Genomic DNA, 288,358 nt, shown 5'->3' with positions numbered 1-288,358 from the left:
TCAGGAGAGTATATGCAGCATTTTGGCAAGCAGTAAACATAAAATTCTTACGCTTTGCCAAAGTTTAAAATACATCAAGCCATCTCTGAATTAAGTGATTGGAAAGGTGCATGCGTTTTAAAACTCTGCATCAAGTTAATACTCTGTTTTAATCTTAAAGACTGCTTGAGGAGGAGGTTGTATTTAAATTCCAGGCAGGTTAAAATTCAGATCCTATGTTTGAGGAGAAATCAACATCAAACTTTTTGTATAGACTGCTTACTGGTAAGTCTTACAAGCAATGGGGAATTTAAAACACAAACCAAAAGAAAAGAGAAGCAAGTGAGATGAGCTTCATAAGGCGTCATTGCAGACAGAAAAGCCTAGTCTACAGAAAAGCAGAAAGCCAAAACTAAGTACTTTGTTAATGTTAATAAAAAAATCAGTCTACTGGTGATTTGTGATTAACTAACTGAGCAACTGAGGCATACAAACTCAGCAAAAAAGATGTGGTTACAAAACAGCTATCTGTTGGCACAGTTGTTTTCGTTTTCACAAAGCTGCTGGATAGCAGGGATAATTATTTGCTGCACAAAGTGCTGTCTAAGCTTCAACAAGTTTACCCTCACAGGTCCAACAGTCAGCGTGGGAATAGGCAATCAATGGCTGGACAACCAAACCTGCTGGAGCTCCTGGTTAGCGCCACGTCCCCTCACACGGCAAGACCACAGAGGGATGTGGGACTGGCCTCAGGAACTCCCGATTCCCTATCTTGTGCTAAATCTCTGTCTCAAAGAAGGGTGCGAAAGGAGCTGGCTGGGTTACCTTTTACTTCACTGGAAGATGGGGCCTAGAGAGCCAGCTCCCTGTCTGAAATGAATCCCATTGCCTCGTATTTCCATTTATTTCTCTGTGTGTTCTAGTCATTGCAGAAACTGAAAGCTTTCAGGTTTTACAGTTCAATGGTAACTGTGTTAGTGGTGGTGCTAACATCACTTTGCTGACACTTAGCACTTACTTCGGTAACTTCTTTCAGAGGCCGTGGAAAAAATTAGCTTTAAATTTTTCCTCATGACTTCTACTTATTACTCAACATATCCTCATTCCTTTACTCAAAGGCAGAGCCAGGCAGGTCCAGCTAGATAAAGACTGTGACTTTGCCTTGAATCGTAGGTAGTTCTTCATCAGGTTATTTCAAACTTGCCTTCTTCAAGCTAACCCAAGTCAGTTCTGCGATTGACCATGAGGAGTAGAGCAAACATGGTTCTTCTTGTCCTGAAGCTGTGTAAGTCCTACCATGCTCATGTCAGAGCTACTTGAATGGCTTCATGGAGGTATTTTGCACATATGCAATTTATGCATAGTTTGTTGAAGGCATGATTAAGGAGGACTCTAAACTGACACTTAATTATGATGAAACTTTAATATAACAAGTCAATCAACAAACATTAGAGGAAAAAGGTTGCAAAGACAGGAGAGGGAACCGTGCTCCTGTAAACACGAAAGTGAACACACAGCAATTGGTCTAAGCCAGAATGTGCCAGGGAATGTTGTATCTCAGCCCAAGACTTTTATAAGGCCAGCTACTTTTACATGGAAGAAACTATATGATTTGCTGGAACGTGGCCATTAATTAAGTTTTATTTCATAATTATGTCTTTAAACTAACTTATTGGTATTTAGTTTTATGCTAGCTCCAAAACAATGAACTGAAGAGTCATTTATACATAAGAATTCTGGACAAAGCAACAAAAAAGCAAGAAGTACAATGTAAACTCAGAATTAGAAGGATTTTTTCATTATTTGTGGTTAATTATCTCTAGAACTGCCAGCTCTATGCCATTTGGACAAAGAAGTGGAAATTTGTTTCCTCTTCCATGAAACAAACACTGCATTTATGCCTCCTGAGTAAAGAAAGAGGTTTTGCACCCTAGTTATAAACAATTCTTTATTTTCAGCTCAGAATCTATAATCGGTTTAGTAACAACAAGTAGCGTCACTAACTGATGCCATAGTGAAAGCTTCAGTAGAGCAGGACAAAGTAGACTTTGATTTTGGAAGGGGAGTCTGACACTGGTATCCCAGCTTGAAAATTATACTATACTTTTTAGAAGATACTCCTATTGTTGTGCTTTAAGGTGATGCTCGAGTCACCAAGAAGGAAACCGTATTTCAGAGCAGGAGGTTTGCTACTAAAAGACAGGAAAAGAAACTGGTCTGTATACGTTCTTCTTTCTTTTTTATTCTTCACAGGAACTGTGGTTTTCACCTTAAACTAGACTGGCTCCTCTTCCATCAAGCAGGATTTTTAATTATTTACCACAGAAAGTGCTACAGGTCATAACAAAGATTGGGGTCTAAGTGTCTTTGACACCATGTATCAGGAGAGCTGGTTGGTAATTTTCTACTAACATCATATTTCTGTGGGGAACGCTTAATTTTCCTGATGTTTTCTGATTTCCCAGCAGACCATCCCAAATGAACTGTTTCATTGTGGGTGACCTTGAGCTATTGGCTACAAAATAAGCACCTTCCTGACAGCCAGGTTTTGGCTGGAGCCCAATCTGAGAGGGGTGTAGTAAGAAGGCCTGTCGGATCAAGCAGATCACAGGTGAGATGAGTTTGGAAACAGCCCACCTGTGAATGCCAGCAAGGCTTAGCCATGGGATAAGTGCTCAGACCTGTCAAGACTGCACAGGACCTTTAAGCAGCATTTTTGTTAAGAAATGTCAGCATTTCTAAGAGCAGGTTTCAATGGAGAGAGTCTTTGGGGGCAACCTAGGCTGTGGTACTTGTCCTGCTGTATGACTCCAACCCTAGGTGACTTGTCCCTGCTCCTACACAATGCTGGCATCAGAGCAGAAAGCAGTTTTCCAGACACGTAGTCCAGTCTCTTACCACTAAACCATCTCTCGTTCCCTTATTTCTCCCATTGCTGCACAAAGCAAAGAGCTACACTTGTGGTTGTATGTAAAAAGCATGGGGGACAGAAGCCTTTGCTACTTCTTAGAGAAAGGAAAACCCCATCTTTGCTTTCTTTCAAGCTTTCTGAGTCATGTTTCAACCTGACTACAGAGGTGGGTGTCCAGTCCTGACCCCATACAAAAGATGATGCAAGACTTGACAAAATAGCACCTTTTCCCTGATGATTCAGATTAATTCTTACCACAGTTTGCAAAAGATGAGTTTGTATTCAACCATATTAATAATTGTTGTGGCTTTCAAAATATTTGCTTCTTGACGTGTCTCCACAGATGTCTTTGTCCAAGATGGCTCTATCAAAGGGATGTTTCTCATGAGTGCAAGAGCCACCCAATGGACCATGTTACAACAAGCAGAATAGCCCTACTGAATTTTGAATTCCAGACCCTTCCCACCCCAGTCATACAATGATTTTCCTTTTGATGTGAGAACAGACATTGCAATGGCAGAAAGCAACACCTTTGCAGGACTTCAGGAAGTCTTAGGATTCAGCAGTGTCTTTCACCATCTCTAAATTGTCATCACCACTGCTTTCAGCCTTGGTGTGTGACCAGTGTTTTCCCATTTTGGACACAATGGCAAAACAGCATGTGACAAGTCACAGGCTATAGTATTAAGCTCTTAGTGGTATACTGTCTATAATTACATTTTATGCTGAAAGCTCTTTCAGTCAGAAACTATCTTTTCATTCTGCCTCTGTGCTAGTTATGCATTGATAAAAATATCAGAGGAGTCACTCAGATTTTTTTTTTTACTTTTCTGAATACTATAGACTCGAAACACTAAAAACATATACCTGTTCCCTCTCCTTGTCAATGCAAAAAAGATAATAGCAGCACTCTTAATAATAGCCAACTTAATTTAATAATACCCTTTATTAACATCTAATAAAAACATTATTACAATAATCCACATTCATAACATCTTAATAACATGCAAAGAAATGGCCTTCCCTTTCAAAGCCTTTTCCATCAGAAGCTATTGACAGGCAAGCGGGCCTCCCTACCACCGTGTTTTCCTTACTGGCAACCTAAATTTTGCTTGCAGCCTCCCCCAGCTGCCTCGCTGCCCCTTGCTTTTTGTAGGCTCCAGCCTTTGTAAGAGGCTCCGTCCCCACCCTGGCACTGCCCGTTGCTCTGCAAGTCAAGGTCCTTACACTTTTCCTCACAAACTGGTTACTCTGTCCCTTTTCTCTGCGTGTTGATATTTGCCGGGGTAGCCCTGCCCAGTACAAGTGAAGTTTTCCCCCCGTTTTTTTTTTTTGTCCTGTATAATGGCATTTAAACACTTCCCCACACCAGGCTTGCTACATCTATGCCATCTTCTGGATGTTCAGTGAATCATATTTATCCCAGAGCATGTCTGGCAGTTGCATGTTCTGACTAATGTGTAAATCTCTCTAACAAATGTTACCACTTCCTGAAATCAGTAAAGGACAGATTAATGATACTGGGAGGGGGACAAGGATGTAGGGCCAGGGTCACAGCTTCAGATTTGTTTCCTTTGTTTACTGTCTGTATACTAGTAAAAGTAATTGCTCTGTTGCTCAGTGAACTGTCACTTCTATGCTAAGAATAGTTACTGAATTTAGCAAAAAATTCCTCTTTAATAGGGAAGCTGCTTTCACTCATTTAAGCATTTATCAAATGCTTTTTTTAATGCACTGAACACCTGTTTAGAATTTTCTCACTTTTTTGCTGCAAAATGTTTAAGTTATAATTTCCTTTCCAGTATTTTCTCACCTTTTGTGTCTGGGTTTCACGTCACTGTTTCATCAAGACCTATAGCTAGACTTCTTTCAACTGTTTCAGAAACAATTGTATCATCTGAATGACGTACAATTTATGATTTCCCTGGATGATGAAAGAACATCCTCATTTTGGTCATTCTTCTGCTATTATTTATATATAAATTGAAATTAAAATAATACTGTGGTTTTCTTCGATGAAAACTAGCTAGAATTCTTCAATAGTCCCTCCTGTATGGAGCCTAGAGTTAGTGATTACTTCAGTCAATAAACTAATTCTTTCTTGCATATCCAAATGTTAGCAACATGCTTAGATGACTTGCTAAATCACAGCCTGGATAGCAAAGACTCGGGGAGATAATTTCAGCTTTAGACAGACAGACAATGAAAAATACTCATTAGTTAAGGTTTCCACTTAATCTCCTCCATTGTCTAAAGAAGTGCAAATAATTCATTGGAAAATGAGAGAAACAGTAGGCTATTTCATTATTTTAATGTTGCTTTTAACAAGCAGGCAATTCTAGACTGATCAGTGAGGCTGTGCTGCTGTATAATAATTCCTTGATTTCAAATTCAGAAGCTAAATAGTTTGTTTTTAGAAATTAATATCACAGTTACTACAAAGTGAGACTTCTTATGAAAATTGGCTATCTCAGATATCAAAAAATAAACATAGAAAGAAATCAAGCTTTCATTGCCAGAAAGCAATTACAGTAACTTACTGTTGAATGGTACTTTCATAGACAATCAGTTGAAAAAAAAAAAAATTTCACTCAATCATAGATTCAGATGATGACCAGGAATGAAAATGTTGAAATTCCTCAGTGAGAGTTATGCTTTTTCCCAGATTATTGGAAGCGGAGACCATTGAGATGTTACATTTCCATCACTTCTTTGTAGATGAAGGATTTCAGCTATATATCAGAGACCGTAAATTTCTGAACTGCCAGGGACTTACATAGCCAGAACAAACTTTTTGAAATCTTTTTGACTTCATGAATGATGGTGAGTGGAAAATACCAGCCTCACACAGCAACAGAGGGGTTGTGTGATCTCATTTGACTTCTTAAGGAACTCCTGACACAGAGATGGCAGAACTCAGGCATAGCTCTGGGACCACTGAAATAGGGGCCACTGGGATGGTCCTGGCAAGTCGTATGTGCATACCCTGGGTTATTAACTTGATTCCTCTTCTGCTTCTATGTTCATGGTGGTTTCTCCCTAAACACGTGTTTCAGTTTCACTTCCTTGTCAAACAAATTCCAGAAATGAGATTCATATTCCAGCTCACATTCACCTGCAAAGACTCAGAATCATATCCTACTTATTTTACTCCACAGATGAAGGTAAAGGTGTGGACATAAAAATACTCCTGGCCCAAGTCCTGGATCTCAAGTCCAAGAGCGGACAATTACAAACCTCAGGACACTCAGAATGATCCTGCTGTTGCCAAGCTCCCTGTTATCTCAAGCAAAAGCCCAAACCTTCCCTCCAAGGAGCAGTTCAACAGCAGGCTGACCTCTTACACTTAGTGCTTATTCCTTTTAATAAGGAGCTTGGCCAGGGTGAGATAAATCAGGAGTAAAAAATTCGGATATTCTGAATGCCCCTCCCAATGTGCACAGCTCCAACCATGCTAAATCCCTCCTAGACCAACTCCTGATTACATCTAGTCCTGATTACATGACTAGAACAATGTATTTTGCATGAGGTACATCACCTGCAAACAAGAGAGCTTGCTAAGCTGAGGCATATAGCCTAGTTAGTATACTTGCCAGCACAGGGAACAGCAGTTTGTAGCTAATAGACAGGAAGATAATTAATAGAAATCCAAAGATATGTGAGAATGAAGATGAAACTGCTTGGCTGTAGCACGTGTATTCAGGATTTCAAAACACTTGACAAACTCCAATTTAGCTATCCGACAACTGTAGATAGAACAGACAGAAGTTAAGGCCAGCATTTCTGAAGTGTCTGCTTCTTTTTATGGTCTCATTACTTTTAGAGCTCACCTTTGGGTTCCCATGCCAGGAACCTAGACTGAAAAGTAGAATTCAGCACATTATACACCTAGTTTTCAAAGGGGCTGGGCATCAAGTCCTCATTTACAGAGTAGAGCACCATTGTTGACTAACTCTGAAGACCAGACAGCTCCACGGACATTTTGGAAAGGTGAAGTATGGGGATGTATCACCATCCTAGCAAAGTGCAAGCAAGGAGAGCTAGCAATTTCCCTGGTGGGGGATTCGTCTTACCTAAAATACCCAATTAACTGTGTAAACTGGTGATCTTCACTCTCTCCAGAGGCAGTGCAGACAGGGAACTCCAAGGGGCAATCCAGTCCACCTAATTTAGACATCTACTTCAGAGGGAGTTTACCAGCCTAGTCTAGAAGCTTAACTGGTGGTTGGCAAAAGTTAGGTGGAATGGGGCCCACCTTATACAAATTGCACCTAGAGATTTTAATGGTTTGCAAAGATTAAATTGAGAAAATACAATAATAAATGTTGGTGCAGATCAAGAAAGTTATTACACTTACAAAGCAGTCTGGAGAACTCAAAGATAGACAAAGAGAGAGAACCCTCATCTTCTCCCCTGTGAGAGAGAAATGGGGAAGGGGACAGGCATAGCAGAAGATTCATAAAACCAACGTGACTATACCTCTTTAAAGAATGCTAATCCCCCTGCTCTGAATTATATAATGTCTTTACCTAAAGTGAAACAGTCCCAGTTAGCAATCCACCATTATGATTTGTGTTGCTCTAAGTGTTAAGAATAATCCATTTCACTCCAAAATGAGACAAACTTCTGGAAGGAGGACTGTAAACAGGACCATTCAATATTCAGCCCTCTGCATTGTTCTGTAAAGAACCATCTCTAATCTAATGGTCTGGTCCAGTGTATTTATGGTGCTGCTCCCAAATCTACTTTGTATTGCTAACAGATTATTTCTGTCTAAGTAATGGGGCTGTCTCTTTTTTGCTGCTTATTCATTATTTCTCAAGTAATTGATGTTAAACCCACAGACTTTTGGATGAAAGCTCTGATAGATTTGCTCTACGTTTGCAAACAAGTGTTATAATCCCCTGAATAACCTTTTATTTTCAGTCTACCTGAAAAAGCTGTGCAGCTAACTCAAGTATGTTATGCAGCAGAGATCTATGTTTTTAAGACCCATGCAGCAGGCATCAGTCTGGTCACAGCTGACTAAACACAGAGAATCAAGTGTCTTGCCCAAGTTCCCACGCTAAGGGCTTGATGCTGTGAGGAGGTAGGCATGCCTTCACATGCACTGCAGTCAAATAAAGCACGAGCTATGCTTAGGTAAAAGCTCAACCCAATTTAATCTTTCTCTTAGCTTAAAATGCCCAGAGCACTAGCTGACTATGGGAGAGAGAGCAAGTGAAATATATATGAGTGAGAAGTGGAGATTCCCACTCATAGAAAGGTCTATATTTGTATCTGGTTAACCAAAGAGATCAAAGCCACATTAAGCAGCCACTGTCCTCTAAGAAACCCAAATGCATGAAGGGGTTTCTTGCATTAGTGGGAAGGGAAGGTTTGGGCGTTGTGCAGGAAGACAGCTCCTGACTCAGGTTCGTCATTGCTCTGTTCCTCAAGGAACCATTTCTATTGAGGCGTACAGTTTGGTAGGCTCAGATGCCTGCTTTGTATCAAAATGGACTGGATTAAGCAAATGTACAAGACACAGAAGCTGACCCAATGTCAACTTCAAGCCACTCTGATTAACAAAGAAGTCTTCATCTTCATGTGTGGAGCCAAATGGCAAGTGCAGCTCTACACAGAGCAAGTTTGTTCAAAAATTGCCAATATTTGGTAGCAAATGGTAGCAAATCTTAAGTTAACAATCATACTGCCTTATTTCCAGAAGGTAAACATACGTGTATGCAACACACTTGCTACATCTGTGCTGATAAATTCAAACTGCCCAGGACTGTTCTTTGGTACTGGGGCTAAAAGGCAAGGAACAGCCGCATTCATACTAATGAACTCTCAGCCTGTCAACTCAGCTACACACAAAGTATTTGTTGGGAACTGCCTCTGGGACATGCTAACTCCCAAACAGGGACTAAGAGACATTTGAGAGTCCTATCTGTCTGAAACTAAAACCGTATTAGGGGCTGCTCTAAAAGTTATACTGAACAGGAGACAAATTTACAGCAGCAGAGAATGTTTCCTGGCACTGTTTAGTTTACTGGTAGAGATTTAGCCTCTATAAAAAGACATGGTTAGTAATTTAAATAAAATACACCCCACAAATTTAATGCTACAGAAGGGTTTGCAAAAAGAGATAAATACATAGTAGGAGTGACACTCAAACTGGATTCGAAGGGATTGTTTTCTGCCTCTTTTTTAGCTTGAACATCTAGTGTAATTTCCTTTCAATGATTTATTCTTCACATGAAAGATGAGATTCTGGCTAGAAGCCTGTTGTAACTGGAAATGAATTTTACATGCTGCAGCACACTGAAACCCTTTGACTCTTCACTACAGATAAAAAGAGAGATACCCAACTCACCTTAGCAGCTTCCAGTGTATTTCCCTCCGAGATTTGCAAACCTGCCTAGCTGGCCATCCATGCTGTAATAGCTACATTGTGTTTAAAATGGCTGTCCCTCCTCATTACCCAGCAGGGGTGGAGTAATTAACTACCTGGGTCTGCTGTACTCCCGGATGTCTGGTTCCCAGCTTAAATTTCCATTGGTTTACTGGGATTTGGAACAAGCCCTGCAACAACAAAACCAGGAGTCTACTGCTCCTCTTATCAGGGGCAGACTTCTATGCAGTTGCAGAAAAAAGGTGGCATATTTTATGATGAAGGACTTATAATTCAGCATGCAAATATTCATACAGAGGTGAGGTTTTATTAACACCCTCAACCACTGGGTAAGATCCAGAGAAATTCCTATTTAACAGCTACAGGGCTAAGGCTCCTGAGGATTTCTGGTGAGGAGAGCTTTTAAAGCACTGTTATTCCATTTTTGACACAGTAAATGGTGCCAAAAATGACACAGTCTATGCAGAACAGGGAAATGAAAGCAGCACCTGGACCTCCCAATGTCCTCCTCCTTAGCTCTGCTGGCTCAGCAGGAATCAGAGCAAGTCAGATGAATGAAGTATTCCTATTATTTTTATTCTAAAAGCTAGCTACTGATTCATCTTTCTATAGTAAGTGTGAAAGTCTGTGTAATCTTGTGGAGAGCTGAAAGATTCATATTTTAGTAAAAATGCTTTTTTTTTTCTTACCTTTTTAGTCAAATCACCTGAAGGCTGAAGAACCTACTATTACCATAAACGCTCCGTCCTTCTGCATTGACTAGTAGCTGGAGGAAAAGATTATTTCTTGCATCCGTTCTTAAGAATTATTATGGAAAAACCACATAGACACATAGACATACACATACACGTCATATACATCTTTTATGCACAAATACACCCTGCAGTGGTCGGAAAGGGTACAGAAGTACCGGTAGGACTGTTTGCAAATTTCAGAACAGTTATTTCTCATTGCAGCTTGACTGAGGTCAGCATACGGCCCTGAAGTGGCCCTACACAGCACCAGCCCATGCCGATGCAGTTCAGCGACTTTGTACACAGCTGTATGAAGTAGAGGCATGATCCCAAATGAGGGACTACCACTGTTTCTTTCCACTTTGAATTACACCTGTGCAGTTGCACTGCACTCAGCAAGGACAGTAAGGGCTAACCAGAGGCAGAAATTAAAAAGTCAGCACACTCCATCAGCCACACATCCATATGCAGGCAACAGTGTCCAGTTTTAAAAACTATGTTTATGTCTTAGTTGTAGGAAACGGAACACAGTTTTGAAGCCAATGGCATTTGGCGACAGTGCTCCGATAGTGCTGTTAACAAATCTGAAGCAAGCAAATCAAAACTTGCAATTGTTTTCCTCTTCCCCCTCAGTCCCCTGCTCATTACAAATTGCTTTTCTATCTGATAAATAAAATCAATTTACCATGTTTTCTTCCCAGTTTATTTATGTACATGAAACAGACTGAGGATGAAAATATTAGGCGCACCACCCAGCTGCTGTTTTGCCTGCCACTCCAGGACTGGCAGGATCTCAATTGCTGCTGTAACCCCTGCCAGAGCTCTTGTCAGACAGGAAAGGTTACTTGTATCAAAGCAAAATCCGTAAGGTAAGACAATCTACCCAGAGTGCCTAGATAGCACTGTTCACCTCTAGGAGAAAGCTTCAAAGGCAAGCTACGAGAGCAAGCTGTGAGACTGAGAAAAAGAATTTGGTAGTTTTTGAAGTTTATAGAAGCCACGGTGACTAGAAAACAAGCCTTAGCCAACCAGCAGTCGGCATAAAAATGGATGGGGCACCAGTTAGTGAAGAGCATTAGCCTATGTCAGCATTATCATGGAGTGCAGCGCAATAGGAGCAAAGCAGCTGTTGCTGAAAACCTCCAGATTCATGAAAATTTCAGCATCCATGTGCAGCTTCTGGTTCAAAGTAGCCTGTCTTGACAGAGAATTCGCCAGTGTCTTACGGTTATTATTACTACTACTTTGCTCTTAGGGTCTTTTGCTAAGGATTCAAAGCGATGGCTCATGGCAGCTCTTCCACCTAGTTGTGGACCCCCCAGAGTCAGACACATGACTTAGGCTGCAGAGCGTTTTGGGTTTGCAGTCATTTTGCAAACTGAGGTCTTTTTTTTCTTTTTTTTTCTTTTTTCATCAGCATCAGCTCAGGCTTGACTGCTATGTTTTTGGAGCAATAATAATAATAATAATAATAATAATAATGAAAATTCCTCACTTATACTCTAAAGTTTCCAGAGACGAGAAAAAAAGCCGACATCCATTTCTTTTGCCTTGTTATTTTTTCCCCCTCTGTACATGAAGTGTTAATGATCAGTTCTTAAATAAATGACCTGAAAAACATCTTGGCAAGTTTATGGCCAGGCCAAGCATTGATCCAACTTCAGCAGAGAAGGAAGAAGAAAGACCAAAAGAAATAGCCACAGAAGGAATAAAGAAGAGCTGTACTATTGTAAAAGCAAACAAAGCAGGCTGAGAGAAGCAGTCCTTGCTGTCCAGGCAAAGAGTGAAGTATAAATAATACCTCTTGCACAGAAGGAGTCTGCTGCAGAGTGAACTGCAGCAAGCACTCAGCAAAACAAAGCTCTTAACTGAGAACCGGAAGAAAAAACATCTGCTCTTGGAAAACAACCTGCTACTAACAAGGATGTCAGCATCAGAAATCCCTCCTTTCCCCCCACTTTGAATATCTCCCAGCCATTTTCTTTTCAACTGGTGTTGACAGTGACTTGGTTGCTTGAGTCAATGGGACGGAAATAATTTTCACCACTATTGCAGGAGACTCGCCTAGCAGAACAGTACTTAGTACCCTTAATACTTTTCAGTCTCCCTCATACTAATAGTTAAACATTTCTTCTGTGCCAACTGTGGGGAAGCCAGTTGCTGACAACACATGTCAGCCACACGTCATTCTGTGGTGCAGCTGGTTTCTGGAGTTTTGCTTGTACCATTGGTAACATAGGCTCAGCTATGGGAGATGACAGAGCAAACAGACCTTGGGCTGCAACCACCATCTTATGCAATGGGGCATCTTATTCATGCTCAGCAGGCGTTTGGAGCATCATAGAAACACCAACACTCTTTACTGCAACCATGGGGGCATCAGTTCACTTGCCTCAGGAGCTATGGCTTTACCATGATGGAGAGGTTCTGGTGTGAGCAGCAATGGATGACTTTTGCAAAATTTCTTTAGCATAGATGGAACTCCAAGGAGTTGAGGAGCTCTTCCATCATCAAAATATATTAAGCTGCAGAGATAATTAGAGACTTGATCAACCTGAGAACATAAGGGCCAAGTTCTACAAGAAACTTCACTATTCTGAAGACTCAAAACGCCTTTAAGGTTTTAGTTTCTGACTCCCACAGGTGGGATCTATAACCCTGGTTTTGGTATCAAGGCCCTCCCTACAGAGCGTTGGGAGGTAGAGTCTGGCTGAAATGGGCAGTTTCCAGTGTAATGGCCTCACAGAAGAAGTCACATGGGACCACCAGTCCCAGCACAAGGAGCCTGGAGATCTGCCTCTTGTGTAAAACAGCAGAGCCAGGCCCGTTCCCGCACATCCAGGTCTTTCTGCAACTCAAGTCAGAACATTTAAGCTCTTGGCGGACAAAATGATCAGGCTTTGCTGATAATAAGAAGAGCTGCTTTAGCACTACTTTGGGACCAGGCACTCGAGTAGCTATTTATAGATAAGAGAAGAGCAGCAACAGGGAAAAGGCAGGAAAAATGGAACTGGCTGAACGTGTGAGCGACATTTTTCATTTTTCAATTATACATCTGCAAAGTGATCTTGGGAGCTAGCAATCCACATTCTGTTCTCCAAACATCTGAGTTCATCAAGAAGTTCTAAGGACGTTATAATTCCTTCATTCACAGTTGTGGATTAAGAATAAAGACTAAATATATACATAACGCTCTGGATCTTCAAAGCCCTCAGTGACTGCTGGTGCAGTGACCCTTGCTATAGTCTTTTGATGTAGGAAGGGAAGACTGGTTCTGTTTAACGGTCAAGAATCTCATGGACACAGTCCTGTCCTCAAGACCAGCTCTCGCATCTTGGGTCTCCAGGCACTGGCAAGGTCCCTATGAGTAATTCAGAGCAAAACCTGTGTTACTCTAAACTGAAGTCAACGAAGCAGCCTCCCAGAGATTGATCTGAGGCGGGTATTGTTGAGGGAAGAACTGAACTCCAGGGCACTTTGTCTGAGCACTAGAGCCACTCAGTGGCTCCTGCTATTTCACCTCACCCCTCCCACATCTCTGCTACCCATTGGGGTATGGTGGCATATTCCCTCCTGCACCCTGACCAGTGCAGCACAATAAGGAGCTATATCCCCAACCCTTATTATATTATATGGAGATTAATTTGGTCCTGCAGGCATCACACTGTCAGCTGTTAACATGCTTTGCAAAAAAAAATAAATAAATACAATCCTGAGATACTGATGTAAGGCCAAAATCAACTCCCCACCCCCGACCGCTTTAGGTTTGGAAGGTGGCTGGTTCACAGCCGGCCTGAGCATCTCCATATTTAAATCCATCTCATGGTATAGACCTTAACTGTTGTCCTGGTTTTGGCTGGAATAGAGTTAGTTTTCTTCCTAGTAGCTGGTACAGTGCTGTGTTTTGGATTTAGGATGAGAATAATGTTGATAATAACACCGATGTTTTAGTTGTTGCTGAGCAGTGCTTACACTAGTCAAGGACTTTCCAGCTTCCCATGCTCTACCGACTGAGAAGGCTGGGGGTGCACAGGAAGCCGAGAGGGGGCACGGCCAGGACAGCTGACCCAAACTGGCCCCAGGGACATTCCATACCATGTGACGTCATGCTCTGTACATAAACTGGGGGAAGCTGGCCGGGGGGGCCGCTGCTCAGGGGCTGGCTGGGCATCAGTTGGCAGGTGGCAAGCAATTGCACTGTGCATCACTTGCTTTGTATAGTCTATTATTATTATTATTATTATTTTATTTCAATTATTAAACTGTTCTTATCTCAGCCCACAAGTTTTCTCACTTTTACTCTTCCAATTCTCTCCCCCATCCCACCAGGGGGAGGGGGGGTGTGAGTGAGTGGCTGTGTGGTGCTCAGTTGCCGGCTGAGGTTAAATCACATCTGTCTATCACCTTTTCCGAGAAAATGGGCTACTCTGAGGTGGTCACCCTTTCATTTGCTCCTGTTGAAGTTGTTTCGTTTGTCATCAGCCCAGAGGGACAAAGCAGGGGAGGGAGGGAGAGAATGACTCCCCGGGTCTGAGGTTGGACTTCCCCAGGACTTTCCACAGCAGGATTCCCCTCCCAGCCCCAGGTATCAAGCACCCTGAGTACGACTGGTTTCCAGTACAACTGTCAGCAGTTCAGGAATCAAGGAAAGCACAAATCACTTTTTTTCCCACGCTATTGAAGGCTTTGGCACTTGGGGACCTAGTCTGGTGTCACTGTATGTCCCCACCCCAGGGATGCCTGCGGCACCGGGGCTCAGCTGTCGGCATCGCCCGACTGCAGTGGAAAGGGGACGGTGACTGCCCACAGCGCTGTGTGAGGTGCCAGGACCGTCTCCCCCTGCAGAGAGATTCAGCAGCTGTTTCCAGTAGATGGCATCTCCGTCCTGCAAACATCTCCAGCTCCCGTACCATTATCTAACTCTCCTGGATTTACACGGCTCATAGAACATCATTCTAGCATTTAGCAATTAAAGATGGGCAAATATTTCATTAGCCTACATCAATTTCTATTCGAGGATACCACACAAAAGGACCACAGACTAGCGGCATTGGAGCATCTTCCTTTCAAACATCCCTTCCAAAACACTGGTACTACTGTAAATGATCTGCCCATGGCAGAGAGTTTGTTCTCTCAGTACTTCAGCACTTTTATTTCCAGGTGTGCTTCCTGATTAGGGCAATCTTTTCAATGCTGATAGCAAATTTTTGAGGTTTGTCATACTTATGGGCTAATCTGACAGGTCGAACAGTAGCAAGACAAGGTATTTATTCACGCTGCAAAATTCCATCTGTGAATTGCATTATAACGTGCAAGCTATATTGTTTGGGCTGTGACTAGTTTCATGAACAAAATATCAGCTGTAACAGACCTCTCTAAGTCTTCTCCACTACGGCCTCATCAGAACCTGCGTTGTCTGAAACTTGCAATAAACGCTCAAACTGATGTGTCTGGAGCAACAAGGGTAGCTCATTGAAACTGGGTCTGCCACAATTGGTCTGTTTGCTGCACCAGGAGGGCTAAGGAGCTTTCCTTTGCTTAACCGGGTTTGTCAAAGTACCTGCAGCTCTGTTATGAATGATAGACAACACTATCCTGGAGCCAAAGGAGTATGTTTTGGTGAACACTCCTAAGGACACCAATGCACCATGTGCCTGCAGCTCTCCTCTGTCACATTATTTATATGAGTTGGGTACCAGTGAAGTACACCTAGACTATCAGAAGAGAAGCTGGTCCAAAGAAACTTGAAACAAATTCATTGAAATTACCTGTCAAGGTAGGATAGCACAGAGAGAAACAAAGCCCCAGTGCTGCCACACAGAACTACTCTTCAATAGCAGTCTTCCTCAGCAGATTCAAGGGGTTCTGATGTTAAAATGATATATTTTTATATACACACACACACACACACACACACATATACATATCCTATCCTATTCAATGTATTTTGGTGCAGGTCCTAAATTACTCACCCTGATTCCCTTCCTGGACACTTCCTAAGTGGGAGAACAAAATTTCTGAACTTTTTTGAGGCAAATGCACCAGAAGAAACACCAGGCATCAGCCCAATAGCTGCTGAAAGAAAGACAGATGTGTGCCTAGGGAATTCATCTGTTTCTGCAGCACTTTTCTGGAATCACTGCAGCTGCTGTAATTGGGAAAATGTGTCAGAGATTAGATTAGGTTGGTTTCCCATGGAAGATACCACTAAGGTGGATATGGTGATAACAAGTCAATATGTCATACCCATAGAGATTCACATTATTTTTACAGTATTTGAGTAAGTTAGACTCAAACAGACCAGTTGCCCCTAATAAACTGAACACAAGGAATAGTGCAGATGCCATAGTAATGTTACTCAAACAAGAGTTTAAGTTGTAACTTTCCTCGTGTCTATTGCATGGCTAGAAGGCCAAGGAAGCAATATAGGTGCAAAAATACAACACTGTGGTCATGGTTGGGTGGGCACAGGTTATAAACTATTGAACTGAAATACTGGACAAATGTCATTTGATACCACGGTATTTCCAGTGATTTAAGGATTGTGTACTATGCAAGAACCTTGGTACCCCCAGTCTCCTTGTTCTTGCAGATCGTAATGAGGGTGACAACAAAAATACTGTGATAGGGAACAAATGCTAGCCAAACCTCAGATGCCAGGTGACAGCCTAATGAAGCACCAGGGGTGAGTTACTGAAACGTCAGGCTGGAAGCCTCAGGGCCTATGCTTAAGTTTCTCATGTGCCTCTGGCAGATCCTGTCCCCTCAGGCATCTCTTCGTACACCTCCATGCTGTGGTTTCCACCAGCACCTGGGATGTCCAGCACATCCCAGGCCCTAAGCGTGGCCCTCACCTGACCGGCACCTCTCACACAACTGAGGGTGTCCTCCTGCAATTTCCTCAGACATGGGGCACCTGCATTTTCAAGTGCAGAGGGGGCAAAGCTCACACAGCAACAAGTCATTTTCCAATTGCAATCTCAAGGCCACAACAGGTACGGAGCATGTTACTATTCCTTCCCACAGGCTCACATCCCTGGAAGGGGGGGAATATTACTCTGCCAGCTTAGTGCTAAAATTTTTCGTCATTTTTACTGCCTCTAGCAGGGATCCAATGGGTTAGGTATGAAGAGGAAAAATACATCTGTTGAGTTTACAACCTTGAGGGGCTATCTAAGTTTGAAATCCTGGCAAGTCTACTCTGTGCTAGTATATCACTAACATCATTACTCAAAGGACATTTGCTTCAAAAAAACGCTTTCTTCTGTGGGGATCTCTATTGTGATGGTAATGCTGATTTGATACAGTTAAAAGCATAAGCACTTCTTCATTCATATGCATATTTCTTCTAAATAAACAATATGTCAGGGGATTTCAGGTATGTTCTTTTGTGAGAAAAACTTGTGCCCGAAGCCCACTGTAATTGGTTTGACTTTTTTACTTGGGTAGTCAATTCCTTAGAAAAATTAGAAGTATAATGAAGGAAAATGTCACCATCTGTCTGAAACTGGCATACAGAGTGAAACGCTTAAAAAATGCATATTATTCCCAAAAGTAATTTATCATTTTGACCCAAAGATAAAGAAGAATTACTATGAATCCAGCATTATACTAGTCACAAAATCTGTGTGCTCAGAGGCTTTGAACCTTTTTGGTTTCTTGTAGACATTTGCCAGCACCTGCTAATGTCAGCACCAGCAGGAAAGCACTGCAGGTGGAGCAAGAAACAGATAAATCAGAAAAGGCAAACAGAACATGGGGAGCCTGAAACTCCTAACTCTTAGCACAACACTGGCACTTCCCCTGGAACACTTCCACACACAAGCAAGGTCTGTATGCAGCCTGCTGTGGGATGATTTGTGTGAACCGCTATGCCCAAGCAAGCTGCAAAACTGAGGTGGTACTTTTGCAATGAAATCACGACTGTAGTTAGGGAAGACAAACAAGTTCTGATCAAATAAGAAGAAGTAAGAGCACTTCATAACTCTCCTGCCTGGTCTTCCTTTTTCAGTGCAGTAGGCTTTGTGCTTTCCCTTTTTTCCCTCTTCTTTTGATTACAGTCTAGATGAAATAATAAATCTCTGTGTGGGAAAGCATTGGTAGGATTTTTATGTCCTGTCCTTAGCGGTACAACATGTTGCCAAAGTTATAAAACATTATGTGGGAACTTTTGGATTCGGTGAAGTCCATGGCCGTCTTCCTGTTAATTCTTAGGATGACCCTTGATTTCTTCAACTTGCCAGAGCTCCGTATCTCTGACTCTAGAGGCCATTTCTAAGGATAATGCCTTAGACAACTGTTTCATTTCAAGATGTGGCTTCATTAGGAGGAGCAGTCACCATTCCTGATACGAGACACATGGGAAGAGTTGTACCACGAGAAGTCATACTCAGCTTTGCCATGTGTCACCACCGCATGTTGTGACCAGTCCTCTGATTTTGTCAGCTCTACTGAAGCTATAGACAGCAAGCAAGTAACTTCAGGGCTGTCTGGAATGTCTCGATTCCATGGGGGCTCTGCTTGAATTTCTTCCCTCTGTTTACCTCCACATTCTGAAATTAGAGCTAAATACATATACAGAAAGGAAGAAAAAAGCAGAAAAGAAGAAAAATAAAACAGAGATTAATATTTTCTCACTCAAATTCCTGCCCACCCACAACCCACATTGAAATAGAGATAATACTGAGAGTCTCAGGGACCGTAGCACTCATACACGGCGTTTGATATTCATAAAATCTCGCTGAGCTTTACAAAGGAAGTAAATTCAATCTTCAGTGTTTTATACATGAAGAAAGTATGGAAGAGAAATAACTTACCCAAGAACACACAGCAAGTAAACAGCAGGACTGAGACTAGGACACAGATACCTTGTGGCATTTCCCACCAACTCCGTCATGGCAATGTATTGCACTTCTACAGAGATCCCATTGAGCTCCAACCACCTTCAGAGCCCCAAGATGATTCAGGGCAGTTATTATAAGTTATCACTGCGTGAACATTTTCATTCTGACAGCAAGTTTTCAGTCACTCATAACTCTTTAGTGCTTCATCCTTTGTGTCCATTTCTTCACAGCTCTTGTTTTTGATTTCTATCGCGGTGATCATGTTTTGTATCAGTGTACATCTGTCATCCATCAGGAATTTTGCCACAGATTATATAATTCACAATTCGCAAATCAAGTCTTTGGACTCTTCCTAGAAGCGAGGAAGCTGAGAGAGGTCCCAGTCAGCAGGTGGGAAGGGTTGTTTGGCACACAAGGTTACTGCAGCCACCTCCAGTCTGCCCTGAGGAGACCCCATCAGATGGGCTGAATGGCCCGTGGTGACCCCAAGGCATCACTGGGGGCCTGACGGTCTGGCCCACGTGGCAGAGAATGAACAGTACCAAGTAAGAGGTGATCAGGCCCATAAGCATTTTTGATGCAGTAGTCTCTCTAAATCTGCAGGAAGCTGGTCTTTGCCAGCGCTCAGAGCTGAAGCTCAGTCGTAACACAAGAGAGAACTGTGCCTTTATGATCAGCTGCTTCCCTTGCACTCTCTTGGTTTGCTGCTTTGCTGCCAAGATGCTGAATTGCTTTAATCAGATGTATAGCAGACACTATGGATATCCTCCCAGAGCACTCCGGGCTTGTTCTGCCCTAGAGCAATCACCTACAATCGCAGCAGTCGCACTTTAGAAGCAGAACTGGGAGTACATGGCTTGTTCTTGGCAGTTTGTTAAGGGAATAAGGGAGCAGGGATGGAGGAGAGAGCAGGACTGCACAGCCTAGAATGAAGCAGCAGAGGAAGAGAAGATATGCTCTTGTCATTTTCCTGGGCAGAAATTTTAGAGGTTGAGAAGTGCAAAGGAGCATGAGCTCTGGATTCAAAGCCAGTTCAAGCTGTTTACAACTGTAACAAATCTCTGCTAGCAAGCGAGGGAGTGACAGAAGCTCCCAGAGCATATCTGAACCTAGTATGAATCAGGAGAGTTGTGCTGGCTTCTGTCCAGGCTGCATCACATCGCAATCTGCCTCCGAAATGGGGCCCACAGAACTGGGACTGTGTGCTGCACTGGGGGCAATTAGCATTTCTTCCACCTTTTCACCTTACTGCTGTGCCTGCATACGGCCGCTTAAGGTAGGGTTGAAGCAGGAATGATCATATTAGAAAGCAAGCAGGTTTTCCTTCAGATTTACACTGGAAGGTGTAAAGAAAGCTAGCTCAGGCAGATTATTGCAAGCCTTCACCGCTCAACATCATTATCTTTCTCATTTGTTTCTCAGCTCCCAAAATCTCTCTGCTGTCTTCTTTTCTCGTCATTCTTTTGAGAAACTCCATCTTTCCCCTGCAATTAGTTTAATATTACTCGGGACAGATCTATGAATCCTGCAGACAAGCCTGCTGCTTCCCTCCACTTTCACGTTTGATCTAAAATCATAGCTGCTCTAAAAGGTGATCCTTAGCTAAACTGTAAGCAGTGCTGAGCCTCAGGTTGCCAATCAGGAAACAGAACTGTCCGTCCAGATATGTAGTGGGAACAACATAGGGTTCGCCATTGCCTTTTCGCTGTCATGCAGAGGCTTTGCACAGCTCAGGTTCCTGCCTTAAAATCTCACCTCAGCAAATAATAAACAAAAATAACAAAATTAATTAGCAAAGGTATCTTTGAAGTTGGCTCCTGGGATGTTGAGATGATTTCTACATTATTGTATTCCAAAAATGGATTGACAGCAATTAAGTATAGAATGAAAAAAAAAAAAAATCAAGAGCATTTTACAGAAGGGAATTCTTTTGTCTCACACACATGACTTTGTTATGAGCACAAAGGATTTGCTCTGTTAAAAATCAGATTTGATCCCTGGATTAATGTAGTAAAAAACATCTTTACATGCACAACTCCAGAGGGGTGTAACCATATACAGAGTCTGAGAAGGGGTGTTGTAGGGGATTAAGTTTCTTCATTTTTTGACAGACTGAAATAGGTTTGGCAAGAGGAGTCTTACAGACTTTGCATAGCTTCTGGGGATGACGAGGGGAAATCATAACAAATGGGAGAGAAGACGAGTCCAAACTCATCAGTTACACAAGAACATTGGAAAGGTATTTCACAGGCAGAGCAATCACCTGTTGTGGTGGTTGACCTTGTCCCGCTGCCAGCTGCCCGCCCAGTTGCACTCCCACTCCCACTCCTTCTTTTCTGCCCTTGGTGCTGCAGGATTGCTTCCCACGTGGTTTTTTTCCCTCACTCCTCTCTCTCACAACTGCCACACAGTGGTTTTTTACCCTTTCTTAAATATGTTTTCACAGAGGCACCACCAGCTTGGCTGATGGGCTCAGCTTTGGCCATGGTGATGGAGCCACCTGGAACCGGCTGTGTCTGGCATGGGGCAGCCCCTAGCCTCTTTTCACAGAGGCCACCCCTGCAGCAGCTCTCGCTACCAAAACTTATCACCTCTAAACTCTGCGAATCTTGGAGACAGTCAGCAAGAGTTGAATGGGTTTCCAATATTGGCTATGATGTATCTAACTGTTTTCTTCTACATATGTCTTGTATCATATATCTCTCAAAGTCCTCTTTCAGAGAAACAAATCCTTTACCTCCAGCTGTTCTGCTAATTGAAGCTCAAGTGTACTTATCCCAGCACCCATGCCCAATGCCAAGGTGCAGTACATTGCCCTCCAGCAGCCAACCAAGAAACAGGCTCAGCGTTAACCAGATGAATATTTGGATTGCTGTGTTTTGCAGAGTCTGTGTGTGTGCACTTGTATGCATTCACACACTGTCTTCAAGAAAGCCTAGAATTTCTAAACCCTGGGGGAGATAATTCCTGCAACCAGGGGCTGCTCTGTGCTATGAAATGGAACAGATTGCTGGAGATGGCAGCAACTCTCCAAGTCCAACCATGTGAGAGATGCTGTAGCGAAATTCCTGCTCAGATTGCTGATTTACAAGCTGCTCCCATGTTCAAGTAAAATGAATCTAGAGTTCATTTTAAGGGCAACTAACCTCATCAAGCAAGCAATGTACAATAAAGCAAAAAGAGGAAAGGCAATCAAAAGTCATTTGCCCTCATGTTCAGCAACCTTTTTCTGATCTACTGAGATGTATTGACCCAACTTGTACATGAGCATGGACAAGTCCCAGGGGATAAGTTACCCTGCACAACCTGCTATAGACGGATCATTGATCAGACAATCAGGGATGATTAGCCAGATTTCTTATGAGCATGTCACTCTTAGTTCAGATATTAAAATGAAAACAATGCAACATGAAACAAAAGGCTACAGTCATGTCTGGTTTTGGCAAAAAATAGTCAGATGAATGTGCTTGGAAAGGGGAGCTCTCTGTGAAACACATGGGATTTCAGACTCTCCCTGGTGTTTAGCAGCCTTTTCCAGTGCAGCAGAGTCCAAGACCTGCCTCTGTCTGAAGGGCAAAGTGGGACCAGAATGGTGGGAGAAGACAGACGTGACTTGCCCAAAGGCCACCCAGCTTCTTGGCTGTGTTGGGTCAAGCTTGCAGCCTCTGCCAGTAGGTTTTCTCCCACCGGTCCCTCCTGTACTCTGACTCCTGTGCTTAGAAAGGGGGAAAGGTGGATGGCGTTATGTTATTATTGAACTCCCATTTCAGTCAAGTGTGACTTTCTGTTAACATCGTATAAATTACCAGGATCTAAGCCAGATAGCTCTGAAATAACTCGTGAACTAAATTCTCACACTGGACCAGAAGGCTTGGATGTAATGTAAAAGATTTTAGGAGGAAATGAGGTGATTCCCTAGACAATAGATCTGGATTTGAACAGCTTAAGGAAGTTGAGGATTACAGTTGTTTTCTTACTTTTTATTTCTGGCAAGTTCCAAGAAAGAGAACAGACTCATTTTGTGTGGAGGGAGAACTTTGTAGAATTATTTTAAGAAATATGCATAATCATCTGAAAATTAACACAATTAAATTGTATTGCAGGCTTCCCTGGTTGTTATCTTTCATTGGCCCTATTTCAAATTTGCCAGTTTTCCCAGTGGAGAGTGGTTTTTTCTTCTCTCATTCTCTGTATGAAAAAAACTAAGCCGACAAATCCAAACAACACTTGAGTAAAAGAAAACTCCAAAGTCAAGCTAGGAATGTTCTGCCCTTCCACAAGCCCCAGACTAAAACTCCCACAATCGCTGCTGTGAGAAATGAAACCGAGCTTTCTCTAACATAGCTTGTTTTCTGTACAGAGGTAACCCTGTTTTCTAGAAAGGCTGGGCCCACTGGCTCCCGTTACCCTGGAAAACTGTTACTATTCCTGGAAAACTAAAGATAAGGCCACAAATGGGAAACTTGACACAGAAATTTACAGATTCCAGGAAAGAGAATTAAAAATTCAGTATTTTAGCTGACTATAAATACAAGGGCGGGGGGGGGGGGCAGCAGAAAACCTTGTCTGTCAACATTTTAAAATAGGATTTTAAACAGCAGCTGAGCAAGGAGGTGTTACAATCAACATTGTCCTAAAACTCAATGCATCTTCTACCCTCAACCCACACCGAGGGAAAGCCCCATTTTATTTGAAATTAAAACCGAGCCCTTCAAGCCTGTATCTGACAGAGCTCCCAGGGTAATGTCCCAGTGCTCACAGCGCCGGGCCAGCTTGGACCTTGCTCTGGGGTGCTCCTTTGCATGGCTGGTGGGACGAAGGGGACCAGAGCCTTTGGGCCAATAAGAAATAGCTCTAGTATCACCTCCAGTTTCAAGGCTAGGAAACACACCTGCACAAATCACAGCTGAGCACAAATCACAGCTGAGCACAAACATTTCTCAAAAGATAAGCTGTCCTATCCATCCATCCTATAGTATCTCACCTAGCTGTGTCTAAAATCATGTAGATTCCTTCCTGGTCATTAGACAGGTAGAAATACCTTTAGAGTGAGATTCATTTCATCTGTTTTTCATTTAAAGATGGGAGAAAATCCCACTGGAAATGCCAGTTTCTCTCTCAAGGAAGAAACTCAGATAACTGCCTTACATGAGACATCTACCTTGCAATTGGGCAAGATAAATCCCACCAATAATTATGATCTTAAGAAGCCTGACAGAAAATCTCCTCCCCTCTTCTGGGATCCCCAGGTGTAATTAAAACCATTCTGTGTGGTTGTGGGAACAAACTCTTTATCCTGCACAGAAAAGACACTCAAGAGGCACAGCTTACGGGTGTTTGTAAACCACTCACATACCATGGCCAAATCAATTAAGTGCATAAGCCCTTGCACTGACAATGAAGAATTTCATTAAGGACTTGTTTAAACAAGAAGACCCCTGTGAAATCAAATATGGGGTGAAGAACAGACGCTACATACAGAAACTATTTGCATATAGGCAACTCTTCAGTTTTTCTACATTTTCAAACATTTAAAAGATGGTTATATTTTAAATCCTAATTTCTTGCATTCCCCAGGGACTATGAACACATTTTCTATCAGTTTTCAGGGAAAAAAATGTGAAGGCACTTGATCTGATTTCAAACTTCAGTTGATGTTCACTTAACTCAGTGTTCAGCTGTGAAGTCTCAGCTTCTTAGCATAGCTGGAGGGAAAGTTGAAAATAGTTGAAGACTACGGCTGTATTCCTGCTGACCTGTATTCCTGTTTCCATCAGTGTCATAGTTACTTGCCAACCTCCAAGTCCCTTTTGTGAAGGGGCTGGATTTTTTAGCTGTGTGACTGTTTTGTGTAGTCAAAGCAGTGTAAAGAAGCAAGAGGATATCACAGTGCTGGCTCAGAGCTTCTGTGGAAGGTGGGTGCAAAGGGTTATGACTCCCCTAAATCCACAGTCTTCTGGGGACTCCAGAACAAACATGGCACAGGCTCAGATTTATCCAGGGGACAGGCTCTAGTCTCAGTGCAAGTGTATAAATTTGCACAAAATATTATTCTAGGGTGGACCGGCCTTAAACCTGCATGCTACAAATCCAGAAAGTCTTTTTTTGTCTTGAGCAGACAGCTAAAATACCAATTTATTTCTTTCACTTCCTAAACAGAAAGACCACGGTAGGACTGAGTAATTTGCTTAAAAGCAACCTGAATCACGCAGAGGAATATGGTACTGTGGAAGAACAGCACAGCACACAGCACAGCAAGCAGATAACATGCAGAGACGCAGCTTTTATTGAAAAAATACAACCCGCTGCAGCAAGCAGCAATGACAGAAAGAGGGAGAGAGATCTTCACTTACATTGCTCACAACAAGAGCTGTGTACGGAGGACTGATTTTTTCCCTTCAAGGCTGAGCACTTTAACAGGCCAACACTGTTAACCACTTCACATCTGGCAGCTCATTAAGTAAAGATGACTGAAGGCTTCGCCAAGGGTGGAACTCGTCTCGGCAGGTCCTCAGGCAACAGCTAGTCTGAACTGGCTCCTGCTGCAGTCAGTGGGGTGGGATCGACAGCAGAGATGTGTACTGGCGCCACTGTCAGAAAGACACCTGACTTATTTCCCCTTAAAATCAAGTCGTTACACCAGGCAGAGGGCCTGAGGGAGGGGGGATGCCAAGTTCAGTGAATGTGGCAGATTTTCTATGAAGTCTGTTTAGTCCATTGGAAATTGTGCTCCCTTTTTTTAGCCAAGGGAAGTGGGACGTAGCTTGACTTTATATATCAGATAGATAGATAGGTGTATAGATAAAGATACATGTCGAACAAGGAAGATGAGACAAAAATATATTACTTTTTACCTGCTTGATTTAATCCTGGCCCAGGAGCAACCAAGAGGGAGAAAACATCACGCTCTCCAGCAGCAGAGATGAGCAGAACCAAGCCCCAAGTGCTCTTTCGGACTGAAAGCTAGAGAAAAACTGAACATGTTTTCTCTGAATTATCTGCATTGCCAGCACTGGAAAATGCTCAGGGTTTCTAAAAGTTACTACTGTGGATAGTTTGGCCAAAGCTGGCACTTGAAAGACAAATCACCCAGAATAAACGGACACTGTCCTGAACTTTCAGACCAGCTTATCCCAGGAAGCTGATGGATAAGCTGAACATCAGAGCAAAACTAATAAAGGGAAGGTGAAACTGAGTCTTCAACAGAGGGTTTGCACAGGGACTGTGTGACACAGCCTCAAAACAGGGATTAGGCAGGGCTTAAGAAATCAATGAACTTGCTGTGTGTCTGCACAACTGCAAATTTCTCCCTAAGCAGACTGGCATTTATAGAGGAGACAGTGTCCCGCCTAAGAGAGTAGATTCAAGTGCTGCAGTAATTCAGCATTTCATATACACTGTCAAATAATTTTGTATGCCTACTAGCTCTGTTTAAACCAAGAAAACGAAGCAATACATGTATTATCAAGTTGATAACTAAAGTGATCTGATTTCCCTTGTGTGACCCAGCGTTCAGCTTTTGTAGAAGTTTAGTCATACATAAATGGATTTAATGGATACAACACCTATGCTGACAACCCACTTAAATCAGTACGGAAGTATATATACCTGTCTAACTACTGCAGTCAGCTGCAGCTCCACAAGTGCATTCACCTCCCCAAAGCTGCACCATTTTCACTGTATTTGTTTAAAACATATCCATATATAGCGACAAAAACCATTAATGATCTGTAAAGAACTATCATTAGGGTGTACCTAAACTTAGTAGGCTAAACTAACGTGAGCGAACATTCAAGGATAACACGTAAATTCAGAAGTGTAAAGGCTACACCACTGTTTCATTTCTACAGCATTCAGGTAATCTTTTCTTCCCACCATCTTCAGTACTGAGTCTGTCTTTTCCCTTCTCCAATTTTTGTACAACCTCCTGTGCCATCTGATTAGCTCCTGGTCTCCCCTGAAATTGCTTTTAGAGTTCCTTCATTCTTCCTTATGTCTAGGTACTCCAGAAAGCCATGCAAAGTGTTTTTATTCATGAAGAGGAGTGGGAAGGTCTAAAAACAGCAATTAAACCAAATCCAAACCTACAATTTCACAACAGGCAGGAAGCAAAGCCAGAAAAACAGAGTCTAGAGAGCAGAGGAGGCCCCAATCTTACAGCAGCACCAGTTCAGTCATGTTGCCTGTCTGAGACAATCAGTCAAACCCTCAATTATGACATGTAAATATGCATCTTGATGTGCAGCGCTTATGCATTTGACTTTTGAAGTATCAGCCACCAGTTCTAAATGTTAGTAACACCTTCCTGCAGATTACTATATCTTCTTTCGCTGATGCTTTGATGTTTGTCCTAAACATCAGAGTGTTTGTTTCCCTGCGTAGGCCGTATTTTTTATGGTTTTCAAACACCCTTCTACCTTCTTTACAGTACTTTTTCTTTTGGAGAGGTGTGTTGCTTTGCTGTACCCCTATATTATACTGTGGTGTGCTACTGAATCTTTATTTCAAGGCGAACAGGTATGAATATTTATGCTGTTTGTCTACGAGGGAGCCATTTAAGTAGAGCCAAAAACACAAAAAAGATCAGTTGAGAACCATGATATATTACACAAACTACTTCTTCAGGGATGTTGCCATGTTTGGTGTGGTGCCAAGCAACTGGGCATTTAGACCAGATGGACAGATGGGCTCTTCTTAGAAAATATACGCAGATCTTAAGTGTATACCTAAATCCACGTTCTTCAGTCATCCTCATGGCTTTCATGTTTTCACTCTGACCTTAGTCAAAAGAAAGCCCGTGGGTTCTTCAAGCCAAGCTACCCAGCTATGGGGAGGTCTGGGGTTGAGCAGGGCTTGCAGCTGAGCCCATAAAAACAGTGTGGTTGTAGATGTCTTGAGTCACAGAGGTCTCAGGAATTAAACCCAAACTTGCCCAAAGACAATATAAGTGTAGTCCCAATGGACTATATAGAACACCTGTCAAAGATCAGTCTGACTCTCAGTGGCAAACACACAGAGCCAGAAACCACTTTGTTCTGGCAAACCGCGTCCCTCTCTCTCCCTCTGCCTCTTTAAACTCCTTCCACACAGCTTTGAACAGCTAGGTGAGAAGGAGGATGGGCAGCACACGTGTGTTGACACTATCTGGAGCGGGCATGCTCTCCCTGGGGAAGCAGAGCCAGCTGAGCTCAGGTTAGAGCAATCCCCAGGCTGCTGCAACCAGACACAAATCCTTCTTAATTGGCTTCCTGGCAACCCCAGCCCCAGCAGACCTCGGGTCTCAGCAGAGACTCTGACCCCAAATGCCCTGTAATTCCCAAAGTATTTCTGCATCTGAAAAGTTTCAGGTCTCATTTTCCACCATTAACCCTTTCTTGCAGAAGGAATTGCTGTCCAGGACAAACAGAAATGTATTTGCTACCCAAAAGCTGCTATTTCTTTCAAATAATACTATGAAGGAAACCTATAGTCTGTTGTGATCAATGAAATTCATGCTGCCTGTACTGTGATAGAGTCAGCCATGAGAAAACAACCAAACAAAATCTGAAGGTTGATGGAACCTGTGAACAGTACTTTGTTTTCCTGGTGTTGTAATACCTGAGACAGAGCTAGCAGCAGAGAATTGCAAGAAAGAGAGTTAGGAGGTGAAAAAGAACTAGTTCCAGCCTCCATGACAGATAACAGCTACGCTCAGTAAACATTTCAGATAAATGAGGGAATGAAAGCAAACCAAATATTGCAGCAACATGAGCTCTTCTTTCCTCACTAAGGGATGCCTAACATTTTTCTGCCAAGTCCACAGGCGCCTCAGTGGCATACAGCATGGTTCTTCTTGTTCATTCATGTGGACAAGCAACAATTGTTGACAATTAGCATCTCTCTTGATGAAGGCAAATTAAGTGCTGTGAAAAACCCCATACCATGCTAAAAAAAAAGAGGGAAGAAGGAAAGAAAGTGCACACTGGCTAAGCTAGCATGCATGTCATTTAGGCATTTTGTAATTGGAAAGCTACCTGGGTTTTGCTTTCTGACTTACTCAACAAAACCCTATTAAATGAGGCTCCAGGTGAAATACAGTAGTGATTAACGCAATGTCCCACTGTGACAAAGCGCGGTACTGTAGGGAGGTAGGGAATTGGTAGCAGCCACATTCACAACACTAATATCCAAGTTCAAAATAGGATTTCTCTGATTAGTAGACACAGTGCTCCAAAGGAAACCAGTCAGTAGCCCATGCCTTTGGCTACTTAACAGTCCTCTAGCATTCAGGGAAAACAAAATCACAAAGTAGTACGGATGTATTGTCAGCACTTCTGTACTACACTCGTCATCATGGTTTCTGAGAAGCTTTCTAATGTTAGGTCAAATGTTAGGATGAGATGTGCAGTGAGAAAGGAAGGGCAAAGGGAGCCAGCTGTGCTTGAAAGCAAAGAGAGCGCAGTGGCAGCCAGCCTGAGAACTCAGCCCTCCTTGGCGGTGTCGCCAGTTGGGCCTCACTTGCAAGGTCACAGAGGCTGAAAGGTAGGGGGGATGGCAGCAGAGGGAAGGCACGCACACGTTTCTCATGCTTCAGGAGGAGGACATGGCATATATCTGAAGCCAGGGGACTGGTACCTTCTAAGGCAGTTTCTTTAAATGCAGGTCCTGGTAGGAGGTGCAAGCACGCAGGTGCTCAGCAGGGCCATGGTTTCCCTTTCTGCTGGGGGTAGTTGGCCAAGCAGGTCCCGCTGCTGTACTGGGACCTGGAGAGAAGCAGTAACCTCTCTCCTAGAAATGTGTGAGCTGGCAGCACCACAGCAGAGAATCAGGAGTTGAAGACGATTCCGAAAAGATCACAGATCAGTATCTGACACTATGCCCCTGGCCAGAAAGCTGTGTTAGATGTTATTCCTGCCCTCAGTTCAGGACTCCATTTGCAGACCCTCTCTAGACCTTTGCTATTTTGTCTTACCTGATCAGAGCTGACCATCTCTGCAGCCCACAGAGGAGAAAGATTACCTAGTCCTTCTGGGTGAACTTATCTCACCCCCAATGTACAGTCTAGGCACCAGGCAGAATGACAAAAGACATCCAGAAACTCAGGACACGAAGATTGGAGCTGGCAGCAAAGAAGTGGTGAGAAACAGTCCCACATACGCAAAGCCAAGTGCACCGATCAAGCTGCTTAACTACCTTCAGCATACCATCCAGGAGTGCTCACACACTCAGCAGCTGCATCTCAACTGAGGTAGTAAACTAACAGATGACAGTTTAAAGTGGAGCCTGAGCCTTGCCAATTGTCATATAGCTGCAATTTCCAGAATTGCCAGAAGAATAAGGTTTTGGAACAAGATTACCAGTCATACACATGCTGGTGACTAAATATGTTCTGAAATCTTTCTTCTCCCACAGGAAACAGGTCACCAACTTCAGCTGTGCAAGTCTTGGCTTGGCTGTTCCTTGTGCATGTGTATGCGTGGTCTGGACATCAGCAGGTTAGGAGGCTTGCTGGGCTAAGGTTTGCAGCCAAAGTCTACAATGTAAACCCACTTGTGAATTCTCACCTCTATCAAATCCTCATTAGGAACCATGAGAAGGACACTGTGTACACAGAGGAAGTTAAAGCATGAAAGGTCCTACAGAAACCTATGAAAACCAGAGCACTAGCACTGCTCAAGTGGACACACTGGTTAGCTAGGGCATGTTCAATTCGTAAGAACACTTAAGAGAAAAAACCTATGTGCTTCAAAACAGCAGAAGCACTCTTGCGCATGGACTCTGACCTTGGAAGGAAATTTGGCTGACTATGCGTGTGCCCAGCAGTGAGAGGACATAGGTATCAGATTGCTGGCAGTGAAAAAAAGTGGGCAGCACAAGCTGCCCAGTTTCCACCGAGCCACTGCACTCTCTGCAGGTTGAATCTGCCTATCAAAATAGCTGCATCCTCTCAATGTGGTAGCACAATCAAGAAAATGATGTTGTAGGGTGGTCAGCTTCACACAGTGTGCTTTTTTATGTATGCCTAGAAAAGCGTGGCCCATGCAAGTGGAAGAAAGGACAGGCGGCAGACACCAGTGCCCCCATGTCCCTCTCCTCAGGCACTGTCTTCTCTGTCATCCTGCTCTCCAAAGGAAGGAGTTCTGCTGGATGGGGGACTTCAGTAGTGTGGGCACAGCTCTGCCATAGGGCACTGCTGGGCAGATGCCACCAAGATCAAACAGAGGGCAAGAGGAGGTGCATCAACCTCCAGCCAAGGTCTAAAGCTCTGGAGGCTCCTGAAACGTATTCATGGGAAAAAAGCTGAAAAATAAATCAGAAAATGTGCAAATGTTAGCAGAGCAAGAGTCCTTGAATACAAACATCCTCCTCACACGAAATGCCTCTTCCCTCCTGCCCAAGCGTTCCTGTCCCTGCTCCTTCTTTCCCCCATGGGCTCTATGCAGCTTTTTCTGCCCGGTCTGCCCTCAGCTAGTCCAGGCAGCAGCTGCAAAACCTTCAGAACTGGCCATATTTGCCCTCATTTTCTATAGATGAAAGGGTAGGTAGGTACCCGTCTCGATCCCTGCTTCTCCAGATTCCTCAATGCTTATACAGGCTTGCAAGGGCCAAGGTCACCTCCAGCAACCAGCACCCATGCCACCAGCTCACAGTCGCAGGCACAAGTGACTACAGACCCCCAATGTGATTCATGTGCTGGGTGACCCATCAGACCTCCTCCCTCTCTGCATGTCTGGGTGTGCTGGTGTCATGCTAAACAATTGGGGTGATCAAATGGCGCAGGACGAACTCACCGTGGGTATCAAGTATGTTTGCTGTTGGGTCCTGGAGCAGGGATAATGGTGGGTAAAGTCATTCTTCTCTCCTACAGATTATTTTATAGAGCTCTCAGCATGAGAAAAGGATCAAGGGAACACCCCAATACTGCTTGATTATTTGGCATGCAGTCTTTAAACTCATTTCCTGCTTTGTTTTAGCTATATATTCCATAACAAAAATACAAAAAAGGCAGAATCATCATGAAAAATACTATGTTGAGTTAGAAAATGGATCCCCATTTTAATTAGGAAAAGAGAACTTACTAGATCTAATAAAATATAGTAATGATCATTATCAATTCAGTTTAACAAAACACCAGTTTCTGCTTAGGAGAAAACTAGTGGGTTTATGCCCATATTTAATTCACAGACTAATAATTTCCTCCTTATGTATTCATAATAATTGAGGAACTGCTGCTGCCAAATTCAGAAAAATGCACCCCCAGGAGTTTAGATTTGTTCATTTGGGGTTTTGTGAACACAGAGGATAGTCTTTTTACTAAGAGATGAGCTAAGTTCTTGACAAATGGGGGTCCTCACTAACCATGATTCTCATAACTTCTGAGAAAATTAGTGTCAATCAGGTATCTAGGCAAATTCTTTCAAATCCTGTTCCTTAGACTAAGTCCGTGTGGTGTTCATCGATAGCAGAAGCTTATATAAGTTTATATAGCTTAGATCTGATATGCTGGGCCATATGGTACTATCCTTTTATAAAGAGAGGTCTTTGCTAAAATGAAGTTGTCTCAAAACTGATGGCATGTATTTTGTAGATTTCGGTACAGTAGCTGATGTTGCCGGGAAGCTTAAAATACTACCTTTAGTGCATTGGGAAATATCAACAAGTGTGCTGGGGAGTGTTCATTGTACCTAATTATAGGCACCTATCCTTGCTGTCTAGTCTTCTCAGGCTAGCCTGGAGTTACTGGAGAAAGGGTGTTCCGGAGTGACTAAGTTAGGTTTTGACTTGGACTCACTCCCCTGAAATAATCTCTCACTTTGCAAAAGACAACCGACTTCCAAAACTAAGTCCCCTCGCTTCTTTGGTTTGGCTTACTTTTTTCAGGGAAAGCTTTCAAACCTGACTGTCTAGCAATATCCTGCTACCTATCGTTGGCCATGAAAATATTTGTTCTTCCTCTGAGAAATGTGTGCATGTTCAAGTCTCATTCTGCAGCAGAGTAAAACCAGGCTTCTTCAAGTCTTTCGGGAAAGAGAAGAGAGAGCAGGTCCTCTGAGAAGGGCCAGCTAATCAGTGGCTGTGGGATGCAGAATAACCAGGGTTGACCTTCTTCTCTACTGTACGTGCTCTGGAGTAGACACTACACTTCCCAGGTGGCAGCCTGAGCCCTTCCTTTGGGATATTTTGGAAGGAAGAGATGTATCTTGCTCTCGGTATCCTCCCTTTTACCTCTTGTCTTCTATCCCCCAGATTCCTTTCTGGACTGGAGATACGTAGGCTGATGAACACGTGTGATTTCTGAAAGCAGTGCATGCCTGAAAATGTCCCAGTTTTTCACACATTTGATAAAAACACTTCCAAAACCTGAAATACTCCAACCTGCTCAATTCTTACATCAATATTTAAATATTCAAGCCAGAATGTCCCACTTTTCGGAGGTAGTGAACAACCCAAAATTCAGGCCAATTAAAGTACCTAATATTCTTCATTTGAACACAGCTAGGAAAGTGAAGTCTGGTAGTTCACGTAATTGTCTTGGGAGAAAAAGGGATGTTTGAATGTTTAAATACAATAAATCACCAGGTACGGCAAACCGTTGTAGAGCCTAATTCACTAAATAAGAGGTCTTTTGGTTTATAAAAACAGTAGCTTTAAAAGATAATGACTTTCTATTCAGCTTACATTGTTATTTGATACAGTTTTACATCTCAAGACATTTAATACAATTTTTATTATGCCAGTATAGTGTTAATGTCATTAGCTTCATCTATTTCTACTTACTATTCAAACCCCCTACCTGACAGCTTAAACCCCTGTGAGTGGGAAAATGTATGAGGCATTATATATGAAATGTCTAATAAGCATGTCTACAGAGAGAGACAATAAATAGCGTTTTGATGGAGAGTAAAAGAATATTTTGAAGAGACAGGCTTATGAAATGAGTAGGAGTGGAGGCTCATGATCATATTTGATTTTTCTGAGGTTATGACTGCATTCATTTTTACTTTTAAAGAGGCAGGAATAGTACTGCAGATTGTAAGTGAATTAACTTCTGTAATCACTTCACTAGTGGAAAATGCTGAGCAAGTTTGCTGCAATTTTGATCACTAGAATGGAACTAGTATAATATGTTAACACGTCATCAGTCTGTCATTTAAAATGAGCGGAACAATCACAAGTGATAAGGCTAAAATGAGGCCACAGCATTGCATTATTTCTCCATAACGAGTAGGCATAAGCTATTCTGATGTCATAAGAAGATAAACTAAAAACATCTCTCCACCTCATATCCAAGCTACTCGGTAGATTTATTAAGGTGCCAAAACAGTTCCTGGTAGTGAACTGATAAACAATAATCTTCCATGCATCCCGATTAAAAGGTGAATCAATTAGTCTTCCTTAATGGGATTCTGCTTTACAACAAAACCACAGCTGGTTTATTTCAAAATAAGTGAGCACGGAGTCTCAAAAACACTCTGAGCAGAATGAAACACTGGCTGCCACACATTTTTTTAACCCCAGGCCTACTTCATGGAATTAGAAAAGCAAAATGTACCGATACGAACAAATTCCAAGTCCTTGAAATATATGATTATTTGTATCACCAGAAAGTGTATTCCTAATACACTAGACCCACTGCACTTTTATAAGACAGCTAATCAAGTTGCTGGGGAATACTGGCTCATTAAAAATCGGTTCCAAACCATTAGGATCTGGACCTGTTTTCTCATTATCCATTGAGGCCTGTTCAGTACATCCAGACAGAAAGGTTCACATAAACAAGCTGCCCTTCTTTTAAGTTTCATGCTGCTGTTCGTACTGGGAGTCACACCTTGCTTGCCTTGCTGTGCTAGTTCTCAGCTTCGGATCAATAAGAGAGCTCCCTTCCTCCCCATAGTACTATCACACGCAATAGGTAGGCTGACCCTTGGCGTTTCTTTCAACCCTCTCACAGCCTACTTTCCACCAGCTTACTCTTTTTTTGTCTCTAGTCTGTGTAAATGCAGCGTACATTTTCCTTAAGTTTTCTACACATCAACTTCTGCTGCTGCACAGGGCTGGGCCTTCCCTAACGTATCTATTTCTATCCTATATATACCACATATATGCCTTATAATTACCCACATCTATAACAAATGCTCTTTCACACGACTTAACTCTTCCATGTGAGGTCATTGGCACCGTCTCCAGGAATAAAAAAATTTTCAGCCTGCACCCCCATACATGTATATACCTATATCTGGTTTCGTATATAGCAGATGTTTGCATTAGAGCCACCATTGAGAGAAGGGAACATAAGAAAGCTTCAATCCATCTTTATACTCACCGACAGATGACTAGAGTTGCACGGTTTTCTCTTCTGTTAGCACATTGCCCCTCCACCCACCTTCCCCATTCTCAAAGTTGACTCACTGCCCACTGCTGCAGGAGACCAGTTTGATTAACACTAGCTTGCCCCTTGGCTCACCGTGCATGACAAGGGGTCTCATTGGGCAGGACAAGCCAAAGGAGGGCCAGAATGGGGAAAAGATGCTATCAATCAGCTCTTTTTAAACGCTTACAAGAGTTTCTCAGAAGCTGACAGGTAGAGATTTCCTGGATGATAAATTTATTCATATTAGTGAAATAGCCAGTTAGTCACAGCTAGCCCACAAACACTTCTTCAGATGCTCGCCCCCTTTCCCCACGTTGGTAAGCTTCATACTAGCAAGTCAAGTCTAGGTAGACCTTTTCCAAAACACTTTGACTTTCTATTCCCTGTGGACTTCTCACATGAAATGTATGACATTTTGTGGCCTAGGATGTGAAACTGAAAATCATACCCTGATTTTAAGTTCCACATTACAGTATTTTGTCTTGTACTTGAATACATACTGAAGAAGTCCAGGTCACTCCATTGGCATTATCTGTGCAGTGAGGTTCAAGTGTGATGCCACTTGGTTCCTTACCTTTTTATCTAACTTGTTCAAAGCCGTGCACTACTGCACAGAGCAAACACTGTGAGTAGCTATAAACCCACATATCTATGTTTGCTGCTTTTGATTATGAACACAATTAAAACAGAAATGAATTAAAATACAAAATTATTTGCTCTTAAAGACAGGAACACCCACTGATGGAGCGCTTCCTAAACAGAAAAAAGTAAATGGATTAGAAAAGAACATAAAATTAGGGGCAGCACAGCTTAAATTTTAATTACCAGGGATAAAATGTCATTACCACATCAATATTGGAGTGTTACAGTAATAGACCAGAAATGACACTGGCAGTGGAGGCTGTACCTGTAGCTATGTATTCACATCAAACAGATACTAGATGTGCACACTGAAACCAAGGAGGTTACAGGTCCAAGGCATGCTTCCCCAACTCAGTGAATTGTTTGTTCTCCTTTGCCAAGTGGAATAGCTTCAAATGAAGGAAGAACTCCTTTCTTCTTAACCTGCCTCATGGCCTGGGATGGCTCCAAGGGAGGAGCTGGAAGTCTGAGTCCCTGAGGGTATGGAAAGCACACAAAGCTCCTGCTTCCTGGCTGCATTCCCTATCCATGAGCAGTGGCATCACACCCACACACTGTCACTTCCAAGGATGGTCATGGCTCTGCTTTGTTCTCAAGACAAAAAGCATTTGGACTTGCCTTTCAAAGCCAGGAGAGAAGCATCTCTTAGTAGTGCTGGTTGAGACATCTGTGTCCCAGGTTTGAGACATACCTTTCTACTAAGCTTTTGTTATTGACTACTTTGGGTTGTCTGTGGTCTGTGTTATGACAGCCACGAATGTCGTCCTGCCCAGCTCTCTACGTCTGCAGTGCAAGGAGCTGCAATGCCTCTCCCAGGCTGAGGGATTCTGCAGGAGTGGCCAAAGGCATGGGTCTTTGACGTTGCTTGGCACCACTCTCCCCCTTTCTCAGGGGTAGTGGCTGGCTGCCGGTGCCTTTTCTCAGTGAGCATGGCAGTTTCCTGATTTCACTGCGCTCTTGCTAGTATAAAAACATTCAATCTGCAATGGGGACAGGGCGGGTCACACATGCCATTGATGAAGAGTAATAGCTACAGCATGATATTTAATGGTGTAGAAATGGGCATTCCTCTTCTTACTGCTCCTTGTAAAAGCCTCCAGGTCCATTTCCTTGGTCTATAAACTGTTTTTGTATAGCTCCTCTACAGCTGGATCTGGCTTCAGGGCCTGCATACAGCCAGCACAGTTGGCATTTCCTCTGCTATACAGTGTGCTCTCAGAGAAATGTTTCTGCCGTGCATGAATTTTTACAGAAGCCACCTTCCATGGTGTATGTTGTAAGTACTGTTTTACTTCATCTCTGGGAGAAATACAACCTTTCTGATATGTGCTTATTAGCTTCATTACACAAATAATATTTCTTGTATACACAAAAGATAAAAATTTGACAGCTGAGTCAGAGAGACTGCGTGTGCCGTCTTACTCCTCTTTTTGTGACAGCCAGCTCTTTGAGAAAACAATGCCTTTTGTGACAGGTTCTTGCAAACACTGGGCCAGAGAAATCCTAACACATGCTTTATTCAGGCTAGCTGTTAACTTTGATAGTAAATAATTGGCCATTTCTTCTCCTCTGGTGGAGCTGCCACCAGCACACACTCAGCACGGGAGAGGGGAGGGAAAGTGCTATATGCTATGAATTAGTCTGAATCTGTTGCAATATAGAACCATGTCAGGGCTATGCAAAATGGCACTTCACTCCCCTAAAATGGACTTTCTAACATCGATGGTCACTCTTACCAGAACGTCTGTCCCTTGGAGCTGCTGAAGCCATACAAGGAAGCAGAGGACAGAGTCAAGCTGAGCGATTCTTCTAAGTTATTTTAGAACAAATGAACTTTGGAGAACAATGTAATTCCATACTCCCACCTCCCAGCAAGCACTCATGAGTCATGGGGAGAAATAAAAAAACAAAGAATCAAACCTAGGTTGGAAGGTTACTAGAGCAATTTCTAGCATTTATAAGCTACATAAGATAATGTCACAGATTTCTGAAAGATTTTATTCTCAACAGATGAAGACTTACCAAAGCACAGGCTAGGAGTCCCTTCCATCATACACACTTAAACACAATTTAAGAATCTAGCTATGAGGACATGAGAAAGGTAGCCTAATTGCAAGAAGTGTTGAGGTTGCTTGGCATGGGATTGGTTCAAAAGGTTTGCTGCAAAAATCACCATAAGGCTATTTTCAACCCTTGTTTCAATGGCTACTCACACCTCCATTTAAAACTACAATTACAGATGATATGAAACCACTGTGCATTTCACCCAGCTTTCTAGACATGTCACAGAACAAATATTAGCACCAAAATTGCAATGTGACTACAATTTCTTTCACCAGATCTATTAATACACCTCATGAAAATTACAGTCAGTCTTTACAGTTTGGTTTTCACTAGCACTACTTTAACTTCAATGGCTGATTAACCTTTCTGGAGAAAAACAGCCCTCTTTAAAGATGTAACACTCTCCCCCTAAAGTGAGATCAAATCCGTTCAACACTCCCACTCACACTGCTCTTGAGAAGAACCAGGGAATAGAGGAGAAAATACATTTTAAAAACATACCCAGACATTTCTCAAACAAGGTAAGGTGACATAAAAAACCAAATCTTTCAAAAATACTGTGCATATCACTTTTAATAACAGCTTTCTCCTTTGTATGTGTTCTCCATTCAGATCTATTCTTTCCAGAGCAGGAGAGGAAACACTGGTCTTCTGTCTTGCTGGATGCCCACTCAGAAGTGCTAAGGTCCACAATGGGGTGGATATTACGATCACTGTGACTAAATCCCCCCCAAAACTGGGGTCCAGAGCAAAACAGAGAGAGGTAGAATTGAGGTTGAAACAGGAACCAGGGCAGGAGTCCTGAGGCCCAGGTGGAGAAGGGAATTGGAGCAGAAGGCTCACCATGGGGGAATGCCCCATCCTCCAGGAGACCCCCAGGAGGAAGAGCTGGGGAGCACTTCTCGTCATAAGGCACCACTTCTGCACTGTGAGCAGTTAGGCATGATGACAACACTAGTTACAGCTGCTCGGGGTCAGGGCGTGAGCCGTACAGGTTAAAAAGCAGTATCTCCTGTATTTCTGACTGCTAACTGGGAAGCTAACTGGTTACTGTCTCTGGGGTTCTTGCTGCCCCTCAGACCGAAGCCCCACACAAGGAGATGGATGCAGTGCATAGCATAATTTCTTGCTGATATCGGCATATCAAAACTGCAATGCAATATTACAAAGCTGGAAGTCACAGACTGCCCGGTACTGAGCAAAGTAGGTCAACAGTTAATACCACCTGGAATGGAACATCAGCCTTTAATACAAGTTCGCCTTCAAAGGCGCAGCATCCCCATTACTGTCCACATTACTGAACAACAATCAAAGGCTGCTTCATGTTTCCATCCCTAGCATAAATGTCATTTCAGTGGTAAGCATTCATTTAAGCCCCTTCTAGTCACGATGAGGCAAATTTCCTGGTCAGCCGGTGGTACTGCGCTGCTCTGACATTCGTGACACTTTATGATGCTGAAGGTGACTTAAGCTCCCCTTCATGCAGACCAGGCTCCCCAGGGCTGCACAGGGCACAGTGCTGAGAAGGGGGAACCGCTGCCCTCTCTTCTGCTGCCTGCAGCCAGCATGCCTCTGCCCTGGGGATCTTCCTTCTCCTCCTCCCCCTCACACCCCTTCCCCTCTGTTTGCAACAGGCAAGACCAAAAGCCCTGGCTTTCCCCTGTAGCTCTCACACAGGCATACTGCAATGCCGTGGCACCCGATGCCAGGGACTAACAGCTTGGTAGGGATGGCACTCAGTTTGCCCAGCTCTAGGCCCACAGGAGTGTCTGAAAGAAATGATCTCCAGAGGAAGACTTGCAAAAAGCCTCTTTGATGTTTAGAATGAGATGCAGTGAAAACAATAAATAATGCAGTTTTGTATTCATACAGCGAAGGGGAGGGAACTAATGTACAAAAATATTGTAATGTCTCTTTCCAGATTTTTAGACAATTAGATCGGCAAGATATTTTAAATAGCCCCTGAAAATTAACTTGAGCATCAACTGCCCGTTAAAAAGAAGCAAAGCAAGAGTCAACACAAGCCTTTCCTCGGGTATCGCTCAGCGTGCTCTCGCCGTTGCCCTGACAACGAGCCGGCTCTTGGCTCTTTGGCAATTGCTGTGGATGCAACAACTTTTAGATTTCTCATTATAATGTTATTATTGTTATAAAGCATGCAAAAAAAAGCTGAAGGAACAGTCAAGTCAAATTTAGCCTATGCACCCAGGTAAGGAACATTTAGAAATTCTGACTTTTAAATAACTTCTAATGACTGGGGCACAGCCTAATTTTAGAGCACTGTCAATCAGCAAAAATGTCTGTAGGTGCTTTGATTCCTCAATGGCGAGAACCCTGTAACTACCTAGACAGTCAGATGTTGAAATGTGAACTCCCCATCTGGATTTCTGAGCCTGGGACATATCCTCTTCTTCTGAGGCTAATCCTCTTTATTTTCTGAGGAGCTGATATTCGTGCTAGTGATCCCAGTGGCTACATTTACTTGTTTTGCAGAGCTCAAAAAATTCTTAGTGATCTAATGTCTTGACCATAACAATCCTGCCCCAAGAATCCAGAAGAGGAGATTTTTAAAACTGTGAGAGTTGAACCAAAATGAAAGCCTAGTTTTTTCCAAGGTACTAATATACTTAAATTCAGTCTTCACCCTTTCCTTACCCCATCAACAGGCTTTTCCATTAAATTAGAAGTCTGGCCATCATCATCTTCTGGCCATCTAGGAAAACAGTTATTTTAAGGGTTTTTGCCAGGTGGAAATATTTCCAGCAATACACATAAAAATCTAAACGTAGTCTGAAAGCAGCCCAAAGCAATGCTGTTTGCGTTTCTTTGACTGTCACCCAGCCCCCACTACTGTCTCCCCCCATCCATGAGGAAGGGCGAGCCAGTAATCGAAACGCTTCTGGGACATGTTATGCTCCCAACTGCTCTGGTGTAAACCTGGAGCCGTTCCATCAACTTCCCATTTTAGATAACTCCATATTTATACCTCTGAACAAGAACATTTTTTGGCTTTCTATGTGCTTCTATCCAGCTCTGTCCAAATATACTCGAAAGCACAGTCCCTCCATCAGTCTAACACATTACCAGATACTGATTTATAATGTGCATTATAGACTCTTGGCCAGAAAAAGCAGACATGAATCAGCTGTGACAGCATGTCTTCTGCTAGCATGTGATCATCCACAGACCATTGGCATAGCCAGTGAGCGGCTGCCGTTTACATCTTTGCAGGTTTTAACATTTAGATGTCACATGTATGGAGAAGGTTTCATGTCACTCTCACCCTCTCCTAAGTAACCCAGTTACCCACACAGTCTGTGTTCATTAGCATGAAAGCAAACATATTGTCCTGTCATTCCTCTCGCTCCTATTTATATTCATTACATTATTAACAGCTGTACTGTTTATCAAATAGAGGTTTTCACGGATCATGCAACAGAAAAGACAGATAAAGTGATCATTTAATTGTAACTTTTAAGCTCAATTGTTACACACTTGATTTAGAACCTAATGGGTTTATTAATACAGCAGAACAAATAAGACCAAAAACCTTCTGTCTTTTCAATTCAAAGTAAACCTCACAAAACCTGTCCTTTGTATCATGCTCACCCAAACGTATTATCCATCAAAACACCATGCTATTGAAAGGCTCTTGGCCGAGAAACACAGAGGATGAAAAGCAATCTTCCGGTAAGTTTTGGTTAGGCAGACATTGCAATGAGAGTATACTTCAGAGTTCAGTCTGCAATCTGTCCCTCATATGAAGTTAATTTTTTTGTAGAATCCTGGGAAGAGTTATGAGGGAAGAAATGTACTCAATACCTATCCCAGTTGTTGTACAGCCTCTCTAGTATCACCACTGCACTCTGAAGACTGCCAGACTGATTACAGCCTCTTTGCACCTTCTGTGCAAAACAGGTTTGGAGCCACAGGATCCACACGCTCGTGGTTCTTAGGGATGGTCCCCTATATCTCTGGGGCATGGGATCCCATCATAAAGCCAAAAGAACAACCCAGTCTCAAGGCAATAATTGCAAGGATCATCAGAACAATGTTAGGCTGGAGAAGAAATAATGTCATCTTTGTTCACATGTTAATGAAACAAATACACGGCGCTGTGAATTCTCATGCTTCTGTCCAAACTGATCACGGTCAAGAAGGCATGAGGCATCCAGCCACTCAGACAGAACTGCCTCCTCACTGGCTTCTAGGCAAGCAATACCTTAAAAATGAAATACTGGACCACCAGTATGTTAGACATTTTTTAACTAAGTGCTACAAAAAATGCTGCCCTGATTGTAAAATGAAGTGATAGAATTACTCCTCTTGGCAGTCTATTTCTGGACTTAGTACAATACGCTAAGAATGAACACATTGAACTTCCTCTAAAGCTTAATTTCCCAGTGCATAGTATTGGGATATTGCATATCTTCTTTCCCAGAAGATAATATTGCCGGGTGATGTGCATGTTCACTACCACAATGAAGAACTAGTGAGAGGTACTTTCCCTCAAAGATAAAAACACTATGTGGGGGAAAAAAAGGGGCCCCAATGCTCTGAGAACAGGGCACTGGAGGTTTTCACTACACAGAAAGCGTGGTGAGAAAACCATGACTACTGTAGCAACTGCTTACAACACACCCCTCTAGGTCATGCAGCCCCGTAAGAGCTCCTTACAGTTTACACGAAAAAAAGGATGGACGAGGACACGTTTCCATGAGGAACTGTTTCCAGGCTCCTCATTGAGCAGAGTCCACTGGTGAACAGACCTTGCCTCACTTGTCTGGATGATGGTGTAACCTGGGGACAGAGGCTTTGTGTCTGTCCATTTGTACCACTGTCCCAGCACCTGAGCAAGAGGCCTTCTGCTTTTCTGCATTCCCATCTAGCACAGCATGCTGCAGATCCTCTCCTGGAAGGCTACTTTGGGCACATCCAACCTGCCCTGGGCTTTCTTCACTGACATCCCACTGAAATGTTGGTCAAATTAAAAATCTTGGTCCCCTCTGTAAAGGGGCAATCAGTCATCTGCATTCAGCATCTCTAAGTTACATCTTCTCTGTAACATGCAGATTAAGCTTTTGGTAAGCAATTCTGCTCCCCCAACTCAATGTCATTCCTTCATAAGGATAAAGATGTGGCACATTTCTTCCACCTTTCATTCACAACCATGTACAGACAGCAACATAGACCTTCAAAAATTGTTTGTTTAACAATTTGCTACCCAAGTACCATACAAAGAAGACAGTCAGAATGAACCAAGGAAAGCATCCGAGTACTGTGGTAGTGAAGGATGGTGTAAGGACTCTAACAAAGTAGGCTAATAAAAACAAATGGATATACTAAGAAAAAGCAAGGGATGAAACTTCAGGTTCAAGTAATTCAAATAAAGCTTCTTCTGAATGGCAAATGACCAAATCTGTTGAGCACATGCTTTCTTTTAAGTTTATAACTTAAAGCACAACCTTAAAGTTAAACACAAATTTAATTATTTTGCTCAGACGGAACCCTTGAGAGCTGTTCACCCAAATGTGAAGTGTAAAACAGAGTTTAATAGACACATTTTCAGGCTCTCTTAATTGTCACTGCCATAATTCAGTTTTCCCTTAATAACATGCAATGACATTTTCACATCAACACTGCATCCTATAGCTTTCAAGAAAAGCAGAGACTAGCAACAAAATACCTTAAAAATCACTGTCCGGTTCAAAGCAAGGTGTAGTTTGCAGGGAGAGTTATTATTATTATCATTAGCACCATCATCATTATTGTTACTTTTATTAACTAGACAGCAGACATAATCAGAAAAAAAAACTTTCAGGCATAAATTCTCCTTCCCTCAAACTATCATTTCCAATGCAAGGACAGAGACATTGCAATTCATTACAGAAGAAACACTGGATGGTGACAGGACTGTCTTGGAGAAATCAAGGCCACCTGCAAAGACAGCACAAAGTAAAATGCCAGCAGAGACAGAGGAGCCAGGCAGCACACTACCCCTGTCTCTGGCTGTTGAAGAAGCTGCATCTTGCAGCTAACACAAATCCAGCCAGTGGGGTGTTCATCAGCTTTGCTCAGTGTTTGGGGGCAGAGAGTGTAAAAGCAAAGTCCTGCTTTGCAGTACTTAGATAACTGAATCATGGTTATTTGTAACCAGGTCTTGCCCTCCATCTCCCTGTGCCCCTCTTCTCTACAGCCATCACCCATCCTGGGGGAGACCGGAGGTGACTCTGCGCACAGGGTGAGTGAGGGGGAGGTGTTACAGCGGGCATCCAGAGGCAATGTGCATGGAGCCGGGAGCTGCAGACCCCCAGCACACATCGGGATGCAGTGTGTTGGGGCACCAACCCCTCCATCCCAGGCAGGCACATCTCCCCAGTGCAGCACAGCCTCCCCACAGCCATGCCAAGTGAGTCAGCGACAGGGCAGTCCCTCACTGGCCTGACCCTGCCCCCCCACATCAGCTAGTCCTACACACATAGGATTTTGCAGCTGCAGCTTTTAAGACCAGTGCAGACTGTGGTGTTCATATTTGTTGTTATATTCAAGTCCTTGCTAAGCTCAGTTATCACAGATTATTGAATATTAGCCTTGTTCTCTATCACCTTCTCCACTTTAGTCCCCACAAGGTAGAATATAAGGAGGAATACTTATAATATACAATAGAGAGAAAAATATAATGTGCAAAAAAATGTCCCTCGCACAAATTGACACCCCTCTGTGTAGTCTCCCTCATTTATCCTTGTGCATTTTTGTGCTAGCAATAGTTAATACCCAGCCCGGATTTCCCTTGAGTCCTAAATTTTTCTGTTCTTTTTCAGTTAGAGATGCCAAGGTTCATAAAATCAGAGCTCACTACAATTAACTACTGTATGAGCACAAACCTCTGTACTGCTTTGCTCACTGCCCAATTCTCCCCATCAAAGCAATGATCACTAAGGTAAAACAAAAGAGAGACTATAAATACTGCATGTGTGTGCATGTACATCTATGTGCACACGAGGTGATAGGAACCGTGCTCATCTTATTCTGTGGAGACAGACAAAGAAGTTCAGAACAGGACCACGACAAAGTCATGCTCGCTGGTGGATTCCTAACAGAACCCCAAGACCATTTGCTGCCTGGCACATCTATCATCAGCTCAGCCTCTTAGCCAGCACACTTCTTTGCTCTTTCTGAGTGTGGCGACTCCTGCTCTGCTTGGCACAACTTCTGTGAGATGCTCTCAGTCAGCCCAGCTGACACAGCTGAGCCCTTGGACCACTTCTGCCTGAGGACATGTCCTGGTTTTGGCTGGGATAGAGTTAATTTTCTTCCTAGTAGCTGGCACAGTGCTGTGTTTTGGATTTAGGGTGAGAACAAAGTTGATAACACACCCATGTTTTAGTTGTTGCTAAGCAGTGCTTACACTAGTCAAGGGCTTTCCAGCTTCCCATGCTCTACCGACTGAGAAGACTGGGGGTGCATGAGAAGCCAGGAGGGGGCACAGCCAGGACAGCTGACCCAAACTGGCCCCAGGGACATTCCATACCATGTGACGTCATGCTCTGTACATAAACTGGGGAAAGCTGGCCGGGGGGGCCACTGCTCAGGGACTGGCTGGGCATTGGTCGGCAGGTGGTGAGCAATTACATTGTGCATCACTGGCATCGTATGTTGTTGTTATTATTAATATTAATATTATTACTTTATTTTATTTCAATTATTAAACTGTTTCTATCTCAACCCATGAGTTTTCTCACTTTTACTCTTCTGATTCTCTCCCCCATCCCACCGGGGGCAGGGGGCGGGGGGGGGAGTGAGCAAGTGGCTGTGTGGTGCTCAGTTGCCGGCTGGGGTTGAACCACGAGAGGACGCTAAGTGTATATATGGTTTCTGAGGTTTGGACAAAATCTCTCAGGGAGTTTCTGGTACTCTCTTTGTCTCACTGAGGTTATGAACACCTGTGTAGTCTCTTCATTCACGCGATGAAATAGCTGCCTGCAAAATAAAATCCTCTCACACACGAAAGAGCTGTAACCTCCAAGCTTAGAGACAGTTTCCTGCTTCTTTTGTACATACTTACTTTTCCTTTGGATAGCATATTTGTCACAACCAGCTCTAGTGTTCCCTAGTCAAGGATAAAATAACTCACTTCTACTTCAGAGTTTGCAGTACTCTAGCTGCTTGAAGGGATAGGGACATGCGCTGGGTAACTACAGTCTTTATATATATGCACGGGAGTACAGTTAAACTGAATTATTAAAACATATGCTGGTGACTTAATCAGATGAAAAAAAAAACTTCTCCAGCTCCACTGAAGTCAAGGGAGACACCTATTCATCATTCCTCATGGGTATCCTAGGACATATCACAACATACATTTGCAAGTTTCCAGTGCTGTGCAATGACGCTGAATATCAGTTGAGGATCTCTCCCTGGCTCTCTTAGTCCTGCACAGAATAAGATATAAATGATTGTCATTCAAATCAAGGAGCCACAGAGGATATTTTGACATCAGGAAGTTCAGGTTAAACCAAGGCTGTATTCCTCTCCTCATTTACTTGCTGTAGCACTTGGAAAGATTCTGGCCAGCCTCAACAGTCAAGTCTATGCCTTGCGTGATCTTTTGCAGAAAAGGTATTCAAACAAATCCCAAACTGGCATATTTTGCACTAATCCCCCCAGCTGACAAGGATGAAATTTAATTTGCACTAATTGGTCTGAAGTGATGGGAGCCTGAAATTAACTTCACACTGTAATTTAGAATCTGATAGTGTTTTGTGTCTAACCCACACATTAGATACTGAGAGCTATATTCAGACTTCTCCTTTTAAGACACATAAGCGTAGCATTGCAGCACCTAAAATTTAGGCTTCTCACCCCACCAGGGTGACCCAGACTATCTAAATTAGATGCTTATGTGATCTTGGAAAAACAGATAATCAGGTGCTTCTGAAAGCCGTCAGAGGGCAGTTCAGTAAACCTAGATTGGTAGTGCAGAGTCTGCACTTTCTTGTAAGATGATTCAGTGACCCCACAGGGTAAGTCTTGCAATTCAGAATGCTGAGTTCTCTTTCGACCTGCTGCATGGAGGAAGCAGATGCCCTTTATGAATTAAATTATTAGACAGTTTAATTGCCAGAAGAGGACACTGGGTCTGCCAGCCGCCCTCAGCCTGAGTCCAGGACTCCTACTGACATACAGTGTCCTCCAAGCAGGACATTGGTGGCTCATTCTTTTGTTGCTAGTGGTAGGGGCTGCAGTCCTATGTCATGCAATCTGTCAGCCAGGGCATCCAGTGAACATCCATCTCGGCTATACTGGATATTTGGGGTTGGGTGACCAGGGCATTGCATCTGTAAGAGGCATTTCACCTGCTTTTTGCACCTGCTGATTGAGGGCCAAGTCCGTGCTCGCCAGCCGTCCTGGATTCCCTTCCACTGACTTCACGGAGCACAATCCAGGATTCTGCCAGCACTGCTGAATCCTAGTGTGTATACACCCTTTCCTTTCTCTCTTCAGCTTCAATCAGTGTTCCTATTTTTTACACCGGTTTGAGGAAAACACAATTATTTGGCCATTTGACCCAGCTTTGATTATCACAGATAATCCACAGATCCTCAGCTCTGGATTGCCCAGGGCCTCAGTAAGGCTATTCAACTCTTTTTATCAAGACTCATGCTTAGCTTTATAAACAAAGTTCAGTCCCATCAACTCCAGTGCTGCAAGTGCTTAACTAACAGGAATGGAGATAAACACATGCTTAAATCCATTGCTAAATTAGTGTCCCAGAGAGGAAGAGGATTAAGACTCATGTTCATTGATTGCATGTGATTTTAAACCATCGTAGGGTGTACTGAACTTTCTCATTAGAAAGCACAGCAGGGCATTCACTTTGAAGAGCACTGTTTGTTTTATTTCATTATATCAGAACACAGTTTTATTTTTTCAGTTAGTCCATGAAGTTGAGCCTGAACCTTTCTACGGACTCTACTCAGCTTTCTCCATCTATGAAACCAGCAGCTTTCCATTTACTTCAGGGGTAAATAAACCACTAAACTCCAACCTGGAGAGAAATTTTGGAAAGTAGAAACCTTCCCAGGCCTCAGCTGAGCCAGTTTGTCTTCGCGCTTCGGGCCATGCAGTGGGAAGCAGTGTGCGATATCCTGAGCTGTCCAAGGTATTTCAGGACTACAGCACTGAGCGTAATTGCAACGGTTAAAATGCCTACTTAGCCATTCCTAATTGAATATGGAAATTGCAAAACCCACATTAACATCTCAGAAATGTGTGATTCTGTACCCACTAGCGTTTATTTGCAGTTTGAACAGTTTGTTTCTGGAAGAAGAAGAAAAAAAAAGCTTTCAAGCTTGTCCATTAAATTATTCTACCAGCTGTCACCTTATCAAAAGTCCGCAGTTATTAATAAAACTACTTTAAAGCACTCACCAGAAATTGCAAATTTAAGAACAAGCTCCCTTCCCCCAAGACTTCCTTGGAAAGGTTCTCAGATTCACTGACAACCTCAAATACTTATCTCTCATCCTGCCAATATTCCTGTATGCAGTACAGCAAAACCTAACAAGAATGTGAATGCAGATTTTCAGATCCGAAGGTGAGGGGGAACAGAATGGATCTGTTCTGTGATAAAAACTGCCAAAACACAGTATAGAAATTCTGACAAAAGCTAAAATTTTAAGTAAACATTTGTTTTTTGCGTCTTTATAAAAAAATGGTGTAAATTAAGAAATAAACCAGGAAGAAATAGAGCACGAGATTTATAAGACATGGGGGAAAAATGGAAGAGAATTGTAAAGCAGAAGATGTAACCCTTTTTTGTGCACCATAGAGCAAAATATCGAGATTTATCTGAAAATGTAATTTTAGGTCAACAGGAGTCAAGAAAGTAAAAATTTATTACCAGCCTTCGTCATCACAGTTCCTCAGCTGAAGGAAGAGACTTCTAATGGAAAAAACAAATGACAGTAGAAATCCCCTCTCACACATAGGCAAACAAAAATAAACTCAGAAATAAATTACAATGTTAAACTCATCAATTCTGCATCACACAAACAAAGATGAATTGTGACATCAGGTTAATAAGTTGATACAATTTCAGGTATCGGGCTGTTATCAAAGCCCTGCTTGCATGGGTTTTGCTAACTCTGCACCTCTAGCTTATTGGGTTCCTGTCTAGAGTTCATCCAACTGGAATTGACACAGTTTATGTCCATTTGTTCTGAGGAGGAAACAAAAATGAAACTACTGCTGGATTTGAGCCATAACTAACTCAGGTGTGGGGCAAATGAGCTAAACACCAAACTGAGACCCAGAACATAAGTGCTGGTGAAAGCCTGGAAATGGGGAAAGGAGACAAACTTTCACTTCGTAACACTGCTATCAGCAAGAGGGAGGGGGGAAAGCTGCTATGCTGCTCCTATTTCTGAACTGGGAAAGCAGATCACTGTGATCACAGTCACTGTGATTATCTCCAGTTTAAAAAAAAAAAATTCCTTGCAAGGAGAAAGACAAAAGAAAGAAGGAGAGGAAACAGAGGGAGCTAGCACAGATAAGGTTTTTTGAGATGCCTCTGTGATTTTTGCCAGTGAAGAGAAAAATTACATACCTCATCCAAAATGAGCAGTTTGATCCTGTCTATGTGGAAATACAAGCAATAGTTCAACCACCAGCATGCAGGCTAGTCAGACTTCCTGCTCATATATGTTTTCCACTAGACAGTGACAAATTTTTATTTGGGTTTTTTCAGCATCTTGGTCATTCTTCATTTCTTACTAAACTCATCAGAAAGTTCAAATTGTATTCCACTGGCGCTGAACAGGATAAACAGTACTTCCAATCTTGTAAAAGTTGACGGTATTCTTGTTCCAGCTGATCAGCCCTCTGTGATGGTGCTCATCACGTTCCATAAAGAAAAGTAACACCACCAAACTGGCATCAAAAAGGGGTCTTCCATGTGAATAACCAAAAAGGAACAAAGACATTACATCCCACAAGGCATGTCTCGGTCTTTCCATTTTGGAACCACCCCCAGACTTGTCATCCACCTGTTCGGATGCCCAAGAGAACCATCCCACCATTCTTCTTCCAGCCTTATGTCAGTTCAACTTCTTTGCTCTCTATTAAGTCGAAACAATTCCCATCAAAACTCACAGTGTGGTGCTCTCAAACTGTAGCCCATCTCATCACTCCAATTTATTTCAGTGCTTTTAGAAACCATGAGTGTTCTGTGGTATCCTAATTTCAGTATACTTACAAAAGGCCAGGTCTGGCCTTTTCTGAGATTCCTACCGACTGTCACTGGAACATGGACAGGCAGATGGAATAACACTCCTTTTCCTCACACTCAATTCCGAGAATGATAACAGTTGCAAGAAGTATTTAAGAGTAACCACAAGGCTTGGAACAGAATGAAAATTAATACAAATCTATATTTTTATAGTAATGATGATATTAAAAATGTCTCATTTGTAGGGTCACCAGACTCTACCTCAACCAACCAGGCTTCATTCAGTGGTGTGTTCAGACCTGGGGAATTTGGAAAAAAACTCATTGTTTACATCTTTGGATGTTGCAAATTCTTATCTTGATACACTGGAAATGTTTGAGATTAATTAACTACTTTCTTAACATGGTAATTGTGCTTGTTTGTCTCGAACCCCTTCCTTCAATTTCAAATAGATTGTCTGATAAATGTACAGAGTGATGTCTGACAACCGTTAAGCACTAATTGCTCTTTTGCAGCATAGATCAACAACATTCAAATTTAGTCAAATCAGAAGGTGAAAGAGCTGCCAAGAAAATTCAACAATAAAAGAAGAAAGAGCGAAAAAATAAAATTAGCTCACCAGTTATGCAACAGAACCACACTGTGAGATGCCTTCTCCACATGACGTTGTCATGGACCTGAGTACCCCAGCAGGCCTGATGGCCAACCTCAGCCAGGACCCCCACCCACAGGCCCAGGAGCCCCATTTCATCTCAGCCTGCAGAAATCAGTGTCTGCCCCAGCAATGCCATAGTGGGTCCCCCAGGCCCTGCCTCCTGGGTGGACCTCAGCCCTATGCTGTGGTAGTTCATCTCCTAGATGTATCCCCAGGAAAGACGCTGTAGCTTGTCCCCCACTCCATCTTCGGCCCTGTCCCCTGGATGAACTTTGGCCTCACATCATCACCTTGTCTCCAGCCCTGGCCGTGGCTCTGGCCCTGGCTCTGGCCCTGGCCCTGGCCCCATCTCCTTACTGGACCCCCAGGATGGACCCTGGCCCTGGTTCATCCCCTCACTGCATCAGAAGCAGTCAATGGACCCCCTTGGCTCTGCCTGCTGAGCTCAGACCCTGCAGGACAGTGCCCTTTGGTGAGGGCATGGCTGGGACTACAGTCACTTTGGCCCTTCAGGAGCAGCCAGCCCTTGCTGTGCCCTGACAAACTTTTCTAGGCTTGAATGTACTAACTCTGAGCTGCACACCTTCCTTGAACAGTGGAGATGATCCTTTTAGAAACCATGACAAATTACTCCTTTTGTTTCTTTTTCTGAGTTAGTCTTTTAAACATTTTGAAACACAGCAGCACCAGGACTTCTTCCTCACTTCCTTTTACGTTGTTCAGCACCTTGTTTGTAGCAATGCCTGGCGTTTGGGTACAATGTCTGTAGTAACTAATTCCTCCAAGTGGCAATATATGGATGTGAGGCTCACACGAAAGCTGCAACAATAACAACAAAAATCAAAACTGGAAATAGGAAAAAGATCCTCTAAAAACTCTTTGCAAAATAAGGCATTTGGGGAGTTCCTTCCAAAACCACCTGCACCAAAAGCTTCTGTGTCTCCAGAACTTCCCAGAATAAATTTATCAGCTACCTCTCCTTGTTCTTCAGCCCACTTGCTTTTTCAGCCTCCCTCATTGTCTCCAGCACATTCGCATACCCCTCTCCAGAACAGGCAGCTTGTAGGTCCCTACGGTCCACAGCCCGGAGTGAGGAGGTGTTGCTCATACTCACAGTGAGTCCCAAAGCAGGGTGAGTTGCCACGAAGCACTGGAAGATGCAGAAAGGAGACTGGTGTGCCTTGCTTGCTGCCCTGTAGTCCTTCCTTGTAGTCCTTGCTAAGAGCAGCATCTTGAAATGCGAAACAACTTAGGAATTTGAATATCACCTAGGTCGCATAGGGCCTATAAAGGTAAATGGAATATTTGGGCTGTTGTGACTTTAGAATAAAATGTTTCTGTAACAAACATATATTTTTATTTTAATGCCACTACCAGCAAGATCTTGCATGGTAATGTCACAGTACTATTACAGACAAAACGCAGGATATTACAATTAAGGCTGTTGGCCTAACAAACTCTTAACAGAACATATAGCTTTACTCATGTGCACTACTACTTTACTAGAAGTTAAGATTATAAGAAATATGTGAATCAAAGAAAAGTATCTATTTTCCTACTGAACCTTTTTAGTAGCACAGAATCTGTCACTGTGAAAAACTGAAATAATTAGGCTTTCAATAGAGTAATAAAGTGACTAGACTTTTTAATACACACAGACTACCATTTTCAAAATGACAAATCTAAAATTAGGCTTTTAAGCTTGCATACATGGGATTTTCAAAAATACTGGTGGGATTTAAGAATCTCATTAAATTCAGAATACATTTCCTTATTAAGAAATGCCGTTTGCTTAGCTCTCATGACTTGCCAAAGTTGTTAGAAAATGTTACCAGACAGATATGACGTGCACAATGTTTATCAATTTCCTTTTTTTAAGGATGTTTTATTCTTCACTGTCTTTTCATGGCAAGCATGAAACTAAGCAGTAAAATAATTTATATCAAAACTGAAATTCTACTAGTTATTACAAATCTAATAGAACAGGTACAAGACAAAGAACATTCAAAACTTATAATTTTAAAGTATGACTAAAAACCTAGCTGTATATATTAAAACTGATTTTTCAAAAGTATACGTACAGGCATGGGGGTTCTACCAAACGCCTGACATGAGGCAGTGGAAGAACAATTTGTTAAAATGCTTTCCATTGTTCTAGGTACATTTTTGCTGTACTGGCCCAAGACTAAGTCAGCCTAAATAAAAATATATCCATTATCAAAGCAAGCTCCAACATGATACATTTTTGTGCATGTAGGTTGTCATAAAAACTATTAATTCCATTAATTGAAAAAGTGGATATCCAGTGTATATCCAGATATCTTCAAAGGATGAACTAGATTCAGTGCTAATCACATCACTCTCGTTAGCTGTTGTGAAGCAGCAATGCACTCCCTGTGATCCAGGAAATCTTGTTCTCCAAAAATGGATGCTGACATGGCAGGTATTGAGTCCGTGCAGATCCAAATCTCACCTGCTTCTGAACTGTGTGAATGCTCCATGCTGGGACCACTCAGCTGGGATTCAGCTATTTCATGACACATCCAATCTGTGCTGATAAAAGAAACAGTTCTAATTTAAGATGCTTACACAACAAGGGTGGATAGAAAATAGGCTGTAGAGAAGATAGAGCATATCTTTGATAGCCTTTAGGTGGTTTCTTCATGAGGAAACTTTCCCTTTACGAAAAAGTATAGAAAGTATGCAGCCTTTGCAATCACAAAACCTTATCAGGACAGAAATATTTGCATTTTGGTAGAAAACATAAACAGTGAGTAATTTCTGGGGCTGGTGGGCTCAATTCTTCACTGTTGTCAGATTGAATTAGACCCAAAGGATCTACCTGAATAAATACACCTCAAAGGTAACCACAGGCTTCTCAGTGTATTTGCACAGGGGAAAAAGACCCTATTTTTTTTTTTTTTCCATTCATGTCATCCTATTTCTTTAGCCTACATAGCTAACATTTTCCTGTTTCCCAGTGGAATATACTGCAAAAATTTTTCTAAGCCCACTTTACTGCCTTTAAAGACTGACCAGCTGGGGAAGTCCTCAAGTATATTCCTGTTTGAAAATTGCATATGAAAAACAGAGTGTTACTGTAGAACAGCTTCTCAGTATTTTCTCCTTGATATGACTTTTCATGGAGGAAATTCTCAAATGTTTCCTTGACAGTCTCAAACAAGAGTGCCCTGCCTTGTTCTGTGGCTAAGCCTGGCTAGCTTCTATAAGAGGGTATCATCTAACTCATCTAATGTCTAGATGTTAGGCTACTTGTTCACGTTCTCTCCAAAGTCAACAGAAAGCTAGGCACTGCCATAAGGCAACTCATCCCATCCTCAAACAAGCGTATCGGACAGAATGGCTGGATCACCACCTGCAGCTGTCTCCGTGGGTAGCCTAGACAGCGGGACTCCACCAGGCACCTGCAGTGTGAAACACTTGTCTAACGTAGGTCTCCAGTGCCAGCTGAGATTGCCTGTCATGTCCTGCCTGAATGCCTCTCCAGAAGATCTCTGCCTCTCCTACAGCTCTCGTGTCTTTTCTGTCAGCCTCATGTGGATGCCTCAGATACACTACGATGTCTCAAACCGCATTACATGCCTATACTTTGGCAATGGAATCATCCTCTGCTTAGACGCCATATGTTTAATGTTTGGTGTAATCTATTACATGTGGATACATGAAAATTTTGTCCACTCTGCATCATTCCCATTGACAGAACTACCAGGATACTTTTTGTTTTAAATAGGGGGTGTCATAATATTCTGGCCAGCAATACAGCTGAGCATGAACAAATACACTTTGCAAACAGATCTTGGGGTTTCTGTCCCCTATCCTCTCCTCATTCCCAGTCTCTAGGCAATCTCATAAGCAAACTCTCAGCCAGGCTGTCTCCTTCTCCTTCATTTCTTCCAGCAACTCTTCACTTCTCTTAAATTTCTTGCCATTAGGTGCAGTGGTAGTGGTACTGTCATGGTCGTGACTGACATCATCACTGCTTTTGTTGCTATGGTAATGAAGTCATCATTGCCATTGTCACCGCTTATTTGTATTAATGCCTAGAAACTTCAGTTCAAAACAGTAACCTTGTTCCTCTAGTTTCCAGAAACAGTACCTGTCCTGGAGACCCCAAAATCTAAACAGATAAGTGTCCTGGTTTCAGCTGGGATAGAGTTAGCTTTCTTCCTAGTAGCTGGTACAGCGCTGTGTTTTGGATTTAGGAGGAGAACAATGTTGATAACACACCCATGTTTTAGTTGTTGCTGAGCAGTGCTTACACTAGTCAAGGACTTTTCAGCTTCCCATGCTCTACCGACTGAGAAGGCTGGGGGTGCACAAGAAGCCAGGAGGGGGCACAACCAGGACAGCTGACCCCAACTGACCAAAGGGATGTTCCATACCATGTGACGTCATGCTCAGTACATAAACTGGGGAAAGCTGGCTGGGGGCGCCACTGGTCGGGGACTGGCTGGGCATCGGTCAGTGGGTGGTGAGCAATTGTACTGTGCATCACTTGCTTTGTATATTCTTTTATTATTATTATTATTATTATTATATTTCAATTATTAAACTGTTTCTATCTCAACCCATGAGTTTTCTCACTTTTACTCTTCCAACTCTCTCCCCCATCACACTGGGGTGGGGGGAGAGTGAGCGAGCAGCTGTGTGGTGCTCAGTTGCCAGCTGAGGTTAAACCACGACAATAATTTAATCTGGTTCTTAAACAAGTAATACATGGTACTGAAGTCAGATCTCTGTAACAGAAGACAAGAATCTTCCCCTTTTTTCAGAGATCATCTTTCAACCCTCTCAAAAACTTTACGAAAATGAATAGTCTGAGGCTAACTTGTTTATTCTGAATGAGCTCTCTGAATACCCACGTAGGAAAGGAAAGTTCCTCCTGACACATTGCTGACTCCTGCAAGGATTATGGAAGTACTTCACAGTGGATCTTAGAGTCACAAGTCTTCAGCATCATAATATACAGTTGTTATCTTACTCCATGTTTTACCTGACATAAGTGACTACACTCGTAAAAATATCACTTACAAGCATAACAGAATCCCTATGTCAGCTGACGTCAACTAAATAAAAAGGAGACAAATACATTAACTATCTAAAAATGTAGGTTCGTAGTTAAAGATGCTATTACAAAGCAAGAAGCAAATGGTGAACAAGAAAGTTTTGATTTGCTACAATTAAAATTGATTGGACCATTGTGAGAAGACCTAATTTACTAAGTTTGTTCGTATTTACCTCCATGGGATTCTGCAGCAAGATATAAATTGTTGCAATGACTGAATACATCAATCTTGCTGAGGCTCAGTATTCAGTGAATAGAACATTAGAAGAGAGCGGGAAAAGGAGCACCTTCCACAAGAGTTTGGCAGGGGCAGGGAGTTAAAGTATAAAAACCTTATTGTAATTTTCATTTCACCTATTTGCAGACAACTGAGTGGACCTCTACTTTCAAGTCAGGGAAAATTAATGAGTTAAAAACAAAGTTAATCTCTTGGAAAGGCTGTGCAGAACATTTTGACATGCACCATTACAATATGGGAAGACTGAATAACACCACAGAGGCATCTAGTGGGCAAGAAACAATGATTTCAGAGCAGTGTGAGATGATTTAGACAGCCAGTGAACTTCAGTGGTAGCTGAGATAATTTAGCCTGCATACAAACCTTCAGATAGTTCAATGTTCATCCACCCGGCTCCTTTCCCAGGCTCTTTCTCTAATTTCTGTTGCTCTTCCCACTGTAATTTAATCTGTTTTCAGCAGTGGAAAATAGGTTCTAGGTTCTAGATTCAGCAGCAGAGCCACTGAGAGCATCTCCTTTCTCTCCCCAAAGAAGCATGGACCCCAAGTAGCTGCAGGTATCTGAAGTTGTCATTACAGGAAAGATCCTGCTCAGCTTAGCTCTCAGCTAGAACATGCTCATGGACATTGCATGAAATTGCAAAAGGATACCTCTTGCTAAAATCTATGTTTAAGTTCCAAGCACATGGGGTGAAGATTTACTTCAAGAGAAGATTATCAAATGTTTCACTGGAGAGAAAATCACGTTTTTTTCCTTGAGCCTCTTATTGAAGACAAATGAATTATTTGAGTTAAGGTCTCCTCTCTCTTTCAAAAACATCCACCTAAGGCATATCGCTTATCTGGAAAAGTTTCATCCAAGTGAAATTCAAGTTCAGTACACAGATAAGAATTAAATACATGCTCTTATGTGGGAAGATTTAAACAACCTGAATAACAGAATGGTTCCTCCTCTACTAATAACACCAATTTACTTTCTTTCAGTTGCATGAGGAACCATACTATCCCCAGCAGTTTGCCAGCAATATAAGGCTTTTATCAACACCATATCCTTTATTTTTCTCAAATAAATAGCTGAGAAACAACTGTGAATGTTTCATTTGCTTACAAAGAAGAGAGGGTCTGTCTCCATAAAATGCCTGGCCCTATTAGCTTTGTGAACCAATATTGTTCTGTATACTTGGATCCAAAAATGAAGCATAGTGCCACACTTCCTACTGCATCTACATAGGACAGTCATTATGTGCTACTTTATAATCATTTAAATAAGAAGAGGAATGTGAATTAATACTCGATGTGTGTTAAGATTAACAGTTTGTTAACTCCTATACTTAGGTACTTTCTGTTGAAGTGCTGAAAAATGCATATGTAACACAAATGCACTCGGAAGTAACAGCACCTTTTACAAACTCAGTGAGATTAAATTGCAATACAAATTAGCTAATAAAGAACTTAATTAGTAATTCTTTAAACTCAAACACCTAATAGAAAAAAAAAAAAGAAAGAACAAAAGTGACTGCTACTTAGCCCTCCTGTGAAAAAAAAAATCAACGTTATATAAATAAATACATACCAAATCACTGCAGAAAGGAAAGAGATGTTACTCCTTAAAATGCAAAGTACATCCACTGCAAATTCACAGATACCTATGCAATTTAATCAAAGGTAAAAACACCAATGCCATAAACTGCAAGCAAAACATAATTCTGAAGAATCTATAATATTCACAGCCCAAGAGATTTATTAGTACAGTTTCTCAATACTTTCGCAGTCAACATGACCTCAGTAGCTCCACGTGGCATATTTTTCTAAGGCATCATTAGATAGGTAAGTACCTTTCAAGAACCCTGGCCCCTCTCTTTGGGAGTATAGCTCACAAGGCTAAATGAAAAACAGTACTCAACGAGTACTTAAATTCAGTGTTTGGATCCTTTCGGAAATACCTTTGTGGACTGAAGTAAATCACTCAGCACATAAAGAAATGTATTTACATTTCAGAGGAATGAAGGAAAGTGCAAAATAAGTGCTCTGACCCTAGTCTCAACCAATGCAAACATATGCAGTATTTAAACAGCCACTTAGTTTTAAGGAACTATAAACGAATCTTTTTATGGTTGGTTTGGCTACTGTCCTTCAAGGAGAACTGAAGACAGCTGTGGAGATACTTGCCCTCTTTCACCTCTCCATCACAACGATGACCATTCAGCCTCTCTTGGCTCCCCAAGCAGAACATAGTCAATGATTTTGGAGACTGCATCCCTGCCTTCCCCACAGTGAAAGTCAAGGGCAGGGGCATCTCTCCAGCCATGAACAGTGGGTCTCAGCCCACCAGCAGCCCAGTCACTATCCCATTCCCCAGTGATGTCACTCCTCAGTTTTCAACTTGCTGGTGTACGTAAATCTCTGCTATTCAAAAAAATATTTCATTCTTCATTTCCCTCTTCAACCACAGAAGTTGAATAGAGGAGGGAAAGGCAGGTTGCTTCTTTGCTCCTCAAGATGTATACAAAACCAAACAACTTACAGGGGGTGTTACCATACATAAATGCATGGGAAACACTATGAATGGGGCTGGAGAGTATAAACAAAATTTGTTTGCGTTCTCAGATGTCCTATCCTGAAGGTTTTTCAGGTTTAGATGCTACAAGTGCCATCTGATGCCACCATTCCCGCAGGCGCATTTGTTTCTTCTACAGACCCCTCAGGCCAGTGCAATCTCAAAATGTGAGATTCACACACGGGACCACAGGCTGGGAGATGTCCAGTCACATAATGGGAGAGAATATCTGCTACATGAGCAAAGAAGGCCACAGGGTTTGGCTGCCAGAGGGGAGTATAAGGATGTATGGAGCACAGTGCCACAGCTCCTTCTGCCCTTGTGCACCAGGTGCAGTTGCGGAACAGACAGCTGTCGGTCAAGAGTGTGTAGGGGGGAGCCCTGAGGGAAAGAAAGGTAGCAGCAGCAGCACTAATGTGTGAGACGTGGCATGGCAGTAGGCAAGTGTGAGGAGACAGGTGCTAAAGGATCTCACACTCACCACAGGAGACTTAACAGGCCTGTTTGACATCTGCACGGTACGGAGGAATAGCAGAAGGTGCAACAAATCCATCCGGGAGCTTTAGTGCAGTAGGGAGTTATAGATCAGGCAAGAAGTGCCACAGAAAGGTCCAGTTCCTTGAATTTGAACAGACTGAGAATCTACAACTTTCACCATATCAACAGGACAAAACAGGAGTGGGGCGAGAGCCATGCCCAGCTGTCTGCTCCATACACCTCCTGCCACCAGACACCACATGCCGTTGTTGGCAGGTACAGAATACTACTGCTACAATAAGTGGCAGTAATTGCCACTAATCTACAGTGCACTACAGTTTCTGCATAGCTTTATTTCTGGCTGGCTCGAGTAGGTAAAGAAAAGCTCTGCTTTCTTCTGTTTTACAGGGACCTGCAAAGAGATCATAAACTGATTCCAAAAACAACTCTAGGATGTCTCCATTCATCCTATGTGTCCCTTCAGAGCTTTCCACAAATCTACGCACTGTCTGGTGGCTTCTAACCATTGCTAATTATCCAGTAAGTATTTAATAGTCTCCCCCCAAAACTGTTCAGCAAGAGGTTGAGTTGTGACAGAGATCCATGTCCCTTTGCTTTGTCTTCCTATTTGACACAATCTGAAAAGTACTGGATTATGGATATAGCTTCTATTTACACATAGCAATGCTGCCTCTGTTCTGGAATCATCCTGTTGTTTCCAGAACAGAGTTCATTACAGGTATTTCTACAGATGATGCCTGTTGGTTTTGCATGTGATATACGAGAACCTTCACAAGGATCCCTATGGAATTGTGTACATCCATACGTGGGTGTTGGTTGCAAGAGCATTTTAATGATGCTGTTCCCAAGCTTGATGGAAAAATGCCAAGGACATCTTACGTTTAGGGGAAGGCACCTCTGTATTACCCAGTTATGGAAAGGTCAGTCTTCTTGTTGCAGAGATACTGAAGTGCAATTACTTCTAAAATGTGGAATAATTGTTTTTCTACAAATGCCCACTATCATGTACTTGGGGATGATCCAGGCCAATTAAAATAAAATTAAGCTCTACAGGCCCAAGCCGTCACTCACTGTTAAGTGACTGTGAAAGGCAGAACGTTTTTATTATATTAAGAATTCCTGAAGCTCTAGTATATCTTACAGCTGACAGAAAAAGCAAGTTATAGAAAAAGATGACATATCCTCCTAAGTGAGCATGTGGAGTTTCTTTAGAAGACTATGCTTCTTTACACTTGAGAGGAGGTTTTTTTGATTACAAATCTATGAAGTAACAAGGATCAGTAAGAATCGAGAAACTCTTTAAAGACTCATTTACTTTCAGCTGAGCACAGGAAAGGAAAAATCATTGTGGCTTGGAAGAGAAGAGAAAACTTGAGGAAGGAAATAAAACTAGAAAACAGAAAAACATCATGTCACTGAAGATAAAAGTTTAGGTTTTGGCATCTCATTTATCTTGATAACTCCATAAAGGAATATAACGGATATTTATTTCCAAATTTAATTCATACATATTTGTTGATAAGGATGTGCTCTTCTGACTTTTTCATAACCTACTGGAGATAAACATCCTTAAAACAGACCCTCCAGCACTTTCAGAAGCCAGCCTTCCATCTATAATTAACAGTGTTTTCTTCTTCTCAGAGTTTTGACCTGTCTTCTATATGGATTTCAATAATACTGTTTATTAGCCTCTTTATTACGTCTAATATGTCAGACAGTCTGTCATAAACACAGCTTAAAATGCAATAATCAGTAAAAGAAAGTCACTAGCTTTATCAAGCAATAACTCCCCAGTCACAGCCTGATCTGAGCTTGCATTATTTCATCATGCAATCCAAAACAACAAGATTGGCAAGGAGAAACATAAGAATTTGTCAAATATTGCCAGAAACAACTTAACAGATATGATAATACAGTACATTAATTAGTGTTTAAAGCTTGCCAAAGACTTAAATGAGTGAGAACTGGTGAGGTTGCCAAGTAAAGGTAAGATGGATGTGAGAATTACACTCCTGAATGTTATTTTTTCCCCTGATGGAGCAGAAGGTAAGGGGAGATGGCTCATTAAGACAATCTGCAATCGAGAACAAACTAGGTTTCATAAGAGTGAACTCAAAGACCATTTTTGGAGCTTACGGTGAATCCCACTTTCTAAATTTTTCCATGTGAAGCAGAACTAATCAAATGTATTTCCTAGAGAGATGTGTCCTTCTTCTCCTTGTCATTGCTGTAATCCCTCATTCTGGTACTCCCTGGCTCTTGTATGACACCCCTCTAACATGGGGACGCAAGAGGAAGCATGGATGGTACAAGTACAAGCCACAGTTCAAGATCTGGTCAGTTAGTTACAAATATTTTGCCTATCGTGAACATCTGTTAGCAGCCAATAGATTAACAGTGCAGAAATGCTGAGTTGTGCCACACTGGGGCAATAGTTTGGGTCTCTCTCACACACACTGAAACTGATTTTCACCAAAGTTACAAATTTTTAGTTATCTTAATGACTTGCAGGTCAATTTGCCCAACAGATTTAAAAGATATGAGAGAGAGGGTTTGTCTGACAGATGGGTCATATCAGACTCATTTATTTTGGAAACCAGGCCAAGAAAAATAAATGCAACTTGCTTCTGATGGAATATATTACTGGGATTCTGATACCTGATCTGTGTATTTGACAGAAGTTCAAGGGAAAGCAGGGGGAAGAGGGAGGATTGGTAAAAATGATTGGTGATCTTTAATACCCTGGCCCAGCAGGTGCTCTCTTCAGCTGGCAATGCTCTAATGCACAAATTTAGGTATGATCTATTGAGTTCATACCGGCTGCTTAATTTTGTCTACTTAGGCATTTGTTGCACACAGGATGTTGAGACAGGCTTATACTCCAAAACTTTACTAGCTGAGCCCATAGTTGATGGCATACATTGGTTCCCACAAAGGTCCACCATAACAGCAGTATCTGGGCTTGCAGGGCCCTTGAGGCTCACACCATGAGGGCAACAGCATGAGCCCCACAAGGGAAAGGCTACTGCCACCAAGGCTCTGGAAAAAACTGCCAGAGAAGCTTAGCTGAAAGGGTACAGAACCACAAGCAGAGGGCAGGCTGCAAGATTGCAAGCGGAAAGCCTTTAACACTACAGGGGTTAATTCACCCAAGGAACTGTGCAACACATTGAACGGTTAACATTTAACTTGCCATTTGTGGAGGTTGCTCGGAGCACTTCAGAGTATGAAAGTCAGTAAACAAAACCAAACTCTATTATTGCATTCTGCAGTGTTGTCTGCTCCCCAGCAGCATAAATCAGTGCTAGGAAACAGATAGGCAGTGCACCTGCAGCTTAAAAGCACAGAACTTTCTCCTTCCTTGAGCACTGATTTCAAGGCACCAAAGTCACCAATCCAAGCATCTTAGAGAGTGTGAGTGTCCTGATAGCACTATAGCTATGGTCAGCTCTATATGATGCCCCTTCAGTTTTAGGTGTATCCCTGTGATGTGGTCACAGCTGTAGGGCAGCATCTAACTCAGTGTCTGATTGCCAGGTGGCAACAAAGCCCTTTATACATGAGCCATGAAGAAATATACAGTGTAACTAACAAGAAGCACAGACTCAGGGAAAAAAAATTGCTGCCTTTCCTCACAGGTGAACCATCCCACCGTTTCACTGTCCACGACTGTAAACATGAGATGTGGACTGCTGAAGGCTCTCCTTGACTGGAGATATAAAAGCATATAATACCAGCCATGTATATGATGAACACGTGACAAATGAGCAAGTCTGGTGTCAAAGGTCTGCATGTCTCACCTTTCTTCTCAGATGTATAGGATTTGGTGGGTTTAAGCTTAAGACATGCTGTGGCAAAGTCATTAAAATGCATGTAATGTGAAACCAAGTCCCCAGCTCAGTTACCACAGATGGAATTACTCTATTTCAGTGCAGTTGAGGACCTGGTCACGTTGCAGAATAAATGAGAGCAGATGACTCTAGGTTGTCAGTCAAAGGAACTCCTCAGCTCATATCCTCAGCTAGGATATATGCTCTTTGGTCCTGGCTATACGAGAGCAGGCAGTCCTCTAGTGCAAACATCTCCTTCATCTGTGTGGGTTACGTGACTTCCATGGCCAGAACATGCCCCCAGAGCCGCTGCACCTGAAATCTGGGTAGTTGCAGGGCAGGACACTGCCACAGTCTCTACCCAGATGTTGTGGTTTAACCCAGCAGATAGCTAAACACCACACAACCGTTCACTCACTCCCCCGCAGTGGGATGGGGGAGAGAATCAGAAAAAAAAAAAAAAAAGGTAAAACTCGTTGGTTGAGATAAAGACAATTTAATAGGACAGAAAAGAAAGGGAAAATAATAATGATAAAAGAATATGCAAAACAAGTGATTCACAATGCAATTGCTCACCACCCACTGACTGATGCCCAGCAAGTTCCCAAGCAGCAGACCCCCAGCCAGCTTTTCCCCTAGTTTATATACTGAGCATGACGTCATGTGGTGTGGGATATCCCTTTGCTCAGTTGGGGTCAGCTGTCCCAGCCGTGTCCCCTCCCAACTTCTTGTGCACCCCCAGCCTACTCGCTGGTGGGGTGGTGTGAGAAGCCAGAAAAGGCCTTGACTCTCTGTAAGCCCTGCTCAGCAATAATGAAAACATCAGTGTGTTATCAACATTATTCTCATCCTAAATCCAAAACACAGCACTGTACCAGCTACTAGAAAGAAAATTAACTTGATCCCAGCCGAAACCAGGACACCAGACTAGAAAAATCAGGTGGTCCTAGTGAAGGGCTAGACTACTAATGTGCCTCCTTATTAAATCCACCTGCATTTATGTCCCAGTTAGGCTAGTACTTTCCTCTGCCGGGTCAATAGGACACCTGCAATATTCCACTTATAACAAGGAAAATATCTGGAAATGCTAACAGACTTGGATGAGAACCTTCTAATGAGAAAAGATCCTTATGCAGGATAAGGGGGTCATTTTAGATGAACAGGAATATGAAATTCCTGAGAGACTGGTTAATCTGAGGGAAAGCTAGAGGGGAAAAAAAAAAAAGGAAAAGCAGAAATCTTTAGCAATCTGACAACCAGAAAATGTTAAGAAGAGTGCATTTTTTATATTTGAAGCAGAAGGAAAAACACAAATTCTGCATACCTTTTCCACCGGCTAACCTTTCTGTCTCCATTACCCACAGTTCCCACTGTGCAAGAGGCATCTGGCAGATGCCACACACTTCCCTGCTGTGCCACCTGGATCTACAAGCCATGCAGTTCCCTGACTCCTCTCCCACTCAGGCTCCCTATATCTTGGGTACATGATCTGTGACCCACAAGCAATCTCTTGCCATGAAGCAAGAGAAAGGCTAGAGAACTGCAGGCAGCTGTGGTGCTTGTGCCTCTGACAGTGTTCCTTGCCCAAGGCACCCTTGCTAGAAGATGACTTCTTGCTGCGGTGCAGGGCAGCAGTTTCTTGCCCATGATCTGATCCTGCAAGCATGCAAACGCCAGCGTCCACACTTCCCTCCCAGGCACTGGGGGAGCAGGAGACTGCAAGTCTGGCTCAAGCTCTTTAGATCACTGGGTCAAGGTAATATTTCTTATTGAAACAAAATCCTATGAAGGAAGACAAAGCAAAGTAATTCTCCTAGCCTATGAACCCTGCAATCCTCCATAGTCCTCCACATAACCCCCAAAAGGGACCCATTTCTCAGTCCCATCTTGAATCAGGTGTTGGGCAGGCTCTTATTTCTAACAGAAAATAGTTGGTTGTGTGCCAGTGGGACCACACAGAAAGACTGCTGTCAGTGCTGCCCCTTGAAACTCAGACTGACCTTACCCCACTCCTGATTCCTCCACACACCGGCAATATGATGCGCTATCCTGGGACACAGTTGCCTTGGAAGAAAAAATGCTGTAAAACATGAATTTCAGCCAAAATTTTTAAAGGGGGGGGGGGGGGGGAAGCAGCTCCAGGGCCATGTAGAGAAATAGTGGCAAATGCTGGAAAGAGCTGCTGTGGTTCTTTTGGAAGTGGCTTGGTCCGATTCTGTAGAAACCAGAGCTGGTTCCCAAGCTATCCATCAAGAAGTGGCTTGTACCAGCTTCATTCCTTGCAGTATTGTTTCCTCCCACAGCAGCAGAACTGTCTGTGTTTGGTTCAGTGAGCAACTCCTCCTCTACCTCTTGCTACCCCCTGCTTGGGCACAGACCCCAAGTCTTCATCTGATCTGCAGCAGGCAGTCCTTGCTGGGTTCCTGGCCTCACACCTCAGCCAGCAGTCATGCTCTCTTTTTCCACCTCTCCACTCAGGTGAGAGCAATTTGGCAGGAGGATACTCCTGAGACACTGCAGAAACTCAGGCCCAGCTGTGTCATGGAGACGAGCAAGCATGCTGTTCCAGCCAACCAAAATGGGCTGGGGGGCTACGGCCCTCTCAGTCCTCCACCTCTTCTGGTGTTTTGTGCTTGAGAAGATAGACTGTCCTGCTTCCCATTGCTGGCATCCCGTACACACCACACTGATGAAGTACTACTGTAGGTAGGAGTGCCATGCTGGACAGATATCTAACTCTGCACAGTGTATAATGGAAGAAATGGTTACAGAGTGCAGAAGATAAAAACTGTGTCCATGCTGCGTACAGTGGTGTCGTGAAGAGGAGTTTAAGCTACTGGTGTCATTTAACCCATTGAGCTGCCCCCCACGTGGACCTCAGCACAGACCAAATCAGCCTGTTTCTCCTTCTTCAGATTCTTATCTCTGTATTTCTCTCTGACACCATCTCCTGAATGTGTCAACATAACACGAGAGGGACAAAACCTAACTTTTTTTTCCCTCAAACATCTCCATTTGCTAGCTCACCCAGATAGGTGCTGAGGCAATACAACAATGATGTCCTCCAAGCTGACTTGTTCTATGGGCTGTGGCTGCTGCAGTGACCTCTGCGGCCAGAGGGAGACTGCCATCCCTCCACAGCACATTGCGATTTGTAAACTTGTTCAAGAGAAGTCTCTCCGCAGTGCCTGCCAAGTTACAGGGATAATCAGCAATTCATTACTCGCAACAGTCCACTGTATCTATATCCCATCTAACAGTTTCCCATTCTGCTCTGTTTTATTAATCCCTAAGAGTGCATCAAGAATTTGTCTTGGATCCTTTCCCGAAGAAGGATGCTGGCTGCCAAGAGGATCTCCTCACATATGGGCCTCCAGTCCCCTTATACTCACACATGCATGTTCCCACATGTCCGATGAATCAAAAAGCCTAGAAAAGAGTGGGCAGATTCTGTTGAGGTTACTGTACTCGACTGCACTTGTTGAAGTTAGAATTACAGATTTATTTAAAAAGCACCTACAGTTGAATTTAAATTTGATTTCCTCTGGCAGCAAAGTTAATGGGGTATTTTTTTCCTCACAGAGCTGTAGGTTTCTTACCCTTAATACTTAGCAAACACGAGATTGGTTGCCAGGTAAATTGCTTCCTCACTCATCCTCCAGCTCTCCCTCAGCATCACATTCCTGTAGCCCTCAGGCACCAGGACGGGAGAGGGTAGAATTTGTCAGTGGGTCCCTTTTGGGGCACTTTGAACCTCTCAGAAACAGTAATCACATATTAGTGCCCCCAAATCTACTGCACAGATTATTTAAGGGCATTATCCAAGCTCCTGCTAAATTCCTGCATATAAATATATAACTTCAGCCACTGGCAGCACCCCTTCTGTCACTGCGAGAAGCAATGTTCAGGAAAGGACTGCACCGTGCAGGGGAAGGACGTGTGCGGCTCACGCTATGTGATGCCCACAACACTTACGGGCTTCTGCCTGCGAGCCTGGGCTTCGTATCACAGGGTGGGTTTTTAAAGAACAGTTTGCTAATTTTCCTTTTTGTTTTCATAACAAGGCCAGCTCCACCTCCAGCCTTGGTTAGTCTTAATTCCTAGTATTGCTTTTATTGTGCAAGCAGATTTTGTGATCACATTGTCACTGTTTTAGTCCAGGACTAATGTCAAATTATTCTACAGTTACTCAAAGGCAGACATACACAAGGCTCATAATTAATTCCATTTGCTCTTGGTGATCAAAAATTCTGAAGGGGGCAACTGAGGAACTGAACAGGTTTGAGTGATTTCTTAGGGACATTTTAGTATGAAATATTTTCTAATGAAATCTATCGTATTCAAGCTTGGGACCAGGAGGAAGTGTTTTCCCTGCACCACAAGAATTTTTGATATTTTAAAAATTCTGTCTGTCCTGTGTCAAGACACAGTGTAGAAATATAAAAAACAATTCCAAAAATGAAAAAAAGTCAACTTGAGTCACATTGTGTAGTTTCTGCGTTATTAGAACGGGGATTTTTGCTTAATCTTATTGTCTTTTTTTTTTCTTAGTTAGTGCTTGAAACTTTTTTTGGGGAAAAAAATCAGAATAGTCACTATGGTCCCAAAAATGAAGTTTTCTGGATTAAAATAGTTAAATACGGTGCTGAAAATTCTGAAAGCTTTTTCCAAAACATTTACAGCCAGGCTACTCATTACCACCATATCTGCTTTCAAATGGGTTTGGAGTTTTTTGGAAAAAAACCCCAAAAACCCAAGATAAACAAAAATGAAAAAAGAAATAAGAGTTGTTCAATGAATTGCTGACAAGCTCTGTTCAAGATATCCAAAGCACAACATCTGATTCCATTCTGCATCACATCGCATCAATATTCTGCAGCCAAACCTGTATTTCTACAGAGTGCTACGAAGACTGTATTTCCGTGAGAATTGGTTGAACTGTGGGGCATATAGGAACCAGACCAAAAATGCAAAAAATATGGGATACAAACAGCCAAGCCAGTAGAAGATAACTCTGCAAGTTGAAACTTTTTCAAAAAGATGTCAGGAAAGTATGTTTGCCTCAGCAGTCTTTATACTAGACGAGAAATAATCTGTCCCCCAGACCCAGGCTGACTCTAGCACAAATCCGTATCGTATGCTCAGTCTAATTTGAGGAAATGCACTTTGTTGCTCATCCCTGATCCACCTGAAATTGAGGCTGCCAAGTTAGTGCACTGTCCAGTATAAAGAGCTTGAATGGCTCTTTCAGGCTGAGACAGTCAAAATGCGAGGCAATGTCACACGTACACTGCCTTATTGCAAAGCATATGATTTTAATAAAATGCATCTAGTGTTCCAGCACACTGTCAAATCCCAAGCTGAAAATTTGGAAGTACCTGTCTAATGATTGGACACAGAAATGAATTCACAAGTTCTGTGCCTAGCATTGCAGCAAAAATTACCACCTAGTGTGGACGGCTGACAAAAATACTCCCTTAGCCCCTTCGCAACAAACGGGGAGTGAAGGCTGCAAAAACCTTCCTTCCTCTGTTCATTCCTAGAATGTGAAATGACAATGGAAGATTTTTGCAGCCATGCACCAGGCAGATTTAAAAAAGAAAGTCTGTATGTTTCCCCTGGGAAAGAATACACAATTTCCAGTCAGATTGCATTCGCACAGGCCAGGAGACTCTGGGAGCGGGAGACACAAGCACAAGGTTAGAAAACAAAATTCAAGTAAAATGCAAAGTGTGAAAAAGACAGAGGAGGCAGTTAGAAGGAAAGCCTGTATAAGTAGGGAATGTAGTTTCAAAAACAAGCTGTGCTTTCTGCTTTATGGCTGTGTGGCAGAGTGGCAGCTGCTTTCCTTCCCCTCTTGACTGCAGCAGGCTGAAGGTGGTGCGGGAGGAATTCTGAACCCCAGGAGCTGGCAAGTGTCCCCAGGTCTTTGCAACACGAAGTGAAAGGAACATTAAACATCATTCAAAATTGCCACCGAGGCAAAAGAAAACATTTTTGCGCTTGGTGTTCTTGCAGGGGTGCAGCTCCAGATCAGGGATAAGATGCAGGAGGTTAACAAAGTCCTGTGGCTCTGACACTGGTGCCTGGCATGAGAAAATACATGACACCATGACAATGGGAATAGGGGATCGAGTCAGAGCAATTTAAGCATCTCCTGGTAAATCAGTGCCTAGCTAAGATACATCCTTTGGTCTATCCCATTTCTGTAGCACAGCTAAATGTCATCATGTTCTTTGCAATGAATGGGTACAGTTTTGATAGGATCCTATGGATATTTTGCATGTAAAGTCAAGAAAGGAAGGGAGGAAGGGAGGAAGGGAGGAAGGGAGGAAGGGAGGAAGAAAGAAAAGAAAAGAAAGAAAGAAAGAAAGAAAGAAAGAAAGAAAGAAAGAAAGAAAGAAAGAAAGAAAGAAAGAAAGAAAGAAAGAAAGAAAGAAAGAAAGAAAGAAAGAAAGAAAGAAAGAAAGAAAGAAAGAAAGAAAAAGAAAGAAAGAAAGAAAGAAGAAAGAAAGAAAGAAAGAAAGAAAGGAAGAAAGAAAGAAAGAAAGAAAAAGAAAGAAAGAGAAAAAGAAAGAAAGAAAGAAAGAAAGAAAGAAAAGAAAGAAAGAAAGAAAGAAAAAGAGAAAGAAAGAAAGAAAGAGAAAGAAAGAAAGAGAAAGAAAAAGAAAGAAAGAAAGAAAGAAAGAAAGAGAAAGAAAGAAAGAAAGAAAGAAAGAAAGAAAGAAAGAAAGAAAGAAGAAAGAAAGAAAGAAAGAAAGAAAGAAAAAGAAAGAAAGAAAGAAAGAAAGAAAGAAAGAAAGAGAAAGAAAGAAAGAAAGAAAGAAAGAAAGAAAGAGAAAGAAAGAAAGAAAGAAAGAAAGAAAGAAAGAAAGAAAGAAAGAAAGAAAGAAAGAAAGAAAGAAAGAAAGAAAGAAAGAAAGAAAGAAAAGAAAGAAAGAAAGAAAGAAAGAAAGAAAGAAAGAAAGAAAGAAAGAAAGAAAGAAAGAAAGAAAGAAAGAAAGAAAGAAAGAAAGAAAGAAAGAAAGAAAGAAAGAAAGAAAGAAAGAAAGAAAGAAAGAAAGAAAGAAAGAAAGAAAGAAAGAAAGAAAGAAAGAAAGAAAGAAAGAAAGAAAGAAAGAAAGAAAGAAAATTGACTGATGGGGGAAAAAAGATTTTGCTAACAACTACTAGGGTTTTCCCATCATTTCGTAGGAAAACAAGGTTTATGCAACTGTGCAGTCTGCCCGTCTCCTCTCTCCTCCTATCGCTTTTGAACCTTTCACATGAGATCATCCATATTTGGTAGCACTGGGCAGCCAAACAGTGCATCTGTGCTGGTAGGACAACCACCGTATCCCTAGCTACAGGAGAAGGAAATTAGAGGCATCTGTAACATGCACCTGTTGGGAAGTGGGTTTCATCAGCTTAGACTTGACTACAGTTTTGCTATCATCAAAACTCTGACCACCTTCACGTCAAATGTGCAGAGAGTCTCTTGCCAGCTCTCAACCCATGTATACCTGTACAGTACTCTACCAATATTTTGCCAGCATATAACCAGCACAGATAGCATCCTATAACCAGCAACACTACTCTGGAAGGCTAGAAAAAAACCCTGACATTACTTCTGGCACTCTGAGCTGAAAAATTACAAGAAATTTAACATTTGCTTCTTATATGCTCTGTATGGGTCCCAGAGGAGACCCAGGCCGAGAGGTACACAGTGGCCAATCCACTCCAGAAAGGTCAGAAGCTGCTCTGCAGCATTTGTCCTCTGGGTCAGGGATTGCTCCCTGGAGCAGTGAAGCAAAGCCGAATTCAGGAGCGAGGAACTGCATGGACATACTTGAGACCTGTGTTTACAGTACAAGAAGAAATGTGTCAATGAATGTATTAACCACAGAGTTGCAGCAATCAAATGCTGCAAATGATAATGATGTCCATAAGAGAGGAAAAGGTGAATGGCAGGTCATTTTTGGGTGCTCTGATGTGGCTGAATAGCTACTGCAGACTTCATTGCAGGCATTTTGTGGTTAGGGTTTAGCCTTAACTTTTGCTATCCTCATACATTTTGCAGACTACATTCACAAACAGAACAAACCATGTCAATCAGCTTTTGCAAGAAAAGATGATCCATGCAAGAGCTAAATGGGACCGTCATAAGGTCCCAAAACATACTACTACACAATTTGTCAAGAAATAATTAGTTCAGTTGCTACTGAAACAAAGTAACCGGTGGACTCTCCTCTTAGTGAAGTGAGTTGTTATTTCCTATTTGCATCTCCATATTAATTTATTGAAAGAGGTTTCCAGCAGAGGTGTCCCATTGAGCAGGTGTGAGCTAAAGGTTTTGCTTCCAAGAGCCTGTGCCGGAGGGTAGAGGTGGTGGGATTTGACTCATCTGCCCAAGAGAGGGTACAAACTTGCAGCTCCCCAGGGATTTTTTTTCTGCCAGCCTGCAATCTGTGTTAATTTCTTTAAGTGTGATATAAAAAAATACAGCAAATATGTAGTATCTGCTGGAGCGATGGTAGGACTAAGCAGGAGACCTGCTGGAATTTACAAATTGTCTGTGACAAGTGAACACAGCACCATGTTTCATGGAAACAGAGAATTGGACACTTGCCTGATTCAGCAAAGAAGCTGTCTTTATAATTTGCATTTCACCTAAATTTTATCTGTCCCCCAGTTTTATTTCCAAGAAGTTGGCTTTCAATAGACTGTTTTTTTCACTCTCTCCAAACTTCATTTCCCTTGAAATAATTTTTTAAATTAGAATTTTTATTTATTAGTTGTCAAGTATAAAAACTAATTTGATTCAGCGTGAAACATAGTTGTGATACAGAACAAAGCTGAAGGATTGAATCAATAGCGAAAGCTGAACAGCCAGTCTTCAATTCACATCAGAAAAAGATGAAACTTTCCAGTCTATTGAAAGTAGAGCTGGCATTTGGACAATGAAAGGCACGCAAGTAAGTTCCTATTTTTAAAAGAAACTATCAGGAGTCCCAATCTTAAAAAAATAAAATAAAATATTGCTTGTGAAAGTCAAATCCACAGGAAACAAATCCAAGCCCAAGATGTACTCCATCTGGGGATCCTGAAAAGGAAGAGGGGGTGGTGGACAGGGGCAAATGTTTTGAACATGCTTCCAGCTATTGGCCAAACTCTTTTTATACAGCTGGCCTCTGTCTCCATGTTTCTCCATGATCAGGGCCAAATGCGATTGTATGCAATCACTGGGTTGCATATTCCAGAGGTATTAATCTAATGTAAATGTCTGGTAAAGTTTTGCGCTGCTTTTCATTGCTGGAATGTTGGCAGAGCTGATTTGGAGGACTGATAGACAGATGTTCTGTTTGCTCACAGATTTGTCTGGCTCTTTCGCTTAGCAATGCAAAGATGCATTGTTTATAATGCAGACACATCTAAAACCACGCAGAGCTCTTATGTGTTCTTCTTCAATAAAATTGCTTAGAGGAAGAGATGAGCCATTGCACCTTAACCTTGTGTAGTACCGCTTCTCCTGATGGAAATAGAGCAGCTCTAGCAAGAGTTGTTTGGGAGAGAACAGAACCAGCTATGTGATATCACTTCATAGCGTTTAAAAAGTGGTTGGTATAAAAATTTGAGTGCATGTTTCTGATCCTTCACTGTACAGCAGGGAATACTGTACTTGGCAACGTGGATGGAAGATACAGTTGGGGCTGATTAGAAGTGGTTGAAATGTTTCCTATTTGTTCCTAGAAAATCACTGTGGATTAGACCAGCAAATGAGAAGAAAAAAACGAAAACCAAATCCCCCCAAAACGCAGACCAGCCTCCAGAAAAGTGTTAAAATGGCTGTGTTTGGTATGAAGAGGGGCTTTATTTAAATAAAAATGAAAAGTCTTGATGGTTGGACTAATCTTTTAAAATTATATTTTGGGCTTCATGAAATTGCAACCAAAGGAAAATGACAGCAAGTATTTTTACTGCAGTAAGGGGAAAATGTATAGGGTGTTGACAGACTCAAAAAGCATTGCATAGTGCAATTTCTGGAATTCACTGAGTCTTCAGGAGAAAACAGGAAAAAACACTGAAAACCAAAGGAGAAATTCTAAAACTAGATGGTGGACAAGGCTATTACACCATGTCTAGATGAATCACTGCATGAAAAATGCATCTGTGACAGGTGAAGCTAAAACTACAAGACTGCTTGGTACAAATCACAAGCACGGAAGAATTAAGAGTAACATGGGCCAGATCTTTTAATCAAATAAACAAAGTGTGCAACAGCCTGTAAAATCCATACAACATGAGCCCAATTTAAACCCAGTTTTGATCACTGGAAAGATAACAGTGGACTTTGCATCAGGGCCAGGGATGCCAGCACAGTAATTTGAAATATAGGCCGAGACAGTATTTGATACATATGTTGTGTAAAACCAAGAATGACTGATACCATCTCAATACAGCACAGTCTAGGCTACATTTTCAGAGTAATGAAGAGGGAATGCCTGTTCAGCTGCACCACATCGCCAGCACACCTGCCTGCGGTGATCAGTGGGGACCCAGAGAGGAGAACCAATGATGTCACTGTGAAAGCAAAGTATTCAGCAATGACATCACCACCTGCTGGGCATGGATGAATTTCACTGTTATGCACAAAATAGAAACACTCTGCATATATTTTAAATGAAAAATGATGGCAGGGTTACCTTTTACCTGACACTGAAGACCTTCAATGGAAGAAGGTTTACACAAGCTCCCTCCATGGGCAAGAAGTTAGGACCACCAGCGGACATGAATTCAGGGGGAGATAATACACTGTGAGAGCTACTGATATCAAGTAAGAAAAAGACAAGTGAGCTTAGCAGCAATAGTATTAATCCTGGTTTTAAATTACATTCACTTTTCAGATCATTCGCTCACACTGTAACTCAGACATCCCCTCCACCTACACATTGTGGTACTTGTTATTGTTGAAATCCATTTTTCTCTTTTAAGTGGGGAACCTTATTGAGCAATGGTGGAACTGAGGTTAAAAAACATTGTAGTGAATAATATTCTCTGGAGTTCATGGGAAACAAATATCACAGAGCTGTAACTAGATACAATGGCTATGCTACAACAAAAGAGAAGCTAACCATCCAGTATGCTGGTCCAGTATGTGTGAGCAGTATGTCCGGTGCATGTGCTTACTCTGTCGTGACTGACCCTACCAGTTTGACAGAAGAGGCTTAAGCTAGGCTGTATGTATGTCCAGACAGTGTAGTAAACTCTGTAAAGACAAACAGGCTCCTTTCTATCATCACTGAAGGCTCCAGAGGAAAACCCTAGGAATCATTTTCAAAGCAAGCTGTCCCATTCCATTTGTAAACACTGAAATAGCCAGTGTGCACTGAGAGGACTTCTGTTAGAAATGCCCTTCATCAAGACCAGATGAATACCTGCACGTGAGCCAATAACAGACTGAAAACTTCTTCACATAAAGACAAGTCACAGGTTAATTTGAGTTCTGTAGCAGGTAATAGACTTGTGCAGAAGCCTACAGACCATGCACAGGTCCACTGATGGCCACCACTACCATTTCTCCCACAAGCTCACCGATTCTCCTGCAAAGATCCAGCAGTAGGATTAGATCCTCCAGGCACTTCAAACCAGTGCACAAGAGGGACACAACAAAAAGGTGCCCCTCTTTCGCCACAGGCCTTTCCTAGATGGGAGAAGGTGAATTTCCAAGGTTTGTCCAAATGCAAAGTGTCTTGTTCGTTGCCACACTCGGGAACTGAAGGGCAGGGTTCTTTCAGAAACACAGTTGCCAGACTCTCACTGTATCAGATAGTTTACAAAATATCATTTCCCTTTTGTACAATTTGCAGAAACAGTTGGTGTCAAGTATTGAAAATAAATTGGGCCAACATTTGTTCGTTTTGTTAAAATGATGTAACAGCATTTTATGCCACTTTAACAGGAAAATCCTAAAGCAACAGCAAGTTTCATAGAACATTAGTTTTTCTAGGGTATGAAGTAACTCTGGCTTTGTTGCATAAAGCTTAAATAGGTAGCATGGGAAAAACTTCATCAGTACTAGGCTTAATGAGAGAGCTGATGCTTTCCTAATGCCTCTCGTATTTTCCAAGTTTGCTACCTGTCAGCCTTCCAGGTTTACAATCTACTAGCAATTTTTGTCGTTTTCTGGTAGGACACTTTATTCCAAGTACTTATGCCTATTTCTCGATCACTCTTTCTTTTCTCTGTGTTTACTTCCACACTCAAAGTATGACATCAGTTTCAACCTTTGACATGGTTAAATCATCCACTAAATCAGTTGTTACAACTCACATACTGCTGCCTGTAGCCTTCCTAGACACATGGGCAGTGAAAAAATAACTTATTCACATTAAAAAAGGGGTGAGGGAAATACTGAGGTTGCAAAATCAGTCCTTATGTGCAAGGAAACAACAGAACTGTTGTTTTCTGTGTAATTCCAGTTAACCCTTTCTGTGTGCATGCATGATGATAAGTACCTGGTCACATACTCCTTTCTTCCCCACGGGAGCCCTATTTCAAACAGGACGTGGCGCGTCAGAAGGGCGTGGCGCGGCAGTTTGCGCGGCAGTTCGCGCAGGCAGGGCGTGCGGGCAAGGCGCAGCCCCACTCCCGGCTCTAGAGGCCAACTCAACTGGTAATCGTAGGCTTCCGAGAAGAGGACCGGCTATGGTTTCCACTCGGCTGAAAGCCGTCGCCAGGAGGATTGTGGTGACCCAGACGGAGCTCACACGCAAGCATACAGCTGTCCAGGTCTCCGGCTGCAGGGAGTGCCTGAGCCTGTCAGCTGTACCGGAGGGCAGCAGAGACACCACCTGTGTGCGGTGTGACCAGGTGGATGATCTGCTCGGCCTGGTGGCAGAGCTGAAGGAGGAGGTGGAAAGGTTGAGGAGTATCCGGGAGTGTGAGAGGGAGATAGATTGGTGGAGCCGCACCCTACCGTCCCTGAGGCAGAGGCAGCAGAAGGAGGCTCCGTAAGAAGCAGAGGATCCCCTGCCTTCTTGCCACCAGGTAGAAAGAGGGGACCTAAGCGACGGGGGGGGATGGAAACGGGTCCCTGCTCGGCGTGCCAGGCGAACCCCTGCCCGGCCTCCCTCACCTTCCCGGTTGCCTTTACACAACAGATATGGGGCCCTGGAACTTGAGGGCGAGGCAAGCGAGGATGTAGACGAAGGTCCGTCCAGGGGGTCGCCTAGGGTGAGGCAGTCAGCCCCACGCATTATGACTGCCTCTGCTAAGGAAAAAAGGAGGGTAATTGTCATAGGTGATTCCCTTCTGAGGGGAACAGAGGGCCCGATATGCCGACCGGACCCGTCCCACAGGGAAGTCTGCTGCCTCCCTGGGGCCCGGGTCAGAGACATCACTAGGAAGCTCCCTGGTCTGGTACAGCCTTCTGATTACTACCCGCTGCTGGTTATACAGGCTGGCAGTGATGAGGTTGCAGAGAGAAGTCCTGCAGTGATCAAAAGGGACTTCAGGGCACTGGGGCGACTGGTTCAAGGATCGGGAGCACAGGTAGTGTTTTCCTCTATCCCTACAGTGGCAGGGAAGGATACTGAAAGGAGCAGGAAAACACACCTGATCAACGCGTGGCTCAGGGGCTGGTGCCATTGGAGGAATTTTGGTTTTTTTGATCATGGGGAGGTTTACACGGCACCGGGCCTGCTGGTGACAGACGGACTCCAGCTGTCTCACAAGAGAAAAAGGATCCTCGCTCATGAATTGGCAGGGCTCATTGAGAGGGCTTTAAACTAGGTTCGAAGGGGGAAGGGGATAAAACCAGGCTCGCTAGAGATGAGCCGAGGGGTGGCATGCCGGTGCCGGGGGCGAAATCGATAGCCCAGCTCAAGTGCATATACACCAATGCACGCAGCATGGGCGGCAAGCAGGAGGAGCTGGAAGCCATTGTGCAGCGGGAGAGATATGACTTAGTCGCCATCACAGAAACATGGTGGGGTGACTCTCATGACTGGAGTGCTGCAATGGATGGCTATAAACTCTTCAGAAGGGACAGGCGAGGAAGGAGAGGCGGTGGGGTGGCCCTGTATGTTAGGGAGTGTTTTGATTGTATAGAGCTCAACGATTGTGATGATGGTACGGTTGAGTGTCTATGGGTAAGGATGAGGGGGAAGGCCAACGAGGCAGATATCCTGCTGGGAGTCTGTTATAGACCACCCAACCAGGATGAAGGGGCGGATGAAGCGTTCTATAAGCGGCTGGCAGAAGTCTCACAATCGCTAGCCCTTGTTCTCGTGGGGAACTTCAACTTCCCGGACGTCTGCTGGAAATACAACACGGCAGAGAGGAAGCAGTCTAGGAGGTTCCTGGAGTGTGTGGAAGACAACTTCCTGACACAGCTGGTCAGTGAGCCTACCAGGGGAGGTGCCTCACTCGACCTGCTGTTTACAAACAGAGAAGGACTGGTGGGAGATGTGGTGGTCGGAGGCCGTCTTGGGCTTAGCGACCATGAAATGGTAGAATTCTCGCTTCTTGGTGAAGTAAGGAGGGGGGGCAGCAAAACCACAACCATGGACTTCCGGAGGGCAGACTTTGGCCTGTTCAGGACGTTGGTTGAGAGAGTCCCATGGGAGACGGTCCTGAAGGGCAAAGGGGTCCAGGAAGGCTGGACGTTCTTCAAGAAGGAAGTCTTAAAGGCGCAGGAGCAGGCTGTCCCTGTACGCCGTAAGAAGAATGGGCGGGGAAGACGACCGGCCTGGCTGAATGGGGAGCTCTTGCTGGGACTCAGGAAAAAAAGGAGAGTTTACCGCTTGTGGAAGAAGGGGCAGGCGACTCAAGAAGAGTACAGGGATCTCGTTAGGTCGTGCAGAGAAGAAATGAGAAAGGCAAAAGCCCAGCTAGAACGCAATCTCGCTGCTGTCGTTAAAGACAACAAAAAAAGTTTTTACAAATATATTAATGATAAGAAGAGAGCCAAGGAGAATCTCCATACTTTATTGGATGCAGGGCGGAACATTGTCACTGAGGATGAGGAAAAGGCTGAGGTACTCAATGCCTTCTTTGCCTCAGTCTTTAACAGGCAGACCAGTTATCCTCAGGGTACTTGGCCCCCCGAGCTGGAAGACGGGGACGGTGAGCAGGATGAACCCCCCGTAATCCAAGAGGAAGCAGTCAATGACCTGCTACGCCACCTGGACGCTCACAAGTCTATGGGGCCGGATGGGATCCACCCGAGAGTGCTGAGGGAGCTGGCGGAGGTGCTCACCAAGCCACTCTCCATCATTTATCAGCAGTCCTGGTTAACGGGGGAGGTCCCGGATGACTGGAGGCTTGCCAATGTGACGCCCATCCACAAGAAGGGCCGGAAGGAGGATCTGGGGAACTACAGGCCTGTCAGCCTGACCTCGGTGCCGGGGAAGATTATGGAGCGGTTCATCTTGAGGGCGCTCACAAGGCATGAGCAGGACAACCAGGGGATCCGGCCTAGCCAGCATGGATTCATGAGAGGTAGGTCCTGCTTGACCAACCTGATCTCCTTCTATGACCAGGTGACCCGCCCAGTGGATGAGGAAAAGGCTGTGATGTGGTCTACCTGGACTTCAGTAAGGCCTTTGACACCGTCTCCCACAGCATTCTCCTAGAGAAGCTGGCGGCTCACAGCTTAGACAGGTGTACTCTGCGCTGGGTCAAAAACTGGCTGGACGGCCGGGCCCAGAGAGTTGTGGTGAATGGAGTTCAATCCAGTTGGCGGCCAGTCACGAGCGGTGTTGCCCAGGGCTCAGTACTGGGGCCGGTCTTGTTTAATATCTTTATCGATGATCTGGATGAGGGGATCGAGTGCACCCTCAGTCAGTTTGCAGACAACACCAAGTTGGGCGGGAGTGTTGATCTGCTTGAGGGTAGGAAGGCTCTGCAGAGGGACCTGGACAGGCTGGATCGATGGGCCCAGGCCAACTGTATGAGGTTCAACAAGGCCAAGTGCCGGGTCCTGCACTTCGGCCACAACAACCCCATGCAGCGCTACAGGCTTGGGGAAGAGTGGCTGGAAAGCTGCCCAGCGGAAAAGGTCCTGGGGGTGTTGGTCGACAGCCGGCTGAATATGAGCCGGCAGTGTGCCCAGGGGGCCAAGAAGGCCAATGGCATCCTGGCCTGTATCAGAAAGAGTGTGGCCAGCAGGAGTAGGGAAGTGATCGTCCCCCTGTACTCGGCCCTGGTGAGGCCGCACCTCGAATATTGTGTTCAGTTTTGGGCCCCTCACTACAAGAAGGACGTTGAGGTGCTGGAGCGTGTCCAGAGAAGGGCAACGAGGCTGGTGAGTGGTCTGGAGAACAAGTCTTATGAGGAGCGGCTGAGGGAACTGGGGTTGTTTAGCCTGCAGAAAAGGAGGCTGAGGGGAGACCTCATCGCTCTCTACAACTACCTGAAAGAAGGTTGTTGCGAGGTGGGTGTCGGTCTCTTCTCCGAAGTAACAAGTGATAGGATGAGAGGAAATGGCCTCAAGTTGCGGCAGGGGAGGTTTAGATTGGATGTAAGGAAAAATTTCTTTACTGAAAGAGTGGTGAAACATTGGAACAGGCTGCCCAGGGAAGTGGTGGAGTCCCCATCCCTGGAGGTATTTAAAAGAGGTGTAGATGAGGCACTTAGGGACATGGTTTAGTGGGCATGGTGGTGTTGGGTTGACGGTTGGACTCGATGATCTTAGAGGTCTTTTCCAACCTCAATGATTCTATGATTCTATGATTCTATGATTTCATTTCATGTACAAAAAGAATGACAATTACCCAAAAGGTTGCTCTATGATTTCTTTTTACTGCTGTAATTCAGTCTGTGGCCCAGCCCACCTTGCAAAATCAAGACTGAAGACTAAATTGTTATCTTTCTCACTGGTTTATGTATGGAGGTCATGATAGGTGTACGGAAGCCTCTCTCCAGCATGACAAAAATAGCCTTCAGAGTGCTCCAGTGAGATTAGGCAAGTATTATTCTTGCTTTACACCTGAACATCTGGAATAAATAATTATCTTGAGGGGGTTTTCTCTCTCCGTTGACTAGAGAGGGAGCCTACATGACAAGTATAACTTTTAATAGCTTAACACTAGGTAAGATTTATTGATCTGATGAGCATCATTGTGCTAATTCTGTGATGTAGACAGAGAGAAGCAACAGCTCTCCTGGGCAGCATGCAACCCTTTACAAGAGAGACAAACTTTTCTCTTCAAACTATCTCCATCCTCATTCAACATGCAGCTCCCAACTTCGGCAGCAAGTGAGACAAATGTCTCCCCTAAAAAGGTCTTCCCTGCCCTTTACAACCCACCAGCATCAATGATCGGGATCACTGGTGGATTAGGAGCTGATTCTCCCACTGTCTCTGCTCATAATATTCACTGTCAAACCCTCAGAACTCTAAAATTAGGCAAATACGTGTTAAGATGTGAAATTTCAGGTCCTAGCAAGCTGCAACACCAGCAATACCTCAGGATGCCAATCACTGGGACAGCCCTACGGATCTGCCAAGACATTTCCTTTCATCAGTGTTCCCAGTAAAGGATTTAAGTCACCTGCTTTAAATCCACTTACTTAATTTTGTAGTTTAGAGGACCATGACACTTAGCTGCTGTCACAAATTCATTTCAAACTCTTGCCGAGGTGGCCCTGGAACAACTGCATGGGGAGGATTAATGGTAGCATTGCCACTAGCAACAGCTGCGGTCGTGCCTACCCGCTGCCTGTGCCCCACGCAACCAAAGGGCAGGGGAGGGACAAAGAAGGAGAGCAGCTGAACGTGGCACCCTGGATCACATATACAATAGCTGTCTTTAAGACAAGGATGACAGATTTCTACCTTTATGACCATCTCTACAACAAATGATAAGGTTATGACTTTGTCAGAGGGCATGGCCTCGCAAGAGGACAGATTCTTTCAAATCCTATGGCAGAATTTGCAATATTTTGTTGATCAACAAATCTGGCATTTGCATTTGTGCAGAAAAAAAGTCATTATCATGACTTACTTGCTGAGGCAGAACTTTACAGATGCTGCCTTCAGTTAGTATCATTTACTTATTGGCTGAAATCCACTATTGTGCAAATCTCTGTAAAAATCATAGGTATCTCTTAGAGCATGTAAACCTGGAGGGTAACTGGTGAGCAGACATTGTACTTGAACTTTACACAAGAGAAAGTGTCATCCCATAAGCATTAGCTTATTTGCCTTGAACGTTCAAAGCAGATGTTAACAGAACTCTCTTTTTCTAACAGTCTTCTCTATTTCAGTGAAAGAACACAAATATTATATCCCTTTGACTCAAAACACTAATAGCAGAAATACTCCTTATAATAATTCATCACTCCTCTCCTTGCTATCATAATCCTGATTTTAAATGAGGACCATAGTCAGGTGACACAGTCCTTTGAGATTACTCTTTTCAAGCAAAAATGAGGCATTTTTTCCTGTTGCCAGTCTTATAGCTGGCACTTTCTGGAGCAGACCCACTGCAAAAGATTGGAAAACACATGAAATGTTAACCTTCATATTTGAATGAAAGTGCTAGGCTCATAATAAGTGGTGGATAGGCTGTATTTGTTTTGTCTATTTTAGAACCAAGAGAGTCATATAGGCCATGATAGTATAAACGTGTTTACAGAGCAGGAAAGGCCTCATCAACAAAGGAAGCAAAATATAACAGCTCAGCCTGTAGCTGAGGCCTCATTCAATAACCCACTCAACATCAAAAAAACAATTACTTGGTTGATTTCAATGGGAAGAGGATAGGATACAGCAGACAAAGGTCCAGCATGCAGCAATGAACAAAGAGCCTAAGTTGAATGGAAAATCTGACAAGTCTGGAAAATCTGACCAAGCCTTGCTGATCTACATGTGCTTTCCATTGTAATTAGATGCCTGCGTGTTGGAGAGCTGATTGATCATAAGTACTTGTAGGAGTTGCGTGACTGCAGCATGTGTCTTGTTGATCACTTAAAATATACCACATAACAACTCCCTGATATTTTTCTATGCTTGGCATAGATGCATAGATAGATACGGCAATCCCTGGCTCAACATCTCTTCCTTGTGGAGTAGTCGTTTTGCTCATTTTCAGCCACTACAGACTGCAGCCTGTTAAACCCGGAACAAGAAAACAGAGAAATGCACGTATGTGAAACGCTGTTCTCCCTCTCTCACCTTCATGTAATTCAGCCATTGTACTGTGAACATCAGAGCACACTTAACTTAAGCACATGAGGAATCATACTCATTTCAATGCATCTATTCACATGTCCTACCTTCCCTGTGTTTATATTGCATTGGCCAGTAGGAGCAACTTTAAGCTGCAGAGAGAGAGGGGCTTGAAATTTTCCCCGTATTCCCACATCCACCCAGGATACGAGGAATATAAATGCCTCTCAAGTCCCATGATGAAAACATAAAATCTATCCTCCTGATGTGTCGGGCCAGGGCTTACCCACCGAGCCCTGCAGCAGGACAGCTTTACTGCAGACAAGCTGTATTTACAGAACACAGGAGCTCGCCTTTGAAAATCAGAAAAGTACATTGTGTATTCAAAGTGTTTCTTGTACCTGAAGGGGACATGATACAATTTTACATACAACTTCTGAGATTCTCTTTCAAGTAATCATGGACATGTTTCAGCAACCAAATGTGAATTCATTCTTTTTCCTTCTAACATTTGGATCTATGAGTGTTTACTTAACAGGGACTGCTTATAAAATGGTGCAAAACCCCAAGGAAATGTGTTAAACCTGGAGCAAAAGCATTTTGGCAGGAACAGAGCTACATACATAGGTGTGGACAGGTGCAGTGCAATGGACACATAGGTGAGTGCTCCTGGTCTGAACTCAGCCATGCCAGAGAGTCGTTGCACAGTGCCTGTGCAATTCCCTTCTTCCCTCAGTTGTTTTCGCTGTAAAACAAGGGCAAGACCAGGCCCAAGTCAACGGAAACAGAAAAAGCGATCTTTGTTGCACAGTCCAAGAAACGAGGGAAGCATCTCACGTAAATCCGAAAGAGGAGGGAAAACTTTTCTTGCTCTTTGCAGAGGAAGGGAGGAGAGCCATTCTTTCCCTCACACTCTTTCCTACTTTCACCTCTGAGGATTATAACGTTTACTCACAGTAAACATAGGTTCTGCAAGGGTTAGCTAATATTTGTACAATATTTTGCTCATGGAGAACACCATGCAAGTATTATCATTATATGGAAAAGCTTACTGCAAATGTTACCCACAGCAAGTGGGATAAACCAAAAACTTCAAGATGGGATGTGACTCATATGCCTATAATGATAGCCCCGGATATTCTGCTGCTTTCAAATACAAGCATCAGATATCAGATCAAGGTTAATAATTGTAACCCTGTTCTAAGGAAGACAGAAATGCAGAGTGACTCGTGTGTGCAAGTACAGACGAATCAAGAGTCAGCACTGTTACAGATGTCCCCAAAATAATCCAAAATCATTTAGACTTTGCAATCACTTTCCACCAAGCATAAACAATTCACAGAGTTAAAACAAATGTTACATAAACAAACAAATGTTGAGGGTTTTTTTTTAAGATATAATGATGGGTTGTTCACAAACACATTCAGACTTTGTATCCAGAGGATACTGGCTGAGAATATAAAATACGTTGCTTATTTACATAAAGAGACATTTTTAACTTGGATTTTAAATCCATTCAAGTCAACGACAGCTGCCAATTTTAGAAACAGTCCAGTCAGGCCTACCAGAGAAGCAAACATTGGTTTGCCTGGGATATCAAGTAACAATCAAGAGCTCAAATACACAAGTATTACCACAGGATAAGAATTTAATATGCATCTGCTGATCTCCTGTAATTCTCCACTAATATGTACATTGCAGGCAGAAAAGGAAAGGTAATTTGAGTTAACTCAACCAGCTTCCATTGAAGAAGCTACGCTTGCATAAATCACATCCTTTTTTGCAGGGGAAATATAAAGCACACATGAATTGCCATCATGTATCAGCTGTTGTATGAAGATCTGTTACCCTGTGATAACCTGTTTTGCTATGTCCCCTGTGAATATAGCACATCTGAGTTTAATTTGGTGTAAAATCTCTCTTCAGCTCCTTCACCTCTGCTCAAATACACTTATTTTTCATAAACATAGAACGTATTCCTATATAAAATATAAAGGTAAGTTTGGAGGAGTTGTGATTAGGTCTGTAAGCAGTAATCACAACCTACCAGCTGTACAGGATATTGTAGCATCTTTATATTTCACAACAATGAAAGAAAGATGACCTTTGTGGTCCTTTATGGAAAACCTGCACCTGTCATTCAATGTCCCCACGTCCCCGCTAGGAATTAAAACATTGAAAATAAGAAACAAATTTGTTTATTTTGATCAGTGCCATTGTCTACTCCTGCTTCAGGATAAATGGAGAATTGCAAGGAACCCTATAACTTTTCCAGCACGGAGCAATTTGAGTGACTTGTTATACTTCTCTTCAACAATACCAATATATGTTCTTTTAGTTTGTGAGTCTGTCTCACAGCATCTAGCCTCTCCCTTGAAAAGTATACAACAAGAAATCTTGTTACTGCAGCTATTCAGGTTGTCCATCAATGCTCTCAGGTCTACTAGGAGCACTTTAGATGCCACAACCAGTTGGCAAGATAGTATATACTAAAATCTGCTTTTTGTATGGTATCCTCTATGAATGAGACTTATCTCACATACCTTAGGCACCTCTTTAGTGTCAGGCAATTGTCTGGGCTCCATTTTCAGACAGAAGATCAAGACAAAAATCTCCAAAATGTAATTTAGCTCTCTTCAGTGATGATAGACAGTGCCAGGAAACCATCATAGACTAAACATGAACATGAACTGAACATGAATAGGTGAGCCAGCTGACAGTAGTGTAGTTAAAACTTTCCTGACACAAAATCATCCAAACAGTTGTCTCTGCATAGAAGTGTGAGTTAATATATTGAGACTATTGTCTTATCCAGTCAGGTCAATTTGCCATAAAGCAACACCCATCCAAAAATAATCCTGAAGACAGCATATACATTCAGTGAAGATGCAGACAGTTCTTCCAATAACCAAGAAATCCAATACAGCATTTTTCAGAAATGTGTAGAGGAGCTGACCCAGCTTTATATCACCAGGAAGCAATATGTGGCAGCTTTGAGGGTCTGTTGTACTGGCAGCGACCATGTCATGATTTACCAATTACTGTGTAGGACTAGGAGAAGGAAGGATAAACATAGGTGTATATGCATGCACACATGTGTAACAGACACATCCCTCTCACATCATCCTGTCCTCATTTTAACTGCTCTGAGGATCCCAGAACAGGTTGGGGCTTTTTCCTTTGTGGCATGGGGGGGTGGGAAAGTAAATTAGACTCTTTCCGGTCATCTCACAAACACAGGTAGTAGATGCCTTTTTTTTTAATCCCTAAATTGCTTCTAGAAAAGAATACTTTCAAAGTGCAGTTCTGTAGTATTTGTGGATGCATGTCTAATATGCAATGGTGAGGGTAGAGACCACTTTTTTTGCCACTGGGAAAAACATCAGTTGGTTGGACTTCTCAGTGCTGAGCTAAGCCCCAGATTTAGGATTTAGCCTGCATTTCAAAACAAACATGCAAAATGTAGTCCTTTTATAGCTCTATTTTGATAAGGCTTCATTCTCCTAATCAGTCACATTGTTAGAGTGGCACTTAAAAGAAACTGGAGCTAGCAATCTAACAATAGCAAGATCCATATAGGTCATTGAATCACCAACTTTATATAAGTCACCAACAGTACAGCACACATTGTCTAAAGGTAATGTTTGGTAAATGATTTTATTTTGACAGGGAGACATATGCTTCATTGTTGATTCACCAGGTGGTGTTTTATTTGTGAGATGTTAGTCTAGTGTTTGCACATTGCCTTCTTCCAGCTCAGGTTCTGTTGAATGAGATAAACAAAGAAAGCAGGGCTTCCAGTGATCAGCTCTCAGCCCATGGGCCGGTTATTTTTGAAAGAAATCCTGTCTCCAGTCTTCTAATCCTATCCACAGACATAGGTCTCCTTGTTTTCCTGTGTACACCCAAAACCTGCTAATTTTAGTTTGAACGATAGTTTTGGACAGAACCTGGACAAAAGATGCCACAGTTTTCAAACTAAGCTTTTTGAATAGGTTGGATAAAAACACACCTTGAATTCGAGCTATTTTAACTGTAAACTGGATTTTAAATTAAAATGTTAAGGGCTGGACTCTGGAGGCAGAGATGACAACTAAGTGACTAAGTCCCACAGAAAATGGGCAGGAGTTGGGTGCTTCATTCCCCTGTATGACATTAAACATCTCTCACTAAGCCTTTCTATTAAGGACCCAATAAAATCTTTTGTTTTCTGAACTTCATTTTCCTATCTGAGTCTTCTCTTACAAAATTAGTTGAAAACATTGCTCCAGGTGTTGGAGATTTTCCTCTGTTTCTTCTTGGAAATGGTGAAAGGGAAAAAAATCCACAAGAGCTTAATACACTGGTGGTTATCAGCCTGAGGCAAAACTTTTGGAGGGCTGTATACCCTCCGGATAGAAGTCAGCCCTGGTATTTTAGTCTGTCTTTGGGTCAGTTACCGCGTACACAGCCTGCAAGGCAGCTGATTCCCAGCCTGTTTGTCTTCTCATGAATGAGCCATGCTGGGACCTCCCTGTGAGCGGGACTTATCGTCACCCTCCCTCAACTGGTGCAGAGTGTCCAAGCTACATTCAAAGGCAAGGGGCATTCAGAGCACCTCCTATTTTACACATTGAGCCCCGCAAGTGTCAGAAAACATACTTTAATCTGTAGCCATCCACACCTTTCTTGCCATATGTGTTAGCTCACCTGGTTAGGCTCATGTCCTGGAGCACTTTGTAAAGGAGACTGTTTATCTTCCTACACAGGGAATATTGATAACACCCTTGGTAATATTGCAATGGGACTTCCTACTACAATTGAATTGTCCAGGAATAGAAATAGTCTTCTGCTCTGCTTTACAAGTTCACTGTGCATTTGTTCCAAATGCACTTTTTACCCCTTGGAAATCACTCTTTTCCTCAATAAATCAGTGCAGTTCTGGCTTACTTATTCATGGAAGGAGAGAGAGGGGAGGGAAGTTGGCCACCTTGATTTAATTTCCTCTCTGAAGTGGAGCATATTTTGATTAAGGGAGCCACAAGGAGACATTCCCTGTAGGGACTCAATATTTGAAATTTAATTTCCTTCTTACTGAGCTGTTTGTTGTTGTTGTTGGAATCAACAGACAGAACAGCTGACCAAGTGATGAAAAGACCTACCTGAAGGTGCTGTGACTGCAATTTTCATTTGAAAATTCCTGCTAATGTTTCGTGGATTTTGTGACAAAGAGTTGCAGAATTTATTATGCAGTAATTTTTAAATAAAATATATGAAGCCAATTTTGAAATGCATTAAGATCAGCTACCTGTGCAGAGTAAATTGTACAGCAGTGTAGGAATAGGAAAATTCCACATCTGGGTGTTTATCTCTCATTTACTTACTGTTACTAAGTAGAGTTTTGGAGCCACAGTTCATACTAATTATAAATAGTGAAGTATTTTGACTGGTCAGCATGCAATGGATACCTACAACCCTCTTTCCTTTTGATCTAGCTCACAAGGCTTATTTTCCTTCTCTCTCTTCCTCTACACTCTCTGGGTGTTCAGCAGGTGTTATGTAGTGAAGCTAACTTAAAAAAAACCCCAAACCCCAAAGATGTCTTCTAAGTCCACAAGAGCTTCCTCCCACAGGGGGAGGCGGGCCTATCCCCATCCAGATAATTTTGTACTCAGAGTACCATGAAACTTCTTCACAGCGAGAAAGACTCCATTGTGTGCACCACTGAAGGGGACCAGGTTATACTCTGGAGTACAACCGTTCTCCCTCTGCCGTGAGGTTCTGTGAGGTTATGCTTGACAATGACATATATTGGGAGATTTCATGCAAGCTTCAATTAACTAGGAGCAACCATAGCATTCGCTATTTTATACACACACATGCACACAGGATTATTTATAATCAAGACAATTGCTGCCAATTTGAGAGTATCTTGCTGTACAACGTGACGCCATAAAATGGATATGATGGCCAGGCTCTAGAAGTAACTCACACAGTTAGTGGAATAGAAGATTATTCTTTTAAGCCTTAATCAAATAAAGCACGTAAGATGTGCAAAATTTTGAATTCAATGACATTACTCTTACACTTCAGGATAAGCACTAGTTTCAGTGCTGTGCCAGACTGGAGTCGTAGCATGTATTGTTGCATCCCGTTGATCTCAATGGGGTCTAAGGGAAACACAGAAAATACCTTTCAGTAACTCAACAGGAAGTTTGATATCTGCGCTATAATAAAGATTCCTCAAGTTTGCCCAAATTTACAAGACTATCTATAAAGCAGATGAAAAAACAATACAAACTATAAAATATGCAACGACAAAAGGAAGTATATTAAGTCATGCAATGAATACAAAACTTAGTTATTTAAATAAATGAGTGACTAGTTAGAGACAGAGGCTTATGTGGATAGCCATTTTTTCAACACCTATAAAGACTAGTTAATTGGTGTAAAGAAAGGATAACACAGAGCTTTACCAAGTTTTCCCTTTTGACAGCTGGACTGTACAAGAAGAAATTCATCACTTTCTCCATATCTCCTTTCTTCTAGCAGTGAAAGTAAATGTAAAGGCAACTCTTGAACAGATTTTCCCTTAAGGCTCATAAAATAAAAAGAACACTCAGGACAGATGCTAAAGTACATCCACAACTTTTATGCTTATATTTTTTCTAGTGATGTGCATAGTAGGGCACATATCAGACAATTGGCTGTACAATATTCTCTTTCATATTGCAAGCAAGTGCAGTAAACAGTTATAATATGTGCAGCGGAATATCACTAATCCACGCTAATGGTTGGCAGATGAATTGTGAATTACCATAGATTGCAAACTGATGAATAATCAAGCAAAGACAAGCAATAAGCAAGCATAAGCTTCACATAATATACTTTGTTTCATTAATGTTGATAGCCATCCGTAAGTTCTCTTAGTTATGTTAATAATCCAGAGGATTGTCCTGGTAAATGAAGTGTAATAAATTTTGTACCAAATCCCACAGTCCAAATAATGAGACTTCACTACAACATCTCACTCATATATTTTACCAAGACATAACTGAGACTGCCAGATTCTTGCTGAGCATCATAAAATGCGCAGATAACAAGGCACTGTTTCACCTGCATTTTTAAAACTTTTCTCCTTTTTTCCCGTACCTGAGTTATAGGAAAACAAATCGCTCCAAATCATCTCCTGAATAACATTGTCCTCCCAAACCTGAATAAGTGAGCCCAGAGGGTAAACCTGGTAGGACCCTTTGCGATTTATAAAAAATGAAACCCAGCCTAAAAAGGTCAAGCAGGTCTATCATACACATATTTGCAGCAGCATGCCTTGGAAATGTGCTGTGCTACTGATGTTTGAAGGGTCCGAGTTTGGGTTTTTTTAATCACACACTGAAAAATCATTTTGTTTCTCTTTGAGGTTTTCACGTTGCCCCACTGCACACAAACTAGAGGTCTTTCTCCTACTTTCTTAAGTATTCATTTTTTAATCTTTCCACCTATCATCTCATAAACTGCATGCTCTGCCTCTTGCTAGTCTGACCTGCCTTTCAGCATTATTAAAAACAGTGAAGATTTAAATTGGTTCTTTGGAAGAGACTACGCTTTAGTTCACATTCATAAAATAGGGCTTCCACCTTTGATCACAAAGATTAAAGAAAAAAAGGTTGTTCAAAGCTTTGCAATCTTATTCTTAAGGCAAACAAACTCCAGTTGCATCTCAACACTTTCCACAGTGACCGCGTGTTGAAAATGTCTATGTGCAAACATTCACATAGTTGTTTCGAGGATGATACAATATAAATGGAAAACTCTCTTATGGGTCTAAATTCTATCTTCTAAGCAAATATTTTATTCAGAGGGTTTTCTAAGTAGTTCTATAGGACCAGAGATCCACCCAGCTTGTTTAGGTTATTTAACTTGCAGTCCTTTTTATTGCTATATTATTCCTTCTCCTTAACTGGTAACAGAGGATATAACAAATGCCATGTTTTAGTGTTTGTGAGGCTTGAGGTCTTGGAAGGCCCTTTTTTGGCTTCTTTTTTTTGCTTTTTATGGATTTTTAGAACACCCAAGGTGCTCTTTTTCATTCAGAGCCTGTCTTGCCATTTGTTGAGCTACAGCTACATCCATAGTTTATCCAGAAGCCCATCATTAAAACTGAAACCAGGGGAGAAGCAACTAGCCTAGTCCAAGGGTCCACTGTTTACAAAGGCTGTTTTCTGGCAAGTGGCTGCTTTGCAGTCTATGTCCTGGTGCATCCCATCCTCAGGTATTTTGTAGAATGATGGGACATCCAGAGCACATTTCTTCTCCTGTCATTTCATATTAACTCCTCTACCAGCACCCTGATACCTTGATACTTACAGTCTCTATGGTGGCAGAGGAATTAACATATGGGTGTGATGTGAATACAGTTTATGTAGAAAGGGGAGATGAAAATGTGTGTCATCTGTTATCTGTATCTCTGTCCTCAAAAGCCAAAAGAAGCTGCACAGGGTATCCTGCGCTTCCAATTTACTTACACATTGGATTAAGAGACACAGCAGCTGGCATAATACCTAAACCTGCAGCACACACTATGGGCCTATCGGTTCTGGTCGCCAAACCAAGGACACCTTGGTTTGAGTGGAAGATCTTTGGTGGAAGAATTTGTCTACTGACAGCACATCTTGTCTTTGCCAGTCTTTCCGTGTCAGCAAAAGATCCCATATAATTACAAGTTCAAGCAATTTCTTCCCTGCCTGGAAATAATCTGATATTCCTACCTTCGGGGAAAAAATAGTTCTGCTGGAAGCTTGCGCTGTAAAACTATTCTTTGAATTAGCTCTCCAAAGTTTTGAACTGAATAAATTATTGTTATCCACAGCAAACGTTTAACACATATTTCTGTTTGCTAGCCTAATTAATTTAATCCCCTTCACTCATGCTTGCCTCCTCTCTTAGCTTTCCACAAACTTGAAGACAGTACAAACTGCCGTAAGAATACTTCTGCCTGAGAGAATAGTGAAGAAATTCTCAAGAACAATCCCTGTGTCTAAGACTACTAATTTAATGTTTTCACTAAAGCAGGAGAAATGACAAATAACAATTATCAATACGCACGAGGTAGTTAACAGCATACAGTGAACAGTGGAGGTGGGGTTTAGACAGAAAAGGTCTAGGGCATCATTTGTCTCATCCTAAGGTAGACATTTCAAATAGATTTAAAACAGCAGAATCCCTTCCAGGAAATATGCAGCTGTCTTCACTGACTACAAAAAGTCCCAGGTGAATAGTACAGATGCAGATGTCTATATTGGATGTGTCTGAAGTTAGGTAAGGGAAATCCCACCCTGAGGGCTTACATGACTTTTAGATAAAATAATTGCATGAACTCTCTAAGAAGAAATTACAAACCCAAAGAAATGATTGTCACTCAGAGCTCTAAGGGCCACAGTTCTTTGGAAAAGTTCCAGGATGCATTTAAATTATCATGATCTAAACCATGCTATAAAATCAGAGCTCCTTTTAACCTTACCTGTTGCTCAGGGACTGCAGGTTTCCTGTTCCCACACCCTTCCTTCACTGGTTATGTTTCCAGGAGGAGCAAAATCCTCTCAGATATCTCTCTGCAACAAGCATTTGTTTCCACGACAGTGCTCACTGTCCTCTTTCCCTCCTGCCAAGGTACTCCCTTCCTCTCCAAGACGATCCCTTTTCCACCCTCCAACCTCTTATTCACTGGGCTGCTTCTTAACAAATTTTCTGTCCCACATCAGTCTCTGCTTGTCTTCCTGCTTTTTCTCTTGCATTTCCATAATCATTTGGAGCTACAGGTTACAAGAAAGCCTTTGAGTGCTTTGGAATTTTCTGGATTTCAAACTTCTCTGGCACTATACCGCACCTTACAGCTTCCAAAAAACAAGCAAACAAACTTATGTGCCTGGTTAGCTGGTCTCTGCTCCCTCCGTTAGAGTCCACGTTGAGCAACTGTTGTCTAAATACAACAGGACCTCAAACTTAAAAAATGCCAGCCTCTAACCACAGACTTGAGAAATCTGAGGCCCCAGATACTTGGTACCCAACATTTTCTTCTAGTTGGTCACAGTTTGGACAGGGGAGTTACCTTAAAAAAAAAAGGCCTTTTTTTCTCCATTCTTTCACATGCCGTAGGTCATACTGCGGTTATTTTTAACAGCTTCCCCTAGCAAACCCTAAAATATATCTTTCAAAATCTCCTGATTTTTTCCATAAATGATGATGTACGCTGTGATTGAATACGAAATGGGCTCTCAAACTGATGCTGTGATGAATCTTTTTCCTGCCTTAGGCCTTGGTACCTGTGGGTACCAAACATTTAAATACCAAGCAGATGAAATCCCTGGTTGGAGTCTTTTCATGTCAGCTCCGCTGTAAATATTAGGCTTTTGCTGATGCTAAATAGTCTAAACCCTGAGTCAGCTATCAAAACTCCACAGCTCATAAGGGATCAGGCTGTGCTTAATATCTCAACATTCATATCTGAATTGACTTACAGCTCACATTAAGTAAATATATTCTTAGCTCTGCCCATCAAACTCTGTTAAGAGGCTTGGAAGCAATGATGAAACCTGTGCAGTAACTTTAGCTTTGTTCATCATTTGACTTATTTACTGTTGCTAGGTGAAGTAATTTTCTGAAAGACTGAGTGAAAAATCACCCCTCAGAAATTGAAGGCAAAATGCATGCATGAAAACGCAAAGGGACAGGATGAGTCAGGGTACCAGTGTGAAAATCTTTTGCAGCTGTGCCAGCAATGTACACTATTGTTCCCAGACCAACGGAGACTTTAAGTTAGTGCTGGTTCTTCAAATGATGCTATAAAGAAAGTTGGCAATTTTGGTTCAGCTGTCATAGAAAAAGGCCTCCACGTTACCCAGATCACCACTCTGTCTCAGATTAACAGTCAGATTTACCTGCAGTTAGCAAGAGGGAAAAAGGTTGAAACTAAGGTAGTGAACGACTTACCCCTGCAAACACCAATGGTCCCTCCAAGTAACAACTGCCAGAGAAGCACAGAAGGGCTGGATTTTTGCTCTTAATGCTTTATGTGTCCTGAAGATCAAAGAAAAAAAAGGGGAGGGGGGGAAGGGGTGGATCTGGGACTTATACACCCAAACAAGCTCACAATTATGACATTCCCAGCTGAAGCTGAAAAACAGCCAAGAATTTCCATACCAACCTTTCATTTACACATTCTCATCAAGCTTGAGGAAAAACACCAAGAAGAAAAAAAGTCTTGTCTGTAGCCAAGATAATGAATTCTATCATGCATCTTTCATTTACATTTGGTGATATGAAGTTTAAAAAATATATCAGCTTCAATTATTCTGCAGACGATATGGACACAGAGAAATCCTACTCCCCCACAACTCATTTGCGAGGCCAGCAATATTTATGACTAAAAAAACTTAGCAGAATTTAAACAAACATACGCTTTTCTGGGTGAAACTTTACATCTATTTTTATTTTCTGATAATTTAACCTCAACAGTAACAAGAACAGATTCAGTGAGTTGAGTCCTCAGCTGTTGAAAATGAAGTCCGTGGACATAAGGCAATTTGAATGACCTAAGCATGTGGCTCAGAGAAGTAATCCTTTCAAATCAAGAGCCACTTCATACTTGTGAGATATAGCCAGGTAAAGTCTACTTAAATTGTGAAAAATCAAACTTCTTCTTACTAAAGAGAGCATTGCCCTTTCCAGGTCAAGAATTTTATAGCATTAAGTCCAAGTACTTTTTCTTTTGCCACCTTAGTATCTTCTGTGAATCCATTAAAGCAGGAAAAAACTACCCCTGCAGTATGAAAAGACCCTGCTTAGGCTTTCACCCTTCTTAGGGAAGAGAAAAATTGGTCATGGATCCAAAGACTTTCTTTACTAGTAGCAGCGTTCTATTTTTATTTCTAAGAAAGCTCTCTATATTGTCCATATACCCTGTCATCTGAAGAAAAATCACCACACCTTCTTGTTTTTCTCAACATATCCAGACATACTGAGATTTTCTTAACAAGGGCATTTATAACTCTCAGGATATATTCAGGTCCGCTCTTCCCTGCTCATTGCTCTGTGTCCCCTGAAAGAATTGCAGAGGTCTGGTATTTGCAGTTTTACTACAGAAGGGCCAAAATCAACAGCCACTTCTTCCACTCTTGAATTCATAGTGCAATTGTCATTTACTCTGCTTCAAAGCAGGTGTCCCCCATTTGAGGATATGAATTGGATCTGTAGGAAAAGGGCTAACTATGGAAGCAAGAGATGACCTGCTCAACTCCAAATAAGCAACTTCAGAAAGGTTGCCAGCAATTATAACTGACCATCATTTCAGTAAACTCTTATGCCAGTCATTGTCTGTCTATCTAGTCTGAAAGGACCTTGTTCACAAAAACAGAGAAAGCAAGTCACCTTTCAACAACTCACAAAATATTATTAAAAGCAGAACAGGTGATCAGCCTAGTGTCCAGACTCATAGTGCTCAGCAGACCCAAGGCATGTACCTCTCGTTTCCCCTCCTCCCCACCACTCCACTAATTCCCTTTACACACAGGTATCTACAAGTGAACCTTAATTTGATTTAAAATAGTTAATTAATTAATAAACCACCAAAAATCCTATCCCAATATGTTTTCCCGTTGTTTATTTTTTAGTTACATCTGATGTTTTTGTTCTCAGAGGCAAGCAGGAGCAAGGAAAACAAACCAGATTCTTTGTCAGAATCTCACTCATAAGCCTCATACATGAAAGCGTAAACTGATGTGCACTGTTCCAGTCTCTTTTAGCAAGGAAATCTGTTCCCTCACAAATGAAAATGCTGAAATGGATATTAACCATGACTCCTTCTACTAAATATTTAGAGCTGTGTTATTTATCATTGCATAAAATCCCTGCATGGTTAAGGTCTAATTCATAAAACCTAACTTTCCTCTACTTTACATTAGCCTAATAAAATATGTACACTTACAGTAAGGATTTTTTTATATGTAGCATAAATACAATTTACATTACAGGTTTGAATAAATATGGAAAGTGGAGCGTAGGATTTTCCTATCGTATTTATCTGGAGGTAAGCTTGTACAAACATACTTGCATGCTTGGAAAACAAGGAGTAAACCCATTAGTATGTTGGATGTCTGGCTTCTCTGTTAATCTTACGTTTACGTAATCTTCATGTGTTTACCCCATATACAGCTCTGCTCAAATTAAATAAATATGTGGAAATGCATAGATGTTCCATATTTTGGTCACTTTGATGACCCTGTCAGTCACTTTTGCTCTGTTACTAGTAGATACCTGCACACCATCAGCACGACAGGCAAAATGCTTAGAATGGTTTGCATAATGACACTGTTGAAGATGCTGCTGAGCAATAGCCAGTGTGCTTTGGCTGACCTGCAGCCAGTATTTGCTGATGATAAACACAGGATGTATATGACAAAAACCGATATATATGCTTTTTTAACAGCAGAGTTGCACACCAGAACTGTGTTTTTGATCAGAATATAGAAAAATACCTAAGTGAAAATTAAGCATATAGTTATTCACAACTGCTCAATATCCTTCTGTCCAAAATTCTAATTAGTTAAAGAAAATCCTTTGAAAATATAGGTTTCCAGATTCCAGTCTGATACACCATGGGAAAATTCTGTTTAGAATAACAACAGAAAAATCTCACAAGGCATGTTTTAAAGTGTAAAGAGCGAGATAACAAGTGTGCCCAGCATAAGCTGTATGAGTATATGTGTACATTAATTATTTGATTACTGAAGGACATGAAGTAGAATACAATGCTGCAAATTACAGCACTCATCATCATAAGCACCATGAAGCCCAAGATGTTTTGATCAATACCTTCAAACAACTTCTTTCCAATTACGAACTTCAAACTTTGTCACTTCTGTATAAAATAATGTTGTCTATGTTTTATGTGGTGCCATGTGTCAGGTATGATACTCAGTAGATACATCATTAAAATTATTATTAAATATTAGGTTATTAATTATTAAATATTAAAATTAAAAACTGCAAAGAGCGTAGGGAATCAAGGAAGGAGGTTAGGAAGCTACCTTTCAGGAATGATGCTCAAAAGACCTTGTTTTGGTCAATCCTTTATGGTTTCATTGAATACTGAATCACATTCCTAAGAGATGTATATACTGTAAAATCTGTAGAGATATTTTTATAGGCATACTGAACAGTATTATTAGTTTACATTCTAATCTTTACTAAGTATTTTAGTGATACAATCTAATGAATAACAGAAATGGCTGTGTTTTCACACCATAATTGCATTACGTGTAATTCACCCCTGTTCTCTCCTTACCAGATGGTGTACGGGTAGAATTTAGTGGAGATATAAATGATGGATTTGGACTGAAATAAAATCAATCTTTGCTTGTGAAATACATTTTACATTCCATTACTGGTTTCAGGACAAAACTCTAAAATGTAAAAGCTGGAAGATCAGGAAGATCAGCAGGGGGAAATAACAAAGGAGTGTTACAGTGCCGTACAAATGAATCATTGCAATTCATGCTCTTCGTAGACTATACTTTTCTGCATGCTCAGTTCTCACTGATGTAGCGAGAGTGGGAGACATAAAATGACCATTTATGAAATTTGTGGAGGACACAAAGGATGGTAAATAATATTGAGGACTGATCAGTTATGCAAAGCAATCTGAATTGCTTGTTAAGCTGAACATATTGAAGTATTATGCAGGTAAAGAGTGGAAAAAGCAAAGTTATAGGAGCAAAACTTGTAATGTTCTGCTAGTAAAACTTGTAAGATCTTGAGAATAGTCACTGGAGTCTTGACTGACAGAGTTTGTGCAGCGGTCTCAAAGTCACAGGAGTCACATAGCTCAACAAAATAAATGTTAACATGATGTTTGTGTTTCCACGGGGAGAAGTAGCAAGAAGATGTTTTTGCAATGGCAGTGGTAAGAGTGATATGGGTTTGTTATTATCTACGGTCCACATCCCAGAAAGAATAAATGCAAAATGGGAGAGAGCTACAGGAAAAATAAATATACCCAATGGTTGGAGAAGCCACTGTACAGTTTGAGAGATGGGGATATGACCAAATGAGATAGTTATTGAGGAGAAGATAGCACGGTGACCCAACTACCATTTCTAAATATCTTGAAGATGAGAAAATAATTGATAATAAAGGAAACTTCAGTCTAGTGCAAATGGGTCTTATGAATGATGGATAAATAAATTCACAACAGGTTTAAGACAATTATTTTTAACAGAAGTGTGATTAATCATGTGTCAAAAATACCGTGATGCCTTCCATTCACAAGAAGATGAGGGGGATTATTCAGAATATATGCTTTAATCAAAGATTCAAAACCTGGCAAAATTTTTTTATAAAAGTTTTGAAGGCTGCGATATTAGATTTTTGGGTGATCTTTCTAAACCTTAAAATCTCAACATGGTATTCATGGACCAAAGGTAGCTGACATAATGCTCTTATAGAGACAGAAATCAAGGCAGAGGTGCTACTTTTTAAGTAAATGATCTATGTCAACTTTGTCCCCCTATAACAGCACAGATAACAAATGTATGGGTTTTTCCTATTTTATTTTCTGATCTTTAAGATCCATTTTTTCAGTAAAGGGAAATATTAGGGACAATGGCTTTTTCTCCCTCAGTTATTATACCTACAATCACCTCTAGTGAAATCAATTTAATCTTTACTACAAGTGGTATTCACCACTGAAGCTGGGGTGTTCATGGGAATGAGGATTTTTAGCAGGATGCAGACCCGTATTTCCCTTAACTCCTTAAATGCAACAAAGGACTGGAGGATTTGGCTGTTAATCCTGGAAAAATGGCAGCCATAAAAAATGTTGACTCGTATCACCAATAGATCTATAAAACCATCATTAGGTCGTTATCACTAGGAACAACACTGTGTGGGTTGTGCCTGTGCAAATGAGCACAAAATCACAGCTGGTATTTCTAATTTTGTCCAAACCAAGAGATATATGATCTCAGAAGTATCTGAGATAATTACACAAACTAAATCAAACCCAAATACTGAATTCCCAAGTGAAAAAATCTTTAATATGTGTCATATATAACTATCGAACCATTTACTTTCCATCTGTGTACTCTCTAATTTTTCTTGTCACATATTCTAATTACGAATAATGCTCATAACCAAACACGTGTTTACACCTCTTCCATCCATCGCTCCGAACCCTGCTGAGAGAGTACACAAACTTGTTACTCTAGCATCCTGTCCAGAGCGATCGCATAATAACTCAACTGGCAACTTCAGCAGGCATTAAAACAGAAAATGATTCTGTATTACAAAGAACATTGCCAAAAAGTATTTTGCATGAGCAGAGTGGATACCACACAAGTAAATGCTTTTTGAAAAAATGCTTTTTCTTTCACTGGTTTGCCACCACATGAGGAAGAGCATCACTTTTCTCACATATTACATTTCAAGATGGACTCCATTCAGATAGCATGCAATGGTTATAATTACAGCTTTAAATCCAGACTGGAGCTAGCCTCGTTACAGTGCATGTAATTCACAAGAATTTTGACAATAATGACAGTGAGAAAACCTCTTTTCTAACGTAACAATCCCTATTGCAGTACTGCATCTTTCCACAACGCAGAATGCAGAGACTCTTCAGCACCTGGAGATTTCTATAAAGCCTTAAGCATGTGAGAAGAGGAATCGAAGGCTGGGGAGATGGAAGAAAAGGGTAAACAGTTGTGGCAGTGTGTACCAACTCAATTGCTAGAGCTCTGTTTATATTAAATGCAACCTGCGAGCAATTGACTCATGAGTAGTTCTCGTTATATGCAAAAAGTAATTAACAGAAAAAAAGCAGGCTGTTCATAAATTTTTCCATAATTCAAGTTGTGAAAATATCAAGCTCAATGCTCAGTAGAATTAATACAGTTTATTTTGCTGACAATCATCATTCAGTTCATTTCTTTAAAACTATTTTTTGAAATATTTTAAAATCATACATCAAGCAGCCTGTTCTATGGAGTTATATATAATAGTATGGGGCATAGATTCTGCAAATACCTTTGAAATACTCGTATCAGCTGTGATATCTGTGATGCACACATACTCTACAAATACCACCGCATATTATACACCTATATTTACATCTAGGTTTGTAAAAACAAATGCATCATTTTGTCTCATTTTCTCCAAGTCATAGTCAGAAGACGTACTATCACAGAGGGAACTAAAGCCCAACCTCCAAGTGACTCACTCCAGCTGTTGCTGCTTAATCAGTATTAGCCATAGTCAGGGCACAGTTCTGCCCTGAGATATTCAAGCAGGTCTTCTTCTAAAGGCATTAGGAGTCACTAAGAACAGGTGACTTTATTTGTAACTAAACCTGAGAACTGAAATTATTCCATGGGTTAGATTGCTTCCATTTTTCTCTCCATGTGCGTTTCACTAGGCAGGGAGAAGTGTCTTGTTTAGCACCTCTAAATAAAGATGCTGAATAAGTGACAGTTTATTTATGAAATATTGTATCATTTGGTATAACTACAGCTGGCACAAAAATCCCTTAAACATATGTGATTGTTTGCAAACCTGTCCAGTGAAGGTGAAAACAATAATATGTTTTTTTCTTTAACCTTTTGCACCTGAAAATGTTGGATGTAAATCACAAAGTTTTACAAGTTACATTTTTTCAAATACTCTGCTTAAAACATGCATAGAATATATACATTATATTAAAAGCACACACATAAGCAGTTTTCGTTGTATTGCCTGTTTTGTAAATGAGAGTTGTTCATACAAGGGCTTAGGGTGCATTTTCGTAAAGCAGCAGGGCTCCATCTCTGCGGTTACTTAAAAGTGGCTTTAGGGCTAAGCTGAAAGGCAAATTGGTAAACCACGAATAAACCATTTGCCCTTAGAAATGTATTCAGGGACAAGTTAAGTGCAGACCAGTGAGGAAGGCTGAGAAGCAAACTCCAACTCTGCCCAGTGCTGGGGCAGGGCACCCAAATGTGCTTTTGCCTGCAGAGCAGACAAGCTCCACCGTGCTTTTTTTAACCCAGCTATCTGCAGTATATCCCATCTGCTGTCCCAGCTTTGTCACATACAAGCCTGACACCAGGCAAATAAGAGGGTTGGTGTCCCTCCCGCGTGGCTGCTAGAATCACCTGCTGGCAGAGCAGATGGGATTTGTTGACAGCTTGAATCTACGTAGACTACCTGCCTGACAAAGCTGGGCCTGAGGGGGTTCATCGGCCATTGGAGCATAAAGCTGCTCTTTAACCTGCAGCACTGTGCACGGAGACTTTTTTCTGACTGAGCAATTCCTTTGCAAAAGATACGATTTTCCCATGGTCACGTATCAAATGAGTGACAGAGCTGGAAACAGAATCCAGGAGTCCCAGATCAAAGTATCCTAATTTATAACTAATAGACACAGAAAGCCACAACGGGAAGACGAGGGTGCCTCTGTCAGCCTTCAGAGAAAGAGTCTCGCTGACAAGGAGCGGTATTTCACTATTCAGTGTAAGTAAGAGTTTGATTTCTAAACAAACAGACACTGAGAAAGTATTACTTCAGACTCCCTCAATATTTGCATGTCTTCTGTCACCACGTCCCCAGCAGTTCAGCACATCATTAGAGCGCTGCTGATTTTAATGACGCGTTGCCAGAAAATGGTACAACTGGGAGAAAATGAGGAGCCGCTGGTGCTGAGTAAGTTGCTGTTATTTACTCACAGGGTGGACGTGGAGTCCCAAGCACAGAAGGTGCACAAGTTCAGGCTGTCTTCTTTCCTTCATCTTACAAGTCAGTGCTTCATTTTTAACAGTATTTGGACACCTCAAGTCTGAAACATAAAGCAGCAGTAAGTCTGAAATGGAAAACAGTCAGCATTTCCAGGGTGCCAAAGCCAAAATCCACGTAGGAAACAAAGTGCCTTCCACTGAAGTAAAAATGATGCTGTGAACCACAGTAGCAGTAAATCAGACTTAGGAGAACTTGAAGCTGGTATCAAACCCACAAAGTTTCATAGAGAATCAAAGATCTAACTACTCATATAAACAGGAGGTGTGGATTTTATATATCTATAGATCAGTATGCAAGTGCATGCTGCAATTATAATTTTATGCATATTAACATTTAATAAATTGTGTTATTTAGTTTATGTACCTAAACCATATTGCACTATAGTACCATATTGTCATGACATCCCTATATTAAGCAGCTCTTCCTTTCTTTACCTTGAAGGAAACATAAAGTACAGATGAACTTCCGAACCCATTTTACTGCAGAGTGCATCACGACTGTTAGTTTACAGGGGGAAAAACTTATGGACAGTCAAGACCCAGTGGTCTGAGAAGCTTTCCCTATCAACAAGCAAGAGAGCACTTCAGAGATGATAAAATACTACACAAATCTTCCAAGAAACAGATAAGAAAATGAGCAAGGTCATAAATCCTTAATATTTAACTCCTCTCAACCCCACTGAAGAAACACTTTTTGAAAGAGAAATGTAGCCAACCAGTAAAATGAATCAACGTAAGCCATAAAAGAGATGACCGTATAGGGGGTGAGGGGAAATTCTGACAGTTCAGGAAAAAGAGCCATAGAAAACTGAGAACTGCAAAGTCCTGCTGATCTCCCCAGGCAGGTGAGATGGTGTCTTGTAACAAGTGACACAGTTTTTTATCCCCAGATAATTAGGAGAGTTAATACGTTTCTATCAATAAATGTGGGTTGAAAAATAAACTCCATAAATTGACAATCAGTCTTTTTTCCTACTGAGTGCAAAGTTAGTTGTCTTGTGTGATACAAATGACACCACAGAGCATGTCATGCAATTGTATCCAACCATTCCCTAATTAGTATCAGCCATTAACCTTCAGTCAGTGGATCACTGAGGTCAGGACTGGGGATTTATAATCTAGCCAATTTACACCTATCTCCCCACAGTCAGGACTGCAGAGGGGCCTCTAATCAGAATTGTTTTCTACGCAACCACAGAACATTTTACAAAGTCATTAGGCCCAATTAAAATTCAACTCAAACTGTACAGTTGGCCTGCCCACAGACCAAGCTGTTTCCAAGTCAGCTGGAGGTAAACTAAGGCTACCTGAACATTTTCAATCAATACTGGTTTTCAGCAGGAAATTTGGGGTTTGGCTAAGCAAAATTTCATTAAAATTATCTGCTGCAAACAGAAAAGAATCTGCCTTTGTCAAAAGCTGACTACCACAGAAGTTTTCATTTTTCCAGTAAAGGAAAACCACTTGAAAATTTTGTCATGAAAATCCAGTTGTTCCGATATTCCTGCGCCCTGTTCTGGACTGTGAGCTGGGCCACTGAAATCTCCCAAGCTGCGCCACAGACCCAAGATGCACAACAGGGGCTCAGTGAAAAACTTTGGTGCACCAGAGAATGAGTATTGCGGTCTATTAGCCCACCCACAGAACCGTGGTGACAGGAGACATCTAAACCGTAACATCTACTATGTACAAATACGTCTCTCTTTTCAGCCAAAGTTTTTACACAGAACAAACACCGTCTCCTCAAAAAATCTTATGAATGAGTAAAGCAAGATGGTCAAAGACACAAGACATGCTGTTGAGGCAGAAGAGTGCAAAATTCTCTCTCAAAATTATCAGTACTCTCAAAGGACCTGATCCAAACCTATTAAGTCAATGCGACTCTTTCTATTAGAGCCAACTGGCTTTCCATTTGATCTCATGCAGCAAGATGGAAATTTTATTCCTTTAAAAAAACCAGCATGGATTAAAGAGCATTTCCAGTGAAAGGGCCTTCATACTCTCATATTACAGAAGTTGTACGTCTGCTATTCAACCAGATATCCTGATAGTTTAGCTCAATATAATGTATTTCATTCCATGCTAATTTTTTTAAACAGATGGGATCACAGAAGCCGCACAAATGGTAGTTCCTTCTTTGCTTGAAAACGAACTATTTGTTTTTCAGTGCTTGAGCGGCAGTAGACAGAAAGTAATTTAGACCTGGCAAATCAGGAAGAGTCCACCAAATTACTGGCAGCTTAAACCGCAGAGTGCTAGAGAAGCCCTGACTGCTTCAGGCCACTGCCCACCATTTGGCAGGGCTACCAAAGGATTGCAAATTTATAGCTATCCTATTTCTTTTTTATAAGGTCTTCTTATAAACTTCCCACTGAAGAGTGAGGGTGCCAGGAAGCAGAACAAAGCCAGGAAGACATGAGGATTAGCATCAGAGAGAGAACAGCCAACAGAGGCAGGGGCAGGAGTGAGGTTAGGGAGCAAAAGAAGTAAGAAAAGGATACCAAAGAAAAAATAACCAGCTACGCTGGCAGCCTCTGGATGCCACTCAGGGAGTCCTGCCCAGAGTTTTACATGAATGCGTGCCCAGGGAATAGGCCCATGGAAACCCAGAGGCAAAGTCCTTTTCTGCAGTGCTTCTTCCTGGGTGGGAGGACAGAAGTCTGCACCAGAAACAGGCTGACCAAGCTATGTACAACAGGAGCTTCCCCACGCGGGTCATAGCACTGAAAACAGCCCACACATGACTTCACGAATCTAACTAGGCATGGCACAGGGGAACGCGAAGATATTTCCGTGTCTAAGTTCATTGCAGTCTTTGGCTTCTCTCCGGAGGCTACCAGCAAGGTTACCAGCGACTGCCAAGCGTAGCGATTCTGTCATTATGGAAACACCTGTCCATGGGACCACAGCGATACAGCTCACCCACAAAGGCCGCCAAACAACAGATGGTGGCAACTTTTGATCGCTACCAACATGGACTGGATTTGAACCAGTGAGTTAGAAGTAACCAGCTCGTTTCTTATTCCCTTCAGCTATTTTTTCCCCTGCTAACATTATATGTTATGTATTGCCTTACATTAAGTCCTGAGGAAGGACTTGACTAAAACAACAACCACCACCTTCTCCTTACTGTGTAATACAAAATAGAACTGGCAAACTTGGATGCCTACTGTTTACATTTTACAGTAAGAGGGCAATTTCACACTGCCTACTACTGATGCTGCAATATTTCCATACCCACTTTTTGTTTGTTTGTTTGTTTTAACTCAGTTCATGCCAGAATTAAAATGAGAAGACTCATCAAAAATGTCACGTCTTCTCCATTATAAGGAGTTTGTGTCAGCCCTCTGTCTGCATATTTGTTGTATTATAACATTGATCGGTTTACAGAACCAGGTCAGCTCTGTGGCTGGCCTAGATAAAGCAGCAGGGATCCATCCCTCACCTGGTCCCTTCTGCCCGTCAACCAGCCTGCGACTGTTCCCCTGCCCAGGTGACTTCCTACTCCACATGCAGCTGTAGGTCTAGCCCTACTAACCCAACCGTTTCCACCACCACTCAAGGCATGGGATTTCTTTGTACCTAAAATCATCCAGCCCGCTCTCATCCAGACATCTCTTGCCGTCCGCAGAAAGTCAATGAATCAAAGGCGAAGCAGAAAGCTACAAGTTAAAAGCATCCAAGTGGATTGCTGAAAGCATACGTCGTACGGCAGGCATGCTGCAGCAATGTGTGGGTGGCCGGCTGCTTGTCTGGCTGCCTGCCCGCCGCTATTCGCATGCCGGCAGTACACCTCCAGGATGCTGCCGTACCATAATCAGCCTCAATGGCACAGGCTGCACAAGCTTCAGGAGACGTGCACAGACCTCTTGGGTTTGGAGAGCTTTTGGATCTGCGGTTATTTAGGCTTCTATTTATAAGCTTGTTGTGTAATAAAAAAGTGTGCTAGGGGAAAGAGAGTGGTTTTTCCGTATCTCAGGCATTATTGCTTTGACAGAAATTAAATTATAAACCCTTATCACCACTTAGGAGTGGAAAGCGCTGGAGGCTATAAACCTCCTGGGTGAAATCTTAACCCTGTGGAAAGCAAGGGCAAAATTACTATTGACATTAATAAAGCCAGGATCTCACTCTATATATTTGTGCGTATGCATGTGTGTGGTTTGCATTTTCACAGAGAATCGGGATTACTTATTAACTGACATGCGGAGACTGCGGCAAAGACTGCCCACAGTATCATCAAAGCTTATGGAAATGTTCCCAAGATTCTCGCTTCCTTTGAAACTGCCTGTACAAGCCAAATAAGAATCTCCTAAACGCAGTATGTGTTTTGGTTTAGATATAATTTATTTGTAAAATAGCACGCTTGAGTGATTATATGCTTTTTTTGTTGTTTTCTGAGATTAATATTCATTTGGGAAAATGAAAGTAGGAGTGCATTATTCTGTGTTTTATTAAATCACATTAGTTACTGAGCTTTAAATGGCCTTCTCGGAAATAGATCTCACAACATTGGCTAGTAAGTTTCAACTGTAGATAACGTACAAAAGCAAACTGGCTGTGAATGCATTATTTCTAATGCAGTATTTATTATTTTGTATCTATAATTTCTGACTTTCCCAGAAGCAAGATGTACGTAGTTTTTTGTTGTTTTTCAAGCAAAAAATAAGAATGTAAATTTTGTGCTATGATCTTTCCTAACTCATCAATTTGCTTATTCTGACATCTCCATGGAACTAGATCTGTGAATTTTATGAAATTCAGCTGTCTGGGTTTTTTCGCCTAAGCACTGTCTGGCAAAGGCAAATCCTCCAGTGACATTAATGACTACAGATCCTTTGGCATACATGGAAATATAACAAGTAACTCCACTGGAAATCTGCTCCAGGTAACCAAATTACTGTTTTTCTTAACATCTGCTAAGTTTCACATTAAGTTGTATCTGGGTACGAAACAATTAAAGAGAACTGATGGCATTTTTTTTAATACAAGCTCTGAATTTAGACCTTCACATTTCTTTTTGTCATTTACGTCTGAATAGATACAATATTGCTTTAGAACAGACATCCCCTGTAATTTTTTTTTTTTTGTCCTGACCAGAAGCCGCCTTCTGCTTTGCCTTAAGATTTCTCCTAGCTGAGTGCCATCCCTGCATTGACTTTTCTCAGTTTTTCTCATGAAGCCACACTTCTGCTCCCACACAACTCCCTGGTGACCTCCTTCTGACTGAATGGAAATGGAACGCTTTTTCTAGGTTTGCCCCCTCAGCCCTTCTCCTGCTTCTCAAGAAGCCGTGCCACTCAGTCATCTTTCAGTCTTCACAGTTCACTGTATCCCAGGACAGGGTTCATTTCAGCTAATTCCAGCTGTTCCAGCATAGGTATCTAATCTGCACTGGTTGTGAAAGCCCCCAGAGAGCCCCCAGAGAGGAAAGTATGAGCAGGGGATAATTCATCTCATTGTTACTGCAACCAGATCCTGAGCTGCCCAGGTTGCTGAAGTTTATGCACCTGTACCTTTTCCTCATGTCAAACTCCACAAAAAGGTTGAGATGTTTTTAAACTTCAAAAGGCAAGGATGTAGTTGAATATGAACTAGGGTGATGGACTTTTAGGTGGAGAAAGCTGTTACATGGCAGGGGAAGACAGAACAGAAATAGAAAGGATTTAGTCACTGCTTTTACCCCCTGTTCTTCTCCTTGTTTCCATGGAAGGCCTCAAGCATCCCAGGGAGCGGTGGCAGACACTGCCTTATCCTGCTGCTCCTGCACCGCTCTTCCTGCTGTCTCTCATCCCCATGGCACGTGTCCTTCCTGATCCTCCCAGCAGTTTCTCAACCTCTCCTGGAACAGCAAGCCCTGAGCACCATGATGGGAATTTCTCCCTGCTTCTTCTGCTTCCTCTACTCAGTGGTTTCTGGCACATGCTCCCCTGAGAAGGCTCTGCAGCTTCTCTTGAGTAGGGGCAATCTCCCCTCCCTTAAAGGGTCCCTCCTCATCCGCTCTCCTTAGAGGAACACCACACCACTGGGAAAAAAAAAAAATTAAAAGCCCAGATATCTTCCATCACACTAGGATATGTCTAAGACATGAAGAACAGAATGGCTCTCCTTCTCCACTGTTCACAGAGAATGCCTATTTCATTGTGCACTTAAATTTCAGATGAACATTAACCCAATGGCCAAAGATACCATCGCAAAGCAAGTATATAAAATATCTTACTCATAAGATGACAGGAGGGATAACGGCTTTAGCTGTATCTACTTTTCATAGATACAAGTGCTGGTACAATGCACAGAGCACTGGGAAAAACAAAGTTTCTGGTTTGTGGGAGAGTTTAGAGCATAAACTGTTTTACAATATCTGGGCCTGGTTTCTTTAAAAACTATTTGAAAGCACAGATGATTTAGGAACACCTTCAACTTATCAACACTATTGTCACCTTCCATTCGTTGACCATGAAAACCATTGGCCATGCAATAGAAATACTAGATAGGCAACAGAAAAACTAGATATTGCACTCTGTCCTTGGTTTATAACATGGCCTGCCACTGAGTGGGGTTTTTTTAAGTCTTTGATACTCTAGCTCTCACTGTTGGATGTTAGAAGTCCAGTGAGCCAGAAAGCAGAGATCTAGCACCTTTGCACCAACCCAATCTTGTGCTGTCTCGGAGGTTTTAAAGGCCTTTTCAGCATAGATACTGTTTTGTGGATTTGTCAGGTTATGACAGTCACAGCACTGAACTTGATAAGCTTCAGCACTAATCCAAATCTTGCCTAGAACTGACATATCAAGCCTGCTCCTACATGCCCCCCCCCATCCCAGACCATGAGAGGATGGGCACAAGAGTGTGTCCTTGTGGGTCAGATTCAGGGCAAATCCCTCAGAAGATGTGCCAGACGAGGAATCCCAGGAGCACATCTGAAACTTTCGATACCCCTTTGCACCATACGAAAGAGCTGAAAGAGGGAAGGATCTCACAATCTGGCCTGCTACTATGAGTAACCAGTTCACCTCCAGTTTTTCAGCAGCATATGATTGGGACCAGTTCTTTTAGCTGGACTTCAGAAGGGACAATCACCCGATTGCATGTTCCTGTTTTAATGCATTATCCACAAACTGCGAACTGCCTCATGAAACAAGCGGTGGTAGTGCTATGTGTATTTCTGTTACATTTAATTTCTCGTGAGGCAGGAGAGAAGAGAGACACCAACACCACAGCTGGTGTGTCTCTGATCTCATAGAGTTGGACAAAAAAAAATTGAGAGGTTAATCCAATTCCTTTCGGTGCAAAGTCCATTTTGCCCAGTTCAGAATTTACAAATCAAAATCAAAATGTAGTTATAATTGTAGGAAGAATGGTATCAGCTTGTAATTAAACCACCAGGGTTTACAATTGCTAGCACTGAGCTATACAGCAATGGTTTATGACTGTCATGAAACAAGAAGTTCCTTTCACATTAGCCCAACTTGCCCAATTTTTTAAATTAAACAGAAGTCCATCCATATTTGTGTTCTTGCTTTAAAGAGACCATATATTTTAAATAAAACCCCTTTTAGAACCAGTAGGTTTCTGTAGCCAGACATAGCAGTTCTGTTCACTTCACCAGACTTGGTGCCTATGCTTATATAAGGACACCCTCCAAAGGGGGATGTGCACACTTTGACTGCAGAGTTTAGCCTCCTTGGGAATTGTCTGTAAACGATGGATGGATGGAATCCATCTTCATTAAGAGCCCCTCAACAGGATTGTCCTCTGTGGATGTCATTCGATGTCAGGGTATCTATTTGTGATTGATATGATCAGCCTGTAGTAGTTTAACTCACCCCCATATTCTACCTTAAAACTAGGACAGGAGCCAAAAAAACCTAGGGTAGCTGTTTCTTACATGCCTAAATTCAAAGAAATAAGATTTGCTTCCTTTTTTTCCTTTTTTTTCCTTTTTTTTTCTTTTTACCTCAAATGATCATAGAGTCACTGAGGTTGGAAAAGACCTCTAAGATCATCGAGTCCAACCGTCGACCCAACACCACCACCCACTAAACCATGTCCCTAAGCGCCTCATCTACACGTCTTTTAAATACCTCCAGGGATGGGGACTCCACCACTTCCCTGGGCAGCCTCTTCCAATGTTTAACCACTCTTTCAGTAAAGAAATTTTTCCTCACGTCCAATCTAAACCTCCCCTGGTGCAACTTGAGGCCATTTCTTCTCGTCCTGTCGCTAGTTACTTGGGAGAAGAGACCGACACCCACCTCGCTACAACCTCCTTTCAGGGAGTTGTAGAGAGCGATGAAGTCTCCCCTCAGCCTCCTTTTCTGCAGGCTAAACAACCCCAGTTCCCTCAGCCGCTCCTCATAAGACTTGTTCTCCAGACCCCTCACCAGCTTCGTTGCCCTTCTCTGGACATGCTCCAGCACCTCGACGTCCTTCTTGTAGTGAGGGGCCCAAAACTGAACAAAGTATTTGAGGTGCGGCTTCACCAGGGCCGAGTACAGGGGGACGATCACTTCCCTACTCCTGCTGGCCACACTATTTCTGATACAGGCCAGGATGCCATTGGCCTTCTTGGCCACCTGGGCACACTGCCGGCTCATGTTCAGCCAGCTGTCGACCAACACCCCCAGGTCCTTTTCCACTGGGCAGCTTTCTAGCCACTCTTCCCCAAGCCTGTAGTGCTGCATGGGGTTGTTGTGGCCGAAGTGCAGGACCCGGCACTTGGCCTTGTTGAACCTCATACAATTGGCCTGGGCCCATCAATCCAGCCTGTCCAGGTCCCTCTGCAGAGCTTCCCTCGAGCAGATCAACACTCCCGCCCAACTTGGTGTCGTCTGCAAACTGACTGAGGGTGCACTCGATCCCCTCATCCAGATCATTGATAAAGATATTGAACAAGACTGGCCCCAAAACTGAGCCCTGGGGAACACCGCTCATGACTGGCTGCCAACTGGATTTAACTCCATTCACCACAACTCCCTGAGCCCAGCCATCCAGCCATTTTTTACCCAACGCAGAGTACACCTGTCTAAGCCGTGAGCCGCCAGCTTCTCTAGGAGAATGCTGTGGGAGACGGTGTCAAAGGCCTTACTGAAGTCCAGGTAGACCACATCACAGCCTTTTCCTCATCCACTGGGCGGGTCACCTGGTCATAGAAGGAGATCAGGTTGGTCAAGCAGGACCTGCCTCTCACGAATCCATGCTGGCTGGGCCTGATCCCCTGGCTGTCCCGCTCATGCCTTGTGAGCGCCCTCAAGACGAACCGCTCCATAATCTTCCCCAGCACCGAGGTCAGGCTGACAGGCCTGTAGTTCCCCGGATCCTCCTTCCGGCCCTTCTTGTAGATGGGCGTCACATTGGCAAGCCTCCAGTCTTCCAGGACTTCCCCCGTTAACCAGGACTGCTGATAAATGAAGGAGAGCAGCTTGGCGAGCACCTCCGCCAGCTCCCTCAGCACTCTCGGGTGGATCCCATCCGGCCCCATAGACTTGTGAGCATCCAGGTGGCCTTTTTTCTAAATTGCCACTAACTCCTTTAGTTTGTTTCTTATACACAGATTTGTTTTTATTGATACAGATCTTTTATAACCTTAAGCTTGATGTCAGTTCACCTGTGGTCTTTGGAGAAGATACCTGCAATGGCACAAATGGCAGCTGTCTGGCCAAGAATTAACATATTGGTAAGTATCTCAAGCCCCTTTAACACCACAAGAGGTACAGAACAAATAGAAGCAATACCAGCTTTCAAATCGCTCCTTTTAGGGCAAGGGGCTCCTTGCTTGCCATGCTGAGTCAGCCTGAAATGTACCGTGTTTCAAAATATTATTATTTTGTAGGAGCATAAGGCTTTTAAACTAGTTATTATATGCTTTGGAGCCTTACCAAAGACACCAACCCCCAGATGAATTTGTAATAAACAGTGGTAGGGAGAAAAGTAGCTACTGCAAAGCCTAATTAAGTATTTTGATTAGTTCATACTTGCTGCATTTTGGCTGCTGTTTATAATTAATTTTATTATCTGATGTCTGTCAGTGCTGGTTTTTCAACTACTTCTTTGTTTACTTAATTGGGCAGTTTATAATCATCACTTTGGAAAAACAAATTTTCCTCTTTGCTTTTATAACTGATCATATTCATTAAGCCTTTTTGCCCTTTCAGTTTCAATACCCTTCATAACACCGGCAGGATTAGCCCCAAGCAACACACCAGTTTTCCAGTTGCAATGGCAGGGTGCTGAGCATCGCTTCTAACCCACAGTCAAACACAGACCTTCCTTTACTTTCAGCTACCTTTTCCCGCAATGTGCAACCTATTCCCCTCTAACACCAATTTGCTATTTGAGTCTGTAGTAATGAATTATTGCACCGATGGAGAGGCCCATGGCAGAAGAGTGTCTTGCGGACACAACCAGTCAGCCCTGCTGTGAAATGAGCACAGAATCGGAGCCAGTACCACAAAATCACACCGATTTTGCAGCAGGAAGGAGCCACCATCACTTTTAACACCCTACTTTAGACTTTGAACAAGGAGACTCACATTTTTTAGCTTTTGACTTTTGAAGTCAGTTATTTCCTTTCTCCTATTTGGGCAAGGCAGTAATTCAGTAAGAAGAGAATACTGTAAGAAGAGAATACTAAGAAGAAGAATACTTTTATATTGCAAAGTAGGAAAGTACCAGTAAAATGTGAAATTGAGGCACTACTGTCTGTAAAACAGGAAGACTGGGAATATCAGTGACTTGCATGACCTTGAAAACTAGAGTACTAGGTATGGGATGAGATTTAATAGTACAAAGTGCAAAGTCATGAATTAAGCAGAAATTCCTGCCCTCAGTTATGAACATGATTGGACTGATAAGGAAAGAGAAGGAATTGACTGTATCCTCCCCAGTCAGAGTATAACAGAGCCATGAGTACAATATAACTGCAAAGAAGTAAATGTGATCCCACATCCCATCAGCTAGGACATTTCCTATAGGGAAGAGGGAATATTGTTTCTGTTGTACATGGCACTGGTGAGCCCTTTGCGGTAATACTGTGTCGGCTGGGATAGAGTTAATTTCCTTCCTAGTAGCTGGCACAGTGCTGTGTTTTGGATTTAGGAGGAGAACAATGTTGATAACACACCCATGTTTTAGTTGTTGCTGAGCAGTGCTTACACTAGCCAAGGACTTTCCAGCTTCCCATGCTCTGCCTGAGAAGGCTGGGGGTGCACGAGAAGCCGGGAGGGGGCACAGCCAGGACAGCTGACCCAAACTGGCCCGAGGGATATTCCATACCATGTGACGTCATGCTCAGTACATAATCTGGGGAAAGCTGGCCGGGGGGGCCGCTGCTCGGGAACTGGCTGGGCATCAGTCGGCAGGTGGCGAGCAATTGCACTGTGCATCACTTGCTTTGTATATTATTATTATTGTTACATTATTATTATTGCTATTATTATTTTATTTTAATTATTAAACTGTTTTTATCTCAACCCATGAGTTTTTCTCACTTCTACTCTTCCAATTCTCTCCCCCATCCCACCGGAGGGCAGGGGGGGAGGAGTGAGCGAGCGGCTGTGTGGTACTCAGTTGCCGACTGAGGTTAAACCACAACATACTGTCACAATTCTGGTTCCTCCTGCACCAGTAAGATGAATTTAAACTGATATTGTACAGAGGAGGACCAGCAGGCTGATAAGGAGAATGGAGAGCTCATGGTACAAGGGAAAAACAGCAAGAATTGGTCTAGCTCAACCTAGGAAAATAAAGACTAAGAGGGGATTAAGTTATTTGCTATAAATATATTAGATCAGATGAAGGGAAGGGAGGAAAGGAGGTAAACATGCTTTTAATTTAGTGGAAAGTTCACTACCTGAACAAAAAGACTTCAACTAGATAAGCAGAATTATAAAGTACAATGTCAAAGTGAATTTCTAACCATCAGAGGAGTGAGTAATGCTTCAGGAGTTGTAGCAGGAATAAAAACCAAACAAACAAACAAACAAAAAAACAGATTGGTTTTACAGTAAACAGCAATCACTGGAAGGAAGGAACTGTATGGCACGGTGCAGACAGGATCCAATGACCCTGCACGTTGTTTCTAGACCTCTAGTCCTAAACCAGAGCAGCACATCAGCTCTGAGAAGTTTTTATAAACCAAATTTCAGGAAATGGGAGGCTGAAGTAGACATGGGAGGCAGAGGAAACAGAGAGGCAAGACTAGACGCAGTGACAGAGAAGCAGTGATGGACTGCTCTATAATATATACAAGGAAGACCACAAATGCAGTATTTAACCCGACCGCCGTAACAAAAATTTACCTCTTGAAAATTAAATTTCATAATTGATTAAGAAATCCCAGCCATACAAGAGAGCTGAAGGGAGTCACTTGAGATTTAAAGAGTTGAAATAATTACTCATAAAAGGACTAGAAGGGGATTAAAGTTGAACAAGCTTTGATTAAGTTTGCTTGTGGGGGGAAAAATGTTTCATATGATCGGCGTGCGTCCTGCAGTTCACAAAGAAACAAGAATACTCAGAAAGATATTTGTTGTCCAAGCATGAAACTACATTATCAGGGAAGACAGTTTGCACATCGAATGGGATACTGTGGGAAAGATGGGGAGATTTTGTTTCTGCATGCAGCAAAATTCCAAGCTTGCCATTGTGCCTCTGGAATGGTGGCAAAACAGCTTTACATAAGCAGCTTTTATAATGCTGCATGAAGATCAATAGCTTTAGGTTGGCTTATTTGTTTTGTTCCCCTGTTACAAAAGTACTTGATCACAGATAGGAAAGTTGCTTTGTTGTGTCAGGTACTATCAAAAAATATCAGGAAAGATAGACTTTACCCTGCAGAATATAGAAGTTAGATAAAGGGCAAAGGGGAGAAGGTTATTGCAAACCTCTCCATAATAAATCTTGGCAACTGTGACACCTAACTTCATATTTATAGCCATTCCCTATCTTGACATCCAGAAACGGGAAGGCTAGCGAGTGAAATAGGAGCTTTTGCGCAGTAAAGCATTCTTAAATATCAGGCAGGTTTTCAAAACAGCTGTGCTAGGTTTACCAGATTGCATTATGGAAATGTTAGACACCAAAAAATCATGCCTTGATGTGTAAATAAGGAAAAAATGGGGGTGGTAGGCTGGGAAAGAGAATTCCCTCTGGTATTCTTCCTGCCAGAAAACAAAATCAGACAGCTTCCACCCACTAGTCTCTCCTTATCTCCCCTTCAGTTTCCAATGGCTTGCTCTGCAAAATTTCCCCAACTCCAACAAGCCATAAAACCTACTGAGGATTTTAAATTACTGTTAGATTAACAAATTTTGACCCTTTGTCAATATTATCAGGTTGTGTGAACCAAAACTGTTTTGGCTGATCTTTAAGCAGACATTTCTAACCATAGCTTTCCTTACTGTTGTGCAAAAAAGCTCTCAGTGTCACCATATGGTCTGAAGCAATATCTGGACTTACAATTTCTAGGCCAGTGAGAAAAAGTGTAATAACGCGAGGAGAGCAAAGGAGGCTCTAGGCAAGGTGGCTTCTCCAAAGCTGCCAGATGATTTGTTCCCTTTGTACATCAAAACACTCCCAGGCCTGATCTTCATGTGCTTTTCATCCGTGATGGTGTCTAAGAGCCATGAGTCAGGATCTGCTAGCCATATGACTGTCAAAGTGTACATGTGAGTCATAAGAACAGATACTTTTTGATGCATTCAGGAGTACTTTTGATATCTCCAGGTAAGTGCCGTAATTTTGAGAAGAACATTGGACAAACTTTTTCTTACAGCTAAACAGCAATCCTTTAATGAGACAGATTGAAAACCACTGACTCTTTAAAATAGTTAAAACTCAAGAGTTTATGTATGAAACACTGTTCTGTGGCCAAAATTCTTCTGCAGACACATTTTTGATTCATCTACTCACCCCTCCCAGAGGAAAGGAGGGACGTATACCAAGAAAAGTAAACATTTCAGAACTCGAAGGGAAGAACTGATAGCTCTGGCTCAGTTTCATCAGACTTCAAACATGCAATGTTGTTTGTCGTGCATGGGGTTGCGTTTGCAGAATGCACACAGCAAGCAAAACACATACATGCAGGATTGGCACAGGTGATTCAGAGTATCAGAAACTAGTGAAGGTAGCAAACTGATGGCATTGCGTGCACTTACAGATGTGAATTAAATAATGCTAACATGAAGCTATTGTCACAAGTTCGCAGGATAAGGTCATGGGAATAACACATGCGTTCACATTTTGTACTGGGAGCTGTAGCTTCACTGAAATACAAGTATCTCCAGTTGGCGAGCAAACATCAAAATCACTCCTAGAGAGGTGCTGGCAAGTGATTTCTCCATGTGTAAATGCCATGTTACATTGGCAGAATGAAAAGTGGAGGGGGATAATAATGCGTCAGATTCCAGATTAGGCAGTTAGTCTCCATATAATCTCTCCACAACCTCTGCACAATCCCTATACAATTAACACAGAAGGCGAGGGAGAAAAAAACCTCCAGAGGGCAATTCAGAACTGATGTTTATTTTAGGTGTAGTGAGTAGCCCTCCACGGGCTCCTCTCTCTCTTCAACGGCCTAAGTAGAGCAGACTCCTAATGTAAATCCTTAAGGTTAGGCATCTAAAGTATGATGTCTCTTCTACCTCTTATAATGAATCCATGGCTCTACTTTTCCTATTGTTTAAAAAATGTACTTTCCAAAACCAATTCCAAAAACCTCAAGCTGATATTAACTTCAGTTCCCGACATAAACTGCTCAGGCAAAGCACAGGTCTGGTGAAGTCAAGTTGTTTCTGGGACTACCCATCCAAAGGGAGGCAGGAGGGATCTCTGAGTCAAAGCCCATTAACTGAAATCACCCTGAACAAGCCATAGGGATTTAGAGACTGCCAGTTCAAGTACTGCTTTGGCCTTCAACTGAAATACAAAGGGAAAAGAAATCTCAGCAACGTACTAGTCAGGCATTTGCCTGGGACCTTAAGAAAGTAGCGGGCATCTTTTCTGTGTATGCTAGCATAAGTATTAATAGACTCTGAGAGGTTCTGCAGTGAGATTCATGGAGCTGGCTTAGAGAAAACTGCAACTGAGACAAATAGATTGAAGGAGGGCAGCAGGCTAAGTATAAAATAATTATTTGTGCACCTGTTCAAGAGCCATTTTGGTTTGTGTGCCCCAAGAGAAAAAGTGCCATTTGGAAAGCACAAGGGTTTGTGCAATTTAATGATGCTATTATGGTTCCAAGTTCAATGTAACCATCCATATGCTGCTCCTCCTGAAATATTTAACAATTAATAGAGATAAAAGGCCCTGTCACACATCACATTGTGTCGGGATCGCGAAGTCAGGAAGAATAAGCTCATACATATCCCTGTTCCACAGAAACCCTTTCTCCATTTTTAATATGCCCACTTTTCCTGCTGTGTTGGCAAATGAAAGCATGAAAAATGAGTAACAAGTGGAGCAGTCTCTAGAAAAGCAGCTTCAGCTTGGAGAACAGATACTGTTCCAGTAGGTATGCTCCTAGCACAAGGGAAGAGATTTAAAGAACAGCCGTTTGCAAGAAGAAATGAATAGTCGTGCAAATCTCCAAGGAAGAAGAGGCCTCATATTGCTCTTTTCACTGAGGTTCCCTTTTATGGAAAAAGCTTAAGAAACTAGAACACAGCCATTTTTTAGACTAGCATGATATAATGCATCCACAATACAAATGCATGAACTCAGATGAGATTAGACAGAGAAAAAAGATTCCCAGAAAGTACATTAGGAAATGTAGGAAGGTGTGAAGAGGAAGGGTGAGGTGAGAAAGGAAATGCAAATAAGGAGATTTTAGAAGCTAAAGCAGTGCTGGTTTAAAATACTACTTTTGCCTCAGAAGGAGAAAAAAGTAAGATCATTGGTGATCCATGGTCACAGAGCACCGATGAGCTGTGGAGCTGGGCTTGCAGCTAATCTCAGGAAAAAAAAACCAGAACCAAACAAAACAACAACAAAAAAACAAAACAGAGAAACTGATATGACTTGCGAAAGTGCAGATTGTTATTATTACTATCTTACCAGAAGAGCCACAGCCCCATTCTGCTTCCCACTGAATAGGTGCATCAGTTTGGAAGATGGGTAATTTAACACAATGTAGACACAGAAGGTGAAGTGTAAGGTGGAGTAGCCTGGAAAGGATGCATCCTACAAGAAAAATGATCAGGATGACGTTTGGCGAATGTCTTCTTAGTTCTACTTTTCAGTTAGGGTTTCTAAGAAAAGGAGGCTTAAGTAAGGTGTCTCTTAGTGCCTGAACGTGTGCACCTGCCTGGTCGCCTGGCAGCTGCCCTTCCTTCCCAGGAGCGTGGCATCTGGCGGCCAATTTCAACCAAACCTGAGAATGGGAAAGTAGTGTCAAAGATACTACCTGCCCACAGACTAAATCAGCGAGGAGGGTGGGTAACGATGCCGTTAAGTGCCCTAAAGGAGCGGGAGGCTTATTTGCAGTGTGAGGTCAGCCCTTATTATGCACCAGAGAGGTCCTGCGGGACACAAACTCGGGCCTCCGCAGGTCACCTGGATATACCTGTGGTTTCTTCGGACGCCCCGCCGGGGAGGGCGCACCTGAGGAAGGCGGGACGGTCCCGAGGCAGACGACGGGGCGAGAAGCTGCCGGACCTGATGCCCGCACTCCCGGGGGGAGAGAGCCGGGGCCTCTCCCCCTCCCACGCCCGCCGCGTCACCCACCCCCACGGGAGGCGACGGAGCTCTCCGGCAGGGGCGGCTCCCCTCTCCCCGCCGTCACACCTCCGCTACGCGCCGCTCCCCGCCTCGGCCTCCCCAGCGGCAGCCTGCCCGCCCCGCTCGGGCCGGGAGGCGGCGCAGGCAGCGGGCAAAGCCGCCCCCGCGGAAGGAGCGCGCCGCCCCCGTCGCCCCGCGCTGCCCGCAGGTGGCGCTGCCGGCAGCCGCGCTCCCACCCGCCGCCGCCGCTGCCGCCGCCGCCGCCGCCGCGCCGGCCGGGCTAGCGCAGCCCCCCGGCGCCGGCCGCAGCCCCTGGGCCCGCCCGCGGCTGCCTCCGCGGGGCCGCGCCTCCCCCGCACGCCCGCCGCGCTCCGCGCCGCGCCGCCTCCCTCGTTCCCACACACACGCAGACACGCGCGGCGCCGCCGCGGCCGTCCGGTCGCCCCCCGCTCTCGCTGCGAGAGGCGCGAAGCGGCCCGGAGCGGAGCCCCGCAGCCGGCGGGCGCCGCTGCCCCGGCGTGCCCGTCTGCGCGGCGGCGGAGCGGCGCGGGAAGTGGGCGAGCGGCGCGGGGAATGGAGACGCCCGACAGCATCCTCGGGGCCGTGTGACAGCCAGCGGCGCTCACACACGCGCACGCACCCACCGGCTCGGAGCCGGAGCCGGAGCCGGAGCCGGAGCCGGAGCCGGAGCCGGAGCCGGAGCCGGTGCAAAGCCGGGCAGCGCCGCCCTGCCCCGTCCCGCGGGGAGCCGGCATGGAGTGAGAGCAGCGTGCCGCCGCCAGGTAAGGAGGAGAGGGTTACCCGAAGGGAGGCGGAGGAGGTACTGGCTCGCGGCTTGCGTTTTGGTGCCTGTGCCCTTACGGCTCCTTGCCGCCGCGTTTCTCCAGCCCCCCCAGAAACGCCCTTCCTCAAGCCCCCGGGCAGCCACAGCGGCAGTGCCGGGAGGTACGGGGTGCGTTACTTATGTAACCGGGGGGCGAGCAGCCTCGGCCGCTTTCCGCTGAGCAAGCGGCGAGGTGGCGGCGGGGGGGGGGGGGGGGGGGGCGCAGCGGAAGGGGGACACGGCGGGGGGCCGGGCCGGCCCCGGGGCCCCCGTTTCCAGCTGCCGGCCCCCGTTTCCAGCTGCCGTCGCGGGAGCCTCCCGCGTGGGAGCCCCGGGCTGCGCCCTCGGGCAGAGCGCTGCCGCCGCGACGGGGCCGGTGCTGCGCCGGTCTCCCTTCGCCTCGGGGCTCGACAGCGGGCACCCGCGGGCGGGGGCGACTAGGGACGTCCCGCCCGGCCTCCCCCTTCCCAGCGGCGCTCCAGCGGCAGAGACGAAGCCGGGAAGAACTTCAAAGCGGGGGTGGGGGGGGTGTGCTGTTTTGGCTGCTCCCGTCTCACTCCTCCTCTGGGAGGGCAGTGGGGGGCGGCCGCGCTGCGGGGAGCTGGGGTCGCGCTGGGCTGATGCAGGCAGCGCTGAGGGTAGCCGGGGCGAGGCTGAGGGGAGCCGGGGCAGCGCTGAGGGCAGTCGGGGCAGCGCTGAGGGCAGCCGGGGCCAGGCTGAAAGAAGCCGGAGCCAGGTCGAGGGGGCGGCGCGGCCCCGGCCCCGCTAGGCGGGCGGGGAGGGGAGAGCCTCCGCTGGGGGAAAGGGGCAGCGGGAGCGGAGGGGAGGGGGGATGCTCACGAAGGGGTGCCCGTCTCCTCTTGATCGGAGGGAGAGCGAGCTCGGTATCACCATGGCGACCTGAGGGAGGAAAAAGCTAAATAAATAAATAAGTAGGAGATAACTCCCCCCTTCCCCTCCCCCGGCCCCTGCCACCGCCCCTTCCCGGCCAGGTCCGGTCCCAAAGGTGGGAAGAAAGATACCACAGACAAAACTTTCCTCTCGTGGTAAAAGGGGGCGGCGAAGGGCCGGGGGACCGTGGTGGGGAAGGGGCCGCCCCACACGGCTCAGCGAGCCGCGGTTGCGGGGAGCCAGGTGCCCCCCAGTCGCCGTTCCCGGAGCCTCTTCTCTGGCCACGGCGGGAGGGAGAAGCTGCTTGGCGGCGAGCTCCGCATCGCTGCTTATTGCTGTGCCAGCCGTGCCCCCCAGCCGCCCTCTGCCCGGCTCCCCGGCCGCTCCGCGCACCGCCAGCCGCCGGGCGCTTTGCCGCCGGCTGCGGGCCCGGCCCGGCCCCGCTTCAGCACCGCGGACAGCGGCGGGAGCGGCGGCGTCAGCACCCGGGTCAGCGCCGGGGCGGCGGCAGCGCGGGGGAGCGCGGCGGGAGCGCGGCTCCCTGTGGCGGGCAGGGAGCCGGCCGGGGGCTTTGGATGGGGCCCCTGCTCTGGGAGGACCGGGGAAACCCCCCGCCGGTGTCCCCACGCCAGAACCGGCTGCCTTTCTCCGCTCGAGCTAGCGCCGAGCGCGGTGCCACTCCCTGCCGGGTGCCAGGAGCCAGAGGAAGCCTCACCTAGGGCCACTAAACTTTTCTGAGCCAAATGCATGCAGGAGCCGAGACTAAACACGTTAACAAATGGCATCTTTCAAAAGAACTTGCTCGAGGTTGTTTCTTATGACTCTTTTGCAGTGGTTCTCAGTAACTTGTTATGGCTAACTGGTTCCCCAGCAGGACCGTTCACACGCACGACATCCATAAAATGAGTCCTGCAGAAATTGTGAAAAATATGTGTTCTCAACTCGTTTTCCTTAAGAAAACTTGTTGAGAAATTGCACTTGAAGAAATTGCACTCTTAGCTTAGGGAGCTATCCCACTGCTGAGGTGCACGATTACACAGGTGGAGTTTGTGCCAGACAGACACGATCAACTAATCAGAAAAACACCTCCTGATCAAGAACTGTTCTCCTCAGACATTTGGTGACCAGCTTAAAGAAATATACAAAGTGTATGAGGAAAAGCATTCAGGTTGGTGATATTTCACCGAAAGCCAAGAGATATTTATCGCACTGATAGGTTGTAAATTATTGGCTCAGTTTTCCTATATGTATCTCATGCTAGTAGTTACATATGCAATTATTGCTTCAGACTAAGAAAAAAATATTCTAGAAAAGCAATCAGCATAACAAATAATATTCACTGGGGAAGATAGAGATGGATTAGTCACTTTTGTGCTGTTCACTGTGTCAGGATGTTCTTTTTTCATTAAGCAAACAAGATTTATTTAATCTCGCCTTGGTCCTGATAGGCCGTAAACTATAGATACATGTAGAATTATTGGTTTTGAATCCAAATCCCCAGCCTCTTGAGGTTATGCTTTAACTATAATCAAGCTGTCAAATCACAGCAGCTACCCGGCTCCTTCTTTGCCTGCATTCCTTCTTTGTTATAAATTGTCCGTTTCAAATTTCAAAATTGCAGAGGCAACCACATAGGTGAGTCTTATTTATTCATGCATGGGAGATAGTCAGGCTTTGTACTTATGCAGGGACTCCAAGCAAATTCATCTCTAAGTTGTTGTAAGTAGAAGTTGAAGTAAAGTCTTTTTAACTGTAGATCTACATTTTGCCCTAACTACACTTCTTGACAAGCCAAGTGAACTAATGACTTAAGTCTTTATGGAACTGGAGACCTGAATTTCTTAATGATGGGCCTCACATTTTCAGACCTATCTCATAGGGATTATGGAAATAAAGGACTGAACTGTAAGTATGGGCTTGGGAACTCATTACTTTCCTGTGGGAAAATGAGGAGAAGGAATAGAATACAGCTCTTCAGGGCAGTTACAAGATCATTTATAATACTTCAAGCTATTGATTTTATTATGTAAGGCAATATTCCTGCAGTGTCAGAATAATTTTATCAGATAATTACAAAATGATTTTGCCTTATAAGCAGCATAAGAAAAAAATTAATTATAGCAACATCAACATAAAATCCCACAACCACAACCTTAATCATTTTAGTAAAAGACAGAATTCTTTGTGGAATTTCTGCCAGTGCATTTAAACCACATTCAATACGAGGTTCCCAAGATACATAATTTCACTGCAGAAAAATACTTACTTGTTTTTCATAAGCATGTATTTGTAGACCTGTTTTATATTAATTTTATTGAAACATGGTATTATGGAAGGAAGACTACGCAAGAGAAATAGAATTTCATTTATATTTTCATAAAATATCCATCACAAGGGATTTATTCAAATATTTCACAGGTATAAGCTCTATGTTGTTCTTTCAGCTATAAAATATCAGAAACTCTAGACACTGTTGGTGTAAGGCTACTGGGTTTGTTATGATCTTCTCATGGTGTTTTCACAGATACAAATAGATTTTTATTCAGGAGATGTTTATATGTTTCTATAAAAGTAAGAAGTAAAAGAATTCATATTAGCATTCTCCCAAATAAATTAAACTATGTCTTAAGTAATAGTGGTTAAAGCATTGTAGCAAACACATTTCTATTTTATTATTCCTTTTATTCATTGTTGTTAAAAGTTTGGGAGCTCTGTTCAGTGTTTTCATCGTCTGCTTGCTACCGAATGTTGCTTTTTAATTGGGACAATTAAACACTGGCAGTTTTTAAAAAAAGATATAATTTAGGTTGATGTGTTTGTTACATTTATGTGGATGTACAATTTTTACTGGTGGAGGCAGTTTGATACTAGGAAACAATATTCCTAGTATATTAAGTATCAATATTTAAATATTGATCATGCAGAAAGAGACTGATGCTTATTAAACAATGAATGCTAAATTTACCAAACAGTAAACCCAAGAAAAGAGTTTTAATCTCACTCCCACTTGATAGTGACTTCCTGGAAGATTTTTTGTTTTCTCCCCCAAAAGTGTGCATTGGATGCTTTATTAGGATGCTATTGATATTGGAAATACAATTTTATTATATGTGTGTTAGGAATAGCTGGAATAAAAGTATCAAGCAATAGGAGGTTACTGACTCTGTTTTTTCATACACCGCTGCAATTTTTAATTATACCCAAGGATGCTGGTTGTCATGGAAGCTTGAAGCCTTCTGATGGAGTCTCATGACAGTGTTGTGGAGTCCCTGTCAGAAGGACAGCCCACACCAGGCTACCCCAACCCAACGTACTGCAGGAGGTGAATGGGAGCAGTCCTGGCCATACAGGGGCTGGAGGAGGAAAAGCTCTGTGGTCAAAAGTCATGTGCAGAGACTGGAGGTTTTTGGTCATATACATTAGTATGGCAGCTGCAGAGGCACTGTACACAGTCCTCATTGCAGAAGCCCCAATTCGTGCCAAAGGTTGCAGAAGGAGCTCTAACATAAATGAGAAGAACCTCTAACGGAAGTTTTCTTTGGAGTATTAGTCAATACAGTTTTGAATTAAAAAGATAGCTAAAAGGTGAAAGCCCATTGATTCCCTGCTTCTATTTGCCGGTTACAACTTCAGGTCAGCCATTAGTGGTACCTGGGCATGGGGTACAGCATGATATTCCTGGTATAAGCATCCACAAGAATAGGAGTCATACTATTACTGTAGGTCTCACTGACAGTAAGATCAGAAATGCCCTCAGAAGACACATTGCCCTATTAACATAGTAAATATCACCTTGATATTAGAAAATAAAAGGCTCATTCTATCAGGCCTGCCTTACGTCAAAATGAATGCAAGTATACGGCTGGAAGTTCACGATACACACCATTCTTCAGTTTGATGTTATTTACTTCCAAGAAGCATTTACTTTCTTGTCTCACTTCGGTAGGAAAATAATGTAGTATATCTAAGGGCAGAACTAGCCTTGCAGTCAGAAAACTCTTAACATTTTCACGCATAGCTTGCAATTCACAGGAGTAAATTACAATTCCACAGAGATTTAGGTTTGTTAAAGCATTTGCATTAATAGCACTGTATGTGTTAGTGCAGATGGTGAAGGCTCATTCAAATATGTAAGCCAGAGAACCTGTTATTAATCCTTACTGCCAATGACCTACTCTTTGTGTCATGTGCAAAGTGAGTGGTTCATACCGAGGGAATTTAGCTTCAGACTTTGACATGTATGTGGACAGCTGAGCCCTCAGAAAAGCCTCCCAACAAGGGGAAGTATCTGACTTATCCTAATACTTCAGGATGTTGGCATGAATGTAAATGTGATCTTTGCCATTTGGTCTTGAGGCAGTGCCACCTAATCCTCATCTGCCCCATGGCTAAAGGCAGTGGTTAGAGACAGTATGGATGGGGTGAGGAGCTTCAGCACAAGCTTGGATATGCTCCTACATCCCATCACAGGCCTGCAGACACAGCCTTACCCTTGACTTTGATTTCACTTCATACCCTTTGACCTGACTGTGTTGGGTCTTTAAGTTCAACCGTGCCTTTAGAAAGAGAAGTCCTAGGTCTGATTGCTACTGTCATAGCAGTGACGGCATTTCATAGGCAAATAAGCACTAAACATCATAGGTTTATACAGCTGTTCTGTATTATTCCACATTCATTTCATCTACATAGACTGTTGGAGCCTGACCTGAAGAAGCCACCACGCCCAGGATTTGTTTGGACTCACCGGAGCAAAACACTGGGGCTTGTTTTCTGATGAAAATCAAGTGCTGGTACTTGTGCTGAATTCTCAGAAAAACTTCTGGACAAGAAAACAATAATGTGCAGATTGAAAGGGTGAAATAGAAGGCTGAAAGAACGAACAAGATGATGAGAGAGAGAGCGCATGAGAGCATAGTTAATTCAATGTTCTAATCAACTGTGTTCTGCAGTGCTTTATCATAAGCATCCCTGCATCAGGCTCACCAGCTCAGAGCACTTTGCAGCATTGCAGGAAATTCTCTGCTTTTTGCTTCCCATTAAAAAAAAATCTCATTGTGTCTTGTCAATACAGACAACTTTGTCAGTGAAAGCAAAAGTGAAATTATCGTATAATTTAGTATTTATCATAATCAAGAGCAGGGGTTCATTAGAACAATGAGTATCTGCCAAATTATTCCTCAAAGTATTAATTTGAAGAATGAGAAAATAATGACATTTCCTACCTTCCTGCTTTTTCTCCCCCCCTTCTCCTGTTGACACACGCAGTCTGCAGTTTCTATCAGCTTGTCAGACAAATTTGCCATTCTTGAAAAGAAGCATTTATGCTAAATGATTGTAATTAAGAGCCGCCTTCTTCCAGCCCAATAGCTGTCTGGACATGGAGGGGTAATTCCCCATAGATTTCCATGGGTCCAGATTTTCACAGAAAAAGCTTCAATAGGCAATGCCTGCTTTGGAAGTATAGCCTCCCTGGGCTCCCTACAGCATCAGTGAAAAGAGTTGAGCAACTCTAAAGGGCAACTCTAAAGAGCAACTTTGGTCCACCAAAGCTCTCAATAGGCCTCTAGAGATGTCACGTTTTGGTGCCTCAAGTTTCATGGCATGCACCTCAAGTAATTAAATCAATGTGGCAATCTACAGTTGCAGGTGGTGTGATGAATCCCTGTCTTCAGAGCGGTCCCATGCAGAACGGTACCCACTAAATGTCTTCACTTGCATGGTCCTACATCACTGTCTTCCTGGCTGGCTTATAAAAATCTCAATATTACGTAGAACTCAGGCTTATTTTTTTCTCCCATCGTTTCTGACACTCTCCAGCTGCAGCATGAAGTAGCTCAGTGCTTCCTGGTCTCAGAGGTGGCCTTAGACTATGAGAGCTGGAACCAACAACAGGAGCAGGGAGAACATAGTTATGCAAGGAAATGGAAGGGAACCTTTTTTAGTTATTAAAACTAGTGGCTGTTTAAGGATATCAAGGTTGTCATCAATTGCAATGGGCTCTGATTCATGGCCTCTGTGTCAATGCGGAGAGGAAAGGAGGTTGAGCTGGAAGGGAAGTAAAGGAAACCGTGCCAGCTTTGGTACAGCCCTAGTGCTGTACTCTCCTTAGTATGCTGCTGGCTTTCTCTGGTACAAATGCAGAAAAGCGTATCAGTTAGATGGGAAATAAATAAAATGCCTCATTTAATTCTTTACTGAATGGCAACTAGGGATTATCAAATCTTCACCCAGCGTCATTTTTACAGGGCAGGCGGAGAAAGGAGGCTATTGGATCACAGCCTATTAGCGCTACCCAGTGTGGTGCGTACATCAAACTGGGGCTGTCTCATGAAATGCAGTGTCTCTCCAGTAACCTTGCAATCCATGGCTGTTGTGAATTACTGTATAAGAATTCTAATACTTGAGGTAGTTAATCATATTAAATAAACTAGATACATGTTTATCTCAGCCAAGTATCCAGCAGGGATATGAACAATCTTTATGAAGCTGCTGTATTCCATATATTAGGCATAATTACATTAAAGCATAAAGTGCATCAGAAGTCTTTCAGGATTACAAATGAAGTAATGTTAATTTACTTTCCAGAAATATACCAAAGTTACCATTAAAATCAGAAAAAGAAACATGCGAACAGAAGATCGTCGTTACTGAGAAAATATTCCAACAATATCTGCAATATTCTAGTGATGGTGACTGTAATTATATGTAGGATATTTATAATATGATTTTGTGGTAGTTGTTGGTAAGTGCTGACTTTGCACTTGTGAGTGCTATGCAGTATGTGAGAACACAGCTCTCATGTAACTGTTCTCCAGACATTCATTGCCATTACTTTTTTCTCTACAACTGGACTTAAACTTTTAAGAGGTGACCACAAACTGCTGCTGCCTCCCAGTGCCAAATTCTGGGTCTGACTGAGTTCTTCATTGCTAGTCAGAGATTGCAAAGCTGTGTAAAAATCTAAAAGAAGGTCAAAAGTTGGAAGAGGTGGGAAGGAGAAAGGCCCAAGAGAGAAGGAATAAAGACACACAAAAAGGGAAAGGAAAAAAGCCCTAGAACTGGATCATAAACACTCCCGTATTCGGAACAGTCCATTCCACAGTTCTGGGATGGCTCACTGAAAATGGAGGCCTATTTGCAACATCTGGATGTTGCTGATCACTATTTCTCTTCTCCCTACCTCTTGCAACTAGCAAATTTATGGTTTTAATTTGAATCCATCTCTTACCAGATCACAGGGCTCAGAAATGCATCTCACAAGAAGCTACAGCAGTTAATACACTGACTTAACACTACCAAAGCCTTTGCCTTCTGGATATATAAAAAATAATTACAAAGGTATTCTAAACTGCTACCCAGAAAAGAAATAGTACCCACTGTGTACAAACAGCAAATGTCTATTATTGTCACACTGCATTCCAGCAGTGGTTGCTGCAGGAAACAGCTTTGCTCTTTCATGAAGTAAGAGGTAACAATAGCAGATATGAAGCCAATATGTCTCCAACCAGAATTTAAACTGAAATACTAAATAAAGTCAAAGAATTTTAAAAAAAAGAAGACAGAATTAGGAAGAAGTTCTGGCTGGGACTGTTTGCAAAGAACAGAACTCATGGTTTGTTTGTTGTTTTGTTTTTAATTACAGCTGCATTCAGAAGCCAGACTGGTGGGTTTGGGGAGTCACACACAACTCACATCTTAGAAGAGAATTAAGCTGCTGGCTGGTAGGAAACTCAGGTAGGCCCTTGGAGATGCTGAAGAGAAAAGAAGTATGATATTATCATGAGGGGAGATAATAATAACAAAATAAACTGGAGGAAGCCTTGCTGGAAATGTATAGGAATAGTAAATCCTACCAAGCTGTTACAGAAATAGAATCACAGAAAATATGTGATCTTGTATATGCATTTTAGTCAAAGCGCATTGAAGTCTTTCCATCAACTTCAACGGGTTTCATATCAGACCTTAAATGTAAATTTATTTTAAATAGGCTAGTATATAGAAGAGAGAGGTTTGACATATGGCTTCATTAGTACATCTCAGGATGGCTTCATTACTTAAAACTGTCATCAGAAATCTTTGTATAATCCAGCCTAAACTTTGTTCCCATTTGTGCTACGTAATTCTAAGTGTGCAGCCAGTGGATAGAAGGAAAGCAATCAACTAACATATTCCAGAAATGTCTACAAGCATTCCAAATCCTTTTCCTTTATGATGATTTTAAGTTGCAGTTTCTCACATTTTGCCACAGTGCAAGCACATGGTAGTCCTATGGGAGTTTTGCAGCTCCCCGGGAGTAAAAATAGCACATTTTCAACAGAGATGGCAGTGTATCAACCCAAACATTTACTAGGAGTTGGAACCTGAGTATTTCTGCTTGACCTCTGGTAAAGATCAGCCTGCTTTAGGGCCAAAGCATGGATTTGGGAGTAAATATGAAAATATGTTTCAAAGCAGATTATTTTAAAATTAATGGCTATTGCGACTTCCATGGAATGTCAGTCAACAGTGGTTGAGGTGAGCACAGCTGAAATGGTCAAATTGGAGGCATAAAAAATGTCATGTTATATTTCCTCACAGCAACCAATGAAATATCATAATTCTTTTTAAAAATTCAGGATAAAGTCAGATTTACGCTATTACTACTTTCCCTTAATTAAGTTTTCCATAAACAAGTAGTGCAGGATCAGACCCATATCAATTTACGGCAATAAGTCTAATCATTCCATCAGCTTAAGAGCAAAGCAAAAATAGTTTAGATCAGCTGTTTATACAGACCACTATGACAAAAGAAAAACCGAGAGAGGGGAAACTCTAATTCCTGAAAGAGATATCGTGGCTTGTCATTGTGCAGGACTAGATCCTGTGCAAAAAGGACCTTTTCAGTAGTAAGCAAACATTAGATCAAGCCTAATGAAAAAATCTTTTCTTGAACAGTAGGCCCATTAAAATGCCAAGTGACACTGCAGCTATATCAAATGTGTAGGCAGGGCTACCCCATATGGTTCAAGACAAAGACAGGCTAAGGAGTTGGGCTATGCAAGTGGGAAAGCTGAGAGCAAACACTGGCAACTGAAATGACAAGAGATCTTCATTTTCTTCTTGAAAACAAGGCCTCAGGCACATCCCTTATAAGCAGAAGAGGGAGAAAAATCAGGCTTCACTTTCTGCAAATTATACAGAGGAAGAACTTTAACTTTCTACAACAATTAGATTTCTGGCTTCAGGCTAGCTTTTCATTTCAGTGAAATCTAAAGTTGAGTGAGGCTGGACCCAAAGCATATATTCCACAGTTCAGCATAGTCACAGTCTAAAGACTGGATTTTGTGGGTTGGCTTCATAGTCAGTTGAGTTTCAGAGGTAAAGATGTGCCATAAGAAAAAAAAACAACAAAACACCACAAACAAAACACAAAAAACCCCACACCAAAACAAACAAAAAAAAACCCAACCCCAAAGCTAAACCTCAAACCTTACTCTTCATTTATAACTGTAATCATCAAAGCCATACTCAATAACCTAGAATTAGCACTTCTACTTAATCCTACACATCAATGTGGGAGGCAAAGAGGAGGAGAACAGTGTTGTTCTGATGCAGCTAGATAAACATTTATTAATGATTAGTACAGAGGTCAAAATTAGAACTATTAGAACTAAAAGTTAAAACAAATTTTTAAAATGCTTTCCCCCCCAAATAAAAATGTTTGTACAAGTAACTGGAAAATATAATGCTTTACCTTTATATTGCCTGTGAATATTTCCTCAGTGCCAATAATCGAGGACTTAATCTTGTATGTCCTACCAACTTTCAGATTTTGATCCATGTGAAAAGACTCTTGTTCAGTGTATGTATAGTTATCACTCTAACTTAACCCCTATCATGGACCTCTAATGAACTCAGAACAAAACCTAATGAACATTACTGAATATACGAATTATGGAATCATTTCACAGAATAATAGAAAAAATATGTTAGAAGGAACCTCTGGAGGTCTCTAGTCAAATCTCACCAGTGCCAAGCAAAAGGGAATAATCGCTTCCCTCAACCTGCTTGCTAATTTGTTACTAATGCATCCCAGTATACATTCAGCCTTCATTGCTGTAAGGCTACACAGCTGATCCATGTGCAGTTTGCTGTCTGTAGAACCCACAGGTCCTATCCTGCAGTTTTGCTACCTAGCGAGTTGGTCCACAGCCTGTATTGAAGCATGGCTTGCACTTCCCCAGGTACAGGACTTTGCATTTGTCCTTGTTCAACTTCATGAGGTTCTCGCAAAAGCATTCCTTTTGCTTGCCTAGATCCCACTGAGTAACATCCCTACCTTCCCTGTGCATCAACTGCTTCTTCCAGTTCGGTGTCATGTGGAGGCTGGCTGAGATGCCTTCAGTCCTGTTGTCCAGGTCACTGATGAACGCATTAGCACTGGCCCCAACTGGTATCAACCCCCAAGGAACACCATGAACTGTTAGACTTGAAACTGTAGACACTTCAAGTTCAAAGGTCCAGCCAATTTTCCACCCCTCCTTACAGTCTACCCATCCAGTCCTGTTGTCCTTGTTTGGCTAGCAGAAGTTAAGGGATAATGTCAAAAGTCTTGCTTAAAGACTTGCTACTCTCCCTTCATCCACAGATCCAATCTTTTCATTGTAGAAGGCTGTCAGATTGGTCAAGCATGATTTGCCAAGGGAAAAATCCAAACTGACTCTTCCTGGTCACGTTCTTGTTTTTCATGTGTCTAGAAATAGCTTTTTTGAGAATTTCCTCCATAGTTTTCCCAAGGACTGAAGAAAGGCTAATCAGCCTGTAGTTCCCTAAATCCACCTTCTTGTCTTTCTTAAAAGGAAGGCATATCATTTTCCTGTTTACAGTGGAACTCCTTATGTATTTTGATTTTTAATGTTCTCATGTTCATTATTCTCATTTTTAAATTTTATAATTCCTTTCACTTTGAGTATCCTTGTCTCTTGCTACTAACTTGGCTGATTCTCAGGGTATAACTTGATTTTCTGTGTGAATAGTCTATCATCGAGTGATTACTTGGCAATCGTTTCCAAATTTGTGTCATATTTCTAGAAGGTTCATATTTCATTTGTAAGGCTTTCTACCGCAGAAAGTAGGTGTACAGCATCCCAGCCCAGAAGTGGATTTGGAATTTTCCTTTATAAATTGTTACCTTTATAAAATTCCTACTCTCACCAAATACTTTATCTATATTCTTTCTGTGCGCATGTGTACTGGAATAGGAAGCTACATAATTTGGAGAAACTTTTAACTCCTTTGCAGCAAAACAAAGGTAAATGTTAAAAATGTTTAACCATTTGCTTGGCAAATGTTTGTTGTGTGAGTAGCTCTGCACTACTGAAGTACATAGAGCTATCTGGGCATATACAGTTATACATAGGAGTATGGGAGTTTTGGTTCGGTTACTTCTGAGTCCTTAACACAAGCTTGTTTCCTTCTGATATTTTCAACTGTGTATTTTTGATACTAGTCATAGATAAAAGCTAGCTGCTGCCTTTGAAGTGAATGAGGGTTTTCCTACTCATTTCAGTGGAAATAAATTGAAATCCTTAATTAAATTTTGTCACCTATATCAATCTTCATGGAAGAACTTTAGCATAGTGATATTTTCCTCATAGACATATCCTTGTGGGATAATAATTGAAAATGTGAATTAACTGCATTAACTATCAGATAATCAGGTTTTTTCCTAGGACAGTCAAATTTCTGATTGACTTACACTGCTACAGTAGTGACTTGAATTAAACTACTGCCATTTCAGTCCACTAATAAAAGCACAGCAAGAGCATTACAAGGAATTCTGAAACAAATATACCCATGCTCTGCTTTGCTTTTGATCAAACTGTTTCTCCAGCTTCATTCTTAGCTCCATGAATGTAAGTGTCTCTAGACTGTACTCTAGGCCACCACAGCTGTTTCAGGTACTGAAATAAACTAAATAGTCATTATTTACTCCCCCTCAAGTGGCTGATCTTTCCCTCTCCTTCTTTTCCCCTTGCTCCTTCTCCTGCTCCTTATATCTGTAGAAAAAAAGCATTTTTTTTTCATTCAGTTTGTCAAGGCTGCTGAACAAAGCCTTTTATCCCCACTGGGCCTCTGAAAATGTGCCATGGTTACCCTCCACACTTGGAAGGACTTTCCACATCCCTCCTGAAGGTGTTCTTCTCTTTTCTTCAATGTATATTAATGAGAAAGCTCAGGGGTATAACAGCCTATTGAAAAGTGGACCAATTATCTTGTTGTGAGGAGTAGGCAAATTCTAATTTGCCCAGATTAGAAGGGAGTAAACTCCATCCTCTAGTACATGCCCTCACCTATACTGAAATGGTTTTCATTTCCCCACTGGAATCTTACATATTTTGTCCCCAAGAGCATGCAGAGGTGAAGTGCTAAGAAGTGCTAAGAAACACTTCAGAGCACTAAACTCAGGCAGACAGAGTACTCCATTTTCTAAACAAAAAGCAATTATAGCCCTTATTAACCTGCACCCCTTCTACAGGCAATGGGACAAGATCAAAGAACACAGTCATTACTAAAAAAACACAAAGGAGGTTTCCAGTTTAGGAAACAAAGCAGCAGCATCAGGACAATGACTGGGAGAGCAATGTTGCAGGCCTCTGTTTTCTCTCCCAGACTCATCAAAGACTCTGAGTGTTCAGATGACACACATTCAGTTTAAAGTCAAATAATGCTTTCTTCTAATTACTAGCACTTTGAACTTTTAAGTAGTATCTCAAAGTGAAGCTCTCTTGCCTCTAGCAACTCCCACAGAAAGAACATTTCAAGCTTAGCATCTATACAGTAGATGCAGCACACAGCATCTTACAGCTCCACATTATTGGCAGTGCCAAAAAAGGAAGATATGATGGAAAGAGATGCAGGCCAAAGTAACTCCTGATTTGCATGCCATGCAATCTCACTGCTGTTTTATGGAATGGATCGTATACAGAAAGACAGAAACTCAGAGACTTGCTGAATACAGCAATCCCATACCAGGCAGAAATTGTATCCCTGCAGAGCTAGTTCCTCAGCATGGGTGGGTACACGTATGGGAAGCTGACTTACAGATGAAATAGAGTGTTTTCCCAGTCTCAGTCAGGTTCTTTGCTGACATAGACCATATAGCTGCTCTGTACTATACTGGCCGGTTTTTAGTGCCTTCAGTCTAGTGCCGTGGATGGGGAACATCAGATTCCAAAAGCTTCCAGTGTGGTCTCCACATGCTACTGATGATCATACAGCTACGCCCATTTGGGAATTTCTGAATGACAGAAGAATGCCATGGTCAACTATTGCAAATGGTCAACTATTTGTGCCAAACTGGGGCCACAGGAACCTAGTACTAAGTATGCAATTATGCATGCTTTTTATCAGGTCACTGAATTAAATCCATGGGCTACCGCACTTCATTACATACATGGAGAGATGGACATTTTGCCTGGTACAATTATCCTCTAATCCAAATAATCTCTGTCAAAGAACTTCATTCTCTTAGCTGTCACAAACTGAAGTTGTTCACCTTTATAATGAAATTCAGTGCTCCGTTCCACTGTCAATTTCCTCATCAAGTAATTCTTGTCTTTCCATGCTGCTGCAGTGTTATACAACCAGCCACGTGCAAAAGCTGGATGCAAACCCAGCTTAAGAGCCAAGCTCAACACAGCACAGCCACGTTCAGTTATCTATTTGGAGAAAGGTACAAACTCTCACTTGACTGGTTCCCATTACAACGTAACAGTGTTCAAGTGCCATAAGCATGATTCTCCCCTGCCTTGAACTCCGGAGAGTCATGTATACACCTGTGAAAATCAGGATGGGAAAATTTGACATCCACTTTGCAAGAGTGTGAACAGCATGCAGAAACTCTAGAACAGGTCTCCAAAACAGCATACTGGCATTAGCATGAGGTAAAGTAAATCCTCCCTCTCAGTAGGACTAATTCCCCAAGGTGCAACATTTGTATGTGCAACATTTGCATATACAGGGCATGATGGACTGGAGAATCAGGTCTGCTGTTGATAAAAGATAGTAAAATTACTATGAAAAAGGGGAGTGGTGGGATGGAGAGCGCGGAGAATGATGTTTTAACAGCAGAGTCCAAAAGCAGACATTACCTTTGTAAACTTGCTAACATTTCAGTGAAGGAGTTTTAGTCTTTCCTTCAGCAAGGGTGTGAATTGCTCCCAATGTGCCTGAAGAGAGATTAAAAGAAAAAATAAAGGTCAAATATCATGAGCAGCAATACTGATTACTTATTAAAATCCCACTATTCAAGATGCACATAAGGCATTAAGCTCCGTTCCGGACATATAAAGCTTGCCACAAAATGCAGTGCAGAGACTGAACTGTGGCTGAGCTACTTTCAGATCTAAAAGTTCAATGTGGTGCTGCTCCCTGGAGAATTAGTCTTATCAAGAGGCAGGACTTCTTCAGACACAGCCACACCTTCACGCTAACACTGCTACACAACTTTTAGAACCCAGGTTAGCAATTCTGTACAACAAAATGTCCCACCATTAATTCACCACAGGATTCAGTGTCTCCCTTACAACAAAGCAGCAGAATTCATCTAGGCCAACAGGTCGGTAAGCCACTAGCCCAGCAGCTCTTGAGCTATTAAATACAAGTTTCAGGATGGAGTTTTAAATATAAGGTGTTAACAAGTATCACAACGTACATAACAGAGTGATGAACACAGGCAGTTCCACAAGAAGTATCTTGTCTCTCAATTATTTGTCAACCTGCATCACTAAGGACTGTGACAGATGAGGTCAATGATTCATCCCAAGCCTTGGACTACATTTGTAAGGGCTGTATTTCCCTTTCCATGAAGGTCAAGAGGGGAAAGATATTCAGCACCGGACATGCCACTTAATAGAATTTCATAAGACTCATGAAGGAAAGCCATGAGATTGGGCCATCAGATGAAACAATGATCATAAACATTTTAACACAGGAAACCTCTGAAGACAGAGACAGTAGGTGATTGTATAGGTTTTGCAACACTGCCAGTAACAGAATAGGAGGAAGAGGAGGGATAGGGTTGGCTACATCCATCTTTGGAGACAGACAGTTTCCAGCTCCTGAGTAATCATCTGCTGAGATCAGGAACAGACACATAGTCCTGGTAGGCAGAAAAAAATCTATTCCAAATCTATTACGAAAGAACTCCTCAAGAATTCAGAGGATGCGTTACCGCCAAGCAGCCTGAGTCTGAACTGACTAGCTGAAAAGTTACTCAGGCTTATCTGTACAGGGAATAAGAACTCGGGTTCAGGCCCCCCCTGCTCAGATGGTATAACTGGGATGGAGTGTGGCTTCTTTGACCACAGAATGGTGTTCCATGAGCTAGTGATAAGAGGAGTGCCACCTCCTGACAAAGACAAAGGAAGACCGCCTTTGCTTATAAACTTCCTCCTGGAGGAGGAATTTAACTGCCCTTGAAGGGAAGGATGACAGAAACTTTCAGGAAAAATTTTTTCACTGAAAGAGTTGTCAAGCATTGGAACAGGCTGCCCAGGGAAGTCATTGAGTCACCATCCCTGGAGGTATTTAAAAGATGTGTAGATGTGGCACTTAGGGATGTGGTTTAGTGATGGACTTGGCAGTGCTAGGTTAACAGTTGGACTCGATGATCTTTAGGGTCTTTTCTAACCTAAATGATTCTATGACTCTAGGTATGTGTAAACACCAATGACTTTGACAAGGGCCTAAAGTCAAAGGCATGCATAGGGCCATTCATGAAAAGGTCATAAAAGGGATGTAGTGAATGAGTGAGTCAATCCATTGAACAAGTCCAATTATTTCCCTTTTATTTCCTGTCTTCCTTGCATTAGCACAGACATCTTACTCGATGATCAAGATAACACGTTAACTGGCGCAACAGAGGCTTGAAGAGGTGGCTGACACAGTAGGTTTGTTCAGTGCCTATCCAGCCATATTATGTATATGGAGGGACTAGATGCAAGTGTCCAGGTAATGATAGAAGAGGAAAGGAATAAGGTGCTAATACATTGGGAGTTTAAAATAGGTCACTGAACTAGAAGGAGCAGCAGATGAATTCTTTTGTGGGCAATTAGAAGAATCACCCAGATTGCAGGAGCTGTTGGTCATAGGGATTTGGGGGATTTTTGTAGAAAACTACAGCAGTTAAGGAAAGCTGTCCTTCAGAGAAAGGGCACACACCCACACGCGCAGACACACACACAGAGGAATCCAGATGAAGTATAAGAAATGTAGTAAGAGAGCAGCTGAGCTAACTTGTGAATTTTACATTGACCTTACAAGAAGGTCACATACACAAACTATGTCATAGCATTGAAGATAATTGCTGAAGGAAATAAGGGCTAACTCTGGATACCAAGAAACAAAAAGAAATTCAGCTTGCAAGAGGCATCAGTGATAGCAAGAAATTAATCTGTAAGTAGATTAGTAGTAAGAAGAAACACTGTGAGAGTCTTGGCCTGCTTCTCAACAGCAAGGAAAGCTATAGATGATACTCAGTAGGATAAAGAGTATTTTATGTGGTTTTTGCGTCAGCTTTCACTGGAAAGGCCCATGGTGAGCAAGGGACTAGTACTGTTCAAACCAAGAAGGAATATCTTACCCTATAACTGGGAAGGTACAGGCTACAGTGTACATAAAGCTAGATGTTTTCAAATCAATTAAACCTGAAGAATACATTAAAGGACTGTCTGAGACAACATCAAAGCTACCTGAGAATTCATGGAGAATGAGGGAAATTCTAGCAGGTTGGAAAGAGCAAGTTTGGTGCCCATCTTTAACACGAAGGATGTTTGGCAGAAAAAAGAAGAGAAACTGGTGAATTATGGACCGCTCACCTTAACTTAAGCTCTTCAAAAAATAAAAGCTGTTTTAGGCACCAGAAAATGTATGCTGAGGGCTGCCAAAATGCTTTTGTCAACAGCACATTGCATCAAGCCAGTCTAATTTCATTCCACAGTAGATCAACACAGGCTAAGAAAGAAGCTGAGAAGGTCATATATTTTGATTTTATTAAGATATTACACCATCTGCCACAGTATTCTAATAAGGAAGCAAAGAAACGTGGTCTAGAAGAAGTTATCTAGTCATGGTTACAAAACTAGTTGTAAAAGCATGCCAGGGAAGAGTTATCAGTGCTTCACTGCCAGTACGGAAGGATGTGTCAAGTTGGGTCTGTAGAGTGTCCAATTCTGTCTTACATCGATGCTCTGAATGATGGACTTAACTGCACTTATAAAGTATGCAAGTATTTTAGAGGATAAGATGAGCATTCAAAATGATCTTGACAAAGTGAAGAAAAGGTCTGAAAGACCAGATTGGAATTCAATAGCAACACAGGCTATTCCCCTAAAACAAGAATAATTGGCTACAAAAACAAAGGACTGGAAACAACCGGAGAACAATATACCTTTCCCAAACATGCTAGATCTTGCATATTCCATCCTGAAACATCTGATTCTCTCTAACTCTAGGGAGTTAGGCACAAGATAAGCACTGCATCCTGCTCCTGAGAGTAAGCTTCTTACAGCTAGGTTTGATCATGCCTGATGACTTTTTACATTCTTTCTTATGCTTTGCTATCACAGAGCCTCTGCTTTAAATGGCTTCAAAGTTGTTTTACGTTGCTTTTAACCAAATGTTTCTTCAAGGTGCTCAGCACTTCAGAAATGTAGGACAGCTGTTTTATCACATTGCCTGTAAATTACAACAGATTGGTTGTGCCTGCCAGAAGCATCCTGCCCTGTGAGTGGATGCTGAGAAAGGATTAAGCATGCTTGGCTGCCTCATTGAGACATTTGGCAGAGGAGGAGGTGAGAGGAGGCCTTTACCAAGAAAGTCTCCAGAACACTGACTGAGTCACCCTGGACTCAGGACCCTACAAACAGCTATGACTGGGGAGGAGCCTTGATGCCAGTCCTAAAATGTCATTGTCTTGAAGTCCAGACAACATGTGGGCTGCACAGGAGAACAGGCTGGGAAAAGCATCAGTGCACAAAAGCATATCCTGATGAAGAGGATGCTAAAAAATCTATGTCCTTTTCAGTCATACATATTGAAGCAACTGAATGTTCCTTTCTCATTTTTGGGTGGCAATCACAAAAAACAGATGTTACGCTATGTTATTTTGTGTCACTGGCATCTAGCCCCCTGGCAAGATTAAAACAACTGTTGGCGTCTTTGGAGCAACTGGGCAGCAGAGCTGCTTCCTTTACTTACACAATACCATTCTGAATAGCCTTTGAGTCTAAGATTTTGTTGCTTTGTAATCTGTGTTTTGGCAGTCTTCTCTTCCACTCCCCCTGTTCAAATATGGTATTCCCCAATCCTTACAGAGTCTAACATGTATCTTTATTACACCATAAGCTTTGATGAAAAATACATGTAAAATCCATGACATCTATGACACCCATTTAAGTTCCACTGCAGAAGGAAGGACGTTTTCAGGGTTAGCTTTGCAGTTTAACTTCTTAGTGTCTTTTTGAACTCAAACTTCATCAGTAAAGCAGGATAAACAGACTTCAGTACTGGTCATATGTTTCACCTGGATGTCCAACATAAGTACATAATTTTACATAAAACGTTGAATACTTCTGACATTAGATATATGATTTAAAAGTAAAAATGGCAATCATTGGCAAAAAATCATTTGAAGAATAAGTACTATTCATTCCAGCATTGATAGGTGGAATAAGAACAATTATTTCTTGTAGATTGCATCTCTTTTGCTAAGAGCTATATGTGATGTCTTCTGGGGAAAAAATGAAAAAAAATCAAACATAAAAATGACCTAGCTATCGGTCAAGTGTATGACATTAGGAATGTGTCACTGGTACAATATAAAGAAGTAGAAATACTATACACCTGGTTAGACATCAGACATAACTTTTCCTCCGTTTTAGTTAATTGTCATTGGGAAAGAAAAAAATACTCCAGAAGTAAACAATCTTCAGCTTATCACTTCTGCAGTCTACACTCTAAGTTGTAAGATCACACAATAAACTACCAGACAGTGCTATATAATGTAAATCCTATGGGTGGGTGTTCCAGCAGTAAAATGGGAGATATACTTACTAACTAGAAAAGAGAACCATGATTCAAGGGAGAAGGGGAAAAACTAAATGGAACAGTGTTCCGACACTCTTTGAGCATTTTAATGGTTTTTACCATAATGTTTGTAGAAAGAAAGACCATGTTTGTTCAAACTTTACCTCTTAAAAGTGTTTTTCTGTGAAGCTGAGAAATAAATTGATACCTTTCAACTAAATGACCCCTTATGTAGCCAGCACTGTAGACATTTTATTTTCCCCCATCAAATAAAAAGCTGAGTGAAATAAAAAGTTTAAAAGAATCTTAAATGAACTCAGTTTCCAATTACATAGATGTAACAGTGCTAGCTTGCCAGAACCAATAGGATACTTGTAATATATTAAAAGTAATTTTATATGACTTGGAATCTAAACACCACCTGACCCTCTACTGCCTATAGGAGATGTAGAGTTGCAGTGACAAAGCCCAACAGAAAGGCTTTCCTAATGCTAAAAGTCTTATAAAGATAAGAAGGGGACCACAGCAAAGTAAGCCACTGTGATCATAAACTAATGACTGGGACTGTCCTCTGACACGGCGGCACCAGTACCAAACCCTCCCAGTCTCCAAAACAGAGAGTTATGTCCAAATTGCTTGTCAGGAATGGGCTTTGGCCCATACTAACTCCAAACAATACTTGAGAGAGGGAGACTGCCAGTTGGCCTGGGCCAAAACTGTGCTCATGGGCACTCTAACAGTTCAGAATTACAGACAACTGAGGTCCAGTGGCCACAAAATTCATGCACATTTTTACTTACTCGTGTAGACAGAGCCTTGGACGACAGAGGAGATCTAAGCAGCATATTGATTTGTATTATGCCAACTATTCCTCTTCGACTCTGGAAAGGAGAAAGCTCTGTGCTTCTATTTCATCAAGAACGCATAATAGGATGGTCAAAAATTGTCATGATTTCCAGTATATCTTAATAACAATCAGCCATTTCAGTCATGCTAGCTGTCAAAAACTTAGACATTTAGAGTAAGTTGGACTGCTTCCTCTGCAGTCAGTCAACGAAGAGGAAATAAATATTTCCTATCTCAAATCCTGTTTTCAGTGGGATAAAATGATCTCTGGAAGTACCTGCTTGTTGCCTGCTTGTTGACTGCTTGTCTTTGCCTCCATTGACTACAGAAGGAGCAGAAACGACATCATCATTTAAGAAGGAAAAAGTAGGTGAAATGAATTCCACAATTGCCACCTAAGATTTCTTTAGCTTCTGCAGGCTTGGTGAATATATTATCTATGGGAAACGTGGTTGCACGGAAAATTCCACTGAAAGTTTAATTTGGTGCATCCTCTTGAAAAGAAAGAGACCTGTTACTAAAGGGACAGAGAAAGTTGCTGCTAGAATTAAGGAGTTCCTGGCTTTTAGCCTTTATTCAGTACGCTGGATCTTGCCAGCAGAGACAACCTACTACGTTTGGAAGGAGTAGATATTTTAAAGGGAGAATGGTGTGGTAAAACAGTTCTTAAAAAACGGTTTGGGGGAATACACTCAATGTAGGCTCATGAATCATTTGTGAAATATCTGCCTATACTACTCCTAAGGTTTTCAGGCAGCATTGTGCTTTATGGAATGAACTTGAAGTAAAATGGTCCTGATATGAGGATACGCTGTAACTAACTCTTTTTCAGATTTCACTGGACATATGTAGGATGGAGAATAACTACTGATACCAAAACTGAATACTCTTTTAATATGGATAAACCATACTAGATTTATCATGTATCTATGTATGCTGTTTATGTCTCTCTGGGAATCATAGACAAAACCCTGCAGGATATATTTTTAGATTACTGCGTGATTTCACGTGACTTGAATCTAAATTTAATCCAAAACTAAAATGAGTAACTACATTATTTCAAGCCCCCAGAAGCTGGAGACCATTCCAATAGATAATTCAATGCTAAACCGAAGAACTTGACATTCAATGGGTACAAATGTAAAAAGATATCTTCACTTAACAAAAGAGGTGATCAACTAGTTGAAAAAACAACAGCGTGTCACCCAGGGACACAGAAGGGACACTGCTATCTAATGAAGAGAGACCTGTCATTGCGTTAAGCATTCCTACAGTTATACATTTTAGAACACTCATTAAAATAAGGTGATTCAAAGGCAACTTAAGTAATTTATTTAGATTCCCTGTCCCTTCTGGGTTGAATGTGGATTGATAGAAAGATGCGTAACTGTTGGCAGAGAGGACCAAAGTCCCTAGGACATCTGATGATACAAGTCCCTGGTTTCCCATGAATATGTGCAATCAAACCCCATAAATTAATAGCAGCCAGTGCTTTATTCCCAGGTCTGTTAAGCCTTTAGCTAAAATTCTGCTTTTGGGGGGGCAGATCCTGTAAACCAAGGGAAGCACATGACTCACAGATAACTTTTCTATTGTTTTTAAGAGTAGGGGTCACCATCAGTTCGTTCGCTGTTACTCCTGTAAAAAGCAGATCACACCACATAACCCTAGCCTAGTAGCTTGTCTTTGGCAAAAGCACATTTTTCCAGGCTATGCCCAGGTCTTGTCATGAGAACTGAAGAAGTGGTGAATCCACATCATAGCTGGCATCTGGACACACAGGTTATTATACAAACGTTACTAAACATTTGTGCCTCTCTTTTTGTTTGTATTTGTCTGGCTTTAACTTCTCTCTATTGTTTCTCATTACACACACCTTCCTCCACTGCATCAGAAATATCTACAGCACTAACTGAACTGTAATTAATTACAGAACTGGAATTCAATTGTCAAATAGTTCCATAAAGACAATATATGGCAGCGACTTCCAGGACACACTGGCTTAAGCTCGGTATAAACTACAGGCTTAAAAGAAAAACCCTATTAGTCCGTACCCAGGCACCTGCCTTTTGTAACAATCTCCCAGACCCTACAGTGTTTCCTAGCTGACTGTGTCCACCTTCAGGTAGGCTGCGCTGAAGCCTTTTTAAGCCACAATACATTCAGTTATTAGTAAGTACAGAGAAATGCCAGCTCATAATAAGCTAAGATGAAATATTTAAATATCCACTATTTTTGTCAGGTCTGAAAATTATGAAAGCTTCCCAGTTCCATTATATATGCAGTTCCATGCCTCTACTTCAACACTGCAAATCTACGAGCAACTGTTATTAACTGTTTTTCTATATTAAAGGTTATGTAGTCGGAAGTCTGTGGAGGACTTTGACTGTAAATAGCAAATTTCCCTCACCAATTTTCACTGTGAATCACTCATATTCTCCACTGGTTCTGTCAGCATAACATCCCTTGCAAGCACACTGCAGGTACCACACTCATGAGTAAAATGTACAGTATGCATCAGAAATGTACATTGTTGTCTGGAGAGAAGGATTTCCCTCAAATTCTTTCTTCATATATTGTCTTTTCTATTCATTTGCCATGAAGGGAATTCAGGAATCAATAAGGAGGGAAGAAAGGAGTCCATTAAGATCACTGGCAAGAATAACAAGAAAATAAGTGTAGTAAAATTAAAATGCAAATTAAATGATGTGCAGACAGTATGTGTGTTTGTGCCCACGTGCTTGCGTACATGAGCACATGAAGAGCTATGTCTGTGCATTCATGCACTAGTGTGTATAAATTCAAAGGGACAGCTAATTCAATAGCCTGACTGTAAATGAATTTGCAGCGGTCACCTTTCTTGTGACAGTCAATTGCTAGGTATGCGTATGACCTGCCTATGTGAAGAGGTGACAGCACAGCACAGCACAGAGGTATGCAAAGATGCTCAGGCACGTCCTGGAAATAGCAGTTCAGATACTGGCAGCCGAACAGGTCATCCACCTAGCATTCTTCAAAAGGAAATTAGCCCACGTGTGTCTGGTCATGACAACGGTCATGATACAGTTCTAACATGCATACTTCACAAAGATGAATGAGTCCATCACCAGTGTGCACCTAGAAGACAGGGCAATAACATGAGACACAGAGCTAAAACAGAGAAAAAATAACCTTAGTGACTCAAAGTTTCACAAGATTCCTCCAGCACAGCAGACTGCAAGGTCCAGAATTTCACTGCCCTGATTGATTTCTCACTCCTTGGAGCAATTACAGTAAATTCGAGGAAAGGGAATGTTGCCACCATGTTCTTCTAAACAGATCATCCTCCTACCTCCTCAATTAAAAAGCAAGCAATGCACCTCTGAGACACAAATATTGCAAAATCTTTGAATTTTCAGAAATCTAACTAGATTAAAGCAAATTTAATAAGTCCAGTTGATGACTAAGATTTTTTTCTGCTTTTAAAAAGACAGTGTGTTTTGTTCTTGTAGGATGTTGAACCCTTGTTGTTTGCTGCTGCCATCAAATGTGCATTATAATAGAAATGTAGAAGATGCCAAGCCCCAGCATGTGTTTCCAATTAAGATTCTTCATTTTCTGCTCAGATGTTAAAGTATGACCTGATTAGCTCTGCCAATTATCAGAGCTCAGCTTCTGTGACTTATTCAACAGCTAGTGTCTAACTTTGTATACTTGGAAAGAACCATATTCCTCAAAGATCAGGGTAATTTTTTGAAGTCCATTGACAACACGGAAAATTTAGTGTGGGTCAGGGGAAACACTTCCAGCCTGTTTTCTGTCTTTGAGTCTTCCATGTCTGCTCATACACTGTGATAAGAAGCAATTAGCACAGCTCAAACTGCAACTTACAACCTAACAGTGCAGGTCGATGTCTATTTTTCAGGTACAACGATTTCACATAGTAGAATTTCTTGCAGTAGAATTACCTGCAAATTCTTAAGGCTTAGCACAATAGGAAAAGTTATTTCTTTCTATCTAGGATTCCTCAGTGATGTTATCAAATAAGGAGAAGCAAGAAAGTCCGTTCTTAAGAACTACTGTCCCTTGCCAGCAAGAAAAGAGCAGTGTATTATTTACAGAAAGCAAACGATATGGAATCAGAGTGAAAGCAACCAACATGAAGGGTGATAGATGAAGTGCCAGATTAAGTCTGAGCTTTGAAAATGCATTATATGTCACACACAAAAAATACTTCAGTATGTCTGTTAGGTAAATTGTATACAATTATCAGAAGATACCTTTTTGTGTAAGTTTTAGTTTAGGTTTTAATTTCAAGTAGTGGTCACTCATATTCAGACAGGGTCATAAAAATTCTTTTTAAAGCACTTCTGCATCCTACAAAGGCAGCAGCTGCCTCTCCTCACCTTCCCCAAAGACATAGACGTACGTATTATGCAGCTGTTTTCAGTGTCTTGTTCTGCACCAGCAACAGGAAAGAGCAGCTAGAGAGATGGGGAAAACAGGAGCAGGTTCTCCAGCTGAGAAAGGGAATGTTTTTAGAACAGAGCTGCATATGCAAAGACTTAGCCTGGAGGTGGGTTTTAACGTAACTTTTATAAAAGTGGCAGTAAAAATGCAGTGTCCATAAATGGCAGGCCAGATGGATTTCCCTCTGTTTTCACGGGTTATGCCTCAAATACCATGACGCATATGTATTTGGTGTGTGAGGTGATTTTCCTTCTGGGTGAAATATACTCCTAGTCATTGCACCCAAAGCTTTTGGTATTGATAATGCCATAGATGATAGACTGGGAGTTTTCCAGGCATTGAGATTACAGGTTTACACTTTATTGACAAAGGTGTCTGTTATCTCTAGTTTTGTCTTTACGTTTACCCCGGACAGCCTGCAATACACTTGCCCATACTGAGCTGTACTTTCAGTGTGAACATGCCCGTGTCAAACAGAACTGAGAAGACTACGTACTTCGGGCTTGTGGAGAACATTTACTGTGCCCAGTGAAAGGGAGGAGGACTTGTCTTACCGAGAAATTAAACCTCTAGGTTCAGCCCCTTGTCTGGGTACCCTTTCTAGCCAATCGAAGGAGACAGATACCTCCAGAGGACGATTCCCCGTGCCATCTTTAGGGGGGAGCAGAGCAGTGCCTTTTCTTCCTGATTGCCTGTAGTGACAGACAGGATGACCCACAGAAGTAGATGGTTAACTTGCGGGTGGCTGAAGCGAGGCGAGGTGAATGCTGTCCTGAGCGTGTTCACACAGTGCGTTACTGCAGCATAGCAAGCCTCCTATAAATGCTCACCCCAGCACACCACACAGGAAATTCCCCATAAAGGCCAGTCTAGTCTAAGCATACACACTCTCACCCTCTGGGAGTCCAACAGATGAGAAGGGGAAAAAAAAAAGAAAAGCCCATCGGCCCATATATTACAATGTGTATGTCTGTAATTATTAATGTTTATTTGTTTCAGTGCAGTTTAGGATGTCTTCACCTCTGCTTTTCCAAACCTTTTTCAAAAATATTCTTACTCCTAGCTTTGCAGAGTTGTGTGGGATTGCAGTGATGCAGATGATTGTACTCTGCTAGAACTTTCTAGCCTGAGTTGCACTCCAAACTCCCACAGACTTGCACTAGAAATTTTAGGCTCATAAAGTCTCAGTGTAACTTTTCAAAGTGGGATAACAGAACCTATATCACTCGGATGCTTTTATATATTAAATTTCTTTTTGCTTAAGTCTAGATCCTGAAGTTTATCTCATTACCAGTCCTTTCCAGTAAGGTTACTGTAACTGAAAGTAGAAAGGCTTAAGGAGCAGGTAATTAGTGTGCTTACTGTGGGAAGGAACAAACAAAAGAAAAATGAAAGGTGCTATAGATTTCTGTGTAACCATGAAGGGGGGTGGGGGGGGAACAAAGCCCTTTTTACTGTACCTTAGGGAGGTTTGTCACATTGTGTTTCAATAACAGGAGTGTTCTCAAGAAAAAAAGAGCCAGGAATGTACAAGGTTCTGCCTTCAGGCTCCTGCTGAGCAATAATGGAAGTATAATTAATTAAGGGCTTGATCAAGGGCCCATTGAAGCCAAGTGAAAGCCTCCCACTAATTTCAATGGGTCTTGGATCGGCTCTAAGTGCGTGGAGTGTAAATATAACCACATTAAAATCACGATGAGCCAATGCCTGCTTTCAATCGGAGCTGGCTGCATTATGCTGTGCTGCATCCAGAGCTGGCTCAAAGCTTCTCAGGAACATTGCACGGTCAAAGGTTACTACTCCAAAATGGAGAGCTTGAGCAAAGCTACTCTTGATCTGAGAAGGTTAAATGGGCAAAGCTGGTAGAAAGAGGCCTTGGGGAAACCTGTGGTGAGCCAAGCTTGCTGCTGCTCCTGCCACTGGGTGGATGAAAGAGAAGAAATGAGTACCTCTGCAAGAATTTCCCTCTACTCAGCAGTGGTGAGACCACACCTGGAGTACGGTGTGCACTTCTGGGCTTCTCAGTACAAGAGAGACATGGACATACTGGAGACAGTCCAATGAAGGGCCACAAAGACAATTAAGGGACTGGAATATCTCTTCTGTGAGGAAAGGCTGGGAGAGCTGGGTCTGTTTAGCCTAGAGAAGAGAAGACTCAGGGGGGCATCTTATCAATGTATATAAATACCTGAAGAGAGGGTGCAAAGAGGATGGAGCCAGGCTTTTTTCAGTGGTGTCTAGTGACAGGGCACAACCTGAAACACAGGATGATTTGTCTGAACATCAGGAAACACTTTTTTACTGTGAGGGTGACTGAGCACTGGCACAGGTTGCCTGTGGAGGTTGTGGAGTCTTCCATCCTTGGAGATATTCAAAAGCCATCTGGACATATTGGGCAACCAGTATGGGCTGGTTGCTGGGCAACCAGCTCTAGGTGGCCCTGCTTGAGCAGGGGGTTGGACCAGATGACCTCCAGAGGTCCCCTCCAACCTCAACCATTCTGTGATTCTGTGATTCTGTGAATTTGTCCCCATCTTCTCAGGCATACCCATCTCAACTCAGCAGCCTGAATTTCCAGAGCTCTGGCTAGACCAAGCTGCAAGACAATAGCGATTTTGAAATTCCCGGTAGTCTGTTGTCTACTTTTCCTGTGCACAAAGCCCATCCTACTCTCAGTGAGGACAGTGATCTTTCTACCACACTGTTCAGGTAGCCCTTACTTGTTGATGTGGGAGAACTGAAAGCTAATTACTCTATAAGGGAATGGCACTTATTTTATGAGTTCTTTTAACACAAAGTCCTGACTAGTTTGGTGCTAAACTGTTTGTAGAGAATGGAAAATCTGTAATTGCATTATATATTAGTCCTCAGATTCCACAAATGCTTCTTTTTGATTCTTTGGCCATTTATAGTACATTAGCAAACAAATATTCTCCCCAGTTTCCTAGTGTGGGCTGACCTACAGCACATTCTTCATATGCCCGTTCCTGAGGTCACTCCCTAAAGGCTATGACACAGCTGACTACAAAAGTTGACACATCAATATCATAGAAAAAAATAAACCACTAGTTTGAAAGGCTATTTGCAGTCCCCACAGGAGCGTGGAGAGCCGAACCTTGGTTTTCCAGTGCTCTATGGTGTGTTACTCCTGGTTTTTACATCTTGTTAAAAGTGTTAAGTTCAAACTGTCTGGGGGCCTTCCTGCATGCACTGCTTCAGAGCAGCCACACCTTTTCCCTACCCCAAAACATAAATAAATAAAAGCCTACCCATGCAACATCTGTTTACTCCCTCGTATTCTGAGTCAGTAGATTAGACTTAGAGAAGAAATGTAATGTAATATGTTAACACCAGGGAAAAAAAAAGACTCACTCATCCATAAGCAGAAAACACAGAATACAGTTCATTCTTGTCTTAATTCTGCAATCAGCAAGAGAACTGCCACATGAGAAATTATCCAGACTGAAAAAATGTATCTTCTTTCCATTACTATAGTAATTCTAAGCTGTAAAATGCATGTTCTTTTCCCACAAAAAGGGGATTAATAGGCAGAGAACAAGAATTTGTCAAAATAATTTATCAAGTTAGGCCTCTTATTACACAAGTTAGTTTAAAGTCATGGACTCTGCCAACTTTTAACACCCTCTTCAGCCTACTAGAAGAAGGAAGTTAAATTAGTATACTCTGGTGCAATGGCAAGTATTTTAAACACCTGAAATGCTGGAACTCCACAAGCCAGGCAAGTCAGATGTAATCCTTTGTTTGCTAGTTCTAATCAAAATAAAAGCATATCCTCAGTTCCAGCCAGAAAACAAAACACAGGCAAACACACAAAAGCAGACATTATGCAAGCTGGGGAAAAAATCAGCCTTCCCAATGACCAATAAAAAAGGAAAAATAGAATCAGGAGTCAATCTGTATCTTTTCTTTTCTCTTCTTTAATCTACCAATTGGTTAATGAATGGTATGGCTGAATCCAAAACCTGCCTTATAAACATGCAGAATGTGCAGAAGACTAAACTGACCCTGACAGGAAAATAGGTATGACCAATAATAGCTGATCTTTACAGGATGGGTTCTAGGTAGAGGAAATAACTGATTTCAGATTGTCATTGATTTTGTGGGTGTCTCCTCCAGGCTAACTCATAACATTGCCTTAAATTTATTGAGATTGACTCCTTAGGTACTATTTTATATATATTTTCTTTTTAATCAATGATCTATTGATAACTAATTCTGATAATCAATCATTTTTTCTCGAGAAAGAAAGAAAGAAGTAAACATGGGGAAAAAAGATACAAAATCAAGAAAAGTCAGAGACATTAAAAAATCTTTAAAAAGAAAAAAACAGCAAAAGTCTCTAGAACAAAAAGGAAGAGATTTTCCCCTTTGCAGACAAGAAGCAACTTGTGTTCTGAGGTGTTGCATCATAATGTTGACCAAAGAAAAATATGTATCTCACCTGGCAAAGTGATTTACCCTCATAGGCTTAAAAAATCTGCACATAAAGTACTCTGAAATACAAGGTCACCATTATCATTACCTTGCTACCACCAACAGGAATCCAACCTTGTCTAGTAATGAATGAATCAATCACACCATTGCTCTGCACAAAATGACAAAGCAGTTTGGGTCTTGATATTTTCAAGTAGGCATTCATATCACACAAATGATAGATAGATAGATAGACAGACAGACAGACAGACAGAACGGTAGACAAATACATTCATACATATACATATGCATGTATATATATCTCATTGTGAAGAAGCATGTGACAGGAATCCTTCCGTTAGACCTGTGCTGCAGATGGTGGTTTTAGATACCACAAGCAAACCCCTGCTCTGTGTTTAGGTAGATCCATTCAAGCTCAACATGGTCAATGCAAACCTCTCTTCTGAGCTTAGCTTCCATGGGAAAGTAAAAAGAGAGCCATAGCAACAAAGGAAGATAAGAGATGCTGACAAGAAAAGACTGAGAGCTGCATTTTTAAAGTGTTGGTTCCACAGAAAGACACAAAGCAATTCTTCACAGTGACATGAAAACTCCTCCCTTCAAAGACATGAGAACTTTTCAAAAAATGTTCATAGAGCACCACGAGTTCTTAAAGAACAGGTTCATTTACAAAAGAGGTCTCCCTAAATCAAAGATAGGAAAACTGCAAATAGGTAGTTTTTTAGATTCTCTTCAGATGCTTGTGCAATCTAATTATTTAAAACAAAATCAAACAAACAAACTTCTCTAGATGAGTTCCAGCACTATGCTTCTGACTGCATCCAAAAAAGTAAAAGAACTGGTATATTTCATACCATTGTTTTCCCTTTTTCTGATTAGAATACTGATATAAGTTTTTTGGGATAGAAGACAGTTCTCAGTGCAATTGTATTTGGACTAGGGTTCATAAAAACCCAAAGATTTGGAAAAGGGAAGGTCCCTATTTTATCCAAATTGAATTATTTGTCCATAATCCAAATCAGTCCTTTTTTTTTTTTTTTGGACAAAATTGAACACCTTAGGGCACTCATGGAAAAACTGTATAGATTGCTTTCTATTCTAGCCAGTTCAGATCTGGCCCAGAGCCTAAAGAGATTACTTCTGGCCAAAAATAAAATGGATATTTCAAAGGTCTATTTTACTTCTGAAATCTTTGCTTAGTAGGAAGTATTGCTGACATTTGCTACTATTAAATTTTAATTTGTTCAGCTTGAAAAATTCAATGTTTAACCTAATGATTTTTCAACAAGCAAGAAAAACACAGAACATGCTGTTGGGCAATTGATAAGGAATGATAAACAAAGGAATTCAGGATACAGTTTTGCTAATACACACCAAAGAGTAACAGAAAACAACATTTGTCGAGACTGTATCATCATTTGTATTGGCTATTTTTACACTGGTTAGAGATGTGATAATTTGTTGATATAGCTGCCCTGACAGGGTATCCTGGGACAGACACATCCACTCTAGCAAGAATATAGTTCTATAATATCATACCTCATTTCACTTGGGACACATGAATTTTTCACAGACATGATACCTCTTACTACAACTCTAGAAGCTATTTTCCACTAAAATGGGAAAGTATTCTCATAGCAGTAAAGAGATCCTCCTGTAGATAATAAAGAACAAAATATGTAACACATACAGTGTAACAATATCCTAAAAATCTCTCAAAATATCTTTCAAAACCATTTTTCAACACTGCCAGTACACAGTTGGTGTTACTTGCAGCATAGATTACAGCTCCCCTTTTGAAGAATTAGTATTTCTAGTACTAACAAGAGTAGCAATGCAACCCTTGCATGTTACTTATACATTATCATTTGGAGTAGTTTAACCTACCTCTTTACTGTTTTCCAGGAAAAAAAAAGAGGGCCAGGTTTTTTTCAGGTGTATAGGTGCCAAAATAAGTAGATGTGTCCCACAGAGTACTTTCAGAACTGGCTGGACATCTACTCCCGCCCATTTCTCAGTGTCAGCACCTGCCTAGATGCTTCTGAAATTTCCACCAGTCTCCGTATGTGCTCCGGACAGATCAATGTTCTTTATCATTTGACATAGCGCTTCCCAGGCTGGCAGGGTGTGAAAGAACAGTGAAAAGAGACCACAAATAGAAGGTAATAGGAGGTGCCTTTTCTGATCAGTGCAGTCTGCAAGGTTAAATCAAAGTAATACCCTTCTGAGCAGCCCTGAAGGAGTTAAATAATTCACAAGGACTGGCAGACAGATGAATGCATTCCCTGCAGGGAGATCAGCAATTCAATCTGGGGTACTCCTAAAAGGAGATTGGCTATCTTCATGGGTTACAGTCTATTTGAAGAAAGTGATAAATGGCAATAGAGGCCACAAAATCTCCCCTGTCTCACCTCCCTCTTTCAATTCCACTCCTGATAGACTGTACACATATTAACAGCTTTCTATGTCTTTCAAGAGTATGTATTTCTGGCAAGGACATATACTTTTCTGACAAGGTTTACAGAACATTTTGTTCTGCACCATGTATACACATGCTGCTGGATCCTATTCCTATTATATATTCAAACATCACACATAAGACTGCCGTCACACAATCTGTCTTGAGCTGTCCCAATGAGCAGAAAAAGTCCAAACTGCGATGTAAAAAAAAATAACCACCCTTTACTTAATTCTTATCCAGAATCAGCTGGCCTGGTCTTTCTGTACTGATAGGCACACTGTGGGAGAAAACCACTAAGGTATCTCTTCCCCACCTCTCCTCATCCATTCTTTCATCCACCTGCACCTGCTCTTAATAACTTCATGGAGGCTTGTCATTTCAGGAACATCTATCCACAATGGAAGTATTCTATCAATACAAGTCCTCATGCCCTTCTCCATTATGCCACCACAAAACAATTTCAGTGGCCTTTAACCGTCTGCTTAAACAGGCGTGCAATTGCTTTCCTGACTAGAGAGGTTTTCCAGTATTACTACCTTAATCCATGATGAAGGCTGGCAAGCAGAGGAATAGACTTTGTCAAGGATTCTAGACCACCAATAATTTTCAGCTTAGCCAAAAATACTACAGCACTAAGTGTACTTTGTACAGTCAGCAGCAGGTCATCTCAGGAAGTACTGGAAGAAAGGAACTTATACTATTGCAGAAGAAGGGAGAAAACAGTGTTAAATTGATTTCTAAAAGAGATTAATTAATGCATATTTTACATTAAACTGGTACTCTGGTTCTACTACTGAACAACTTTACTTGGGTATGGAAAAAAATGAAAAATCAAACTCATTTTTCATGGGTGATAAAAAATCTAAGAGACATCCATTTAAAAAAAAAATAAAGTGACAATCTGTTCTAGTCAGGAGAGTTACATAGTTGAGTTATTCTCCAAGTCCTATCACATCCAGAGTAAGGAGGACATAACTTTATACTCTTCGCAGAAGACAGAGGGCTGTAGCAAAATGAGAAGTACAAAGAGTTGCACAGCAACAGAAAGTTGTCCAAGCAAGGCTCTGTGCAATACATTTAAATATCAGTTGTTCCCTGATTAAAATTTTTATCCCATACCTAGAAACTTGTAACTTAACCAAATACACCAAAGACAACTATTACTCTAGAGCTGAAATTGTGCCCCAGGGGTAAACATATTGACTGTTGTGGCTTACCAAGGCCTTCAGGGAAGCTACTCAAGTTTAATGAATCACAGAACTGTGACTGCTTGAGCCCCTGAAGGTGCATATTCTGCACCATCTGTGGGTAATTCTTTGAGTAGCAGAAGGCACAAATTCCTGTGAAACTGTCCCATGTGAATTCTCCACTGCCTAGCAGTAAGTTCAGTCCAAGCAATGGCTCCTTCTCAGCTGCCAATTTTCAAAGAATTTCCAATAAATTAATGTGATTGAAACCTCTAACTGCTCTGAAAAATGTGGTTGAAACTCATCTCAAAACTATTGATATGTTATTAGAAGAGGACCAAAAAAGACAGTGTAGTCACAACAGAGTTGTTTCAGTAGGAAATCAGAATAAAAAAGAATGATAGCCCTGGGGTAATTTATAAATATATTTTATTCTAAAATGGCTGAATTGAAAAAAAACAAACAACAACACAGAACTTGGCATAGAGAAGGGTATTAACATCAATGTCTCCAAACAGGAGAAATTAGGCATTTTTTTCAGTCACATCAAATACTGATCTTTCCTGTAGCGTCTCCATTAAAGTGCAAAGAAGTTGTCACCGGTTTAAATTTTCCTTCAGCACTGCCAGAAACGACCAGTGATTCATCCATCTAACTGCCATTGTTTTGGCTGGGGGAAAAGAAAAAAAAAAGAATGGTTTGGATGCACATGTCCACATAACCTATTTGAAACTGAACATTGTCTCTTTTCTGGAGTGATTTTATGCAGCTTTCCTCCTTATTAAGCTGTTTTCATACTCTTCCGTGAAACAAGTGGAAACATCTTGGACCTTCAATGTCTAAAGCTAAACTCCAAAAGCTCAATTCTTTCACCTTTTCCTCAAACATCAGGCACTAACCCATCACACAGCGTCCAGTCTCCTGAGATAGATCTGAATAGGCTGGTACCCCTCACACAGCCCATCTTACACAAATAGTTGTTCAAGACCTGAACGCAGTACAGCTGTGTTAGCACAGCACTATGTCCAAGCTAATAAACTCTGCTTCTCAGCAGGCTGACTGGCTCCTCTAGGAGATCCTGCCATGCTGACACAGATCTCCAAACCGGAGCTGTGCTCTACTGTGCAACCCTCCCCTCTTGGCATAACTCACGTGGGTTTCTCCTGCCTTTCCCTGCCTTTGAGCTCCATCAAGCATTTCTACTCCTACACGATATTTCCTCTCCCCTATCCGGCATTATCCCTTCGCTGTCCCCTTCTCCCCTACGCATGCAGCATGAGCTGGCTCTGCTGAAGGCAGGTGATTTCCTTAGGACTAAATACAGAAAGCCAAATTCTGATGTTTCTTCCCACAGAAAGCAGCCCTGCTAATCTCTTGAGGAGTAAAGTACCACTCAATGTGGCTATGCTTGGTAGAACAGGCCCTGAAGAAGGAGTTCAAGATTTTAGCTCACTAAAATCAGCAGCAGCAGCAACAGCAAGAAGGAAAAGGGTAGTGAGGGAAAAGCTGTATATTTCAAATACAACGCATTCTGTAGATCAGAGACCTTCAAATTCACAGAACACCAAGGAAATCAGGTTTAAATCATGATGCATTTCAACAAAATATACAACCAAAACATGGAGAGTGCCATATTTGGCTGTGCATCTACCAAGAAAGAGACCAGAGGGGAGACGGGGCGGGGAGTGGGTAAACGGTTTGTGGCTCTTTTCGACTTCTCTAATCTAGCTCAGATTGCTATCGTGACTTTAGTCAATGGAGATACTGTGTATAACTTCTGTAATAAAGAATGTGCTGTATTGTGCTAGGCAGAAGGAAGAAAGGATTTAAAATCATAATAACAAAAGTTGTGCTGAAGAATACCGCCCAGGGGTCTCAAAGTAGTAAGATTTTATTCACTAAAGAGCTGTAGTGGGGTGTTTCTCTTTTCAAATAAGGAAGTATAAGATAATTATAAAGTGCTGGGATTAAACATTCTGTACACATTTTCTGGAAGTGGAGCTGTGGTGTGATAAATCCAGTAGTTCTTGACTACTGTTAATTACGTGTCTGCGTATGCCAAAGTAATTTTCTGGACCAGTTTAGTAATATGGTAATAATTTCTTTCTCCTTGAATCTAAAATTCCCCTAAAATCACAAAATAAGTGATTTTGGAAATGATGTGACCTTGTGGATAAGGTCAAGTAGAGCCCATATAAAAAAAAAAAAAAAAAAAAAAAAAACCCAAACAACCAAAGGAACCCCTCCTAAGCAGAAAATTAAAAGTTATCCAAAGGTGCTAGAGGTCTCATGCCTGGCTGATAATGCGAGAAAAACTTCTCCTTCAGAGACCTGAGTAGCAGAAAACAAAAGGTAATTACCATCTGACAGCTTTCTCCATATACAAAGAACTGGTAGCTCCTAATGGGCAGGTGTCCACATTAGAAAAAACATTAATTAGTACCCTTGTTGGCAGGCTCAGCTGAGAAAAACATGACTAAATGAGCATGGAAACTGAAGTACCTTCTGTGATGATAATTGCATGTACCCACATTTATTGTAATTTGGGATGTGATTTTCCATTTGGATCTGAATCACTGAAAGGGTCTAGTTGTTGTGATAACACACAGGGATAATGACTCTATTAAAACACTCAGGGCCTAATTTCCAAAGGTATTCATCACCCACACCTTTAATGGGATCAGAAAACTTTTGGTAGCTTGGAAAATTCGGATACTTATCATAATTTCAGTGCAAAAACTGCCAAGTAAGAATAGTGAGAAAGCCACAAAGTAGCAGTGACTGTTGACACAATGAAACGTAACACCAAACTTTAAAAGAACGGATTTCATAAAAATGAGGAAGACAGAGAAGTGTGAGAGGGAAAATGTTTTGTTTTCTTTCATTTTACATGAAGAAAAAAAAAAGCAGTAATAAATGCTGGTTCTGGGGATTACACATATCAGCAACTTCCTTCAGTAGCAGAAACACAAATTCAAATTGTCTATTAAACCTGAATTATAAAGTTTCTAGAAAAGTTGAAGGCAAATTGTATTTTTCACAAGGATAGATGGTAAGCAAGTATGGAATGATATGGAAAAGGCAGGTGTGATTTAAATGGACCCTCAGAAGTATTGGATGAAGCCTTTCACAAGAGGCTGGTCCCCAAAGCTGTAACACTGAAATGCCATTCTGGGCTCCAATATACTGTGGGCCTGTCTGTGAAAAAGACGGACAGCTGTAACCTGGGAAGATCTGAGTTGTTCTGGTGATGTTCCATAAACCTGATTTATCTGACCAGTTGCAGAAACAATTACACACCATTTCATAAAGCCCAAACAAGTCATTTTCCCCTCACGTAAGCATTTGGAGTGCCTGCTTTAAATTTTCCAATTGTTATTATAATCACTATGGTAAACATTGTGCTTTTTTAACTTGCTTGATATGAAATCCTTTATAGCCATGATTCATACCAGCTTGCATCAAATTAGTAGTTACATAGCAATCAATTTAGCAAAATGGAAATCATTCTGATCTGAGGAATTGCATCATCGGGGTTGATTTCAGAGGGTGGACAGAAAAGTGAAGGTATCTTGTTACTACTGTATACTCAGAAAAAGAAAAGGAGAATTGATTTCTCTCCAATAGAATGCAAGCCAAGATAGTCACTTTAATTTGGGGCTTTTCAAATACCACAGAAGAGCCTGGAAGAAGTCAGAGCCTTAAGCCCTGACCCTGCACTGAGACATCTCTGTCTAGACTGAGCCTACCTGTGGTCTGACCACATCCAGCAGAGCTTCATGAAGATGTATAACGGGTCTGCCTGCACTTACTTTCACAATCAGGACATATATGCCTGCATTGGATAGCATTCTCCAGGCTCCTGCAGCTGAAATTGCTCTGGAAAGAAACGGAAAAACAGAAAGAGATGAAAAATAGTCCATAAAGTTACACATCAAGGCTTTGCAAAGCAGAACGAGTTGTTCCATTGAATGGTTAGGAAAGCCTGGAACTGATCTGTTGTAGTATGAATGACTAGAGTAGAGCTTCATTTTTCTAAAAATTAAAAAAAAAAAAAAAGAGGAATTTTAACTAAAAGATATCAAGAAATGACAAAACATCTTAAATCTTGTTTCCATTTTCTGTGAGTAAAGATTAATTTAGCCCTAAATTACCTAGAGTTTTCTGAAGTGTTAAGTATTTAAGAATTATACAGTAGACATCAAAGTCAAATCAAGCTGCAAAACTCAGAAGATTTTTATGTATCTCATCTATTTTGCACAGTGGTAGTATGCTTATGTTAATAGGACAGTATGGGAACTATCATGTGCTTATCTTTTTACTAACCAGGTTTGCACATAACTGAATGAATGTTGGGCATAATCTAGAATTTGGGGAGGGGAAAAGCCACTATTAAAAAAGGAAAAAAAGGTGTTTTAAAAATTGGAGAAAAAATATTTAAATACTTCTTCTGACTACATTTATTCTTGATTAAAATTTCACAAAACAGCTCTTAGGAAATATATTTGTAATTCTGAGTGATAATGAACTTCCTCATAATTTTAAAATGCAGGAGACAATGGAGCTAAAAAAGATAACTAATTTTTTCCTCAAGAAGGTAACCATTGTTAACCACAAATAAAGAAAGAATAACACCAAGAAAACCCAAAATCAGAATAATATCACCAGAATATGCACAAAACAACCTTAGAGACTTCTGACTTCTATACCATCCAGTGCAGCATGGTGCAGCTATATCCAGCTTATCAGAAACTGTCCTACCTTTTAAAGTGGAGACGCTATAGTCATGTCAGTGCATCCCAGGGACAAGCTGATGAGCTCCACCCTCAGTGTTACGGTGATGCAGCTTGCCAGCCTAGCCCCTCCACGGGCGGGCGGCTGTATTAGCTCATGTGAGCGGTAGGCAGGAGGTCTCTGCACTGTGGCCGGTGTACTGAGGAGACTTGTCTGAAGTTTACAGGTAAATGCACTCAAGGTGACAGAAACCAAGAAGGACTCTCAGCTGATACACAATTTGTGCTTGATGTGCAATAAAGCTCTGATGCTCTCGTGAGTCTTTGCTGCCTGGCATTGCTCTCTCTGAGTGCTGGCTGTGCTAGTGCAGCTCGGGGGCAAGGTGAGCACCTCACTCTTTCATACGCAGGCTGGGCCTGAGCATACTCCTGCTCTCTGCTCTCTCTGTACCATTGTACAAGGTGTTCATCCACACCAGAAGCCTTCAGACTTCACACAGGACATAGGCCCGTGGGCAGTTCCAGAGGTTGGTCTCTACCATACTGCTGCTTCTACTTTATGCATGGAGGCATCTCAGACAAGAGGGAGGAGTGGTTAAAACAATCAAAAAAGGTGGAGGAAAAGGCAGAGCTTTGTAACATCGAAGGAGCAGGGACTCCTTTGGAGTGATAGTGAGGGAAGGGTGTACGATACAGGAGCTTAGAGGGCTCAGGAAAGAGCAATCATGTAGGAAAGTGATGGACAGCCTTCTTAAAGACATCAAGGTACAGCAGAGGAGCCTAGAAGACCTGCTAGTGGTAATATCATTACAGTTTGATATCTTTGTAATGGAATAAAATGCTTTATCCCAACCCATCACTGTTAGAGCACATATTTTTCCCGTTAGAAGCTAATAGCTAATAGCTATTAATGTTTTATTACTATTAACACTTAATTAGATTAAAAGCAACAGAAATGGCTAGCTTCATGAGCTGACCTTTTATCACTAGCATCATATATATTATTTTGGGGGTGGTTAAACTTAGAGAGAACTCAAGCTAGTACATTTTGAAACCTCTCCATTATATGGCACTGTATATAAAGTGCACTGTATATAAAGTGCAATCAGCTGTACTGTCTGAGGAACACGTAGATTTGCTGTGTCTGACTTGTAAATCTTTAGTCTGATTCACACAGAGTTTGTCCGGATATTCCAGTTAAAATGTATTCAAATCCCCAAGACAAAATACAGATGTCTACACGGCACAACACAAAACGTGTCTAGGTAAAAAGCTAACTCAAGTACTAGCAGTGCAGTTATATTAGTGCAAGGCTCTTGCAGACTGATTTACTACTTGACAGTTATTATTCTTTCAGAGGCTGCTTGGGGATCTCTAGGCAGCATTGCACTGTGCCGAGACGGCATTCCCTCACAGAAAACAGCCTTTGGTTTTAGTTTGAAACAATAAACATGAATGCTATCTCTAGCCTCAGCCAACAATGAGCACAAGTCTCCTAGAGCAGTCAGAACCCTTTGTCAGCTTGGTCTAAGTACCAGGAGAATGGCCAGAGTAACAGTGCAATGTTTTTCACCCTGTTTTTAATGAACATTTTATACTTCTCTGTCATTTATGATCATGTATAATATAATATATTGTACACATTATTAAAATAAGAATATCTCCACAGAGTCTAAAGACTTGAGGTGATGCTGTGATTGAGCCTGCACAGTTCAAGCGGTAGATGGTCCCTACCTCAGAGATGTACAGTCTATTTAGGTAAGATAGATAGTACTTGTGGGTTTGAGGGGTAGAGAGGGAGGCGTGCGCAGTGTGATAGCAACAAACAGCATGCTAGTTTCACAAATGTTCTTTTTGGAAGTGTGGGAGAGCGTGAAGAGAGGGAGAAGGAAGGTTAGTTATAAAGATAGATGGAGAGAAAAGGGAAGGGAGAGAGCATTTTAGGAAAGGTGATGGGCTGGTTAAGACAAGAGAGAACAAGAAGAAGAAACAGTATGTGGGGGTGAGGAGAATGGGAGGTGAAGGGTAGGAGCAAACCTTGATCACAGCAGAAAGACGATAGTCAATACCACAGCAATTTCAGAGAGAGGGGGCTTCATATGCCCTGTCTTTAGCCATACAACAAGTAAGTATTTAGTTTGATTTAGTCATGGCAGCTGTATTTCTAATGAGTTGAGCACTTCCACCAGCGATTCATCTACTTGAGACACCTGCCTAACTTGCCTTTCGCGGTGCTGGTTTCCCTTTGTTGATGTTACAGGGAGTCTAAATAACTTGCTTAGACTGTATTTCCAAATTTTTATTGGGCTGAACTTAGGTGACATGAACCCCAACCCATATGTCCGAAGGTCCCCATTTTAACTGTTTCTGCTGCAGCTCCTACTATTATCTTCATTAGCTCTGAAAATGTGGCAGATCGGAGGCCAAGGTTGTGACTTTGTGCATCTGGGGAAAGACGGAGTTTCACCCTAAGGTGGGAAGGTCACTGATAACAAAGTAATCATATGGAAAGTGCTACACTCTCATTTTCTGATTTTTCTGTGTGGAAGACACCAACTTGAGAATGAAGTCTCAGTTCTTAAATTCAGAAAGGCTTGTTTACGTCAGCATTTCTCTTTTTTAATGCTTTTGCAGTTTCTCTGAAAAAGATCTGTGTAAGCCAGCCTGAGTATCGGCATGAGCAACCAAAAGCTAATTTTCTCTCAGGGAGTAGTAAATGGGAGGTATTTTCAGGTATTTTTCAGTAGGACAGGGAGGTCTTTTCATTATTCATTTTTGCATCATCTGACACGTTACTTGTTCTTTTTCAACATATCTGCTTTTGAAGATTTTTTTAAAATAGAGTTAACAACAAAAGGCTGCTAAAATTGGAAACTGTTTATGATACTTTGGTATTATTCAATCAGAGCCAAATCTGACACTGAAGACAGTTCTTGTTTAAGAACTTTCATTGAATGAACATGATCATAGCACAAAACAAAGAAAAATGTCAGTTTCCCTAGTTGTATGTTCATCATTTAGTCTCACAAGGTACCTGAGGAAATAGGTTCAGTTTTGAAATGGTTGATCTGTTCTATTCAGTTATGAGTTATTTTTACGATGCATCAAGGCAAGTAATAAACAAGGCATACTTTATTAGATCATTATTCTCTTAAAAAGTTTAAATAATGGTTTCTAGATTAGTTCAGGCATGCTTCTACCTATAATTTTTCATGTGAAATCCCCAGTCTATAAATATTCTTTAAGTGATTCTTACTGAAATCTGGAATTTAATGCTATAAGAATACAAAGCAGTTGAGATTTTCCCTTTGGGGGGCACAGAAGCCATGAGTTCATGAAAAACTAAATATACGCATTATTAACGGCTGAAAAGATTGGATAAGCATTTTTAAGTCTCTCTTCTATAGTGAATCTCCTCTTTTGTGTTTCTACCAACTTTTTAAAATAAGGTAGCTGCTGTTATCTCAAGGTAACTTACATTTCTTCTATTACGATTCAGAATATATTCATGAATTATGCCCTAAAAAGGAAAATAGCTGTTCCTTAAGAGTTTGAGCCAAAGGTCTTTGAATTGGTAAGAACATTTCCACTGACTAGAGAGCTTTTCACGACATATTAATTGTACACAGCCACCCTACCTGCAGTCTGGAGATTTAGATGACAAAGCACATGTAAGATTATCTGCTCCGTCTTGAAGACCGTTTGCTGAGATATAATTTATGCTGGTTTGTCCAATGTGGTTTTAACAGCCCTAAGTAAAAAGCTTTCCAACCTTTTCAGTATAGCATCACTACATCACTTTGTTGCCAGGATAATCTTCCCAATTTTCAGCTTATACTTACACTTGCTTAGTTTCACAATGTAGGCTAGAAATGTTGTATGTAAGACTTAAATACTCTATTGCAATTACCATCATCCATAATTTGTTAGAACACCCAAGCTGAGCTTCTCAAAAGCAAGCAGTACATATAGTTTGTTGGCTCTCAAAGTACAGAAGTGGAAGCTCTCCTAGTGTTTAGCCAACCCAACTCATTGTCTTAGAAAAGATGTAATTTTACTGGGATCTGAGGGAATCAAATAAATCTTCAGACATTCTGTAGGGTCTTCATAATAGGAGATGAAAATTAAGTTGATATACCTCACTCTCTAGTGCAAAGAAACTAAGAAAATGTACCTGCATTTAATCATGTAGTAACACCACAATATTACTTAACTTCCACCTTTGGTCTTTTAGATACCCAAAATATTTCTTTATTAACCTATCACTGTGTAATGTTCCCATTAGTTCCTTAATGGCCATTTCATATTAATGCTTAAGTGACTCTTCTACAATTGACAGCAGAAGCAACAAGTATTTAACAGCATAAAAATGTAAAACAGAATTGTTCATAAAATAATCTGCATCTTCTGGCACCATTGCCACAATAAATTAAGGATACTTAAATGCCTGTAGTTCTGACGTTTGCTGCCAAAGGTAGGATTTTTTAACATTTTTTTTTTGATTCATGTTCTCTGCAATCAATTTTAATACTTTAAAAATGCAAAATTCTTTAGGTTATTTAAGAAAAACTGAAAACCTGAGACTTACTACAGCTTAGATCTTACTTAAAATGCCAAAAACATAGTCTTTCTCTCCTTTTCTTTTTTTTTTTTTTTTGTTTCATAGATATGAGTACTCTCTCTCCTGCAGACTCTCAGATTATTTTTTCTCTTTGTCTTGTTCAAACAATTTTTTATTTAGTGTTCTGGTAGATGCAAGTACATTAAAAAATGTTCACACGTACTCAACAGCAGTCAGTAACATTTATTTATGCTGCTTCTGTTCCTAGAAAGATTTCCTACCCTCAGAACCACCACACGCCATCCCCGCTGTTTAATATGTGAATATTTTTTCCTCCTAGTTAGAGACTGACAATGTATTTGTAATGGATTTAATACACGACTCTGTGAGCTTTGTATCTTGAGTCTGAGGGAAGTTGACAACCTTCTCTAGAATTGCTGCTTGATTTTCTGCCTGGAAAAAAACAGAGATTTTTCCATACATATTTCACAGACCAAGTGTGAATGATGAGTAAGTAACTAAAAACTATGAGAAATGTAAAACTGTATTCTACAACCCAGAGAAATAAATTCAGTTCCTCCTGCTGTTAATGCAAATTTCCTCCACGTAAGGCATCTTATACCAGAGCTACTGAGAGTGCTTTATGACATCTGAACACATTGATGAGGCATACTCACCCCTACTACTCGATAACTCTAGTGAACCCAGCTAAGGTACACCCTCAGTGAACTCTGCTCACTCCGTCTGTTGAAATACTGTATTTTAAGCTCATTCCAACTGGCACAAATTGAAATCACCTCTTGTGCCAAGCACAGGATAGTCCTCTAAAATATATTCTTAGCCATTCAAACACTGGGATCACTGCAAGGGAACACAGATTACTTGCTAGTATTCTCACCTTTAAAGCTGAGGATGAAGTCAATTTGCTTGAGATCACACTGTGCTGGGTCCTGCACAAATATAGTCACTACAGTCCCTACCCCAAGAGTTAATTCTAGAAGACAAGACAAAACAGGTGATTGGGACCAACCACCTCTCTTGGGATGGGCAAGACAGAATAATAAAAATAAACAAGATATACACTATTTTTTAGCTTTGGGACAGGGAGGCGTGAAAAGCAACTCATATAAATCTAGGCAGGTCTTATATACAGCTTGAATTTTAGTAATAAAAAAATAATGCAATAACACAGAGCATCTCATTATTAGAGGTCCTAAAGATGGGCTATTAAGCTATTTTTTTCCTTTGTTGGATGTGTGTCCAGATAGAAATGAAAGTTCCTACAGCGTTTTTCAAAAGGAAGAGCTCCAACTCCTTCCAACAATCCCTCTCCACCTAAAATAAGCTATGCTTTCAAGAGCTGAGTGTAGGCTATTGCTAAAATGAATAACACATAATGAGTGCTGCATTTGCCTACACACCATTGCCTAACAACCAGTATCTAATTCATTACTGTAAAACATTTGGGGATGTCACAAGTATGAAAGACACCATATAAAATGAAATTCTATTATTCTCATTTAATAATGTTTCAAACATAATACCATTTCCATGTAGTTTGAAAAGTAATTTAAGATATCCCAAGATAGATTATTCTAAGCTAAAATTTCAGAAGAGGTTCTTCTTTGCCTCTTGCTCATTGAATTTTCATTTAGTGATTGAATAGCTATTGCCTTAAAGGATATATCAATGAAATTACTAGGGATTTGCCGCTGAATTACTTTCAAAAGTAACAAAGCTTCACAAAAAATGTGTATGATGGATGTAATGTATTTGAGTTCTGATCCATAGTTCAGCCAGTACAGGACTGACAAAATACTATTAGAAATTTTAACCAAAGTTCTAGATTACTTGATTAGATTCCTAGCATGTCGGCGCACCTCTGTACTTGTGAACTGCCAGAAGTACAAGAGAAGGTTCAGCCATGCAGTAAACAAACAAAACAAAGGTAATGATCTCATCAATTTGTGTCAGCTGAAGCTAACAGCCATTGAAGAGGAAGTTACAGGATGTGCCCATGTCCTTCTATCAGAAAAATTACAGGAAGATCATACATTCACTTGCCCAAGAATTTTTCTTTGCAAGACAAGTGACCTAGGTACTCCATGTTTTGGTTCCCATCTGGAATTTGATGCAGTCCTCACTCTCTGCCCAGGTGAGACACTGAAAATGTTACGTCTGCACTGCCTTGTTGGCACTATTGACATCTTTTTGTGCGCCCTCTGACAGAACCCACGGCAGACTGTGCAGCATGGGAAGTCAGGCAAGGAGAGCTTTATACAAAGGTGCCTGAGTTTCTTTGGCTGAGAAGTGAAAGAGTGATGTGAAGGCCATGCTTTCTGTGTCGGCATTTAGAGCATCACATTAAACCCATGAATGTTGCAACAGCATGATAATAACTTGAGATTAAATTCCGTGCAAGACAGGACCCCATAGTCTCGAGATATTGTAGGATTGGGCAACTGTTCATTTGCCTTAAGGAAGCTTATATAAAGGAAATATCTTTAAATGTATTTGACTATTCAGTGAGAAGAAGCACCATGAGTTGGTAGTAATGTTTAAATTTCACAGCAGTGTCAAACTCGTCAAAATAAACTAAGGCCAGGCACACAGCTAAAAAGAAAAAGAAAAAAAGGAAAATGGCTCCACTAGAAAAGGAGAGTTTGCAGCTTCTTTCTTACACCCTCAGCTGAATGAAAGACCTCGCCAAAAGTGCAAAAAGTATAAAGAAGCATTTTAAATAGCCATTTTTACTAATTGATGTTAGCACGCGTCACATACCAATTTACATTTCACACGTCCCTTCCTGCATCACAACAATATCATCTATCACTCACACTTTACATGCCTACCATTTAAAATATGAAGAGCAGGGTTTCTTGCTTTTTATGCACCCAGGAAGACGGTAGCCATCTCACACAGGTATGCAAGGGTAGCACACGTTGGCACACAATCCAGTCTCTTACAAGAGCAGAGTCTGACTCTGCTGTTCCCCTGAGGTTGTGGAAGATTTGGGTTCTTGGCCACAGAACAGGTACACTATCAGCAACAGCCCATGGATTCAAACCCCTGCAGAAATCACTCCCTGCTGACTACATAGCTACAAAAAAAGATATGAGCCTCACTGTGCTGGGAGAGATGAAAAATAAGGCCTGCTTTTCTTGATGTGCTTTCTGAAGTGGCAATTCTTGTTTACCCAGTAATCTCAAGAGGGAATACTACCACAGTCTGCCCTTAAAGAGGAGTTCTGTCTTGAAATAAAACACTGTGTTGTTTGTTTACTTGTTTATTTTTTTTTAAAGAAGGCAAGTCTTACTCTGCTGTCAGTCTGTATTCAAAATCACATCTGCTGCAGTCAGGACCAAAAGTGTGTTTTAATGGTTTTTTTTCCACCCAAGTTAATCTGTTAGAACTCATTCTGTCAAAAAGGATGGAATTCCTTCTTTATCTGCCATCAAAATCCAAATTTCTTAGATGTGTTCAATTTTCTTAAAATATGTCATATTGATAAAACAGACGAGTGGAAAAATTTGCTTAGTTTCCAGAAGAACTTCATAGTGTGTATGTGTGCACGTACTAGCGATCATTAGAGAAAGGGAAAAATGCAAAATTTGAGAGAATAATTTCATACAGATTCTAAACTTCCGTGATAACAGTAGAAAAGATTAATTTTTTCAATAAAATACCTGGAAAATGGGATGTCATTTTTTAACCTGTCCTATTGAGAAATGACATTCATACAAGAGTACCTTTATCTTCTAAAGAAGGAAGATCAGAACTTCAGTAGTCCTGGTCATTTCTCTTAGGAAAAGTAAACCAAACTCTCTCAATATTTTCAAATGCAGCAATGAGTTGAATCTTGTCTGCCATTTCATGTTGTGTCTCTAATAGGGCAATTCACACAGGTGAAGTATTGTAAGCCTGAGAACCTTAGCTTTCTTTAACGTGGTATACCCAAACCGCTGCAGTGAAGATATGCAGTCTCTTTACATGTAAATGTTTCTGTGCTTAGCTGTCAGTGGTCTCAGGCCATTACTAGAGGAAACAGTACATTCTGTTAGTGCTTGCCTTTACCAGCTTCTTCAAAACAAATATTTGATCATTAGCAGAACTCAGATGCTCAAAAACTTTTAACTTTCTCATTATATATTATATTTAAGACTTTCACTTTAAAAGGAAATGACATTCTAGTCTCCTATGTCCTTATGATAAACCGCATCATTAGTGAAAAGTATTTAATAATATGCAAGAGCAAAGTATTAATATTTAAAATCACAGCTTGTTATTAGTCTAATAAATCCAGCCTTCCATCTTCAGGGCTCAACATTGATCTTCCCCAACTGTTCGTTCCTGATAAACTATAAGCTTATATTGCCATACAGGACCTTTTTTTTTTTAACTGGCACTCTTGTGTTATTTCTTTCTTCTTCATTTTTTTTCCTTTCATAGCAGTGCATGAATCTGATGCTGAATGCTACATTATCAGCATGGCTTAGGGCATTAACCTCACCACAGATTCAGGACATAACCTTAAACCTTTCTCTTAATATGAAATGCTCTAAGGGGTATGCATACAGTTGTGAAGCATTATCTGCTTGTTTCATGCATTCCAATGTTTTCTATTACTATGAAATGTGAGCTTTTTGTTAACAGAAGTCCAGCCTTCTGAAGTGCAAGTAGTAGCATATTTGGTATAGAAAGTATTTCTTTTAGATTTTTTTTGCACCAGGTAGAAGCCAGTACTGTGATAAGACAGTGATGGACAGACCTCACCTCCTCTCAAGTCATGAGATGATCCTACTCTTTTAAATAAAGCGGGGGGGGGGGTAGCTCTTGTGACAGCCTGGCACCTCTGCAGCAGGGTCTGCTCATGTCATAGCCAAATAGCATTGGAAGACTACGTCTATACTGTCAGATAACACCTGGCAGGGACCATTCTCACAGCATTCTCAGCCCGTGGCTTGCCCCAGTGCTGTTTGTTCATATAGACCCAGCCAAAGAGAGATGCTGCCATGCTGAATCCTGTCCCCAGCCATTTCAGCGGGTACTGCAGGCCACACTGTGGAAAAACCTGCACCTTGTCCCAGAGCTGAGAGGGGGCAGGGGGCATCTGTTTGGGGTTGCTGCCCATTAAAGTCATATTTTGGAGGAAGTTCTCTCTTCTGCTGAGGTTTTGGGGAAAAAAATGCTGCTTGGCTCAAGAGCTGACATCTGCACACCTATGGCCCATGAGACCCTCTCTCGCAGCCTCAACAGAGGTGGAGGCAGGCTCCCACATCCATTATTAGTAAGTGTTGACACCCGGCCCTTTTCCCTTTGGCTTTTCCAACTGGACTTGTCAGTTGTGGTTAAAACTAGTGAACATCTGGGCTGTTTGCATTTTGAAGACAGCTGTGGGGTAAGGGACAGGTAACCACCAGCTCTGCTTACCCACAGGCCTGGGACTCAGTCACCGAAGATACTTGTATAGTTTCAGGGATCATAAGGGTGAGAGCAGCCCCATTGCATCTTCTTAAAACCAGCTAATTAGAGTTTAAAGGGCTTTGAAGGGCTGAATGTTTTAATTCAGCCCAAACTCTGGCTCTGAAATCAGGAGGTTGGACCCAGCCTCCATTGCTTTGGCTGAGGCATGCTTTGGGGCATCAGTCCGTGCTAAGGGGAATTTCACCAAATCCAAGGGCTCTTGATTGACCAAGCCTTCTGTCAAAACCGGCTTAGTTACAACAGCTACAATTGTCTGAAACAGGAAACAAAATTAGATTAAAAAAATGATGCCAAAAACAAGTGACAAAGGCAAGCAGGTTTGATTGGGAGTTCCGCATGTATCAAAGAAATAAATGAAGCAGTACTTCAGTCAGTTCGTTTCAGTGTCAGACCCAGTATCATACCACTCACTCCAGCTTCCATCTGAAATTTATTTATTTCTGAATAAGTGCTTTCTTTCCTTCAGTATACCTGTTTTGTGGGATGGTCATTCTCATATCTTTTGTCAGAAAGCCCTAACATACTTGCAAATTTTAGTGCAGAGCACAAAACAGAGGAGGATTTCCTCTTCCATTATCACTTTGATCGAATAACTTGAATTACTCCAACTAGATACACACACACACAAAAATAAATACAAGTTTCACACTTCATAGTTGACACCATGCAGAGACTACAAGAAAAAAGCCCCCAGAGGTGCAGGCTATTTAGGAGTAAAGTTAAATCCCTAAATACAGTAGAAATATGTAAAGGATTAATGTCCTTCCTTCACGTTGCCACTTGCACTCAAGTGTATTTATATTTATATATATTTTATATATATATTTGTTTTTTATTTTGTCTGTTCCCCCAGGAGAAGCCCAAAAGAGAAACAGAGATGGCCAAATTGACAGAGTCGATGAGTGAGTACAAATAGGAAGTTCAACCACTTTCTTTTTCCATCTGTCCCCCTCCCTTACATAATGCCACAAAACCAGAAAATAGTGCTTGCATTCAGGGATCTCATTCAGCCCTGTCTTCACTCCTAACTTCATCATAAATCATTCCACTCCTAAAAAAAAACCAGGAATCCCCAAAACAAGGACTGCTATTTTCTTCATGCACTGTTTAAATCACCTGTATTTGGACCTAAATCCAGCAAAGCAGCTACTGCATGTTTGACTTCATGAGCCTGAGTTTTACTTAAATAGAATGTAACTACTTGTGGATTTAATGAGTGCCTAATTTACTTGATTCAGGTTAGTACATACATTCCTTCACAAGCTTAGAAAAGGTCACACTAAATGCAGTGCAATTATTAAGGATTGTCGCCTGTGCCAGCTTCATCCAACAGGAATTATGCCCAGAGACATATGTGGAAAGCTTTCCATTGATTTCACTGGTTTCTAGGAGGTGTGCATTGTCTTAAATATGTAACCAACAAGGGGTAGTTTGTACTTCTGCCATAATATGGGATCTAGATAATGGAGTAGTGCCTATAAACACTGGTAGCTGAGAGGCTCAGATTGGATAATCTATTTCTGGACAAAATATGGAGACAATTTAGGACGAAATCCTGGCAAACCACTGTCTTTCCCAAAACTTATCTAGCTCCACAGCCTATGCAAACTTAAATAAATTGACTTTAAAATGGAGAAATCTTTTACTCTGCTTAACCAGAGACTATAGAAAACCAGAAACACAGACATGCGTAAGACTGATTTACAGTATAAAGTTGTTTCCAGTTAATTTTTTCTGTTTGTGTACAGAAGAACTGTTCCTAGGGTAGCACTTACCTGCCTTTTTGCTCTCCCAGTTCACTTCACTTCCGTTTGAAATCGTTCTCTGTATCTCCTTACATATGGCATTGCAGGGCAAAGTCACCACTACTAGCTATAAAAAATGATTTCGGTATCAGAAACAATCTATTCCACAAAAAAGCACTGCAGACCTGGAAGATGCAATAGAGGCAACAGAACATCCATATAGCAAAGGCCCTATTCTTAAAGCTTCAGGCACAGATATAGGATGCAGAAGTCAACCTGAGAGCTCCTCTCCCTGTGGGGAAGAGCATTGCTAATCAATAGCAGACTGCAGGCAACGGCATAAGATACATGGCAACCTACTGTGGGTAGTTAAACTCTCATTAAAGCACTTGGAGTTCTTGCTGTGGAGGTGTGTATTGTTATCTGAATGCTGTTCTGTCTGCTTCTTCTTCTCCCCCACTGTCTGCATCTCATAAGATCTGGCAAAATTCAAGTTTCTAAGGGAGATTCATAGATGAGGTTTTCAATTTTTTGAGCTACCAACAGGATCCACATTCCTATATTTTCTGCAGTATTCATAAGTAAAAAGTATTTCTCCATGGTGCAGCAAAGTCTAGGTGGTAACAGTGGAAAGGTCAACATTACAGTTTAGCAAGACTCAAAAGGACAGTGATACTAGACCCTAGAGAAACTGTCTGCAATAAGGAATGGTATTTTTGCTCCATTAATCTCTGTAGATGTACAATGTAATTCTTAGAAACATCCTGTGACCCCATCACTTCTGGCACTACTGGATGCTGGTTAGCTGTATAATTATGTCTTGATGGATGGGTGGGAGATGGATGGAACAATGGAGGAACCTGTTATCAAAGGTGGAAGCAGATAAGTAGTATCTGTCCTATGCGTTAGGTACTTGCTGGGCTTTGCACAACCTTTCTGAAACAAGGTGAAGGAATCTCACCAAAAAGTGTTAGGGGAAAGCAAGCAGACTTTCTGAATGGTCTGAAGAGTCAGAGGAGCAGCCTCCATAAAACTTTACAACTGATCAGGAACACGAGCTCAAAAATGCACTGTGCAGTTCCTTTAGGATTCATGTTTGTCTTGTGAATTACTTTTATTTGGCTTCTTTAAGATAGCATGCTTCTTAAAAGGATTTACTGCTGCTTTGTATGAGGATTTGTTCGTACTTCATGCAAGGCTTTTATGAAATTCTCAGATTATTTCATGACCTTTTAAAATATTTTTAATAAATCACAAACTGCGTTGCAAGCTGGAAAGAAAATTCCTAGTGAACATACCACAATGCTCATTTTAAAGACAGTGCAGATTAAAAGGAAATAAATGGAATGGGGAAACAACAAGTTGGCATAGGGTGGGCCTCTGGTTTAGACTGCTGGGCCTTTTTCTTGGAAGTGAGAAAATAAAGAAAGGTCTTTGAGGCCTTAGAGGGTTTCAAAGGCCTCAAGAAATGGCTTGATCATGTTACTAATATAACAAAATTATTATTTGCCTTTCAGTTTCACCCAAGAGCTGTGCTTCTTGTCTCTTTCCTCTGTTCACGTCTTTGCACAGCTCCAGAAAAAATCAATCACCTTCCCTCCACTGCTCTATATTTTTCTCTCTATCAAAATGCTCTGATGAAGTTACCAAGCACTGCTCTCTGCCCCTTCTTCTCCATAAAGATTCTCTGGATGTTTCTGCAGTAAGAAAATCCCCGTACCTGAGGTTCACGTCACATTGCACACTAAGAGGAAGACTGAGAGAACACTGATGCAGTAGTTACGCAGTAGTTATTCCAAGTCTGTTATCTTCACCAGCAGGGATAACAGTCTGTATTTTTGTCACATTTTGTATTTCCATTCTCAGAGTATCTGTTGCATTGTAGGGAAGATTGGTAATGAAAAAAAAATGTTTTAATACTTTCTGTCCTATTTCTGTAGGACCTTTATGATGATGGAAAGATATGAGGTATCATGACAGGAGCCCTGTACTTGTGTGTGTTGAGAGAACTGTCTGCCTTGAAAGTTAAAAAAAAAAAAGTGAGAGGGAAAATCATTTTAATACAACAGTTATAGTGCAAACTAGAAAGAAATGTTGTGCTAAATTTTTGAGATAGTCCCTTAGAGCTGATATAGAAGCAGAAATGCATACCAAATAAGACCACTCTTTGCCCCAAGTTATTATTTGACAACACTTGCACAGAATTAATAGAAAGCCACCATAATTACATTGAGCCCCAGGGAGCTGTCCAAGAATTCCTTTATAATGCTTTAAAATCCATATGCATTTTGAAATTTCTTTATAGCCTGAGTTGGGCAATTTACCTCATATAATCTTAGAATACTTAAAAGCTGAGCATATAAATGAAACCAGGAACAAAATTGTTTTCCCTATGGCTTTTGTTTTCTTCTGTCCCTGTTGTTCTCATGCTTCCCATGCACTGGTGGTCATTTTTAACCCAAATGATGCCATCATCTTGCCTGTGAATAGCTAAAGCACAGCAAGCAAGGTAGGAGAGCAAATATTAAGCAGTACAGGAAGGTACTAGATGTTCAGCCTGATGTATTTGGCCAATATGAAAAATTAGTTATTCAAAGAAACATCCTGTTCGGAATGATTCAGTCCTCAGGAATGATCACCATTTTGAATACTTTGGGGAATGAGAATTATTACAAGACTTTTAGTGAGTAGCCAAACACAGTGATGCCTTGATATTACCTTAGAAAAGTCCTTTTAGGGTCCAGTGTTATGATATTGAAAGGAATTTCCTCTCTAGTTCCATCAGTTTCTCCTCCTGCTATCCAGCTAGTCAAAGTGTGCAGCATGTTCCTGACTTGCCTTGGGTGAAAGCAAGCTGTCTACATCACAGCTCCTAACTGGCATCTGTGGGATGTCTACCTTATGTCAGGGGCTAGCTGGTTGTTTCTTTTGAAACATGATGGCTCACCAGCTTGGATGGCACCTGCAAAGCTCTCCTCAGGGTCCTGATATTTCTAAAAGCCCTGCCAGAGATGTGCTCTTTGCTGTAGACCAAGTGAGAATATCAGTGTGGAGACCTGAGGTCTCCAGGTCACTGGTGTACAGACGAGTTTGTACAAACTCTTATCCCTAAGGTAATGAGGATGTCCAAGGTCTCAGCTCCAAATTATGCAGAAGCATGGATCTAGTGTGCCATATGATGGCTGCAGCATAATCAACGTGTGACATGAGCAGTGTGAACTTGCTACAGGCTAGAATCGAAAATGGGCATGGTTGGCTGCCTTAAAGCATTTAAACAGAGAAGTGACATCCAATTGAGGGGCACATCAGTAAACAGTCATGTTTGTTCTGCTACCCAGTTAAGTCACATGATATACCTGCATGAGGACAGCCAGAGGCAGAAGAGTTGGTTTAAAATAAGGATGTTCCTTCATTTGTTACAAAAATGTGTACTCCAAATGTCTGTAATTTACTTCCAAAGACAGTGAAATAATGAATACTGAGACCTTAGATGACTTCAGATAAAATCTTCTGAATTATGGATGCCATGAATTTTACTCGGGGAGGTAAAAAAAATAAAATAAAGCCAACCTGAAAGAATTTCAGGAGCAGACAAACCCTAGGAGATAATCTGGTTTGTGATGGAGTGTTTTTCCCAAAAGCTTTCTTTTTCTTGTCTCCAGCATCTGAATCTGAAGTGTCCCTATTGCACGCTCATACTTGTAGAGATGGTTTATAAAGAGAAAAATGTTTCTGCTTTGAGTTACTTAAAAGTCACGGCATTTTCAGATTTACATGTGCCAAGGTAATCTGGAATTTTTTGAGCAGTTCTCATTATTTTGAATTATTGTTTTATGACATGTAAGAAAAACACATGGTACATTACAGTAAATACATATGCAATATACTCTCTCTTGCTATAGAACATTGTGACCTTTCTACTTCAACTTTTTTTTTCCCAGTACTACACCTTTTATCTTTGCCTTTGCTCAGAAACCTAATCTTTTTACTATCACATCACGAGTTGGTGGTGCATGCATGAATGTTATCTTGTGTGAACACACCACCAGTTGTGCATACGCAGAATCACGACTTTGAAGAACTGATCCTAAAGCCTGAGTTTCCATCTCATCAGTCTAGAATACTGATTCTTCAGTCTCAGAAAGTATTTCTAAGTCCAAATATCCAGTTCAACATTTTCCACCGATACCAAGTACCATCAATTTTTTAGAAAGAGCAGATTCTTACAATGCACAATTCAAGTGCAAAAACTCCAAAGCCTTCAGAAAACTCACTCAAGAAAGACATTTGGCCATGCTTGAGGAAGTTAGAGTCATTTATTTTCAAGATACCCTGTTATCCTTTCATGGTTAGCCTTTTGATAAGGGCATGCCAAGAGTAGGATAGGAAGGCTGGTTTTCCCACAATATGTATTTTCATCATCTCTTACTTTTCAGTAAGAAAAGAGTTCTGTTGCGATAGTTATTTCTGGAGGAGTAGTTTTGTAGCAAATATTAAGCCATAGAGATAAATGTTTTATTAAGTCGAACATCTAGTTACTGTTGATTCAATACTGTATATATAGGTTGATAACATTTATTTCAAAATTAACTCCTTAAATCTTTGGTCAAATTTAAATTACAAGTAACCAGAATGTGTATTTTTATTATTATTATTAATATTAATATTGTTGTTATTATTTTGGCAGAAATTAGCTGATGCATATAATGACAAGAACAGAAAGAACTATGCCATTAACATTAAATGAAAATACAGTCTATTCTTCATGGTAAAGGTCAGGTTTTGAGAGTAGAATGAAATTCTAAAACAGGAGTTCATTATGCAAGAAAGCAAGAAGTTCTATTATTTCAGTGATGCACTATCAGGGGCTTCAAAGAACTGTGAACTTACATATGCAATAAGAAACAAAAGAAACTTGTCTTAATCAGGAAGCTGATTGACAGTATTTCCAGTCCTCAGTATACAACAATGTGAAGAGTATTTGCTTTGCATTCTCTGAGCTTTTAAGGGTCTTGTCTTTAATTTCTCTCTGTAAGTGTGAGGGACAGAAATGTTTTTTGCCAAATGAAAACCAAGACTCTCATATAGTCATATGATGCTAGAAGCTTAGATTTTTCAAAAACATATTAAATTTTGATAGCATTGCTAATATTACTCTGCTAAGCTAAAATCTCTGTGAAAATTAAACTCAAAATATCGGGGATGAGATAACCAAGAGCTGAATTATGAACAAAGTAAAAATTTCTGGTTTTCTACTTAGGAACAGTGATTACATATAGGCTACATTGTCCCGCTTCTTATTGAAACACCTTTAACAACATTTATTCTATTGAGGTTGTCATTTTCCACAGTAGGTGTGTGTTTCAATACTTCCCTTACTTTTAATGGCTCAGGATCACCCATTTCTAAAACAGAGGCTACAGTCAGTCTGAAACGATTTAAGAATTCTCAGTGCCTTTCCTTTGCATTGCTATGGTCCATGGCACAGCAAAGCTGGGTTTTTCAGTCGCATGCTTCCCAGAGCAAACACTCATCTCCTATACCAAATCTAAGTGGTCTAGACACAAAGCTATTAGACAACCACCTTCACACCTTCCCACAGCACTGCTTTCTACAGAACCCAATCCACAGTCATATTGCAATAACATCTTCTGATCAGCAGTAGGGCAGAATTGTGAATCCATGAGAGATTTGGTATGAGATACATTTAGGTATAAGACACTCTTCAGAGGGGAAATACATGCCCAGTGTTTCTGGGCATGTCCAGAATTAGTTTAAGCATGTGCAGAAATTTAATACTGAAAGCTGAAGTCACTTCATATTTTAAGTACCAGTTTTTGAGGACCTTGGTATGGGACTGAGTTGCCAAAAATGTCAGTTAGGTGGCTAAAGCCTTTTTTGAGACATTTTCTTATCATACCCTGAATAATATGGGCACGTTCACATCTGGGCCAGTTGGCATTGCATCCTTACCTGTCTATTTCCAGCTATTTGGGGCTTGGCTTCACAATTTTAATGCTCTTCTAATGCAGAGCTTTTTCTGTATTTATTTAACATGCACTTATCTCTTGCAAAGGTTAACCAACAATGGACTTCAGTTGGAGAAGTGAGCAGTGTGCAGTGCTGAAAGAAAAGCCCACACTGTATACACAAAGAGCAGGAAGTTCATATTCACTCAGGATAAAGAAGTCATTAAAAATGTCTAATCAATTGTTTTCACAGAGAGCAGATGGGTTGAATTAAATGGTGAAAAACAGGATGAATGTTTCCAAAAGCTGTAGAAAAATGTCTGACCTGGATCAGGTTTATTGAGCTATCACGCAGATAAGAGACCATAATGGATTTTATTTCTAGGAAATAAGCGTAGCATGATGAATAGCAAAGAATACTGGTCAACAGTTAAGGGAAAAACAATACAGAAAAAAAATGTATCTGAGATGTACAAGAGCAGCTGTTAAACAGGTAGTACCATAAATGTATTGGATTTTGAAACCCTTAGACTATGAAAATGAGTTGCAAAGGCGTCCAGAATCAATGAATGGTAAATATCATAGAACATGGTAGGATAAACTATTTGATGTGAAAGAGAAATACCCCATTTCATTAGAAAAAGGGCCCAGTTGCATTATTCAACATAAACAATGAGGGAGAGGTCTTATCGTGGCATTTTCGACAGATGTCTTTTAAAAGCTTTATAATCAGGTATTAAATTAATCCCTAAATCTAGACTATATTCTCCCTGTATTTTTCACGTGCCTCCATTTCTCTTCAAACATTTGACAGGGGATAACAGGGATGATATTAACCATATTACAGGCAAAATAATGCCTACAAATCAAACTCTGTCTTGTGCACAGAACACATTAATTCAAAGTGTGTTATTTCTGAACCACTGCCTGCACTCATAGCTCAGGCTTTTCTAACTTTATTTACCACTATTCCTTTTACCATAAAATATCTTGAACTACATGGAGGAGAAAACCAAAAAGACTCCAGTGAGAGTCATTGCCAACAGTAAGAGAGCTGTTAAAATATAAACCAACAAGAAGGAAGAGACCTGTAAGATCTGTCCTCCTTTGAGTCAGCGCAGCACTGTTTCCAGATGCAGGGATAGCAGTGACTGTGCAATGGGGCTGTTCTGCACCCCAACATCAGTCTATCCCAGACTTCAGCATTGCCCCCCTTGCTGTCTCAAGCCCAGGCATGTTGCACAGGCATATCTTTCTGCAGGAAAGGGAGGACACAGTTGTGTGCACCTGCTGATCCTCACTGTTAGCACTGTGCACTGCATGAAATTCTGCCATATAAAGAGAGAGTGCGCTTCTTCCTATTATCAGCCCTCCTGTAAATAATTCCCCTATCTCCCCTCTTCAAATATTTGCCAGCTTGCAGAGCCCCTTTCTAATCACCTCGTAATTAAACTGCAGAGTTAGATTTTATAGTCCACCTCAGCATTCAGGGCCTCCAGTCCTGGTTGTTCTTTGCAGAACTCCCTCCACTTTGTCATCATCATACTTTATAAGCACATTTCTTAATCCACATACCTGTAAGTGAAATAATGGAAAACAGAAAGGCTTGCACAAAAGAAAAAGAATACCAGTAGCAGCAAAAGTAGGCATGCAGCTTTTACTCACCTAATTGGCAATTAAAAAGGAATGCTTAAGAAATGTGGTGTTTCTTTCACTCTCAATACAGAAGTAGCAGCAGCAAAGTTACTTTGAGAAGCCTAGCTCTTGCATTGGCATATCCCCTTTCATCTGGAAGTCTTCCATTGAATATTGGAGTTGGAGCCCAAACTTGACTTTCTGTTCTTAGTTTGGCTTAATGACTTATGTATTCACCAAAAAAAAAAAAAAAAAAAAAAGAGGGAAAAAAAAAAAGGCAAGCTGCTAGAGTTGACCATTGTTGAGCTGAGTTAACTCATCAAAATCAATATTCATCCAAAATAAAATCCTGTGTTTCCTCAGGACAGAGACAGGTAATTTCAGCCCAACTGATGGAATGGTACCTTAGATAAATGCATTTCTCTTTACCCTTCCTGACAGCACCAACTTGTCAACAGGAGAGATAGCAAAAGACCTTGTCAGAAAACCTTAATGCCATCACATCTGAGAAAATACTTTTCATAGAGCATGCAGCCTATGAAACACATTGCCACAAAGTACTATAGAGTAGATAACGAGTTTAAAAGAATCCTGGTAGACATGAGCTAGTGGGCTACAAACATGCAGTTTAGTAGCTCAGACATTAAAATACAAGGAGTTAGAAGGAGATGACCCACTAGGAAGAAGGTTAGAAGGAAGTGATCTACTAACCAGTAAAGACTAGGCAAAAAGTTCTTCTATGGATGGTTCCACAGAAGAACTTCACATCAGTCTGCTTGAGAGATTGGTTTCTATCTCCCTTTTCATCACCTGTTAACACCACCTATTACATTACCATCACCACCACCAGCCCCACATTAGGAGTATCACTCAGCAGTTATAAGATAACTTTCCCTGTCTTCCTATAGTTGTAAGGCCGGGGACCCTTTTAATCCAGTGTCAGTATGGGCCACCTGTGTCCACCTGAGCAGTAGTAAGAGCTCTAAGCATACCTACAAAACTATTCCGGTTTGTTCCCGACACCTCAGAGATCCTATCGAATTCCCAAAGGCAAGGTAGCAGCTTACAAAGAGGCAGAAAACCCATGACACTTCTGAAGCTGAGAAAAGTCACTGGCCACTGTTACAAGGGCTTTCACTGAGCCCTGTCCTTCCCCAGCTGGGTTCTTCCTCACCCAGCTAGCGTGGGGACTGAGAGCAGTGTGGACAAAGAGACTGGAGACAAAACCTGCAATATATTTGACTTGTATAAACACATACTTTCTGCCTCATCTCCATCAAGTCAGTCAAATTTTAGTGGTCTGTAAGTGATTGGGCTCAGTCCTTGGGTGAAATTTAATTGGTTGTTTTATCTAGGAGGTCAGATCTGATGCTCCTGTCTGACTCCCCATCTGTATCCATATGTCTTCATGCAGCTCACACTTTATGCATGGAACAACATCAGGCTCCATTCTACTACAACTGATTGTGAATGACTGATACAGAGATGATTATGCTTCCAAATCATGACACTTTAAATTACCATTTTTGTTCATTCACAAGAACTAAATTCACAGAATAGTTGTCATCATCTGACATATTTATCATTGTCAAGCTGAGCCTGCTATATCTACATCGCAGGTTTCCTCTGTTGCTCCTACGAACTTACGCAATGGAGTCATGTCACGTGTCATGAAGCGTTTGCTAACCTAGCTGCAAATCAAAGGGACAGTAAATAGCATGATTACTTGTCCTAAAAAGTGGCACATTTCTGTTGAGTTTAGAAAACCTATACTTTCACTTGACAGATATAGGAGACAGTTTAAATATCTGTTCTGCTCTCTTTTCTAGTATTGTTTGAATAGTTATTTTAATGATAGGCAGAAAACATTTTCCTCTGAAACCTACTGAAATATAGGATGGTGTATTGGCACACATTTCTTATCTTTTCTGGTTTTTTTTAATAAGACAGAAAAGAACTATCTACAGACCTCCTGCTAAGTCAGTTTGTTTCCTATGGCATATTGCTCTTGCATGCGGTTGAGTGTCTTTTTGGTGATAACATTATTATTTAGGGGAGTATTACTATTTAAGGCACAAATAACTCATGCTGTTGTACTAATTTGTGGGTGAATGCTGCATATTTTTAGTATTCATTCAATCATATGTGCTGGGCTGTAATGTTTAAAAATGAATTCATGAAAAGCATGATACAAAGCCCATTAAAGTGAACAGAAAAATTCCTACTGTTTTTCTGCCTCCCTAACTTTATAAGGTGCCCATGATGTTAACATGAAAAGGAAGGAGAGAGGCTCATGAACTCATTTAAATTATTTCTTTATGTCAGTAACTTTGAACAGGTAGACCCCTGCATTAGGGTATGACCCCACTGACTGCTAGTCAGGTAGAACAGTCCACACAATGGAAAGACTGCCAGTGTCAAGGTCTTAAGTATTGTTGTGTTGCGATGTCTTGAGCTTGTGATAGGTTTTTAAAACCCGGTGTTGCCTCGGTTCGTTCTATGCCCCTACTGCAAGAGATTCTGCTCTGTTTTTGCCACATTGTTGACTGACATTTACAGAACTCCCAAAGGCTGCTGGAAAAAAAAAACCCGCTTTGCAGGTGTGAGGGCAACATTTAAAATGACCACATTTCAAAGCAGCTTGAAATGGTCTAATTTTAAAGTACGTTTCTTCAAATCAGTATAGTTTACCCTTTCTTCTCTTTTGGGGTAGACATGAAACAACCACGCAGAAACCTGTTGGCAAATAGGTGGACTGGTAGCAAAGCTTGAGTCAGGCTGTTGGCACAACTCTGTTGTTCGCTGTTCAGAAACATCTGTAGAGCTTTGTTCAAATGCCCATGAAGAACAGTCAGGGGTCCATAACTGAGAGTCCCTCCCTCTGAGATGCAGAGCCACAAGGAGAAGGAGGCAGTGGTCTCTATGGCCACTTTCACAGCTTGAATGGATGTCCAAATGGTAAACCTCCTGGCCATGAGGAGCCTGATTTGAAGCCCTGGAGAAACTTTGTTGGTGGGAGGGATTAACAGTGGGATTTAGGCTTCATTCTGTGGAATTGATTTAATGAGAGTTGGTGCGTCAAATGATTTACACATGGGCCATTTCCAGTAGGTGTCAATTCCATCCCCAAACACCCCAGTGTTTAGGAGCGGCTAGTTGACTCCCTCTGCCTCACTAGGAAAGTCCAGTTCCCCATGAAACATTTCACTCCTGCATGCTCCTATTTTGGACACCCCAACCGTAATCAAAGCCTTCTCTTCTCCCTCCTTCCCACCTCCACTTCCAAATCCTCAACAAAAGGTCTTGCAGATCTACATCTTCCCACTCAGCAGAAGAAGGCCTGGAAATGCTTCTTAAATGCTGTTCAAATTGGATTAATTTTTTTTTAAGTTGTCACATTGAATGCTCCATAATGACTCCATAATAGTATATGTTCTAGAAAACTAGGGTAAAAATCCAAGGCCTATCATTAAGCTCAATAAAGGCCTTTCCAGTAACACTTGCAAGTGTTGTTGGCTTAAATGCAGTTATCCTTTTTCCATGGCATTAAACAAACAAACAGGCGTAGCAAAATAATTTAATAATTTAAGAATAAGACGAGGCCAAAAAGCAACAAAATTATACAAAATTTATAATGTACAAGGAAAATGAGTGCTGAGAATGTGTATTTTTAACTTCAGCAGTAATGTTAGATGATAGTTTTTAATTTTCAGAAACTCTTCTCAAACTTCCTTTGGAACAGAAGAGAGGTATACCACTGTGGCAAAACCAATTTTTTTTAAAAAAGAAAATACACTGAGAAGGGGGCTGGGGGAATCTTATCTTTATCAAGAGATTATAATTTCAAATTAAGTCTGCATTGTGTGTTACTATAGAAACTCCCATTTTGTGGCATGTTTGTGGGGAAAAAGTCAAAAGTTTCAGTTTAATGAAGGCAGCTCACACATTAGCTTCCTCAGTAAAGCAAAATAAAATAGAAGTTTCTATCAGAAATTGAATAATTACCCAAAATAAGGTGAGCTAATTAAGGTCATGGGGAAGGGATATTAAATCCTGAAGTGACAATATGTCATGTTCATTTTTCAACACTAGTCCCCGCCTTACAGATTATGTATTAGATACTGCAGGAGTCTGATGGATTGAGAGGCTTGTTGCCATGGCAATATTTGCTGCTTTGCTGGTATTCCCTACAGAAAGTAAAGGGGTTTTTTTTTCTGCTCAGTTAGACAAATTGGCTATATATAGCAAGAGATGTTGGAGAACTGAAACAGCAGAATCTGGTGGGGGGAGGCTGGGGGAAGGACTGACATTTATAAGTCTTAAGGAATCACAATAGACCACATATCGGTGAGGAGTGAGGGGGCTGCTGAAAGAGGGAAAGAGAGACAGGGAGAGGGAGGGAGGGAGAGAAGGAAGGAAGGAAGGAAGGAAGGAAGGAAGGAAGGAAGGAAGGAAGGAAGGAAGGAAGGAAGGAAGGAAGGAAGGAAGGAAGGAAGGAAGGAAGGAAGGAAGGAAGGAAGGAAGGAAGGAAGGAAGGAAGGAAGGAAGGAAGGAAGGAGGAAGGGAAGACAGGCAGGAAGGCAGGAAGGAAGGAGGAAGACAGGCAAGAAGGAGAGGAGGAAGGAAGGCAAGAAGAAGGAAGAAAGAAAGGAAGGAGGAAGGGAAGGCAGGCGGGAAGGCAGGTGGGAAGGCAGGAAGGCAGGAAGGCAAGAAGGAAGGAAGGGAGGGAGGGAGGGAGGGAGGGAGGGAAAGATGCTTATGTCATACATTCATAATATATCTTGGTTTTAGGGGCAGGGAGGACAGCAAAGGAGAACAGGTAGTGTTGCCTAAGAGAAAGCTACAGCTGCTGTTGGTTTACTATGCTTGAGGTGGTTTATAGCTTCAAGGACAGCTAAGAGGTAAAAACCTCTAAAATGGAAAAAAAAAAACCAATGGAATTGCTTACCACTGAAATTGTCAGTGTAAATCACAATTTGAGCTCCAAATATAAGCCGCCTTCTTCTGTTCTTTTTTTTTTTAAATCTTTGCTCACAGCATTTTTAAAGCAAGGTGTTGATACCATTTCCATCCTCCTCTTGGCACAGTGAAAGCAAATGTGTTTCAGTCAGATGTTAGGGAGTACTGTCTCTTATGTATAGTTCAGTCTGTTGCTCGGAGGTGTGGGAAGAGTGTGACAATGTGCTTTCATTTTAATATTAGCCCATCTCAGCCAAGCATCTACGGATTACTGCAAAGGAAAAAAAGGACTGTTTTGTTTCTTTGTCTTTTCCACTCCTATCCCTTTTATATGCAGAAATGCACCAAGCAATCTATAGTATTTTCCCTGAGGCTTAGAAAGACACTATTCCAATAAGACTGACCAGGCAGCTCTAACTGTCTTCAGTGCTAATTCACTTGCCGTACCCCTATCCACTGTTTCTTCCTCCTTTTCATGCCAGTCATCCATTACAGTTTTTAATTTTTAGAGTATCAGACACATACACTGACCTGTGCGAAAGACAATCTGTGGCAAATCATTAACACAGCTCTTGTACCAGATTGTTCACACTTTCAAGAAAGAAGAGCGCAACGAGGAATATGTACTTCAGTGACCACGACTGACTGGCAATTTCATGACTATGGGACATCCTGAGGAAACGCACTTTTAAAGGATGCAGGGTGAATAGGCAGAGAAGAGAAGAGTAGGTCTATAACCAGGATCTGATTTCTTGTGCTTTCTGAAAGGCAGAAGAACCTTCAATTTAATAACAGAAAGAAAAAGTGCTAACAGAGAGACAGAAAAAACTGGGAACACAACTGCAACAGTGAATAGCAGAGGGGGTGTGTGAGAGTAGATGTGTGCAGAGGGGAGGAAGGGGAAACCTTAGCAGTAGATTTACAGACTGTATTTCAGTCTATGTATATTATACAGAGTGTGTATTACAGCAGTTTTAGTGATGTGATTAGATAGAAAAGACATACATACAAGATCATTATAAAAACACTTAACCAAGCAGTGAAGAAGTGAGGGAAAACCAGGGGAATTAAAGATGATACTGAAATGATGAAATGCTATGGAGACAGAAATAACAGAGCCCTCTGTTCACACCAATAACTAGAACTGGGAATGAAGACAAGAGAGGTTTTTTGGAAGGGAGGAGGAGAGTAAGAAATCCTTTCTTAGACATATTAACATTCAGCTGTCAGATAGACCTTAAGAAAATTAAACTAGAAATCCGAGAATTAATTACAGTTCAACCAAAACAGAGAAAAGTTGGGAGAGAGGAAGAAAAAGTGAGAATCTTAATATCCTATTTTCACATGTATAACCTCATAAAATCCACACCTCTTTGAAAGTACAGGTACTAGCAGACAAGTCCTCACATAACTCACAGTTCAAAACCACCATGCAGAGGGGTGGGGGACAATGAACAGGGATCAGAAGTAGAGAGACTATTGGGACAGAGGGATCAGGCTAATGGGAGTGGGGCGAAGTGAGCAATGATGGCAGGGATGGAGGTTAGCTTTCACTCCTATCACCAGTAGATGTATATAAACCACACAGTTGTTGAATCAGAGATTGCTGGGGAAGGAGGACTTGCCTTTGGGTTTTTTGGTTGGTTTTGGTTTGTTTGGGGTCTTGTGTTTGGGTTGGGTTTGGTTTGGTTTGGTTTGGTTTGGTTTGGTTTGGTTTGGTTTGGTTTGGCTTGGTTTGGCTTGGTTTGGTTTGTTTTTCTGAGGGGAAGGCTGTTTCTTTACCAATAACCCACACAAATGAAAAAATGCAATATGTCATGGAAGAAGGCATAGTAGAATCATCAGGAATGAATGAGAGTTTGTTAAAAAAGGAAGAAACTTAAAGAAGCTCAAAAATGGCTGAGATCCAAAGAGAAAGAGCAAGGGACCTGAGAGTCAGAAAGAGAAGAGTGCAGAAAATCCATTACAGATCTACCAAAGCATAGAAGAGATCGATGAAATCTTTTACTAGAACAAACAAATGAAAGAGGCTATTAGCAAATGGAGCAGGAGCACTTTTGGAGGAGTAGCTCACGTGAATTGTTTTATAGGTGTGACAGAACAAGACAGAGAATTAGGGCTGTCTGAGGTAGACTGTGTCCCTTTGGAAATCCTTAGCCACAGTGTGTCTCTCCATGATCAACACTTAGCATTTCAGAAGTATTAACTACCTAATCATCATAATGTTGCTGAGACTTACCACTGGGGACAAAACCGTGTGTCCCACAAAACCATACTGTGCCATTCCTGACATCTGGCTATGAAGCCAATGGGACATTGTGCTTAAATAAATGCCAGCTGTACACCTGTATATACAAGAAGGTTGATATGCTTAGGCACGAACAGTGAGGATCTTAAGTTTCCACACAGGGCTGTAAGTTACCCTGCCAAGATTTTCAATAGAAAATGTAAAAAAATTGACCAGAACAAAGATCTGGATGGGATACATAGTATCAGGCATTCCCAAGGTGGCAACAGAACAACAGATGTGGTGTTTCAGCTTTTGTCTCCCACCAGCAGTGGGGAAGCTATTAGAGAAGCGTCTGTTATTGATTCACGCTGCTTAGAATCCATTTATACTGGCTGGTTTTGGAGCCATTATAATTTACAGTCTGTCATGTAAATTGTTCTTGGTCTGTGAAATATTGATCTATTAGATAGACAGGACATGCATGTACACTGAACACATGGACTCAAAATCCTTGGGGATTTTGCTTTTTAAACCACGGATTATTGCCCATGTTCACTAACTAATTCTACAAACAGCTCAATAATTTCAGGCTTTAATATCCTCCTCAACTCTCTTCCCACATAACTAAAGGTAATATTTGATGTACTAGGGATTAAAGACCTGACTTTTTTTTCGTTTAAAATAAAGTAATTTTCATGTGTACAAAGTATTTCTTAAATATCTAAATGGAGATATATACACACACATATATGCACAGAATTGTGTGTATATAAATGTATATGTATCTTACACAACCTTTGGTTAGATTGGAGGAGGTGGTGACGGACTGAATTCTTGGGTGAGAATTTGTTTTGGCTTTAAACTTTACACTGCCAGTAACATAAGAGAAACTATGTACAGCTGATCTGTAAATGACGGTGACATATGAGAGTAGCAGGGAAAAAGCAGTTATGTCCACACATATTCTGTGCCCATCAGTCTGCAGTGAAAGGCTTGAAGCAGCTGTGGTTTCAGAGCATCCTCAAGCTCAGAAGTGCCAGTACTAACATGCCCAAGTCACACCACTTGCTCCTGGGTTGTCCCATGGGACTTTCAACATGGTGTCCAAGTTCATTTGCAGACAATGAAGGAAGTTATTTCTGTCTCCACCTTGCAGACAGAAACCGAGATGGGAACTCAGAATTACCTGCCAAAGGTCACTAAAGGAACCAGAGGCAAGGGCTACAACTAACGATGTCCCGAGCCCCAGTCCATTTGTATCCCAGTAGGCCTTCTGCCAAAGGTGCTAAGCCTCAGCAATGTCAGGTGCAAAGGCTTTGTAACCGAGACTAAAACGAGAATCTCCAGATCTCAGCTGAGCACCCAGGAAATTAAGTGTGTGGTTCTAATGACAGCCAACCACAACTTTAATTAAGTATTTCTGTAAGCTTTCAAAAAGGACAACTAAACGAGAGTTAGGGACCAAGAACTAAATGGTCGTCTAATCACAAGGTCATTGTTTATACATCTGTGAATTTTATGGGTGAAAGAGAAATTAGATGTACAACCAGACACCTTTTTCACTGCATATCCCTGATTCACACACTAAACATCACTCCTTCTGCAGATGGCAATTTCCCAAAGAAAAAGAAAACACAATTAGAGACCATATTATAAGTACTCATGTCATAATTTTGCTAACATTGTGGCTTCAAAAAGATCTTTTAATACAGTTATTTTTGCATACCAGCTCTTCTTTTTAAAAGGAAGAGGAAGCTACCTGTCATCATACAATGATGGGATACAGATGGGATACATGTGTATGTTCCATCAGCAGCAGATTAAAATACAGATCCCACACTAGTGCAGCAGACTCCCTCCCCCATCCCATGGCACAGAAATAACTGCTTACGTGGCAGAAGGCAGCTCTCATCCTGCCTGAACCAAGCCCTAGAGAACTAAAGTACACTGAAATAGCGGTAGGTGTGTTGTTACCCATGCACCAGTAGTTGTGCTACGCAATCAGGATACTCAAGAGGAAAGAGGCACAGTTTGCTCTGAAATGCAGTGCCAGTGGGTTTGATGGGCAGAGATGCTGCTGAACCCATGATCTGATTCTGCTGCCAGCTCTGCCCCATCCCATGAAAGGCAAGGCCTATCTTTCATTAATGAAGAGCCCTTGCTGATAAACAACTTCAAATGCCAGACCCCTGAAGAATGCACTTCCTTCTTGGCCCAATGATTTCTGGCAGAAGAAAGCATGGTAGCCATGACCAGCCATCCCCACTGTATCTCTTTCTCATCAGACTGTTCAGCCTCTTTTAAAAAAGAAGTGAGATGCTGGAGCAATGTACCCAGTGCTATAAACCACTGATGGATTTGGACGAATGCTGCCTTTTTGTATGGCATAAACCATAGGCAGAAAATGGCAACCAGAAGTCATTTACTGAGACAATGCTAGGGAGATTAACTTCAGGCCAGAACAAGGCACTCCTAGCCTCCAGTCAAACATAAATCTCTTTGCAAAAAAGTTGCAGATAGCATAATTTTTCAGAGAACTTCCCGCACCCAAAAAAAAAGGGAAAAAAAAAAGAAAGGAAGCAATAGAGAGCATTAAGCTACCTCATCATGTCAGATGCTGTAAAGGTGGAGAAGGCTGTTGGAACCCTCTGCACCTTCTATGGTGGCAGATGTTCACTGCCCTACAATTGTATTCAGAAGAGATCCAGGTTCTCCTCTTTCATTTTTTGGTAAAATTTCTGGGCTACTTCTGCCCATTAGTCCTACAAGAATAAAGAAACTAGTCTTCATAAATTGAAATAAATCTACGTGGCAAGGGGTTGCTGTTAAAATGCCTGTTGGAGATTTAACATCAAAGAAAGGTGAACTGGCAATGTATTTGCCTTTGCACATCATATAAAAAGTCATCTGAGAGAATCACTAGCAATATGTTCTCACAGATGCAGTGGAGAAGCACTTCAATTTTTCATCTCTCACTGCCTACAAGACAGATAATACATCACTTGGTCCTCACACCAAGGTGAGCAACACCAGTTACAACCATGTGTGACAACAAGCACTAGCACAACACCTGAGATAATCACGTATAGAAAAGGGATGTGATTTATCAAGCATTTCATATTCACTTCCAAAAAACCTAACAGCAGTAAACCAGTTTACTATTTCATTGAGAGAAACAGACATAAATTTCCTCAAATCAGCTAAACAAGTTTCAAGAAGAGCTGAGGATCTGCCCTCTACATGTGTTCTCCCAAGGGTGGTGCAGCAGAAAGCCCCTGCCTTTAGAATTACAAGGTCTCAGTGCTGCTAATTCCCACAGTGTTCATGGTAAAATCCAGCAACTATTCAAAGATTATGACTTTGTATTCTGTTTCCATCTAAAAATCCATCATATTTATATGTTTTTATCTCAGACTTGAATTAATGGAGCAGACTTCCCTATATATTATGAAGAGAGCAATAAGAAGTTCATCTTAATATGATCCTGAAATATGGTCACACAATGGACTAGGAAAACTATCTGTTTGGAAGCTGTATTTCCATGTAAGGAAAAGTCTATTTGACAAAGCCAATAGATCTGGAGTCACTCCAAGCACATGTACACATACATATTTTAATATAAAAAGGAATCAATTAGTTCTTCCATAGTATCAATTCATACAAAGCAAAATCTTTATTTTTTTTAGTTTTCCCCCCAAAATTGGAAGTATTTAAATGGGTTACAGTCCTTTAGCACCGTCTTGAGAATAAAGTGACAAAGCTAACATAGTATTATTTTACTGCAGCAGTCATTTAATCTATAGTAGTGTAGAAGACTGATGGGGTAACTCCTTGATCTTTCTTCCTACAATCATTACTTCACATTATTTTATATTCACCTCACTAAATGCATCGCAAGAGCAGAAACATATGTCACCAAAGATTATTATTTGCTACTAGCTTTATTATATAAACAATACAGTTCAGAAAATGATAGAAAGCTCTGCAGCTACATTGGCAACACCCTAATGAATTGTCATTTTAAGATATATTCTAATTAGTTTTGATGGAAGGCAGCACAGGAAAGTTATTACTCAAGTTTTTAAAAGTGATAAATACTATGAAGACTGTAAAAACATGACAAAGTAGGAATTGCTACTCTATATAGTGTGCAATTATTTATTCCAGCTTTATAATATAAATAAAATGCTCCATGAAAAAATCCCTCTTAAATATTATTTTAAAGCCTTTTTCTATAAATAGCTAGTGAAAGCATTCATTTCCATTCCCTTAATGCATTAGGAACAAAAGGTCACAAACAAGAACTAAGCAGTTAAAAGGAAAAATTGATACAAATCTTTTTATCTCCAATGTGCATCAAGACTGAATCTTAAGCAGTGCTTACGAAAACCTAGAGTCACATTCATGTGACACACACATAGGTGTGTACACAGGCAGGTACACACACACACACACAAAAGACAAGTTTTCTAAATATTCACGTTCATTACTCCATATATCTGAGGTCGCTAGAGACGTGGCATTACCAAAATTAATAATGTATTAGCTGAAATTCATTTCATGCTTATTTCAGCAAGGTTGTATAGGCAGTACTTCAAATCACTGCTGTCTGAGAGATTTTAAACTTCGGTTCTGATTTTGTGCTTACGCGAATGCAAATGTAATGGATAAAGCCAGGAGCAGCTGAGAAAGATGCCTCGCAAGCTTCCCCTGACAAGTTGTCCAGTACACCTCATCCTCACGCTCCCATATCCCTCCTGGTCCTGCAGGTCCTGGTTCTCTCAAACATGTGGTAAAGAGCAGTCGATTATTCCAGCTTTGCATCTATGCAGATCCACTTGCAAGCTCCCCTGCAAGATTCATTTCAGCATTTGCGGACTGTCATTATTTCCCAGTAGTCCAACCAAGCAGAACACAAGCAGCGTGGTGGCAGGCGGAGTGGCAGAGTTTGTGGTTCTCAGAGCCAACAGCTGTAAATGTGAGAACCACCAAGGAGCTCTGTCTTGTCTCAGTGTGCGTTCATAGGAAGTTATGTGCACGTATTCTTTGCTCAGCCTAGAAAGCCCATCACGATACTTTATGGAGACAAACAAGGTTAACAAGTGCCTTCCTTCCCATCACACTCCCCTGCCTCGTTCTGCTCCCAGGGTAGCATTACTCATATCACAGGGTAACTGGGAAGCATGGCACCAATGCTCTAACAACTGAGATTCCTAAGGAATAACAAGTCCTCTCTGATAGCTTTCCATCTGTCTGTGTTCCTTGTGTTCTGCACCAAGGAAGCCCACAGAGTTATACTATGTGCCCACACTATTTTCTAAGGACAAGTGCAGAAATTACAGTTGGCTTACGGTGCATTTTGCCCTCAGCGGGGAACATACAAACTAAATCATCACCTTTTTCCTCTTTCAGTGCTCTCCACACAGGAGGTGGTCACATCTCCTGCCACCACTCAAAACTTGGCATGAATGTCTCAGCCTCTGTGGAGAGCCACCGCTCTCCTGTGTCGTCCTTGGTTCACTTGCTGAGAGCTCCCTACCATACCACAGACGAGATTGGAGATGAAAGGGCCAGGAGAATACTCTATTCCCCCATCACAAAGATATCGGGTTTTCCAAAGAAAATGGAAGATTCTGGTGACAGCACTGTTGACATCAGTAGTAAGCAAAAACCTAGAGTTCTTCCAAAAAAACCTGCCTTAAAATAAACCCCAGACAAAACTGAAAAATAAGTATTCACTTCAGCTAAAGTTACATAGCAGATAAAAGGTGCTTCTTAAATCAAAGGTTCTTCAGTAGCTGTTGCAAGGTCTATAAATAAAGAGCTACAGGTCTATCAAAAGCCTCTTTGGTCCTACTTTTCCCATAGAGACCTTGGTTTTGGAACTCACGGCTGTGAAGGTATGAGCAGGTTTCTGGTGCCAGCAGTGGCAGTCACTGATGCTGAAGTCAGTGCAACAACATGTCAGAATCTGTGATACTTTATATTCCAAGGTCAGAGCCATAATCTATGAATGAGTTAAGAGACAGAAAATAAAATTATGTATAAACACAAAACAAATCAGAGCACATTCTCATTTGAATGGTTCCCCTGGATCCAGTATCCCTCAGTAGAGCTACGTGTCATATGCCTAGGTCTAGAAGGCCAAGATTTCCCCGGCAAGGCAAAAACACTGTGCCTCCAGCACTGTGCCATCTACAATACTGACAACTATTCGGAGCAGTGATGCTTCCTGGGTGCAACAGAGGTTGATGCACATGGGCATCTTTGCCTGTTGACCCTGTCCAGAGACCGCTTCAATCTAGCCTATAAGCCAAGCAAGTTCAAGGCAAGTGTTATGGTTGAACAGTACTTGCACATGCTACACACATTGAGTAGGAAGCACCAAGAAAAGAAAAAAGGGAATATTTCTAACAATCCATTATATAAACAAGGATAAAGCAAATTGAAATATTTCACAATGTTTGTGCAAACAAACAACGTGCATGAACTGATTACCATAACATTTCACATTACAATTGTAATGGCTCTGGGTAGCCTGACATTTTGCTTTGAAAATGCATTTGTTTTTTCCCCAAGGCTAAAATAGCCAACTGCAGGCTGGATTTTGGTATTCCAGCTTTCATGTCTAAGCTCTAATAAACCCTCAGGAAAAGACCATAGCATAAATTCACCTGTTTATGAGATGCTTAATGATATTTCATCAGTCATAATTTTGTTGTTGCTTTAAACTGTGTCAGTAATTACCTAGTTTAAACTAATTGCTATATTCCTAATAAAACAGTCTAATACAGAGGGTTAGAACTAACAGCCCTCCTAGCCAAACTGACAAATGTCCACATTCCTGCTGCAACAGACTCTTGAGCATCCTGTTGCATTGGATTGTTGAAAACAGAAGCAGAATTGAAAATCTCCACATCATTTCTACATAAGAAAGAAATTTTTTACAGCAAGAAGAATAGTTCACTGGAACAACCTCCCCAGCGACGTGGTAGAGTCCCCATTGCTGGAGATTTTCCAGATGTGATTGGACAGGATGCTAGATAACCTCATCAGGCTCCCTTCCCCACAAAAGGGTGGACCAGATGATCTTTCGAGGTCCCTTCCAACCTGGGCTGTTCTACGATTCCATGAATAATATTTGAAACCTGACTCTGCCCTTAGAAATAAATCACCAGTTATTGTAGAAGTGGATGGAGGGAAGTGAGACAGATATCGCCCATGTGAAGGAACACACCATCCTATTAAGGCTATCTATTTACCCTTGCCCCTTTCCATCCATACCCTTATTTACCCTTTCTCTATTTGTAATTGTTCATATAATTACATTACTTTCATCTGAAAGGTAGTCCTCCTGGATAGAAGACCATTTCTGAAGAAATGAAGGTCATGTAAGATCACAGCTCTGTTTATCAGAAATTAGCCAAGAAAGCATCAATACAATTTTAATCTTATTAGCCATTATAGGCATCTACTGTTTCCAGTATTCCAGGACAGACTCTGAGGTCCTAATCATGCAACAAGCTTAAATGGTGTGGGTGGACCATTGCACTTTGTTGCTGAACTGGAGCCTCAGGATATAGCTTCAGTGCAGTCCCTGCTGTGGCCATAACTCATGCAAGCATTCCCTGCTAGCTTTAAACCAGCTGGTTTAGACCTGGCTCGCAGTAAAAAAGCAACAGCCTGGAAGTTCACACCAGGCACAAAATCTGCCTGATAAAGTGACAGATCTGGCAGAGGGTGGTAAAGGCTTGTCTTGGGAAAACTAAGAATGCTCCCAGACGTTGCTATGGAGGTCATCCTCAGGAGCTCTGCCCAGAGCTCTGAGCTGAGCGGCAGGCAGCTCTCCAATCACTGCAGTTCACAGCATGTTGTTTTAAGGCAAATAATCAGCAGTCTCCATGACATTTCAGGCTCAGTCATACCCCATCATCAATTAAGAAACTGAATAATTACTCAAGTGGTTAGTCTGGGCTAAGCAGTGTCAGCTCCTTTCCCTTTCAGTGACAGTAAAGGCAGCTCAGCCTGCAGGGTTTTGTGGATCCTCCTGTGAAGGTACAACGCGCTCTTCACTGACCCACTGGGGCCCTGAGCACCTCTTCCAGATCCTTCAGGTCCCTTTCCTGGGACCATCTGCCCGAATTAATGCTGTACCAGAATTGGGTTAGAGATACCCTCACAGTTGCACCAGAAGACTTAGGAAAGACATCTCAAATGTGTCTCAAGGAATTTACGTACATTTTTAAGTGCAGTGTCTTAAGTAAACTCACCATTCTGAGAAGTTCACACTCTCACAGCTTTGACAGAATCACAAACAGCAATATAACTTGTTTGTAAAGCTGTCTGATGAGAATCATTATGTTCTGTATACTCTACAGAAATTGAAAATACAGTCCCTGCCCTTGGGCACAGGATCAGAGAAACTAAAACCACTTATGCAACTCAGAGCAAGAGATAATTTAGCAGTGAAGTATTGGAGCTTTATTTCTTATACTATTTATTGATTATTAACTCACCTTGCAGACATTTGAGATTTTCTGCCTGTTTTACACTGAAGTTACAGATCCAGGGAAATTATTTCATTCCTATTGACTAAAAAGTCATAAGCAGGACTACAGTAAGAAGACAGTCAGCTAACCTGGGTGAAATTCATATCTTACTTCAAGAGTGAGTCAAAGGCATCTAACCTACTTGTTCCATTAACTGATCCTCCAGCTGATCACAAGCCAGTTTCAACAATTAGTAGCATAAAATGAAAGGATGGGCAGCATGACTATGGACAGCAGCTACTGTCTAAAGTTCTCCCAGCTATTGTCCAGCAATAGCAACATTTCATATATGAGCTGCTATCCAGATTTGGAGAGGTCAACCAATTAAGCACTGCAGCAGTCCCAGGGCATACATATTCTTTTCATCTGTGTTATCAATGCTGAAAAAAATCACAAGGTCTCACAGGGAGTCTGAACTTGGTATCTGCTTTGTTCTGCCACTTTTCAGTAATCTCATTGCCAGTGCCTCCCAATCTCTCCCAATGACTCCATTTCCATGGGCATAAGGAGGGGTAACAACACTAATTTGTCTTTAAAGAACTTTACTACACACATGATATATTATATATACATTTTCAAGAAGAATATTTACAAATATTTAAAGAAGAGTTCAAACCAAATGCCTTCCACATACCCCAAAATCAGTCCAACTCTATATCAATGTATTTTCTGCATAGTTTCTAGGTATTGCTACATGGGGAAGTTCCCCAAGCCAAGGAATTCAGCAATTAAAGCCAAAAAAAGACATAAACACAGAAACAAACGAGTGGAGAGCCGACAGTTTGAAGCTTCTGATAACATCTCAAGCTTTACTTAAGTGTGTGAGGGTAAAATAATCCGTTTGTGTATTCCATAAGCAACCTGAACTCGCATTTCCATTTATCATTTATACAGCAAGGAAATGTCTTGCAATAATCAGGTAATAATAGTTACATTTGTAAATGCTCTTTTAAAAGCCAACTGGGAGCACAATGAGAAGCTCAATGCATGTTGCAGTGAAAATGTGCCCTGGCCAGTTTGTTCTGCTATCCAAGGAGGATGTAAGCAGCCTATTAGACTTCTGGCATGACAACTGATGTTACCACAGGGCGCTAGAGAGTGGATTAAGGACAGAATTATTTCCAGCTTTAACTGTGGGTCTGAGTCAAGCTCTTCATATTACATAGCATTTGTATTCACTTAGGTTTAATAATATTACTTTAGCTGTTTGAGGGCAAAAAGAAAATAGCCAATTTACTGAGAATGTTTGGCAATGAGAATTCTTTTTTTTTTTTTTTTTGTTATTTAAAGGCACTGTCATATTATTTGAGCTCCTCAGAAACATTACCTTTACCTTTCTATAGGACTGCAGGGTAAGGCAGTGTTGCTCCCTGAGGTGCAAACATAGGCTTATATTTCAAAAAGTCTGAGCTGAGCTGTGGTGCACTGCAGCAGAAATGTGTGTGTCTGAAGGGGGCAACAAAATCCGAAGACCCCAGTTTTAATGGACATGTGCCAGAAAAAAAAAAAAAATCTGTTGATAAGACTTGCTAGAGATCCCAAGGGTTGTTTATGGAAATGTGGGGGACAGATTTCCTGGGTTCTGTGCCTTGGGCACAAGTACAGTCTTCTTCTGGGACATATCGCAATATAAACGTAACTAAGGTTGTTAACAGAAATACCTCAGGCCACCTCGAATGCTCACTGCTAGCTCCCCAAAATATGTAAATATGCCAGTTAGCCTGAGAGGAAATCTAGTCTCATATACACACTCTGCACAGGAAACCAATACAGTATTAATCACTTGAGCCTAATCCTGTTATTCAGCTCACAAGTAAGGAATGCGCTGCTATGTTTTACCTTCATCAACGGCTAAGTTTCATCTCATTTGGAAAGATGGAGTAGGAATAGGGAGCTGGTAGAATTGAATTATGCCTATGAAAATGGAACCTTCTCCGTATGTATTACCCAGTGGCAAATACATTTTTTCAGGTTGACAAGCAAAACCTCTTTTCTTTTACAAAGTCTGGTTCACCAGGTGCTGTAGTTCACGTGCTGTTTGGAGTCTGGGTGTGATCACCTCTCCATTGAATTGCAAGTAGCCCGGCGTCCATTTGATCTCTAAGCTGGGAATGAAAAACACCAGTAAACACACAGTTCAGAAGCTTAATTTTGCTTTCCATGATTAGTGCATGAACACCAACTGTTCCCTTGTTTGCGTGCATGCTCAGTTCAAACAAATATTCCAAGCGGGTAGGTTTCTATGCATACTTGCAACAGAGGCAGATCTCAAGCAGAAGTGTAAAGGCAAAGAGGAATCACAGTTCCCGGCACGAAATATGTTAACTGGCTTTCTGACATCAGAGAGAGAGTCCAAGGCACCTTACAGGCCTGGCAGATCCCCTCGGGCCAGAGATGCAGAATTCTGTATTTGTGCTAGAAAAGGCCCTCAGGGATGTGCCAAACTGCCGTTAACTAATCAGTGAGCAGCAAATATAGAGTAGCCGCTCTTACTGCCTTCAGTCAGAAATGCCCCGGGGTGATTCTTTCATTGAATTCCCAAAGACTGCTTAGGTACAGGGAGGATTTTTTAGTGCGCTGTGAATTCCTTTGCAGAGAGTAACTATTTTGAAGGCAACTCAGAAATAGCGCTAAGTCTCAGGATGCAGACAATATAGCTCCATGTCAGTTGGCAGTCACTCTGACAAGTAGATGGTATGTTGGGAGGATCCAGAATCTCTCTCTTTCTCCCTCAGGCATGCGCACACAAAAAGCCTAACCACCCTTACTCTACAGTGCTAGAAGAACAACACGGTATTTTAAGAGCCCACAGTTGTCTGTTACTGCCAGTTCATAGCAAGAAATATTTCTGAAGGAAAGCAGAGTTTTTTTTCTTCTAGATGGAACTGTGTTCTTGGCAGCTGGGTGAAATGTGTCACTCATACAAGCAGAGATATCAGTCTCCTGAAGTACCACACCAGCACTAAGGCATAGGCAAGAAAAGATTCAAATCAAACTTTGCCCTGAAGCACCTTATGATGTTTGGCAGAGAAGCTCCAGCAATGGAATTGGTGGCCATGAAATGCAAATAAAACTGAGCTCTAAACCACAGTACCAAATTTACCAAAGAACCTACTGGTTCCAATAAAGTGGACATAAAATACAACATATGCTCTTGCTTATCATTTCTAGTAATATTAATACATGCTGTTTTATTTTATTTCAGTATTCCAAACTGTTGAATTAACAGCATCTTGTACCTGTTTTTACTAGGAAAAAGTAATACATATATGCACACGAACAAATAGATACAAGTATAGATATACATGGACAGATACGCATGAAGTCTCCCCAGCTGGTTAGCACAGAGCTAGAAACAGAAGCCAAATGCCTGAAATTTACTCCCTCCAAAAGAATAGCCAGAAAGAGCCCAGCACTCCCAAATTCCCTGACAAGAGATATTAAGAGGACCTCAGATCCCTGGGAGTCTTATCTGATGGTTATTACTGAAACACTAAGAATGATTCAGACACTCAGAAAAAGTCCTTAGAAACAAAATACAACCATCACATTTTGTGAGGGTGTTTTTTGTGTGTCTTTTTTGTGACACTTTTCAGGTCTTTGTCTGCCGGTTAAAAACCAAAAACAACTGTGTCATATAATCATTAGATTTCTTTCTTCCTTTTTTCACCTTCCAAATACAATTATTCCTTTTGGGAGGTAAATTATCTTCATCTACTTTAGTGGCATATGATACTCATATGCAGATCAGTAATTTGCAGGGGGTTTTGGTGTCTTGTTTTCATAACCACCACTGAAATCCTTTCCAAGCCTGCCAAATCAAAATACACCATCCTTCATTAAATGTCATTTGGATTGTGTCATCAAGAAGGCACTTTTATTAATTTGCATTTTAGAGCTAAAGCATGCTTGTGCATATATTCCTTCTTCCTTCCACTTATATTCCTTATGGTCCTTTAGGCTATAGCTTGGTCTGAAAGCTTCTCATACTCTCTTACCAACTACTGCACTGGGAACAGTGGAGCTCAGACTTGAGATCAGTCATCAGGAATTGCTTCATGAAATTATCTAACTCTTACCCAACATGATCCAGGAGCCAGCAAATGAGAATTGAATCTGTAGTCCCTTAGGCCCATCATTCCTCTACAAGAATCAACTCTTCCTATTTTCCTGCCTCCATAAAATATGGACAAACAGGAAACTTTACTGTAGCACCATCAAACACTGACTGGTTGGAAAATCCACCCATTTTTCTTACTAAGCAATTTAGTTTTATCCTTTTCTTGACGTTTGTAAGCTGTTTTGCTTTACCTGACATAGTCCAGGGGGCATTTTACGAAACACCAGAATAACCAGTGACACCACATAAATTCCAGTGCTGTGTCAGAAAGCTTCTCTTCCAAGGCTTCTGCATAGGTTAGTTTAAGTGCCCATTTTAGATACTCTGAATTAGGGAGCTCTGGAGGAGATCCTCTCCCTTCGCTGTCTATGGAAAGAATCTGGGGAGGTCAGTACCCAAGCTGATGGAGCCTAGGGCTACACGTATTCATTTCAACTCTAAGTTTTCATATTCACATTACAAACCCAAGCCAATAACCTTCACCTCCGCATGCATAATTCTTACAAATGAACATGCTTCATATGACTATTTGTGAAGGAAAACATGGGTTTACTAAAATAAAGACTGGTCATTTCTTTCCTGTAATACCTGACAGAAATTCCTCCTTCTTGAAAACCTGTAGTAAAAGTGCAAGAGGCAGCAATGTTTCAGAAAATGTCCCAAACAGGTCATCCACTCAAGCCAGCCAGGAGTTAGAGGAGTATGCTTCTGTCCTCATACACTGTAGAGGTTAGCTGTAGGTTTGCTTTTGCCTCTGTCACCTTTACAGGTAAAAATAAAAGCTTTTATTAGCCTTCCAAATCAAAACCAGCACATTTTGAAAACTGTGGACAAACAAAAAAAACCCTATAGTTTACACCTTCCTAGGTAGGACATTCAGAGGCATGTCTGCATGCTGTAGCTGTCCAGTCACTCATTTATTGGGACAGAAGAAGAAGCTGCATGGGGGAAGATAGTAAAAGAAAGAAATCAAGTAATTACATCTAATATATTGTTGAAGGCAACTAAGTTTCTTTACTAAATTACCTCCAAAAACTTTAAATATGAAGTTTGCTTCTAAGGGCCTTAGTAAGTATTCAAAATACAGTTGTTTTGGTAGAATAATAGCAATTATGTTCTCTACCAAATGACTCTCATGTGCTTGCCCTCTTGGCTTAGAAACCAAACCATCTAGGCTTTTAGTTCTTGATAAATGTGTTTAGACCTTTCCATTGGTCTTCCCCCAGCTTTTATTGCTGAGCATGACGTCATATGGTCTGGGATATCCCTTTGGTCAGTTGGGGTCAGCTGTCCCAGCTGTGTCCCCTCCCAATTTCTCATGCACCTCCAGCCTACTTGCTGGTGGGGCCATGTGAGAAACAGAAAAGGCCTTGACACTGTGCAAGCACTGCTCAGCAACAACTAAAACATCCCTGTGTTATCAACACTGTTTTGGTTATAAATCCAACACACAGTACCATACGAGCTGCTATGAAGAAAATTTACTCTATCCCAGTCACAACCAGTACACAGAGCCATTGGCCTCTACAATCGATGTGGTTGGCTGTAGACCAATCAGAGGAGTGAAAGGGAACCCTGTGAGGAAAATCCCGACTCTTAGAGGAAACTTGTAGGAGAAAGAAATGTAGTGGTGGAACAAAGAGAGCCTGTTGAGTGTAGTGCACTCAGCCCATGGGATCTTCACAATGTATCATCTTCTAGTGGTATTGAATATGGAATATAATAGGAGGAGAGTCTTTAAAAACGTCTGAAACATACTTTTGTTAAAAGCCTTTTGGTTACTTATAATGTTTTGCAAATGCAGTGTGCCACATACTATATGCTGGATCTTCATACCATAGTGAGATAAGAAGCATTTCTGTTCCAATTAATATACAACATCCCCCTCTACATAAAGGAAGAGACTCATGAAGAAAGATTTGTGGTGAGAGCTTACCTAAATAATACAGAGGGAGATATACCAGTTGCTAAAACTCCACCACCACGAGCCAAGGAAGTACCCATGTGTGTCATTTTTCTAGTAGTCTTTTTCTAGTGAGCCCTTTAAAATGCCTTTTAAGAGTTTTGCAGCCTACCGGCTGAATCCTTCAACAGTCATTAGGATTGGCTTCTTTCATGTGAAAACACATCGGAATTTCTTTATAACTCTATTTCAGGGAGGAGAATGCAATGTGACATTCTTCGGGTGACATACATTGAATCAGGACATAGATGTCTTGACTCATATAGCTAGGGATTCAATTTTAATAACACAGGTTGCATCACAGCTTGATGCAGAGTTCTCAGGGTGAAGGGAGAAGACACAGAACTGAGGGGCAACACTGATTCCCTAAATTTTCTTCCCCTTTTGACACACAAGAAGATAAGTGTATTTTGCAGTTGTCATCATATTTCTGTTACACTGTGATTTCAGAACAGAGTCCCCACCTCCATGTTTGTGACCCAGCCACTTTATGCTAAAGCTGTTGCTTCCATGCAAGAGTGAAATGAGTGAAAGGTTAAATGTCTGATTTCTGTGCACTTGAGCTTAGCCTGAAGTCCATGTGATAGCTGGGTAAGTAAGCAGAACATTAGTTGCAGCAAAGTATTTCCTTCAGTGTCCAAGCCTGAAGGAAGGTTTGTTCAATGAGGCAAACCAAAGGGCTGGGCAAAAGAAAAAAGTGCTGGTTTCTGAGCTAGTCAGCTGTTTGGGAACTGATATTCTTGTTCAAGGAAAATTAAACCTCCCCATTAGGAAATGCCGTGTCCCTGATCCTGATCCAGATCCCTGATCCTGTCCCTGATCCTGTGCAATCAGCCATGCTCTCAAGCTGGAGCTACCTTAAGTCTAATAGGCCACCTCCTCCCTTCACTGATCACTAATAAAAGATGGAAGTTAAGACCATCCCCTACATCCTCACAACATTTATTATCAGAAGAGAAGCACCCTCTTCTGCATTCTCCAAGTTTAAGACGATCTAGAAGAGGATTCTTAAACTTGGAGAAGATGGCTGGCCTATTCTTTGCACTAGTCACATCAGTGCCAAACCATGGCAGCTTGCTCAGAGTCTCACAAGTCCTTCAGGGAGCACAAGCAAACCCAAGAGCTAAAGTCAGGAGGATATAATCAATTTTGCAAGATGACTGAAAAGGTAAACAGGATTGTCCATTGAGTGACACCAGACAGATTTATTTGGCTTACCAGCACAGTGAAAGAATCTTCTGACCATTTAAGTTACTGCTCTGCTGTGCAAGGGGGAGCTGTGGGAACAGGGACATTTGCAGTCCCTGGAACCAGCCAGCTGTTGGACTACCTCGAAGCAGTTCTTTTGGACAGGTGCTTCCCCATTTTGAATTATATGTTACAGCCTGAGAGAGATGCAGAGGGAAGAAGACTGACATCTGTTCCCAGGGCTTTTTTTTTTTTTTTTTGACCTTCACTCAGCCACATGTGTCTATTCACATCCATCATATAATTTCTGTGTTCCAAGTAATGGGACCACTGAAGAGCAGAAAGGAATAATACAGACCAGGAGTTAAACCCCAGGGTCTGGACTCCAGGGAAGAGACAGGAGATCTCTTGAAGTATTGTTCCCTCCTTTGCCATCCCTAGTCGCATTACTGGAGAGGAAGTAAATTCTGACCCAAGACTGGGTGGATGTGGATGCAAAATCAGTCCAAAGTGGTACGTGCTCTGTCAACACCTAGGCACAGCTCTCTTATGCAGATTCTGGCTTCCTGCAGAAAGAAACCCTTCTTTTCCCCCAAGGGTCCTGAGTCTAAAATGTTTAGTGCAATGAGAGGGCTTCCATTTCTTCTGTTTCAGGATTACTAGTGAATTGCAGTGTAAATGATTTAAAAGCATAATCTACCAAAAATGTTTAACTCTGAGAGTGCTAAGTGCTGACCTGGGAGAAAATCAGTCATTTTGCTCTTGCGTGCTGTTATCTTGTTGGTTCCAAGCTCTGCTCTACAAATAGGAAACTTAGTTCAGTTGCCTTTGAAATTAAACAGCTATATCAGACTTAGCAGTTTTGAAATACAGGAAGGCATCAGTCAAATGGCTTTAATTATTCACATTCTCTCCTTGCTCCCTCCTTTCTTCCTCCTCATTTTCCTCCAAGTGATCAAAAGCTAAGCTGTGGTTTGTGTCATGGAATATCAAGCAAATTTTCTTATGTTCTGCTGATATCGGTCATGATCTCGTACGTCTGAGCAGCATGAAAATGACTGCTGCAATGTGATCTAAGCCGCTCCAGAGACTTGACTGATTGATAAATAGACCACATGGGTGCATTGGGTGCAACAGTGCACATTTCTGACAGTGCTCTGCGATGGCTGTGAAAGTCTTCATAAGAGCAGAGATGACTGTTTCCCAATGTGCAGCTAAAGTCCCCTAGGCCTGACAGATTTCTCCCTTCCGCACCACCTCTCATGACCATCCAGTAAGTCTATCCAGTAAGTCCATCCCGAGCAGGCCAAGCTACCTGCACATCACATCTTCATGTTTTCATTACACATAGAAGCTTAGCTCTCATTATCATTGTTAACAAAAGTGATTCTTTTGGTCGTTAACCAAAAATATATCTCAACAGTTGTCACTGCAGATGATAAACTGGTAAATCACATTGACTGAAAAACTTCTCAAGCCAACTTGAGAACAAAACTCTTGCAATAATATTTCTGTCCTCAGAAACAAGCAAAACTAATATCCAAATTCCTATATAATCCACCAAGTTGATGATGAACTGTCAAAATAATACAAAACAAAATCTTATTAAAGAAATAGGAGCCATCAATGACAACTGCTCATTGGTGGTAGAACCATCAAATGAGCAGAGGGATATTTCTGCTAGGCACGATATGGCAGAAGAGGGATCAGGAAGCTTTCTAAGGAAATCAGATCACACTTGACATACAGCAAGTGTGAAATCCACAGCAATGCTTCCTCTCTTCCCTAGCACAGTCTTGCTGAGCATATTCCTTTCCTTGCAGCTGGGTCCCCATAAAGCCCTGTAAGGACAATTCAGCAAAAACCTTTAAAATACTCCTGAAAGTATGCAAGATTCATTCTCTTGCTTGGAATAGTGTTCATATCCTGTGTTAAGTTAACTTGTAATGGCAAGGTATCTTCTGCTACAACATGAATGTACTTCAAAAATAGAAAATTCAGGTTCATATAGGATGCCGGACCAGGAACATTCACACATCTATAAAACTTCCAAATACTGTTTTATCAAAAGCGGAGTGTATCAAAATCCCTTTTCCATAACAGCAGGACATTTTTCAGTCTGAATCTTCTGCCCACCACCTTCTTCCCAAGGCCTTCCAGTCTTCCTTCCTTCATCCTTCCCAATTCTTTGGACAATCTTCCACCCAGGTACCAGAAGGACCTGCAGGCAAGCAAATTGGTGCTCAACTCAGCTTCATTTCCCCTTGCAATACCACAGATTTCCGTCAACATGCAGCTGCTAAGCAGGGGGAAAAGGTCCTGCCTTGCCCCTTCTCATACTTTACTGCAGGGTAGCTTGAGAAGGGAAGGGTCCCTGCAGGACACTATGCAATACTCTCTGCTCTGTGCACATTAACTGATACTTGTGCTATACACCATTTGAGTAGGGTGAATTTAAAAGGAAGAGCAAGAGCTACACCCCCCTCTATATTCAGTAATAACTAGCCTAAAACAACCTAGTAGCAAAAAGTCACATGATGCTCTGAGTTGCAGCTTCCCTGAAAAAAGAGAATACAGCCTCTTTTCTCCCTTTTTTGATTTGTTAAAAAGGGAAGAGTTATTTTTTCTAAGAAAAGCAAATCACTGCATCTTGGCAGTTTAGATTAGCACACTTTTATTTTCATTTTCTGCCACCTACGTTTCATTTGGCCTGTCGGCAACCCCAAAAGTGAACAAGGAGAATGCAAAGATCTCACCAGCATGCAGTCATGAGACCATGCTCCCTAGCTGACAGCACTGTGGGAAGCCTAGAAGCACAGGAGCAGCCTAGATCCCATGCACATTTTGAAGAAGTGCTATAATTTGAGCTGCTTCATTATAAAAGGGCAACCATTAGGAGAGCCAAACGACACTAATGAAGCCTTGGGCATTATCGCGCACTGATTAAATACTCTTTAATGTCTCAAAATGGCAGGAAAAAAAGGAGCTCAGGGAAGCCCAAAGGAGCAAAGCAAGTCAGCAAGGCAAATAAATCTGCAGTGATTCTCTCATACTAACAGAATTATTTTGATAGGAAAATGACAAGGAGCAGTATGCAGCACCATTAGGAATTTTCTAGCATCTGCCCATTCAACCTAATTAAAAATATTAAATGCATTCAGCACATGTAACAATAGCTTTATTATCTTCATTTCCCATTTCTGTAGGAGAAAAGAAAGCTCACATCTTATGGCAACTTGTATTCTAACTAAATCTCCCATCACATGAAGTTCTTCACTTCATCCTTCTTCCTGCGTTTCCTGCATATTAGCTGTATTTACATATCAATCACACCTTGCACATCAAAAAATCATTTTCTTCCTTCAAAATAATTCATATCAGACAAAAGCAATTAATATACAAGTAAATAGAATGAAATGCAAAGCCAACAGCAAACTTACCTATTAATCTGGTAGCTTTGTTTTCGGCAGGCACCTTGAGAATTAATGCAGTGTGACTACTCATTTGAATACTCTTTGTGGGTTATATCTTTGAAGATTTGAATTCTGGCTTTTGCACATTGTCTAGATTGAACTCATTATTGTTTAGAACAACAGTTTTTAGAACGTTAATCCTTCTCTGAATAAACTGAATAATGAAACACCCCCGCAAGTGTTGTTAAGAAAGTCAGCTGTACTGACAGTGCCTTTCCTCACTGAAGGAGAGCTCACAGCATTTCCAGAAGGTCTGGTTATAAGAATCCACTCTCAGCTACTCCCTGTCAAAAGGCAGCTCCATGGATCATGAAGGAGAGTTTGGGATCAGTTAACCTCAGAGCACAGTACAGACATGGTACTTGGATTTTCCACTCTAACCTGGTGATTTGTTCATACTTTGAAATAGTTGAGTTTTAAAATCTATGAAGATACTAGAAGGGATGCTAGTTATTAGTATTGGGGCTTTAATTAATGCTAGAGTATAAGTTAGGTGAAATTCCTGTGGAGTAGGAGGACTGAGCCTAAACTGCATCACCCCTCTGAATAGCGCATACTTAGGATTCTCCACTTTCAGTCAATGTGACATTGCTACTTGTCTGGGGGAAGCAAATATGGGGGTTCCCCATCCTAAACCCTAATCTAGCATCTAGGCAGACACAACGAGTTATGGACACCTATTCAGCTTCATGATGGATTTAAATGTGGCCAAATGAACCTAACTGAAGTTTCCAGCTGTATCATCTATTGTTAAAGCTGCCTTAAAATTCCCATTACAGCAACATTTTCAGCTTGTTTTACCTCCCATCAGAATAACTGCTTGGGCTGAAATTTTCCATGCTGAGGATCAACTTCAGTCAAAGCATTTTACTGAATGTGGCAGGGAGAAAAGAAGATAAATTAAGAAATGTGCTTATTCAGAAGGTCCAGGAAAACAAATTCCCACCCGCTTGAGCACATACATTATGGAAGAGCATTTAATTACACAACACCATCGTCTCTTGTTTCCATGGGTCCTGTCTCATTCAGTGCACAAATATGCATAGTGCTCATTTGACTGGAAGATATTCAGTATTTTGTTTTATTCTTGTTATTCAATGTGGCTTTACACTCTCGTTCTTGCAGACCATTTACCCACAGCTCAGCAGACAGAATTACTGACTTCCTCGTGGGCTTTGCTATAGAGCCACAGTAAGACAAAAGAAAACTGACAGAAATTTGCACTGTGTTGCAGAGGCTGACCTTAGTAATAGACTATGTGGAATAATAGATAATTGAGCTAGGCTTGAAAGCATGGAAGCAAAAAGAGAAATGGCAGTAGATAATTACTTTATATTACCAAAGAATATCCCTCTCTCAGTTAACACCCAGGTCCAATTAATGGCTCGATTATATTCTAAAATAATTGGCTACGTTACACTAAAACCCTGTATTTTTTGCCTCCTCTTGCCTCCTCCCTCTTAATATCTTTTTCCTCCCTATATCAAGAATAATTTGTGTTGTGACCCCGAAACTTGTTCTGTTCATGTTGGCCCCTGCATCCATGTCAACCCCTGCTGAATTCAACACGGCAAGATAGAGTGGAAGGAAGGGAGATCACTCCAATTATGCAGTGTAGATTTAAATCCAGAGCTCTTAGACCTGTTTTCATCATACATAGCTTTAGATACCTACCAGAGAGGGCTGCATTAGCAGAAGCATGGCCATCTTTTGTAGACAAAGGAAAGGAGACAGCACATTGAAAGATTATGCAGACATATGGGCCAAATCATCCCCAGATGGGGCTGAACGCTCTCCTTTGACCATACAAATGACCTGTTGACACTAAGCTCTAATCATGGAATCATAGAATCATAGAATTATAGAATCATTTAGGTTGGAAAAGACACTTAAGATCATCGAGTCCAAATGTTAACCTAGCACTGCCAAGTCCAACACTAAACCACGTCCCTAAGCGCCACATCTACACGTCTTTTAAATACCTCCAGGGATGGGGACTCTACCACTTCCCTGGGCAGCCTCTTCCAATGTTTAACCACTCTTTCAGTAAAGAAATTTTTCCTCATGTCCAATCTAAACCTCCCCTGGCGCAACTTGAGGCCGTTTCCTCTTGTCCTATCGCTTGTTACTTCAGAGAAAAGACCAACACCCACCTCGCTACAACCTCCTTTCAGGGAGTTGTAGAGAGCGATGAGGTCTCCCCTCAGCCTCCTCTTCTCCAGGCTAAACAACCCCAGTTCCCTCAGCCGCTCCTCATAAGACTTGTTCTCCAGACCCCTCACCAGCCTCGTTGCCCTTCTCTGGACACGCTCCAGCACCTCAATGTCCTTCTTGTAGTGAGGGGCCCAAAACTGAACACAGTATTCAAGGTGTGGCCTCACCTGTGCCGAGTACAGGGGGACGATCACTTCCCTACTCCTGCTGGCCACACTATTTCTGATACAGGCCAGGATGCCATTGGCCTTCTTGGCCGCCTGGGCACACTGCCGGCTCACGTTCAGCCGGCTGTCAACCAACACCCCCAGGTCCTTTTCCGACAGGCAGCTTTCCAGCCACTCTTCCCCAAGCCTGTAGCGCTGCCATGGGGTTGTTGTGACCCAAGTGCAGGACCCGGCACTTGGCCTTGTTGAATCTCATACAATTGGCCTGGCCCATCGATCCAGCCTGATTAGACATATTAGCTATGGTATCCATCGTTAGGCAAGATCCAAGCAAGCAGTAGTCAAGAAAATCAAAAAGGCGAAGATATACTTATGCTGACATGTATTTCTGCACTGTAGACATGGACAGTCTGAAATCATGTTCCAGACTTAGTCAAGGTGCATTTGGCCATGACTCTGCTCTGCACTTGTCCTTCAGCCAGCATGCATTATCTTGATATCAAGTATGTCGCATGAAACATCAGAAGGATGCCATGTGTCATCATATGGCCAGCAATTCATATGAGAAAAATCACATGGTAAAACCACACCAAAGTGTAGACATATCATCCTTGATCAAGCGTATGGTGAAGGAATAAGCCTAAACTAAGGCTTGAACAACCGCAGCTCTTTTGCAGAAAGCGAGACCCACAACACATGAAGAGCCTGCAGGAGTCACCCCATCCCTCTTCTCTTTCCCCATAAGACAATTTTCACAGACTGGTTTCTTGCATCTTACAGACCCATGCAGGCTTTTACTTGCACTATAGCACTTTAAGCAGACGACTGAGGACTGGTAAAAAGGACAGCAAAGAAAAGAACAGAGTTAGAAGGCTGTATGTGACTCAGACCATACAAATAAAATAAAACAAAACAATTTCAGAAACACCCACCTCCTTCCATTAAAGGAAACTACCCAACAATGCTGGAAAAAACAAAACAAACAAAAACTGGCTACAGAAAAAGGAGATAATTGTGTAATTTTACAGATCTGCATCATTCAGGCACAGGTAGGGGCTGGAGGCAGCCCCAGTGGGGTCAAGGGGAAAGAGAGAGTTGTGCAACAAGACCAGCTTGAAAGCACATGTGCTGCGCAGGTCATGCTACAGCTCTGCTGTGCTAACTCTTCTCAATAAATCCATACCTTCACATCAGCAAGGAATACAGACTTTTCTGTTCTGGAAGGTGGATTTTTTTCCTACTTTCTCTGCTGCTTTTAAGGTCATAAGAGACCAAAAGTTCTGTATAACATTTGCAAGAATATCTCATCCAGTTACCCCTGCAGAGGGGTTATTACTTTGCTAATGTATTCCTCCTACACTCCATTTCCAAACTAAAAAAGAACCCTTCTGCCTAAAAGCATCTTTGTTTTTTTGTTTTCAACCCCAATTATACGAGTTGATCTATTAGAAGATATAATTACTTTCTACAGGCAATGTGGAGTCACCTTGCCTCCCATGTGAGAACAACTTCAGGAACAATTTCCCACCCTGTTAAAAATAAGTCACTCCTTTCTTGTTTAGGTTTCTATTATGGCTCCCAGCCTTGCCAGTCCCATAATTTCTTCCTGTTTCTGATTCTGATGTCTATGCAAGCCCAGAAGAAAGTTGCCAGTATTATGAACAAAGAAGTACTATCTCAGAATGAAGGAGACACAAAAAAAGCAACAAAACCCCAGAATAGAAAGCCAGCTCTTTTGCTGAACTGTTTCTTTTTGTACCCACGTGTACCATAGCTCCTAAATTGCCCATGCATCTCGTCCTTCCTTGCACCTGTCTCAGCTTTCAAACCCACCACTTCATGCAAAAGATATGCCTAACAGCATATTTGTAAGTGCTGGGAGATAAGGGGAAAAGCTGCCTCTGATGTCAGACTTGGAGGCAGGGTGTCTGCAGACTGCATTTTCCCCTGTAGGAACCATCCACTGCTTGGCATGCACCGCAGGCTTTGTCATCATTACCACACGCTCCCTACAATGGTCCTTGTAAAGCAGTTCAGACAGAGGGCAATGAGCCATTTCCAGGGGGGGAGGGAGGGGGATCATGTACAATATCTGTCTAAGGAAACAAATGGGCAGGATGTGGAATAGATCCCAAGAGAATCCTAATCAAGTCAGTATCAAACAAACCCTCCATATGCTGAAGGAACGTAACACTAAACTCCTTTTGAAGTTAGAAGTAGTACAGTCCTTTTCTATTAATGCACAAGTAATAAGACTACATCTTAGTGCGGGTTCTGCTGGTTTTTGGTTTTTCCCCCATACTGCAATACTCGAAGTACTTCTTAAAAATAACAAAAGTGGGGAAGTTACATTCATGGTTTTCTGTTTCAAATATTTATATCTTTTTACAAAAGTGGGGGGAGGAGTGCTGGGATGTACATATACATGCAAATAAACATCTGGGAACCGATCAAACCATTGAATGCAGGAAAGTTTTGGCAATCAAAGAATATGCATGCAGATCTGGGCACAAAAGAAGAGAAGAATATATCTTTCATAGGGAAAGACGTGGGGGAAGGCAAGCAGGCAGCCAGCAAGCAAAGGATGGAGTTGTATTATTCAGCAAGCAGTTCTCCACATCAAAGGGAAGCCTGCTTGTCAGGTCAGACAGTTGGCACAAGGAGAAAAACAAGAACAACAAAACCCAGAAAGGTATTCAGGCACTGGCTTACAGAGGGGAATTTTAGTCCTCACCACCACACTGTGCAGTACAGCATGCCAGCCCCATATAATGCAACCCTGCTGGGGCAGAGAAGCCCTCCCTCTCCCACCCACCAAGTGCTGCCCTGGCCCTGCAGGCCACAGAACCCAAACCTTGTTTGTAAGAGCCCACAGCCCTCTCTCCACTTGTGTAAAGCAGCTAAAAGCCATGAGAGGTGTATCTGCACTAGGTAGATCCATTGAGCGAATGTCTTGGTTTGCAGCTACTGACAATGGCTACCTGGCTGGAAAGCATTTCGCTGGTAGCTATCTGCTACCTGCAGGCTTGTACAGCTGGAGAAGGAGGTAGCATTCAGTGGCAAACAAGCTACGTGTAGCCATCTTACATCAAATGTGTGAACGAATGTATGTAGTCTGTGACAGGTGACTTCCATTGTGGAAACTGAGCAGTGCAGCCCAGGCCCTAGGCAAAGAGAGGCATCAGAGGCACGTTACAGAAATCAGGATATCAGGCAGCACCAAGAGGCTGAGTCAGCACCTCAGCAAGGAAGACTCAGAACAGCTGGTGAAAGAGAGTCACTTTTTACCACAATTCAAAACTCCCCTGATATCACCAAGCAAGCAACATTCAGACTACACCCCAAAGAGGTAACTAGCAATGGCTGACTTTTACCTCTGGAGACATGCTCTTTGTAATTGTCCTTCCTGAAATTAAAGAAAGTGCATCCAAGATGCTTTCAGTCTGTCGTGCTCTTGAGTATCATAATGGCAGTGGCTAATACCTGCAGGCTATCATCATGGAAGATGTGAATTTTACTTTAATTTTCTTTTCAGTCTTGGCACCACCAAGAGGTAAAAAATCTGAGCAATCCATGAAGAGATTTCAAGGGAGTTTCTTCTGGCATACAGATGTTATATCTTTTGCTGAGGTGAGGTACATAAGGATCTGGTCATTTGTGATAAAAAGCAGGTTCTTGTCCATTTCCAAAACACAGACCAGCTTCCAACAGAATCAAGCTACTTCTTCAAACAATGTAACATCCTTTCTCAATTAAACAAAGTGCATATTTCATGATAGCAGCTGGCAGGTGCAGAATTACAAATTACTACCACATTTGTTTTTGCTAGAAACCTTGTTCATGCCATGAACTGAATTGTTTTGTCAGCTTATTTGAAGACAAGGTGATTTCCTTATCGTGTTGCCCTTAGGACACTCAAAATACCACTTTTGCAGGGAAATCTTGTTTTATCCTCCTTTATCAAATGGAATAAAAGGAGATATATATATAGATATATATATATATATATATTTGTTCTAATCCAGGCAATATTTAAAGCCAGTGCTGATAGATTTGGAAAGGCAAACAAACAAAGGTGCATGTCAGATAGTACCTAAAAGGAACCAGTTTTCCTATTGGTTGTCTATTTTTTAAATTGTGATAAAAAGGTACTTCCAGTTCAGCAACCTACTGCACAACAAAGGCAGCAAATCTGGCAGTATGAGAACTTGCACACATTTTAGTGGGAAAGAGCGGGGCATTTCAGCAAGTTTCTGGTCTCAGTGTGAATTGATATTCAATGGAAATAGCTTCTGATTGTCTGGCATGGGCCTTAACGATTCTGTTATCATTTTATTCTCTGACTTTCTATTATGACCATAGACTTTTTCCCCAGCTTTATTTGAGGCTATTACGCTGATGGGCCACAAGGAATTTTGGTCTACCCAACTTTAAGAATCAGAAAAAAGTAGGATTAGTAAAAGCATATGCAGTAGATTATTTAAATGAAAGCATGGAGCTCTCTCCTCACTTGAAATCTGATTTTCTTCTTCCCACAGTAGTCTTAGCAACACACCTTGAATGAGATCTCTAGCTAACATAAATTAACAGGGCTCAAGTAAGGACAGTATCTACAAGCCAGAGATTCATCTCTTATGGTATTTCATTTTCTCAGCCTTTTTAAGAATGACAGACTTTGACACATACTTACCTCACCTTAACACACACTTTATCACCAAGAGGGAATTGCTTATATCTTACTCTGTCATTAACATAGGCCCAATGGTTGAAAGGTTAGTGTGTTATTGTCACACTTTCATGACAATGTGGCGGTTTGTGTTCATTGCACCATGCTCTAAGCATGGTGAAGAGGAGGCCTTTAATGTAGCCCATACAACAGGTCTGCAAGAGGGGAACCCACACCTGGCAGCTAATACGGTTGGTATCCCCCAGGCTATGCAGTGCACCCTCAGCCACATAGGTCTCACACCACGGGCATGGCCCTCTTGGCCTCAGCAGCAGGACAGGGCATCTCTAACACTCCCTCAGGTGGTGGTACTCCATATGCACCTTCAGCGACAAGGACAGCCATGAGTTTGCTCTCAGCAGTGTCTATGTGTGGAAGTAAAGGACCTGCAATTAGACCCTTACCACCATTTCTCCTAAGGGATCTCCCAGCTGCAGGAGCTTGGTGCCTCCTCTCACTTCAGTTTTCATCACTCTCAGCTGTCTATCTGGGGCTCCCTGTCCCCTGGCAGTTTGCAAATCCTTGTGCAGCAGGATAGCGCTAAAAGCTGCTTCGTGCTAGTGGTTACAGAGACGTAGGAAATGCACAACTCCAGCAGAGTCATTATAACCCTTTCATTTGCCAAAGGCGCTCCAGCTGTGCAGTGAACTACCAGTGTGCACAAGAGAGATTTCCCCGAAAAAGCACGCAATGGCTGGGAGACCTAAAACTTTAAAATATCTGTCTTGCAATATAGCGTGATAGAAGTTCATTTGTGTTTTTGAAAAGGCTTTTTCAAAAAGCTGAGGAGTCTGTTGGAAACCCCAATAGATTAAGATGCAGGCTGGGTTTGCTACAAATGAAGGACGTACATTCTTTTATTTGTATTTCCTTTAGGAAGCCCTAAGATTGGAGCTTCAGGAAGAAAGAAAACATCTACTTAATTTCTCTACTCTCCTGACTCTCAGAATAGTTTTCTTTTATTGCCCTACTTTCTTTTGGAGCTTTTTTTCTTGTGTGTTTCTGTGAGCCTGTTACTAAGAGCCTGAATGACTGTTACACATGATTACAGGGATTGTACAGATTTCATCAGAACTTGAGTCCACCAGAAATTCGAAATTCTACATTAACAGCCTTAAATCCAGGAAATTTCTGAGGTTTGGGTGAATGTACCTAAAATTCATTGAGTGTTTCAGCCACTCCACTTTCTCACACAGTCCTCTAGAAAACACCAACACATGTGCTTATCCAGATTCCAGAAAACACCAGTGTTCAAAATGATACCTACTTCTCACTAGAGAAGCCAAAAATTGAAAGTGTCTTTCACCAACTGCATCATTTCTATACACAGTCTTGATCAGAAGAGGAATCTCATTTAGGAGTCTTATTTAGGAGTCTTATTTGCCATCCAGAGGGACCTGGACAAGCTCGAGAAGTGGGCCCGTGTGAACCTCATGAGGTTCAACAAGACCAAGTGCAAGGTCCTGCACCTGGGTCAGGGCAATCCCCAGTATCAATACAGGCTGGGGGATGAAGGGATTGAGAGCAGCCCTGCCGAGAAGGACTTGGGGGTACCGGTGGATGAAAAGCTGGACATGATCCAGCAATGTGCGCTCACAGCCCAGAAAGCCAACCATATCCTGGGCTGCATCAAAAGCAGCGTGGCCGGCAGGTCGAGGGAGGTGATTCTGCCCCTCTGCTCTGCTCTGCTGAGACCCCACCTGGAGTACTGTGTCCAGCTCTGGAGTCCTCAGTACAAGAAAGACACAGACCTTTTGGAGTGGGTCCAGAAGAGGGCCACGAAAATGATCAGCGGGATGGAACACTTCTTCTATGAGGACAGCCTGGAGAAGAGAAGGCCATGGAGAGACCTTATTGCGGACTTTCAGTACTATAAGGGGGCTTATATGAAAGATGGGGACAAACTTTTTAGCAGGGTCTGTTGCAATAGGACAAGGGGAAATGTTTTAAACTAAAAGAGGGTATATTTAGACCAGATATGAGGAAGAAATTTTTTACAATGAAGGTGGTGAAACACTGGCACAGGTTGCCCAGAGAGGTGGTAGATGCCCCATCCCTGGAAACATTCAAGGTCAGGTTGGACGGGGCTCTGAGCAACTTGATGTAGTTGAAGATGTCCGTGTTCATTGCAGGGGGGTTGGACTAGATGACCTTTAGAGGTCCCTTCCAACCCAAACTATTCCATGATTTATACCTGGAGTACGAGGCTGGAAGTCAAGAGTCAGGATTATACTGGTTATATGGTTACTGCTCTCCTGGTTAACATTATGTCTGTTTAATTCCTTCTGTGAATTACAGAATACAGTCCTGACTGCCTTGGATCTCAGCAGCATATGAATTGCATATACAAATGTGGCAGTGAACTGAAATAACCTTTAGGTCAATCTTTCATGTGGACCTGTGGAGGATCTTTATTTAGTTTTGCAAACACACTGTGTTAACCTGGTGAGGTTTGGCTAATTAACATGTTGCCAAGCAGCATCCAAAGGAAAGGAAAAGAAATCATAGAATAGTTTGAGTTGGAAGGGACCTTCAAAGACCATCTAGTTCAACCCCCCTGCCATGGACAGAGAAATCTCTCACTAGATCAGGTTGCTCAAAAAGCCACCCTAACCTTGAACATTTCCAATGATGGGGCATCCACAGCTTCTCTGGGCAACCTGTTCCAGTGTCTCACCACCCTCACCGTAAAAAATGTCTTCCTCATGTCCAATCTAAATCTACCCTCTTTCAGTTGAAAACCGTTGTGCCTTGTCCCGTCACTACAGATCTTGGTAAAAAGTCTCTCTCCGTCTTTCCTATAAGCCCCCTTTATATATTGAAAGGCTGCAATTAGGTCTCTCTGGAGCCTTCTCTTCTCCTGGCTAAATGTGAAAGATAGATCCAGTTTTGGCTTTGGGCAACTGAGTCAGTCAGAACTGGTATTTAACACAAAAGTTAGAAACAGGAGCTCTGGTCTTTATTTACTTGCTCTTCTCTAAGTACAAAATGTCTGCTTAAGGAGCTTGGGGAGGGGAGAGTTTAACACATCCTCCATGAGCCCTGTGGAGTGCAGACAGAATCACAGTTGTATCACCATATGTTAATGCATTTACTCAGTACTGTTTTTTAATAATTTTCTGTGGCAGTGAGTGAAAATCTCATTTGGCTATGATTTGCATTGTGCCAGCATTAGATATTAGTCTGTGTTAGATCAAAATCAATGCTGTCACTGAAGTATCCATTCCTTTCATTACTCTAAATAGCATTTTGTCCTAATACATTGAGTCATTGCAGTACAAGTAATAAAAATCAGTAAATACTTCTGTTTTATTTCAGGGTATAAACAACCCTTAATTCGTCCCCTCTTCACAGAAGGGTAGGACCAAACAGAACAAATTTGGATAGGCTTTATTTAGCACAACTGCTATATTTTCCCTAGGAGCAAAGAAAAGGGGCTATTTTGGGGAGAGGAAAAGTGAACAGGACTAGGAGAGATGGAGGAGGCAACACAGCACAGTGGGATCGCACCCATTTGAGTATCTGCCAAGAGAGCACAGGTCAACCCATCTGAATGTTGTCATCAGGGATGAGGTGACAGGTGCCAGCAGGTCCTGAACTGAATGGATTGAAAGAGCAGATGTGACAAAGGGGGAGTGGTAGTGCCCCAGCTAGAACAGAAAAGAGACTGATCTGTACTTCACGTCATCCAACAGCATAAATTTTCTGCTTTAGATCATTCCTAATGTGCTGCACACACCATAGTTGTCTGGGTAGCCTCCAGGACAACCAGGCGATCAGGCCCAGTCAGTATGGATTTATGAAAGGCAGGTCCTGCTTGACTAACCTGATCTCCTTCTATGACCAGGTGAACTACCTAGTGGATGAGGGAAAGGCTGTGGATGTTGTCTACCTAGATTTTAGTAAAGCCTTTGACACCATTTCCCACATCATTCTCTTGGAGAAACTGGCTGCTCCTGGCTTGGACGGGCGTACTCTTCACTGGGTAAAAAAATGGCTGGATGGCTGGGCCCAAAGAGTTGTGGTGAATGGAGTTAAATCCAGTTGGCGGCCGGTCACAAGTGGTGTTCCCCAGGGCTCAGTACTGGGGCCAGTTCTGTTTAATATCTTTATCAATGATCTGCACAAGGGGATCGAGTGCACCCTCAGTCAGTTTGCAGACGACACCAAGTTGGGCGGGAGTGTTGATCTGCTTGAGGGTAGGAAGGCTCTGCAGAGGGACCTGGACAGGCTGGATCGATGGGCCCAGGCCAATTGTATGAGGTTCAACAAGGACAAGTGCCGGGTCCTGCACTTCGGCCACAACAACCCCATGCAGCGCTACAGGCTTGGGGAAGAGTGGCTGGAAAGCTGCCCGGACCTGGGGGTGTTGGTTGACAGCCGGCTGAACATGAGCCGGCAGTGTGCCCAGGCGGCCAAGAAGGCCAATGGCATCCTGGCCTTTATCAGAAACAGTGTGGCCAGCAGGAGTAGGGAAGTGATAGTCCCCCTGTACTCGGCACAGGTGAGGCCACACCTTGAATACTGTGTTCAGTTTTGGGCCCCTCACTACAAGAAGGACATTGAGGTGCTAGGGCGTGTCCAGAGAAGGGCAACGAGGCTGGTGAGGGGTCTGGAGCACAAGTCTTATGAGGAGCGGCTGAGGGAACTGGGGTTGTTTAGCCTGGAGAAAAGGAGGCTGAGGGGAGACCTCATCGCTCTCTACAACTCCCTGAAAGGAGGTTGTAGCGAGGTGGGTGTCGGTCTCTTCTCCCAAGTAACAAGCGATAGGACAAGAGGAAACGGCCTCAAGTTGCACCAGGGGAGGTTTAGATTTGATATTAGGAAGAATTTCTTCACCGAAAGGGTTGTCAAGCATTGGAACAGGCTGCCCAGGGAAGTGGTTGAGTCACCCTCCCTGGAGCTATTTAAAAGACGTGTAGATGTGGTGCTTAGGGATGTGGTTTAGTGTTGGACTTGGCAGTGCTAGGTTAACATTTGGACTCGATGATCTTAAGTGTCTTTTCCAACCTAAACAATTCTATGATTCTATGATAGCAAATTAGATTGACAAATACATCTGGTGTCAATAAACTTCCGGGATTTTACAAAGTTCCTAGTCTTTGCTAAGGCAACTATCTTGAGTCCACTTGGCAGACTGCAACCAGTCACACACCCCTGAGGAAAGCCTCTGATCATCAGACCAGAGTCTGCCCTGTGGATCAAAGAGGAGCAGATATGCCCTCATTGGGTCAAGAATACTGGATGACTGACTCACAGATCAAAGGCTGCTCAGCACTTAATAGTCACATTAATGCCTTCTCATATCAGAGGTAACCCAGAAAACCTCAACTCTCTGACTGATTAGCCTGTTCGTCCCAGAAAATTTCTTCCTTCAGTCCCTTGCTCCCCAGTGGTTAATTTAGTCTTGATGTAGGGCACAACAGCTGGCAGTTCCTGGATGGAAGACAATGTTCCAAGCACTGCTCTGTCTCATATAGACCTTGGCTATTTCTCAAAACTATGGTACAATATGCTACTTCTCACGTGAAAAGACAAAACAGCTTGATGTTAGTAACAGCTTGATTAAATATGACATAGAAAATGCATAGGAACAGTAAAGCTGTGGAAACATTTTGCACTTCTCTCAATCAAGCATGTGTCTTGCTCCTCCTCACCTTCCAGATTTCTCCTTAGGCTTCCAGAGTCCACGCTAGCTCACCAGAGATGTGTGAAACTTCAGCGCTTTCTACACAGTTTGCACAAAATCTTTATCCCACCCTATATTTCCTATGGTGGCTTCATGCTTCAAGTGAATGGGCATGAGGAGAGTCAGAGAAAAGTCCTACAGCCCATCAGGTCCCTATATCTTACCTTGTTTCCACACATAGCTTGATAGGGGAACAGGGACCAGGCATCCCAGGAAGTCAAACCTGTTGGAATGGTTCTGACAAAAAAATTTCTTGAAAAACATTTTTCTTTGAAAACCAAAATGCTTAGCAAGGTGAGTCCCAGTTTCAGGAAAACCAGTGCTGGGAAGGGGTTTCTAAGGCTTTGAACTGGGCTATCAGGTCAGAGGGACTGCAGAAAGGAAGCCAAGTTGAAAAATCTGATCCTGCCAAGACAAAAAGGGATGTTTTCCACAGATCCATTTCATAAAAAGCATTCTTAAGGATGTGGTTTTGCTTCAGTGCAGAAGAAAAACTTCACCTCAGAAGCTGCCACAAAAACTGCAGAAGCTGTCATGAAACACAAATTGTTCCCTGGCCAGCTTTACCTCCAAGTCTTTAAACAGCCATGGGTTGAAGTTTAGGTTTACAAAGGTGCACAAAAGTCAGCAAGTGTCTTGCACATTGAGATTTCATATGATACATCTAATACATCTAGATCTAGACTACTTCTCTTGGGAAATCTGAAATGAAAGCACTTTCTGAGAAAGCCAGGTGGTTTTCGAGTCTTTCTGACCCGCCATGGGAGAGTGCTTAACCCACAGCAAATTGGAGCAAGGCATGTAACTCCCACTGCAGCTGTAGTAAATTCCATGTGCAGTGCTGGATTGCAGGACTGTGCCCCTGCGATCAGGAAAACCAAGACATTTAGTGATTCTTGTGTTGGCAGGTAGCAGATGAACAGCTACTAGCCCTACTAATACTACAGTCGTGATCAGGAAATCATTTCCATGTTGGGAGGACAGACAGAGCTGAAACAGGAGCTTCAACCATTTTCGGTGTTAAAACTTTTTTTTCTTTTTCTCTCACTCTCTTGGAGGTTGTTTGGGATGTTTTGCTTTGTTCCTTAAACCTGTCAATTGTACCTAATTTACAGGCTTCCAAAGACAGCAGGTATAACCTCAGTTGCTCAGGCAATTATTTGCAAGGGACAATCAAAATGAAGAAATGTGCATTTGACTTTACATCTCTGTTGACTCAGGTACTTTTTGTTTCCATGGAATCTGTGGCTTCTAGCTTTGTTAAGCCTGTTAATTTATGGCTTTGAAAGCAACCAGCTTAAAAAAAAACACATTTAAAATAGTGTATGTTGATAGCAGTCCTAAGTGAATTACACCTGCCTGCCAAATTCCAATGCATGATAAAACATACTGCAAAGAAGGTTTCCTGGATTTTGTAGGCAACTGGGTAGCAAAACCAAAGATGTGATTAAAAGCATTTACTCTCACTTTTGTACATTAGCAATTTCCAAGTCCTGTTACCATGTTTTTGTAATGAGCTCATGCTGAAATTTAAGTATGCATTTTGGTGGTGACTAGATTAAGCACTTCTTGTTTCAGATGCAAGCCAACCATGCTTAGAAACAAAACTTTATGAAGCAGCTCTACTAATTTTTGCAATCATTCACCTAATGCATATTACAGAATGAATGAAAATTGAAGTCTAGATGGGGACATCAGGCAGGGATATACTCAGGTTTCTATGACTCAACCCAGACTGGGAGCCTGAGCAGGCAGTGAAAGCAGGCAAAATACTCCTGAAAGTTATTTTCACTGTACTGCCTACAGGTCTTTGAACACTATGGGTGTTTTTCACCTTCTGGAATTATGCATTATGTAAGAATCTCAATACAAAAGTGGAGTTTCTTCTTTGTCATGATTGCAGAGGCAACCTAAAGGTTCAAAAATCAAAATGCAAACAGGAGAAAAACCTAAATGTAATGGCTTTTTCCTTTTAAACTTAATCAAAGTGGAAAATTATGTTGGTGTTTGTCCAGTATTCAGAACAGACTCAACTTCATTATTTGCTAAATCATTAACAGAAAAAAATATTTTTAAAAAATTTTAGAAATCTGTAGTAACAGAGCAAATCAACTTAATTTCTTTTGTCTTTCTAATTTATGTCCCTCTATGTTTCCAGATTTTTATATGCTAGGAAAAAAATCCATTGCTAAGATGCTTTGATAAAGTTCTGCAACCGAAAGGTAATATTGTTTGAATTAAGTTTTGAATTCACCTGCTAGATTTCACCTGCAATATTCAGCCTGTAGTATGGGGAGGTAGACGACCACCGAGGTAGTCCTCAAGCAGTGCAGAGGTGAATGCAGGTCTACAGAACATAGTCAGGTGCTATTATTCGTAAAGCTAATGCACAGCATCCTTCATTTGGTCCTGTAGAACTTGCAACAGCTAGGCAAAAATCTTTGATGTAATGTATTTAACACATTATATCTTCCCAAGATTAGGAAGTGCAGAAATGCAGCAAAGTATGACTGACACTGAATAATCCACTTGAAAGTGAGTTGTGCAAGCTTTTCTTAATCACAAACAAGTTAATGGCTGGTTTGTTGTTCCTTTTAATAGCCTGTAAGCATTAGTTTCTGGTATCATTTTAGTAAGATTTTTTTTTTTTCCCCTAAGCAGCATCCTGGGGCTAAAGTATTTTAAGAGCAAATGAAATAACTCTTTAAATAAAAAGACTCAGCAGACACTTGTCAGAAAGGGCTTCACTAAGTGTCAAGTGACTTGAATATCCCTGCCAGGAAAGCTGTATTGGGTGAGCTGTATTGGCTCACTGCAGCTGTGAGAGAATATTCTCAAAACCCTTCCTAGAGGATGAGACCTCATCTTTCATAACAAAATGGCAAGCAGAATGGGAGTAAGGCTAACCCTGCAGTAGCATGAGCATCTTGCAATAACCCAGTCTCTCCCAGAACAATGCCAACACTCAGAAACAAAGCTTTTTAACAAAAATCCCTCATTGCCTTTCTCCTTCTGACTGTGCTATTTCTCATAGGCACATTCGTGCCAGTGGACTACCTTTCAGGCAGCTCCAAGGCCAGAGGCAGCTTAGCCTCGCTGGAGAGCTGCGCTCCCATGCACCCTCAGGGGATGGCCAGGCACAGAGGGTCCCACAGCTGGAGAGGCGCAGGTGTAAGGCAAGATCTCCATGAGCAGAAGGTGGCCTCCCTGGGTTAGGAGTTCAAGCATGGCACTGCACTAGTACACCAACAGCTCATGCAGAAGCCAGGCTGGTGTCCCCACGCAGCAGGGGACTGCAGCTACACTGCATGAATGCACAAGCTTGGGGCTCTCAGCCGCACTGACGGCCCCAGTGACAAATTCAGACTTTCCACATGTTCTCCAACCCACCCAACCAGGGAACAGCAACAATGTCATGGGATTTATGTGACTAGTCCCAGCTGGAGAATCAAGCCCAGATTTCAAATGCAACATATTGAATATTTGCAGCAAACTCTCTAGGACCAGTTCATCAAGGGAAAGTAGAAAGGGAAGAAAGTCCCAGAAATATTTATCAAACGCTTTCCAGCATGAGTGCCAAGAAATCATGAGATGTTTGTGAGTAGAAAATGAAGGAAAAATGATCAAATTCTGCTCCAGAAAGTATCTTCTGCTCTCTCTCCGATGTAGTTTTGGAGGAACTCTATCTCCTTGCTGAATAAAAAGCACCCCATATGATGTATCATCTCTTGCTCAGCTGCATATTCGTTTTCCACTTGGAGCTCTCCTTACCAGCTGTAAGAAGTCCACAAATGTGCAAAGAGCCCAAGCAAAGATCCAACATAAGAAGTTTACTCCAAAAACTAGAAAAGAAACATTGAAAACATGGATCACAGATAGGGTGGATTTTTTCACTGTCCAGCCACTAGAGGGGACAGGAGACACTCAGCCAGAGCAGTACATGAATAAACGAGCAGAAAGCAGTACACCGTGTATATAATCCATTCTAATGAAACTGTTTATATGAGAGCTCTTGGAAGGGCAAAATGGAAAACACAGAGACCATATAGAAATGCTCTACCTGAAAAGTAAGTACCTGCACACAACCTGCAGACTGTCCTTCTCAGTGATGCAGTTTTAACTTTCAAATGTGCAAGCCAGGGAAGCATAAAGACTCTTGGTTTAAAGAAAGAAAGAAAAGGGTCTGCCTTGCTGTTCAGCAGACAGAATGCTCCTGGGAGCAGAGTGTGATAATCACATTCACGCTAAAGCTCAATTTTCTAGGTGGAGGAAGCTCTGCATTTTCCTCAGACGAGAGAAACCATAATTGGGCTGCCTCCTTCTCCCAAGTACTTCCCTCCAATTCAAGCAATAAAAGAAATGAGTACAAAGTGATAGGATGATGTTTTGGTTTAACAACAAAAACTTACATTTATTCCCAAGAATAATCTTACCATTGCCATGAAAATTGCAGTTCACATTCTGTCTTCTGCAGTGAATGTGTTTACAGACATACACAACTAACTAGGTCTGGTAGTGCTGGAAGTTGTAACAGAAGAAGAGCACTGGATGTGCTTGAAAAGACAAAACTTTAAGGAAAATTCTGGAAAAAGTAGTAATATGAAATTGAAGTACAAATAGTCACAGTTAATAAAACTGTAGCAATGTGAAAACATTTAACTCCTTAATTTCACAATAGGAAAGTTTTAATTTCTTTAGGGTCACCTGAGACAAAACTCAAAAAATGTAAAATGCTATCTGAGAAGGAGGAAACATCAGAGATGTAAAGGAAAAATCAGTAACTCTTGAGTGAACCTTCAGTTTAGGGTGAAAATTTTCAGATTACGAGACTTCCTCCCTTGCCCCCAAAAATGCTGCTCTTGACAAATACCACTCTTGCCAGCCAATGTCCCAATAGCAGCTACATGGCAAAGTGCAATTTTGAATACGTCCTCTGCCCACAGATGAAGCAGCTGAACTCTTACCCTCTGCCAGGCATAAGCCATGTGCTTCCCTTCTTAGCAGCTTCTTTGAAGACAGTTATTTGAGTTTTCCTAAATCCCCTCTTTCTGTACAGTAGGCTTCACAACTGCAAAATAAATCACAAGTTCTCCGTTGCATTGAACCATTTACTACAGAATGCAATCTCAACAAAAACAAAAATCCGTGTGTTTCAGCTTTCCATTTCTTCAGTGAGATTTTCAGGTTTTTTATTCCTGGCAGTTTTGCATTCAGACCTCTTCTCCCCTGGTACCCACCCCAGTCTGAAATGGACCATTGCACGTCCACTTGAGTACAATGTCCTGTTTAACTTCAGTCCAAAGAGCATCCTTACTATTGGAGCTTTGGGGGGAGGATTCAGTCTAAGAAATATTATTTACAGTGAGAAAAAGAAGATAGAGCTTGTATGAGGGAAAGGATAACTTTTTTTTTTCTTAACTGAAAAAGAATAACTTAGAAGAGTACGACTGGTGGGAGGTGACTGGATTTATAGCGTGTGTGCACACTAGGCTAGTGTTCGACATAAAGCTGCCAACTGCCTCATCTGAAATGCTATAACAGGCTGACAGATTCCACAATAGAAAGTAGAGACAATATTGATAGTCTTAACAACTACCTTGACGTGAATAATTACTTTAATGCTAGGTACTGAATGCTGAAAGACATTGTTTAGACAGAGCCTGGGTAGTAAACTGTATTTGAAAAAGCAGACCAACATCTCCGCTGTGGCTTCCCTGATTTCTCATTGGCTGTTACTCATTTTTCCTCCATGACTAATACTGTCTACAACCCAGAGATTTGAGATTCACTCAAAGCTCTGCTTTCCTACCCACAAGTATGAAGCTCAATAGTTGCTGGATTATTTAGCGTATTTGGTGAGTTTAATATCTGATAACTTGAAGTGTTCAGGGTGCTTGTACTGATAAATTACATTAGCCAGACTGGCACCTTGACAACTCCTTTGAAAACATGTGAGAATAGTGCACAATTCAAAAAAGACCATGAGAACACAAGATATTAAGATGCTATTGATTTCCACCATTTTTGTAACCAAAACCTGTGCTACAAAGCTCTAAAAATCAGAAGGAGCTATAAAAATGCAAAGAAAAATTACAAGGGAAAAAGAAAACAGAATATCCAAATTGGCTTTTACATTCAGAGACATCCCAGTGCAACTTGGAAATCAATTGTATTCCTCTTTTATTTTAGACAGAAAAGTTAGTGAGGATGAAAAACCTAGTGAAAAGAAATTAAAAAATCCCAACACACAACCTGTCTAAGTCTTCTTTGTTGCTTTATTCTATTGCAACTAACATATTATTATCTCCCACATCTATTAAACTCTGCTTATGGTTTTCCCCTCTTTGAATCCCTTCATTTATAACAACAGATTCTCTCCATATTCAGAGCATCTCGCTTTTCCATTCCAGTCACCATACCTCCACCACTTCATACAGAGCAGAAACTATGAAGTGTAAGCAAATGCTAATAATATCCCTTGTCAACAGTGTGATCATCACACTTCTTTCATACTGATGTTTGCAAAGGTCAGGAGAAAAATGAAATGCTTTCAATACTTCTAATATTCCTTTCCATAGAAGTAGTTTCTTTAGAATTTGCAACTAGCAGGAAGTCTGATTGTCCTTCCATCCATCACAGTGGATCTATTAAAGCTAAATATGAGCATGTCCATTAAAATTAGCGAATAGGTTACTTTTATACAATTTTAAAAAATTGTTCAGGGTTCTACAAATCCCAAGCTGGAAGATGCACTCCAACAGTCCAATTCTGCAAAACGTTTCACACAGGAGCAAACACTACTCAAATAGGTTCCTGCTGGAGCACCGCTGCAATAGGAAACTGAGACCCTGGCAAATCAGGACACAGTGATGGTCTTAGGGGAGTCAGTAACGGGATCTTTGTACTTGTCTCCATAGTAGGAATAGGATGTTGTAAATTTTTATTCTCCTTAGAATATTAGAATATTTACATCAACAGAAGACTATCCTTCCTCAATTGCATTTCCCTTTGGTTTTGCACCATGAAACTAATTGGAAGTTTCCTCACAGTCTTTGAAGAGAGACAATGAGCAGAAAATAGACATGGATGCTTCTGAGTCTGTATAACAGCAGTGAAGGGGCTTTATGGGGTACACGTGCTACAAATGTCTGAGAGTACAGCCTTTCATATCCAGGCATGGGAACGTTTGCAGCCAAGTCCCAGCCCAGTGCAGGAGTTTCTTACTTGACACCCAGCTTCCTATTAGGCTAATGCTATCAAAGACAGGGAAGGCTAAACCCACCTCTGAACTCTCGTCAGACCCCTGCTTCAGAGCCAGCCAGCTCCAGGAGGGCTGAAGTACGTCAGGCTGTCAGGAATCAGCAAGCCCTTCACAATGAAACCAGGCAGATTTGCCAGTAATCCCACAAAGTATATTAGCAAGTGTAAATCCAAAGCAAGCACCCACATTACCTTCCCATATTAAAGCCAAAGGGCAGAGAGGCTTCAGATGCCGACTGTCCAAGAGGACCGCACAAAACACATCTCAGGTCCCTTTCCTTCTTTATTGCCCTCATTTGTAAGCAAGCTACCTGGATACAAGAAAGTTATTCTCACTGTTTAACAACAAATTTGCATATGGTTTCCTTCTTTTGTTTTCCTTACCCAATGTGAGTTGGGTTTGAAGCTATAAAACACTTCTAGGCTAAGGCCTACAAAACTGAAGACTCACCACCCTGTAAGCAGGCTGGGCTGCACCGCCAGTGGGAAGAGCTGTGTGAGCTGCCTTCCCTCTGTCCTCCCATACGTACATATGACTCTGAACAGACTCATAGGGAGAACCAGGTAAACCCAAGATCCCTTCACCAAGATGGTTATTTTTTCTACTTACCATTCTCCCCTTGTGCATTATGGGCAGATCTTCCTTTTCAGCATCCAGGTACTAATGGAAAACTGTCTCCCCCCGTGTCCCGCCACTATGCAAACTCCCTGTATGCATTACTCCTGTGGGCAAGCAGCTGGCGAAGCAGCTTCTCACACCTCCTCCCCAGCAACCCTCTCTGCCCTGTGCATGCACTGTTGAAGTTAGCAGGCACAGAGAGCCCAGGAGTCCACCCAGATACCCCCACAGCAGTGAGCTTGGCAGAGCCTCGGTCATAGGAAATAATCTGTCCCAGAGTTTACTGCATTACAGAGGCAGCTTTTACATTCTTTCTTCTCTGCAGTTGCATCTTGTAAAAGGGAAGAAGAAAAATAATCTCCCAAACCAGGAGTGTTACAGCTCAGAGCTGGCTACCTCTTTCTGACAATTGCTGGCTCCCAGTTGTCAGTGCCAAACCCCACCGCGTTACAGCAGTATATTTTCTCTGTAGCCCCCTGTGAAAACACCAGGCCCACTTCAGCAACAGCCACTTGGATAAAAGCATGTAGGTGCCAGGAGTACAAAGTGTCATCCTGTGCTTTTGGATCTGAGAAGAATTTGAGTGCTTAATCAAGTAAAACAAGATTCAAGGCCAATACTGGGTCCAGTCATAAGTGCCTTGCCAGGTCAGAGATCCTATGCTGCATAATTGCCAGTCCCCCACTTTATCCACTCGTCCTGGCTTTACATAGGAAAACAGAATGTAGGTGTTCCCTCCTATGGATACACGCTTGTTCTCCAGTTCAAAGTCACTTGACCAGAGGCCAACAGTTTCATTTTATTTTAAGTAGGAAGAAAACAGAACAGAAGGACTGAAAACAGTGACAGCTTTATGAGGAGGTGGAGGAGAACAAATGCTGGGAGTCTTTTTAATCAAAAGGTCAAAAAGGTCCATTAAAATTGCTAAATCTGATGCTTAGCATAGTACGGTCCCTGAAATTTCATCCTGCAATTCCTGACTAAGCGATGAGTTCTCTTAGAGGAGATTCCAGGCTACCCTTATTTGCATTAATGTTCCTAGGATAACATCACAGAAGACTAAATGTGTTCAGCCTGCAAAAGAAAGGGAGCATTTTGTGAACAGCACTGAGCACTGCTTTTCCCCCGCCAATGTGGAGATAACATAATACATTGCTGCCTCCTACAAACATACTTACCACGGCACCCAGCTGCATTTTTTAGCTCCTATTATTAATTTTGTCTGGACCCAATAACATCAGCACACTTAAACAGTACTGAGAGGATGAGCAGGGTGAGTGAGGAAGCACTGTTCCTTACTGATTTGACAGGGAGGCTTTACCAGAGACAAGGCATATTAATGCTAAATATAAAAACAAATAATCAAGGTAATTGCAAGAGAGGGAAGGTGAAAACAAGCAAGTCAGGCAATTTGTTAAAATTGATCACAGATGAAAAGGAAGAGGTTGCCCATTTAGCCACAGCATCCCTGCAATAGGAACTTGTACTTAATTTACATGTGAATAGTATTATGGTCTGATTGCCTATGCTCAGGTCAGCCACAAAATGCTGAAATCAGTTGTAACTAATAGACATTTATCACAGTCAGCTGTTATTAGTGCCTTGCCAGATGCTACTAGCAGAGGTTGCTCTATATAAGACGACAGCGATAACAAATACATTAACATGGTGAAGGTGTAGTGCCTGTCACGTTGTGCACTGGAGGCAGTTCTGTGGCAGTTCAGGGCATCAGCTCCTTGTACAGATCAGAGCTCAAACTGAAGATTAACTTAGAAATGGGGTTGCAGCTTCTTTGGTACCTGCACAGGTAACACCCAGTGTGGGTCGTTACATGTTTCCTTGCTCTTTCTGAAGGTCCATAAGTGACCTTCTCTCTGTTTCAGAGGTGATGACTGAGTCCCTGGAAGGCTTAGATGACCATGCAGCAGCAAGTCTTTTTGTTCCCAATCCCCCATTTACCAAACCTCAAAGACGCTTGTCTGGGACCCTCAGCCAAATCTCTTTTTACAGTCCCTATACATACACAAAAATGAGGAATGTGAGGAGACCGATATCTCCTATTACATAACAGTCCAGAGAAAGTACTTACGCCATTAACTTTTTTTATTCCAACATTAGCAGAGGTGTCAAGAGACTGAATGTCTCATTGCATTATTATAACACCCTTATCCAGGCTACCTTCCCGGTGTTGTGTATGTGAGCAGGTAAATCCTACTGGCTACCTCTGACTTCCTCCACCGAGAGAGAGGCAGTCTGTGACTAGAGAAAGCAGTGCTTTTTCCACTTCGCTTTAGTGCTGCTGATCATTTCAGGTTCCTCCAGGAATGCTGATTTACAAACTCACTGCTCTCTTGGGCTTCAGAGGAAAACAGTAGGTCTGGGGCTATATCCAGCAGCCGAACACATCAGGCAGAAGGAAATGCTTGCTCTGTTACTGCTCCCTGTTGCCTGCTTGAGTAAACGTCAGATAAAACTGCCTCTGATGCAGCTTCATGTACTGGCCTTCCAGGACAAAATACCAGTCGCACAAGCCGGAGGAGGAGTAACAGCCCCAAAATAAAGGGTTTAGTCACCATTTCAGAGCTCAGTATCCAATGGAAAAAAATTGTGTTTGCATACAGATAAGAAAGAGGTTCCTGTGCATCTCCCCCACTCTTCCTGAACGCATATTCATTGTTTTGTATTCCACGTTATCTCAGGTCCTTGTTATTCGTTTCACACGACTCCCACATATTCTGTGTAGATGGAAATAAATATGCATTTCTTAACACAAATAAGGTCCGTATTGGGATATATGGGAGGTATGAAAGTCAGAGACAAGCTCAAAATCTTAATCCAGTCCTTATAAAAATTGTAATAGTACTGATAAAACTTCCCAAAGTGACAAGGCCAGAGTAAACTGGCAGATTTTTCACTTTTCTACCCACAGGTTGTGTCTGGGTAACTCTCAGCCACACTGCCCTTTCCACAATTGATATTGCAAAGGACTTCTCTTCTAAAGCTTCTCTTTTAGCATCATCCTAGATGTGCCTGAAAGTTATATTGAGACATAAGCTATAAGGCATTTTAATGGGAAATAGCTTATTTACTGAACAAATGATGCTTTAAGTATTCCAGCTTAAAATCTGTACATTTGGGTCAAACTAGGTAAATATTTTTCAACTAAAATTTTTTTAAATTTCTCCTAAGGAGGAAAATATAGCTATTATATACAGAAACAGTATTATATTTGTGGGCTAGATTAATTAAGAAATGCAGGTGACAATCCCAAGAGAGTCAGTAAGAGTTAAGACCCTTCTTACCTCTCCTCCACCCTTCCTCACTTCCAACACCCATGGTAAGCATCAGGCATAAAGGACAGCCCAAGTTCAAATCCTGTCTTTGCCTTACTCAAAGGCAAATCCAGGACTCCTCACCCCATGCAATGGCCAAGTCTGTGTAGCATGAAAAGAGGAACATGTTTTGTGAATGGCACCTCCCTTTGCTCTTCCCTGCCTTATGACTCTATCATTTTTCTGAACATTGAGTTACAAATCCAAACTATTATTATTTATAGGCAGGCAGAATAATTTGCTGGATCCTATTTTTAATTGCCAGATATTCTGAAAAAAATCCCATCCAAATCAATCTGAGGACATTTTTTATTTTTTGTTCAACCACCAATCTGAAAGGCAGTTGTTTACAAAACCATACTGTGAAGGCAAATGAGGATGTCTGTTCAAAGTCTGAAAAGAACTGATCAGATTGCTTCTGCATACTAGCCACTAAAAGAAAGAACTGCTTTGAAATTCTGATTTTTGCCAAGAAGTCCTTTGTGTCCATCTTGTTCATTGCTGGCTAATTACCACCTTTGCAGACAATCTACATGGTTAGATCTCCTTGGAAACTAGCAAGGCTAGGAAAAAAATAAGTCTAAGACTCTATATTTGAACTCAGAAATCGTTTTATAGCAGTGAAGTAAGGCCCAGTCACCTCTGATGTCAACTGATCACAGTATTTACATGAACAACAAAGTTATCCTATCAGAATAGAGATAAATTATCTTTTTTAGCATCTGTCCACTTCTTATGAACCCCCCCATTAACCTCAGAGGATGTGTCAATGACTTCAAAAAGAGAAACATGTATATTATACAGCTGGGAGAATATAAGAAGTACTCTACCATGCCATGATAGAGGGAGCACGTAAGCCTGGCGGTCCATTTCCCACCAACTCCCCTGCAACCCTATCTCCTGCATTAGCCCTCTTGGAGGGAGCATCCCTGCACCATCCTTTCACTGTCCATTCTAAGACCTCTTGTCTATGGGCTTGCGAAACCGCTTTTGAACTTCCTGATATTGTCCAATTCCACAGCCTCCCAGGGGGAGCAGGCTTCTGAAGCCACTACCTGCTGTTAAAGGAATACTTTCTTGTAACTGTTTTAAAACGAATCTCCTACTAGTTGTGTGAGATCCACAGTACCATGGGATTCTCCATTCTCCATCTCCATGCCATCCCGCTCGGCCTTTAACCTCTTTAAATTGAAGAGTCCAGGCTTTTCTTACCATCTCTTTGAGTGGCAGATGCTGGGACTCCTCCACCCCTTTGGCTGCCCATCTCCGTTACCTTCTCCAGTTCTTCCACGGCCTCCTGAGGTCCAGGGACCATGAATGCACACAGTACAATACAATGTTACCTGGTTTTAGAAGGTGGCTTCTGGCCCTGAGAACAAATGGAGCTGTGACTATCATCTTTTTTTTTTCCCTTTGGAAGCCAGGCAGCCCTTGGGCCTCAGGTCTCAGATGGGAAATAAGGAATATTAAGATTCATCTTGGCCATCCATGGGATGCCAGGGGAGCTGTGCAGGTACTCTATCCTCATAGCTGGTATATCCAAGTCCTGAGGCATCCAGCACCAGCTGAGACCCCAGATGAGAGTCAAGGAGCTGAGTAAGACTTCGGGCATGTCACTGAAAGGAATTGTCACCTGTTTTTCCTTGTCCCATCATAATTCATCCCATCACCATCTGTCCTGGACAAAGAGAAGGAAGCTACTGCTCAAGCATAAAGGGGTTGTTTTAATCCGGTCCCTTAACTCTGTTGCTGTAGTGCCTCTTTCCTCCTTTCTCACCAGCTGCCTGCCTGCACTTTCTGTTTCTGCCTGTTCAAACATACCCATGCCAGTGCCCAGATATTTCACTCTGCCTGCCTACCATCCCCCAACATCTCTGACATCCCAGGATCCTCATTTCTTTCCCACACACCCATGTCCTCTGATGCTCCCACATAGACATGCACACCAGGATAGCACAATCAAGTCTCTAGGGAAGGCCCTTGAAAGCTTTTGTCATTTCATTAAAAATGAATCCATGTTCATCTCTGCCACTTTACATGCTCTGATCTGGAAGTCCTCTCTTGCAACTGCTGTCCCTATTGAGAAGCCTGGGCATCTACAAAGCCACTAGTCACATCCTTTAGACCAGTCAAGAGGGGGCAACATGGTGCTTGAGCTACTGGGGGACTCAGGCACCAGGGCGGGCAGCTGAAATCCTGCAGCATTCCTGGCAAAGCATTACCTTCTGCCACTGGCCTCAGCCTCACAAAAGGGGTTTGAGTTAGTTTTAAACAGAAGAAAACCAGAAACCTACCCAATACACAAGCTAATTTGTTTGCAAATGTTCCACTCTTATTTCATGCACAGAAAGCCACTCTGAAGCAGCCAAGCTCTATTTTTACCATCTTTGTTTTCCATTTCATTTTGCTTTTGGATGCACAAGAAGTCCATTCTTGTTACCAGTCTATTCATCTATCAAAAGCTCTCCTCTGTGGGCTCAATACTTTTGTTTACTGCACACAAGCAGTTTTCTCTTTAAAAGGTCAGCTCCTTTATCAACTATTTCTTTAAGTGAGTCCAACTACATGTACCTGACTAAAAAAGGCATAGAATTCATGTTATTCCAGCATATTTATTGTTTCATGCAGTAGGTCTAACAAGAGCAATCTGTATTTCTGATGTCTACGAGCAAATCCCTGAAAGATAGCTCATACATTTCAGAGGTAGATCTTCTCCCTATACAAATCAGGAGATATGTGAAAAGCAGAACTACTCTTTTCTCTCAAGACATCTAAAGGCTACGAAAGCTTTGAATTATTTGTGTTCATGCTGAGCTTTGCTAGCTCCAGTAAAGATAGATGGGCTTTGCTAGCTGAAGGTTAATGTACCATCTAAAACATCAGTTATTTAAAAAACATAATACTGGTTCAGCCTGTTCTGGTAACAACCATGCATACTGTAGAAAGAAAATTTAAATCCACACTAGTAGTATTGGTTTTGTACTAAACTCTACATTCAGCCACGCAGAATCAAATGCACTCAAGACTCCTTAACAGATTTGCAGAAACTGGATCTTACAATCTAGCCAACTGGGATAACATGAGAGCCCGGCACCATCAAGTCTTTCAGAAAGGTTCCAGTTACCACTCAAAGTACCTCATTTTTAGAGTGGAAACTGGTGATCTAGTGACTCATGCATGGGACAATCCTGGTGAATGATGGGTTATTTTCAGTCAGACTAGAAAAAAACTATAGGAAAAATTAAGAGCAAATCAAAAAGACTTTTACATACTTTTTAACAAAGAAAAACAAACAGAAATCCCATACCTCACCCAAAATAAGCATTACAAAGTCTTTCATATAATCCCTCCATTTTGAGGTTATTTAGTCCTTTTGAACAACTTTGTCTCCTAAAGCTAAGTAAAATCTTACTGTGAAAAAGGAGTGAAAATCTGAATTCTGAAACTGTTGCTAAAAGCTCCTAGACTTCAGTATTTTACAGACAAAATACCACATTTTTGAAAGTCTGAAATTATATGTCTTTTCCTTCTTAAAATATTTTGGAAAATCCTGTTGGTCAAATTGAATCCAATTTACAAAATATTTCAGTGCTTACAATTCTTTTTTGCTACCTAGTTCCCTGTAGGAAAGGATAATAAGAATTATAGCAATTATAGCAATTTCACAGCAACTCCTTTGATCCTTTTTTTCAGACGAGTTTATAGACCTATTTACTTTATTATGTAGCTTAAATGAAATAACATAGTAAATGGTAATTTAGACACCATTGAATTGTTTATTTCAAGACAAAAAGTTGCTATTTGTTGACATGGAAACATTTTTTTGTGGTTTTGACTTATACTTTCAGTCATGTTGCGTCTGACATTGTACTTGCCTGAATACATCTTTTAACAAATTCATATGTAAATGGGTATAAAATCCTGTATAGCTGATGCTCATTGCAGAAAGGGTATATGGTTTTTCATTCAAATTAAACAAAGATAAGAAAAAATCTAGATTGAAACCAAACATATGTTCATTCAATCTTTTGTTCTGATTCAACTAAAAAAATTATTAAAAAAAAAAAGCATGAGTTGAGTCAGTTTTATTCTCTTGCACTCAATTTGCTTTGTAGACAAAGCCACAAACTCTGACCTAAAGAAACCTGTTGTTGAACGTGGAAGTCCTTCTATTGAATATGAGCATCAGGCAGATCCAGCCTGTGGCTGCAATCTTACCGCCTGAAAATAAAAGCACACAACCCTTCAGGCTCCACACAAAGCAGGAGAAATTTTTTTGAAGATACTTCATAGGGACATTGAGTGGAATAGCTATTTGAAAAAAATATTTGACTGTAGCTTTGGGAGCAGCAGCACTCATGAAAAAGAAACATTTCTTGTAGCTCCCTCTTATATAAATTCCTTGGCATCTGATAGTGTGGTCAACTCAGTCTGTTTTCATAACACCGGTAGGAATTTAGTATTTCTGAGACCTCCACACACTGTCAAATGCTGCTATGCCTACCTTTCAGAATCTAACTGAAGATCTGAAAGAAATCTAAAAGCCTAAATATCAACCAAAGTTTCAAAAGTGATTGGGGGGAGCCCAGAGTGATGGATAAGGCTCATTTCCTTAGGAAACATGGCTAAAGTACTATTCTGTACTTACCACTTCCAGGTTACCAAAATACCACAACCCGAAACAAAACATTGACCCAGCTGAAATTATGGAGTTTTTTAAAAATTTATTTTTCTAAATGTCTTTTTAAATGTCACTTCCAGCCTTATTTCTCAGTTATTTTTCCTCTGCAGTCTATAAAATGCACAAAGTAGAAATGGGAAGTCAGTAGCAAGAAACTGGGTCTTTGTATTTCACTGCGACTTCTTTTGGCAGGGAAAAGGGATGAAGCTAGCGATGGCCTAATTATTTAGCTTAAAGAAAGCAGCCAGATTCCCGGTATCAACTGCAATAAGAAATGGAAGAGGAGGGGGATGGAAAGAACATGGCAGCTGTTCAGATAAACTAAGTAATTGTAAGAGGGCTAACCGCCTGGTCTCTGACACAATGTTATCTGTGAGGCAACGTTTGGATGCAAGAGTTTGGGTTTGTATATTAGGCTAAACGAGCAATGTCACTCACCTCAACCGACAGAAAACTGCGTACATCCACCAAGTCACCACCACGAGAGACAGCAGCAATCACAGAAATGTTGTTTCCCCAGCATCTATGAGAAAAATTTTAGTAATTTTTCTTCTCAAGTGTGCAAAAAAGTTAAATTAAAATCCTGCCTGATTTTTGTAAGGGAGGAGCACCTTGCTTTTCTGAAATATCCATATTTTACCCATAAATTATCTGATATTTAGCCACCAAAATCCTCCTCTGTCTGCAAAGAAGTTATCAAGAAAGAAATCTCCATTACCAGATTAAGAAAAAAAAAACAAAAAAACATTCTTGGCTGTTTCCATTTTCCCAGTCTTTCCAGCCCCTTCTATAACTTCCTGCAATAGTAATAGCAGAAGGAAAACCAATATATTTAGGCAATGTCTGTGACCTGGGGGCAGCCTGTTTGGGGTGCAGCTGGATGTAAACTGAGGGGGGGAAAATAGAATTTAAGGAAGGAAGTTTGTGACACTTTTTCATTCTTCTTTCAAGAATTGGAGGGTAGGAGGAATCAGGTATCTGCACTTCAAAGTCACTCTGTTCTCTGTAGTCCATATTTCTTGAAAAAGCAGACATAGCAAGTGACAGTTCTTTCTAGCTCAAACACCTCGTCTTTACCAACGGCATTCAAATGGCTCTCCCAAAGCCTTGCTTTACTAGGAAGCTGCTGGTGGGCAAAATGAGCTGCAAAGTAGCAGTCGGTAGTGTATGTGTGTGCTAGTTTGCATTGTAGCCCCCACACACACACACTACCCAGAGTGCCAATGCCAAGTGGTGTCCCCAGTGAACAAACATCTTGACCTGGGGAAAGTTTACTCAGTGCAGGTGATGTTTTGCAGAGAAAAAGTGAGCACTCCCAAAGTCATCTCAGATCCCCTAACCCTAAGCTGGTCAGGTCCAAGTTCTGTATCAATATATAGCGTCTTCTGCCCATTTCTGTAGGAAAGTACTAGAAGTTCTTGTGCTTGGTCTGCAGGCTTACTTCATTGCATAAGTTATTGGCTTCAGTCAACTGGTACAGCATATTGATTGAATCAAGTCCTTCCTTTCTGACAAAAATATTCTTCTCCATTCTTCCTATGCCTTATATTTAGATTCATTCATTGATCAAAGCAAAGCAAGCTGTCAGAGTATGTCTGTGCAGCAGTCAAGATGGTTCCGACACCTGCCCAAGGAGCTCTACGAATATTCAGGCACAAAGTTGACTCAAGGTTGTTCAGCTATGCAGGCAAAAATTGTATTTGGATATCCCAAGGATGAAGATTCAAGTAAAGCCACCTTACTTCAGGAAGGGGAGGAAAAAAGGACAGGAATAGAGTTGGGGTAGAAAACAGCAAAGAGAGAGAAGGGTTGGCTTCTCCCGCCAATATGGAAATGGGAAAGCTGGTAGTATCAAGTCCTTCTGTGAGGGTCTATTTCTCTCCTCTGTAGTGACCTAACTGGACAGATAGACTTTGACATGGGCAACAGCTGCCTGCCTTGATTTCTAAACTTTTCACATGCTGGAATATGCACCAGGCCCATCACCAATCTGACTACATCTTACAATGCTAAATAAAACCAGGCCAGGAATTGTTCTGCAACCTTGAGAGCAAGTGGTACAGGATGTCCATGCCATGCTGCAGAGCACTTGGCCCCGAGTCTTGTGTGGACTTTATGTCTCTTGGTTTTAAGGCATAATTAGCATATTGACAGTGATTTTTTTCCACTTCAAATTATCTCAAATAACATGAGGTCTGTGTTGCAGACCAAGGTTATATGTTGCTTGACACAGAGGTGGCATGAGGGCCTGGGGAGATGTCTGAGGGAGAAAAGACTGCTGAGACAGTGTTGGCAGATGAGAGTGAAAGAAGCCGAACCTGATGCAATCTCATCCATGCTGTCTAATGCGAGCAGTCCCTGGCACATACTGTCTCCCAAACCATTCCCACATATTGTCTCAGAGCACTAGTTGGCATGGGCCAAAGCCAAGACGGGTAGCTTGCTAACATTTAGCAGAACAGGTAATCAGCATTGGACAGGCCAGCCAAGCTCCTATTTACACTTCACCTTCCAGAAACAACCAGAAACACTCCCCAGATATCAGTGACATTACAGGTGCAGAATTAAATGGGTCAGAACGATCTATATGAAATGTTCAGTTGATCAGCTAATTTTTGTTTCTAGAGTTTTCAGTTGGGAAAACTTTAATGGGAAAAAATCATGAGAAAAAGGAACTGATTCTCCCCACCTCTTCTCACAAAACTTGAAAATACTCTTTTTCCATGTAATCAGTAAGGAAAATATGAGGAGAAACCAGGACTTAACCAGCCCTCACACAACTTCCCTGGAAGGCTGAGCTGTAAATCAACAGTTCAGATGCAAAAGAGAAGCTGCAGAGAAGATGAAGTCATACTCTTCTCAGAGGTGCACAGGGGAAAACAAGGAGCAATGGGCACAAGCTGCAGTGAGGGAAATTCAAATAGAATATAAAGAAAAAAATGTCCTTAATGAGAGAAGTGCAGCACTGGGACAGGGCCCAGAGAGGCTGTGGAAACTCCCATCCTTGGCCCTGAGCAATGTAATCTAACCTTGAAGTGGGTCCTGTGTTGAGCAGGGGGTTGGTCAAGAGACCTTTAGAGGTCCCTTCTGACCCAAAATATTCTATGATTTTAAGCAGGTTTTAAATTTATTTATTTATTGTTTCTAGCAGTTCGAGCATGTAAACACAAACAGTTTAAAACTGATAACACTCAGGTCAGTATAACTCCTTCATGGTTTCTCCTTTTCCTGGCACACCCCACAGAGATGAAAAGTTGAGTACTTAGTAAATCTCTGAAGAAATAGTGCAACTGACAAGTAAAAATTTTGGCATTAGTACACATGATAGTAACTGGCAGAAATAGCTGGAGTTGAGTAACTGTAAAAAGAAATCTCTCAGGGGACACGTCAGACAATGGCACATTAGAGCAACTCAGGGAGACATACATCTGATGCAGAGGCATCAGAAAAAGCATGTGGCCAGTATTTGCAGCTATTAAGGCCTGTCAGCACTGTGAATCATTAATGATCCGTATTATCCCTACTACAGCAGTTGTCAGTAGTTTTGCCACATGGAAATACTGGACATGAGCCAAGGTCTGATGTTGCCAGGTGGCATGACTTCGGGTGGGACACCTGGGCTGTCTCTGCCACTGACCTTGCTCCGCTGCTTGCAGCAGCAGTGACAATAGTATGCATTTTCCAAGCGCAAAAAATGCATCCTTTCTATCTTTCTCACCTTCTCAGAAGAAACACAGCTTCTGAGGAGGGTGTTTTCTGCGTTGGTTGTAGATAGGACAAGAACACTATAGCAAAGGAGACTGAGGTCTGATTTTTTCAAAAGAGATAGAGTACCTCTCTGACTTCTTTGTACGTTGCTATGAGCAATTGCATGTGAGAGTCTCTGACTTTAATGCCAGCCTTGCATACTTATCATGGCCAGGATTCTTCATTCTTCCTTTCTGGTAGTCCTCCATTGTCTAGACTTCCATTGGTAGGCCATGATTTCAGAGTAACTGCTGCTCCCTCCATCATGTTGAGCTTAGTCTCCATTGTTCAACATTCTCTGAAATTGCATGGGACACCTATTTGTCTCCCTTTTGTAGCTCTACAGATTTGTCCTTCTCAGACTTTCCTATTTATTACCTGAAGGTGATAACATCTTTGCTTTTGCCTTTCTGATGAAAGCAAGGGAACAAAAGTGGGGAGGTTGAGCGTGAAGAGGTAGTGAACACTAGATAAGGGTGATAGACCATCTGCCATAAAGGATAAGAATGAGTTGTTAATTTAACATATAGCTTGTGACAGAGATTACTTGTACCATCCAGGGGAATATGATGAATAAGAACATGGCACAAGCCAGAGCACATGCGCGATATCAGCAGTAGCCCATACATATGCTGAGTCTGCTCAAAAGAATAGCATCTAGACTGCACTGGACTGGGCCCCCAAAAAACACTCTGGACATTAGTCCCAGTCCCCACATAGATAAGTGGGTCAATGGTCAACATGTATGCTGACATCAAAAACAATAGGTTAATTTGTGTAGATTCACAGGCTTTCAGGAGAACCCTTACCTGCTCTGAACCTCTAGCTCAAGCTTTTCTGGAAGCCAAAAGTCTGGTAAATATCATGTATAACTAGACTAATCAGACAGGAGCAGAGATAAGTAACAGCAGACTCTCCTTATTCCAGAAATCTATTTTCGATGCCAGGCATTTGCACTAGAGATGGCTCTCAATTAACACTGACTCCAAGCACTCAGACTTCAGGTAGTAAACAAGTTTCATAATCCAATTTGGGATCCCCAGCCTAATGAAAAGCAGAAGACGTTGATAATGAACTGTCTCCACACATCTTTGCAGGTTCAGAATGTGTAGCCTTTTTACACTGCCCCATATACGTAACAAAGCCGAGGCTGTTTGGCTTCCCTGTGCTTCAAATGAAGCTCCATTTAGCAAAGCAGATGTAAAAACAGCATTCTGGAGCCTTTAGTGGTAAATTCTGTAACGAAATTGGTTAGAATCAAAGATGAAAACTACAAGGTCAAATGACTACCAAAAACGGAGTCATGTTTTTTTAAATTCACGTATCGGCTTCATTTTCCATCCTCCATAATAAATGGGCCAAGAATCAGAAATTAATAGAAATGTTTGTACTGTATAGAGGCAAAATCGTTACTTAGGCTGATTTTTTGCAGCTGTACAGGCTTAAAAGAAATGAAAATAGTAGAATGTTATTTTTATCAAGTTGGATTAGAAGGCAATGATGAAGCAGGTAGTGTGAAAAAACAAGGTATGATCCTTACAGTCTCTTTTCTAATTATAAATTTACTTCAACTTGCATTTCTTTTCTAGTGAAAACTGCTGCTGAAATAAATGTAAATCACACGCATGCTCTCCCTGAAATTATATTTATGATTCTATGGGTGCAAATAAGTAATTTAGTTCTTGAAGAAATTTGCCAAGTCAGTGTTTATTAAGTATTTCAACATTTCAAAACGAGATCTAGACAATGTTCCCAGCTGAGTGAATAGACAATCTTGCACTGATTTCAACAGTGCAGGACCACATCCTAACTCCTTTCTTTTTCAGAAGAAAATCTGCATTTTGTGATAATGACGGCTTACAATTGTTAGCTGATCATAAAAAGCTCCATTTTTTTCTGTAAACAAGACTCTTTCTCCTCATATCTAGTGGTAATACGCAGTGTCTCACAGTACGGATTACCTGGTCTCACTGAGAGCAACATAGGCTGAGTTCATCAAACAGGCAAATCCCCCTCTATTCTAAGAATATCTGTTCCTGTGCCCTCAGTGCTCGTCAGACCTGAGGTTTTACAAAGCTCTGAAACGGTGGCTAAAACCAGCCAGAGATCAGGCAAAGCATTTCAAAAGCTCCCCGTCTGCTTCCTCTCTCTGACTTCTCCTTGCATCACAGGCAAGAGAAGAAACAGAAAGACCCAGACTTAGAGCAGAGTATTGAACATCGCAGAAAATGTCTTGTGCCGTGCGGTGCTACACCTTCTTCTCCTGATGTCAAAGCCTAACAACCTCGCAGAGGCAGTGGGGAACAGAAGCAGCCACCTGGTACTGCCAAATATTCCACAGAGGAGTTCAGTGGCAGGGAGGCTTGTGATCACAGCAAATGAGAGATGAATACTGAAAAACGTTCACAAAAGGCAAGCTTGGACCTTACAAATGCAAACACCTGCTTAACTTAAAAGTTGCTCTCATCCTATTGGGAAAGTGGGGAATGACCTGCATGCAGACAGAAATCACAGTCAAAACGATGTCTGCTCGACATTTGTATATGTGCAATAAAGCCCATGAGAACAATTTGTAGATTATAAATGATTTTTTGAAAATACTGAATTTTCAATAAATTTGCATACAAACCGTTCACAACTATGTTACAAGAGATAAAATTAGTCTACTAAATTACAGTGAAACATTCACTAGACTCTCTATATCGGTTTCTGTTACAGAAAAGTCAGTTATAATTTGTAATATTCTCTGTTGAAACTCCTAATTATTTTGCAGGTCATCCTACAACTCTAATACAGTATACGATCAAAACAGGCTACAAGTATTTAAATGAGACAAGTATGCCCTTTATGTACCTCCTTTTGCTTTGTATTTGTACAGTACCATGACAAGATCTCTGAAGCACTACCAAAGTAGAAAAAAATCACATTGCTAATGATAAAATGATTGCTTAGGGATTATAGTAAGATGTTACATTCACAGCCATGAAGGTTGTGAGAGCATCTCCTGTACAGCTCACGGTTTGTTGTCAGATTCATATTATTCTACAGACTCTAAATAAAAATATGTGCTTGGAAACACTGGATTGTGCCTTTCCAATGCTGTTCTGGAATAGACAAGACCAGGACACCAACACTGGTTGCATATTCACTAGAAAATAAAATGTTCCCGAGCACTGGCACCCAATTCCTTCTATGATAAAATTCCTAGAAAAGCCCCTGGCATGGTTTTGACCCATGCAGAACTGAGTACACACAATTCCTGGCTACATTGCAGGTGTTAGCATGGGACACGGACTATTCCTAATAAGCAGACTGTATGAGACTACCCTGCTTTGAAAACAACAGGAGTTCAATAACACAAGTGTGAGCTGTACCACTCCATTTAGCCTCCATGTTAAAGAATAGGCCTGGGCACATTTAATTTACTGATATAGCCATAGCCAGTACACATTGCTATGATGAAACACAAGTGAACTACTCAGGGACCTATTTAGGAGAACTCCTTGTCATTTGCTGGAAAATGAAACAAGTCACTGAAATCTCATGTGTGTTGTATGCATTTGCCTAAAGGACCCACTGAAAAAAATATTTTGAACAGAATACTCTAAATTGGCCGAAATTGGCACGGTATTGCTACCTGGCCATTGTGTTCAAACAAACACAATGTTTACTGGGAGAGGGGGAAGCATTCAGAAGAAGTACATATTTTTTTGCAGTGCAGATTAATAATATGTATATATTTTTGTCACGCAGAAAAGCAGAGAGAGTAAAAATAGCTCTCAAGTGAGATAGCTGCTATTCACTCCTCTGTTCCTGGAACCATGACAGCCATTTATATAACCAAAAGGAAAATTAAATGAAATAAACAGCGTAAGCTAATTGGGTTGATATCAAGTAAAAATATAATTAGTCAAAGTGTTTTGCGGCAAAGGCGCTGACAATATGTGGCTGTTCCTCAGCCTTAGCGGTGAACAGGGATTCTGCCATGTGTTTAAAACTTATTCATCAAGCATTTCCATGGAAACACACAGATGCACAATCCTTGGATCACTTATTTCAGGAATTGTTGTTCCCAAGGTTCACTCTGGAGTGAGAACTCAGACCAGGAGAGGGTGACGGGCTGTGATTCTGACCTAGAAACCTCCCCATATAGGTATTCATTGGGACTCACAGTAGGAGAATTTGGGTGAGGGAAAGAGTAAAAGGGCATCTTGCATAAAGAGAAACAGACTAAAAACTTGACCTTAATTTTTCCTCTCAGAGACTGCCTGAGAGTTGAGAAATGACAGCACTGGAAAGAGTCTGAAGAGTTTACAAAATGGCCAGATGCCCCCAGGGAGATTGAAATGTCCGCAAGAGTGTTAGCGAGATGCTATACTGAGAGAGGCAGGTTAAATGCAGTCACTGGGTTTGGTTGTCCAAAGCTGACCTCTTATATATTCAGATGCAAGTCAGCTCTGGTGCGACCTCTCAAGGTTAAGAAAAATTCTCCCATGTTGGAAGGGGCAGGTCTTTGAAGTCCACTTACAGTGACAGTGACAGCCCACCACCACGTGCTGGGGAGCACAGCGGCCTCTTACCTCTCTTTGTGGGTCAGCTCATGTACTGTAAAAGACAGTAAAGGCTGGTTATGATGCACAAGGACTTAATCAACACTAAGCATTTTGAAAGCATCACTAAAATTTGTTGTATGAATAAAAGGTGCTTCATTACTAGCAAGTACTTCTATAGGAAATAAACACCATATGCAAAGCAGGCTAGGTGGGTGCAGAGTATGACTGGTAGGCATCCCTGGACGGGGATGTCCCTTCAAATTTCTCCTGATGCCACTAATAAAATCAGCACCTGTGTCCCCTCCCAGCCATGTTATGGTTTTTAGTACACTTTACCATTTCTGGTAAGAGATGCTCAGGCAGGGAGGTCTAGGACATGGTTGCCTTTAACAGCAAGGTCAGAAGTAAGGTATATTCTCAAAGGCAACAGGGGACACCTGCACTCTGTCTCTGTGTTCATGCCAGGCTCTAACTGGGAGGGGAAAGCAAAATACTCATAATGCCTTAAAGATAATGAACCACATTAAAACAGCATTACTAGTCTAACATACACTGCATTAAAGCCTCAAAAGCCAGAGCCTTCATAGGCTGTTCATAAGTATTTGAGGGGTCTATTACTGCAGTGATGTGCTAGCTCCTGTGGACTGAAATTTCCTTAGGCACAATAGAGAGTTAAGCGTAAAGTGTGAAGCCTTAACTTCAAATTTGCTGGCTTTGGCTTAAGTCTGCCTCACAAAGTTCCTGCAGTGCCTTTTTATTGTGTTTGTTTCATCGTACGTTACATAGCATTAATGATAATGCAAGTAGGCACACTGTCACCAACTGGGGTAAGTTCATTGAGAACTGACTGCCTTGTGACACGACTTCCAGTGCTGCCGCTACCATCAGCCTGAATAATGCTCTCTTTAGACACAGCAGCAAACTGAAAAAGTGACACAGGATGGAACGCAGAGTCTTTAAACACAGACCTGCTATCAGGTTTCCATGCTACTGTTGGCCTTTGAGCCTTTCTTTTAACATAGAAAAGGCTATGGGGCTGAACAGAGGCTTGGCTGGCAGTGGCGCCGGCCAGAAGGAGAGACAACCAGTCTCCAACCCATTTTTTTTCCCCGGGTATTTCAGGCAGCCCTAAAACTTTACAAGGGTCTGTGATCTTTCTCCACAGGGATGAGTTTGCACATCTTGAAAAAGTTACAGGTGCTGTGAGACTCCACAGATGATCTGCTATGTAGCACATATTTCTGAGAATGAGAGACTAAAATGCTCTTCGAGCCATACTGATCCACCAAGAGCAGCCCCTTGTGCAACCCTCTCTCTGGACAAGAGCCCAGGCTTCCCTGGTAGCTCCTCTACATGAAAGGGTTTGGGTCTACTGTGCAGGGCAGTGCCAAGTGGAGACACCCAAGCCCGTGGGGTGCCAGCGACAGGACTGCTGTGTCAAGCAGGAGTTTTGATGGGTTTATGACGCCATTTCCCAGCCAGGCAAGAGGTACTCAGAGGCAACCGGAGATCAGGGTAATGAAGTGCTTCCCAACCCAGGCTGCTTGCTCCCAGCTCTCTGCTTGAAGGTCACCACCCACAGCAGGACTGGGCAACCCACACCTGAGCCTGCACAGCAGTTGCCGCAGCACATTAATGTAAACTGTGGCCATTGCAGGGTGCACCGGCAACATGCAGGTCAACGCCCTGACTGTTCAGGAGGAGCATCTCCGTAAACCGATGGTACAACATCACATCAGTGCTACAATATTCAGAGCCAAGCATCTAGGCAGAGCCAGCAGAAGCCTTTTCCCTTCACAGCCTGGCAGCAGAATGATAGCAGTTAGGCAGAAGGGAGAAAATTAGGAGTTCAAGAGCTGAAATTCCTGCAGGAACAAGCCCCAGAGTGCAGAAGGGTTTCCAGTAAAAGACAACAGTTACCCCAGACCTCATCAGGTCCTCAGCTTCATGCAAAACCCATTCAATTAAACCACTCTTCTCCTCAGTAAACTCTTCTTTCTTGCACATAAACATAATGAAGCTATTTATCTCAAAATGCTGGGAAGCCAAAAAAAAAAAAAAAAGGCAGTTACTGTCATTTCTGGTTTTTAAATTCTTGTAAGACACTTACGGGGGAACACTGTGTAGGCCCATACAGTTAGAGAAAAAGGCACAGTTGAATTAAAGGCCACAGGTATATTGAATTAAAATGCAATCATGTTCTGAAGTACTGTATGTTTTATGTTACTGGGAGTAGGACACACAATTCCCTGTCTCAGTATCAGCAAGACATTGATTTTCTATGGAAATGTGCTTGAATTGCTCTTGGTATATATTACACTAAAGCCACCTTTCCTTCAACAAGAGCAGGTCTGGTTCTTTCTGAAAAATGTTGGGTTTTTTTAAACTCCTTATACTTATTTAATACTTTCCCCAAGCAATGCAATTGATAGAAAAAATAGCTCATTTTCTCTGCTCATCTTGTTGACTGAAACCCCCAAGCGAAACCATTTCCTCATTTATATCTGCTATCTCCCAGAAGATCTTTCCTGGTGTATAAGAAACCTCATTTATTAAACTGTAAAGGGGGGCAGGGGGAAGAAAGATCTGCTTGAACACGTCTTGCAGAATTTAAATATGGGTGTAGATAGGATGACCTGATAGATAGGAAACGAGAAAGAGTTTTCCTTCAAAGTGTTTCTATTTAGCAATAAATCGAGGATGCTTGGCATCATTTGACTTTTGTGTTGTGCGTCTAATAGGTGAGCAAAGAACAAGGGTGATAATTTTATTGATTAATAGCGATTTCATGCCAGTAATACAGGAAGAAGCTGTGTGTTGACTTAGAGAAATAATAAGAAAAATAATGCCTGCCTTTTTCTTGTTTGTTTGTTTTTAATGGCAGCTAACGTACTGGAAGAAGACTCAATGGAGCAGGACATAGAGAGCCCTGTCACTATTCATCAGCCAAAGTTGCCCAAACAAGCTAGAGAGGATCTGCCAAAAAATATAAACAAAGAATGTGCCAAGAGAAAAATCCAGAGGTATGTTAGGAAAGATGGGAAATGCAACGTCCACCATGGGAATGTCAGAGAGACTTACCGTTACTTGACTGACATCTTCACTACCTTAGTCGATCTCAAGTGGAGGTTCAACCTGTTGATTTTTGTCATGGTTTACACTGTGACCTGGCTCTTCTTTGGAATGATCTGGTGGCTAATTGCCTACATGCGAGGAGATATGGATCATATAGGGGACAGCACGTGGACCCCATGCGTCAGCAACCTCAATGGGTTTGTCTCAGCCTTTTTATTCTCAATCGAGACAGAAACCACCATTGGGTATGGTTACCGGGTCATCACGGACAAGTGTCCCGAGGGAATTATTCTGCTTTTAGTGCAGTCTGTTTTAGGTTCTATCGTCAACGCTTTCATGGTTGGCTGCATGTTTGTGAAAATATCCCAACCCAAGAAGAGGGCAGAAACCTTGGTTTTTTCTACAAACGCAGTTATTTCCATGCGGGATGGAAAGCTGTGTCTGATGTTCCGAGTAGGAGACCTTAGGAATTCACACATTGTAGAGGCATCAATACGAGCCAAGTTGATCAAATCCAAACAGACAAAGGAGGGGGAATTTATACCACTCAACCAGACAGATATCAACGTAGGTTATTACACAGGGGATGATCGTCTCTTTTTGGTTTCACCACTGATCATCAGCCATGAAATTAACCAGCAGAGTCCTTTCTGGGAGATTTCCAAAGCCCAGTTGCCCAAAGAGGAGCTAGAAATTGTTGTAATCCTAGAAGGAATGGTGGAGGCAACAGGTAACATTTCTTATACTTTGTGTAAGGTAAATGCTTTAATTTTAGAAAGGAAAATCAGTGGTTTTGCTTCACGTTAAAGGAATCACTTCAATAGTCATTACATTTGAAAACGGCATCAATTATCTGGTTAGCTTCAAAATTAAAAGCATGCCTAGTTTAATTGTCTGTTCCATCTTGCCTAATGGAATTAGTGTTGTTTCTGCTCTGTTTGGAAAATGGGATAGCATTTCTCATTTTCTAAATTTTTCACAGCATGTCACCCAGTTATTTGTCATTCTATTGCAGGAGCAACTCAACCACTAAGACCTTGTGGGATAAAATGATTTAGAAAAAAAAATTAATACAAAACTCTGTTTATGATTAACATGGAAGCACCATAGTTCCTGCTGCTTCCAGTCACACATGGGTAACTGCAGAATAACTGCCTCACACGTGAAATTTCTAGCCTGTCTGGATCCAGTAGGAAGTGATAATGTGTTCAGTTTTCTCTTTTTGCTTGCTTGTTTGCTTGTTTTTGTTTTAACTTGTATCGTGGGGCTTGTTCCACTTTAGTTCACAAAAGATCTGTCTGATTTTGTATTTCACTGAGGCCCCCTACACCCTGCAGAAGTGTCCAGAACACTTAAAGCTGGTATACATAAATAAGGCATGTTATGTCACCAGAGTCTTGTTGAGAGGCTGTTTGGTTGTTACCTACAATTATACAGCAGAACATCAGATATCACTTGACGCGGAGAAGAGAGTGCTTGGAATTCACAGCAAATTGACCAGTAATGTTTCTTCTTTGCATTAAAGCCAGAATAGTAGGAGGATTCTTTCTCTAAAACTGCTGTACCTCCCGCAGTCAGAGTGCTGGTACACTTCTTTTAGGAGCTGGAGGGAATTTTTTCCCTTTTAATGACAGCATCGATGTCTGAACTGAGTAAATGTAATCAATACAGGGGAATGGTGATTATAAAATGAAGAAAAGATGTGCTTGGGGAGGAGGAAACACTGAGTACAGAAATAGAAGAACCAGATTTGCCATTTTTCCCCAATACTGTAGCAAAAGCTAGGAAAGTTTGAGGGTGTGGATTACACATCTCTGACAGAGGTACAACTTTTCTAACCCTGACTCATGTTTTGCAACTGGAGCCAGGAAATAAAGAGCAGTCTCTTACTAGAACATGTGTGTGTGTGTTTCACACATCTATTATGTGGTGTCAGAAGAAAACTGCATTTGTCACCATATAATAAACGTGTGAGACAAAAATGGAGCAAAAAAAAATTTGAAAGGAACTTGGCAGAGAATTTGAAGTGGTAAATGCAAGGCTTCCAAATTTTCCAGGAAGTAGGTGGAACTGAAGAGAAATCAAGATGAAATGTTTAGTGTTTCTGATACGTGCAGTAGGCACAGAGGTTTCAAATGTCTGCATCACCTTCAGGTGAGACAATGAGGAAATTGCTGTTTGTTAGCTGAAACCATTTTGAAATTTCTGAATTGCAACTAAATGAACTTGACATCCCAAAGAGCAGTGGATATTTTCAGGTTTACTGAACACCATGTTTTCCAGAAAAATTATTGGCAAGAAGTAGAAGTATAAAAAACATCTCACCAAAAATACCTATAAGATCAAAAGACAATATACTTCTGCAGTGCATCAAATGTAGCTTTGTTGTCTTAAGCCTTGTCACTCTTCATTGTTTAACCCTCCCTCCCTTACCTCATCTTCACCCCTGCACGCTCACACGGCTCTCTGGGCTGTCCTTTGCTGCTCTGATACTGACCACAGCTTCCACTCAGCCGTTATCAGCCTTCACCAGAGGGGGCTACCTCTCAGACTGCTCGGGCTGGCAAATTCTAAGTTAAAATGCTAGAAGAGTCCATATTAACAAAGAAACTGGATGCAGTTATTTGAAAACCCACTGAAGCCATCCAGGATTAAGGTGTTACCCTGGTACTGGATAGGTAGCAACATTTACCATCTTAAGCTGCTCCATTTTCTTCTGTTTGGGTCAGCTCTCTAGCACACAGCTGCATGAGATATGAGGGGAGAGCATCAAATAATGCCGCTTAACTATGGCATCAGAAAGATTAATGTTGTAATTACCAGCACAATTTCTAAAACACATTTGTGCGGAAGTAGCCACTTGTTCTGTGCTTTGCCCACATGCATTGGGCTATTTTTGTTGAAGGTGCAATCAGGCCAACTTTCTACCAAAACTAGATATTTTCCCTTTTTTAATTTACAATTATTTTCCAGTTACATCCTGGCAAACACTAAAAGTGAATTTAGGCTATCATGTATTCACTTTTTCTTCTTACACCCAACGTAGAGTGAGAGCAGCAAAAGAAGTTGCTCCTGAGTTGATCTCCAGCCCTGGAGGACAAGCAACACACTACCCATCATACCTGCTATGGGATATAAAAACATTAAAGCTGAAGCTAAGAAACCGTGACCTCAGCTATGGCAATATCATCCTTCAGTATCGTTGCTCATGGGTCAAAACCAGATTGAGATCATTAGCTTATGTTATTCATCAGAAAAGCCACTCCCACTTTTGACCAGTGAAAACAATCCTTTCTCTATTTTCAGAGCTTCCCCACTCTGACAACATTTATCCCTTTAATGAGAAGTAACACAGTGGAAAATGCTGAGTATAAACATTTGCTATTATTTTTATTAATTACTGATATTATTCTGTTTAAAGTTTTATTGAGCAGGTGATATCATTTTATACATATATAATACTTTCCACCTTAAGGGCTCCAAAAGCACATCTATCTCTAGTGTTAAACACAACTGTTTATGTCGTGTCATGTGAACTCTGCATTGCATGTTAGGACAGGAAATGAAGAATAATGCATCTTATTAAACAAAATTAAAATAATTAACCAAACCAAAATTCAGCAGAAAGATCAAATCAAGGACCCCCCAATTGCCCTTGGAAGCATCACCATATCTTTCTGAGATGCAAAAAGAAGTAGGTATGTCTTTACCAAGGCAAATATCAAAATGTCATCTTAGGAAGTATCACTACACCTTGACTATTCACATTCATTCTACCACAAAGATTACTTTGAGGGCAGAATCTTCAACAAGGCACTTTCAACAAGACATGAAGTCGAACTGACTACTTCATACAGCATCAGCAAAAACTCAAAATAAGACTGTTTTTTTAAATGTTTGTTATGGATCCTTCCAATATGCAATTTTCCTTATTATTTACAATGACATTCAAAAACATCCCCTTGGGTTCAAAGGATAACACTCTTGCAAAGATTTACTCCTGTGGTTTTCCTGGTACTGATGCACATCTCTCAAGTGTCCAAAAAACCCAGTCATGGTGTGAAGTACGTTAGGCTGCCATGAAGCAATCGATGAGCCTTCAGGATCAGGGGGCTAAAGTCCAACTAAGCGTCACCATATCTGAAGGACACATCTGTTATTTCCACCTTTTGCAGCCCCGGTTCCATTTCCCATTACGCTAACAGCAGGTAGGAGTGTCAGTGCAATGCAAGGATCGATACTAACTCCACAAAAACTAAAGTAACATCCACCTTTAATCGGGAAGCCATTTCTGAGGCACTTATGCTTCTTTTAGTGTCAGACTACAGCTGTGGCATTGACAGAATAGCCCCATACCAGCAAAGGCTCTGGTCCCGCAGTTACGCAGCCCTAAAAAGCAAGATTCTGGCATCCCTCCGCTCCTTATGGGAGAGCTGTAACATTAAATGCAAATGAACTAACTGGAAAGAGCATGACTAACACGCTGATCTCAGTTCAGCAGTATTTGATATTTGCCATTCAAAAGAGTTGGTTTATACTAAAGTGCTACCACTGCTTTCATATTATTTTCTGGAGACCACTTAAGAGATTTGTTACAGACCACTTAAGACGTTTGTTAGCGTATGCACATTTATAGTAATGAAATTTGAGAAAATTATCTTTTTTCCTTGGACCAACAAAAAAACTTAGGCTCAAAGATCCTGAACCCTGTCTTCCCTAAACAGAAGGCACAAAAGCTTGGATTTGCAGAACTTATTTATTTGTTTTAAATTCTAAAAAATCTACAATTAAGAATATTTTATTATAATTTAATAGCCTCTTCCTAACAATAGGCTTGACATTTTTAAGCCTTTTTTGCCTAGTGAAATCTATTTTTAAGGGAGGTCTTATCATCATAAAAAACTAGTCATTTTAAAAAATGAAACAAGACTTCCAAATGTATCATTCTGATATAGGAAATAAACCAAGACCAAGAAAAGGAAAGTCTTTTAAATTTGGGGAGGTGAAGTGGGAAAGTGAGATATGTTACAATAGCTAGAGAAACTGAGAGAGAGAGAAAGAAACTGAGACACTCCGAGAGAGTGATTTACAAAAAAAGGAGAGAGAGAAAGAGGAGTATCCTGAACAGCCCATAGCCTTGTTGGTAATGCAGTTCCTGAATCATAAGCAGCCTGGTTCAAATCCCTCCTCTAAACCTGCATTAATTTACAGAAAACAGCATTTTCTAACACAGGAAAGGAATATGAAGTATTTCAACGTACTTAAGCCAGCAAGACCCTCAAACCTGGTGAAGTTGTATCTGGCCAGTAGGGTGCACTAGATGACACTGGCAATTCCCTCTGCCTAAAAATAAAAACATGAAAATTGAAACAGTACTGAGGAAAGAAAACGCTCTACGCATTTATAACTGTCAAAAAATAAGCAACAAATCTAGACAGATAACTTTAGGTTCATATGGATAATTTTACAAATAAACTTGTAATAGGGTGCATTTATAATTCTGACACACGGGCAGCTTGAGAGCAGTATTTGCAGAATGGTTTATAGATACATGAACAAACACACTTGCCAGCTGTGGAAAATATGTGTGGAAAGCAATAAAAAGTTCACACAGATAGTTATTTATATAGTAAATGATGCTATCGACTAGACAAACATTGTATAAAGCTGTTCCCACTCTTCATGACAGCCCCTTTGACGGACTGATTTATTGTCTTTTTTATTTCTCCCTGATGAATTGCCATATTTACCCCTTATCCTTGCCCAATCCTAAAAAATACCTCCCTTTGATATGCATGTTAGCAGTCCCAAACTTTCAAAACATCTCAGCAGACTTTGCTCTCTCTCCAAATAAGCCTTGCTCAGGTTACTGCTCTTATTTGCAGTAATACTGCAGTATTTTTTACTGCTCTTCAAAGAAGAGATGTTTATGCTCTCAAATTGCTTCTTAAGGGGATGTAGATGAAAGGAAGAAAGGAACCAGGATTTCTCACACCCAAGTGTTTCTGCAAGGCAACTGGTGAAAGTAGATTTGATTGTTGTGCTCTGGGATGTGACCAACGTACATTGACTGAAATGCAGTTTAAACAGGGTTAAGAATAAATGGCTTCTGCTCTAAGCTGGATCATCATCATTTCAGGAATGGTCAGAATACAATGGCTCTCCAGTCTTTAGTTTTTCTTTCTTTCTGTTTTAAGAGTTTTAACATCTTTTGATGCTAGGTGCTAGACTTAGACAGGTTCACCTTCTCATATATCCCCATTTCCCTAGTGCTTGCCAGCAATCCCTTTCACTTACGTTCCTTGCTCACATTTTCATTTTGTTAATTCTAACAAAACGTTTCATTGTTATTAATTCTAACACAGAAAATTAGGGATGTTAGCACGAGTGATTGCAGTTGTGAGCTGGAGTTCTGAATACTGGCAAAGAAAGGCACTCTGATTTCATTGTGATGTTTCTTTCAGAAAGCTTTCTCTACAGGTAGAAAAGATTAGTCTATTTGGTGAAGGAGACTATAAGGCTTAAATGAGGCAATTACAATTTCACAATAGTCAAAACAATATGCCAAATGGCAAGAAGTCAGGGAGCAAAGTTCATGAGAAAAGAGATATGCTCATTATGAGTATTTCAACCAAAATTTTGGTGAGAGAGTCTATATCACTTTCAGGGAAGGCAGGGAAAAGGGATTACACATTTTGTTTAACAGCTTCATTCTCTGAATAGTGCTGTACTATCCCAACATGTTGCCAAGTGTTTGATAATAGCCTATTGTCCATCTTTCATACCTTTCTCACCAATTAGTTGCTCAGCTCTTCACAACTACAGCTGCTCCCTCAACCGTAAACATTCAGATATAATATTCAGATTCAGGCAGTAACTCATACGTTAAAAAGCAAGATTCCTAAAAAACAAGTTTGAGACCCCTCTCTATTAAAAAACACTTCCTTATAGCTAATTAGATATTATTAAATAATTCTGGTCTGAACACAAATCAAACTTGCAGAAGAAGAGCTTCATTTTGCACATCATGTCTTTGCAAACTGTATTAGGTCACTCTGGGCAGAGAGAAAGGGCAATTTCCAGTTCTTTGCACGCTCCCGTAGACCTCTGTTGTCAGCGTTGCTTGCCACTGTGCTAGGAAAGGAGCAGAGAGAGATGGGCTTTGCTCACCACTCCTTCTCATTCATGAGTCTACACACATTATCCCTTGCAGTGCTCATGATCTCCACGGCCAGAGGAATGACAGGATCACAAAGCTGTGCTTTAACAGTGGCCCTGCTGCTGCTTCCCTAGCAGAAGGGCACAGCGGGAAGCTGTGCTGGCACCCTCCTCCTTGACCAGCCCAGATGTCACCAGCCACCACTGGCAGACCCCCCTGCAGTGCCAGAAACTTAACAAACACCGCTGCCTTCAGCATAGCTTCAAGCAACTGTGTTTTCCAGTAGTTTTAGCACAGAAGAAAGGCACCTGTGAAGGTGATACTGCAGAGTCCTTGGGACTCCAGACCCAGCTCAGACACCAAGGAATGACTGTGTATTACTGGATGGACCAAGAAAGTAGAGGCTGAGCTGCACTGAGCAGTGCTTTTGTCCCCTGTGCCCACACAGTCTCCATCACAAACATCTCCACTTTGCAAAACCAAAGGGATGATTCTCTGCCAAGGGCACAGCAGTATTATCCAGGTCAAAGGGTTCCCCAAGCAGAATTACCTCACTGAATATTTTTCACCTGCTTACAAAGCGGAGACAAGATTTCTGAGCCCTCCTGAAGAAGTGCTTCAGGACAATGAAGTGCCTTCTACATTTCTGAGCACTTTTAAAGACAACAGCTATTAACCTGAGCATACTCAGTTTGTCCACTTGGTCTTGGAAAGGTGTAAATGAAGGGTCAGCACTGAAACAGCTGATTTGGAAAAGGAAAAATATAGCTATCATTTCTAATTTTAGACTTTCGCTTTTAGTCATCCGAGGTTGTTACCAACCTGGAGATGAAGGCTGCTGAGAACCTGTGATGAAATTCCAGGGACACACTGATTTTAGTCAGGACAGTGCCTCACCCCTGGAACTTTTGCCAAAATGAACCAGTTCTTTCATGTTGATCACCTTGTTCACTTGTGTTTGATCTCCAGATATGAAGCATACTTAACTAGCCTGTAGTTCAAAATCATGGGAAATATTTTTAGCACTCTGTTCTTGCCCATGTTTCTAAAAGGTCTTTTCATTTCTCCCCTTGGTGCTTATTTACTTCCAGATGCATAATATTGTTTCTTCCTGTTCTGTCTCACTGAATTGTAATGAAGGATAAACATGTTACATTACACCCCTTGATAACAGTAAGACCTCTCTAAAGTTACAGATATTTACATCAGTTTCTAGTGAAAGTAAGCAGATAGATTATTCACCTTCAGCAGAAAGTTTTCACAAAAATGAATAGAGAAGTAACTGTAAAGTCAAAATTGACCTAAAAGATTGAAGAACAAGCAAGCAAAGCTGTTAAGTAAACCAGAAATTCAAAATCAACATCTGACAGATTAAAAAGGTGGCGGCTATGGACAGCAGCAAACCTCACTGGCTACATAAATTACATGAAAAATACAGACAAGACTTACAAGTATATGCTTGCTATCCTAGAAAGCAGCTGCCAGGACTAAAAACTCCCGTTATGGCATAGCTTCCGGGCTCCCTGAGGCCACTACAAAAAAGTCCTCAAGGGGTTCCAGCAAAAACAAATCACAAAGAACTGCAGTGGTCTCAGTAGTCTCAACCATGGCATTTCAAGGAAAACCAAACACAGGTTCAGACTTGTTTATGTGCTCTGCCTGTTTTTCACCACCCTGACACTACAAAGCAGCTGAGCTCTGGTTTATCCATGTAGCCAAAGGGGGTTCAGAGAGCTGCTCGTTTGTGTCACTGAAGAGGAGCAAGCTAACACCATGCTGGTGAGTCTGAGCAGTCTGAGTCCAAGAAGCAGCACAGGCACCGATTACAGCTTACACACATGGACTGCTTATACTGAGCAGCCACACATTTCTCAGGACTCCCACCTGCAACTCGTAGCAGCATTAATCTGTGCTGCACACCTGGAGGGAGGCTGGCCTGCTTTTTTCACTAAGTGAGGAGGACAATCCAGAGCTTCAATGCGAGAATACGCTACCAAATAGCCATATCCAACGCGGCATGCTCTCAGCTTACAAATCAGATTAATTTAGCAAGTCATTTAATGTTAGGTGCTAATGTCCCAGTAAGTGATGCTGAACATCTACAGTTTAGTATTACAAAGTTGATTTTGATATAAAAAACATTTCCTCCTGTAACAACCTGTATAACTGCCAAGCAACCCACATCTTATTTTTCTGGTTGTATTCCGCTCCTCACTTCTCCAAACCTGCTGTATTGGCAGAAGAGATGGAAAGAGAGAGGATCTTCTGGGAATGATGAGGCAGCCGCTGTGACAACAAATGTGAAAGGCACAAAGAGGTTGTGTGATCAGCCTTGTGCTCTCGCTCGCTCACGCTCTCACTTTCATTCCTGCCATTCCCAAGAGAATTAGAGAAAAAAATGTCACGAAGCTTTCCAAGATTTCTGTTCTTCCTGGTTTTGACAATTTTCATTTGTTGGGATTTCTGTGGAATGGAACAAAACTTTTGTTTAAAAAATTGGGTTTTAATAAATATAGGATTGTTGAATTTGAGACATTCCATTCTTACAACTTATCCAAATAGAGAAACTTGATTTAAAGAAACATTCAAAACACGAAAACAAAACGAAAATGAAAGAAATCAACAAAAAGAGATTTTCAGTGGTTATTAGAAACCTGTTTGAGATTTCTGAGGAATGACAAAATTTTATTTAGAAAACCAACTCAGAAGGAATATTTGGATCAGCTCCACTGACTTCTCAGAAATAAATAGTGGGAAAGGTAACACACACTCTAGGGGATTTCCTGCCCTGCAAAGGACGTCAAGTTGTAGGCTCCCAGGTTTCTCCCAGCAGTTTAATTTTACGAAGCCATGAACCGTACAAATAGCTTCCCCAGACAGAACTGAGCGGAGTTGGCCTCACATCCTGAGCACTAGAGGAGGGCAATGTCATACCGTTAGGTCAGTGTGAATGCAGGCCGCTATCATAGCAAAGGAAGGGGAAAGGGCAGTGAAGACATCTGCCTCAGGACAGTCCATGGCACTGGCCAAGGCTAATAGGGGAGCCAAAGCCCCGGGGATTTTTCATTGAATTCATAGCTGTTACTAAACGGAGTTGGAAGAGGCCAGCATGTCCCTGATGTCACCAAAGTGACAGTGAGAATAAAAGAGGAAAAAGACAAGATGAGGGGGAAGCTGGCAAGCACCACTGCCTACCTCTGCCCTTAGGTACAGGCTTCCCGAGAAGATGAATGGGCTCAGGTTCACACATACAATGAACATTGCTGCCCACACTAAATTCATTGGAGTAAAATGAATAAAAGTCTCTGCACAGTCCTAAGCAATTCATTAAACTGCAACTCTGAGCACAAGCTATTAAACAAGTGAATGATACACACCAAAATAAGTAAGTCCTTATGGTAAATAAGGCCGGCTTCATCCTGGGCTGTGTTAGTAAAGGTGTACCCAGCAGCTTAAGGCAAGTGTCTGTTCCTCTCTATTTACCACTTATGAGGCCACCTCCTGCGTGCTGTGTCCAGTTCAAGGCTCCCCGGTACAAGATGGACATGGACTTACTGGAGCAAGTCCAAGGCCACCAGGATGGTCAGGGGCTGGAGCACAGGACATGCGCTAGGAGAGGGGGAGGGAGCTGGGACTGTTCAACCTGGAGAAGACACAGTGCAGGGGGACCTTATTGCTGTGTGAACCTACCTAAGGGGAGATTACAGAGAAGATGGAGGCAGGGTGACAGGACAAGAGGCAACATGTGCAAGTCGCAACGCAGGTAATTTTGATTAGATACTAGGAAAAACTTTTTTTTTTACCATAAAGCTGGTAAGACCCTGAAACAGGGGCCCAGGGGCATAGGGGAATCACCATCCCTGGAGATATCCATAACTTGACTGCATAAACCGCAAGCAACTCAAGCTATTTGGCTGTGCATTGTGTAGTGGGTAAGGCCAGATGACTCCATAGATCCCTTCCAGCCTAAATTAGTCTGTGATTATAAAACTCAAAGCCAGCTCCTCCTAGTATTTTACAGCTGTGAAGAATTTAATGGCTTTGAAAAATGAATAGCCCAGCTAACAGCTTGCATTGGTCTCCCATGTCGGCATTTAAGAAATTGTGTTTTATATACTTGAAAGTTGCTCTGTGGCCACCATTGAACCACTGGAGACACTAGTGCCTCAGAGAGGGGAGGCAGAACTGGGTAAGGAGCATGATTTCATTGCTGTGGACAGGCAGGCAGCCTGTGCAACCAAGCTTTGCTCCAGGAGGTCTGATGGAAGAGGAAATCTTAAACTATTAAGGCTGCGCTCCATCAGACAACTCATCTTTGAAGAGTGATCCAAAGATTGTACTAACTCACAGCATTCCCTACTTGTCCTGGATTTTGCCTCACTCCCCTGGCCACAGTCACCCTCTTTTGCATCTTTCTGTCCCTCTAGACAGTGAGGGAGGTTGAGATGGGCATCCACCACTGCTGTGATTGCCTGCTTCTCTCTCCATTGGACAGGCTTTGTGTGATCCAAGCTGCCAACACAAAATCCAACTACAAGCAATTGCTCAATTACATTATTGTTATTATCATCATCGCCATCATCATCATCATCACCACTACTGGTAGCCTTGTATCTAGCAACAGACTGAAGACATTTGAGATTTGTCTTTGGGGAGAGCCCTAAGGCACATCAGGGTTGACAACTTTTATTCCACATTTCTGACTGATGCAGACTAATGTGAACTGGAGAGACGTAGGGCTTACCACTAAAGGAGGAAAATCAATCTGACTATGGCAGAGCTGCCAGGCACCACCATAACAAAAAACATTTATGACTCAGCCAGTCCAATTAAATTGTGCTGGCACTTTTAACCAGCCATTAGGTTAAATTTTTTTTCACCCTTGCATAAGAAGTATTAATTTATTACACTTAGATCTCCAGGATGGGAAAATCCCCCTTCCCTTTTCATAATTTTCAGATTCTTTTTCCATTAGTCTCTTTTTACAGTGAGAAGAAAACAAATGAGTTACTTTTTCAGATAAGTGCAGCAATGAGTTTCTAACTGCCAGTAGGGCCATGACCATGAAAAAGTGTAGAAGAGTCCAAAGCCAAAGGTTTCGAGTCAGTCAAGGATTCTTGTCTGGCCAAAAATCTGCTTCAAAGACAGTAGCCACATCTACACAGCTGTGAAGTGGAGGAGGTTTAGCTTTGCAGTCTGAGGAAAACGCCCTTCTCCTACCACGAGTCAAGGGCAGGCTCTCTTGGCCAGAGAGATGCCAGCAGCTGCCTTCACAATACAACTGCCCCACAGTTTGCCAGCACCTGACTAATCAAGTTCAGTGCTTTATGAGTGGTTGATCTGGCCTCATGTTGTGTGCCCTTATTACAGCAACTCAAGTCTTTCCAGAGCATTTTTGCAGCGCATTCGTTTTAGAAATACAGGCTGTAAATACCATTATGGTTGTGTGTCAAGACCACAGCAAAGCGGTCACTCGCAGCACTTCCACCACTAGCTGCAGTGTGGGGCAGGGCAGGAAGGAGATCCAACACCAAGAGAGAGGGGTTCACATCAGCTCAAGGGAGGCATCACAGCAACTAGTGCAGAATGAGCACAAGCCCATCCTTCACAACTGGCCTTCTCCAGCTATTCCCCTGAAGAACAGCAACTGGTCTGTTCCCCTTTCTGATTTTACAATTAAATTGCTTTTTTTTTTCATTCTGTAACAAAGAATAATGAGGCAAAGATCTAAGCCCTTTCAAAAGACAAATCTTTCAAAATAGATCCAGTACTCATTTTTCAACTTACAGATGAATTAGAAACAGTTGAATGAAAGTTCCCTGTCTGTGCTCCAGAACAGCTTATTCTAGAACTGTGCTGAAACTCCTCTTTAAGACCCTCCCCTCAGGGCTTGAACACAACTACAACAGCGTTTTAAAACCCTGTTAAATTAGTCAAGATCCAGGGTTTAAGACACAAAACATGAATCTTAACCTTGCTACATCTGCCTTCCTTTACCCTCCAAAGGGATATAAAATACTGTTCAAGTATTCAAAAGCCATCAGTGATAGAAATCCAGTCCAGAAACACCCCCTACCAATGTGTATCAAATGTTTAATATACAACTTTGAGCCTGATCCAAAGCTCTCCCAAACCTGTGGAGTAGGTCTCAGTCTCTGGTGGCTTTTGAATTAGGACCCTAAAGGTCCTGTCATCTCCCTAATGGCCTCAGAGAAGAAGCAATTAAGATTCTAATTAAAAGGCAAATGGAAGATTAGAAGCAGATAAGTGTTTATAATCTAGATAAAGTACCCATACTGGAAGTTTTGTCTATTAAAAGGGGACTTCAGGACATTTAAGGAGACTCCATACCTATGGGAGGAATGGTGGTATCAGGCAGGGTATCTGTCCCACGGGCACGCCGTATTGCAGCAGTCCTGCAGTCATTCTGTTCTCTGCAGCCACTGTTTCTTCTGCATACGGATGGAACAAGCCGTTCCATAAAGACGGCCCCAACAAATCTTGAGTATTTCATCATATAAACTGTTCACGGCCAATACAAACACTGATATGTATGAAAATGCTCGGTCCACGAAAATACACCTTACTCTATCTCCCTTTCTTATGTACTCAATTCACCGCCTCCTACCATGCTTTCCATCTGTCATATGTGGTTTAGTGCATAATCTGTTACAAGGAAAGGAACTGAGAGCCAAAATTTCACCAGGTATAGCAGGTCCATTACAAATATGTGCTAATGATTTCATTTAAAAGATAACAGAACTAGAGCAGAGAGCTAGGGACTCTTGTAAACACACACAGATCTCGACGCTGATCCTCTTTATGGCAGCCAAGACAGAGATCAGATCTCTCTCAAAACTCTTTTCATTACACTATGTAAATATCACATCAAGCAGACCAGAAGAACACTAAGAGCAAAAAAATTAAAATACCTCTGGAGTTCCCCTGGAAATTTTTTCCAGATTAAGCCCTTCTCCCTTCAGAAGCAAGGACGTTTCTTGAGCATGAACACCTGTTTATAATATGAGGTCTGGACGTCACTGTTCTAGCATTGCCATGCTCCCCTCCTCCTCATTTTTTTACATTCTCACTTCTTTTTAGGAGGACCCAGTAGGCAGACAATCTTAATATTTCAAAGTAGTCTTCTGAGGAGCCCAACAGCCCAACCTGTGATGCTGAAAAGACAGCAGCCAAGTTTTACTGATGTCTACAAAGCGACCAAAATAAAATGCACAGATAATCATAGTAATTTCTATCCAGCAATTCATACAGCATCTTCCACCTGAGGACTGCAGAACAGCCAGGGCATGATAGGTTAGTGCTGTGAGTCTCCCATTCCCACATTCTTCAACCAGTTTTGATTTCCAGCTTCATGCGATGCCCCACTGTGACATAGAAACCCATGTGGGGGGAACACAAAATGACCACATTCATCTTTTGGGGGCCAAAACAGTAATGTAAATCTCCAGTGATGCAATATCAGCAACCAAGCTAGAGGTGAAAAAATTATAGGTTGATTTGCACGGAGGGGGGATTTGTGTGACTGAAGAAGACTGGTATGAGTAATTGCAACAAAGGGGAGGGATGGCTCATGGCACTTGAGAGGCCTTTAGGCATAGGGTAGGAGTGATGTCTTTAACTTACTATGGCAATACCACATTTTATACATTAGTATGGGTAAAGTATATATATGTGTGTGTGTCTTTTTGTGTATAAAACAGCTGGATGAAAATATATACAAAATATTTAAGTTATGGTGTCTGTCCCTGAGGATGTGAGAGAGCTGCTCAGCTAAACTGGTTTCTGGTATGAGTTGTTTCTTCTGCCATCTCAGCAATTATTTACGCTAAGCCTACCTCAGAGCCCCCGCACTTTGGAAAAATGAAGACAGAGCAAAAAGTAACATCTAAAAACCAAATTAATAAATATCCAATGCACTTTGTGCTGAATATGAACCACTGCTTTTAGTGTGTGATGGAAATGTGAGAGAGATTGTTCAGCACATTGATGCCAAAACACCCAGCTCACAGGACGGCTGTTTCCTTGCTGCACTGTGGTCACACAAAGGCTGATGGCTTGAGACCTGAAAGGAAGGAGCCTGGGGAGCTGAGCAAGGCAGAATGAAGCAGCCCCAACAGGAGAATAGAAGCTCAAGTTGTCATCCTCTCCAAGGCAAGCTTTCTAGGTCTGGTTTGCCTCTCAGCAGTCTATTCAACAGATACTGAAAGTGACGCTACCCAGTTTTTACGGATACCTTCTATGTCAGGCAGCCAGGCACTTCTCTCCCTCCTCACAGCCCAGACCCTCAGCAGCACACTGCGTTTCCCCCCAGGCACCTGGGAGGATGTGAGGACACCAAAAAAAATGTGCGCTGTCCTGCAGGGATCATACCTGTGGGACCCCATGGAAGTCCAGGCAGTCCTGAGGCAGCTAGAGTCTGCCCTTGAGTGGCACCCTTCAGCCTCATTTCCCAAAAAAAAAGCCAGCACAGGGCTATCACTGGCCACTGGGAGAGCAGTACACTTCAGCCAGATACCTTCCAAGTAAAACAGCACAATACAGTACAGGATGCCTTATCTTCACTATTCCAGCTATGCAGGACTTGAGAAGATAAGGAAAAATCTATTTTAAAGCAATTTAATATGTAGTTTGAGCATGGACATAACTTACTTAAATGGACAAAATACATAACATACCTGTAGGTTGTTTAAACAAAAGGAGAAGAAAATACCACTGAGCAAGAACAGGTGTACTGGCAGAAGATTAGCACTCAGTGTACAATTGGTGCTGTGAAAGCAAAAAAATGCAGGTTGGCTCATAAATCCGTACCAGCATGTATAATATATGTTATCATGTCTTTATCATGAGACCCTGTATCACACTACAATTGAATGATGAAGCCATGCTGATATAAAGAGGATATTCCAAGCAGGTGGTGATAATATCCAGCAACTGTAGTTTCCATATATGTCATGTAATTACAGTAAGCTCAGTCTAGAAAATCTCGTAAAAATAATGTTTGTACTGGGATAGTACCCTACTGTTCTCCAGACTGTAAAATCTTGAACTTTCATTATTGTGAGTCTGAAGGCCTGGTGCTAAAGGGACCCTGAATACAGCTGTAATCTGCCAAGGAAGAAACGTAATTTTCTCAATTAATTTTTAACCACAGATTGTTAAAAAACACTGAGTTTATAAGATTGCAATAAATACCAGGGAAAGTGTTTGGGCAGAGGTCACTCAAATATACATGGTCACTCAAATCCCAGGCAAAGTGACAAATGAGTAACGGGGTCCTCTAACTCATTTTGTGGATATGGTGTTTACATATGTGGGAAGAAAGGCTAGAGAAAAGCAGAGGAATTGATACAAATCAAAATATACTTGCTAACGCAGAACATCTTGTGGGCTCAGAGGCTGAGTTACACAGCAGTCAGTTGTCATCTGGGTTATAGTTCAGGGTCAATTAGCTCCTCCATTGCAAACTCGGAGACCAGTAATTGTGCTAAGAAAGAAAATAGCTGTTTTCTACAGCCTGGCATACAGTATTTAGAGCACAGATTATGTTTTACCTTATTTTTCTACCAGTTTGAAAGTTGTACAGGTTTGTCAAGGAGGAGAAAAGGAAATGTGCTTGTGGAGAAGTTTTGTTTACAGCACAAAACCATTTTGATAGTAAAACACAGCATTTTGAATGGTATTGCTATGGGCTGCTACCCAGAGGGCACTTGTTTATATTAAAATGCTGAGACCCTAAGATGAAGCAGTTGCCATCGTGTGTGAGAACACCCTGTGTTCACTGAAATCAACAGAAAGATTCCTGTTGCATTGAGTTAGGTCTAACTGCATCACCACCAGGGCTTATTACATTTGCATAATCACTACACTGAGATTTTATTGCATCCAAACCATAAGATATTACACTACATCTATCTCAGATGCTGAATTTATTAGGTTTTCAGTACAGGTTTTCTATTTCCTCCCCCCTTTCTCAGGTTAGAGTAATTGAAAAGCAAAAGAAAGCAATTTGATTAGGAAAAAAAAAAGGTGCCATGTGAGCAATACTTCAAGCTCTAAATTTGAACTCCCAAACTGTGCACAATGCTCTTTTCTTTCACATTGGAATAAGATGGGGGGGGGGGGGGGGAAATGCTTAGATCCAAGTCTTTTGGCCTCATTTGGCTTCAGGTTGGTCCCACAGACAGAAACAAGGAACAGGCCCAGTGAAGAAGCCATGCTCCAAAAGCAAGACGTCTTCAGTGGGCAGAGAAGAGAGGTGCAGCAGGCCTGAAGCTTCAGAGGTGAAACCTGCTTCAGAACAAGAATAGACCTTTCAGCATCAGCCGGTGCCCAGCTGCTGCAGCTCACACGCAGCAGCATGCTTGCCCAGCAATGCTGCCTCTGCCCTCCAGCTGCTCCCGCTGTACTGGGCTGCCTACGGTGGTGCCAGCTTTGGGCACTGCTGCACGTCGAGGTGCTGAGGACATACCTTCAGCCAAGGCATAAATTAAGAGGCTATTTGCACACACGAACACAACAGCCTCTCTCAGGCTGCTGGGCTGCAGCAGCCATGCCAAAAATGAGAACAGAATCACGCAGCCTTGAGCTAGGACTCAGGTCAGGCCAACAGGAATGAAACAGACCTTATGAACACATCAGAAAATAGATCCCTGGGCTGCTGCGTTACAGACAGACAGGCAGACACTGGTGTGACCCAGATGAGAGAACAATTCCCTCTTACCTCACCCTCTGCCTCTTTGTTTCTACATCTGAAAAAGTGAGCGCACAGTTCCCCTGGCCCCAGTGTACAACTCAGTAACATCTTAGACTCATTTTATAGGCAATTTGCATGGATGTGAACAATTACAGAGAAGGCGCATCAACAGAGAATCAAGCCCTGCATCTAATGTTGGTAATGCACTTAATAATAACAACCCCACTTTCCTGGAAGAGAACATTAACCCTGTTCAAAATACAGTATTTTTTCCAAATGATAGTATTTCTTCCCTCCTACATCGTATCTACCTTAATCATCTGACTCCCACATAACTGGCTCGACTTCAATGACAGTCTCCTCTACTTGTTTAAAAGTCATGTTATTTCTACTGCCATCAAAAAGGCATGATTTTCAAGTGAAGTTATTAAGTTTCCAATACAAGGAACAGTGCGTGGGTGCTACTGAAGTAGACTCACAGAAATGAAAAAGAGATTCTCTTCCTTCTAAGAGAAGATTGGGTCTTCCTTCTCTCTGGGGCCAGGAGACACCTTTATTTATTACGATGTTTTGGCTCTCTCCAAAGAAGTGAAGCCTGTGTCCCACTGTCAGCCCAGTGATCTAACCCTGTCTCCATCAGAAAGAAACTGGAGCCCTTTCCTCTGCGTATCCTTCATGGTGCTGGATGAACAGAAAAATACTCGGTTATTTTAACTAGCTTGCTTATGTCCAAAGTCTTCTAACCGAAACATTAAAGATGATGTGCAGTTTACAAACCCAGCTTTCTCCTGGAGGCTCCATAAGGCCATCCCATCTCCCTATCTGCAAAGCAGAGTCCAAGTGAACCTGATCCATTAAAGCTAAGAGCAATTAGGTCTGACCCACTTGTCTGATTCCCACCCCACTGCTAAGGCCCTCATACGGGTCACAGGAGAACAATTTTGGACTACTTTCTGAGAAAGTGCAGGTGAAAAAAATCTCTTCAATTCTGACCTACAGCTTTTCACCTCAAGCCTTGCATCTGTGCTGACAGCATCATGGACTTCAATCAACTTTACAGAGTTTCAACTAGTTTTATACCAGGCCCCATGAGTAAGTATGGATTTTGTCAAGTGACACCAGTTTATTAATTTTGTGACACTGATCTGAACTGAGAGCTGAGAAATTAATCTCAAACCAATTCTGTGGTTTGTGAGAGTTTCAGCTTCTTTTCACACAACTCTCTCAGCAGCAGTCAAATCACTGCAGGTCTTCATTTGCTGAATCTGACCTCCCTGAAGTTTCATTTCATCAGCTGCCCCTTTCACAAGATCTTTCAGCTCTGTTCAGTCCCTCTGAATTCAGCAGGATGAGTAGAGAGAGGGATGTTCCAGCTGCTACAGTAAGAAAGGTTTATGAAAACTGTATTATGCAGCACCTACACTATTAATGAATTAAATCCTCCAGGTTCAGTCTTAAAACACTGCCGTTGTTTCAAAACCTGTCAGAGCCCCTCAATCAAATCACAGCCTTCATTCAGCTCAAGATTATACCTGATGGTGTGTCAGTTTGACATACAGGCATCTGTCATTCTCTGACAAGGAGAGAAAGAGAAAAGAATAGACAAAAGGAAAAAGTAAATGAAGTTTTCTATCATCTTCCCCACTGCCCTCCCTTAAGGCAGATCTGCCACGCAGAGTCCAGATCTACATTCAACTCAGATTTACCTGAGTTGATCACCTCAAAATGCTGAATTGTATAACCAGTAGTAGGAGTGTTACGAACACCAGGACCAGAAAGGCTCAGGACACAGAAAATGCATGAAAATCCTTGCTGAACATGTGAAGCTTGCTCTGCTCTTGTAGCTCACGCTGATGTGTACAGTTCAAAACTTCTCCAGCTATTGTTATTCACATTCTAGTTTGTGTTCTGGTGCTGACAACCTACAGGTACACCCTGAGAGTTATGCCTCTCCATGTTGCCATAAAACACTGAGATTTAGGACTAACATTTTCTGGAATCAAAACATCTTTCTCAAGTTCCCCGTGACACAATGTGAAGAAGTGCTAACCTACAAGGCAGAAGGGGCATATCTGCTCCTATGTCATCAACTTCTCTACAGCTTCAGTTTTCCATCACACAGCATTTTCGCTCAACCTGGATGCTATCTGTGCTGCTCCTGCATGGCAGTCCTTCAGGGAAGTGCAGCATGGGAGTGAGTTAGCAGCAGTCTTTCGGTTAGCCTAGAGATTTTGTCCCCTCTAGAGTATCAAAGCCTAATGCAAAACAAAGAATCAGCCCTCAGCCCCACCTGCTTAAATGGTCATGACCCCTGAGGGCTTGTTCCACTGAGCCATCCACTCTGCTCATGGGTGGCCCAGTTGATTGACCCTCTGCTTCCTCACACTTGGCACAATAAGAACAGAAAAGGAAAATTCAGACCTGCCCTTTCATCTTGTCCCCAGCAGCTCATGTACCCTGGGGTAAAAGAAAAGATGCTCTTGACCACTTAAGTTGCTATTCTGTACTTCAGATTTCACAGTGCTGTATCCCTTCCCACAGCCCCTTCCTGACTGTTTCTTGACAACTCTCCTTTTGTAAATGATGCTTTTCCCAGGAAGAATTGTTCCCTGTTGGTCTCATTACTGTCTACCCGGGAGCTCCTTTTTGTCCCATTCTCAGACAGATCCCTGCTGCTGCAGTGTCTAAAGACTTTATGCAGCACAACTGAAATGTATCAGAAGCGGTCCACAGCCTCCCTGCATCAGGAGAAGTGTGTGTCAGATGTGATAGCTGGTTCTTTTTTATCTTTAATCTGTGCTATTCTGTGTTTGTATTAAAAGACAGGGTCAAAAATGCCTGTCTGGCACTTCAGATGAAAACTACTGAGTTTTAGTTGTCATTGGAGTTTATTTCTCAGTCTCTTGCCTCCGTAAAAACAGAAAAGTTCAATTTTTACCATCCTTACCCAAGATGGAAACAGTTCACAGTTATTCTGGTCTCAGGTAATGAGCATCTTGAAAATAAGCACAGGTTTTTGTTCTTGCTATAGAGATCAAATGACAGGTAAAATGTGTCTCTGGAAGTGCTTCGGCATTCGGCATGGATTGGACCCATGGTTTTATGCCCTGCTAAACTGCATTGCATTGCCCAGGTAGGAGATGAAGAAGGACTATTTAGGCCCAAAGTCAGTCCGTTTGCCTGAAATGGAGGAGAACCATCAGTTGTGCTAAGACCTGTCCACATCTCTGGTTTCAGACTAATTCCAACAAGATCATTCCTTCAGCTAAAAAACAGCAACAATAACCTCAAGCTCTGTGTGGAAAACAACCAGTCTGAATCGGAAGAGCAGGGAGCCTGTCTAGATTCTTGGACGATGACAGAATTAAGCAGCAGAAAGTTTAAACTATTCCTATATGATGGCACCAAGTTGTAACAGTGATCAGTCTGCCTATTCACCGCTGTTTCCTTTTTTAGATGCCATGCTCATGTTGGTTTACCGTGGGCTTGTATTCTCATCAGAAGGGTGAGGCAAACAGAGAGTGGGGCTTGTGGCTCTCTCCCTGCAGTCAGTCCCTCTTTCAGTGTCTCTCCCTTGCTGGGAGTCAGACTGACTTAAGAGAGCAGATTGAAACTGGCCAGCTAAAGTTGTTACTGCTCCCTGCCAGCCTCCTCTTCTTTCTGACAAATGTTATCACAGTTGGTGCTGTTTCGATGAACACCATTGCTGCTGCACCCTGTGGTTTTCCAGGGTATCTACAAAAACCTTCCAAAACCCCTGCTTCGGATCATGCAAGTATGGAGTTAGTAAGTGGGTGCATTGCAGGATTTGGGTAGATGGTGCAACCCACAGCACTAGCCTTTAGTTTAGACTCCCCTTTGACTGCACAGGGGATATGTCAGTGCCCCGCTGGGTCAGCATCCCCTCTCAGGTCCCAGAGCAGCCGGTGCCTAACTCAGCACAGCGTGCACCGACCACAGACACATGCCAGTAGGTGTAACACACAAAAAAGGGGAATTGGCTGTTAAGTCAGCACAGCTGAGGAAATGAGTTGCAAGGAGTCATTTATCCCTCACTGTTTTTCACACCTTCTTCCAAGTATGCAGTCGAAAGTAGTAGGGACCCACATCTACTGATTGGGTGGAGGAGCAGTGGCAATGCAAAACAGCACTTGAAGTCTTTCAGTGGTCTTCCAGTCTTGGGAATATTTGCTCTGTCAGTATCTTGTAAAATTATTTTTGCTGTCAGCCTACAGCCCTAAAGCAGTAGTCACTCAGAATCAGGGGGTATGGTTACACCTCTCATCCCACTTCTTCCCCACAAGTCTTTGCTCCAGACATATCAGGGCTCATGGAAGATCCCTTCTGGTGGATCTGTATTGCCTGGCAGTTCCCTGGGATGGAGGAAAACCTCCAGCAACAGAAGGAGAATGCTTTAGTGCTCTTTCGCACCACTGAAGCAGTACTACAATATACCATTAGCACATTGAAGGATCTAGTCCATTAACTTTTAAAATTAGCTTACCAAGGGAGAAGGCAGTACTTGTGGGAAAAAAAGACGTTCAAAGCTTCTTGCAAATCCAAACTGTCCTCCTCTAAAGCATCATACCTCATCAGTTATACTTGCAGCTTTCTCTTTTAAATATAACAGTGTAAAAAGGCTGCAAAGTGAATTTTATTCTGCAGCTGCCATCTTAATCTCCATCTTTCTCCTGTTAGCAACAGAGCCGCGAGCTACACCATTATTCAGGAGTTTTGCAGTGTCAGGGCTCTGACTGTGCTCCTTCTTTTGAGATGTCTGTTCACAGCAATTTAGTTCAAGATACCACAGTAACCCATCAGCAGCAGGCCAGCCTGATCTGGCCTGAACATGGCACTGTACATAGTGGAAAGCTGTTGTGGTATTGTTGCTAGGTATTGCAGAGTTCATGAAGCTGAATTATACCTTTTAGATATGAATAACCCAAGTCATGACATCCTCATTACCTTGGGCTGATTTCCTTTGAATGAGTTCTTTTGTTGTCACTCTGTATGTATTACACACTTGGATTCAGAAACATTTGTGTGATTCAGCAGTCACACGAAAAACTGGAGAAATTCCCCAAAGGTAAGGGATGCTGAAGAGCAACCTCATTCCTACAGAGACTTTTGCAACCCACTCTCATCCAGACTTAAACCGCTCCCTTCCAAAAGCCAAGAAATGCAGCAAGAAGATACTTTTGACTTTTGTGAATCTTGGATTGGGCCATCACCTTGTCATTGGCTTTGGACCCATCAGCTGGCTGGTTGAAAGCCTGTAGAAATGGGCTCACTGGTTGGCCCAAAAGGCACACATCACAGCTAGAGCAGTCAGTTCACGAGGCAATCGTATCATATTTCTCCTTCTCATTATCAGTCAGGAAAGTGAACAAGATATTAATCAGCTTCTCCTTCACTCACAGACACAGACACACACATAGACACGCAAACAACCTGGCCAAGTTCACAAAGGGATTTGTTAAATGAAAGCCTTCATACTTGACCATATTCTGAGGAATGCTCCCTAAAATACTGGGCTTGAAGCCTGTATTCAATCATGGGAGCAGCGTATGATTAGCTGTGCTTTTATCCCTATGCTGGCATCTGAGAGGATCACAGGTTTTTTTACATTAGTATGCCTGGTGAAATCAGAGCAAACCCTTTCCTCTGTGATTAATAATGTGTTAAACCACAGTTCCAAATTATTTCAACTTTTCAATGGTTATAGGAACATTTACAAGACTGATGGCTGGACTATATACTGCCAACAGGCTGAAAGAGCTATCATTTATTACAGGGCTTTCTTGCAGCCAAAATGTGTAATACTACCCTGGTAAACTGTGCAGAAAAAGAATTATGAGTTTTCGTACAGCATTTTCCCGAATTAGAAATCAAGTGAAGCTTTCTGCACTACAAATGTTTTTGTGTGGGGGAGAGGGAGGGAATGCCATTAAACTTCCCCAAAAATGTAAACCCCAAACATTTCTGCGCCATGATGGTGCAACAGAGCTTTGCTCATTGTGTTGGCTGATTTAATCCCATCATACCACAGTATTCTGTGGTGATTTGTTGTTCAGTTTCACCATATGCTTATAATAGCCTGATCTATCCGTCATTTCCCAGTTATTTTCTTGTAACAACATCTTAACTGTCCCAGTGCCTCTCTGAAGTCTGTTAATTGTCTTCTCACTGCTGCCAGTTAAATTCTCTTCTCCCCCCCTCATACAACAGAAGTAATTTTCATTTGATGGTAATCAACCTATCTCATTAAGCATTTGAAGGGACTGAGGATTTCCAGGGCTCACACATCAAGGATTTGCTATTTTGGGTATAGGAGAATCGCAAAATCGCTGACATTGGTATCTCTGTACATCTCTACGTATCTGTGTGTGTGTGCGTGCGTGTGCACATACCACAGCCTCATGTTATCACAGCACCTGCAGGCAAAAATCTCTATTATTCTGATAGTAGCCATTTTTCATTTGCGATTGAAAGAAGGGGAGAGCTCCACTGCGCAGACAACAGGAAAAGGCTGAGGAAGCACAATTGCAACTCCAGAAAAACATGTTCACGTTCCATGACGTGATCCATCTCATCTGCCTTCTGTTCCCAAAACAAGCTCTCCAGTTTTGTCATCCATACCCTGCTCTGCTTAAAGCTAAGGAGATAAATGGTCTCAGGAAAGGTTTTGAGATCTGCTGAGACCCTCGTAATGAGCAGAAGCTTGCCTTGTGTTGAAATAACAGGAGCTCTCCATGAAAACTGCATCAGTGCTTTGGGCCAAAAAATCCTCCTGACTCACATCAAAGGACAGCAGATAGCCAGCATGCCCCCAAATGACTATCAAAATGTATGTATCCTCACCACAGTAGCATTTCTTTGCTACACACCTTCTATGAGGCCTTAAGGCAAGTCACCATTCTCTGCCTCAATTTCTGAATTGATAAAACAAAAACAATAATATTTCCCTTCCTTTCAGACTTTCAGATGAAAGGTCACGGGAAATAAGGGCCAAACATTTGCTAGTACTATCCCTTCTGAGCCTCAGTAATTCGTTCCCTGCTGGGCTTCTGGATTCTGATGCAAACTTATTGGCATAATACATTCTGTGCTTGTATTGTTGTATTTGCATTGACCCCCATTTCCAGCAAAACCAGAATAAATGTAATTTAAAAATTGATAGGAAACACAAGAAGCGAATAATCTGAGTTGTACCAAATGAATAGCAGCTAATGCTCCATGCACATAGGAACCAGCATGTGCCAGTTCTGTAGTTGCCTCTTAAAGCAATGTGTAATGTCAGGCTTTGGGCTTTTTGGGGTACAGCTACATTTTTCAATTCATTTCCAGTACTCACATCCATGCTGAGAATAAGCGATCACAGTTTTTTGTCCCTTTTCCCTTTAGAAATGAGTGATTAAAAAGAAAAAAGAGTCTTCGTTCTTCAAGACAGCTCTGCCTGTGCTGATCTCAGATTAGCCAGGCAAGAGTTCAGCCTTGGGGGGGGGCGGTGATGAACGCTTATTCACATCAGGGCCCAGATCCTCAGCTGGGCTGAGAGGAGAAGCAAGGGGAAGAAGCCAAGGTGGCCCTATTGATCTGTCACCCATCCCAGAGAGCACCTCCCAGGTTTAGTTAGATAATAAAGTGCCTTGTGCAGAGTTTTTGCTTCTTTTATCTCTCTGGTTAAAAAAAATCTCTGCCTGGAGTAAATACGAAGTGAAGGCAGCGGCAGTGTATTTCATCTGGCAGCCAGGAAAAACTTTTGTTATGATGCGAGAAGAGAGAAGGGCTCACTGCATGGCACAGAGCTGGTTGGATTTGGCATTCTTCCAATGCCTTCTTGGATCCCTCCCAAACTCACACCGCCTTCATCAGCCTGCCTTGTCTCCAAACTCTTGCATTTTTCCTCCCAGGCACTGTGATTTACACTGTTTGAAGGAAGCACGCCTAGCTTTAAAGCCATCCCTGAGCTCCCCTACTACCCAAGCCTGGTTCACTGCAAGCATGAACGAGAGAAGAGGTCAGCAAACTTTCAAAGAGAACATGCCAAGTTTTATTTCTCTTTCCCATCCTGGAGGTTAAGCACGCCTTAGGAACACAGCAGGAGCCAGAGGATGCTGCCTCACAAGCAGACATCTGCTAGATTGCTTGGAACTTAGCAAGGATCCCATGGAGGTGTAAAACTGTGGAGATCTGAGTCAGGTCCGCAGTCTGGAATAGCTATATCCTGACGGAAGATGCTCCTTGTTTGAACTGCTGCTGACTGAGACTAGAATCTGGCGCTGTGCTTTCTATTTGCTATGGCATACATTTTTTAAAACCTCATGTTAAACACTTGTATGCAATGTTAGAGACAGATCTCTTTGGCCCGCAATGCCTGGGTTTATTTTTTTCCCCCATTTACCTCTGAAACTGAGAGCCTGGTCTAGTTTATTCTCTGAGAGGCAGGATATCAACAGAGTGAAGGATGTCCAGTTTTAGCCAAGTGCTCATTGTACAAAGCATGTATCAACAAAGTGCTCCAAATTAGCAGTGGTCTGGCAGCAGTAACAAAGGCTGCAAGAAAGAGACTGTGTAATTGTGCTTGTCATGAAGAAGAATATAGTCTGCAGCTGGTGTACAGAAATGCCTCAAATCTGTATGGGAGTCAGAAAAAAATCAAGTAAGCTACTAAAACCTCTAGCTCAAAGAGTTCAGCAAGGTATCATCTCCTTCAAATACTACATTCCTGCCACAAACACACAGCATCCTGGTGGTGTCTCATCTGCCTGCCTGCCCAGACATTTCGAAAGTAACTTTTGCAATAATCTCTCAACAGTATTTTCCTGGCATTGCTTCTTTTTTCTTAGTTTAGATACATGCACACTTCAAAACCTTTGTAAGCTATCTCTTCTGGTAGAAGAGTGCCACCTCATGACTGATATAGAGGAATGAAACAACCCACAGCGGTAAATCTGAAAGCATTTAAGTCCCCACAGCCAGGGAGGACTGGAACAGCTCATGCCCTGACAGCTCATGCCCTGTGTACCCACCCAGCTTTCATCCAGCACCACAACATCCCGAGACAAATACTCCTTTGCCAAACAAGTGCTTTGTGTTCATTGTTCCAGGAGAAAAAGCTTAGCATCTTTGCTGAACACCAAGCCCATCCTCAGTGTTGAACACAAATTCCTCAGGAAAACCAGACAACATTATTCAGGCTTTTATACGTGGTGCTTCCCGCTTCAAAAGCCCAGTCATTTTGTTTCAGGACTCCTCTGCACTATCTTAGGTACCTCTCCTCTGGGAACTGCGCAATTTTGAGTGTGAGCACCCTCTTTTCCTTGCTTCTTCAGACAGCTTATGACATACCTAGCCACCTCTTCTCAAGCTCATTATTTTTTCCTTACTAAAACAATTAGTTTTTCTCACCAGCTGAGATAAACGTTGTTAAACTAAGGAGAATTTTGGGGTGCTAAAAAGTCCTAATGACTCTTCGTTGCTTCCATAAACGAGGTGCACGTGTCAAAGAAACTCAGAATTTCTCTGCTCCATCACCAGCTGGAAATATTTGAGGCAAAATCAGACACATATTCTCATGGATTGATTTGTCTATGCTCCTCCCAGAAACAGTTAGTTTAAATATTTACACCACATGAAGAAGGAATAGAGCAAAATAATTTTTTGCTGGGTTTTTGTTTCTTTTTTTTCCTTTTAAATGAATTTAGGCATTGAGGAAAGTGCTAGATTGAAAAGCCTAGAGCTTGAAATGTGTTTTTCCTATGTTTTCCCAGAATAGAAATATCAGGAGAGTAGTATTGAAGCTTTCCTAAAATTCCAACTCTACTGCTGCTGTTCTCCTTTATTGGACTCATTGCTAAATGCAGGCAGTAATTAAAGATCAGAATCAGCTTCTTCCTCACCACCTCAAACAAAACCAAAGCCAATTAAAACCAAGTGAAATATTAATTTTTCTAAAATGGTCGTTGAACTACTAGCAGGTATATTAATAGCACCTATTATCAGACAGGATTCCAAGCAGCTAAAATATGGATACAAATTTTGACATAACTTGAATATTAAATAGTGTTTCAGAAGTGAAAGATTTTGCATCTCATTCCCTGAGGAAGCCAGGTTTTGCTCAGTCCTGCATTCCAAAAATGTGCTGCTAAAGTTGATGTATAGCCAATATTATTAACCTGAAAGCATCAACTTAATAAGTCTCATCCTATGAACTGAAAAAAAAAAGGAAAAAAAATCAAAAGCCACCTGCTATTCAGTGGGAGGTTTTTAACAGCGCAGATGATTTTCTTTGCATAACTGCTAGAAGGCCTGCAAAAGTTCATCAAAAATCAGAGCTGCATGAAGTCTGCGATTGGCTGATTCCTTTGTTACGATAAAGATAACATAGCTGAATCAATAAACCTAATTTAAATTTTAATTAAAGATTATTGTTATGACAGATGAATTTTTAAGCTTAGTGTGTTTAACAGTTTCCCTTAAAAAGATTTTTATAAAGGAGTTGACCAATCACACTAAATAATAGCATGAACAAATATTTGGTTGCTTAAACTCTCTCCCATTAAGAAAATGAAAGGGTATAAGGTCTGCTATCCAAACCCTTCACTTGAAATACTAGCAAAATTAGCCCAGATATTCCTCCTCCCCCTCCCAGAGCAGGTAAGTTAGTTCTGGGCCACGTACAGTGTGGGGGTCCTTCAGACAGGACCGCAGCACTGAGCCCCTTCAGCTCTTACACTGAAGACTTGTAAAACCGGCGACATGCTTCAAAACATCCGAGCAAAATTTTTCCACCTCCCAAGGGCTATGCTGCCAACAGGTCACAGGAACAGGAATGGGGCTAAGGGCAGGTCCATGCTTAAGCCACCAGAGAGAAGAGAGGAGGAGCTGCCAGCTGAATTAAGCACGGGTCCAACCACCGTCACCAAAGGGTAACACCTTCAAGGAGCTGAGCTTCGTCCAAAACGCCCAGAGAAAGGGCTGGTTGCTTGTTTGCTTGGTTAAAGAACCAGAAAGCAGCTGTGCTGTTATTAGCCAGTGCTACAGAGCTGGACCGATCCAGCTCCCACACATCCCCATGCCCAGCTGCTTTTTGTAGGCTGACGTGTGATAACAGCTGGCCTTCTCAAATGGCAGCTATGGCAGTTTCAGCGATGCTGTCAGGATTTAGAGCTTTCTTCTGAAAACCACGGAGCACCTCTAAACCAGTCCTCTTGGGACTCTTTCGGGTGAAATCTAAATCAAAAATATCATCTCCGAAACTAAGATATCTTTAGAAAAACTGATTTCTTCAAGCTGTCCTTTCTAAAAGCAAGTACCAGCTACCCACATTTAGCTTGTTTTCCAGCCCACCTAAAAGGATGCACCGTTATGAAACTGCCCAGGCAACCCCACTGAAATGTTTTGTTGCTTATCAAAAATCCAAGTGATTTTGGATAGAACATAAATCGTCTTTATTTATGCTGCATTTCTAAACATCACTTCTCACCAACATCTGCCTGGCAGAAACAAGTGCTTTATCCTGAACTCTCTTTCATCTCCTCCTCCGATTTCAGAACAGCTAAACCAGGCTTCAGCAATGCCATTAGCCACAAACCTAGAAAAAACCACCAGAATACTTTGTGGGTAATCACCCACAGATTTTGTTGTCAAAAAGCTAGTGATCTTCCTTATTTCCTGAATTTTACAGCATGCCAAGCTGCATGTTCACACTGTTTTGTCTTTAATCCTGGGTTCACAAACATTTCCACAGTAAAATGTGACATTTTTATAAAAAGCTCTAAGTCAGTAAAGTTCAGGATAGAGCAAACCTTGGATGTTCTGTTCTCTTTGTAAGTAGCATTTTAAGAAGAGAAACAAAAGCCATCCAAACATGCAGACTCAAATTACGTGTTTAAGAAGTCTGCACAGCAAGAGGTGAAATAGATCACACGTATATTTTAATTAAACGTTTATCTCACAGTCATGACAGCGCAAGTGTGCAGCAGCTACAAACCATTACAGAAAAAGTGTCTTTCACAGCAAGCATCATTCCAACTAAACAGGTTTTTCTCCCAGCCACCCCTTGGCATTAATGCTAATGTGGGATTTTGGCACTGCCCGAACATGCCTTGTTATAGTCTCGGTCCCAGTTACTACCGTGTGCTAAATACAAGTTCCTCAAGCGGGTTGCATGTGCTATGCATTATGTAGCATAGAGCAAATATAGCAGTCAGCTATATTTTTCCACAAAAGATTGGTCATCTTGGAAGAGATCTCACATAAGCAATGCTTCTACCCCTTTCCAAGGACAAATGCATTTAGGGTCTATATTCTCAGCAGTTAAGCAGGCAACCTGTAGAGCATCCAGCTTGACTAATGCTGTCCCTGGGTATTGCCCTGGGAGGCTTGCTGCAGGTGCATCTGAGCGATTGTGTCCTGCAATGTTAGCCCGAACATTTTGGAGAAGAAGCAGTTACCATCCAAACTGCTCCTCAAAGCTGGAGTTTCCAAAAAGACATAGGGTTTTATCAAACTATGAAGCTTAGAATTGTCAGAGGATGCATTTTTCTTTTCTTCATTTCCTACCTGCGATTTATATCTGTCCCTTTCCCATCTTCTGCCTCCCCAGCTAGGAGTGGAGAGAGAGGAACCTGCTTCTGAGGTGCCAATCTTATTTAGCCTTTGGGCTTATGCGGAACAGAGAAGAATAGGAGCTGTTCTACTGCTTTCTTCCCCAAGATGTGTAATGCAGCAGCTCAGGCAGCTCCTTCTTCACCCTTCTTTTAGCCAAAACTAGATTTTCCTGTGGCCCTCCACCCCTTCATAAAAGGTGAGGAAAAGGGCAGGGGACTCAGAGCCCCTGGAGGAAAAGGGACTCCCTTTAGCTTCTCTCAGCCTGAGATCATGCTGCAGGAAGCCAGCTGAGGCACAGCATCGCTGCATACCGGTGTGCAGCTGGGTGTCCCCCATCCTCTCCTCTCCTGGTGCTTTTATGAGATGTTTTTCCCCAGCAGCAGTGAATCTAGTGACTGGAGAGAGACCATAAAACAGACTGAGCCCAAAGTGCTTTCAAATGCCAAGGTATCTAAACTGGAATATTTGTGTGAACTATGTATTTCCTGAGGTTCTTTGGTATAAGAATTAAAGATGTCACTTATGGCTGTGGGAAAGAAATAGGGAGCCAACAGGAACTCATGCAAAGGCTGTGATTCTTGCTGGCTGGTCATCCTCTCTGTTATGGAAGCCACCTGGCAAGACAGCTGGAGAGGTCCAAAACCATAAACAGGACTGTTAGCCTTAATGTACTGCCAGGGGTCTTCCTCACACCCCCTGCCACCTAGGGTCCTCTCTGCTCCATGCCGTGCCTCAGCCCTGATGGGTCAGGTTGCACTGCTTAGCGAAAAATCCTGCCAAGACCCTTCTCCGGTGAGGCAGCAGCAGGCGGCTCAGCTGGAGCCCAGTGCCTTTGCTGCCTGCTCCCGGCTGTTTGTCAGGCAATTGCAGAGCAGGCTGCCCACGCACCGTGCCAGAGGAGAGCGTCCCATCTGCGGGCCAGAATTCAGGAGGAAGCCCGCAGATTAGAAGCAATGTATTTTTAAAAGGTCGGGACAGGTCTTCTGTTTACTCAGCACTTTGCGTTTTGAAAGCAGAGCCACTGAAGATACAACCACGTACTGCAGCTTCTTTAAAACAAAATTCCCCTATATCCTCCTGCACGGGTATCTGCTAGGAGAAATAAAGCCCTTGCGTGGTGCTGATTCAATGTCTGAGAAACCACCAAATCTATAAATGTATCCCAACAGTCAAACACAGAGCAGGGTACAAAATCCTGGTACTTCATGTTCCAGCTCCACCGAATTGAGTCTCCTGTTTCCAAGGACTCCGAGCACCAGTTCTGGAACAAGCTTCTTTCTCTGGTCAGACGCTGCGTTATTTGACATATTAAATTTCCACAGATTTAGTCGACAGAAAAATGTAATCATCATTCATTTAAAAAAGCACAGCTGAAAAAATGATTCAAATTCATACACATCAGGCAGCTTGATTTGCTGGGCATGGCCTGAATATAAGGCTAAATGAAGGTTAAATATTGGCTGAACAGTAATTGTATTGTCTCTTCGAGAAGCTGTTTGTTGAGAATGGATATGGTACTGTTAGCTAAAAGTGGCAGCACATTTGAGATTGAATCAGACAAGCTTTTCTGCCTTACGCATGTACCATTTCTCAGATTAAGCCACATGCAATTAGAAACCAAGAAATTAGATACAAAATACTCAATGAAGTATATTTAATTCCTGATAGGAGAAATATTAACCAAGTAAGTCAAACATTCCTAACTCAGCATTTTTCCATTGGAAAATATAATTTCACTGGCACTGAAATCTCCTACGGGGGGGGGGGGGGGGGGGGGAAATGTGCATTTTTTTAATATTTTGAAAAAGACTAAAACATGGCCATCTTTTTCTAATTTAGATGCTGCATTATACTATACATCACATTGGAAGAAGTCAGAATGTAAACAGAATGCTTTCACTGATCCAAGTTAGACTTTCTTTAGAATTTAACTTAATATCAATAGATTTTTTTATACTTGTTCTTTCTTTTCATCTTGTTTAGAAAGAAATAGATTTTGGAGTGTCAGAAAGTCCCATTGACGAAATTATGGCTTCTCACCAGCTCAATTTCCTATGCATATTCACCTCTTGTGCAAACGTGACCCAATAATATATGCCTTCTCCCACGGGGAATGTGATTTTATTGCCGTGGCTGATGGTCAGGCCAGCCGCTCCAGCCCACTCCATGGCAGCTCACATTTTCTGATGTGGAGCTTGTCCCTGGTCCCGTCATCAGCTGTGAGATGAAGACAGCAGCTACCACAAAGACCTCCGATCAGAATTCACAGATGGCATTGGATCAAAGCCATAAAATTTCAAATATAGTGATCAGCTTCTTGTTCTGATTAAATAAGAAATATGAAAATAGAATACCAAATTACTCGAATCATTTACAGAAAAAAACCCATCAGTTTTGACATTGAAAAAATTGATTAAAGAGAACAAATTAACTAATATGGAATGTTTCTGACAATAACTTGGTGGCACTATGGAAATTTTATTCTAAATCTCTGTTCTTTTTTGAGGCAATCATTTTCACAGCAGGGAGAATTGTTTAGTACAAATTTGGCAGTGAAAGTCCAGATGAGGAAGAGAATATACTGCAAACACATCTACTGCCTTTAAATCTCAGCATGTCCCTTGTGGCACACCAATAAAACAGATCCAGCAAAGCTAGGTAATTTGCCAAAGCCCACACAATATCTGCAGGAGAACCAAGGTATCAATCAGGAGTTCTTGACTCCTAGCCTTTTGCTTGTTTTTAATAGCACACATTGCTTTCTCATTCTCCTTAACATCTAAAAATAACAGACTGACAAATCTCGCACCAAATATATTTGAGACCAAAAGGTCATCCGGGCAGAGACCATCTCTCTGCCTTGTAGAACGCTGCTTGGTGATACTTAATGAACACAGGAGCAATGCTCAGATTCAAACCTAGAAAGTCACTGTAGCTTTTTTGAGCACCATACTGGAGTTTCAGACACTAGGTGCACATTCATCTAATTACCTCAGTATTAGTGCCGTTATCACAGCGTTTAAGTAAAATTCTCCCGACTTCTCACCCTTGCCCCAGGCAAGGTGCAAAAGTCAGCTCTAATGCTACGGGTCAGCACCTCTCCTTCTTCATAATTCCTACAGTAAACTAGTTTCATCATAAGCACTGACACAGAGGCTGTAGGAATTAATCTCAAGGGGTAGCGAATTTCCCTACCCAATGTTTGGGTTTGTTTTTAAAAAGTTCTTATCATACAAACGAACTTTTGACAAAGTAGATCAAAATCTCTACAAGCGATACCTCAGCAAAGGAAATTATGAATAAAGACAGGGTGAAAGTAATTTAATAGGAGCATCGCATGTGCACATGGAAGTCTCAGCTCCCAGCTGGAGACCCCAGATCAAATTCTGTACTCCTGTATATGAGTGAAACCCCACTCACCCCAGAAATAAGGACACCACTGTTTTCTGTGCCCAGTTGAGTCCTCTGCTGCTGAGGTCTTACTCCAGGCTGAACTGTGAAGCAAAATTCCCATGCAATGATTGAAAATGGGTCATTCTTATGGTATAGTCCATTCAATTTTTTGCAGCAGAAAGTCCGCCTCATTCTGCTAAGTCCTGGCAGAAAATCGCCAAACCTCGAAATTGGCTTGATATCGTGGCTGTCAGCCAAAAAGATGCAGTCAGTAATGGGCTGTAATTCTTGCCCTCTTCATTTCATTTAGAGTCCTTTTTTTATCACAGGAGTGGAATTTGAAAATAAAAAGTCCTGTTGTAATAAAGACCGCCCCAAGTAAAACAAAAGCTGAATGAGGCTGTCGTTATGTATAATCTGCAGTAGGCTGACCTAGAGCTGAAAATCGCTGTATTTTGGCCCAAACATGCATTTGGTTCCATGATTCTGGAGTATCCCTTTCCCCTAACTTTTTATAGCATTTTTATTTTTGATGGCTCCCATCACAAAGTGAAATGATATACGGTGAGAGTGCATAACACAACATATTTATTGTGTAAGCTACCATGAACCCCCATTTTTAAAAAGGGAAAAAAGGAAGACCCGGGGAACTACAGGCCAGTCAGTCTCACCTCTGTGCCTGGGAAGATCATGGAACAGATCCTCCTGGAAGCTATGCTAAGGCACATGCAGGACAGGGAGGTGATTCGAGACAGCCAGCAGGGCTTCACCAAGGGCAAGTCCTGCCTGACTAACCTAGTGGCCTTCTATGATGGAGTGACTACGTCAGTGGACACGGGAAGGGCTACAGATGTCGTCTACTTGGACCTCTGTAAGGCCTTTGGCACAGTCCCCCACAACATCCTTCTCTCTAAACTGGAGAGGTATGGATCTGATGGGTGGACTGTCCGGTGGGTGAGGAATTGGTTCGATGGTCGCGTCCAGAGGGTAGTGGTCAATGGCTCAATTTCCAGATGGAGATCGGTGATGAGTGGCATCCCACAGGGGTCCGTATTGGGACCAGTACTGTTTAATATCTTCATCAATGACATAGACAGTGGGATCGAGCACACCCTCAGCAAGTTTGCAGATGACACCAAGCTGAGTGGTGCGGTTGACACGCCAGAGGGACGGGATGCCATCCAGAGGGACCTGGACAAGCTCGAGAAGTGGGCCCGTGTGAACCTCATGAGGTTTAACAAGGCCAAGTGCAAGGCCCTGCACCTGGGTCGGGGCAACCCCTGGTATCAATACAGGCTGGGGGATGAAGGGATTGAGAGCAGCCCTGCCGAGAAGGACTTGGGGGTACCGGTGGATGAAAAGCTGGACATGAGCCAGCAATGTGCGCTCGCAGCCCAGAAGGCCAATCGTATCCTGGGCTGCATCAAAAGCAGCGTGGCCAGCAGGTCGAGGGAGGTGATTCTGCCCCTCTACTCTGCTCTGGTGAGACCCCACCTGGAGTACTGTGTCCAGCTCTGGAGCCCTCAGCACAAGAAGGACATGGACCTGTTGGAGTGGGTCCAGAGGAGGGTCACAAAAATGATCAGGGGGCTGGAACACCTCTCCTATGAAGAAAGGCTGAGAGAGTTGGGGTTGTTCAGCCTAGAGAAGAGAAGGCTTCGGGGAGACGTTATTGCGGCCTTTCAGTACTATAAGGGGGCTTATAAAAAAGATGGCAGCAAACTTTTTAGCAGGGCCTCTTGCGACAGGACAAGGGGGAATGGCTTTAAACTAAAGGGATCTAGTCTATCTATATAGACTAGATATAAGGAAGAAATTTTTTACGCTGTGGGTGGTGAAGCACTGGCCCAGGTTGCCCAGAGAGGTGGTGGATGTCCCATCCCTGGAAACATTCCAGGTCAGGTTGGACGGGGCTCTGAGCAACCGGATCTAGTTGAAGATGTCCCTGCCCACAGCAGGGGGGTTGGACTAGATGACCTTTAGAGGTCCCTTCCAACCCAAACTATTCTCTGATTCTATGATTCTGTGAAATCCTAAATTAAGTGCGCTGTGAAGAAATGCATCAAGTCACTGTGGGTCACCACACCAAACCCTTGTAGCACTGTAAGGCAGTGCAAAGCATAAGCCTAAATAGCAGTAGACAGGATGAACAAACCATAACCTCAAAATAACTGTACAGGGTGACTTTCTGAGAGTAATGAATCTGGAGGTGGCATCAACTTTGTTATTAATTCTAATCAAAGGTGGGGTTGTAACCTTACCCTCATATAGGCATCAGCTTAAGGGAATTATTCTGTCATTTTCATAGATTGCATGGTGCAAATATTAAGCTTGATAAAACCTTTCATTCTAGCTGCAAGAAAAATTGCTGATGGGGTACACTGAAACAGTGTCCACGCTCCCAGTCAGGCAGAGGGAGCCACCTCAGCCTATGCTCTGGAGAGGAACAGCCCACACATACCAGGAGCCGGAGCATGGTCCCAACTTCCTGTTGAAGCAAACAGGACATAATGTCACGGATGTGACCAAGTCCTCTACAGCCTAACCCATGGGCAGATATCCAGCATCCCCACCCCAGCACAGGTACCTTGCAGCAGGAGCCCAGCTGTGTGTCAAAATCAATGCAGACAGAAAGTGGCTTAGCAGGCTGGCTCCTGCTCACAAGCCACTTTCACTCTGCAACATTGCTCAAATTTCTGTGCAGCTCAGCTCCTTGCCTGTTGAACAGGAATAATAAGCATTTAGAAGATAAATTAAAGTTTTAATTACACCAGTTGTATGGTAACAGGACTATCCAAAGTAGTATCTAATTGCTGATTTCAGATACATGGAGCTAATCCCAGCACTGTCAGCAGGACCTTTTTTGTTCCCATTTGAAAGCAAAACAATAAAAATGTTGCCATGTAAGGTTGGCTGCCTCAAAAAAAAAAAAAGTCTCTACCTAATCCACATAATTTATTTTGCCTCCTCCAATATAACAAGGACCAAAATTCAGCTTTCAACTCTGCCTGCATAGTTCTGACCCAGAAATGGGGATGGGGGAGCGATATGAACAGTATCCACCCTGGCGTGCGCCACAGAGAAGTGGCAACTCTTACGATGCTGGTTACAGCCCATAAAGCTCTAATTGAACATTAAACATAATAAAAAAAACCCACAATGAAGTAAGATGGCAATTAATTTTACTCCTTAGGTAACTTGCCCGGCAAGTATTTGCGCAACACTCAGTGGTGATTCCCTAGCCTGTGCAAACATAAAACAAACAGACCGAAACACTGTCATTAAGTCCTAACAGAAAGCTGCAACATATACAAAGGCTCATTACCGCTCATTAAAAATGCTTCGAGTTTAAAGGAGTGAGACAGCAGTTAAGAGCAACCATCAGAGGTCTCATCAGCTCACGGTGTATTTAAAATACAGTATGCAGCGAGGTGAACAGGTGCAAGCGCAAGCCCACTGCAGAGCAACCTAATCCTGCCGCTGCCGTCCCCCCGTGCCAGGCAGCAGGGACAGATGGTGCGGGGAGCTGCGGAGCCACCAGGCCGGGACGTGCAGGGGCAAGCAGCTGCCCAGCCCAGCGGGAATGCTCCTCCGTCACCACCCGCTGCCCTGGCTTCACTCGATGCCCATCACAGCAGGGCCTGAGAGTCCAGCCTCGAGGTTTTCGTTGAGGTCTGACGCTCCTTCTCGAATAGACCGTTCCTTCCGTTTCTAGTGTTAATTAATTCAGAATGAATTATTTGGGTTTCTTAATTTCCCAGCTTATTTTGAAAAAGTCCGATTAATGCTGGGCTAAGTAGCTCCAAAGGCTCCGCAGCTCTCATCTACCCTGAAGGGATCCAATTAAAATGAGACACTAGTCAAAATGTCAAACCACAATCATTTTTAAAGCCATTGTGCAACAGATCTATGGCTACATGTAAACCACACCATTATGGAATAAATCACACAATACTTGGAAATCTAAAGCCTAAAACGCCGTCACTCAAGATGCAGCCTCCCCTGTCAACCAAGAGCATGTTCAGAACTTACAGCAAATAATACAAGTCATATTTCCTTTTACAGGACAATTAAAACCATGGAGTATAATGAAACGTAAATTAGACCATAATATAAGATAAGGGCTTAAATGCAGAAAAGACAGTCCAGAAGCTCTGCTGACTGTGGAGTTGAAGGACCTCTGAGCCGGCACAGGCAGAAGCTGGTGAAGCCACACCATTGAGAACTGCAGAAATCTCTCTGTTCTGCTTCCACAGCCATGCAGGCACGCTGGCAATCACTTCAAGGGTCTCCACAACTGTGGCACATTTTAATCTGGAATCCCTGTGATCCACTTACAAATTTTTTTCTGTATTAGCTTTCTCAAACCTTTAGAGAGCATACTAAGGTCTCTCTCATACACACGTCCCTCACTAGATAAAGTCTTTTTCTTGATTTCAACTTACTTGCTTGAAAAATCCTAACTCTTTCATGCTAGCTCTGAAAGTATTTTGTCTAGCTGTGGAAAAGAAACAGTATTAAATCATTGTTGAATGGGAGACTACATTAAAAACTGAGACAGGTCAAAATTTCAGATGAGGGTTTGTTTTTAATGAGCTGTAACTTTAACGTAATTCAATTAATCTTCTTGACTTCTGCAGAAAATTTCCCCCCTCTTTCCCACCAGTCAAATGAATTTTTCCAACCAAAGCAGCAGGATCACTGAGTACTTGGTCTGAGCACAGGAAGGTAATACTGTTTCAAAGGGACTTCAATATTTTTTTTTATTTAATCTCATTGCCCTTGTAATGAAAACTCCAAATTTCCCACTCACTTCAAAGCTAAATTTCAGCAGCAGAGAAAGGGATTAGAAACACATGAGCCTTAGGAACGGCACACTCCTTTGGGGAAACCCATCCAGGGGTCACTGGTCTCGGCGTGCCACCAAGAAAGGACCTGGTAGGACACCAACCCAGAGGGGTGCCTGAGACAGCAGGGAAGACAGCACGACAGCACTGGTTGCTGCTGGCCCTCTCTGTCTGCAGCCTGCTGATGCCTCCCTCCGGGGCCAGGGAGATCCTGTCAAATACTGCACCCACACTTCTGGGTCTGCCCAGAAAAGCACTGCAAAAAACAAATGACCCTTTGGGGAAGCTGCTGCACAACTAGTGCATTTCTCCCAGGTATAGTGCTCTGTGAGCTGCCAAGTTCCTCTCCCTCTGTCATTTTGTGGGAAAGAAGATCTCCTTTAGACTAAAAATCGCACAGGAAATCTCACAAGAAATGATTTTGTCGTATGGTTTCGTGTCCTTCAGACCTTCCCACCTGTGAAATGGTAAGATCTTTATATTTCCATTTGTGCATTACTTGGGCATTGAAATACAAACATGGCTTGTCCTGCAAAACCGAGAAAAACAAAAGCTTGAGTATTTCTGTCAGGCAAAAGGAAAGAGAAATTAAGATCAGTAGGCACAGTAGAAGTATGGTCCCGTTTCTGCCTGGCTGTAGCAGGTAGGTACAGTGCAGCAGTTTTCATGCTAAACCTTTCCCTGACAGTCACCCCTCCACAGGGTCTGAGGCACTGCAGTAAGCAGAGGGAGACGATGGAGAAGCACTGAAGTACCACAGTGCGATAACTGCTGGTAAATGTCTTTCTAAACATAATGTTATCAGTGAAAAAAATAGAGTACCAAGAAACAGCAGTTTTCACCCATCACAAGCAAGTTACCTGAGCTTGGAGAGGAGGCTCAAGAGAATGAGGGCAGAATTATCTAGAGCAGTTTGCACAGCCCTGAAAAAGATCAGAGACATTAAACTACCAATGTTTGCTCTTCCTGAGACTCTCCATGTGACCTTATATGATGCCAGCAGTGCAGAGAAATGATGTGCATTTCTACAGACTGCCATTTGTGCCCCCCAAATTAAACAATTTTAATTGCTTATGATCACCTTCTAAGTAACTGATGTGTGGCAGGCTTGTCCAGGGGTTATGTATCGTTATTTACTAAGTATTTGACATACACTGTTTAGCTGACGTTTGCTTAGTAATACATAGTTAACAATGTGCAAATAATTAAAGGAAAACAAACACATTCTCTCCGTGTACTCCAATTTTGTCAGCAGCATGTTTTTGCCTCTTAAATTCGCTTCTCCAGACCCTTTTCCTGGTCAGCTGGGTTTCCCCTTCCACTACTGAGCATTAATATTTTATTGCAGTGTTTCCCTGAGTTGTCTGTCTGAGATGGGGCAGGTTCTACAAGTCACAGGTCATTTTGTCATTTTGTCATTTTGTCATTTTTGCCATGGCCAGGTGTTTCTTCACCCACAGGACACTCTGGACTACACTTTGAGCTTGGAACAGCCACCTCTCTCCATGCCTCTTAACAAAATATAGTATCTTACAGATTTTTTTGCCCTATAGCAGGTCCCAGAGTGAGGTTCAGCAGAGCGGTGAAGGGAAGGCAACAAAGAAGTCAGTCCCAGTTATCTGAATGCAACACCACACACTATCACAATGTCCTTCAGGAGTTTTGGTGATGTTTGTGCATTGGCCACCAGCCCAAACCTCAAAGCAGTGTAACTAAAATGCAGCTCCAACCTTTAGGGGAACCAAGCCAACCCATGAATCACAGGCTCAGGGGTTATCTCCAGCAGAGGAAAGCTTTTGCATAAGTTCCTCAGTTAGCCTGGGCAACTGCTGGACGTGGCAGCATGGGTTCGTTACATGCTAGAGAACCAAAGGATGGCACAATGCAAGTCACGTACGCTCTCAATAAGCCATCTGAGACTCGTCAGCGGGTGAGTTACTCGTTGATGAAATACAGGAAGAAGAACTGCATTTAATAAAGAAATGTTAATCTTTGTTCACAGACTCGCCACTTGTTATTATATACATGCGCAGAAGGAAAGGGCATCAAACAGGTTACACATTTTAAAATTGCTTTCTAAGCTCAACCTCATATGAAGTCAAACCTATTTCTTTTCTGGCATATGTCTTTTTACAAACAATTCTCTACCTATATGAATAAATAATTAAGGATTTGGGAAAGCAGTGGGTCCTTATTACAGCACTTCTTCCTTCTCTGTTACAGGAATGACCTGCCAAGCTCGAAGTTCATACATTACGAGTGAGATCCTGTGGGGTTACCGTTTCACCCCTGTCCTCACTCTGGAGGACGGATTTTATGAAGTTGACTACAACAGTTTTCATGAAACGTATGAGACCAACACACCAGTTTACAGTGCCAAAGAGCTGGCAGAGATGGCCAGCCGAGCAGAACTGCCCCTGACGTGGTCTGTTTCCAGCAAGCTGGACCAGCATGCTGAGCTGGAAACCGAAGAGGAAGAAAAGAATCAAGAAGACCAAAATGAAAGAAACGGTGATGTGGCCAACTTGGAGAATGAGTCCAAAGTGTAGAACCACTGGAGGTGTAAGGGCCACACCACCTCCTTTTTCTTCTCCCTCTTTGCTCCCCTTTTCTTTCTCTGACACGACTTTTTTTTTTTCTTCCTTGTTATTCTTAATTCCGGGAAAATAAATACTTAAGATGTGAAATATCTACCTGCCCAATTTAAACTAAGAGGTTCACAGACTAAGCAAAGGGGTGGGTTAAAGCTGCAATACCCATTATTGATGAAATCTCAGTCTCCACCCTGGTAATGACTGCTGGCTTCCTCGGCACCTCTCTGAGTTCAGACCTCCGGGTTTATTCACATCAACAACAAAAAAAACCAAAAGCAATGTGAATATATACAAGGGATTTAAAAGGAAAGACTAATTAATGCTCATCTAAGTAATGAGCCTTGGCTCCAGTTTTTATGTATTTCAGAACAGTTTCACATGCTGAGTGACAAGCCTCTATGAAATGGGCCTTGCAGCTTTAAGGCGAAGGTGAGCAGAGGGATCTACAATCCAACACGATACTGTACATATGCCTTATGTAATTACTTTCTCTTTACATTTAGTAATAAACACCGCATGTACAAAAGTACTGTAGTAAAGAACTTCTAAATAATGTACATAGATGTATAATTAATGTAGGTTTAGAAACAGAGTTCTAGAAATACTGGGATGCAAAAACTAACTACCCATCAAGTAGGCATTTCTCTTCTAATATTTGGATTGTAATATTGATTTTTTTCCCCTATATCTATGGCTCTTCTAGTGCATGACATTTTCTTCAGTGTACCAGACTGGCAGCTATTTAGAGTACCTCACTGTTTGCCAAACAGATCATTTTACTGACTCTAAAAAGCCATAAGTCTGGGAGAGGGCAGGGTAGAGAAATTGTAACATAATTACTGATATACTCTGAAAATGTTTACAAATAGGGCAAACCGTTTCCGGGGTTTTTTTTGGCAGTTCAACCTAAAATTTAGGCTGTGGCAAACTCATGGCAAACCAGAATTTCCTGTATACTCTTAATATAGCGAGCATGTTTCCTGTGGAGGTATTACCTTTTATGTGCAATATCTAGGGAAACTTCTCCCTTCTCCCCACCCAAACCATGGGATTTCAGCAGAGTAGTTTGCTACACAAACAGCACAAGCCATTGAAAACCAGATGTTGCACCTTAGCGAGTAGATTTTAGCGACTCAGCTGGGAAAGAAACAGCTGAATTTCATCTGAAGCCATAATCAATGAAATTCATTTGTTGACAGCACCGGTGCTTGGCCGGTCCTGCAGAGTCACGGGTGGTGCAACATCCCTGGGCATATGCTTCAACAGGGTTTCTCAGCTAAACACATGGTTCCTGCAACCCGTCCTCAGGAGAGTGGTTCCCTAACGACTTTCTTCACCTTAGGTTAGCTCCTTGGTTGTTGTAAATCAGTGTAAATCCTGTACATTCCGACTTGACAACTTTAAAATTAACGGGGCAGTGATAATTTGCATAGCTTACACGGCAACACTCACACGAGTAGGGGAGCTGATGTGTACGGTCACAGCTTCGTGGACATGCTCCGTAAGGGGCTGCTCACATGGTGCGGCGTTGCCCCATGCTAAGGACCGCTCAGTCAGGCCCAGCTTGCATAAAATACTACTTGTTGAAAAGAGATTGCATTGCTTTCGGTGGGCTTTCGCCCAGGCCCATCAAGAACAGCATTTCTGTCAGCAAAGGAGAAGAAGCTGCAGCCTTAATTTTGTTTTTTATACCTGCCTACTCCAGAAAGGAAGAATACACTTAAAAGCATCTGAAGCATTTTTGTACAGAAACATTTACATTAAAATAGAAGAGAAAAAAAATAACCTCAGGAGAAACTTAGTGGGCAGGTGGAAATTTTCCACTGTGATATAGCTTTCACATTAATTTCACACCTATTTTCGATTTTTTTGCTGAGACAACTGTCCCTTGCTAATTTTCACAGTGTGTGGCTAATCAGTGGGGTTTCTGCAGGTCCTCTAGCTGTGCTTCATGCCGAGGTGGGCAGAGTAGGGTGTGAGGAAAGGCTTGCACAGCAGGGACTGGCAGATCAGGCTGGATGGAAAGAGCTTTTTGTTTCAGCTCTGAAGGTTTTCCCTAGAAGACTTTCACAAAGCAGCATGATGTAAGGAACGGTGCAGAATATGGATTTTTGTTCCCTCCACCCGGGATGGCCAATTCTGCCAACTCAGTAAAGGTTACTTACACTTAACTTTTGTGAAACAACACTTGTTTTGCTATAGACCTTTCAAAGCTCATTCTTCTGCCCCAGCATCAGCCGCTGCCGAGTGCTCCAGTTCATCTATCACAACCCACCCGTAAGGTCACCCGTGAGAGGTACTAAGGGTTTTTAAGGAAGGGTGGCTCCACAGCTCCACTGGAAGACAGAAGCCTTATAGCAGCGGAGCCAGGGGCAGCGCGGCATCGGTAGCAACGAGCCACCCGTGTGTGTCAGTCCTAGCGAAAGGTGCACGAGCTGAAAGCAAACCATTCCTCTGAGGATAAACCTGCTTTTTGCTCTTGTAATTTACTGGGCCAGTCTACAATTCATTGCTGCAGTTTAACAAAAGTTTGCATTAATTAGAACAGCAGCTCAGGGCCCTAATTAAACCTTTTTTGTGTCCTTTAGCACAAAAAAAATAGACTTTCCGCCACTGGGGCATGCGCATGTGTAAGCTATATTTTTGTGAATGGGGCACCTAAAGCTTAAGGTGTGTGTGTTCACCTCTTTCTCTCTCTCCCCCTGTATTTTATTGTCTTTGGTATTAATGTAGTATGGACTGTAAAGTTTATGAAATCTCATTTTTGTAACATAAGCTTAAAAAAAAAATAGAAGCCTCCAAAGCTTTCAACAGGGAAGCTTCACATAAACTTTGTACTAGAATGTCCCTATCAAACACCTCTATTTTTCTACAATGATTGATTAAGCAGTTTAACAATGTATTTTGTGTCACTGATTTCAACTGAACTGGTAAAAAGACAATTAAGAATTGAATGCTGTTAATTAACAATGGATTTTCAATCCGTATATACTGAGTGGTGTTTTCATTAACAGTAAATAACTTAACCTGCGAACTTCATCTCCTAATCCTACAATATACTGTGAAATATCAGTGCCCTATGGGAATATTTTTGACAAATCGCATTTAAGGAACATGAATAATGCAACAGTTTAATATAATTGACTACATAATTAATCAAGACCCATTACATCTCTATATACTTCACTAATACGTTTTGACGTCTCTTTCTCAGAGTATCTTGTGATTTCCAGGAGCAAAAGAATTTACAGAGATAAACGTGAGCTCTCGGTAATCTACTGCAGCTCTCAATTCCTTCTTCCAATGAACAGAAATGCCGCAGAGGTGCTTTGTACAGACTTGTACTGGCTCCTTCTCACTTTTTTTCCTTTTTTTTTTTTAATAACGCACTAATTGTTTCTCCCCCACCCAAGTTTCCAAACCAGATCTTTCAGGTGTTGATAATAGACACAGACATTGCTTTTAATGGAGCAACAAAAATTTATACCGGGCGAGAATTTGACCTTCAGCAAATACTTGAAGCTCTGGCTTATTATTTAACAATAAATACCATCTTACCAGCATTAAAAAAAAGTTTCAGAAATTATTTCAAAATAGGCATCAAAAAAAGCAAATATTCTCTTAGCAGTATGCAGCTGTTATGATCTAGATCTCTCCCCTACAAAACCATAGTCATTGGCACTGGTATGAGCCATCCCAACAAATTTAACTTCTGCGATCAAAGTTGAACGTCTGCTTCTACGAAGGGCCTTGCTGCAAGCGTGCAGGTAGAGAGGATTGCACAGCCCTGAGTCAGAGCTCTGCGCATCCCTTGCAAGGCGGAGGAAGGAGGTGGGGTGCCAGAGAAGGGTCCCCAGCAGGCAGCTGCCGAACCAGGTGGGACAAGGTGCTGGCAAATGCAAGAGGAAAACGCTTGACGGATGGTTTGAAGTTAACTTCAAGACAGGCTCTGGATTTAACCCTGGTGCACGGAGGTGCCCAGATCTGGGGTTGCCCATGTTCCTCTGCTGGAGTTAAAGAGGAAACTCAGGCCTTTCAAAACCAGGGAAGAAATCTCTCTTCTCATTTCAGCCACAGGGCAGAAGTTCCCATTTCACTCAGCTGCACGGTATTGGGCTACTTAGGAGAGGGAAGACCTGGATTCAGTGCTCTCTTCAGCCCAGGAGGTTCAAAGCTGCATCCCACTTCTCCCAAGAAACTAACCCTTCCATAACAGCAACGGCAGAGCCCCAGCCCCTATGCCAAGGGCTGACTGGCTCTTGAATTCTCCTGCTAGCCCAAAGAAACTTTAAATCCCTGTGTTTTTAACGGAAGAATGGAAAATTCCTCATTCCCTGGGTCCATAACAGCCTCCATCCTCTCAATCAGGGTGCTCTCTGGCTAAATGGCAGACCTCAGGCTGGGGAAGGCACGGTGCTGAGGTTTCTCACCCTCTGAGCCAGCACGGCCAGCAAGTCAGCTGCTATCTGCAGAGGTGCAGCACCACAGCCTTTGCCTATGTT

General features: G+C 41.9%; 1 protein-coding gene across 3 annotated transcripts; it reads left to right on the top strand.

Moving 5' to 3' along the window:
* The first annotated feature begins 118,290 nt into the window (after positions 1-118,290).
* KCNJ6 (potassium inwardly rectifying channel subfamily J member 6) lies at positions 118,291-286,843 on the top strand. 3 transcript variants are annotated; one of them, XM_076354021.1, is made up of 4 exons: positions 118,405-118,464; positions 167,494-167,542; positions 242,344-243,264; positions 283,486-286,843. In XM_076354021.1, the coding sequence occupies exons 2-4, from the start codon at positions 167,518-167,520 to the stop codon at positions 283,809-283,811; spliced, it is 1,272 nt and encodes a 423-aa protein (XP_076210136.1). In that variant the 5' UTR covers positions 118,405-118,464; positions 167,494-167,517; the 3' UTR covers positions 283,812-286,843. The 3 variants fall into 3 exon arrangements, with proteins under 3 accessions (XP_076210155.1, XP_076210136.1, XP_076210147.1); XM_076354032.1 differs by lacking the exon at positions 118,405-118,464 and adding an exon at positions 127,071-127,130; XM_076354040.1 differs by lacking the exon at positions 167,494-167,542 and having other exon boundaries at positions 118,291-118,464.
* Positions 286,844-288,358: the final 1,515 nt, after the last annotated feature.

The sequence above is a fragment of the Aptenodytes patagonicus genome, chromosome 1 (assembly GCF_965638725.1).
Source record: "Aptenodytes patagonicus chromosome 1, bAptPat1.pri.cur, whole genome shotgun sequence".
NCBI classification, from domain to species: Eukaryota; Metazoa; Chordata; class Aves; order Sphenisciformes; family Spheniscidae; genus Aptenodytes; species Aptenodytes patagonicus.
Note: the sequence above shows the minus strand (reverse complement) of the source record. Positions and strands in the feature narration are given on the sequence as shown.

Excerpts from the sequence above, each read along its gene's own strand:
- KCNJ6 (XM_076354021.1), top strand. The coding sequence starts at position 167,518 with ATGGCCAAATTGACAGAGTCGATGA. Across the intron at positions 167,543-242,343 it reads CAAATTGACAGAGTCGATGA|CTAACGTACTGGAAGAAGAC; the intron begins GTGAGTACAAAT and ends TTTTAATGGCAG. Across the intron at positions 243,265-283,485 it reads AGGAATGGTGGAGGCAACAG|GAATGACCTGCCAAGCTCGA; the intron begins GTAACATTTCTT and ends TCTCTGTTACAG.